Source organism: Dysidea avara, chromosome 4 (assembly GCF_963678975.1).
Source record: "Dysidea avara chromosome 4, odDysAvar1.4, whole genome shotgun sequence".
NCBI classification, from domain to species: domain Eukaryota; kingdom Metazoa; phylum Porifera; class Demospongiae; order Dictyoceratida; family Dysideidae; genus Dysidea; species Dysidea avara.
In genome coordinates this window covers 17,803,366-18,085,864 of record NC_089275.1, presented here as the reverse complement: position 1 = coordinate 18,085,864, position 282,499 = coordinate 17,803,366, and the positions used below count along the sequence as shown (strand labels likewise).

General features: G+C 38.2%; 7 protein-coding genes and 6 long non-coding RNA genes across 18 annotated transcripts; 8 read left to right on the top strand and 5 right to left on the bottom strand.

Annotated features, from left to right (window-relative positions):
• Positions 1-3,094: 3,094 nt before the first annotated feature.
• Positions 3,095-6,145, bottom strand: LOC136253963 (uncharacterized). Its single transcript, XM_066046617.1, has 11 exons — positions 5,700-6,145; positions 5,139-5,271; positions 4,802-4,978; positions 4,647-4,720; positions 4,443-4,595; positions 4,230-4,388; positions 4,098-4,181; positions 3,964-4,044; positions 3,804-3,917; positions 3,541-3,755; positions 3,095-3,481 (listed from the first exon to the last, which is right to left on the bottom strand). The coding sequence occupies exons 1-11, from the start codon at positions 5,979-5,981 to the stop codon at positions 3,292-3,294; spliced, it is 1,662 nt and encodes a 553-aa protein (XP_065902689.1). The 5' UTR covers positions 5,982-6,145; the 3' UTR covers positions 3,095-3,291.
• Positions 6,146-28,284: 22,139 nt separating this feature from the next.
• LOC136253962 (Bardet-Biedl syndrome 2 protein homolog) lies at positions 28,285-51,049 on the bottom strand. Its single transcript, XM_066046616.1, has 23 exons — positions 50,894-51,049; positions 50,623-50,838; positions 48,227-48,349; positions 48,015-48,077; positions 47,283-47,360; positions 46,920-47,024; positions 46,050-46,136; positions 44,595-44,672; positions 44,418-44,475; positions 42,657-42,754; positions 42,247-42,288; positions 41,099-41,221; positions 41,017-41,050; positions 36,251-36,314; positions 35,721-35,828; positions 35,413-35,454; positions 35,181-35,268; positions 33,171-33,302; positions 31,830-31,904; positions 31,061-31,123; positions 29,488-29,600; positions 28,932-29,080; positions 28,285-28,621 (listed from the first exon to the last, which is right to left on the bottom strand). The coding sequence occupies exons 1-23, from the start codon at positions 51,008-51,010 to the stop codon at positions 28,518-28,520; spliced, it is 2,160 nt and encodes a 719-aa protein (XP_065902688.1). The 5' UTR covers positions 51,011-51,049; the 3' UTR covers positions 28,285-28,517.
• An 8,429-nt stretch (positions 51,050-59,478) lies between these two features.
• Positions 59,479-67,680, bottom strand: LOC136253971 (uncharacterized). Its single transcript, XR_010700219.1, has 3 exons — positions 67,472-67,680; positions 63,039-63,102; positions 59,479-59,878 (listed from the first exon to the last, which is right to left on the bottom strand). It is a non-coding gene; the product is annotated as an uncharacterized lncRNA (long non-coding RNA).
• A 1,904-nt stretch (positions 67,681-69,584) lies between these two features.
• LOC136253967 (uncharacterized) lies at positions 69,585-76,627 on the top strand. Of its 3 annotated transcripts, none has more exons than XR_010700214.1 (5): positions 69,585-69,742; positions 75,700-75,835; positions 75,888-76,126; positions 76,175-76,217; positions 76,358-76,627. It is a non-coding gene; the product is annotated as an uncharacterized lncRNA (long non-coding RNA). The 3 variants fall into 3 exon arrangements; XR_010700215.1 differs by lacking the exon at positions 69,585-69,742 and adding an exon at positions 74,362-74,599; XR_010700213.1 differs by lacking the exon at positions 69,585-69,742 and having other exon boundaries at positions 74,365-75,835.
• Positions 76,628-78,674: 2,047 nt separating this feature from the next.
• LOC136253438 (zinc finger SWIM domain-containing protein 3-like) lies at positions 78,675-84,835 on the bottom strand. Of its 3 annotated transcripts, XM_066046111.1 has the most exons (9): positions 84,424-84,835; positions 84,260-84,367; positions 83,963-84,191; positions 82,560-83,910; positions 82,452-82,506; positions 82,288-82,386; positions 82,161-82,226; positions 81,053-81,214; positions 78,675-79,120 (listed from the first exon to the last, which is right to left on the bottom strand). In XM_066046111.1, the coding sequence occupies exons 4-9, from the start codon at positions 82,566-82,568 to the stop codon at positions 78,747-78,749; spliced, it is 765 nt and encodes a 254-aa protein (XP_065902183.1). In that variant the 5' UTR covers positions 82,569-83,910; positions 83,963-84,191; positions 84,260-84,367; positions 84,424-84,835; the 3' UTR covers positions 78,675-78,746. The 3 variants fall into 3 exon arrangements, with proteins under 3 accessions (XP_065902183.1, XP_065902184.1, XP_065902182.1); XM_066046110.1 differs by lacking the exons at positions 78,675-79,120; positions 81,053-81,214; positions 82,161-82,226; positions 82,288-82,386; positions 82,452-82,506 and having other exon boundaries at positions 82,564-83,910; XM_066046112.1 differs by lacking the exons at positions 82,161-82,226; positions 82,288-82,386; positions 82,452-82,506; ... (2 more) ...; positions 84,260-84,367; positions 84,424-84,835 and adding an exon at positions 81,614-82,139.
• Positions 84,836-85,347: 512 nt separating this feature from the next.
• Positions 85,348-254,905, top strand: LOC136253436 (mucolipin-3-like). Its single transcript, XM_066046109.1, has 14 exons — positions 85,348-85,746; positions 121,993-122,136; positions 133,684-133,801; positions 155,218-155,392; positions 175,418-175,706; positions 181,005-181,157; positions 181,858-181,968; positions 183,003-183,125; positions 199,828-200,040; positions 234,706-234,918; positions 245,528-245,583; positions 245,632-245,788; positions 245,836-245,967; positions 254,687-254,905. The coding sequence occupies exons 1-14, from the start codon at positions 85,438-85,440 to the stop codon at positions 254,714-254,716; spliced, it is 2,223 nt and encodes a 740-aa protein (XP_065902181.1). The 5' UTR covers positions 85,348-85,437; the 3' UTR covers positions 254,717-254,905.
• LOC136253440 (uncharacterized) lies at positions 87,347-91,745 on the top strand. Its single transcript, XR_010700132.1, has 3 exons — positions 87,347-88,300; positions 90,316-90,387; positions 91,529-91,745. It is a non-coding gene; the product is annotated as an uncharacterized lncRNA (long non-coding RNA).
• LOC136253293 (uncharacterized) lies at positions 94,107-94,832 on the top strand. Its single transcript, XR_010700051.1, has 2 exons — positions 94,107-94,540; positions 94,596-94,832. It is a non-coding gene; the product is annotated as an uncharacterized lncRNA (long non-coding RNA).
• LOC136253439 (uncharacterized) lies at positions 112,130-113,709 on the top strand. Of its 2 annotated transcripts, XM_066046114.1 has the most exons (3): positions 112,130-112,344; positions 112,552-113,172; positions 113,224-113,704. In XM_066046114.1, the coding sequence occupies exons 1-3, from the start codon at positions 112,254-112,256 to the stop codon at positions 113,304-113,306; spliced, it is 795 nt and encodes a 264-aa protein (XP_065902186.1). In that variant the 5' UTR covers positions 112,130-112,253; the 3' UTR covers positions 113,307-113,704. The 2 variants fall into 2 exon arrangements, with proteins under 2 accessions (XP_065902186.1, XP_065902185.1); XM_066046113.1 differs by having other exon boundaries at positions 112,552-113,709.
• LOC136253174 (uncharacterized) lies at positions 222,628-223,541 on the top strand. Its single transcript, XR_010699987.1, has 2 exons — positions 222,628-222,940; positions 223,190-223,541. It is a non-coding gene; the product is annotated as an uncharacterized lncRNA (long non-coding RNA).
• Positions 254,906-267,022: 12,117 nt separating the features above from the next.
• On the top strand, positions 267,023-267,729 carry LOC136253616 (fibrinogen C domain-containing protein 1-like). Its single transcript, XM_066046282.1, has 2 exons — positions 267,023-267,307; positions 267,457-267,729. Exons 1-2 carry the CDS (start codon positions 267,023-267,025, stop codon positions 267,727-267,729), a joined length of 558 nt encoding a protein of 185 aa, XP_065902354.1.
• A 1,877-nt stretch (positions 267,730-269,606) lies between these two features.
• Positions 269,607-270,365, top strand: LOC136253615 (fibrinogen-like protein 1). Its single transcript, XM_066046281.1, has one exon. The coding sequence runs from the start codon at positions 269,607-269,609 to the stop codon at positions 270,363-270,365; it is 759 nt and encodes a 252-aa protein (XP_065902353.1).
• Positions 270,366-272,233: 1,868 nt separating this feature from the next.
• On the bottom strand, positions 272,234-277,040 carry LOC136253419 (uncharacterized). The gene is made up of 3 exons (XR_010700126.1): positions 276,647-277,040; positions 275,878-275,948; positions 272,234-275,733 (listed from the first exon to the last, which is right to left on the bottom strand). It is a non-coding gene; the product is annotated as an uncharacterized lncRNA (long non-coding RNA).
• Positions 277,041-282,499: the final 5,459 nt, after the last annotated feature.

Genomic DNA, 282,499 nt, shown 5'->3' with positions numbered 1-282,499 from the left:
CATTTCCACATAAAATTCATATCTAGATAATTTATATACTGCCTTTAAATTATAGGTATGGCTCTGAAGCATTTTGCTAATGGAAAAGTTTGGGTAGGTACAGACAACCAAGTACATGATGTACCCCTCTCACAATTGCACAACACTGAATAGGTGCTTGTTAGAATAATAATGTTGAAAATGGAAAATTTTGAAATTTGAACAATACAAGATTGAATCTGAGAGCATTTTCAATGGAAATTGTGTACCTGAATTAAGTATTACCATACATATTAACTACACAAGTAGATGCATGAATGAAGCCCTTTAAACAGACTAATGCACTTCATTGTATGTATAAGTGCAGGCAGATTTGGAAAAATTCCATAACAGAACCAACTACATGTTTCCAGTGAATGTTCTATTAGAGTAGTTAGCTGACTGCTCTATTAGAGTATCTCAATCTTGTACACCTCCAATGCTGATCCGGGTCCTTGTTGCATAAACTTTAGCATAAATCCACTGATAATACCTTGGAAAGATGTTTATAAGGTGGTTTTATGAGTATTTGTATTATTAGTGATCATATAATTATGCTAAGACAAAATTTCATTATAATACTCAGCATATTGATCAAGTAAAGCCTAAATATGAAGGGGGGGCTTCAGCCCCCAAAGCCCCACCCTGGATCCGCCCCTGCTTACACCTTTACATCACTAGCTAATCTTGATTTGGGTATTCCATCATGTTTCTACAATGGTATGGATGATTATGCTAATATGTGGTTACAGCTAGAGTTTCCTTTCTACCTCATCTTCATTGCTACATCACTCATCATAACAAGTCGTTACTCCACTAAAATACAGAGGCTCACTGCACGTAGAGCATTACCAGTACTTGCTACACTATTCCTATTGTCCTATACTAAAATACTCCACACAGTATCCATTGTCTTGTTCTCCTATTCCACCATCACTCAACTACCCAGTGAACAGTCTACATTGGTGTGGTCAGTAGATGCTAATGTGCCACTACTTGGAGTAAGATTTATCATCTTATTCATAACATGTCTCATCATATTCCTGATACAAGTACCCTTTACCATTATCTTGTTGTTTAACAGGCCACTCCAGAGATTCCATTACATCAACAAATTTAAGCCACTACTGGATGCTTATCATGGACCATACAAGGACAGATTTTATTACTGGACTGGTTTACAGCTTGTGATACGAGCAGTATTCCTTTGGATTTCTACACTTAATACAACTGCATATCTCAACGTGGCAAATTTAGTCATTGCAATAGTATGTGCGGTGACAGGCATGCTACACCCTATTAAGTGTAAATACCAGAACTACGACGAACAGCTCATTATTCTAAACCTCCAGATTTTATACTTGTTGGTGTTTCACCACACTAATCCAGTCATTGCCAATTTAGTAAGCATTACAACTGCAGTTCACTTCAATTATATGTGTGGTGGAGTGATCAGGAACAAGATACAACAAGGTGTGAACACAGTTGTGGGATGGATCAAGAACAGATCAACAGTACAAAATTTTCAACTTGCTAATGTTCCTGAGGTTACCTTTAACTATCGGGAGTATCGAGAGCCTTTGGTGGCAGAAAACTAATTACTAAAGATAATTACAACTGTAATTGCTGCATCACTTCAAACATATGAATGACAAAAAGTAACTGCGTACGCAAGGAAATTTTGACGTCAAAAAAATTTAACGAATTTGACGAATCAGTTTAATTCGTCAAATTTAAATTCGTCAAATGTTTATAAGCGCCCTTAAAAGTACAGGTTTTCTCTACAATTTCTTCATTTTCGTCAACATTTTATTCGTCAAATCTTGAAGTCTGAATTCGTCAAATTATTTTGATGTCAAAATTTCCTTGCGTACGGTAACATAATAAGCTATGTTAAGTACACCACATATATTTTACATGTATACATACAAAATATTGACTTGTGCATCAGTAATATTATTTTACACTAGGTTCAGTTACATGTGTAATTGGATCTATACAGAATATTACTTAATTATTTATTATACAGAAAACCGGGTTTGCATGGTTATCATTGTGTATTCAGATGTTCTAAGCTAGCTCATTCTCATGATAGGTAGGAGAGTTCTGAAGAACTGCTCTTGAAAAAGTCCGCAATTTCAGAAAAATCAAGGGTGGCTCCAGGAATTTGGTGACAGGTTTCCAAATTTTCTGTCGTATGATGTAAACTTGGCTCAACTTTCAATAAACTTTGATCTTAATTTCCGCCAAAATTTAATCCAGCCCAAAAGGTCTTTGGAGAGCTACTGTATTATAGCTTATACAGGGCCAGAGCCCACGGGTCAGGCATTGACTAGACCACTTTCAGATTGAAAGATCAAGATAGTTATAACTCTATAGAGCAATATACTCTAATACAACAGTCATTGCAATACTCTATTGAATAGACACGATTGTAATTACACTGCTTGGTATCTGCAGTATTTTAGCTCTACTGGTTTTTGCATTTTAATTAAAGAAAGGATAACTGCTGGCTATAGAGTGTAGTTTGACTGCTCTATTAGAGTGCAGAAACCACCAAAAGAATTACTATTTATGTAAAAAGTGTGGTTGGGTGACGAAATCACAGAGCTCAATGCATTGCAAAAATAATAACTGACCGCTTCTGTTTTCGCTGACAGGGTATAAGCGCTGACCGGTTATAAGCGCCCCAAACCACTAATAAATAAGCTCCCCTAACCGCTAATCAATAAGCGCTATACTCACAAGGGTAGCTAAGCGAAAGTCGAAGATTAAGTAGAAAGTATCTTTCGAGTGATGCGTAATCGTCACTACATGCAATGGTATGTACTAACAAAAGCTCCTAAGCATGATTTTCCATTATAAGATGTAGCTACTACACTAAGGTCACAAAAGGTCAAACCTTGAAGTGGCTCCACTTCTCACATTACTCACCACGCCACATCCTAGCTCCACACCCATGAAAATGGCCACCGTATAAAAATACCTTGAACTATACATTGTTTAATCACCAAAACTTTATAAAACTGTACTACATTTTTCAATCACCAGAACTCAATTGATCAAACAATACATAGCAAGTCACAGCAGTAGCATTACATGTACAGCACTGCATGGACAATAGACATACACATACATTGCTAGTATAGACATTGTTAAATATATACGTATACATTATTGATGATATGCATGTATCATGTACATAGTTATCTATACAATATAATAATTTAAAAGAATTGTTAGTGGACGCTTGGTTTAGTGGATTCTGTTGGCTTAATGGACTCCATTGGTGGTTGCTCCATTGAGGTGAACCCCATTAGATTGTGGTACTGCTTGCTGCATAGGGACCTTCGGTTGTGTAGATGAAGTGGACATTGGGCTTCTCTCAGCTAGTTCAGCCATTAGTGTAGGGACCTTGTGTTCCAACATCATGTAGTTCTGTGCTGGCAGTCCAAGACAAGCCCTGTGATTTGGGAAGTATTTGTCACATGACTCTGTACATGTCACCTGATACTTACATACCTGAAAATGTTTTCTAGGCACATTTTTTGTCTGAACAAAGCATTGACAACTGGTGTTCCTGATGGTACCATGGGAGCCTTCAACAAGTAACTCAACACAGACAATACTGGATGAAAACTCTCAAACTCTCCTCCCTCCACTTTCATACTGATACGCTCACACAGTTCAGAAATAATGATGAGATCCAATATGATTGGTGTGGCCAGCAATGAGTCCTGCGTAGAACAGTTAATCCTGTGTACTGTACAAATCTTTGTACTTACCTCGCAAGTGTTGTGCAGAACAATAGTGTTGTTTCCACCCATACAGATCTCTGAGGTATACTCATCCATTGCTCTCTTGCTGTCTCCAACACAAGGAACGTATTTAATAACCACCTGAAAATGGTAATAGTAAAGTGCCTTAAGTTTGTGTGTTACTTACAATGTGATCTGGTTTCTCTCCTTTTGCATAGAGAATTGAGTTAGACTCTACCATATCATCTACGACATTGCTCTTTGAAATCTGTTACAGAATTCACTTCAAAGCTAAAGCATAACATGCAGGAAACTTCCTACCTCCTTCGATCGGAATTGCTTAGGAGCTGACAGATTTTTTCCATCATTATTTCCGAGATGATTATATGAAGCAATTGAGGTTGGCTGTGATAAAGCAAGTAAATTCGTGTTTGGTTGCATTTTAAAAAATACCTTTATTCCAGCAGATACTAAGAAATCCACCAGGACAGATTTGACCTTTGTCTGGCCTGACTTAAAATCATCCCCACCAATAAACACTCCCTCTTTCTCTGCCAATTGCACCACTCCTGGTACAAACGTGTTTTGTGGTGACCCATTGATGTATGTGGTCTGGAAATGAACAATAAATGAAGCAGCATACATTTAGCAGTGAGAATGATGTACCTTTTCTAGGATGCTTGCTACAGCAAAAATGGTAGATGGTGACACTTCACTTTCATTGTCACGTATCGACTTCAACAAGTTGTCAGCAGTGTCATTCAGTCCAACAGAGACATCACAAAATCTCTCAGTGTTAGCAGTCCACAAGACTATCACCTAAAACAATAGGTAATGTTAAAGCTGCTCTATGCATTGCAGCTACTGTACTTTATCCAGCTTTTCCTTTGTCTTAAAATCTCTGATGTCAGCTCTAATCTGTTCCATCATTTCCCATTTTGTACCTAAGAAATGGAGACGATATCAAATATACAACAGCTTGACCACTAGTGTTGATGTGGTGTTAATGGATATGTAGTAATCACCTTTCAACACATTATCAGCACGATCAGATTGGTTAGCAGCAATGAAGTCAGGACAGTAGATTGAAGGTCTGGGTTTCATTTTCTTCATGTGTGGTGCTAGCTGATCCTGAAGGTTGGACTCCAGCACACAAGCATCCCACATAGCATCAGCCAAGTTCTTTGAACTGATATCCCAACCTATTGAATAGTGACAATAACAGTCATTTAAACTTTAATTTACAGCTTCTGTGGCTGTGTAGGATGCCACAGGTAGCACCAACACATCTGTTCTATTTATAGCAATCAATTATGTGGTTTTATGCATATTAATCATCATACCAAACACCATGTTCCTTACCGTCAATAACAATGTCGTTTGGGTTCACCATTGGTAACATCTCATTCATTGGAACAAACACATCTTCTCCATTACTGCCTGGACCAAGACACACTGTAGAAGCTTGTGTGATGGATCCAAAGTAGTTAGCTCTCTGTATAATAAGATGAGCAACATTAGAGAAACAGTATTGTGACAATATTGCCCTTTTACACAAAGTGACCTATTGACCTTTGGTGTGACAGCATGTAAACAATTGATTTACAGTGATCAAACTCTTTAACATATCAGTAAATACATCCTATTATATATACAATAGTTATAATTCTTACAGTTAGAAGTTTTTACACGTCGCATACACAATGTAAACTCACTGTGTAATGAATATCCTTAAAGGTCAAACTCAAGATTTACATGCTATTGACATTAGTTTGTACCATCATAGCTAAGACAATTCCCTTCACACGTTATTAAACTAATGAGAGACTACAACATAACGATAAGCCAACACGAAAGGACTAGTTCAAGCAATGACCTTTTGATGACGTCATTATAGCAACATACTACTGGTACGAAAATCACCTTGTCGCCGTGTTTAGTCCTCCAAGACAGGTTCATCTTGTTAGCCAGGATGGTCGCAGTCACAGTACTACCATTGTTACCTCCCCAGCCGACCAGCATGACCCCTAGACGAGGAGCGCTGGCCTTTGTTCGGAACACCATCTCGTGAGTAACAGGTTTGACGTGTACTCCAGTCGGCGTCCTCTCCACGCTAGTCGTCTGGTAGCTGTAGACGCTCTCTATGTAGTCCCCAGTTATTTTTGCTCCTGCGCTCTTGATTTGTTTACTGAAGGTCGCCGGCATTTTAAATCGATAGATCAATAGATGGGATAGCTGAGACTAAGATTTAAGTCAAAACTGTATTTGGAATAACTTTTAAGTTACAAAAGCGACAAAATCACCCTGAAAGTAACCTAGCCTCGGACTAGCGATAGAACTTGGCAAAAAGCTAGCAAAGGTCGCTAGTTTTGTTTATATACAACTTGAATTTACGGTTATTTCCGATTACTTAAGGCCATAGGTGTGTTCGTTATCCGGCATTGTTTATGTCACTAGTCATGCAGACCTTAAAGTGCGTACCATACGATGAATGGTCACGGGTTTTAGCTTGCTAAGCTTGCAGCATATGTAGGTATTTATAGATTGCATATAGCTTTGACCTGCAATTGATTGTAGCTATAGAATATTAAATTTTGCAAAGGTCAAGCTATAGCTATTTTATTTATATACAAACTTTCTATTTTAGGTCATATAGTTAGGTGTGTCCACTGTAAATCTGAACAGCCAGTTACAATGAAGGTTCATGGCAGCAGTTTTGTTTCCTTAAAATCTGCCAGAGTACAGACTACAGAGGAGTGTGTGATTGACAGAGTGATTATGAGGGTCTTCCAGTCATGACTTGCACTGGGAGTACATGCATGCAGCCATAGTTACAGGGGCGAAGAAATAGAGGGGGCAACTGCCCCCCCACTTTTTCAACAGTGGAGGGGCAGTGTCCCCTCACTTTTTCCAATGCCCATACAATTGCAAAAGTATAGCTAAAGCAACTACTGTAGTCATTAGCCAACTTACTTTACCTTGATTTACTGGGATTTGTACTAGCTAAAGGTTAGCTATGCATGAATGGAATACTGCATGAGTCAGTGCTGGGAATGCAGAAGATCGATATACTCTAAATTCTAATAGAGCAGTCGCCTAACTACTCTTCAGCGGAATCATATAGTCCTGCTATGCAATTAATTCAATATGTCTTCATTAACACATATATCTATACGTAATCAAGAGCACGAGCCTATTTGAAATGCCTTCAAATACTGGTGTATTTAATTGTACGGTATCTTAATGTCTTCGTAGTGGACATTTTTGGAATGCTGAAAGCTGCATTAGTCCAGTTACTCTCCACCTACGTAATAAGGGATAACGTCCGGTCAAAGTGAATTTATTTATTCCACTTCATAAACTTTCTATATCAGTTCAGTACTCCTAATGACATTCATTCTTTTAATATAGCTAGTGCCATCACAGGTTGACCTTTGGTGACCTTTGCAGCACTGAAAATTCATCTTTATCTTACTGGCCTCATGCATTATTTCAAACACGTTCCCAAGTGTAAATTAAAGATGTCATGATCTACTTTATCTATGATTACAATATTCTTTAAATTTGTCTGTTCTTGCATTGGGTGTACATGTAAATTATTGCCAATGGAAAGGTAGCTTTATAGAATTTCATGGCTAATACAAAATTGATGATCATGAATTTGTTAATTTGAAACCATGTTATGTTTTAACAGTGCCAATACATGCCCCAGGATTAAGACTAAAACAAAAATACGATTTTTCAATGTAAAAATTTCCATACATAAAGATCACCACCAAAGGTCAAAATATGCAATTACACATAACTATATCAAAAATGAATGGCATTCTAGTATCTGTGCCAAGTTTGATACTTTTCATGCATAAAATTACCATATTTATACACTGTGCTACTATGGGGAACATGAGAAGCTAGAGCCCCTCTACATTAAGAGGCTGATATACTACTCTAATGAAACAGTCAAGAGTACATCATAGAAACTGTATAAATATTTTCATATTGAATAGTTATACATATAACTGCATACATATGCAATGACAGAATATCTACTACTAGATGAATAAAAAATTGGAAATTTTAAAATGGGAATAGGGATCGCTGAAATAAGCCACGAAACAAGAAGGGATCGCTGGGGTGGTAATGTAAACCACAAATCCCTATTTTGACTCTCTGTCATAAATCATTAGTTACATACTCTGTCATTTTGAAGTGAGTCAAAATAGGGATTTGTGGTTTACATTACCACCGACAGAGAGTCAAAATAGGGACTTGTAGTTTATATTACCACCCCAGCGATCCCTTCTTGTTTCATGGCTTTTTCAGCGATCCTTATTCCCATTTTAAAATTTCCAATTTTTTAATCATCTAGTTTGTGTACTTTTTATTAATCCATGCAGTAATGGATTATGAAGAAGACTGCTGTGAATTGTGTAATTTTGTATTCTGCATAGTAACACCGTCAACATTTCAGTACACACATGAAACTGATCAAATTGCAATGTGCATACAGACTGAGAGTCTCCTAATATGAGCTACAATTTACATTACTGGTGCCTTTAATAGCTGTCAAATTCAGTGCAAGGATTTGTTGTTATACACTTGACTGCATTATACATCAGGGTAAACTCCCTTCAGACTGGAAGAGGGCATATGCAACACCAGTATACAATATTAAACATTTGAGTAAATCACTCAATAATATGTAAATTACCAGTTATTATGCATGTAATGTACATTAGGATACCATGAACAACATATTGCAGTCTGTAATGTTGCATATTGCATGTTTGTAATTTCATTGCATCATATAAAACAAAAACTAAATTGACGTCAATCTGTTCAACACAAGTTTTAGCATCTTTAAGAAATCAACAAGCAACTATGCATATACATTCTTGAGCATGTAGTTTAAGTTGATATGTTGAAATGCAAGTTCTTTTTAAATCACAACTGTTAAACACAAAGTCAGGGGTGATTTTATGGGGGTTTCTGGGGTTTCCAGAAACTTTTAAAGTATATACATTCCGGTCCTAATGGCACTCCCATCCTCCCCAATCTCTAGCTAGAAATTTATAAAAGACAAAAAGCAGAAAAAAAGCAATTAAACCTACAGAGCCTACACAGACCTACAAAACACTGCATGTACCCCCTCTGAAAATAGCACGTGCCCCTACGATTTGTGTGGTTGATAAAATCACCAAGCGTTATACATACTGTATTATATCAGGACTTTTTCTACTGGCGAAACTTCGTACTTTTGCTTTTTGAAATTACCATTATGGCATTCCATAGCATGTAGTGACCTTTCTTTGTTTGTTTGATTTTTGGTCTTCAACTTACAGCTTGCAAGTCCTGAGTGGAAACCCTCTCTGAAAATTTCTAGATCCACCACTGATTAATTGCTAGGCTTAATGCAAGCTTCCATCAAAATTTCAGTAGTGTACATTTAGCTAGAGTTTCAATAAAGCTAATAACCATCAATTTGCATATTACAGCATAATAGTAGTTGCTATAGAAACAAGTGTACATATAAAATGAAACATTGAACCTCACATAAAGCATAATAATTAGTGCTGGGCAATATATCGAATATATTTCGTATCGTGATATATTTATTTATGTCATGATATGATAGTTAGAAAATATTATCGTGATAGAGCTTACGTGACTTACCCAGTACTATGTAAGCTTGTAAAATGCTAGTTTTGCCAAGCCTTGCACTGCACCTTCATTGAGAGTGCGTTAGTTATACCATTAGATATTCTGGTAACATTTACACCCAATATAGTATCCTTTCTACCATTTTGAAAGGTGCTAGGTAAATACACAGATATGTTTACAATGCAATGCAGAACAGTATTTCAAAGAGCCAATGCCGGCAATTACACTTGTAATAGATATACTGTAAGATGACAAAGGCATTGCAAATTCAACCTTAAGACTAAGTTTGTAACTTGTAAGCTACAGTATCAACTGTTATGGGTATACTGTATATCGTGATATATATTCATATTGTGAATACATTTTGCCAAGACATATATATGACATAAGAAATATCTGTATCACCCAGCATTAATAATAATATATTCATGCAGGGTAGGGTGGTGATAACCAGCTCATACAATGATGCATTATAGTCATCAAAAAGTGACATCATGAAAGCTGTACCATAACTACTATTTTATTTATGGAACTTATCTTTTCTTGTCAAAAATGCTTAACAACGTATATACAGGGTCGTGCAGTTGTTGTTGAAAACATATATAATCTACAAATTATGGTCTGTTGATCTTCTACAAAAACTATGGATGAGTCAAGTAGCTAGCTATAGCTATAAACAATTTAATTTGTACAATGCTTCATAATTATAATGATATGATACAAAGAGTTGGAGTAAATTATGTATGCTCTGAGATAAGTATATAAAAGGTGTACATATTTACAACTAAGGCATGGAATTTATAATTGCTGTATTATAAGGTACTAGCTATTTTATTGTTCAAATGCTATAGTCTGGTCAGTTCAGGGAGTAGCCTGGATATTTCAAAGTTGGTTTCCAACTGAATTGCAACAACTAACTCAGGCTTGAATTTACTCCAACAGCCAAAGTGCAGTGAACAAATTGGTAGCTAGCTTCATGTATTGTTCTAACAAAAATTATCCTTTAGTATATATAGGAACGTGTTTTAATGTACAATTTATAACCTCGAATATGAATGCCACCATTGTTTCTCTAGTAATGAATTATGTCAAACAAGTGTAAGGAATTTTACAAGCTGATGTCATGATCAAGAGTTCTCTTCCAGATCAGTGAGTCTTCAGTGAATATCTATAGTGGTTCACAATTTGTAATTAATACTTATTAGTTATTACTTCATTTGACTTAAATTTTTCAGAGTCCTGTTCCTGACCCTCCAGCAAGAACTCACTTTGTACATTTGGTGTGATTTGCAAATGTAAGTACTGTACAAATCACTTTTCCCACACCACCTCTCTGATTCTATCAACATTACTTACACTACAGTGGATAGCTACTGTATGTATAAAATACGTATATGTACATGGAACATATACATAGAGATGAATATGTTATAGACTACCATGAAAGCAATTTTGCTATACACTTTAATGTTATACTGGTGTACAAGGGATGATTGTATCCTTAGCTAAATACATCTGTGGAAGCATTTGACAGTGTGTGGTGGAGTAGCTTGCTGAGCCATCTTTGGAGTGTTGGAATGAGAAGTAAGCTTTACTGTTTGGTGTGTAGTGATAATGTCAATACTTTTTCTTGTTGGGAATTTATTGCTGTGTAATACTGATTGTATGGCTTCTGTTCCTATTGAAGAGGTTAACAGTTTGAAAATAATTATTAGGATTCCATTTTGACCATAATTTAACTTGAAGCACTATGATTGTCCAATTAGCAATCTACTCATTGTTGCCAGCAGGTGGAAGCACTATATTGTGTGAAGGACTATTTAGATCCAAAAGGCTTTCAAGTCTTTGTAAGACCTGTACATAAGTGTGGTAGTATAGGTGCATCATCTATATACCCACTTGTCATGGTACAGAAGACAGCTGAAAGATTGTGTAAACGTATGCTTCCTACAATGAATTCTCACAGTGCAGCTAGTGCTTCTAAGACTACTATTCGTAAGAGTTCTTTACGAGGAGTTTTATTGGTGCCTGCAGGTGGTATCTGGGAACTTACTAATCAGGCAGAGGTGTGCAGAAGAAAGGTGGTCTAGTATATGAAACTTTTGCAAAATATGTATGTTGATCCCATTAGATTTTATTGCAAAAACTAGATGCCTTGAAATTGATGAAGGGAACCAATTTAATAATATCTGTTCAATAGCATTTCAAAGTAGCTAGTAATCCTTGAGAGCATAGCAATATTTAACCACCGTTCGACCAGTCATCTAGCTATAATATGATAGAGTGCCTAGCTATGAGATTTGGTTTCTTGAAAATTCCCTAGGTAGTATCAAGACACACGGTAGTGTGTCGTGCGGCCCAAGAAGCTGGCGCGCCACACCCGTGAGTATATTGACAGGAAGAACGAAAACGTCATTTTCACACATTTGTATCTCGGTGATCACTTATCTGATTGGAACCAAATTTGCTACACAGTTGCCCGCCAGCCAAGGGAGTCTACATTCCAAATTTGAAGGAAATCGCTCCAGCCATTTCCGAGATACGAGCTGCCAAAGTTTCGTTTATTTTTCTTCGTTTTTTTTTTCTTCTTCTTCTTCGTCTTTTCGCACACTTGCAAAAATTGCTATAACAAGCAAACGCGTACTCCGATCGCCTTGAAATTTGGCACACAGAAAGGGAGTCCAAAGGCGAATCCTAGCATCAAATTTGGTACAAATCCGATGAATGGTTCAGGAGTTATGACCGATTATTCGCGTAAAACAAGATCGATTTGTTGTCACGCCTACAGGGTTAACCGCTTCATGGAATGAGCTGAAAATTGCTATGTAGATGGAGTAACCATCGTAGGAGTGCCTTTTGGTGGTTTGAAAGGAATCGAGATAAAGACCACGGAGATATGACACAAAACCCAACCTGTGTCACAATTACGCGATCGATTTTTATGAATAAAAAAGTATTAGTTTTCACGCCTACTAGGCAAACCGCTTAGAGCAATGAGCTGAAAATCGGTGTATAGCTGGAATAATCTTCATAGAAAGTCCTTGCAGTAGTACAGAAGAATCGGATTACAAACCACTGAGTTATGATTCGAAAGCCAACTCCGTGTAGCAAATGCGAGATCGAGATACTCTAATAGAACAGTCACCCTAATAGAGCATTCGGCTAATTTATTTATTCCATTATAGAATTTTATTACATCACAAGTTATTCTGTAGGGAGTTCAGCTGCAAACAGTTAATCTTATAGACAGTTCAGCAAGAAGACAGTCACCATGTGGAGAGTTATGCAAATATATCACTATAGAGATTCAGAACATTACAAGTCACACTGAAGAAAGTTCAGCTATAAACAAGTCATGCACTGTGTAGAGAATTCAGCTACAATTAAGTCACTCTCTAGAGAATTCAGTTACACAGAATTCAGCTACACACAAGTCACTGTGGAGAGAGTTCAGCTACAAACAAAGTACCCTTTAGAGTGATCAGCTACAAACAAAACACTTTGCAGGGTGTTCAGCTGCAACAAATCAACCTTTAGAGCAATCAGCAATGAACAAATCTACCTGTAGAGAGATAAGCTAGAAACAAATCACCCTGTAGAGAGTTCAGCTACAAAAAATCACCCTGTAGAGACATCAGCTAGAAACTAGACACAATGTAAGGAGTTCAGCTACAAGCAATCACCCTGTAGAGAGTTCAGCTACAAAAAAATCACCCTGTAGAGACATCAGCTACAAACTACACACAATGTAAGGAGTTCAGCTACAAATAAATCACCCTGTAGAGAGTTCAGCTAAAACAAATCAACCTGCAGAGAGATCAGCTACAAACAAATCACCTTTTAGATAGTTCAGCTACAAACAAATTACCTTGTAGAGAGATCGGCTACAAACAAATCAACCTGCAGAGAGATCAGCTATACACAATTCAACTTGTATAGAGATCAGCTACAAACAAATCACCCTGTAGAGAGATCAGCTACAAACTAGACACAATGTAAGGAGTTCAACTACAAGCAAATCACCCTGTAGAGAGTTCAGCTACAAACAAACCAACCTGTAGAGCAATCAGCTAGAAACAAATCACCCTGAAGAGAGGTCAGCTACAAAAAATCACCCTGTAGAGATATCAGCTAGAAACAAATCACCCTGAAGAGAGGTCAGTTACAAAAAATCACCTTGTAGAGAGATCAACTACAAACAAAACACTTTGCAGAGAGCTCAGCTACAAACAAATCAACCTGTAGAGAGATCATCTAGAAACAAATCAACCTGCAGAGTGATCAGCTACAAACAAATCAGCTTGTAGAGAGATCAGTTACACACAAATCAACCTGTAGAGAGATAAGCTAGAAACAAATCACCCTGTAGAGAGTTCAGCTAAAACAAATCAATCTGCAGAGAGATCAGCTACATACAAATCACCATATAGATAGCTCAGCTACAAACAAATTACCTTGTAGAGAGATCGACTACAAACAAATAACCCTGCAGCGAGATCAGCTACACACAAATCAACTTGTATAGAGATCAGCTACAAACAAATCACCCTGTAGAGAGATCAGCTACAAACTAGACACAAAGTAAGGAGTTCAGCTACAAGCAAATTACCCTTTAGAGAGTTCATCTACAAACAAATCAACCTGTAGAGCAATCAGCTAGAAAAAAATCACCCTGAAGAGAGGTCAGCTACAAAAATCACCCTGTAGAGAGATCAGCTAGAAACAAATCACCCTGTAGAGAGTTCAGCTACAAGCAAAACACCCTGTAGAGAGTTCAGCAACAAAGAAACCACCATGTAGAGAGTTCAGCTGCAAACGAATCACCTTATAGAGAGTTCAGCTACAAACAAATTACCTTGTAGAGAGATCGGCTACAAATTAATCAACCTGCAGAGAGATCAGCTACACTCAAATCAACTTGTAGAGAGATTAGCTACAAACAAATCACCCTGTAGAGAGATCAGCTAGAAACTAGACACAATGTAAGGAGTTCAGCTACAAGCAAATCACCCTTTAGTGAGTTCAGCTACAAAACAATCAACCTGCAGTGAGATCACCTACAAAAAAGCACCTTGTGCAGAGTTCAGCTACAAACAAATTACCTTGTAGAGAGATCGTCTACAAACAAATCAACCTGTAGAAAGATCAGCCACACACAAATCACCCTGTAGAGAGATCAGCTAGAAACTAGACACAATGTAAGGGGTTCAGCTACAAGTAAATCACCCTGTAGAGAGTTCAGCTAAAACAAATCAACCTGCAGAGAGATCAGCTACAAATAAATCACCTTATAGACAGTTCAGTTACAAACAAATTACCTTGTAGAGAGATCGGCTATAAATTAATCAACCTGCAGAGAGATCAGCTACACACAAATAAACTTGTAGAGAGATCAGCTACAAACAAATCACCCTGTAGAGAGATCAGCTAGAAACTAGACACAATGCAAGGAGTTCAGCTACAAGCAAAATCACCCTTTAGTGAGTTCAGCTGCAAACAAATCAACCTGCAGTGAGATCACCCACAAAAATGCACTTGTACAGAGTTCAGTTACAAACAAATTACCCTGTAGAGAGATCAGGTAGAAGAATTCACCTTGTAGAGAGTTCAGCAACAAAGAAACCACCATGTAGAGATTTCAGCTGCAAACAAATCACCCAGTAGAAAGATCAGCTAGAAGAAGTTACCTTGTAGAGAGTTCAGTTACAAAGAAACCATCATATAGAGAGTTCAGCTACAAAGAAATTACCCCATAGAGAGTTCATCTAGAAGAAGTCACCTTGTAAAGAGTTCAGCTACAAAGAAACCATCATGTACAGAGTTCAGCTACAAAGAAACCACCATGTAGAGTGTTTAGCTGCAAAAAATTACCTGTAGAGAGTTCAGCTAGAAACAAATCACCCTGTAGAGAGATCAGCTAAAAGAGGTCACCTTGTAGAGAGTTCAGCTACAAAGAAACCACCACATAAAGAGTTCAGCTGCAAATAAATCACTTGTAGAGAGTTCAGCTACAATAAATCCCCCTGTAGAGGGATCAGCTAGAAGAAGTCACCTTGTAGAGAGTTCAGCTACAAAGAAACCATCATGCAGAGAGTTCAGTTACAAACAAATCACCCTGTAGAGAGATCAGCTAGAAGAAGTTACCTTATAGAGTGTTCAGTTACAAAGAAACCATTATGTAGAGAGTTCAGCTACAACAATTCACCCTGTAGAAAGATCAGCTAGAAGAAGTCACCTTGTAGAGTGTTCAGTTACAAAGAAACCATTATGTAGAGAGTTCAGCTGCAAACAAATCACTCTGTAGAGAATTCAGCTACAAAGAAACCGCCATGTAGAGAGTTCAGCCTCAAACAAACCACCTTGTAGAGAATTCAACTACAACAAATCACCCTGTAGAGAAGAAGTTACCTTGTAGAGAGTTCAGCTACAAAGAAACCATCATGTAGGGAGTTCAGCTACAAAGAAACCACCATGTAGAGAATTTAGCTGCAAACAAATCACCTGCAGAGAGTTCAGCTAGAAACAAATCACCCCATAGAGAGATCAGCTGGACAAAGTCACCTTGTAGAGAGTTCAGCTACAAAGGAACCATCATGTAGAGAGTTCAGCTGCAAACAAATCACCTGCAGAGAGTTCAGCTAGAAACAAATCACCCCGTAGAGAGATCAGCTGGACAAAGTCACCTTGTAGAGAGTTCAGCTACAAAGGAACCATCATGTAGAGAGTTCAGCTGCAAACAAATCACCCTGTAGAGAGTTCAGCTAGACGAAGTCACCTTATGGAGAGTTCAGCTACAAAGAAACCATCATGTAGAGAGTTCTGCTACAAACAAACCACCATGTAGAGAGTTTAGCTGCAAACAAATCACCTGTAGAGAGTTCAGCTAGAAACAAATCACCCTGTAGAGAGACCAGCTAGAAGAGGTCACCTTGTAGAGAGTTCAGCTACAAAGAAACCATCCTGTATATAGTTCAGCTACATTTCAAGTCACCCAGTAGAGAGATCAACTGCAAAAAAATATCCTGTGGGGAATAATGGGCATGTAATAAACATATGTATATAATTTGTATAATTACTAATAAAATCAAAAACAATTGAAGCATTAAAAATCTTCTTTAAGTTCTTTTCTTCTTCCTGTGGTAAAGAAAAAAACACATGGGTTAAAAAAGCCCCAAAGCCAGCCATAGGCCGGCTTTGCAGTATACAAATACAAAAAGAAGTGATATCTAATCAAAAACAGCCAAGCTGTAAAAAAAGGTGCGGCCCCCAAAAAGGCCATGGTGAAAAAAGATGTGAAATCCAAGGTGGCGGCCAAGAAATGGCTGTGATGGTAGGTTAATGGTTACATTTTAATAACGACAATTCAGGTGAATTTTGTGCCGCTTGGTCTTGGCACCAAATTCACCTGAATTGTCGTTATTAAAATGCAACCATTAACCTACCATCACAGCCATTTCTTGGCCGCCACCTTGGATTTCACATCTTTTTTCACCATGGCCTTTTTGGGGGCCGCACCTTTTTTTACAGCTTGGCTGTTTTTGATTAGATTATAGTACCAGATTAGAAATTAGAATGCTTTCGTCTTTGTAGCTAGTAAGGATTTCATGGTATTTCTATGAATCAAACATGGCTTTAAAATAAGTCTAATGCCATATTACTGTCAACAGCTGCAGGTTGGTCATGAACAACCTTAACACCAGGTATATCCGGTCATGGTGTATAGCATGTTCAGTTCAGAATCAGTTCAATACTGATGCATAAAAGGCATCCAGGTAGCTAACACAATTGTGAGATACCTGGATAGTAGTTACTTGACTAGTTGGCTGTATTGAGTGTATTCACATCATTTTCAGCATTACAGAACTATCAAATTGCAAGTGAGTGACCTATATAACTTTAACACATACTAATAATAACTTTTCATCTTGTTTAAAGCAATTCCTTTTTAAGCTTCTCAACCCATATGAGTAGCAGAAGCAGCAGCGGTTAGACAAAAAGGCTGTAGTGTGAAAGAGAAGTGAAACATTTTCTATGTAAACAGCTAAACTGTGAACAAGGAAACAAGGATCTAGGAAAATTGTGAATTTAAGTATGTCAGGCAATGCAATGAAACATGTGCCACCAAAGTATATAAAAATGACAAAAAGACGTATTGTTGTTTATATTATTGAATAATTGATAAGGTCCACAGTAGCTACCCCATGCATAACCAACACTACCACTGTGAAAAAAGAGGGATATAAGATGGTATTTCCAGTGGCTTATTGAATACAAAAAAGCTTGGTATAACCTGTATTATACTAACAATCTCATGTAAGACTTCAGTTAATGTGTTAAATATACTGAAACCATATATACGATGGTATAGTGTGGGCATTATATTAGATATAAGCTATTTGAGGTAATGTGGTAAATAAACTGAAACCATATATGCAATAGTATAGTATGGATTATACTAAAGTATAAAATGAGTATAATACAGGATTTATATTAAGGCTTATTTGTATTCAATAAGCCACTGGAAATACCATATTATATCCCACTTTTTGCACAGTGTACTACACCACTGAATCAAATAAGCTATAGAGAAGGTTAGATTTTAAGTGCATGGTTTGTAGATAGTAAGGACTTATACAACTGGATTACTCCCTCACCATACTATTACCCCTACCACCCTACAACACATTGGGTTGTGCCGCCACCAAACGTGGGCTACCAATCATCACTCTAGAAGCGTTGTGCCGCCACCAAACGTGGGCTACCAATCATCAAATTTTTTAAACCAACAAAATTACAACCATAACACCTAAGTCAATAAACTACAACTACCGGTTGAGTGGGGGGCTTAGCTCCAAATCATAATAACCGTAAATAATAAATTTGTGGCTGTCCAGCCCCCAGACAACCACCGGGAAAAACCTAGTAGGCTTTTCTTTTTTTTTTTTTTTTTTTTTTTGCCTACTAGGAAAAACCAAAACAAATAGAGCTCCACTCATGTGTATGCAAAACCAAAACAAACAAGAAAAAGTCAACTATTCCTCTGCCATCCAGCCCTCAGCTACCTATAGTCAAGGAAAATCAAATATCCATAACATCACAGGGAGGGTGGGAGGGGTAACCCACTAGTGTGAACACGTGGCGTAGAATGAACTTTTCACGCTACAACAGCCTTTTAAAACCCTTGTCACGTGAGATGCTCACGTGACCACCAATAGTATTCATGCGGGAGCTTATTTTCTGTCTAATTCATTACATTCAACCGACAGAAAATACACCTCCCTCACCATACTATTACCCCTACCACCCTACAACACATTGGGTTGTGCCGCCACCAAACGTGGGCTACCAATCATCACTCTAGGGTTACAAAGAAAGCTTGTACAAGAATACATTATAAACCCAGCTGTTTGGTGACAGACAATCTGTGCTCTACTGAGTCATCCACATAGCCATCCTTGGCATTTTCGGACTTCCAACGTCCGTGACGCTTAAACAGCCTATCTGGCACACCTGCATTAGCTGCCTTAGTAGCTCCCCCAGAACGCAGACTGTGCAAACCAAAATCGGTCGGATTATATCCCAGCATACCGACCTTTCTTTTGAATTGCTCCCACATGCATGTGTAGCTAATACTGCCTGCCTCACGAAGGCATTCACCATTCTTGGTCCTACGTATCGGCCGGAAAAGGAATCTCTGCACCTGCAGTGAAGTATCAGTTCTCTGTAAATAATTTTCCAAGTATGACACAGGACAGGTCTCCTTTCCACTTCTTGCAATGATCACTTCATCCCCTCTCCTGAGCTGGTCCGTTTTACTATGGGGAATCTTGATCACCATAGCATCCTGCCTGAGTGATATATGGCTAGTCTGGACATTGATCAATTCACTAAATCTCAGGAACCCTGCAAATGCAATAAGACATGCAGTAGTTAAACGCATATCTGACAGGGAGCCACTCCGCTTTGCATCTGCTACCATTTGCTCCAGCATCTCGACCTTTACTGGGGTTTTCTTGCAGACTGGCTTAGCTAGCATTCTCTGTAAACCTTGTAACGTTGCCTTTACCAACGGGGAACCTACTGGGGATACCAACCCTGCCGTTGAGTGTATCCAAGATAAAGCATTACAAGCCTCTTCTGCTGCTGATTTGGATTGTAAAGTATCACCTATATACTGGAGGTACAATGCAACATGAGCTTCTTTAGCTGGCACAACTGGCAACTGATGCTGCTTCGCCCAGGACTTCCACCTCCTGAATGCTCCCAAGTACTTTTTGACTGTGGAGCCAGCTCGACCATGTAGGACAGTATCCGGAATCCTCTTTGCCAGCTCCTGCAGAGCAGGGTCCTGCAACTCTTTCAAATCCAGCCAGGCTCCATGGGAGAATACCTCTGAAAAATATATAAGCAGACATTCGTGACCACATACAATTAGTATACCCTCGTAAAAATTCTCAATTTATATAACCAGCAATACGTTACAATTATCGGCCTTCAAGGATTAACTGTTTCCCTGAACAACAGCACTCCAGGCTGTGGCAACACTAACTCACCTCACCAAGCTGGGGCCCTACCCTGGTAGAATCCCGACCGCACTCCAGGCTATGACCATACTCAGGTCATGGATCACCAGCACTCCAGGCTGTGACCATACTCCGGTCATATAACACCAGCACTCCGGGCTGTGACCATACTCGGGTCATATAACACCAGCACTCCAGGCTGTGACCATACTCAGGTCGTATAACACCAGCACTCCAGGCTGAGACCATACTCGGTCATATAACCCGGCACTCCAGGCTGAGACCATACTCAGGTCATATAACACCAGCACTCCAGGCTGTGACCATACTCAGGTCATATAACACCAGCACTCCAGGCTGTGACCATACTCAGGTCATATAACACCAGCACTCCAGGCTGTAACCATACTCAAGTCATGGACCTCACTCCAGGTTGTGACCATACTCCGGTCATAGAACACCCACACTCCGGGCTGTGACCCTACTCAGGTCATAGAACACCAGCACTCCGGCTGCAATCGTACTCGGTCCTAGAACACCAGCGCTCCAGGCTGTAACCATACTCCAGTCATAGAACAGCAGAACTCTGGCTGTGACCATACTCCGGTCGTGAACACCAGCACTCCAGGCTACTAACTGTTGTAAACAAGAAACCATCCTAACAGCTACCATTTGAGACGCAAGGCTATCACTGGGGTGTTAGGGACCCCTTTAAACAAATTGCAACCCGAGCGACCTTCTACAAACAGGCCTTCAACTTTGGGTAGTTCCCTAACTTCTTTCACAAACTGGGCTGGATTGGTCCCGTTGGGAAAAATTAGCGGCCAAAAAGGGGCTGAAACCCACTTAGGAATAACCAACGTTCCTTTAGCCTTTGTAATGCTAGCATGCTTTAACAGCCGCGGGACCAGAAACGGTGGGGGGCACCACCAATTAATATCCTGGCCCCAGTCACACGTGAAAGCGTCAATGGCCTCAGTACCCGGGCAATAATAACGCGAGTTGAAACGTGACACTTGATTGTTACACCAATCAGCAAACCTATCAATAGTGTGAGGCCCCCAAAGCCTGTCTAGTTCCTTGAATACCAATGGGTTTAGCGACCAATCATCGTAGTCAATAATTCTACTAATGTAGTCTGCTACTTCATTCTCCCGCCTAGGTATCCACTCTGGCTCTAATCGAATTCTGGCCACCACTGAGGATTCAAAAATAGCCAATGCCTCCTGCTGGAGGGCTGCTTTTTTGCTACCACATTGAACTATCCTAACCACATTTTGATTGTCTGTAAACCACCTTATCCTTTCATTTTGCAGCTTGGGACCAAATGATTCCAAAAACCAAACGCACCGCTCTAAGCTCCCGCCAAGTAGAGCTTTGCTGGGCCTCCTCCTTAGTCCATTGACCACTGGCAATAAGGCCTCCATGCTCTACTGTATAACCCCCAAACCCAGTGTCACTTGCATCTGAGAAAACCACCCTCACTGCTGATGGCTTGGGCCATAAATTTTGTCCATTAAATTCCTTTATTTTCCCAATCCAAAATTCCACTTCACTTTTCGCCTCCTCAGGAAGCTGTAATAGGGCACACCATGATCGCCTAGTGTTCAGTGCGCCATATAGGCTGCGTGTCATGAGGCGTGTAACTGGGCCTAGAGCCATCGACATGGATATTAATTTGCCAATAGCACTAGCCAACATTCTAGCAGGGACAGTTGGCCTTTTCACCAACGACTGCAACAAGTCACAAGTGTTTTCTAATTTTGATTCTGGCACTACTATTTTACCCTTCTCCAAATCAATTTCAAAACCAAGCCAAATTAATCGTTTAACAGGTACCCATTGTGACTTAGCCTCATTAACTACAAAGCCAGCTTCACCCAGATCATTGCGTATCTGTACACTCACCCTTTTTGCCTGGTCCTCACCCTTTACTGCCACTATACCGTCATCTAAGTACAGGACAACCTTCAAACCTTGGCCCCTCCAGTATGCAATAAGTGGTCTCAAAAGTTTGGTAAAAGCATAGCATGCTGAAGCTAAACCAAAAGGTAAAACTGTAAATACAAAATACTTGGGGACACCTTTCAAGTCCCAAGCAAACCCTAGAAAAGATTGGTGCTCTTCAATTATATCCAAGTGGTGATAGCCTGATTTCAGATCGAATTTCATCAAGAAATCCCCCTTCTCAAACATCAAAGTGGCAATTCTTAGGTCTTCATATTTAAAATGGTCTTTACGTAAGAACTGGTTCAAGTGCCTAAGATTTACTACCAACCTATGCTTACCACTGTGGCTAGCTACGACTGATAGGGGACTACAAATTGTTGGCCTTGTTCCCACCTCTCTCACACACCTGTTGTTTACTAGCTCCTGCACACTGTCCGTGACAAAATCCTTGTAGTCCACGGTAGACTTGTGGTTACCCTGCTCAAACGGGGTAGGCATAAACTGGAGGGGTAACCTATAGCCATTTTGAATCCAATCAATTACTGTAGCTGGGGCCATAAGAACCTTGGACCAAAACAGGATATTTTGCTTAAGCCTCCCTTGTACGTCCACTATTTGTGGGCCTCTGGCCCCCATATTTTCCCATTCCCAGGATCTAGCCAGTTCCCACTCATTCTCAAAGCTGGCAGAGCCTAACCCAAAACTGTCTAGGGGTTCAGGAGGGACATGCTCACTGTCCAGAGCTTCTTGCCCACCACATGCCCCAGCAGGCCCAGTTGTAGTAAGTTCAAGGCCATCAACACTTGGAATTAGGTTTTCACTACTTTGTGAAGGTGTCTTATCAACACCTTCTTTGTACTCAGTTAGTTTGCAATTTCGCTGAGCTGTCTCATCAACACCCTTTTTCAGTCCTATGTTATGAGCCACCCCTTGACTCTGGGAGTCCTTTACTCCACTATGACATTGACCCACAGAATCAACACTACATGTTGTAACACTTATGTCGCCAACGGCACCAACACATGATTGACCAAAAGGATACGGTTGCTGATTCCTGGGACAACTCCTTGCTAAGTGGCCCATCTGCGCAGGGCCCAATTGGTCTTGTCACGGTCCTTGGTCCTGGTGGCATCCTGGCAGCACCCTCATTGGACCTCGGTGCCTCCTCTCTCCTGGGCTTCTTTCTGCTGGCCGGCCCACCAGACGCTGCACGTTTACGCTTGGCGTCCCTCTCTTTCCGAGCACGGTACAGCCGCTTCTCGTCGTCCGAATTATCCGCAAGCTCATCGGCCTCATATTCGGCGACTACTCCCCAATCCGAACGATCAGCAATTCTGATGTGTTTTTGACGAACACGGATCTCCTCATCACCTTGCTCCAGTTCAGCTTTTGCTTGCTCCAGAGCTCGCTGGGAAGGCTCGTCGGTTGCTGTTATCTTCTCCAGCTGCTTTTTGGCAGCTTGCACGTGGTCGTCTATCTTGTCATTAAAGACGAACTGGGCTTCACAACCCTTTTTCTTAAACGTGTGCGTCTTGCGAGTGAGTTTCTCCATGACGCTTTGGGAACATGCCGCTTGGGATGCGACCATCTCCTGACGGAATTCGCTGAACTTGGCGGCAAACTGCTCCCCGATGGTCGTCGAGACTGCACTAGCAATCTGCCGTACTTGTTCTTCTTCCATCGACATCTGTTGAAAAGAACTGTCCAAAAAACCAAAAAGGTAACCCACTAGTGTGAACACGTGGCGTAGAATGAACTTTTCACGCTACAACAGCCTTTTAAAACCCTTGTCACGTGAGATGCTCACGTGACCACCAATAGTATTCATGCGGGAGCTTATTTTCTGTCTAATTCATTACATTCAACCGACAGAAAATACACTAGTACTAGAATATACTACTGCATGACAATACATAGTCAGAATTTATAATTTTACTTTGCAAAGTTTTACGCTAATAAGCAACAGTTGACTGCAATATCTTGGTGTACATGTCTGTTATGTCATCCCTGTAGCTATTATTGACACTGGTTTTATTTACATGAATGCATGTCCCTGTGATGTGTGTCATATTTCACAGGCTTCTTAAACGTAGCTGCATGGTACCAGATAGCTATAATATCTTGTTACAATTTTTTTAGGTTCCCAAAATCTGATGGGACAGGATGATGTTTGCAATGCATTCCATTGAAGTTTTGGCTCAGGTATCTCACATGTACTAAATATCATTTTACAATTCATAATGGCATTATATTCCTCTGAATCCATTAAGTGTTATTCCCAAATACATGAGTTGGGCTGGTAAGAGTAAATGTTTCATTTATAACAGTTGAGTCAGGTTTGCTACTTGACACTAACCAGTGTGGCTACAAGTACGTATAATCCATGAAGTGTGGCCTTCAAAAAAGCTTTTTTGAAGGCTGCATCTTTTTCAGCTTATGCATGTGTTTCAGAAGACTTGTTATTGTTATCTATAAGTAATCCTTGTTAACTACGTATAGCATAGATTCGTAGTATACAATATCTATGCAACTATTATCACTTATAATAATTATTTCACTGACTCTGTTGTTTATTCAACTATAATATCCACTATTGTGTGATAAGGGAAGACTTGGTAAGGTGCACTTATATAGTCAATACTAGTACTACACTAAAGTAAATGAGCAAGAAGAAATTAGATTTCTGTGCATGGTGCATAGGCATAGTACTAAGTGCTTTCAAATCTTTTGTATGATCTGTTTGTGAGTAATGTGGTGATACTTTTATGGGTGCTTCATCTACCCATTTGTCCAAATTTGACATGGTACTAAAGATCGTGTTTCCTACCGGGCCACTGCATTCTAGCCATGCAGCTAGTACTATTGGATTATTATTGGATTTCCATGGCTGTATGTGGACCATCACTACAGCCTTTTTGTCCAAACATTGCTGCTCCTGCTGCTCATTCACATGGGCTGAAAAGCTTAACAGGTGTTATTCTTATATCCTCTACTATTCAATTTACACTTATTTAGGACAAGTTTTAATAGTGCTATTCTGGTATCTGGGAACTTATATTTCAATGGAAATCAGGCAGAGGAGTGCAGAAGAAGGGTGGTCAAATATCATGAAACTGTTGCAGAAATATGTATGTTGAATCCCATTGTAGATGGTATTGTAAATAAAATAGATGCCTTGAAATAGAAGTAAGGAATCAATTAATCATATCTGTTCCATAGCATTTCAAACTACTGTTATGTCCTTGAGAGCTTAGTAACATTTAAACGAAATTCTCGGGGAGTCATGATCAATCTAATGAATTATGGTATAAGATGTATAGTCTCACCCAAAGATGCTCCATAATTCCTTATTTATTGCATAAACCAGGTTACTGATATATATACTTTGTTGTATGAAGAGTTACTTGATGGAACAGTGTGTAGATTGTATCAGCTTGTCCTGAATAGCAACAACATCATCATAATAATAGCAGTCAGGGTATAGCTATGTCAAAACAATGATGGATGAACAAGATCGGTCACTACTAGGGATGTGGTGATTATGCCAGAATAATTTCTGGCATAATAAGTATGTGTGGGAATCAGAAATTATGCTAGCATTTTGAGGTGATTATAAAGCTTTAACAGTAGCATATTGCACAGTTACGTTAAAAAATTGAGATACTCTAATAGAGCAGTCAGAAACTAATAGAACAGTCACTGAATATTATTTATTCTAACAAAGCAGTCACATTGGAATGAAATACTCTAATACAGCAACCAGCTAAAGAATTCAAGACTATTTGAAGCTTAAACATCAATGAAAATGGTCTGATACAACAATAAACAGCCAATTATGGTGACATAATTTTGGGAATAATGGGCAATTCTCAAAAGCATAATGGGTGATTTTTTGAGCACTGCTCAAAAGCATAATCCCCAATTTTTGGAGCATAATAGCCTCATGCCTAGTGACTACACATCAACATCTTTGTCTTGAAGTCATCAATGTCGTTTCTGTAGATATACACAATACTGGCCGGTACTGCAATACAGTCACAAAATTTTGTGAGGCACAAACAGAATCTCCTAATTATACTTTACACTGAATAATTATGTTTCTGCAGTTATTTGGGATCATTCATCAATAACATTGAAAGAAATAGTGGCAAGATACGAAGGTGAAATCATACGACAATTGTGTGTCTACTTAGCTATAGTCTCACCCTAGACCACTGCAGTCTTAGGGGGAGACTAGCATCATGAGCTACATATTTACAGGCCAATTTCAAGACTTATAAACAGTGTACAATACATGAATTATATATCCCATTGAAAATGCGTACTTGTATTACAACTACCACGACAGAAGCAGATCCAAGAGAGTTGCAAATTTCATATGGAATTCCTCTTTAATGTGGATAGCATCTGCTGATAATACAAGTTTTTTTTGACTACTGAAATGGGCTAGATCTAGAGCAGTGGAACTTATGATGAGATCGGAGCAACTTTTTACTTGGTCATTATAGTGACTTGGTTGGATAGCTAGTACAACTCGCTGACAATGAATGCTGTGATCTTATGCACAAGATTCTGAACCTACAGCTGTCGACACTCATGCATGATACAGCCATGCTCATGAGAAAGCACGTTTAAAATCATAGGTGGTTACTCTGAGAGACACCTGGATGCACATGGCTCAATTTTCAGCAAATCACATATCACTTCCGGCTTATTATTGCTTATCTGCAAATGTACAATGTGTCCATTGGTCACATATACTGAAACACTATTTATCACTGCTCTATGGGAGTATCTATATTGTATTGTAAGGCTAAGCGGGGCTAAGCCCCTTCCAAACTAAAAGTGGAGGGTCTTTCTTTAGCCTCCCTTGTTGCTACACCTAATGGTTTAGCTGTGTGATGAGTAGCATAACAATTACAAGTTACTTCTAACCATGAGTAGTGAGTTCATTCCATGATAGTTATAATGACATGAACTGTAAGATTGGTAAACTTTAGTCAACAGTTTAACATCCATGCAATATACTTTATCAGGGCTCTAGTTATCCCTGAGACTGTCTATGGTCTGAAATTATAAGAGCTTTCTGTGTATTCTTGTATTAATATTATAAACTCTTGATGTACATGTACTATCATACAGTACAATAGTACTGTGTAGTAGGGACCACAAAGGAGTAGGCGTGGCCCACAAAATAACATCACCCAAAAACTATCCTCAATTTTTCCCTGACGATGATGAGGCAGTATTGGTTAGGTAAAACTAAGCCTAGACAAGCCTTCAGATCGACCCGAAATGCTTTCAACAAGTTGTTACGGAATTTAAAAAAAAAATATTTAACGGAATTTTCTACTGACTGATGCATTCAGACAAGCGTAACTGCTAAGACTACAGGCTTGATTTTTTCACTGTTTGATGTCGCTTCGGCCCCAGAGGTGCCTTTTGGCATACTGCAGTACATAGAATGCATCATGGACTTACCAGTGTCCTCTTTTGTGTCCCAGTCAACTTTGCTGACAGTGAAAAGTGTCGAATTGGCAGTAACACACGATGACTTCCCTTTGTAACGGAAAATGTCCGTATTTTTCATAGTGGCTATTTTGATTGCAGAGGTACTTTTCGAACAGTCCTTGATTCGTAATGCTGTGTAACGGGTTGAACATAGCTAACAATGAAGCGTAATGGATACTTCACTTTTCAGACGATAATTGATATAGCTGGGGTGCGTGGCACCATTTCAGATGTGGTATGCGTGGGTTCACCAGTCATAATAATTATTTACAACAAAAGATAACAAACAAGTACACAGAAAAATTTGGAATTTTTAACTAGAGTAAGGGCCATAGCACATTGATAAGAAGTACTGAAACAAGCCGTAGTGTTAAATCACAGTAAAACAACAAGAAGTGTTATATCCTACTGTGCTCAAGATACCATAATGGAAATGCACAGTAGGGATAGAACACTTCTTATGTTTTTACTGTGATTTAATATCATGGACTACTCCAATTTGTTTCAGTACTTTTTATTGATGTGCTATGGTCCCTACTCTAGCTGAAAATTCCAAATTTTTCTGCGTACTGGTATTTAGTAAACTTATATACTGTAAGAAAGAACTGACATTAGGATGTGACTAAACGTGTCTAATTATGTGCCTTGTGGTGCTTGTGAGATCCTGCTATAGCATGTAAAGCATTTGACTTCATTAGGTTCTGCATTTTACAGAGAGCTTTGTACGTACAACAGCTATTGCTTTACACAAAAAGGCAAAAGTATATCATTACCGTTGTTATGTTACACTTCTGCAGTGAAAAGACATTTCAGTTAGTTAGTCAGTAGAACACAATACTTCAAAGTCAGGAAGTTAATGCTGGTTTTCAGCTGTTAATATGTTTTATAGAAACAAATTTTGCCATCACTACTATTCAGTACTACTGTACAGTACCTGATAATGCTAAATTAGCAATGTAAAAATAACCTGTGTTTACATTGAGACAAGTGAAGTGACAGGGTTACCATATTACACACATCTACAAACAATGTAGCTACAATAGACCGCTGTTGTATATGACATAGTTTTGTAGTGAAGGTGAGCTGTTTTCCTGTGTCATGTTGTTGCTCCACCTCGAATCACTTTCAGTAGAGTGGTACTGTCGTGGTCTTTAATGGCTGATCTGCAAGCAGCTACCACAGCTGCCTTATATTTGCCGACTGTAAGGATAAAAATATTAGAGCTAATAGCTAGCCATAGTGTAAGTAGAATATGCATTGACATAATAATATAGATAATAATTTTGTTGAAGAATATGCTCCAACCAAGGAAAACAATTTTTGTGCACGCCAGAAAAGTGTAGTTATAACATTTTGTTGCTTACTGGTAGGTAACACAACTATACTCAGTATGTAATAAATATGAAAAGGCTAGTAAGTGTACTGAAAAAAAATCTCCCTTAAAAAAAAAATTTTTCCCCCACCAATGTGTAGATATGCTAGTGTGCTGGAATCTGTTTGTAGAACCTACCTCTTAGCCGTCCAGCTTTCTGTATAGCTTGGTTGGCTAGCCTGAGGCATTCCAGAAGTTCACTGTGATTGGCACATCTGATCTTGTAGCCCATGATGATGTCACGATTGAGGTCATACAACTGCTGGTAAGCTTTCTTCATCGATGACCTGAATGCAAAATATGTATATGAATTGTGTGTGTGTAGTGTGTAGAGTGTGAGTGCATGTGTGTGTATGAAACCAAAAATATGCAATTCTCTTTGATATTGTGAAATCAGACACACCCGTCTTAAACAATTTTGTGGCTAACCACAGTTTAGACAAATAGGGTGGAAATAGTGTGGTTAAGCACTGATTAACATTAATTTTAGCATTCTGGAACCTTCTAGAATAAGTAAACTTAAGGTCACTATAGAAATAATCCCTTGCAATATCAATACAAAAACTGCTACACAGCTGCTTTATCTGCATTCAGGAAGATATGTAGTGAAATAGGCTATTGTGGGATACTGGTACTAAAAAGGACAAGAAATACAAGTGAGAACATGACAGGCCAGTCTGCACAAGTCCCTCACATGCTCTTCATCAGCCTGGCATCCTCAGCCCTTACTATCATGTTCTTGATGCCGTTAGAGTTGTCTGCCATTTCTGCTGATAGCCTTTGTCTGGCTGAGTGTAATTCATCAACCTGAGAACAATGTACCAGTGATGAGTAATGGAACTGAGTTTATATAATCACACACACACAGACACACAGACACACAACACACACATGACACACAGATGCATGCACATACACACTGCATTTCTCACTGTCACGCAAGTACACACAGATGTATATACTAATGTTGCCATAACTAAAACTAAAAGTACTTTTAGTATGGCAAATATATACTAGTTAACTATACTAAAACTATAACTAAAAAACAACAGAACAATTTACTAAATCTAAAAAGAATTAAGAAACTATAACTAAAACCGATTTTCTTATGCACAACTAAAACTGTAGTTAAAACTAAATCAACAAAGACATTATAACCATAACTAAATCTATAACTAAGAAGGATTACTATAACTAAAACTAAAATTCTTTACTAAAACAATACCATGTTGCTCAGACCACTGTATGTATAAGCTCACATATGTTCTATAGGTGGAACAAAGCACCGAATGAAACTGTATAGTGCTATATGTAGCATCCAAACATCAATATGTGACTGTCTCAGCAAAAACCCGTCTAGTTCGCACAAGCATGTGCATTGAGAAAATCGAAATTTACATGAAATTATGCATGATACAAGAAAAAATATGCAAGTTTTTATCGGGCCAATACTCAAAGAAGGAAGACTCAAATCGATTAAAACTATATACCACCTTATTTGCCTACTCATGGGGAGTTCGAAAATCTTTGTTTCATTTCTGTAGCCCCAATGGTTTGCGTGTCACATGCATTTGCTTACAATGTGGTAGACGTAAACAAAATCGTCGCCGTTTCTTCAATAAAACCACCTTCATACACCTATACACAAGTGACTGCATGGCTAAAACTATACCTTGGCTGATCTGCCAATCCATGGTGAACATTGCAAGCCAAATCCCAACTTTGTAGACTAATTCAAATGGAAGTTATGGCTGCGAATGTAAGCGCCTGTAGTTTATTTTTAGTATAGTCACTGTACAAATCGATTTCCTTGTTCTTCCTACTTTCTAGCACTGTGATTCCAAAACTACTCACCACAAAAGGCTGAAACTTTGGCGAACCATTCCTTGGACAATGCAGATAATGCTGAGAAATTTTAAAAAAATTCAGAGCGCGAACTAGACGTTAAGATGGTCACATATATGCTATAGTTTGTGACTTGATGTTTAGTTAACTACAACTAAAAGTTAAAGTACTGTTAGTAAGATGTAAGACAAATATGTATTTACAAAAAGATTTTCACATTTTAAACTAAAACTATAACTAAAACTAAAATAACACAGACAATATAACCATAACTAAATCAATAACTAAAAGGAATTAAGAAAAATTACTATAACTAAAACTAAAAGTCCTTACTAAAACAACATTAGCACACACACATGCACGCACGCACACACACACACACATGCACGCACGCACACACACACACACACACACACACATACCTTTAATAAGATAGTTTTAAATTCCTCGAGTTGTTTTGGGAAGTCAATTGTAGACTGCAAATCCTGTTAATAATAATATTTGTTTTCACTACTCATATGTACACACATATCACATAAATAATTAAGTACACATGTTGCAGCTAAAAATAGCTTACATAGTTACAAACAAATAAGGTCAAAAATAACTAACAGAATTGAGTTAAGTAGGTATGACCTAGAGCCTACAGAAGCAACAAAAATCTTGGTAGTGTTAAAAGTCAATAGTGCACTGTGACTGGTCATGTGACATATCATATCACATGTGAGGGAGACCACAACTTGTGTTATATACACACACAACATGATCACAAGGTTATCAACACCACAGGGTCAGCACATGTACACAACATGCTTTAATTGGTGCAGAATAATCACATCTAAATGAAGGGAAATTGTGCGAATGCTCTGGCACTTATGCATGAATACATTATCATGTAATACTCTACTAATAGCCACTTTATATCGCTACTCAAATGTTATGAAGGTTAAGGTTGTACATGAACACATAGTGCATGTGTACATTAATAGCAGACAGAAAGATGAACACAAACAACTAGTGAAACTTGCTATATGTACCCATAGTATAATGAGTGCTCTATAATGGAAATACCTATTATAAAACCTCCACAACAGGGGCATGTGTGGTATTGTGCAGGTACATATTATTTGAGGAAACCTTCATCTGGTCTCAAACTCACTGTTCACATATTATAAACAGCTTTGTACATACCATAATATCCAGGTAAATAGCTAATGATTGGACAAGATCTCCAGCAAGGTCCATGTCGTCTGTTTGAATGCTCATCTGTGGAGACAGGTATGCGTAAAGTGGTGTCAAAGACAAAGACACACTACATACATAGCTGCATATGCATGCAAGCATCCATGTATGTTTCAGGGGCGTATCCAGGACCTGGCAAGGGGAGGGGCACAAACAGGCCAAGTTGTAGGTGGTTGAGGAGAGCCAGATTATCTTGTTAGTTGCTATATTTTTGAAGCAGCAAATAATACACCTCTTAGTAGTATCTCACTGTTGATTTTTACCATTTTGGCCTTTGCAGATGGTCATGAAGTCTTAAAAGCTGCTTAAAAGGTTCTGAATGTCTTAAACAACAGCAACACGATAATTATTTTTAGAGTCGCTTAGTACCCACGAAGGTGCTGGGCGACAAGTTCATAGTTTTGTTTTGCTTTGATTTCAAGTAACTTTGCAATAAATGCTAGTAAAAAGTGCATAGTTTCGTGAGTTTTATAAGTTGATCTTGGCCTGACAAAGTTTAGTATTTTAATCAGAAATATGGTTCCTCTACAAGGTGAGAGGGGGGGAGGGGGGGTATTTGCCCCGAACGTTCCATCCTGGATCTGCCATTGGGTTTGTTTCTTATTAAACTCCACTTGTTGACCAGCTGCTTATTATGGCAGCTATTGTTGCTATTCTATTAGTCATAACGCCATAGGCAATGATTTGAGTTGCTGTACTGAACAAAGCCTTATGATTGTTTCAATGCAGATCCTGCACAGTACATTGAACATGTGGTCTGCATGTTGTGTATCTACATGACCTCCTAAGCAAACATCAGCTTGACAGAGTATGCTAGGAACTAATTTACTTACATGTCACTCCTGACTCGTGAGTTAATATCACGTGACACAATACATGTGACTGATAAGACAAGCATTTTGCATACAGAAGTTGCTATGGTTACTAAAGAAAAGATTGAGTGTGTATGTATACATACGAGTGTAGTATGAAAAAGTGACTTTCTATTCTACAGAAATTACTAATAAACATACTAGCTAAAGCTGACATGACAGTCTATCCTATCAAATGCAGAATTAGGATCATCAAGTATACAATAATCTTGTGTCGCAGAAAACATGCTGCATCCAATATGCATGAACAGTGATGTTACACTAAAAATGTCCATAGATAGTCACCCAAAAAAGTTTGAGTAAAGGAATGCTACCGTATACACAAGACACATACAAACACAGTACACACACACACACACTGTACTACACAACACACCTACGTATACCACATACATTACACACAGACAAACAGACTTACTTCTCCACTACTCTCTAATGTGATGATGAGTGGTGAGTTAGTACGAAGGGACATGAAGGAAGCTTCAAACTTTGATGTGGCCTGTTGTTCTGCTGTCTGATAGAGGAAGCTGGAAGCCAGCCATTTGTACAACTATGTAGAAATAAGTTAGACATATATCAATAACAACAACAATGCACATGTACTGGAACATCTCTTATGGAACTATTTGTTTAGATTAGAAGTAGCTAGTACAGGGCAGTTGACACAACTGTTAAGAGATTACAAGTCTGAAGGAAGTTAGGTGATTTATGTCCAAAACTTTTGCCTCCATTATAGATGATTCTTAAATATCAGCAATAGATCTGTGAAGATCACTAAAGCAACAAGGCTAGCATGTTACGTATGATGAAGTAGTAGTAATCAGATAATGTACACTAATCATTTCAACTACCCCATGCTCTAGTTTAGTCTTGCATAGCCAGACTGCTATTTTCCTTTTGTGCGTGAGTGGGGGAAAAGGGTCTGGTAATCATAACGTAGCACTGATGTTCTGGCAGTTTGACACATTCTGGGAATTCTGTTGTGCAGCTTCTGACTGAAAAGAGAGGAGTGTTGATTGGTATGGATGACATCAGTTCCATACTAACAAAACTCCTTTACTTCCTTAGGCTTAGGTAAGAGGCCTTGAGGATCAGTAAAGGTCGTGTGTTGATGACTCGGGACAACCACTGACAACAATGTGAATGTGGAAAACAAAAGCAAAGACAATAAACAAGATGTCGTTTACTGATGGCATGAAAAGGTATATGCATTTAATAGTCAGTTGTCACTCTCCATTAGCACATCACAGCATGGCTTCATCACATAGCTAGTGATAGCCTCATAGCCAGCTGCTACAGATTCTATGAAGTCTTTCTTTTCAATCAGAAGCTGCACAACAGAATTCCAAAAATCTGTTAGCTACCAGAACAACAGTGCTCACCAGATTCTTTTTTCCCTAACCACACACAAGGAGTCTGGCAACGCGAGACTTTTAGTTGTTAAACTTGCCTTACATGCATAGAACAGGCACATGTCCACCTCATGTTTGCATTATGAACTACTCAATCATGATGATAAAAAATTCACTATACAATGGGACCCTCAAAAAGGTCACACTGACAAGCTGAAAACAGCTTGATCATGGTCCCATTTGTAAATATATGTAATACTAGGAGCTCCAGTGCTCACAAGTTCCTGGTAATACATTGGCATGCTCATTTACAATTAAGCTTGTTACTGTATTTGTAAGCCACAATGACTGTGTATTATAGGAATGCTTTGACCTACATACATGTGTAAATAAAGGCTAACAAACTAAACTATTCTGAAAGCAACTAAATGACCTTTAGACTACTGCAACCAGTGTTGAAACCGGGTCGGGTCATCCGGGTCACATTTTCTCCGGGTCATCCGGGTCTGATTCGGTTTACAATTTATCCGGGTCTGCCCGGATTGGATCACGTGAGAAACGAAATTGTTCGTTTGACGACGTGGAAATTTATAAACGCTATCGCGTAGCTCTTTCGTGAGCCACGCCCACTTATCGCATTACCAACATACGTTCATCCACGCCCATTTGCTAGTAAGTGTAGTATGTAGCACGAAACTGAGGGTATCTATGGTGAGGGGTAACTATTGTCAGTAGGTGAAGACGCTTTTTTTTTTTTGGTCTTCAACCTACAGCTAGCTGAAGTTGCAATATTTACTCAACACGAATCGAACACTCAAAATGTAGACTTGTTCGCTCGCTCGAGACTAGCCGAAACACGTCTCGGCTTTAATTAATCCGGGTCACATCCGGGTCAAACCCGGATTGCTATCCGGGTCAGTGGGTCATCCGGGTCAGCAGTAGTGACCTGGTTTCAACATTGACTGCAACAATTCTGTGATCAACCATATACATGTAGAGCATGTACAGTATTAATTTGTAATAGCCAGGAAGGGAAAAATACACTCAGGGAGAAATGTATGCTTTTGAAGTTTTACCCTTTCTGCTCGTTCACTGATCAGAAAGTTGACATAAGACTGAGGTACTGGTGCTGTGTCTGGCTTGCAGGGAACATAGAGTGAAAACCTGTTGAGAAATATGAAGATACAAAATAAAGGTACAGCAGTGAATAATGACAATACTACACACCAGCTACACAAGTATATCCAACACAAGTTCATTGTAACAATACAGCGGCCAAGTGGTCAAATACATTACATACGTAAATACCTTGGTAGTGATCTGGTTATTTCAAACACATGAAACTGAGCACTGTAAGATAAGACATATTACCATAAATGATGCATATAATAGAAAAGTTTCTGTGTAAAGTTTTCGAGTGTACGTGGTACCTAGGTAATGGACAATTTGAATCTTCAACAATATTCTGGTTGCATAATTAAACTAATGTATCAATAAAGGTGAGTGCTGTATGCTGTATGTTATATTGTAAAGGATTAGAATACATTTAACTGAAGAATTTACAACATATTCAAACACACATCCATATTTGCCATGTTCTTATAAACGATACATACCTGTTCTTTTGTCCAACTAATGCTTTTATTTGTAAGTCATACGGCACATCCTTGGCAGGATACAGAGGTACCTTGATGAAATTAGCTACCTTGTCAAGCGGAGGATGACTAATAATGAAAGAATAACACACACAAACACAGTGGAGCCTCAGCAACAAATGATTGCTCTATTAGAGTCTACATAAAATACATAAATGAATGTTACAAAATGTTTGTTAACAAATAGCCAAAGTGGACTATCAGTTATTCGGAACCCATGGGGACCACTGAACACTTGAACAGTAGAAACGACTGCTCTATTAGAGTATTTTGTCTAAGATGTAGAGTATTTGAACAGCTCTGTATATAAATGAACGTCTAAATTTTTGCTTATCTGATGTCTTGGTCCTAAGGGGGTTCACAAAATCGAGGGAGAACTGTATATGTATACATGTATATACACCACTAAAGGTCATGGCTGTAATTTACAAAGAAGATATGTAGCAAACAGTTGAAAAGTTTGGAGCTGGGTGGTGGCATAATTAACTTACACAGCATAACTCTCTCCTTCAAACAATCCTTCAGCAAATATCACCACCGACCTGATGACCGTACCTGTATAACACCCAGTGTAAGAACATCAACTATGTGCCCTCAATAAAACCTTAACTGTTTTCAAGGTATCAAGTATTATGACAATGAGCTAAGAACTCTAATTATCCACTAGTTTAGTGAGATAACTATTGACATGACACCAACAAATACAAATACAGCAACAAATAATATTACTATTCATTACAGAATAGCTACGTACTAATGACATATTGTACATATAGTGTCAATGCTTCAGTTGTGATATGTACCCGATAGACCAACTATACACGTCTTTGAATAAAATATTGAAAATATTAAAAAAAAATTGAGGATGTGTGTACTGTTTTGGGGGAAGTGCAAATCTTGCCCACACAAGGATAATAGCTTGTACAAGTCCAATACATTTTCTATTGATTCTGATGATGGCAGAAGATTGCATGTGATCATGTATCAATGATGATACTGATTAGTTTAACGGATGTACGATACAAAGCTTGTGAATTTAGTGCTTCAATTCACCAAAAATTCTTGTCTAATTTCTAGCCAACTAAAAAAAGACACAAACAAGCATGACAAGTGTGACACAAGGATTCACCTATGTACACGATGGTAGTATTAGCAGTTATAAACTGAAACCCACAATCGAATGTTCTGAGCTCTCTTATAAAAGCAAGATTAATGTACTCGGGAGACATTTCATCCTCCATCTACAATAACATATATAATTTTTGCCAAGATCTATGGAATGTTATCCATCAGATCTTGAAAAATAGATAGTAGTGTTTGTATCATTCTTCTTTATTAATTGCTAAGCAAGTGATGTGGCTGATTGGCCTGGGGTATAGCAATAAAGATAACAGGAATATGGTATTTCCTTGGTTAAACACTGTACCTTCATAGTAGTTGCACTTGAGTGATGCCGCAATCGATTTCAAAAATAAGGACTCAAGCATCATTTTTGTGTATCGAGTCGTGGCCGATTTTGAATAATCACCATAGTGAGTTTTGGAACTACAGTAATTAATGCTGTGGCATTTACAAAGTGAATACAGTAATTATATGATACAAAAGATTGTGGTGGGAAAATTTCAGTCATTAAACTATGGTATAATTTGGCAGATAATTCCTTGCAGATAATAACTGTGTCATGTAGAGCTGCACTATGCTGTAGTGTGCTAATCATGATATAGAACAATTGTGAAAAAGAAATAATCAATCAATCATAAGCGATGATTCTAGAAAAATTTCCAACTCCAAAAACAGAAGAGCAGTTGCTTTACCCTGCTGCAGGTATTTCAACATTTACTGATATTTAATACACCCACGACACATATTTAAATTTATTTTCACGGGCGATGTCAAATGAAAATCACTTTTTTCTCCATAATAAAGTAACAGTTGAGGTATGAACTATACTTGATTGCCCACTATATTGTACTATAGAAAAGTTCACAGCTTAATAAAGTATAGTATATGATAGTAATACAAGACATCAACAATTTGTGGTCAACACTCTTACACTAATCTGGAACAGTAATTTAACACTAGTAAATGTATACATAGAATGGACTGCTACTCTATCTTTTTATGCGAAGGCAATAAAGCTACTTCCTTCATGAAAATATAGTCACGAATATTTCTGGGTATGTCTATCATGTTGGATTGTGGCAAGTTGTAGAAGCAGCAAAACACATGTGAATAAAACACAAACACCACGTTTTAAGAAATTTTTCATTTAAAAAATTCTGCATACACACCAGATTAGTGAGTTAGACACTATCAATTCTAATAATAGTAATAGGAGTATACATTTGCTACTAAAATTAGGAAACTATATATAGTTTTGTCCATACTTAGTCACAGCGATACTATAAAAGACTGAAGGTTGTGTTATAAACTGTATAACTGATTGTTGCATACAATGGCAAATCTTATATCATTAGTAGTTCTAGTTAGTCTAGGAATAGTGTTGGTTGATGGAGAGTGTCAAACTAACGGTGGACCTATTGACAACTGTTGTTGTCTTGGCTACAATAACAACAACTACAATGTAAAGAGTTCAGGAGTCAACATTATTGGTAACTTCTGTGGAGTGAAATGTTCCAATACTAGAGTATATTGTGATGCTACCTCAGGAGGAGGAGGATGGACTGTTATTCAGAGGAGACAAGATGGAAGTGTTGAGTTTGCGGCAAGAGACTGGGTAGAATATGAAGATGGATTTGGTGATCTTACTGGAGAATTCTGGCTTGGTCTAAGATATATGAATTGCCTGACCAGCCATGGAAATTGGGAACTTTGAATAGACTATCAATTGAAGAATGGAACAAAATCTTATCTTCACTATAAACAGTTTGCAGTGGGAACAGCTGAGGACCAATATTAACTAACCATATCAGGATTTGATAGTGTTGGACTGACCGATCCTTTTATCAGTGATGGCAGTCATTATGCATGGTCAATGAATGGAACAAGATTTACGTCTCGTGATCGAGATAATGATACTTGGTCTAGTAATAATTGCGCATCTGCTTATGGTACTGGAGGATGGTGGTACAATGGTTGTGGTGTGGTTTATCTCAATGAAGGCCGTGGTCAAGTTAGGATGTTTATTAATGGTGCATACCACTATCCTACATTTCTTGAAATGAAAATCAGACCACTGGATTGTGACATTAACTAAATTATTTGAACTGAACTACATTATACAGTACACACTTAACTCTGTGTTATTAACATCTACATACATAACTAACACATCATGTACATACAATACATCAACTACAATAATTTTTCTTGAAAACACAAGTGTATTTGAAAGCAGAGATGTGAAACAAGATATACAAATGATGGTTTACAAGAGAGTTCTGTGAGAATACCCCATACGTAATATAATTATTTTGTTCAATGCCAATGTATGGATTTTCCATACAGGCTATGTTGTAATACCATCATTCATATTTCATTGCTTAGTTCCTTACTTTCATTTGATAATTTTTAAATGCACTAGTTTCAGTTTTTTTTTACCTCTAGCTATGATATACACACGCGACTGTTTTATTGAACAAAGCTAGTGACTGCTTTATTAGAATACCTCGAGTGGGCCTCACACTTCATTGCATAAAATGTTTCTACAATGGGTGGAATTTGGAGGTGGGGGTGCGGGTCCCTACCATACAGTACTAGCAAATTGTATGATTAACTAGAAAACAACATTAAATTACTTTCACAATGTCTTGGCATTATGTACTGTAGTATGTAATGGCCCATTTCATCAGTTGTGTTAAGTTCAATATACAGCTTAAGGTGGCAGTCAAGCAGATGCCAGCCCCGTATTGTTATAAACTTTTTCGAAATGCTGTATCTTTCCCTCTTCACAGAGTTCAGGGAGTTCTACCAGTGACCTATGTTCCTGCTGTGTAAAGAAGACCATTTCATCTCAAGCACTATGTTATAAGAATGTCAATTTTAAAAACAAAAGTGGAGCGATAATTGCCCCCTCTTTTGGTAACCAGTGATTCTTAACAGTGTTCGTATTATCATCAACACTGGCACTACAAAATACACAAAACTCACACTAAGCTTGGAAAAAGCAGCTGCTAAAACAACTAACTGTAGCACGATGGTTATACGCGGGAACATTCCTTAACCTGTCCACAACTAATACTCAAAATTTTGGCCTGTTACGATGAGCCGTTGTGGAAAAAAACCTGCTTATCAGGTGTAGTGGTAGAACAGACGCTCAATTTAACGAGTTACATCTCATTACATAATCAATGTGAATTTCACAGTGGACTGTTCAACATGTGATCTGTGAGGGTTTCTATTCTACAAGAGATTGTACTGAAGGGTTGTTACAATGTATTCTCTACACGTGAAACAACTCAATAAGGATTATTACCATGGTCGTAACTGTGCTAGAACAAGGCATACCCACATTGCTAATCTAACCATGCATATTTGTAGGTTATCATTACACAACAGTGGCTTCATAAGTAATAAGGTTTCTAATAACCAGGGAGCCTATTATTTGCTTGACCGCCACCTTATAGGTATGAGGGTGAAGCATAACAGCAATCAATCTGCTGACTTCAACTGTAAGAACAGATTGCCTGCACGTATTTACCTGTGTATAAAGTACTACAAAGTAGTGTTCCACTGATAATCGGATCGGTATTGAATCGGAGCCGATATTGGGCATTTTGGTATCGATTGGTATCATCTATTTAGGCATTCCAATAGCCACTCGCACCAATTGTCATCATCATAACTATCATCATAAATGCTATGCTATCAAAACGTGGGGTATAACAGGCTGGAGATAGTGTTGAGTATTCATTAATGGTGCAAGAATTGTTTTGTTAAACATTGAGCAACTGCTACTTACTATGTTTGCATGAAAAGGATCAAAATACTCTAATAGAATAGTCACTGCACAATAAAATCTAATAGAGCAGTCACACATAGCTAACTTGACAGGTGTGTAAATTGTATGGTAATTATCAGTATTGGTATCTGTATCGGTGAAAATTTACTACTAGGTATCGGATCAGTAGGTACGGTTACGGATCAGTAGGTACTTTACTGTATCTGTGGAACCCTACTACAAAGGAGACTGTTAAGCAAGAATTCAGTACAAATATTACATCATAACTTAAATCGTTTAAACAAACTGCACAACACACACAACTTACACCCATAATACAATACAATATTAACTCACTGCTGTTAGTCTCTATGGTCAATAGTACATGAGGCTATGGGATACTACACTAATACCACAATCAAATGTATTGTATTATTACCGGTGCTTTGGTCTCTGTGTTGCCCATGACAACAGTGAATTCTGACTTCAGCAGTGTTTCAGCTGGGATGACGCTCATGGCAGCTGACAAGTCAACTTGTGTGGGATCCTTGTAACTTGCTATCTGTCAATGTGGAACACACACATGTTCAAATACTAGTGTAAATGTATGTAGTAGGCAAATCTAAAAATGGTAACGGATTTGGATAGTTTTTATTGAGAAAAATAGCCATATGTGTAACCCCAGCTCTGTATAGCCAGAACAGTGATGCATAAAAACATGTATATTATATCATCAGTATGCAAACGACAGGCATATAGACCACTCAACTTTGTACTTCACTAAGTACAAATCAAATTGTGAATCATAAATTTACAGCATTATTCAGTATGTACATCTTTTCCTTAATCAAACCAAAACATGTCATTAGTTTTAATTACTTCTTCACTTATTTGGAATGACCACAACATTGACTCCAGTACAAAACTACTTTTTTCAAAGCTGAAACTTATTCTTGTGCTACCATATATGCACCCCAAGTTTCCTTAGATTAACGTTAGGTATAGTAGCCTTTCTCTCTCAAGAAAACTTTTGTCTCGCTGTATTTCAACAACCTGTCTTCAAACTACGGAAGTTGTATAAATGCTATTAGTGTTGTAGTTGAGAAAGCCACTGGTGATGATTCTAGTGCTAATGATAGTCCACCACCGTTCTTGCCACTAACAGCCATTCAAGCCCAGCTAACGATGGAAACAACAGAAAATAGTGCTCTTACAGTGAATGGCATAAATGAAGCAAATGATAAAAGTGCCATTTGACAAGTACACTGTTCCCAAATTTTGATGGTAATTATTGTATAGAAAAACCAGTGTACCAGAGAGACTAAATAAGGTAAAAGTAGCTGCCTGTGATGCTAGGATTTGTGTATGCTACTTGGAATCTATCTGATGCTAGCTCACGAGTGCCACACTGGTACTCTCCTTTCATACTGTTTTAGTGAATGACACAGGACTAGGATTCATCTAGCAAGGCAACATAGTTAAACTTGACAATCTCATTGCAAGTAACAATCCACCTTACAAAGCTGCTACACATGAACTAGTGTACACAGTATATGGTGTGTACTGCATAAGTAATATATACCATACCTTTTGATTAGTTTCAAAATTCTTGAGCTCTTGAAGTAAACTCTAAACAAATACAAACAAATACAATGATCTGTTAACACTTTATGTGGCAGGATAAGTACTGTTACATTAAAAATACGATAAAATATTATTTTATCATCCTGTGGGACTACATAAGTGCAACTGAGAAAAAAAATCAAAATACTCTAATAAAGCAGTTAGGAAACTACTCTAATAGAACTGTCAGTTAGTTTGCAGTGTTGTCCTTCCTTAAATCTACAGGAATATTATGTATATGACCAGCTAGTGTTCTTGCCAAGACATATGTCCCCACATATAGAAGATTTATACCTATACCCTGACAGACTCTATTCTACAGTACATGTATACACACACAACCCCACACAAGGTGTATCCATACACTACTTTACCTGTTTGAGTTGGTTCAGTTGTTGTAGTTGTTCAGCCACAAGGTCCACACCCATCAAGTTGTCCTTAATATCTTCAGCAGCAGGTAGGTATCCTCTAACTAGATGTGTTGTACAGTGTAATCACACAGTACAGACATGTAACCGCATAACAAAGGCCCCCTGAAATCTGGATTCCTCAATAATAAGGGACATGGAGAAGGTTAAATGAACAATGTAACTACAGCAGCATACTTGTTATGAAGTGACAAACAACATGTCTCCGTGTTTCAACATTTGTGCCACGTCTTTAATTTCGATTGTGGGTTTACTCTCATGAGTCATATGTGGCTGATAGAAAATTTTATGGCCAAACGAACAGAACTTGTTGCAAGGTGACCACCATTAAGTTACGGATAATTTTATAAAGAATGTAACCGAAAAGTTACTTACATGGCTAGCTTTGGCCTCACCATTTAGCGTGAAGGTAAAACCCTAGGTATCAATTTAACCATTGTTGCATCACAAGTAGAATGACATAAATTGCATAACCATAGGATGGATGCTTTGAAAGTTGCAGCGCTTTGAGCAAGGCATGCATATTTGGTAGTGATGCACCGATACCACTTTTTCACTACCGATCCGATACCGATACATTTGAGGCCGGAAATGGCCGATACCGATCTGATACCAATACTTTGCCCCGCAGCCATTTCTCACAAGAAACAGCTAGTGATTTGAATAATAGTTAATAAACCAGCTTGCTAAACTCATTTGCTAATCTCATCAACTGCAATTTACTGGTTTTGTGGCTACCAATTACGCACCAATATAATAGCTTATGGCTCCTATGAATCTTATTTCGTGGCTTACTTCAGTTTCCACTGCACTAATAATGCTAGTAGCTGGCTTCCTTTAGGAATTCATAGCTTATATCAGCTTTTGCTCAACTCCGTTTGATGCGTTATGTATGCCGCCATCTTGAAAAGTAATTAAATGATGTAATTAAGAGTATCGGTTGGTATCAGACATTTATAGTTTTACCGATACAAGTCCGATACCACCAAAATAGGGCTGATACCAATACTAGTATTGGTATAGGTGCATCACTAATATTTGGGTGAGTTTTCTGGCCTATGCAGGGTTAGACCACAGCAAGTTGAAATACTTGAATTTCATTGGCTACTTGCAGGTATCCAAATCCTGTAGATCCCTTGTTTATGTCTCAGTAGGTCCCTGTCTCTGGGACAATACAAAAACTGTAACATTGGCAACACTTGGGTAGAACTGGATAGTAAGTGCTGTTACAATTTACAGGGGCTTGTTCTACTCACGAACTGCTACATTTCTTGTGTTACAAGCAGCTGGGAAGGTACAAGAAGCAGCAGCAAAGGTACTGTACATGAACAAGCTGTGGTCTAAATTTAGTTAGACATTGAAACACAGGGTTCAACAGAATTTAGAAACTCTCAGGTCATGTAGTAGTAGTAGCACCCTCGCTTTGCTTGTGTACCACAACACATGGCCTTTCAGGTTTCTAAATTATGTAAAACCCTGTGTTTCGATGTCTAACTATTATTTAAATTTCCTGTAAATTAATAAAAAGTATACATATGTTCAGGTGGAGGACCTCCGTCACAGCCAAACATGCCAAGGCTGGAGCACATGGTTTACTAACACACGTTCATGTGTACACACATGTAGGGGAAATTCTACATAGCAACAGTAGTCACAACTCTTTTATACATGAGACATCAAATATACCATACTCTATATAACGCCCACCTTCTCCTTCAGCTGAACAACATATTAGTTCAATTTGTCTGTCTTGTCTGTAGTCAGACTATGTGGGAGAGAAACAATGTGTAGATACACACTCACACAGACAGAGAGACTTACACCATCAAACAGTACACAACACTTCACATACACACACTATACACATACTACATATATACACACCTTCACCATTCCAGCAATGATGGATCCAATGGAGTCCTTAAATATCACCTCCCCAGTAGTGGTATTACGAGCATCAAACTACACAAAACATAATCACTGTTAATGTACTTACAATATTTCTGTAGAAGTACGGTAGACCCTCAACAGTCATTTATCCAAACTTGGATATGACTGTTCTGTTAGAGTATTTCGAATACCATATTTAAATATATGGACATCACTTGTCTGAACACTTTTACCATTGCCTGAGACCAGGTAATAAGGGTCCTATGCAGCTTACACATGTATGTATTGTATGCATATGTAATAGTTGTAACACAGGCATGAGGGCATACATATGTATCAGGTAAAAGCCCAATTGCCCCATGTTACAGATATGCAACACATCTGGCCAATAGCCTTCACAGAGTTATCAATCACCCAAGCTTACGATGAATGGACAAAGAATTTCAGTTACGCGGATCAGTGCTGTTAAATCATTAATGGAATAATTACGGAATTTATTAAAGATCTAAATAGGTAAGGTTGCTTGTATTGTAGAGTGGTTACTTTGTGCAGAGTGGTACTGTAACTTTGTGATAGGGATGTAGTACCCGTAGATTCCCTAAAAATTCAGCAGAAATAAATAAATTCTGTTCAGGTCAGGCCGAACAATTAGGAAAAAAATGTACCAACCTGGTGCTATTGTCGAATTTTTAGGGATCTATCTCTAATACAGTCTGCATGCTTCACGGCTATGTTATTTGCGATCCGTTTACTGCTTACTTTCTAGATTTCTTTCTACAGGGACCAACAGGTACGCCTCGAGGCGGAGCTGACGATACCACAACACTCACTTGGCCGCAGCGTTATATACTATGATTGTCTACATTATCCAGGAGGGGTGGTCAATGTCATTACTACATTGCTTTTGAATACAATCACCCAGACGTAATATTAAAGATTTCAACAAGTAATAAAAAATAGAAACCACAATCAATAATATTATTAAACTATCTCGTGATAAATCTTGCTACCAGATGCTGCATGAAGTGTTCCATGGCTTAACAAAGTGTTATCTGAGGGTGTATCAGGTGGGGCCAGGAGAGATTTTATTCTGTGAACAGAAACGAAGACCGTTTTGCTATAGCCGGCCGTGATGTCACACGATGATATCGTTGGGTACGTTCCCTGAACAATTTCACACTTGGTGCTTCATACAGAATCGAGGTAACATATTGTGTGAGGTCACTGGGAATCCTCAGTACTCAAGAGACCTTCGTTAAACTAGTACTCCAAGTGCTGAAAAATTAGCGCGCTTATAATTAAAAACTTTCCTGCGCTTGCCGAAACTTAGAGCACATTGCGTTCAAAGCACGGGGAGTGCCGAATATTTAGAGATGCCGAAATTTTAGGGAATCTACAGTATATAGCAGGACAATACGCCACCACCACTCCAACTATCCCACAACTCACCCTTCCTGTGGACCAACCCACAATCATCTCCTCCATCCCATCATTGTTCAGGTCATAGGTTGTCATGACTACTGGCTGGTTCTTGGTCTATTGTATGCGAGGAGCATCATAAAATAATTACCAGATACAAGCAATGAACAGATTTTGACACAATACATAACATGACCATCAGGGGCGGAGAACAGTAATCAAAAGCAGGGGGGTTGAGTCATGTGGGGTTTTTGTAGGTTACAAAGTGTTTTAAAATCATTAACTGTACCTTAGTGTATGAAGCACACTAGCATGCAAAGTATGCCATAACTAAAGGGGTCTGGGGGCATAAGAAAATTTGAATGCTTTGAGATTAAATCCGAGAGCATTTTCAGTGCTACATGTGTACTTGAATAGGATACTCCTTTAATATTATAGCAATGACTATCATTAAGATACTGTACAATTGGATACATCAGTTAATGGTGAAGGCATTTCAGATAGACTTGTGCTCTTGATTGCATGTAGATACATGTGTTAATGAAGACATATTGAATTTAACTGCATATAGCAGGACCAACTTATACAATTCCACTTAAAATAGTTAGGTGACTGCTCTATTAGAGCATATCGATCTTGTACACTCCCAGCACTGATTCATGCAGTATTCCATTTTCGCATAACCTTTAGCACAAATCCCAGTAAATCAAGATAAGTAAGTTGGCTAATGACTACAATAGTTGCTTTACTTTAGCAACTGGGTACTGGAAAAAGTGAGCCCCCCCCCCCATTTCTCTTCCCCTGATAACCATTCATTATAAACATTTCTCAAAGTGATGTAATAGTCATTCACAGCCACAACATGTACGCTTGCATGTATCATATGTAGTAATGTAGTACCTTCACTCTCCACAATCTGTCATGTCCACGATATACTCCGATGATCCCATTGGCTAGAGCATAACCAAAGCAACGGTCAGCAAGTGGGACGATGGAAATGACAGCCTAGATAGAGACACGTAAGAAGTACGTAGATGACATAAGTGTCATGTGTGATGTATGGTATACCCTACAATTATTGGTAGTGAGTTTGATATATTTCTAGTAACTGGATTTGTACCTCTGGATGTGCTAAACAGGTCATCCCCAGAATTACAATGTACAGGACATACACACACACGCGCACGCACGCACGCCACACACACACACGCGCAAACACACTGAAATAGTACATATGTAGACCCACACATGGTATAAACTCACTTCAGCTTCATTAATTTCATGTAATAACTCATCTCCCTTAAACACTCTGATGTCAAAATCTTCTGAACCAACTATCAACTGGAATATACGGTAGCAAATATTAATGATGCACCCACTGTAACATATGGTATAGACTTATCATATAGTATGATTGTACTGTATTGTATACAGTACGATAGCACTGTATATTAGGGATCATGAAGGTTTGGGCCAAAAATATCACCCTAAAATTCACCTCACAATACTTTGATGGCACCTTGGCAGTATTGGTTAGGTAGAACCAAGCCCAAAGTGCATTCAGTATGACCTGAAATGCTTACAACAAATAGGTCACTACAAAATTATATATTCGGTGGAATTTTCTACTGACTGACTGATGCCTTCAGGCAAGCGTAACTCGATAACGAGTAAAGTTATGGGTTTGATTTTCACTGTTCGACGTTGTTTCAGCTGGACAGGTCTACACCACTGTAAGAAAAAGGTATTAGATAGCAGCATGTGACGATCCATTCACTACAGAAAACAGATTAATTATCTAGCTCCCCTTAATGATTGGTTTTGTTGCAGAAAACAAGATAAAGTGCCTATAGGGTGGGCTCACTCTAATACAGCAATCACCCTACTACAACAGCCATGTATGATACTAAAATACACCTCAGTGTATCAGCTTAAGTTTTGTACTCATCCAAACACATTAATTTTATTACTAAAACTCTACTGCACAGTATGTACCTCATTCTCTCCATCACCATTGAAGTCACAAAGAGCAAGTGAGCACACATTATCACCAGTAACCTGTGGAATAATAGGTAGGGACCCTCACAAATAACACACACACAGACGCATGCAAACACACTGTATACAAAAAAAAAACAGCACATAATATATACACACATACTTATGTACAGATGTATGCTAGCAAGGACATGTACAACACAACTCACAGTCCAGAACATGTCATTGCCATGGTAATCAAACCCCTGTATGGAGCAGTTCCCCCCAACATACAATACAGGGTTGGGTCTGGTGTCTATGTCAACCAGGAGTGCTCCTGCTCCATCTGGTAACTGTGGTAACACACAACAGTTGACATGGTAACATTATGTTGTGTAATATAACTAGAGGTGTACCAACACTACTTTCATTGGGATGGGGGGGGGGGGGGAAGACGCTCGCCTTCCTTGACAAACTCTCTCCCCCCCTTTAATTTTAGCAAAAAGTTTAAATGAAAGTCTGAGATATACCAGTTCTCTCCCACCCCTTCTCATAAAACCTTATTTAGCTCCCTCTTGAGTCATTTCCTAAATGAAGGCCTGCTTTAATTTAAAAATAGCGGCAGAAAATTTAGCGATTGAATGGCAACACTAAAAGTTAACCCTTGCTTTTAATTAATATATGCACAAAAATCTGATGTGGTAACACTTGTAACAAGTGCAAACCAGTTTAGTTTCAACTTAGCAGCAGAGTGGAAACAAAGTGTTTCATGCTGCATGGTGTTGTACACACAACCGTTGCATCGCTTTGTTTGCTGTCTTTCGCATCCCTGGTCATATCCATCGTTAAACTATACTCTGCATGGGCTGGGAGCAAAATTTAATAGAGAATTGGACCCTTGCTAGCAGCTAAATTGCAATTCATTGGTTAGTTCGGATCACTTGTACCTTTCCTTATCCGCACTTGCTTCGGCTCGCATAACCCATAAATTATAACTGTACACACCTTTGTCTCTGACTTTAGCTGGGCAAACATATCTTTCCAGAGTGCTTAGTGATGAAGCTGAGGCCTTAGGCTAAATCACGCGATAGCGTTATTACCATGGTGCCAAAATTTTCACGAATTAATTTTTAGCGAATGACCCCAAACACTAAAATTAATTCCTCTCTATAAAAACCTGCTTAAATGTAGTTGATAATGTAATGAAACCACTGTAGACAGTACTGTTAACAAGTCACACTTTGATTGTTAGTCTCACCAGCCACCCTCTATATTTCCCTTTGTCATTTGGTCACGAAAAAGACCCTGTCTTTCTTCCTGACCAAATGATAAGAAATAAGCTGGTTGGCAAGACTATTTGATTGCCAAGTAATTTCAAAAGGAATGCACTAGCCACTCAGACTGCAGTCTATTAATAGTAACCTAAAGACTTCACCAGAACTGGTGCCTACATGTTACTATTATTACACAGCAGTCCCTAATCCACAATAGAATGACTCTTTTATTGACTAGTCTAATAATAGTAACAGGAGTTACCAATAATAGTAACAAAAGCACATCTTCGTTTGTAGTCATAAACCAAATATATATTAAAAGGAGCACTGAGGTACTACTAGTAGTCGAGTACCTAAGTTGCACCAAACTTGATGGGACTGAGTACATACCTTAAGAGTTGTCCTTAAGCACAAGTACCCATGTGCTACGTCCCACACCTGCTCCCTTCTCAATACAATATTTACAATTAGAACATGGCATACATAGTATGCTTTGATCTCACTAAGAATCCTCCTGGCATAGTAGAAACCTCATTGAGTTTGTTAGAAACTTGCATTCATATTTCAAGTATGTGTACTATGCAGATGGAATGCAGGTTAGTAAAAAGCCAAAACTATGTCTTGATAAAACCAAGGGTTCTTAGTGGTAACACTAAAGTAAATGATTGTGTGCCATGAGCAGTGTCTTGCACTGACCAATCCAGTTTGATCATTGACAAAAGTGTCCATTAGAAGGACCCTCTATCTTAATAGACACAATCCAAAACTACGTAATCATCATAGCAACAGCTTTCCGCCATTTTGCCAATATCAATTATTACAATTGTGCTACATTGGAATCCAATGATGAATAAAGCTCGAACTAGGGGGTATTGTTGAACAATTGGCCGTGGAAGTCTTCAAGGTTGTAAATTGGTTAGGGACAGGTGGTTATCAGGGTTGAACAAGGCGCGAAACATCGACAGCCCAAAAATTGCCTTGTTGGCCCACACAGGAAGCACTGCGAAGCAAATAGATAGTATTTTAGTATCCATTACTGCGGTAAATTATTAGTGATGGTAAATTATTAGTGATAGTAACCATAGTAGCGGCTGACCATCCAGGCGCTCCTTGTACAGGTAAACAAGGGACGCCTTGTTCATCACCTGCCTTTAGCCAGAACAAGGAATTTACAGCATTGAAAGTGTCCATGGACTATTGTTTGACAATACCACTTAGTTCGAGCTTTCTTCATCGCTGAATTTCAATGCTGTGCAGTCAGTGATTATTGAAATTGGCCCCATTCAAAATGGCGTCCGAAAAGTGGGCGTGGTTTTGGATAGTGTCTATTAAAATTACATGATCTGACTCACATCTTTGTAGAACAGTTCAGAGTTCTGGTAGACATCATAGACTAGCAGGTTGGTCTGTGTTCCAATCACAAGCACGTCCCTGTTGGAGCCTGGTAACAACTTGGCAGCACAAATCGCGCTAATCTGCTGTCCAATATTAAGCAGTGATACATCCCCAGTACTAGCAACTAAGCGCCCTCCTGTCGTAACACCAGCATACGGGCTGTGGATCAGCACCTGAAAGAGAAGGTGGTCAAGCGCGCTTCTTGGGTGTGTATTAATTGGAACAAACCTTTCCGCCGGTCGTAGCTGCTGTTAAACAAGGATGGAAACCATCGTATTCTCCAACTGTTACTAATCTGGGGTGAATCTTCTGTCCTAGCTTTAAAGTAAACGCAGGAACCAACATTACGCTTTCAACTAATAATATAACAGTGGCGCTTAATATTATTCTTTGTGCGCTAAGTCTTTCAAGCCTTGGTACATTATAGTGATTTATTTAATTAACGATTCTGTCAACTAGCTAGTATAATTTATATGCAACACCGTACGGCTTGTACCCACTAGATGTAATAACTGTGCATGCATATATATATATATCTAATCCAAAACAGCCAAGCTGTAAAAAAAAGTGTGCGGCCCTCAGAAAGGCTATGGTGAAAAAAGATGTGAAATCCAAGGTGGCGGCCAAGAAATGGCTGTGATGGTAGGTTAATGGTAAAAATTTTAATAACAACAATTCAGGTGAATTTGGTGCCGCTTGGTCTTGGCACAAAATTCACCTGAGTTGTCGTTATTAAAATTTTTACCATTAACCTACCATCACAGCCATTTCTTGGCCGCCACCTTGGATTTCACATCTTTTTTCACCATAGCCTTTCTGAGGGCCGCACACTTTTTTTACAGCTTGGCTGTTTTGGATTAGATTTCATTTCTTTTTGCATTTGTATACCCCAAAGCCGGCCTATGGCCAGCTTTGGGACTTTAACCTAAGAAAAGATGAAGTAGATGTACTTTAAATATTTTATCAGTAAATGTACAAATTATATATACTGTATAATACATATGTGACCGGATTTGCGAAAAGGGGTCTTTCACACACATCCAATTTGCCAACTTTGACAATTGATAACTTCAGATTGGAAAGAGCTATTGCCTTGAAGTTTGGACAGTGGTGAGCACCACTATAGCTGAATAAGTGGTGGCATTTTCAGGTTAATATGTTACTTGAACACTGAGGTATGGTCTCCAACGTTTACGGAATTGGATGTGTGTGGAAGACCCCTTTTCGCAAATCCGGTCACATAATATTATATTGATTACAGAAATCTCCATGGTAGTTTCTTTGTAACTGAACACTCTACAAGGTGACTTCTTCTAATTGCTCTCTCTACAGGGTGAATTGTTTGTAGCTGAACGATCTACAAGGTAACTTCTTCTAGCTGATCTCTCTACAGGGTGATGTGTTTGTAGCTGAATTCTGTATAGGTGATTTGTTTGCAGCTGAGCTCTTTACAGAATGGTTTCTTTGTAGCTGAACTCTCTAAAAGGTAACTTCTTCTAACTGATCTTTCTACAGGGCAATTTGTTTCTGGCAGAATTTTCTAAAGGGTGATTTCTTTGCAGCTCAATTCTCTACATGGTGGTTTCTTTGTAGCTGAACTCTCTACAAGGTAATTTCTTCTAGCTGATCTCTCTACAGGGAGATTTGTTTGTAGCTGAACTATCTACAAGGTAACTTCTTATAGCTGATCTCTCTACAGGGTGATTTGTTCGTAGTTGAATTCTGTACAGGTGATTTGTTTGCAGCTGAGCTCTTTACAAAATGGTTTCTTTGTAGCTGAACTTTCTCCAAGGTAACTTCTTCTAACTGATCTTTCTACAGGGTGATTTGTTTGTAGCTGATCTATCTACAAGGTAATTTCTTCTAGCTGATCTCTCTACGGGGTGATTTGTTTGTAGCTGAATTCTGTACAAGTGATTTGTTTGCAGCTGAGCTCTTTACAGAATGGTTTCTTTGTAGCTGAACTCTCTACAGGGTGATCTGTTTGTAGCTGAAATCCCTACAAGGTAACTTCTTCTAGCTGATCTTTCTACAGGGCAATTTGTTTGTAGCTGAGTTCTCTACAGGGTGTTTGTTTGCAGCTGAATTCTCTACATGGTGGTTTCTTTATAGCTGAACTCTCTACAAGGTGACTTCTTCTAGCTGATCTCTCTACAGGGTGATTTGTTTGTAGCTGAACTCTCTACAGGTGATTTGTTTGTAGCTGAACTCTCTACAAGGCGATACTTCTAGGTGATCTCTCTACAGGATTCCTTGTTTCTAACTGAACTCTCAACAGGGTGATCTGTTCATAGCTGAACTTTCTACTGGGTGATTTGTTTGCAGCTGAACTCTCTAAATGGTGGTTTCTTTGTAGCTGAACTCTCTACAACGTGACTTCTTCTAGCTGAACTCTCTACAAGGTGACTTGTTTCTAGCTGATCTCTCTACAGGGTGACTTGTTTCTAGCTGAACTCTCTACAGGTGATTTGTTTGTAGCTGAACTCTCTACATGGTGGTTTCGTTGTAGCTGAACTCTCTACAAGGTAACTTCTTCTAGCTGATCTTTTTACACTGCATATTTGTTTGTAGCTGAGTTCTCTACAGGGTGATTTGTTTGCAGCTGAACTCTCTACATAGGAGTTTCATTGTAGCTGAACTCTCTACAATGTGACTTCTTCTAGCTGAACTCTCTACAGGGTGACTTGTTTATAGCTGAACTCTCTATAGGTGATTTGTTTGCAGCTGAACTCTCTACATGGTGGTTTCTTTGTAGCTGAACTCTCTACAAGGTAACTTCTTCTAGCCGATCTTTCTACAAGGTGATTGAGTTTTTTGCAGCTGAACTCTTTACATGGTGGTTGCTTTGTAGCTGAACTCTCTAAAAGGTGACTTCTTCTAGCTGAACTCTCTACAGGATGATTTGTTTACAGCTGAACTCTCTACGTGGTAGTTTCTTTGTAGCTGAACTCTCTACAATGTGACTTCTTCTAGCTGAACTCTCTACAGGGTGACTTGTTTTTAGCTGATCTCTCTACAGGGTGACTTGTTTCTAGCTGAACTCTCTACAGGTGATTTGTTTGCAGCTGAACTCTCTACATGGTGGTTTCTTTGTAGCTGAACTCTCTACAAGGTAACTTCTTCTATCTGATCTTTCTACAGGGTGATTTGTTTGTAGCTGAATTCTCTACAGGGTGATTTATTTGCAGCTTAACTCTCTACAAGGTGACTTCTTCTAGCTGAACTCTCAACAGAGTGATTGATTTTTTTTGCAGCTGAACTCTCTACATGGTGGTTTCTTTGTAACTGAACTCTCTACAGGGTGATTTGTTTGTAGCTGAACTCTCTACAGGGTGATTTGTTTATCACTAATTTTATTTCAGTTGTTCCTTATGTGGGGCAGGATATTGTTGTTTTGATTTGAGGTGGGCCGATGGTTTGTAATGCGACTTTAAATAGGTTTTTTAGTTTACATTACTTGTTTCCTTTTGTTTTGTCCTTCTTGGCGTTAGTTCATTTGCATTTTTTGCATAAAGTGGGGTCAAATAATCCTATGGGTTTGCCTTCTGATGTAGAGAAAATACCGTTTCATCCTTATTATACGGTAAAGGATTTATCGGGAAATATGTTATTTTTTGTTTTGTTTGTTTTTATTGTTTATTTTTTTCCGGATTATTTGGGTGATGCCGAGAATTTTAAGGAGGCCGACATTTTAGTTACTCCTATTCATATTAAACCGGAATGGTATTTTTTATTTATGTATGCCATTTTGCGATCTATTCCGAAACTCTCTACAGGGTGATCTGTTCATAGCTGAACTCCCTATAAGGTAACTTCTTCTAGCTAATCTTTCTACAGGGCGATTTGTTCGTAGCTGAGTTCTCTACAGGGTGATTTGTTTGCAGCTGAACTCTACATGGTAGTTTCTTTGTAGCTCTACAATGTGACTTCTTCTAGCTGAACTCTCTACAAGGTGACTTGTTTCTAGCTGATCTCTCTACAGGGTGACTTGTTTCTAGCTGAACTCTCTACAGGTGATTTGTTTGCAGCTGAACTCTCTACATGGTTTATTTCTTTGTAACTGAACTCCCTGCAAGGTGACTTCTTCTAGCTGATCTCTCTACAGGGAGATTTGTTTGTAGCTTAACTCTCTACAGGTGATTTGTTTGCAGCTGAACTCTCTACATGATGGTTTCTTTGTAGCTGAACTCTCTACAAGGTAATTTCTTCTAGCTGATCTCTCTACAGGCCGATTTGTTTGTAGCTGAACTCTCTACATGATAGTTTCTTTGTAGCTGAACTCTCTACAAGGTGATTTCTTCTATAGCTGATCTTTCTACAGGGTGATTTGTTTGTACCTGAGCTATCTACATGATGGTTTCTTTGTAGCAGAACTCTCTACAAGGAAACTTCTTCTAGCTGATCTCTCTACAGGGAGATTTGTTTGTAGCTGAACTCTCTATACATGATTTGTTTGCGGCTGAATTCTCTACATGATGGTTTCTTTGTAGCTGAACTCTCTACAAGGTAACTTCTTCTAGCTGATCTCTTTACAGGGTGAATTGTTTGTAGCTGAACGATCTACAAGGTAACTTCTTCTAACTGATCTCTCTACAGGGTGATTTGTCTGTAGCTGAACTCTCTACAAGGAAACCTTTTTAACTGAGCTCTGTACAGGGTGAATTGTTTGTAGCTGAACTATCTACAAGGTAACTTCTTCTAGCTGATCTCTCTACAGGATGATTTGTTTGTAGCTGAACTATCTACAAGGTAACTTCTTCTAGCTGATCTCTCTACAGGGTGATTTGTTTGTAGCTGAATTCTGTATAGGTGATTTGTTTGCAGCTGAGCTCTTTACAGAATGGTTTCTTTGTAGCTGAACTCTCTACAAGGTAACTTCTTCTAGCTGATGTATCTACAGGGTCACTAGTTTGTAGCTGAATTCTCTACATGGTGGTTTCTTTGTAACTGAACTATCTATAAGGTGACATCTTCTAGCTGATCTTTCAACAGGGTGATTTGTTTGTAACTGAACTCTCTACAAGAAAACTTCTTCTAACTGATGTCTGAACAGGGTGAATTGTTTGTAGCTGAACTCTCTACAGGGTGATTTGTTTGTAGCTGATCTCTATACAGGTTACTTATTTCTAACTGATCTCTTGAATTCTGTTCAGGGTGACTGCTCTATTAGGATGACTGCTCTATTAGAGTATCTCGATCTCGCACTTGCTACACCAAGTTGGATTTCGTGTTATAACTCCGTGGCTTTAAGTCTGATTTTTCTACACCATTGAAGAGCCTTTCTAAGATGATAACTCCATCTGTACAGCGATTTTCAAAGCATTACCCCAAGTGGTTTATCTGGTAGGCTTGGCAAGCATAATAATAATAATAATAATAATAAAAAATTAGCTAATCTCGATTGCGTAATTGTTACACACTGTTGATTTTTTCGCTGTATCTTCCTGGTTTTTAGCTCGATTTCTTTCAAACCACAAAAGGTTTGAGGTTCAATAGTTAACCTATTCACCCACCGATTTTCAGCTTCTTCCCATACGCGGTTTACCCTGTAGGCGTGACAACATATTGGTGTTATTTTTCGTGCATAATCGCTCATATTTCTTTGCCTGTTTATGGTATTCCTGCCAAAGTTGGTACAGAGATGCGCCTTTATACCCCCCTTCTGTGTGCCAAATTTCAAGGCAATCCGATAACGCGTTCGCGTTTTATAGCAGTTTTTGTAAGTGTGCGAAAAGAGGAAGAAAAATAAGAAGAAAAAAACGAAGAAACTAAGCCAATTTTTGAAGTCGCATATCTCAGGAATTCCTGAAGCGCTTTCGCTCAAATTTGGAATGTGGAGTACTGAAGTTGGAGGGAATGTACACAGCAAAATTTGTCTTGTTTCATCAAGGCAGCACAGAGCTACGGAGGTGCGAAAATTGCGTTTTCTTTCTTCCTGTCAATATACTCACGGGGTTGCGCGCCGGCTTCTTGGGCCGCACGACACACTACCGTGTGTCTTGATATATATATATGTTTCAGGCTTATTAGTGGGAAGTATAGGAGATTTGTAATAAATAAACTAGTGTCCATTTGGTTCTAGTTGGGGTACTTAGAGATAATGAGTTACTCTCTAGAATTCCTATGGATATAATTACATGAAAATAACAAGGAGAAAACATCCTGACCACCTGGTAGACCCCTGTAAGCGTTTGAGCGTAAATCGGATGGCTGCGGGTTCGAGGCCACCTAGGTCCAGTCATGGATTTTTTCTCCTTTCTCCAACTTTTCAAACACACCTTCTGTAGCTAAAGTCTTTGAGCAGGCTGTAGGACCTGGGCCCTACAGACCCTCAGCACTTGTGCACTTGTGCTGTAAAGCATTAATAAGTAAAAAAATAAATAAATAAATTTTAAGGGGGATCCCCCTGAAAAATCTCGGGAGGAAGTTTCAGTAGTGTAGACTGGCATTGTTAGTTTTCAATCCTTCAAATTGCAAATATTCGGCTGGGGGTACCAGAAATTCTACTTCATATTACAGCTATATAGCTATCATACAACATGCTGTGCCCTACATGGCCCCCCGTACATGCAGGTGAGATCTAGACATTGCCCGGCACTGGTGGATATATTCTCTTTGCTCAGTGTGTGCATGCATACCAAGAGTTACCAGTTATGCCAGTAATGAATTACACAAAATCAATGTAACTATACCAACTATATAGTTAGCTATTATTATTTCAGTTTTACAAAAATGCTTGTGTCAATGCATGATTGTTTCAGAAGTAGCTACACAGATTTCCATGCAATATAGCTACCACAAAGCTTATATTTTACTATACAATATCTGCATGTGTTCCCCCTTTTTAGTACTTCCCAAGTTCTACATTCTTAGTGAGTGTTCTATCAGAATTTTGGACAAACATACTATTAGGCAATCTAGAATGGTTTGTGATATTGAGTTCCAGCTAGCTAGTATTATTATATGCAACACTGTGTGCGTAGCCACTAAATATAACTGATTAGTAGTGTGTATTTCTTAATGGGAAGTGTGCTTATTCTGTTTGCTGTGCATGTCAAGAGTTTACCAGTCATGTATTGAAATGTAAATACCAACTAGCTAGCTGTTATTATAGTTCTATGCACAATAATAATCTGCATTCTGTAGCTACAGTACCAGAAAGCAATAGCTATAGCACTGCATGGATAAAATTATTATTGTCACAGTCTTTGCATGCACTAATCCTTTAAAATGGCACAACTATGCTGGCTCCAGAATTTGCTTGAGCTCAATGTCAACGCTCTGGCATGCACATGTGTATGCTCAGCAGCTGCAACAGGCACAGATTTTCAAGAGGGATTTTATATAACGTATATAACTAAAAAAATTAATGTTAGTGGTCACAGTACTACTGTACTAGTGATGTAACTGATGTCAATGATTTCAGGGGCCCAATATGTAGTTACTTTCATGTACTTCCCTTGCCACTTAGGAAATTTCCAACTATGCTAAAATAATAAATATACAAAAATGCATGGGGTATGAATGGACAAGTGTGCTGATTATCAAAGTGTTTTTTTTTTGTTAAGTTGTTGTGAGTGTTATAGACTTCACTATTTTTTATTCTCAACTGTATGCATTGTTTTCCAGTTTACACCTATACCACCTCAGATCATGATCAGTTTCTATAATGTAATTAATCCCTATAGGGCATACTCTTTAACGTTTGCTGCAATAAAATTATACTGCAATGTTGACATGACGGTATAGTCTGCATGCATGAAAGAAAAATAATTAGTCAATAAATTCTGATATTGACCAGGGGGATGCGTATGGTAGCCAGCCTATCATACTAGCTACTGATCGAGTTACAGTATTGTTTTACTGATGCATACAGTGACTGATCATGACTATTAAATCACAACCCAGCTTAAACATGTTGCAACAGTGCATATTGCCTATTTTTACAAGTAGGAATTTCGCTAAATTAAAATGTCGCCAATGTGTTGTTACACAGTACATCTTAGACAAAATACTCTAATAGAGCAGTCATTTTTACTGCTTGGATAACTAAGTGTTCTGATAATCAAGGGAGCACTATATGAAGATGGGTTTGGTGATATTACTGGAGAATTCTGGAGATTTATGAATTACCTGACCAGCCATGGAAATTGGGAACTGTGAATACACTATCAACTGTATCAAGTTACTAATGGAACAAAATCTCATCTTCAAAATAAACAATTTGCAATGTGACCAGCTGAGGACCAATATCAACTAGGATTTGCTGACTGATCCTTTCATCAGTGATGACATTCATTCATCATTTACATATTGTGATCAAGATCATGATGATAATTCTACCGATGCATGGTAATTATGCAACAAATAGAGGTGGATGATGGTACAATGAATGTAGTGTGATATAACTCAACAATGATCATGGTCTAGTTAGGATGTTACATTCGTGGAAATGAAAATCAGACCACTGGATTGTCTGAACTGAACTACATTATACAGTACACAGTTAACCCTCTCTGTGTTACTGTAATATCTTAGTGCATACATAGCTACAAAACTCATCAGTAACACACATAACTCATTGTGACACATCATGTATGCTACAAATACCACACATAAAAGATGCCATTTAGGGCACAATATTATCGCAAGTGCCTATTCCACAGTGTGCTCTGTCCATTATACTGCTTAAAAGTATGCATGAGGGTGAAGCATGTCTGCTGCTCACTTGAAGTGAAAGAATAGATTGTCTATTCACATAAGAGACTGTTCAGTGTACAATACAAGAATGTAGTACAAATATTTACATCACTTATATATACACAATATATACATACACCACACATAAACTAATACACACACAACTCATACCCATATGCATAATACAATACAATATTAACTCACTACTGTTATAGTCTCGACTCTCTATGGTCAATAGCACATGAGGCTATGGGACACTACACTAATACCACAATCAAATGTATTGTATTTAGTGATACCATGATACAAAAATTTTAATATCATGATAATTAGGAGATCATGGAACTTATATCACGATAGTTACAATATATTATATTATGTTAATGTTTTCACAGGACAATCAATTTATAACAATGATTGACAAAAGTTGACACTTGCAATGTTTCAGCCGGGATGACACTCATGGTAACTGACATGTCAATTTGAACGTGTGGGATCCTTGTAACTTGTTATCTGTTAATGTGAAACACACATGTAGGTAGTGATGTACATTAAATACTTATGTGAAAATCACTTACACTAATATTGTGGAATTTCTCTAAGACAGACACCATGTTTAAACCTTACACCCACACAATCCAGAAAACTGGATATAAACTTAATAAATACATATACCCTGCACAAAGCACTGTACCTTTTGGAGCGTTCATCCTGTGGCTATGAAATTTACATCATTCTACTTGTGATGTAACAAAGATTACAATGATACCTAGGGTTTTACCCTAACACTAAATGGTGAGGTCAAAACTAGCCGTGAAAATAACTTTTCAGTATAAGGAAACATGCTAACCGTTTACATACCTTTATAAAATGGTTGATAACTCGATGGTAGTTGCTTCTTTCACCTTGCAACAACTTCCATTCGATTCATTGTGAAATTTTCTATCAGGCCATATATGACTCACATGAGTAAAATACAATCAAAATTAAACACGTGGCAAGAATTATGAAATACAGAGATGCAATTCGTCGCTGTTCATTGCTTCATAACAATTAAGCTACTGTAGTTACAGTGTTCATTTAACCTTTTCTAAGTAGCCCAGTGAACACACTTTTAATCTTAGGGTATTTGTCGGCTGGAAGGCCATATCTATTGAATCTTATGTTGCATGGGCAAAATTTCAGAAAATTTGTGTAGGTAGGTCGGTGAATACAATCATCTTTATTATCTAGCGATGCTTTCTTTACACTCTAGCGATGATTTCTGATGGCTGTTGTGACTGGAATCCAGTAAAACAAGTGACGTACGTGACAAAAAATTTTGACACGGGTATCTAACCAGTTTAGATACCTACCCGTAGGTATCTATTGATTTACACGTAGGTATCTATTGATTTTAAATACCTCATTAACGACTAAACTTCACAGCATACTATGTGTGCCTTAGTCTAATTTGAATTAGTGAGGACCACCTGGAGCTATGATGATTAAAAAAGATATATCATGTTGAAGAATTTCATCATTCTTGCACTCCAATACGAAGTGCTAACAATTGCTGGCAAGGGTAAGTAGAATTCTAGAAAAACGGGACCAAAACGACCAATGGAAAATGACTGATAAAGGTCATTGTGCCAATATAAAGGTTGAATTTATAGCACAATGTTTCTCTGCAGCATTGTTGGATTCTTCTAAAATGATTGAAACACTCTAATAGAGCAGTCATCTGCAGTAAAATACCCTAATAGAGCAGTCAAAAATGTTTTGTTAACTATATAGCTACGTACCCCACCAGCTGCAGGTACCCACATTGAAAGTCTGTGAACTGATGGAACATAGATTAGGCATATGCCTATATGGACTAGTTAAGTCACCAACACTGAAAATGAAAACTCTCTTAAACTATAAACATTTTGAAAGATTCAACCATTGGACATGAATAGGTTTACATCTAACAGTGCCTGCATATACCATATAAAAGCAGCAAGTTGTACCTGCATCCTCAGGGTATTCAGATAAGAGGCTACATGATGGGATATGCAACAGTTGCTTGTCAGGCTGAAGCAGCTCTCCTCATGACTGTTTACATTGTTCTTAAGTCTTCTTATTGAAGCCACCTCAGCTTGACACATACCGAATGCAACTGTTGTGATGTCTCTATCAATATAACTTCTTATCTGGAAGCAGCAGAAGCAGTTTTCAAAGCAGTAATAGGCACTGTCAGTTAACTAGAATACTTTGAAACCCTCTTCATGTTTAAGAGTTGAATCTTTAAATAAAATGTTTTTGATTCAGTATTGATGAGTTAGTTAGTCTATATATCTAATCTATGCTAGCTATAGTCCATTAATTCACAGATTTTCAATGTAGGTCCAGTGAGATAATTAATGTAACTGCTCTATTAGAGTGTTTCAGTGCAAGTGACTGCTCTATTAGAGTGTTTAGAATGTTTTAGTGGAAGGATCCAACAATGCTACCAAGAAGCATTGTGCTGCAAAATCATTGATATGATGACCTTTATCAGGCAGGTTGCTCCTGCTCCCGCTGTCCCATTCCTGCTTTCCATCCTGTTTTCCTAGAAATCTACTTACTCACTGGCAATGCTTGGTTGCCTGTGGTGGTGTGGCCTCAACCGGCACCCACAAATATTTTAATGCATGCTTCCACTAAGATTGGTCTGCACTACTCCATATTTCAGTAATGACTGGTTGTTTAAAGTTGTGTTACTGGTTCATTCCAGGGGGTAGGACATGACCACGTGCACTATGGAGTGCTAACAAAAATATTTATTTTAAACGTAGTCATACTACTTGTTGAATTAATAGATCGTACAATAAACGATTGTATTGTAATCATTGATGACCACTGTTACTGTTGATGTGAAAGTCGTCATCGCCACACATCGTCATCGTTGTAAGTCTAATTACTCCATAACGGCAGCGTTTTTCCAATCGTGAATCACACCACTGCACACAACAAACTAAGTAGAACTAAAATATGTATTAATCCCTGTCGATCCCCTTCCTCTACTTTTTGTACAGGGTCTATTCAGTTCACGTGAAATACTTTCATTACTTGTGCAATGTTATTACGTATTCACGTGGGCTTGTCCTATCCCCCCTGGGTTCATTCATAGCAAGGCTGCTTTTTATAACTCACTACCACGATTGATTGTTGTGTGGTTGGTAACCAAACGATATTGGTAAAATTTCCATATCGGCCACCAATAGAATATGCATTGGTATATCAGTACACCCCTAATTTTGACCACTACATACGAATAATTATGTGCATTAGAGGTGAACCAATATGGCATTTTAAGAATATGTTATCAGTAAACAAAGCCGATCCGATATGGTAGTATAGATCTTCTCGATTCAGTTATAAAGTGACAGTGTGAGACTTTAACAACAGTTGCGTGTACATGTACATAAATCTAGGATATTGCTAGAGCACAGGCACCCAAAAATACACGGTTCTTGTATATCTGTACTTTATGACCCAATACATATGCAAAAACAAGGTTAATATAGCCGATAACTGACAACAGGCCATCTGATTTTTGGTACACCTCTAATGTCTTACATTTTATATCACTACAAAGCCATGTCTGTGTATAGCAAAACTTGCACACAAAGATATGTAGCAAACAGAGTTGGTGGCACAATAAACTTACACAGCATAGCTCTCTCCTTCAAACAGTCTATCATCAAATATCACCACTGACCTGATGACTGTACCTGTGTAACACCCAGTGTAAGAACATCAACTATGTGTCCTAAATAAAATCTTAAGGTCTTAAATATTATGTCAAAAACTCTATACAATTATCCACTTATAGTTTACTATTGACATGTCACAAGTACTATCATTAAGTACAGTGTACGTCATTACATATTTGTCAGTGTCAGTGGCATACAGTAGTATTATACTTCAATGCTACAGTTGTAATGTGTGCCTGATAGACCAACTATAACATGTATGTGAATTAAAATTTTGAAATTTAAGCATGAATACTTATTTGAGGAAGTGCAAACCTTGCCCACCCAAGAATTTGTGTACACATAGCTTGTATACACAAAGTCCAAAACATTTTCCTTAAAAAATTAATTTCAATGATGGAAGCAGATTATCTGTCATTGTGTATCGATGATGACACTGATTAGTTTAACTAATGTCAAGAATTAATAACAGAGATTAGCCTTCTCTATTATGGACTCTTGCTAATGTATGATGCAAAGTTTGTGAATTTGGCGAATTGACCTTCAATTATTCTCGTCCAATTTCTAGCCAACAAACTAAAAAAAAATGTAGCATGACACAAGCATTCGCATATGTACATATGTGTAGTTGATCGTGCAGTACATTCTTGGCAGTCATTATTGTAAGACTTATCTTATGCAGCTAGGAGGAAAGTTTTACAGGGGAGGGAGAGCCTGTTGGTTTTGATTCGGAATGGACATAATACGCAAGTCTTTGTGATCACTGGAACACAGGTATCTGGATAAAGGAAATCACACTACATTTGCAGTTCTAAACTGAAACCCACAATCAAATGTTTTAAGCTCTCTTATAAAACACTGATTGTTTACAAAGTCCACATTTCTCTGGAGAGAAGTTCTCCTCCACCTACATGACATACTGTATTATATTTTTGCCAAGATCTGTGGAATATTATCCATCAGATCTTAAATAGTGGTCCATAAACAGACATCAGTGTTTGAATCATTCTTCTTTCTAAACTATCAAGCAAGTGGTGTGGCTGATTATTAGCCTAGGGTATAGCAATAATGATAACAGAGAAATACTGTATGGCACAAAATTTTGGTGGGAGAAAATATTGGTGATTTAGATATTTGGCAGATAATAACTGTGCCACATAGAGCTACATGTATGCATTTGTTGTAATGCTAATCATAATTTACAATAATAGAATCTATCAACTATAAGCAGCACCAAGGATGATTCTTGAAAATTTTGCAATTCCAAAAATAGAAGAACAGTTGCTTTACCCTGCTGCAGGTCTTAGGTAAACGCTTACTGACATTTAGGTTGAATACCTTAAATATGCCATAGAAATTATTTTCATTTATTATAGAACTTTGCATGGGTGAAAAAGTATGGTTTAGGTAGGAACTGTACTTTATGGCCCATCAACTGTAAAGTACATTATCATACTGTATAGTAGGCACCCCCCCAAAGTCCTGGACGCCCCCCAAATGCAGCCCATAAAACTCATCATAGAAATATATAGAACACTTATATTTTGCAGTTTATCCTATATTATTTAGATTTATACCATCACACTAGTGATGTCACATCACACACATGCATTATAGATATGTACCCTAGCCTGTTAATCAGCTATTAACTAATTATAATTGTAAGTTTCTTTAAAAAAGAATGTATTGTGTCATTATGACATTAAAACTGTACGTCAATGCAAACAGACAGCCTGTAATCAGGATTTCTCAGAGGTGCCTCCAATTTGATTTTAAGAATTATCCTGTTCATGAGCGATCATAAGTGACTTCATCAAGACTACTACTGTATTTGAATACAAGTGCAATATTAATGCTTCATTCTGGCTAAAAATATTAAGTATCAACTTTTGGAAGCTACTTATAGTGACTTACTACTTAATTGCCACCATGCATGCACCATTTTCATCATTATGATGAATACAAGAACTGATCAGTTGTTAAGATACTACATAGTTTAGACAAGTGAATTATCATCCCTAATTTTTGATGATTAACCTATGTGCCAAGAATGCCAGGGGCAGATCCAGGAGCTGACAAGGGGAGAGGAACAACCAAGTTAAGATCTACACCATTAAAAAGGGGAAAGTACTCTGAGCAGCTATATAGCTACTCTAGCTATATAGTCTGATATAATTGATCATGCAACAAACAATCACCTCTCAGTGGTGTTTCATTGTTGAATTTTACCATTTAGGCCATTGTAGAAGGTTGTGAAGTCTTACAAGCTGTTACAAGAACTATCAAAGCCTTAAACCACTAATGCACACTTTTGTTTCTTTGTATTATGTATATGGATACCATATATGGATACCCCCTGATACTCTGATATTATTGTCTACCTAAACCAAAACAGCCAAGCTGTAAAAAAAGAGTGCGGCCCCCAAAAAGGCTAAGGTGAAAAAAGATGTGAAATCCAAGGTGGCGGCCAAGAAATGGCTGTGATGGTAGGTTAATGGAAAAAAAATTTAATCACGATAATTCTGGTGAATTTGTGTTGCCTCCTCCACTAGGATTCGGCACCAAATTCACCTGCATTTTTGTAATTAAACTTTTTGCCATTAGCCTACCATCATAGCCATTTCTTGGCCGACACCTTGGATTTCACATCTTTTTTCACCTTGGCCTTTTTGGGGGCCGCACTTTTTTTTTACAGCTTGGCTGTTTTGGTTTAGATATCACTTCTTTTTGTATTGCAAGCCACAAAGCTGGCCATATGGCTTTGATGCTTCCTTTTAACTTGTTTTTTTCTCTTTACTGCAGGAATTGTGGAACAAAGGAAGTAATAGTGTGTATAGCTTTTGTCTGATGAAATATTTGTATAATTATTTAACATTGAATGATGATTATCACATACTGTAGTTAACAAGGTGACTTCTCACATAACTGAACTGTAGCTGAAACTCTCATTGTTTGTAGCTGAACTCTTTTCATGGTGATTTGTTTCTAGCTGAACTCTCTACAGAATGATTTGTTTCTAGCTGAACTCTCTACAGGGTGATTTGTTTGCAGCTGAACTCTCTTTTGTTTCTAGCTGATCTCTCTATAGTGTAACTTGATTGTAGCTGAACTCTCTACAGGTTGTTTTTTTTTGTAGCTGATCTCTCTACAGGGTGACTTGTTTCTAGCTGATCTCTGGATGACTTATTTCTAGCTGATCTCTCTACACAGTGACTTGTTTCTAGCTGAACTCTCTATAGGGTTATCTGTTTGTAATTGAACTCTCTACGGGATGGTTTCTTTGTAGCTGATCTCTCTACAGGGTGACTTGTTTCTAGCTGATCTCTCTACAGGGTGAATTTGTTTCTGGCTGAACTCTCTACAAATGATTTGTTCAACTGAACTCTCTCCATGGTGGTTTCTTTGTAGCTGAACTCTTTACAAGGTGACTTCTTCTAGCTGATCTCTCTACAGGGTGATCTGTTCGTAGCTGAACTCTCTACGGGATGATTTGTTTGCAGCTGAACTCTTTATATGATGGTTTCTTTGTAGCTGAACTCTCTACAAGGTAACTTCTTCTAGCTGATCTCTCTACAGGGTGACTTGTTTGTAGCTGAACTATCTGCAGGGTGATCTGTTTGTAGTTGAACTCTCTACAAGGTGAGTTACATATATGTCGCTGTAGAGATTCAGAACATTATAAGTCATATTGAAGAGAATTCAGCTATAAACAAATCACCCTGTAGAGATTTCAGCTACAACAAGTCACTCTGTAGAAAATTCAGCTACAAACAAGTCACTGTGTAGATAGTTCAGCTACAAAAATGCTACCCAGTAGAGAGTTCATATAGATCAGCTACAAACAAGTTACTTTATACAATGTTCAGCTACAAGTAAGTCACTCTGTAGAGAGTTCAGCTACAAACAAGTCACTCTGTAGTACAAACAAGTCACTGTGTAGCTGGAGAGTTCAGCAACCAATCAAAAAAAACCACTCTGTAAAGAGTTCAGCTATACAAACAAGTTATAACTCTATAGAGAAAGTTATAACTCTATAGAGAGATCAGCTAGAAACAAGTCATCCAGTAGAGAGATCAGCTACAAGACATCACCATATAGAGCGTTCAGTTACAAAGAAACCACCATGTAGAGAGTTCAGCTGCACACGAAACAAATCACCCTGTAGAGAGTTCAGCTATGAACAGATCACCCTGTAGAGAGTTCAGCTAGAAAAAGTCATCCTGTAGAGAGATCAGCTCTACATAGTGACTTGCTTGTAGCTGTGTTCTATACCATATGCGTATTTTGTACCATACGCATCAGTATGGTACATACTATACGCGTATACGCGTGCGGTACAACCATACGCGTATGGTACAGCAATCCGTACCATATGAGTGTAACTAACCTGGTATGCGTATAATATCAAGCAGAAAGTTTTTCTGCCATACCGGATGGCACTCTGCTTTGATTTCCTTTCGGGGAGGAGGGAGGGGTTATACAGACCTCTCAACTCTCACGATTTGGTCGTGAGACACACGATTTCAGCCTTCATATCATGACCGCTTGCTGATCTCACGATTTTCAATAAAATTTCCTAAGGCACGCTAAATCTCCTTGATTTAAGCCCCAAAACGTCTTTGTAGCAGGTATCACGTGATCAGTTAATTAGAAAAGTGGGGCGCCTCTTATGGGAAATTTGGAGGTTTCCAGTATTTTTGACTGTATCACGAGTCACTATGCTGTCAAACTCAATGAACTGAGCATTATTTGAAGGTGAGAAAAGATTCAGCACACATGGAAGGTGAAGAATAAGGTGAAATCCTACCAGTTGTGGTATTAGTACAAATGTTTATTGCTTAATTTCGGTTGTTGTGAGGTGTACTTGTGCAAAAAATCTGACTAAATCCACTGCTGGATACTGATTACTCAAGAAATGAGAGGTGATTTCAGCGATGAATCACTGGTGAACCAGTATTACATCAACTGAGTTGAAAGATAATAATATTAATGATTATATTATTTAATGATGTTTCTATTACTTTAGTGCACGGTGGGAGGTGGAAGCGTTCATGATAACGATTGGGCAATGTGCAAATAAGGTGAGTGTATGCTTTGTACAAAGAAGCCCACGTAGCTGTGCAGGGCTCATCTTCTGTACAGGCTCAGCTTCTGTATAGTCTCTTATTTTTTTATTTTTCCTGAGGGGTAGCCAACGCCCACGAAAAACACTGAAATGGTGTACCAGAGGGGTTGCCAACGCCCACGCAAAGCACCCAAATGGTGTGTACAAGAGTCCTAATCTTTATGTATTTTAAAGGCATTTAGTGAGATTGCTAACTAGTAACTACCTGTACAGTTGTTGATCTACATCTTGTTCTAGCTATTCGTGATCGATCATTGTCTAGTTTGTTAAACTCACTTTCTCCATTATTTTTACGTGATTTTGGATTTAGGATTTAGTTTCTAAAATATTTGTGTATTTTTGATTGGATTTCTCACATATATAGCATACAAGAGTCCCAAGGCATTGGCTACCCCCGCTTTTTACCAAAAGTCAGTTCATCTCTAGTTGACAAAGGTAGTCTGACCATCTGTTTATGATATTAGAATCTAAATTAAATTCTTGATCGCAGATACACATTTCCCTATGTGGTGCACCACAAAATTAACTAATGTAAACAACCCTTACCATACCTTGTAGTGTTTTATTTTATGTGAATATGTAGTGTAGTGTAGTGTGTGTAGTGTAGTGTGTGTAGTGTGTAGTGTGTGTGTGCCTCTGTGTGTGTGTAGTGTGTGTGTGTGTGTGTGTGTGTGTGTAGTGTGTGTAGTGTGTGTAGTGTGTGTAGTGTGTGTGTGTGTGTGTGTGTGTGTGTGTGTGTGTGTGTGTGTGTGTGTGTGTGTGTGTGTGTGTGTGTGTGATTGTGTGTGTGTGTGATTGTGTGTGTGTGTGTGTGTGTGATTGTGTGTGTGTGTGATTGTGTGTGTGTGTGATTGTGTGTGTGTGTGTGATTGTGTGTGTGTGTGTGATTGTGTGTGTGTGTGTGATTGTGTGTGTGTGTGTGATTGTGTGTGTGTGTGTGATTGTGTGTGTGTGTGTGTGTGTGTGTGTGTGTGATTGTGTGTGTGTGTGTGTGATTGTGTGTGTGTGTGTGATTGTGTGTGTGTGTGATTGTGTACGTGTGTGTAGTGTGTGCACGATAAAGATTTTTTTTAAATTCACCAATTAAAATGTGACCATTTTTTCCACAGGTTTACATTCTGGAGAACTGCAAACAGCTAACTTGAAACTTTTATAATTACCATTTGTAAAAATATATATATTTGATTACATGTACAAAACACAAAGTTGGATCACGTGATCAAAACTGTTTAACGTGTTATTAGCATGATATACAAGGCCTATTGGCCATTGAAAAGTTGATGAATTAAACATTCAAGAACGGAATGTTTCTCCATTGCAATTCGCCCACGCAATATAGCGCGCGCGTCACTAATAATGAGTGCTCAGCCGGGGTATGCGACTATTGGATTGAGATGGTGATTTTTATAAAATTATTTGTATTACTTAAAACGTTCGTCACGAACGGTATAACTAGTTGAAGTATTCAACCAAGGAGCGATCTAGCCTTGGATAACCGGGATTCGTTAAAAAGTTCGCGCCTGGATTGTTGGGGTGAGCCAATATTTTCATTGCCAATGGTTTTATGTGTAATATTAAACCCCTGTGTAATAAAATATCCAACAACAATCATTACAAATTTTTAAGTATACCAACTGAAATTATTATTACTTTCCCCTACCAATCAGTAATCCCATAATCAATCATATTGTAAAACATTTTGTATGCATGTTTCATATGTGCGTTAATCCTCAAACTGAGGCTACACATTTTTGGAAAATAAATAAATAAATAAATAAACAGGCCCCAAGTCGAGAAAATGTAGAGCAAACGAATCGAACCACCCACACGCGATCACAAAAATTTTATTTTTTTAGTAGAGAGTTCAGCTACGAAGAAACTATCCTGTAGAGAGTTCAGCTACAAACAAATCACCCTGCATAGAGTTCAGCTGCAAATAAATTACCTTGTAGAGAGTTCAGCTACAAACAAATCACCCTATATAGAATTTAGCTAGATAAAAGTCACCCTACAGAGAGATCAGGTCACCCTATAGAGAGATCAGCTAGAAGTCATGCACCTTGTAGAGAGTTCAGCTACAAAGAACCCACTCTGTAGAGAGTTCAGCTAGAAACAAGTTACCCTATAGAGAGATCAGCCAGAAACAAGTCACCCTGTAGAGATTTCAGCTGCAAACAGACCATCCTGTAGATAGTTTAGCTAGATACAAGTCACCCTGTAGAGAGATCAGCTAGAAGAAGTCACCTTGATCAGCTAGAAACAAGTCACCTTGTAAAGAGTTCAGTGACAAAGAAACCATCCTGTAGAGAGTTCAGCTGCAACAAATCACCCTGTAGAGAGTTCACTTGAGCTACAAACAAATCAATCTGTAGAGAGATCAGCTAGAGGAAGTCACCTTGTAGAGAGATCAGCTAGAAACAAGTCACCTTGTAGAGAGTTCAGTGATAAAGAAACCATCCTGTAGAGAGATCAACTAGAAACAAATCACCCTGTAGAGAGATCAGCTAGAAACAAATTGCCTTGTAGAGAGTTCAGTGACAAAGAAACCATCCTGTAGAGAGATCAGCTAGAAACAAATTACCGTGTAGATAGTTCAGCTACAAACAAATCACCCTGTAAAGAGACCAGCTAGAAACAATTCACCCTCTAGAGAGAATCCTGTGTAGAGTTCAGCTACAAGCAAATCACCCTGTAGAGAGTTCAGGTACATTTCAAGTCCCTTAGTAGAGAGATCATTATTGCGAACAAGTTATCCAGTAGGGAATAATAAACATGTAATAAATGTATGTATATAATTTGTATAATTACTGATAAAATCAAAAACAGTTGAAGTATTAAAAATCTGCTTTGTCTTTTTAGTGTTCCTGTGGTAAAGAAAAAAGGATAGGTTTAAAAAGTCCCAAAGCCAGCCTATGGCCGGCTTTGGGGTATACAAATACAAAAAGAAGTGATATCTAATCAAAAACAGCCATACTGTAAAAAAAGGTGTGGCCCCTAAAAGGTCATGGTGAAAAAAGATGTGAAATCCAAGGTGGCAGCCAAGAAATGGCTGTGATGGTACATGTAGGTTAATGGTAAAATTTTAATAACAACAATTCAGGTGAATTTGGTGCCGAAACACAAATTCACATGAATTTTCGTGGTTAAAAATTTTACCATTAACATACCACCACGGCCATTTCTTGGCCGCCACCTTGGATTTCACATCTTTTTTACCATGGCCTTTTTAGGGGCCGAACCTTTGGCTGTTTTTGATTAGATTATAATATCTGGAGAATGTTCATATGCAAGACCTTCTAAATTAACTCTTTTCTCTTGACTTCTAATGCTTTTTGGCAATTTACACAGATTTATTTCTGGTAGATAGACAGGTTACAATGGGTTACAGTACGCAACCTGTTGTAACCCATTGTAACCTACCGTAACCTGTTGTAACCTACCGTAACCCATTGCAACCTACTGTAACCCATTGTAATCTGTTGTAACCCATTGTAACCTGTTGTAACCCATTGTAACCTACCGTAACCTGTTGTAATCATCACAATGAACCTGTTGTACTGTATGGGTATAGTAAAACCAATGTATATACTACTGCTAATTCATAAATTGGTGTCTTCAAGAGAAAACATGTGTATTCATGACAGTGAACAGCAGTGAGGTTGACAATGAAGAGTAGTATGAAGAATGGATGAGAGTTTAAGCCTTGTGGTAACCTTTGTAACTGGTTACAGGGAGAAATAAAAGCAAAAGTAAGACAAAATATACCTCATATTGCAATGGAGGATCCAGGATAGGGCATTTTGGGCAAATGCCCCCCTCCCCCATTGTGGAGGAGCATTATTTCTTTTCATTATAATACTTAACTTTATGTCTGGCCAAGATCAATTTATAACTCACAAAAATATGCACAATTTACTAGCATTTATTACAAATTCACTTGAAACCAAAGCGAACCAACACCAAAGCGAATTAAAGTCAAATTAGCTGTGATTGTCACCCAGCACCTTCGTGTGTGCTAAGCGCCTCTAAAATAATTATCGTCGTGCTATTGTTGAAGACATTCATAGCCTTTTAAATGCTTGTAAGACTTCACAACCATCTGCAAAGGCCAAAATCACAAAAATTAACAGTGAGACACTGTTAAGTGGTGATTATTTGTTGCTTCAAAATGCAGCAGCTAACAAGAGAATCTGGCTCTCCCCAATCACCTATAACTTAGCCTGTTTATGCCCCTCCCCTTGACAGCTCCTGGATCTGCCCCTGTATTGAGCCACGTACTATGTAGATTTTATAAGCATATTGTTATGTGATCATGTCAGAGTATAACAGATTCTCTTTTGTCCTACTACTACTACTTCACCAATCACTATACCTGCACGAGACTACATTAAGCATGTAACAATGTCATGAGCTATCATCTGAGAGCTGTTGGGTCTCCACCCTTCAGTTATGTATGGATCAGTCCTAAAGGACTTGAAATATCACCAGACCCTGAGTTGAACTTTATAATTTCTGAAGTTGCTCAATACGGAATTTATAGATGTGAAGTTACTAATAGATATGGTACTGGCTCTGCTATACTGTTGAAGTGATACCACCATTATAATTATGTACAATATACCAGTATTAGCATCAGTGACAGAAGAACGTGTGACACTGGGTAATCACACTATAGTATAATCACAGCAGGAGGTACACAAATATGAGATCACATGCCAGAAGTATGAGGCCGAGTTTGCACAATACTGCGAACATTTGAAAAGCTATACTTATAATTAGCTATACTGCTATAGTGCTTTTCATCAGTCTTGCTCATTGTCACTCTAACTGCTCCTAACAAAGACTGTGGAATGCCAAATAGCTAATAATAGATTAAAATACTATTGTAAGTTTCAACCATGAAACCTGGCTTTATGTCCTACTAGCACATCTTCTGATGCTTTCACTTGCTAGCAATACTGCCCACACGACAATAAGGGGTTTAGAAAACCCGGACCGGACCAGGTCAACTTCTTCAAGTAAGCCAATTCACACAATAGCTGTAGCTAACATATACAATTCACGCAATAGCTAGCTATATATAACATACACTGTTCACCTTGTAGCCACTCTGCCAAGAGCATAATTTCATTACCAACTATTTAATACTTAAAAACGAGAGACTGCTCTATTAGAGAGTTTTAAAATTGCTTTGTCATAAATCATAAATAGTTGTACTGAGAGCTAATTGATGTGTGCAGACAGCTTTATTGATCAACCAGTAGCTTATCTAACTAATGAAATCCATACAAGTGCAAATTACATTCATATGGTTATAGGTGTCATTTAGTCTGGACTATGTCGCCACTATTATCTTAAACAAGATTCATAGTTACAATGAATTCATTAGCCCATATGGCACTGCTAATAATACTCTAAACGTCAAAGCCTACAATTATTCTTTGAAGGATTGCTGTGCGCTGTAACAAAAATAAATCTAAAAATGGGTGACTGTTTTATTAGAGTAACTCAAAATAATTGTGCTCATAGCAGTAGCAGTTAATATACACTTACAATCACTTTTTTTGCTTTGACGTATTGAGTGGTTAGATGGCTGTTTATCTAGCTAATGAAATCCCTACAATTGTAAACTATATTCACACCGCTACTGGCGACACGTCTGACACGTTTGACTTCTATAATGTGATTCATTATTAAGGGAAGTTTGTCATGCTTCACGTTCCAGTGGTGGTCTGGTAAAATGGCAATCATTGTTGTAAACTGGCATTACAATGGAAGTTCATGACTGTACACAAACAAAGAATGTTGGGTGTAATCACATACATATAGTTAAAGAATCTGTGAATAATTCTACACTGTGCGTAGTAAGTGACCAATCTACAATGAATCATTTTTATTATAGACTAAAGTCTCCATCACACTATACGAAAGTATGCTGCTTACTTTTTGGTCTCTTGTATGACTTAACTGAAATCATACCCATAGTGCTAAACATTATAGAGTTATGAAGGCGTCAGCAGAAAATTTGGCTAAATAGAAAATTCCATAGAAACGAGTTTGGTCTGGGATGTGCAGACATGTGGTCACGCCTACCCAGTGAATCAGCATTTGAGACAATTATGATAAAATTACTGAAATTTCTCTATAATTCATCCTCAGGGGATCTACGAAATTTTCTTGGAGGAAGCAACAGCAGCCTGTATGTACCTCATAGATTGTCAAGTTTCACTTTGTCATGCTTCACGTTCCAGTGGTGGTCTGGTAAAATGGCAATCATTGTTGTAAACTGGCATTACAATGGATGTTCATGACTGTACACAAACAAAGAATGTTGGGTGTAATCACATACATATAGTTAAAGAATCTGTGAATAATTCTACACTGTGCGTAGTAAGTGACCAATCTACAATGAATCATTTTTATTATAGACTAAAGTCTCCATCACACTATACGAAAGTATGCTGCTTACTTTTTGGTCTCTTGTATGACTTAACTGAAATCATACCCATAGTGCTAAACATAATAGAGTTATGAAGGCGTCAGCAGAAAATTTGGCTAAATAGAAAATTCCATAGAAACGAGTTTGGTCTGGGATGTGCAGACATGTGGTCACGCCTACCCAGTGAATCAGCATTGCGGTGCACCATTACTCAAGGAAAACAACAGCACTTGCATGTGTCCAGCTCATTAAAATTTTCATTAGAGATAGGTACTATAACAAATCATATCAAAGAGGTGAGCATATGTTCGCTTCCAGTGGTTTTACACGTTTCTCTACGCCTGAATAGTCCGTACTAAATGTATATTATGTAAGGCCTACTTGTTCTTTCAGTGTGTGCTATCAAATGTTTGGGTAGCTGGCCTTTGTAACAAAATTTATTAAGGAAGAACAAGTAGCCAGGTGACTAGCGTTACTACAGGTGACTATATTAATATCACAGTCTTGGCCAAATGTATGTATGCATGTTGCTAGCTACCACTGTGGCTTACATACTGTTCCTAAAAGTTAAATTGACTACCTACCTTATATAGGACTTAATAATAATTTTCAAGTACAGATCCTCCTAATACTTTGTGTATGATATGACGATGAAGCCAATGTTCCCGGTACTGCAGCGGTATAAATGTGGTGTACGACATTACCCAAAAGCATAGATGTTATGTACGCCAACAGTCATGTTCCACCAACAACTGTTAAGTATGCCTAAATACTGTATAATTAAAAAAGCATTGATGAAATGACAACAAATGCTAGAAATTTTTGAGGGATGAAATTCTTGCAAATTTGTGAATATTGACAGTTTTCTATATAATATTATATTGATGAAATCATTGAGGTTATTATAGTGATTACCTTAGTGAAGTAATGTATAATGATGCTCTCTAGATTTTTGTGAATTTAAAGTCATGTTTTACACAGTTTTGCAAAGTTTTGTCCCTCATAACTTATAGCCTGTGTGCACTTACTACTGATATTCTTGGTATGGTAGATTCAACCAGTAAAGTGTGCCAGATTCACTCAGTAGGGAGTACTCAAGTTGTACGATGACCTTTGTGCACTAACAACTGATATCCTTGGCAGATTTGGTCAGCAAAGAGTACTGAAGTTATAATGACAGACAATCGGTAAGTATGATCATGGCCTTTGCATACTAATAACAGCTTATATTCTTGACAGATTCAGTCAACAAAGTATACTCAAGTTGTTCAATGGACAATAATGACCATGGTCTTTGTATGATGGACAACTTGCAATAGCCTTTTGTGCACTAACAATCAATATCATTCGGCCATCAAGGAGTACCCAAGTTTATGGCAGACAACTGCTAAGTATGACCACGGCCTTTGTATAATAATGACCGATATCCTTGGCAGATTCACTCAACAGAGAGTACCCATGTGTACGATGGACAGCTGGTAAGTTTTCACTAGCATTTGTTCACTAACAGCTGATATCCTTTGCAGATTCAGTCAGCGAGGAGAACTGAAGCTGTATGACATACAACTGGTAAGTACTGTATGTCTGAGCATTTACAACTTTACAACTGTTCTTTTGCAGTTTCTTTCAGTCAGTTATAAAGTTGTACCATAAATTTTATGCTGGTAATTGTAGCCTATGTGCTCTTTAAAATAACTATGTCTTGGCAGATGCAGCCTGGTGAAAATAGTACTACATGTATGGCTTGAATTGATGTACAGCAACCACCAACTGGGTCAGGCCTGGTGTAGATGAAGAAAAGCCACCGTGACAGGGAACATCTTAATGTTTTTTTTCTATACAAATGTAATTCTACATAAAGGCAAGCTTAGATTAATGCCACTTGGGATGACAATGGAGCTGTTGTTGTGTGTGTTACAGTTTATTGAATTACATTTTTATACATAAATTCTTTAAAAATAGCACAGAATACATAAGAATTTAATAATAAGTTAGCTGTATGTACTGTGCCCATGTAACCATGCCAACAAGCTGTGGTAAGCTATACTACATTGTGTATATCTATTACATATGTACACATGATGGATACACACCAGTGTATAGCAGCCAATTTGTAATACACAGGATATACAATTATAGTATATCATATTCATACATACCTGTGTAAATTGAATGTATAATTGAGTTATGCCTACTAGTGTGCACCTGAGTATATCAAACTTTTTGCACAGTGATGTTCACTGTTATTTTATGACTGAAGTTGTTGGTAATAGCCATGTATCACCATACAAAGCTATTACGTGAGGCTCAACTGCATGTGTAACATTCATTATTTATAAGAAAAGAGCAGTATCAGCAGTTGCGTCTTGATAATGGTCCAGCATTATACACAATGTATGGGTAATTGTTAAGAATTTCCCAGTCCATGTCTATGAGTACAATCCGCAACCATCCATGGGTCAAGTGGGCTGAAGATCATTTATTAGCAAGTGAGGGTGATTGAATAGTTCACACGTACACACACACACCTTTCCATGCAATGGTGAAACTTCCAGTTGTAAATGTCACATTAGCTGCTTGTTTTTGATAAACTTGTATAGCTACATATAAACTTGTATAGCCACATATACACTACACAATTCAATCTGCAGTAGGAAACAATCCATGGATACCACTCTCATCACTGTGCCACTGTAAATGTCAAGAAAGTGGGACCACTATATAATGGACATTTTGGGACCTGCTAATTTAAATATTATACTATTATATGGTCTTTTTCGGAAGTAAAAGTGAATGGAGACCTCGGCTCTAAACATTTATGGTGTCCTTTATTCAGAGGGTCGTTAAAGAGGTTCGACAGCATATGTTTGTCACTGCATGTGCTATTTCAATGGGAATGTTTTAGATTTGCAATATTGGTTAGATTAATGGTTGCAAAATTGTACTTTTAAGACAGTTTTATTATTTCCTTGGTTAAATGCCACACCTTTAATAGTAGTCACACTTGAGTGCTGCCACAATTGATTTTTGAAATCGAGGGCTTAAACACCAAGTGGTGGTTGACTTTGAATAGTCAATGCATCACCTAAAGAAATAATTCCAGCCAAGTAAATACAGTAATATTTGTACTCACATTGTGCAGATTTTAATTGTTATTAGCCTTTCTTGATATTACGTCTATATTGCAATGCAGTGGAACCTTTGTTATGTGAACACAAGTTATTTGCACTTTCAACTTAGCAAACATTGAAAATAATTTAGAGTTGCAAACTTGTGGATTTACACAAAACTACAGTTATGTAGTTTTCAGTAGGAGTTGGTCCTCTGAGTCAGTGATTTGGGTAACTTGATATTATTTATCAGACATGGGGCCAAGTACATGAGTACTTACACATTTAAAAGTACTTGTACTTTACTTAAATACTTTCTTAATTTCCCCAGTGTACTTGTACTTATAGTCAAGTACTTTGCTAAGTACTTGTATGTACTTGAGTACTCAAGTACTTGTAAGTACTGCAAATATTGTATGTAGTTTGTACACAGTGGGTACACAACAAATTGCATGAAGGCGCAGTGTACACTTCTTCCAGTGTCTTCCCTAACATTACTATGTATCATGAAACCACGATTAATGATGGCATAGCATTCTGACAAACAAAAACAATGCTGCTGCTTAAGTTAGTGTATTTTAAGAGTTTAAGAGAGTGAATGGTTGACAAAAACCTGAAAGTACTAACCCCACTAGGTATACTTACATACTACAATACACTGAATCAGTATATATTTTGCTACAGCAAAATGTACTTGTACTTTACTTAAGTACTCGCTTGATTGTCATTGGAGTACTTGTACTTGTACTTGGAAAATTCAAAAGTACTTGTACTTTACTTAAGTACTTTTAAATGTACTTGGCCCCATGTCTGTTATTTATTGAGTACTGTTACTTAACCATGCCATCCACTTACAGGAAGATGTGCTGGAGTAATCTACAACATGCACAAACATTATGCAAATGGACATATCTAGTATCAATATTGTTTGAAACAGTATAACAATTAATATCTTATGATGTAATCTACTATATCAATATTGCTGGGATCACCAAGTTAACAAAAGAATTGAGTTACATGAAGTAGCATCTCCGACAAAACCACTCTTTCTACTTTGGTGGCTTTTTCTAGCCAACACACCACTCCAAGCAACTTTCACACACGATGCTATCACTAGTACCCAATTCCAGCTACTTGAGCACAGCCACACTTGCCTTTTGCTTATCGTGGCCATAACACTCTCAGCTAACTCCCAAGCATCATTTGTAAAGTATCTTCTCACTCTACTCATGCATACGTTTTCATCAAGGTATTTCATCGGTACACATTCTGGCTGAACTTCTACATCTTCCTCTTCAATCAATATATTGTTATGTAATGCATCCGTCACTTTTTCATCATCCACAAACCAGCTCAGCATTACTGCAAAAAGAGGGGACATTACAACTAAGAATGTCCAAGGATGTTTAAATAACATGATTACTGGTTTTACAAGGGGCTGCAAATACAATGAATTAAAAAGATCTACAGTGGAGCTTGTTAATCAGGACACCTGAGGACACCAGACACATAACTTAGGTCCCAAAGTATCCCCCAGCATATTAATTGACCTGGAAAATCATGAAACCTTGACAATCAGTATAATTTTGGCTGGTCTCAAGGTGTCCTTAATATACAGATCTGTACATGACATGACATCTTTAGAATCCTTGACCAGTTTTTGAAATGGGTTCACCTGGTTTAAAACATATTACTCCAAAGAATATCTCATACGCGGATATGTGAGCATTTACCTTCACTATATTATCTATTCTACAACACTATATATGCCCAACTATTAACCAGTTGCAGTTATGTGCATTCTAACCAATGCAAACTAAAATTGTGACCAGGCCTGTGAAAACAGGGCATGTGGACACAAACTACACCCCATCACTTTTCTGGTCATATCTCAGTACTGGAACAGAATATTTCCATTCTGTAACTTGCATCAACGTTGAAACCGGGTCACTACTGCTGACCCGGATGACCCACTGACCCGGATTTGACCCGGATGTGACCCGGATTAATTAAAGCCGAGACGTGTTTCGGCTAGTCTCGAGCGAGCGAACGAGTCTACATTTTGAGCGTTCGTTTCGTGTTGAGTAAATATTGCAACTTCAGCCTAGCTGTAGGTTGAAGACCAAAAAAAGAAAGGTCTTCACCTACTGACAATAGCTACCCTTGCGTATGTTGGTAATGCGCTAAGTGGGCGTGGTTCACGAAAGAGCTACGCGATAGCATTTGTGACCCGGTCTGCGAAAAGGGCTCTTATAGCCTTTCCAATTATCCATGTTTGGCTAATCATAACTCCTAATCTACTAAAGCTATCACCATGTAATTACACCCACAGCTACTGCCAGGTTAGGGTTGATGAGTGACCAAATTGTAGGCTTGTACCATATTCACCAGTCAAGTTATGGGTTACCATATATATGCAATTGGAAAGGCTATAAGAGCCCTTTTCGCAGACCGGGTCACATTTATAAGTTTCCACGTCGTCAAACGAACAATTTCGTTTCTCACGTGATCCAATCCGGGTCAGACCCGGATAAATTGTAAACCGGGTCAGACCCGGATGACCCGGAGAAAATGTGACCCGGATGACCGCATGACCCGACCCGGTTTCAACGCTGGCTTGCATCATAAAGCAAATTAAATGCTTGAAATTTGCATTGCCATAGCATAATGGTACAAAACATTATAAATGATGAAAGTTTGAAAAAGTAGGCAAAAATCATGTGCCCACATACCCTATTTTCGCAGGCCCAGTCACAATTAAAGTTAAAAGCTAGTTTTATTTGCTGGCTACAGCTAAGCATAATGAATATTGCACCTCATGTGACACGCATGCATCTAAACCCTCCCAAATTTTAGGGAAAGAACTTGATTAAACTTAAATTTGTTGAGAGCTATCTGTTGAGTTGAAACAGACCATCACTGGTTGAAAGTGCAATGTGATTCTTTACAGTTGGCTAGCTATGTAGATGTGGCTCCTATAAGTGTTCATAATGTAAACTTTATTAGAGCTACATATGTATTGTTTAAAACACTACAAACGCCTGTATAAAACTATACACGTAGCTGCTTGTGACGAAAGTCAGTAGCCTTCTCAGTGAGCTCCCATCCACTGTACAACATTTAAAATGGTTTTAGAGCAGGTGATCGGTTTTAAATTTTAGATCAGGTCATCACATACTTTATGGAGTGACAACTAACTGCTACATCCATTAATATACTCATTAAAAGCTACATCTTCTAGTAGTACAGTAGTAATAAGAGTTTGAGTCCACCACAACTTTCTTCTCTACTTACATTTGCTTTTCTCCCACTGAGACTTCTTCAAAAAAGTTGTTGGTTTGGTACTGGTTCCTTTTACCTTTTTAGGTAAACCAATGACTTTTAGTCCATTGCCTTTTGGCCTGCCCTTCTTATGCATCTTTGGGGGCACCTGAACATCACCAATCTGTATTTCTCCTAGGCAACAAACAGTGAACAAAGAGTGATTCACAATTCGATACTTAAGTATGTAACGCATGTGAAACAAAATACATACGTATATATATTCATAGTATAATATGTTTATTTTAGAGATAAAACCTTTAGTTGTTATAAAGAATGCATACAGCTACATAATACTGTCTATACAGGGAAGTAGGAAGCTATCATGGATTGACCAGGCAATCTTAAAACCTTCAGACAGATTATTGAGATACCACTTTGTTGTCTTTTATCTTAGACTTCAGCTTTTTTTATGACACCAGCAATGACTTCCATCAATCGTTGTGACTGCAAACACTTATCAAATAATTTGTCACAGGTGTATAATAAGTATCTGTGATGTAATCTGTTAGACAATTTAAATAAATGGCTCACCTTCAAAGCATACATACATGACATGGTCTAAGAATCCGGAATTGGATGGCACAACGTATGTTGTGAATGGCTTCCTCATTGGATATGCACATGAGCTCTTTCAGAATAAAATGGATCTTGATCAACCACTGAAATCACATAGCTGACTGGTATTTCTAGCAAGGTAAGTTTTGCTGCAACTCATGGTATTCATGTTGTGTGGTATTGCGGAAAAACACTTGTGAACAAGCTATAGCACTAGTTTTTACTATTTCTCAATTCATCAAGTGGCAAGGGTAACAAGTTTGATTAATATAGGATGCAAATTCAGACACACGTATGTTTTCATCACATGAGCAATAATAAACTTTAACAATCCCACAATTTTATTAATAGAAAAAAATTACTGCCAGTGGTCCATTCTCACAATAAGATTTTAAACTGTGCAATAGCCAGTCAGATATGTATCCTGAAAATTAATTAGCTTTAGAAGTTAGGTGAGTTTATGGTGCATAATAAGTGCACCATATGTACAAGATATGCATGCGCAAACATGACTTAATCGTACTTTCATCATTTTGCTCAATTAGTACCCTCCTGGTATCGCCATCAGTGTCTCCATTAATTGTTGCAGCTTCTGAGATATTTACAACGTAACAGTTTCATGCAAGCAATAACAGGAGTACAAAGCTTACAACATGCTTCAACTGTTTCCATAGCGTGAAGTAATGTATCGAGTGCTGAATCATCATCTGTATCCTCAACATCACCCATTCTAATATCATCATTTCCACCTAAAAGTGACATGTATTAAACAAATTAGACCTATGTCAAGTGTAATTGTATGCATTAGCCAAACCATTGTCATTTGTAATGTCAGCATCACCAATCATATTATCATCAAATCCATGCATCTAGAATAAATGTGAGTAGAAAGCAGGTCTACATGAAGTGCTGTATTCATTACCTGAACCATTGTCAATATCCATGATGGTCAGTTTCTTCCCTTCTTCCCACTTTAATTTAATTATCTTCAGTACCTGAAGGCCTTCCTCAAATTCTTTCATTCCAATAGAAGAAAGATGCTGGGCAAGATGCTGAGCAATCTGAAATGCTTTCTTGTACTTTTCTTGCTCAGTTAAGACTTTTGATGGCTGTGGATCATTATGTATCATGTCCATTGCAACCTTGGGTTCAAAACCATCACACTGATAATTCTGAGATGTTCGGTGATTGGTCAAACAATACTGCAATTTCCATCGGTCAGCACAGAGATTTTCGTCAAATCTTTGTAAGCCCTTGTGACAACGAGTGGCCAAAATATGTCAGCAGGGTAGTTTCATAGAAGAACTAAACACACATGAACAGTTATCTATGCTTGTAACAAGCTCTCCTTCCCTGGAATCTATTGTGCAATTATTATCATCAACATCATGACCTTTTCAGACAATTCAAACTGCTTCTTCACATATTCAAATGCATAAGGTGTGAGTAGTTCCATATATCATCCCAAAGCTGATGTTGGATCAACACTAGTGACTCTTCTTTTTGTGACAACTTCTAAGGCCCTGTGATCCCTTTCAACTTGCAGAGATGATAAGCACTGCATCAGATTATTGAAGAACTGTGTCATTCTGGAGTACCTGGTGATAACGCTCTTAAGTTTGGCATTAATACGTTCCGCTCTGTTGTCCTGTTTAAGTAGTTGCACCATGAATTTTTTAATCCATCTACCCACTGTTCACGGATGCCGTGCCAGTTATCATCAAAGTAATCTGTGGCAATCTTAGGCACACTTTGCCTAAACTCATTGTACAGTGTAGTGTATGCTGTTTCACTTTGAACATAGGCCATTTTCGTCAACAGTTCTAAACATAATGTTCTTTCACTCTGTGAAATTCCCAGCTTATCACATGAAATTTCTCGCTTGAATGTGCGCATGGTATGAAAAAGGCAAATTAAAAGGTTTGCCTGTGGAAAGTGCTCTTTTATAACATTCCTCTCTGTCATATCTTTGTCTGACATCACACATTTGATTAGCGACCGGCTGTCATTATGCTGTTTAAATTCAACTAGCAAGCTTGCAATGATTTCTTTGTCTTCACACTGCACTATCCACAAGCAGACTATTTCACTCTCTCCATTGCCGTCAACTGCCAAGAGAACATATAGGGGTATTTGCAAGTCATTCAACTTGTAAGTGGCATCTATGAATAGTAGCTCTGGATATGACTTGAACGTGTTCTTCATGTCAAGAGTCTGAAAGAATATTGCCCACAACACATTATTGCCATCAACAAACGTTGTTATGACTGCATCTAAAAATCCAAAGAATACTGTGTATATTTATTATTAAAAGTAATAATGTACCTTTCATTCTTCTCATTGCATCTACCAATTCCTGAAAATCACATTTTGACTTAGGTTTTGACTTAGTATACAGGTTGTGAAGATCCTTCAGTATGACTGGCTTTCCTGTCACATGAATTAGATGATTCTGCAACATCTTTTTGTTAGATTTTATATCCAACATTTCAACTGCTTGTTGTTTAATTTCTGGACCAAAATGGCATTGGTTTGGCATGTGCATAAATGATTCCTATCACATGCAAAGATATTATATAACACACTGTGGAATAATTAATCACCCTTGCACACAACACAAACCTTTGATACTGGATGATTGTGCTCACCACTGATTTCCTTCACACACAGCTTCTGGCCATCTCGGGATGCTTTGATTTTTATTTTAAATGGGTATTCTTTAGGTAAGTGCTACATTGTGCAATGTACGGGGTTGAGAGTAAACACATACCAAAAGCCACACTGACCTCTGTGCCTTCCTGATTCCTTTAGAACGTGACTTATACTCGCGGCCACCTTGCTTGCAAGCATAGTCTATCTCTGAGAAAACTAAAGCATCGGAATAACGGCGCTTTGTAGCACGCTTCTAAGCAGACTCCATGTAGGCCCCTTGTACTCCTCTTGTATAAGTCTACGTAGTTTAAATATTTGTAATCCGTAATAGCAGAATACAACTGCTCATATGAATCGAATTCCATTCCAACAGTAATGGCGGTTGGAGACGGATTACAGTCGTTTTCAACATCAAAACCAAACCCTCTTTCTACTTCACTCCCAACCCAGCAACTATCCGCGGTACCATCATCTTCACTACTATCCATATCGGTTATACCGTACTTATCATGTACACAAAACAGGCGCAATGGTGACAGATTTAGTCAGGAGATGCTTGCACATGCGCACTTAGGAATGCCGTAAATATAGCAAAAAAATCCTACAGCAAAAATTTTTAGGCGCAAAATATAGCAAAAAACAGGCGCAAAATATAGCAAAATTTTTTTTATTATGTACTGTTTTATCTAAAAAAAAAAAAAAAAAAAAAAAAAAAAAAAAAAAAAAAGTTTAGCCTATGAGGCTACTGTTTTTTTATTTATAAAAAAAAACAATAAAAAAAAAAAAAAAAAAAAAAACGTTACGGGCCCGTAAACATAGCCACTTCGTTAAATAAAGGTCACTCGACTGTCATTGTTACGCAGAAAACGTGGTTGACTACAAAACGGCTTGTGCGGTGATCACGTGACAACTCAGTTTCCTGTATTACGTAATTTTGTGGTTGAGCAAGTCTGCACATGCAGGCGGCGGGCGAACTAATGTAGAGATATCGCGCGCGCCCAATGAAAGTTGCCTATATATTGATATAATAAGGGACGTAAATTGAAGTGGAACTTATATTTAATGACTTGTTTGTAGCTTTAACTGTGATTGGTAACTCAATTGCAAACTTAGACACGCCGCCCACTGAGCTGATTAAACCGAGCGGAATGCTGAAGAACACTGAGGATTCGAAGGATAAATCTACCAACTATAAACAGAGAATGTTGTCCTTCCTATACGGATTAATATCCTTATTAATTCGTTATTTTGTCATAGCGTGTCTAAACCATGGTAAAACAAGACCTCAAAGTTACGCACAGGAGGAAGAGAAGTTTGAAAGCAGTCGTTTTGTATTAAGAGAGAAACTAAGGCATCAATTCAAGAATCACATTGAAAAATGGACTGATAAAGAGTTTCCTCTTTTTCCATGGAAGACACTGCTTCATGTAGTACTTATAGGATTGGTTACTGCCCAGGTAAGCTCAGCTAACCAAGCGTAGACATGTTTTTTTTCTGATAAAAATAGCTAGCTATTAAAAATAGACGTTTTGAAGGAGTGAAATGTAAAAAGTTTTGTATAGATATAGTACAGCTCACAGGTAACGTAGCGAGTATACACATGCGAGTAACGCTCGCATCTTCTCGCGGGATCATTCTTTTGCAATGTACTGTACAATACCTGTGGAATATCGCGTGAATATGCACTAGCCGCGCGAGAAACTCGCCACGCATGAGAACACGCGCTACTGAATTTAGTAACTTCATACAACACTTAAATCACATAAACATTTGTGATCTGTCCCATAATTATGTTCGTGCAAGCCTAGCTGGAGTCAACTATCGATTAACGGACAATAGTTTATTATTATTATTATTATTATTATTATTTAATGGGCTTGTAGATGCCAAGGCAAGCTAACTTGCCAGGCTAGGCCGCAGGCCTTTGAAGGTGCCCATATCCAGATTGCTTCCAAAAATTATCCAAGCGCAGCTTGAAGGTTGCAACTGTTGGTGCTGAAATGATAAAGTCAGGTAAGGAGTTCCATAGATTGACTATTCTATTTGTAAAAAAGTTCTGCCTAACAAGTAATCTTGATCTTTCTTTAAAAAACTTAAGAGAGTGGCCCCTGGTGGTAGCAGTATTTAAAGTAAAAAATGTAGATGGGTCCATGTCATAATGTCGTTTAAGTAATATATAATACGATGTTCGAACAGCTACCACTCACTTCCTAGAAATCCTGCAGCTTACGTTATTGTACCAAAATGTAGGCTACACTAAGTAGTTATTATCCTCAAATAATCAGCTATGCACGATTAATGGCTTGAAAGTTGTAGGCAATAGTATGCTCGGTCCGATAAATTCTACGTTCGGACAAACCTACCAGTTTTCGGACTTTGATTATTACTACCAGTAAACAATGTCTAATTTATTTCAAATTTGTATACAGTATATCTGTATTCATTTGCTAATAATGGCCAAAAAATGGATTCAGTATCTTTAGCATAGAGGGAGTAGCAGCCTCACAACTTTTTGCGGTAAATTCGGACATATTTTATTATTAATTTAGCCATGCCCACCAGTAAAGTTAATTATAGCTGTAAAAAAAGTGCGCGTCCAAGTAAAGCAGAGTTAACAGCGACAAAAAGTAATGATATCATAATGCGGCCATGTACGAGGTGTGCAAGTTGTAAAATCCATATTAGCTAATCAGATAATACAATGTTATTGTTAAAGTGTTAATGAGAACTATGTGCTGCTAGTTTATAAGTGTGTGAGCATCTTCATAAATGCCACACAAATTTATTTCTCAATAAAGCAATGTGTATAGATTCTCTGATAGCAATAAATAGTTTGAGTTTGGCCACCTTTCCTTTGTTCGTAGCATTGCCGTATACAGGAAAGGCGGCCAAACTCAAACTATTTATTGCTATCAGAGAAACTATACACATTGCTTTATTGAAAATTAAATTTGTGTGGCATTTATGAAGATGCTCACACACTTATAAACTAGCAGCACATAGTTCTCATTAACACTTTAACAATAACATTGTATTATCTGATTAGCTAATATGGATTTTACAACTTGCACACCTCGTACATGGCCGCAGTATGATATCATTACTTTTTGTCACAGTTAGCTCTGCTTTAGTTGGACGCGCACTTTTTTTACAGCTATAAGCTGTTTTTGGATGGGATTTCAATACTTTTTGTTAGAATAAGCAATGCACTGTTGATAACAGTAGGTGAGTTTCCATGGTTTTGACAGAAACCCCAGATTACAGTGACATAATATTAAAATATAACTGTAATTTTAGTGGCCAGGGCCGCCCACATGGGGGGGAGGTATTTTCCCCCTGCCCCAACCCAAAAGGGGCCCCTTGATTGCCTGTTTAAAGAAAGATCGATATACTCTAATAGAGCAGTCAGGATCTAGACACTTCCTTGCCCCTGGGCCCCTGTTTAACTCTTTTCCCTGGGCCCCCTAATTTCTCTGGGCGGCCCTGTTAGTGGCATGCAACTGCAGTCAACTAACACCCATTTTAACTAGTAAACCCTTAATAACACTTTGCCTTTCATCTTGTAAACGATCAAAATACTCTATTAGAGCAGTCACAAAATAGCTGTAACACTGCAATCAACATTTAGCATAGTTACAACTTCTGCTTAGCATTGGATTATATAGTTTAAATTACTAGCTACTTACACACTTTACAATATAAAAATGTGGCACTTGTAGAAATGTGACTGTTCTATTAGAGTATCTCGATCTACTTCAAGCATTGACTAATTCAAGTGAAGAAGCTACGCCCCTGCCAAGAGATCTTGTGAAATGAAATGAGAATAGTAAAGAAAAGGCAAGTATGTACAGAGACAATAGAGGCGCTCGTAATTATGTCCTGTTGTAAATAAACGCCTTTAAAATTTATATTACTACTAAATAAGCGCACCAGAATAGGCTTGTGAGGCTGTTGTCTCCAAGGTTGTCTCATTACTTGTCTTTTCGTGTTGAAGGGATTTAGTCACAATTGGTGAGTTTAATTATACATGTATTTGTGTTGTAAAACTTAATTGTAACAAGTTGATGTTGTGCTACTTCTAAAAACCAGGCGCCATGCAGCTAGCTAACTCATCTGGATTAACTAGACATATATACTGCTATGAATTAACCAACTATGTATTACTACTTTACAATAGGGTAGTTTGGGTTGTGCAATAATATAATTAGCTATTTCTCGTATTTCGTAATTCATGAAATATTCGTAATTCGTTCAATTACGTTGCTATGCACTGCTAAGGAAGCGTTTGTTAAATAAACCGCTTTTACCAACATATTACACACAAAACTATCTTCTAAACTGTTTTATAGTGTGACTAACGTGTTTTTTCCCACAAATTCTCTCGACAAAGCCTCAAAGCTGCTCTTCATTTTCATTCGCGTACGTAAGGGATACGCCCCCTTTCAACTCGAGGCGATAGGCTATTTCTGGCAGTGTACGTGGCCTGCACCGTTGTTTTTCAGTTGCTAAATGCCTGAAAACCTCAAGGGGAAGGTAATCTGAGGAAAGTCACCACACCCGTATTTCAGTCCGCCGAAAAGAAACCACCTCAGAGCAAAGTTCACCTGTGCAAAAGTTTAATACAGACTTCATTTCAATTTTACTTCTTACGTAAAATCTGCTTTTACCGTTATGAAACGATTTTGCTTACGTGGGTGCGTACGGACAAACATAGGTAGATAGGTAGATAGGTAGATAGATAGGTACACACACACACTTTTACAGAAACAATTACAGTAAACCAGGCGCACGCCCACAGCCGGCATTCGGCCGGCTGTGGGCGTGCGCCTGGTTTAAAAAGGCGATTAGCACATATCATGATAAACATGTATTTGTCACAGTAGAGTCTCTCACGATTATTAGACATTGGACCAGGGTAAAAAATTTACTGCTATATTTAGAGGTTGTAGCATTTGTATATCTTAGTATCTTAATAAATAATCCTCCATGATCACTAATCACTAATAGTACAGTGAAAGCTGGTCATTATTCAGGCCGTAGGGACAAAAAATTTTCTGACCTAGCTTTTTAAAGAGGTGGCTGCATTTTGCGCCTTAAAAAGGTAAGTAGCATACTGTTCTAACTGGCTATAGAGATGGATTTAGTGTGTGACAACGTATGAGACAGTGAGTGCTGGCAGCAAGGGGGCAGCCAATCTGTTAGAGCACCAAAGGCACTGCTTCAGACTTAAGCAGTTGGCTGTCAGCCCAAAGTGTAAAAAGTTTCACTATTGGTCCTTATAAGCTCCTGATGAAGAAAGTGATGAAGTCATTATCCATAGGATATATTTTTCACATAACACAGCATTCCAGTGGTTTAGTGGTGACCACAACACTGCCTGAGTTAAACTGTGGTGAGATTTGAGACTATCGGAAGCCCTGGAATGCCTTCAACACATGAAATACCAAATATCTAATGCCTAGCTTTCATCCACAGTGGACCTGTCTTGGTGGCCACTTGTACAGAAGGGAAACAGCTGCCACACAGTCTTTTGAGCGAGCAGCTAGTTTCCACACCCCTTAATTATCAATTTGTAAAATCTTGAGCAAAATTGTGTGTACAAACAAGCACGATGTTGTGCATTGGCAGTGCTGTGTATATGGTTGCTGCCTAGCAGGGACACATCACGAGTATTGAAGTCACAATGTGTTACTGTATCATCCATCTCTGAATGTGTCATTTTGTGTAGAGAGCAATCTTCCACAAGTGACCTGCAAGTTTCAGTGTATATTGTTAACCATTAATATTGTTCGCCATTGTGAACTGTATGTACAGTAAAACCTCACTTAGCGGCCACCTCTTTAATAAGACCACCTCATTATATTGGCCACCTCTAGTAGATCCCAAATATAGCTAAGCAGTACTTTATGACCTCATTCATAAGGCCACCTTGTTATTCAGGCCAAATCTTTGGTTCCACAGCTGGCCATATTAATGAGGTTTCATTGTACTTATGTGAATTTTTATTTTTCGTAACTTTTCTTCAGGTTTACTGATGGGCACTATGAAGCATTGTTGACTGGTCCGTACATAATGTGGTGACTTGAAATGCTAAAACAGTACGTAGCATGTCTTGTATGTACACTGTTAAAAATAGGGTGTAATCCAATCACCTTTGGGGGAGTTCTAACTGCTGTGTAAATTAAACTCCTTTGAAGGGAGTTGTAGTACTCCCCAGGGGTGCTCTAGGAGCAACTAAAAGGTGTTACAAGGGCATTGCAACACTCCCTAAGGGTGTTCTAGGAATAGCAATAAAGGTGTCACGGTACACTTTAAAGATGTTCTAGTGCTCTCCATGGTGGCATTTTGTTGAAAAAAAATGTAGGCTTGCTATAGCATTCCAGTAACCTTCATATTGATTTCAATTTATACTCAATGACTACCAACAACAAAGCACATTAGCAGTACGCAATAATATATTTGAAACACCTTATACTTACCACATAGTTGTTTCCAAGTCACTCTTATAGAAGTTAGCAAACTGTACTTATAACCTAATTTTCAATAGAAGCATCCAATTGTGGGTTTCAATATACCTAGGTGTAGGCAAACACCCTTACAGTGGCTTAGCTATTATTGGGGAGTAAAATGACATTTGTGGTATTCAACAACACTCCAAGTGCTACAATACTCCCCTAGGGTGTTGTAAATACCATGGGTGTACATGAACACCTTATGATGGGTGTACCTGTAACACCTCGTTTTAACAGTGTACATGTAATGTGTTGTAATGTGTCCACACATCCACACATCTTAGAAATAAATATAATTGTATTCTCTATACTCAGTTCCATTGTGCCACTGGGTCATAAGTGGGTTGAGTATGGATCATCCAGGACATTTGGGTCACATTTTGTCCTGGCCAAGTGGATCTCATCCACTGACAGAATATACAGATCAGATCATGTGTATAAATTACGGTGGAACTTGTTTATTGCCACCCTCACTCAATAAGCAGGTAACAGTGTATAAATTCTCAATTGGAATTGGCTTTTCAAGAGAGGTTGTCTTTCTATACTGGTGGCCATTAAGACAGGTTGTACTGATAGAGTGTACATACTAGAGATGCAACAATATCCTCCACTTAGTGTCGTTTGATAGTGATGCAATGGAGACTATGTATTGTTGCATTTAAATACTATGCTATTATATTGCAACTCTAGCACGTATTTATAACAGGAATGTTTGTTAACTGTTTAGACATACTGGAGCCACACCCACTCATCTGGATTCTACAAATGGAGTCATACCAACTTGTCATCATACTTATGTGTTGGATGAATATACATGCCGTCATGTGAGACTTGCTACCATGGCGGGCCACTGGAAAACATTTCATAGCTGTTATATTACAGTCATTATTGTACAATTCTTACATTATTGTTGTGAAAAGTGTTTGGCATTCATGTTTCCTCTGTATGTTGTAATTACATGTATAATTTTTGTGTGGGCCGGGGGTGCTATAAAATGCAATAATGCATGGTGACAATTGGCTAGCTACATGTGCTAATTACTCGCAGCTTGTGTCAACAACTGGTAACTGCAGTTGTACTCTGTGTCATTCTTTAAGCCGCGCCCTTAGAGGACAAATTACGTCACAGTGGGGGCAACTAAATTTGTTAAAAACGAACGATGGTATGCAGCACCATAGATTATATCTGTGGACTATAATCTATGGCAGCACACTTCTTTGTGGCTTTATGCACTGATTAACTACATAGAGCGCCAGTTCATCAATACCCAGTGACCGCAGTTGTGTTCTGCGTCATTCTTTAAATTCCGAGTAAAATTCTTAGAGAGAGCAAATTACGCGGGGGCGACTAAATTCAAATTTCAAACTAGCCATTCTCGAAAACATATGTTTCAATCTAAACGAAACGTTTAGAACAGTTTAAAGACACATTGCACTACGTGCCAAGCTAGTATTGCGGAAAACAACAATCTGGGTTTTGTATTTGGCCTCTAGGTCGACTGAGGACGACTGAAACTTCGTTTGGTGCTGAAATTACGACTGTAGGATAATCACTGTCTGTGACTTTGTGGAGGTACAATGCAAAAATGATACTCCGCCAGTATTCGCTTACTGCTGAGGACGAATTTCCTGACTTTGACATTGGTTAAGTTAAGTACGTATAGGTAGTAATAAGTCGAGTAATAAGTATATAGTTAGGTAATGAGTAGTAGTATGTTGTAGTTTTCAGTATGTACGTGTGTTATGATCAACATGGCTTTCCATAATCATGTATGGTGAAATCGATGATGTGAATCTTGAGGCGATTGAGTGAATACTGAAGCGATAGCAGGGAAATCAATGTTTGGAATACACAAAGGAACGCAAGGCATACACCTGCGGTTGCGTCTAACCGCATGCGATAAAAAAAAAAGAAACTTCCCCTTTGATGTCGGCAATCTCGATCACGAAACAATCGGCATGGATTTGCTTCACTGCTTATGTGGTAGTTACTAGTGACACGATGAGTTCAACTCTAGAGTTTCAGAGGGATAGCGTAAGTGGCGGGTGAGTTACAGGACGGCCGAATTTGACAATCTGGGTGGCCTGCGGATCAAGTCACGATGGGGTTGCCTTTTTTTCAGCCCTTCTAGGTATTTGTCCCGTTTCACTTTAGGATATTTAGCTCAAAGATTTTCGCTTAGGCTCCTAGGCTATGGGTAAACACCTCGAACAGGCTCTGCCTTCTGTGTACACCCTCGAGTGCCTAACTGGTAAAGTAGATAATAACAAATAACAACGACAACGTTCGTTCCTGTAAAATCCTCACGTAGTGGTCGCGTCATTTATTGTCTACGGCGCGCGTTTCTGCTTTACTGGCCGCGCAACTCACTACCGTGAGTCTTGATGCTTTTGCATCAATTGCACCAGTACTAAAGTACAGAGGCAGGTAAATAAATATCTTTCAAGAGTATAAGTGTGCTTTTAAGGTTTATATTCAGGATATTTCCGTTGGCACGCTGCATTTTGGCTCCTAAATGAAGGAGATGCTTGTAAGGTGGTAAAATGAAGTTACGAGAAATTTCCTCCTAACCACCCACAAATGTTAGTCTTGATGCCCAATCACAAAAAACCGTCCTGGAATTTGAAAGGCGTTTATTTCTCTATTTTATATGGGTGTCCAAATATGCACGTGAATGCCGCTTTATGCACCCATACATGGTAGAGAAAGAAACGCCTTTTAATTTCCAGGACAGTTTTTGTGATTGGGCACCAAGACTAACATTTGTGGGTGGTTAGGAGGTAATTTCTTGTAACTTCATTTTACCACCTTGCACGCATCTCCTTCATTTAGGAGCCAAAAGGCAGCGTGCCAACGGAAATATCCTGAATATAAACTTTAAAAGCACACTTCTACTCTTGAAAGATTTATTTACCTGCCTCTGTGCTTTAGTACTGGTGCAATTGATGCAAAAGCATTAACTTTACTGGTGGGCATAGCTAAATTAGTAATAAAATACGTCCGAATTTACCGCAAAAAAATTGTGAGGCTGCTACTCCCTCTATGCTAAAGATAATGAATCCATTTTTTGGCCATTACTAGCTAATGAATACAGGTATACTGTATTAATTTGAAATAAATTGGACATTGTTTACTGGTAGTAAAAATCAAAGTCTGAAAACTGATAGTTTTGTCCGAACATAGAATTTATCGGACCGAGCATACTATTACCTACAACTTTCAAGCCATTAACAGTGGCGTAGCCAAACCCGGGCAAGCCAGGGCATTGCCCGGGCATCAGACTTCTTTGCCCCACCATCAGCTCCTAGAGTAATTATAAAGACGTGAGCTGGATAGCTTGAGATTTTGCTAAAGTTACTTAACTAGTCACTGTACAAGAATAAGTATAGCACAACTTATACAACACTCACCGTGCCATTTTCGCCGATGGTTTCCTTCTTTTTGGCTAAACAGAGATGGGGTTATCCAAGGGATTTTCCCTCCGAGTAACTTGATTGTGCACAAATAGAGGAGGCAATAAATAGAAGCAAGATCACGTGATTACAAAATACCGCGCAGCATTGTGGCAAGCAGTGAAGGACAAAGAATTGGTTTCACTATAGTGGGCTGGACGGTTTACATTTGGATTAAGTAATCACGGTAGCTATTGGTGTGGTCAAAACTCGGGAGGCAAAGCAGTCTAGAGGTATTTGTGAAATTAGCACCCATCTATCCATGTGGATACTGCTCAGTTCAAACGGTATGGAGTACTTGTTCAGTCAGCAATTCTTTTCTTTTTGTTTCCACTTTTCTAGGCTAACAACTGTAGTGGCAGAGCATAGTCATCACGTGATAGAGCGCCTCGTGCTTTAATTCAAGAATCTTAGTAGTCTGGTATTAAGACACATGTAGCTAGATGTATGTAATGTGTTAGAAGGCCAATAGCTAGCTAGGCGTTCGCTTCTATTAGGTTGATATTAGTCATCTTGCATACAGTAGTGTAGGATGATACATAATGCATTTTAAAAATGTTATATTGATGTCCATATGAAGATGGGCATGTGTACGTGTGTTCAATAGGAAATGGCTTGCCCACCCATTGCCCAGGCATGGCGAAAAGTCTGGCTACGCCACTGGCCATTAATCATGAATAGCTGATTATTGGTGGATAATCATTGCTTAGTGTAGCCTACCTTTTAGTACATTAACCTAAGCTGCAGGATTTCTAGGAAGTGAGAGGCAGCTGTTCGAACATCGAATTGTTTATTTATTTATTTATTTTTTATTTATTATTACTTTATGGCAAGTATGCCAAGGGTCTGCAAGCAACTGGTGCTTGCAGCCTAAAACACAAGTTATACATACATTATAATTACTTTAACTAATTACAACTTAGCTATAGTGTTTGAAAGTTTGATTGTTCGTTAATCGATACTTGACTCTAGCTAATTATACAATAGAATGCAATAAACGCACGCTGGGCGGTGGGGTCTATTCTACGGAACGAACGCTGGGCCCGCAGAACGGTGAAATATTTACGAAAACGAAAAAATCCGTAAATTCTAAAGCGTTTGTTTCACAATGAAGGAAAATGGTAACACCAAACACCTTGGTGGCATCGTGATCCCAAAAGCAAGAGGAGTCCCAAAATCTTTGTTTATTGTCAGTACTCTCAAGGAGACAGAAGATATCAGCGTTAGTCTGCCTTGCGTTGGACGAGCGGTTCACTATCGCTTTTTCTCACCTTCGTTCGCCTTCGCCTGTCCCCCGTGGACGTATAGGAAAGGCCTGAAAGACAAAACTTACCCAGCAATGGATTTGCGTGTTCATGGAGAATTCGATGGTGCAAGTTTCATCTTGGTAGAGGACTGCATCCGTATGTTATGATCGTTTTATTAAACGCCTGTAGTTTATTGTCACTGTACAAATCGATTTTTTGCTGTTAGCACTTCGTAGGGGCGCTGTAATCGAAATTTCTTGGCTTCTAGAGTTGAAACTTCGGTTGACCATTCCTTTAACTGTCTAGATAAAGAAAATACGAATTAGAAAAATAACTTTAACCAATGTCAAAGTCAGAAAATACGAATTTCCTGACTTTGACATTGGTTAAGTTAAGTACGTAGGTAGTAATAAGTATATAGTTAGGTAATAAGTAGTAGTATTGTGTAGTTTTCAGTATGTACGTGTGTTATCAGTCCTTTTTAAAATTTGGATAGAATCAGAAAAATGCACTAACTGGGGTTCTGTGGCATTACTTGGCGACTAATACATCTAGGTTTAGGGTAGCTACCGCTAGCTACAGTACTGACTGTAGTCCGTGACAGAGTCGAGGTCAAGTCAGTAGCTAAGTAATTTTAGTTACCAAGTATTCGGTAGCTACAACACAGGCATTGCAATAGGAGACTTTACAGCTGGCGGAACTGAGACAGTTCAGCCTCCCAAGACCATAGGTGAGACCTGTTATCTGGTCTTGCGTGACGCTCTCCAGTTAAGTTAGCTATCGTGGAGCATTACTATAGCCTTGCTGCATCCACACGGGTTACACGAGCGCACGTCACGCGCGTCATTCGTGTACATGCGATGTTACCCGTGAGCTTTACTGTACCTAACCACTGATTAGTAACTATATGAGAAAAATTTCTTATTTTGGAAAGAAAATATGTGACCGGGCCTTCAAAAACAGGGCATGCATGAGGGCACAAACTACACCCCATAACACAACAGGTTATATCTCAGTATTGGAACAGAATATTTGTATTCTTTACCTTGCCGCATAGAGCCAATTAAATGCTTAGCTACTAAGAGCTGAAAATTGTGATTCCATAGCATAGTGGTATAAAAAGTTATGAGTGATGAAAGTTTGAAAGAGTAGGCAAAAATGTGCACACATACCTTAGCCTATTTTCACAGGCTCAGTCACATAGTACAAGGGTCTAGGCTCAGGTGTACCATGCACTGCGTGGACAGTACATGAAGCCCTGGCAAGATTTACACTATTAAATAATTTTTTTTAAGATTAGAAATTACATTTTATTATTTACATAATGCAATACAAAAATAATAGTTATAGCATGCAAAAAGGTTCAGTTTAAGCAAGCTGATAGATCCCATTCCGGGGAAGCTATATAGCAGTTTAAAATTCTGCATGAACAGGAGACAGCATTGCGAGCAGCCTGCTCAAACATGGATCTTACAGCCTTCTTTGTCTCTTCACAAGCACTGGAACTGCATGAAGAAGGCTGTTTTACCACACTGTTAAAATTTAGGTGCTACTACAACACATATATTTTACTATAAATCAAAAATGTGACCGGATCTTGGAAAACCTACCTTTTGGGCACAAGCAAACTTTTTGGGAAAACTCAAATGAAATTTTCAACACTTTTTAAAAATTTCTTCTTTTTTGCACATTTGGATAAAGCAACTATTAAACCTTCTTGCTGGGAAGTTTCACACCCATAGCTTCTTTTTCCTAGGAGATATGGATGATTATATCAGACCATGTAGTAATTTCACATGCGTGGGATAACAATTAACTTATAAATTGGGTGATTTGTTCAGCTGCTGGAATGGCTAAAACGTAGTCTTAGACAATGACACATGGCATTTAATTGCAGAAAAGTACCAATACTACTTCATTAATCTATCAGAAATGTGTGTTAAAGTATTTTAGATGGTAACAATGGAATTATTGGTAAATGAAGTGATTTGTCACCATTTGTCACCCTTAATCACTCACAGAATTCAATACATTACCATAAAAGTTAGTTTGTAATGTACAGGACAGAAAATTTACCATATCTCAGGAATACTTCAAGATATTAAGCTGAAATTTTAACACAAGATAGATGAGCACCCAGTATCTCATTTAAGCTATAAAACAGAAAATTGACCAATGTGCCAAAAAGGTAGGTTTTCCAAGATCAGGTCACAAATGGTGTTGGTACAGCATCCCTGAAAATAATACACCTTAAAAGGTTTTATAGTTACACCCATTGGGTGTTAAAGGTATTAAAGAATGAATTCCACAATTAAAAGTTTCTTTGATAGCTATATTATTATAAATATATTTTGCAATTTACATAAAGTGTAGAAAGACAAGTAAATAAGTGTATTTGTAATCATGTTGAATTGCTGTATTTCACAGATTACATAATTATTCATTTGTTTCCTCAATGAACTTCAATGTAAATAAGAAATTAAAGCCGCTCCACCCCCTTCAGAAAATTTAACTTGATGTCTATGGTGTCACTATAACACCCAACTTATGTTGGTGAACACCTCTAAGGGTGTTACCTAAACACCCAGTGGTGCTTAGCCGGCTAGCACCTACTTTAACACTTTAAAGGGGTCATTTTTAAACATGTGGGCAAAAATCCCCAAAAGTTTTGGCTCCACACCCAACTTATAACAGTGCATGTTTTATTGTTAGTAAATCATCATAAAATCAAGCAGTAAACTAATAGATGGTTACTGATGAATTACTTGCAGTAAACCAACTAGTAAACAACAAAAACTGTTCATATACCAGTTGGTTTACTGCAAGTAAATCTTCAGTAACCACCATCTGTTCCAATAATTTTATCTGTTTGTTTGAACTAACTATCCCAACCAATACCCAGCAATATTTATTGGGTGTTAGAGTTCAGAAGGAAGATTGATATCGTGATTTCTTGGGCAATTCTGTCTGGCATAAATGACCTAAACAACCAATCTCAAATGAGATTAACAGATAAGCCAGGAAGCTGAAAGTCCTATTATAAACAGCTATACCAATCTTCCTTCTGAGCTCTAACATCCAAAAAATATTGCTGGGTATTGGTTGGGATAATTAGTTCGAACAAACAGATGAAATTATTGGAAACCAACACCAAGTAAGGTCCACTAAGAGTAGAGGAAAGATTATTATTATTATAACTACACAAACAGTTTATTAATGACTAATTATTTAACGAAGTTGCTATTGTTCCAGCAGCCCGAAATGTTTTGTCAGTGCTATTGTTCTGGCAGTCCACTAGATTTCTCACTATCAAGCACACTAGTTGTATGCTGCTATGTCCCGAGTATTTGACTTTAGGGCACACGTCTAGTGAGGTAGCCCCAAGTATTTGACTTTAGGGAACGCGTCTAGTAGATTGTCCCAAGCATTCAACTTTAGGGAACGTGCCTAGTAGGTTGTCCCGAGCATTCAACTTTAGGGGACACGAAAAGTAGTTCTAGTGTTAGGGTTAGGGTCGGGTTCAGCTTTAATTTCTTCTTCACCTTCAATATCTATTATATAAAAGTTACTCCCACTTGGAGACATATAAGGTAGAAACTAAGGTAGGGTCTGCAACACGAAAAATTGATATCCTCCAATTAACTATTGTCATATGTTAGGCTAAGTGTAACTCGAATAACACCAGCGTGGCAGCTAAGTTTGTCACTTTCTTCTGGTAGAAAACAATACAAATGTCTTAAAATCACATAATTTTTCGTTGCAGCAGTTCGTAGGGTTCTTCGTATGCCACGATATTCACTCTCAGCATTGTTCAAGTAGTTTATCATTAACTCAAAGTATCAGTGGTTTGATTTTATTGCTCAGTTTCTGGTGGCAGCATGATCAGTGCGGCATTTTGGTGACAAACAAAATGTTTCTTCCTCTGGAGCACAGCAGCAACTGCACTGTAAGTCAGCAATGCCCAATACTAGGTAAAGTACCTGCATGCGGAGTATGGTTATAATTGAAGCTTGTTAGCCATCTGGCTGAGCCATATTTATGTCGAAATTCGGCCAAATTCCACCAAAATGATGCGATTTTTGCAAACAAATACCAGAATGGTTGATACATCAGTGAGACAGTCTCCAACAGCAAGGTTGCGAAGCTTATAAACACCTAACAATACGAGTACCTTGCTCAGTAAATCCAATGCATGAAATAGGCGGTACTCATGTGATAAAAATTTAAATCACGGAAAATGCAACCATAATCTATTCCAATGACCTTAAAACCGCTTGAAATCAAAATTTAATGAAAATCAGTTTGTATGGATTATGTAGTAATATGTGGTTGTAGTTGCATGTTATAATTATGTGGTTGTTAATGTGTGGTTGTAGCTGTAAAGTTTCCTAATGTATTATGGTTGTTGTAAAGGTTTCATATTGTTCTATTGTTGTAGCTGATCTATATCTATTGTATGTATGCTATTGTTTGATTAGTTATTGTCTAAGTAAAGCTGAGAGAAGTCGCGTGTAGCTAGCTAGGCATCATATAGCCAGATATTACATGGAGTCAGAAGTGGGATCCATAGGATGGCCACATTTCAAGTAGCTTCACCCGCTAGCTTCAACTTCACTAGGCCAGAAGAGTGGCCTAAGTGGCTTAAACGTTTTGAGCAGTTTAAACATGCTTCAGGACTCGCAGAGAAGTCAGAAGAAAGTAAAATCAATATATTGATCTATACAATGGGCTCCAAAGCAGATGACATTTTTCAATCCTTCAACTTGTCGACTGAGGATCAAAAAAAGTATGACACTATTGTTACCCGTTTCCAAGATCACTTTATTGATCGCCGAAATGTTATTTTTGAGAGAGCTAAATTTAACTCTCGCATACAAAAAGAAGGAGAATCAGCAGACTCCTTTATTACTTCCTTGTATGGACTAGCAGAACACTGTGGGTTTGGTACACTACATTACGAACTAATTCGTGATCGTATTGTTGTGTGAATCAGAGACACTAGTCTGTCAGAGAAGCTACAAATGGATCCCAAACCCAATTTACAGAAAGCTGTTTATGCTGTTCATCAGAGCAAAGCAGTAAAATCGCAGCAAGCCACAGTAAGCGATGTGGCTAAGTCCTCTGATGACACCATTGATGTTCTGCAAAAAGGCAGACACCCGAAGAAGGGGCAGGGCTACAAAATCGCAAGCAGTTCAGCAGATATAGCGACAAACTACCAGTGCACAAATGAACAATTACAACTGTTCTCACTGTGGGCAATCACCAATGCATCCACAACAGCAATGTCCAGCCAGAGATGCTAACTGTCGCCGTTGCTCTAAGAAAGGACACTTTAAGTCAGTGTGCCGATCTAAGGCTGTGGATGACATTTCAGACAATAACTCTGACATTACCTCAAGCACTGGAGAACTATCTTTCCTTGATACAGTTTCTTCAGAAGTTTCCGTTGTACATGGAGGAAGCCAACCATGGACTGTTGTACTTGGTCTGAACAGTAGTCAGACAGAATTTAAATTGACACTGGAGCAGATGTTACAGTTGTACCAGAACATGTTTACAATGAGTCTAGAGATGGACCTTTAAGCTCCTCAGACAGAATACTCCATGGCCCAAGCAAACACTCTCTATAAGTATTGGGCAAGTTTCTAGCCACTTTACAGAAGGATTAGTCCAAAACACAAGAGCAAATCTATGTTGTCAGAGAGTTACAGAAAACACTTCTAGGAAGACCTGCAATTGAATCTTTAGGGATATTAATTTGTGTTGACGAAGTGTTGTCAAGTAAAACAGTTGTTGTTTCCAAATTTCCTCATCTTTTCACAGGCTTAGGCTGTATGAAAGGAGCTTACCACATTGATCTCAGACCTGATGCTACTCCATTTACTCTCACAGTACCTCATAGAGTAGCTATACCTCTCATGGAGAAAGTCAAAACTGAACTACAACGAATGGAGAAGATGGGAGTCATCTGTTGAGTCTCAGAACCAACTGACTGGTGTGCTGGTATGGTAGTTGTCCCCAAAACTGATGGGAGAGTCAGAATTTGTGTAGACCTCACCAAACTAAACCAGAGTGTGCGACGTGAGTGACACATACTACCATCTGTTGAGCAAACTCTAGCTCAGTGGGGGGAGCTACTGTGTTTTCAAAACTGGATGCAAATTCAGGCTTCTGGAAAATTGAACTGACCAAAGAAGCAGCACTGTTGACGACTTTTATAACTTCTTATGGCAGATATTGTTTCAATCACCTCCCATTTGGGATTACTTCTGCTCCTGAACACTTTCAGAGACATATGTCAGATATTTTACGAGGCCTTGAAGGTGTTGAAGGTATTGACGACATTTTAGTTTATGGAAAAACCCATGAAGAACATGACAAACACTTGACTGTTGTTTTACAAAAAGTTGCTGCTGCAGGTATTACACTCAATCCAGCCAAATGTGAGTTTTCCTGCAAAGAAATCAGATTCCTGGGACAGTTGGTTGATACACAAGGCATCCGTGCTGACCCTAGCAAAGTCAAAACCTTACAACAGATGAAAGAGCCTAAAAACATTTCTGAGTTGCACAGATTTCTAGGGATGATCAACCAACTAGGCAAGTTCACACCAAATTTGGCAGAGAACACTAAACCTCTTCATGATCTACTGAGTACTAAAAATCGGTGGACTTGGGGGAGTAGAAAACAAGAGGCATTCAAACAGCTGCAAAGCCGGGTGAGTTCAAACTGAGCACTTACCTTGTTTGATCCTTGCAGGAAAACCTGTGTAAGTGCAGACGCATCCTCGTTTTGCCTGGGGGCCATGTTGACTCAACAGCAACCATCAGGCAAGTGGAGGCTGGTTGCTTACGTTTCAAGATCTATGACTCCAACAGAACAGCGTTATGCCCAGATTGAAAAGGAAGCTTTGGCAGTGACATGGGCATGTGAAAGGTCTAGAGATTACTTAATTGGTCTTTCTTTTCACATACAAACTGATCATAAACCCCTTGTGCCATTGTTCACCTCCAAAGGCTTAGATGAACTTCCTGTTCATGTTCAATGCTTTCGTCTGATGCGTTTCAACTTCACTGTATCACATGTACCTGGCAAAGACCTTGTAGTGGTAGATATGCTTTCAAGGGCACCAGTTTCATCAGGAGTTACTGATGATGAAGAATTTCAACAAGAAGTAGAGGCTTATATCAATCTCACTGTGCAACAGTTACCAGCTTCTGAACATAGACTGAAAGAGATTATGGCCAGACAGCAAGAAGATGACGCATGCAAATCACTGATCAAATACTGTCATGATAATTGGCCACATCGTAGCCATATTGCAAGTTGTGTTAAGCCTTACCTTTCAGTAGCAGCTGAACTTTCCGTGTGCAATGGCCTACTACTCAGAGCAAGAGATCTCTGAGTAAATCATTACGCTGTGGTTATTATGTAAGGACTGTAAGAAAAGTAGTATTAATGGTTTGAGGAAATGGAAAACATTAGGAGTAATTCGACACAAAAAGGTCCATTTACTAGTAAAACCATGAGTATATGATGAAAAAACAGCGTGGAGTTGTGATCTGGCAATGTCAGCAAGCAAAGATAATTCATCACACCAGGATTGCTCTTTTGATGACACAAAACTATTGACAAAATTGGAAGTACCAATAGGAGACCCCATACATCTCCGACCATCACAACAAACATTGGCTCAAGTACCTTCAAAAACGTTGGCATCAGTGGTGTCATTGTCTTTCAAAAACAACCAACACTTGGAAACCTTAATAAAGTATCCGTAGTCAGGACCAAGTGACAATAAATCATTCCACCATTGACGGAGATTCTGCAGAGAACCACTGGCATAGGCATCATCTGCATACCAAATTTGACTAGCTGCATGATTATCTAATTTGTGTATCAACAGTAAAACTCCAAGTGCATACATAGGCATGCCCATGGGGTTACCTTGAGTGGTTCCTTCAGTAGAAAAAATACACACACCATCAACAAAATTCTTAACAAGTTGTTGATACGTATTGATTAAAGGCACAGAGAAAGGAGGACACAATTCTTGAATGTTCAAAAGGGAAGTATTCCGAGCAAGAGAATTTAAAGGCATTAGAAGCATCAATCAGGAGAACAGCTTCAGTTTCAGGTTGATTATATAGATCGCGTACGGCATGAATCGCAGCTTCACACCCTGAATCCTGGCCTGCACACATCTGACTAGTCCAGCTGCATGTAAAATATCAAATTTAAGCACTGATAGAATAGCTTTGCTTACAACCCTTCGAATTACTTCTCCAATGCCAATTGGGTGGACACCTGGACACTTGTCCAAGGTAATTAAACGACATGCTACAAAGGCTCTTAGGCAATGAGGGTCAACAAAATCAACACACAATCGACAATTTGCTGAAGCAATGACACTACACAAGTCAGTAGAAGTTGGTCCAAAGGAAGAACATACTTTCTCCATTCACTAGAAGTAAAACCTGAAGGGCCTGGAGCACCTTCACATTTAAGAGCCATTTTCTGAATCAGCACTTCGTCAATTTCCTCAAAAATGATTGGAGAACTATCACAATTATGGAGTACGTGAGTTAGATGGTAACAATGCTCTGGCAGAAACTTGACGACTAGAAGGGTGCTTTTCTCAAAGAATCTCTCTCACAGATTTACCAGAAGGCTGTATGTTATCTAAAGATATTGATTTGACTGTTGTAGTTGTGTCATTCAATAGTCGGAGAGCAGACTTCACTCTACCAACAAACATTAAATGAGCAAAGGAATGAGGTAATTGAGAGGCAGTTGTATTAGTATAAGTGACCGGGCCTGCGATAATAGGGCATGTGGGCACATAATTTTTGTCTACTTTTTCACACTTTCATCACTCATAACTTTTTGTATCATTATGCTATGGCATTGCAATTTTCAGCTCTTAGTAAGCATGTAATTGGCATCATGATGCAAGTTACAGAATGGAAGTATACTTTTCCAGTACAGAGATATGAACTATAGAGCAATGGTGTGTAGTTTGTGCCCACATGCCCTGTTTTCGCCACATAAAATGATAGACGGGACTGAATAGTGTGACCTCCAAGTACCAGTGAATCAAAGTCACCATCAGTCCATAAATCTAATTGCTGCAGAATGATGGCCTTAATTGCTTTACTTTTCAACTTGCCATTTGGCTTCTGAAGAATCAAAATTGGAAATAACATAGCAGCAGTAAGTGCTATAGATTCACTGGGAGATTGTTCAGCAAAGGAATTGAAAAGTCAAGTTAGTTTGGAAGTGAAAGCTCTACCACAACAATTAGATGGTGTATCCAATAAATCTCTCTTCCAGTGAATTAACAGCTTCAGTGTAGTAATCAGTAATCTTTTGACACCCAATGGGGCCATCCAATCTCCCCCCACTTAAAATTAGGCTTTTGAGCTGAAGTAAATTCTGGTAAAGACTGTGGAGGTGGCATAGCAGTGCATTAAGTAGGACAAACAAATTCACCCAATTTTTTGGCTTGAGAAGCAGTTAAGCCAACACAACAACAATGCAACCATTCATTGCAAAGGTCACAACAAATGGCAACTTTCTTATCCTGAGGTTTTCCACACACACAATTAAAACGATGTATGTCTGTCCAAGGTAAAATATTTGTCATTATATATTCCAAATAATGCTCACCAGAAGAAATATCATGATTCAAGCTTACAGATGAGTAGACAAAAGCAATTCATCAGATTGACGCAGTAGAATCATCACAAACAATGAAGGCTAGAATCTAAAAATTGCATCGAACACTCAGTGTTAGCCACCACAAGGCACACACTCTCTCGCTATCATGTGATTCAATCAATTTTTTTCTGCTGTTGCTACTTTATAGGGCTGTAACTCTTAAAGGTATTGGCATATGAGGCTGAAACTTTGCCAGAGGGTACACTTGGCTAAGTAGATTATAAATAATTAATAAACAAGAATTTGAAATATGTGCGATTGTGTCGGGTTTTCGCAGATATGGTCACAATTAGTTAGCAAAGCCCACTAGGTGCAACATGCTAATGAGCATTACAATTACATTCTTAAATGTTTCAAGATCAATTTTGTCAATGTCAGGAATTTGTAGAGAGCTCCATTGAATAATTAATTTTTCAAGGGAGGAAGGAGTACTTGTACACATCAACTCTTGTTTGCAATTGAGTTAGCTTGAGAGGATGTTGAGCACGGGTGTAGGACAATGGGGTTGGTGATGGTAAGCAATGATCAGGTATTACTAGTAAGTTCTTGACAATCTTGAAAAGCAAGGTGAGTCTAGCAATAGTAGTTCTTCTGTTTTGAAGTGCAGGCTATTCAAGACTGGTTAACATGTTTGTGATGTTATCATGGTTTTGGTTAGATCTGTACCATGGTTTATTCAAAGCAAAGCAAGCAGCAAGGTGTTGAACCATTTCTGATTGGTTGGATGGTGCTAGGTGGGCAGACACTAGCAAGATATCCTGAAAGGTAAGCATAGAATTTTTTAAAAGTCAGATAAATGCTGTAGGAGTCCATGAACAAGAACCTGTAGGACTGAATCATGTCTTCTCCAGGTATACCTGCATTGATCAAAAACAACAGGACATCCAGACAAGATAATTAAAGAACATAGTAAATAGCTAAATTCTGCAATCATAAAAACACAAGTCTATCCCCCTACTACTGTGGATGTTCAATGTAGTAGCTATCCCATTGCTAGATCTACCAAGAAACTAGAGGTACACAGAATTATCACTTTTATATTGTATCTCACGAGACCCAAAATTTACTTTTAAATTCTCTTGCTCCACACAAAGGGCCAGATGAAATTGGCTACTTAGACAAATCTTACCTAGAGTTGACTTTGACTTTTGAGGTACATGGGTTGCATACTTCTACTTTTCTTACAACCAACACTATTGTGTTTAATCGAAGAAGCTGTGGTACCATGGTAAATCCTCTTAAACGGTTCCCTAAAAGGCAAGACTCGAAGTTTACTGGGTTATTATTTTCATTTTGTTGCTTGTCTAGCGTAGCGGGAGCTGATTAGAATACAGATCATTTGCTGCTTATTCTCAGAAGATGGATACCCAAATGGGAGATACATGCACTGGAGGAAGAAGGTACGTCCACGTCATCTGCTGCCAAGAGGCCAAGCACCCATCGGATCATTTATTATCCAACAAAGTAATAAAATTGATGTGTGTGGCCATTGTAATGAGAAGTGTGTTGCTGAAAGTAAGGCTATATTGTGTGAGTTTTATCACTCTTGGACCAGACTTGGGTCCAAATACATTGCATAGTATTTAAATGAATACAAATACTATAAATTTTCCAAATACAAATGCAATTGCAAATACTTTGGTCAGGACAGTATTTAAATACAAATACAAATACTTTCCATAGTATTTAAATACAATTGAAGTATTTTAATTTCTCTAATTTAGTATCTACGCTGTACACATGCGGGTTGTGCTTATTAATTTTTGTTAACACTGTTACTATTGTTCGGTACATGCCAATTGTTAGGTACGTGTCAGCTCTATTATAGCCTCTATGTATGTACACAGGAGGTGTATATGTATAATATAATGTCACTATTGATGCATCTAACAAACATCAGTTCTTAAAATCTTTTATCCGTAAGTCTACATCTCTAAGGTTGAAATATTTTCCCTGCAATACTAAAAGTCTTTTAGCAGGTGCAAATGAAGCTGGCATACATAAAAATTGAGGTGCTAGTTTAGCCAATGGAGAATATAAATGACTTGGTTTAGTTTCCAAAACTTGAGTGGATTCTCCTCTTGTGGTAAGCAAGGTGACAGCAAATATTCTTTAACCATCAAAGTGATGTTATTGGAAGCAATAATAAAATTAGAGGATGCTGTCTCACCTATCAAATCATTGAAAAATGTCCACATTTTCTTGGCTGGGGGCCCTAGATCTGACTCCTGAGTTTGTATTGCTTTATTGCTAGAGTTATTGGTCTGTATAATCCTCGACCCCAGGCTGTTGACTCTTTTCAACTTCTTCAATGAGTACTGCTTTTAGGTAATTGAATTCTACAGGTTTACACCATTTCAGCTTGAACCTAGGATCGAGTGCAGAAGCCATCAGAAATACATGTATATCCTGATACTTTCCAAGTCTACTATATACTGATGCCTTTAAAGTGGCTGGAACCATTTGTTACAGCTGGTGAAAGCTTGCAAATTTAAACAGGGAAGAAATTCCACTTACTTATATACTATACTAGTTGACTTCAAAGGAAATGTAACTGCTTATGACTCCAGTGAAATATACACTTGAAAGTAGTGCAGACCAAAGGTGTCGACAGGCTATGCTAGCTCATCGCACACTCTTTATGATCAAAGGTTCATTTGATTTTACCATCTTACTGTAGCAAAAGTATTTGAAGTAATTGTAGGTATGTAAGTACATTAGGTAAGTATTTAATTACAAATACATCCAGTTTCCAAACTACAAATACAATTACTCAAAATTTGTATTTAATTGCAATTAAATACAAATGCTACTATAATTGAACCCAAGTCTGTCTTGGACACACACATCATGTGAGAGTCTAAAAGATAATCAGAATAATCAATTAACCCAGCAAACCTCAAGAGTAGAGGACATATCTTATTATTATAACCTCAATCAGTGTGCAGTCGCTCATAAGAAGCTTTTGTACGAATGTCATTGCAAAGTTACTCAGAGCAAGAGTTCATAATATATATATTTAGGAGAGTATCTAACGTCTGTATTACCCCTTCAAAATACACTGTGTAATAATTGTGCAACACTGTGTAACATATCCGAATATTTTAGTATAATTTCAGTAAACTCCAACACATGGTTTCGCCATGAAAGACTTGTTGATAGGCGTTGATATACCAAAGCGAAGACCTGCAATCACTTCAAGGTCCTTATAGCTGTTGAAGCAAGTTAACACCTTTGGTGATGATGACTATTGCATAACATTATTGCGCAGTGCGTTTTGAAGGGGCAATACAGTGTTGGATACTCTCCTAAATATATATATATTATGTACTCTTGCTCAGAGTGAAGATGTCCCTTCCATCAGACCCCTTCAAACAGAGCAAGATAACCTACATTACATTATTTCTGAAGTTTCTACAAAGATTGATACGCTTCAGTCTCAAAATGTAACCCTTTAAGGTCAGCTCCAGTCCGCTTCTGAAACATTTATAATAGTGCCAAACACATAACCCCTCACAACCCCTGCATAAACCTCCTGCCCTGTCAGAAAAATAAACTGCCGATGAATTGGCTGATAGAAGCTAATGTTTTAGTGTATAACTTTCCTGACAAGTCAAGTGATAGATCCCAGTTTACCAATCTCTGCAACACTGTCTTTGGTATTAAAGTGGGAATAGTCAAGTCACTAAGGCTAGGTAAGCGACAAGACAACAAACCAAGACCTTTTCTCATCACAATGGAAAGCATACATGACAAGGAAATCGTTACTTCCAATTCTTACATTTTGCATCATCATGAACTATATAAAACTGTCTTTGTTTCACCTGACACGACCAAATATCAAAGAAGTAAACATAAGCAATCAATGAAAGAACTGAAACAAAGAAGAGTCAATCAACCAAATTTAGGCTGAGTCTATTATGCTCCAAAATTTGCCTATTATGCTTTTTGGATTTCCCCCAATTTCCTGCCTATTATGCTTATTTTTATGCTTTTCAGAAATGCATTATGCTTTTATTTTGTGTTTTTTTTCTTTGTACAGAGTTTTTCATATAAATGGAGAAGTTTCACTTCAACTGCAACATACAAATAATAACACTAGCTTGAAAAAAGGGGATGTGCTTCGTAGTAAGTAGGCATTTTAAAGCAGGGGTTAGTCTGTCAGAAGCTATAGGCATGACATTTTATTTTTATTGTCTAACATTATCTTTGTAGTCTTGTATGCAAATAGTAAATTACTGTGTATAAAATATTTGCCGCATGGTTTCTGATTGAACTTCTGAGTTCTAGCAATTGGTATTCAAAGGACAGCAACTACTCAGTATAACAAGTGACTTGCATTTGCAAAAAACATATTAGCCTCCTACATGTGGATAAACACTTAAATGATTCTCTTTCTCTATGAAGCATGCGATGACTGTTCTATTAGAGTGTTTGACTGCTCTATTAGAGAGTCTTTATCTTTTTGACATATCTTCCTGGTTTGATATTAATCCCAGTAGACCTGCAAAGACTTCACTAGTTTCAATGTCCAGACATTCACTAGCTAGCTATACTGACTCAACTCTAACTTCATCAGAGTTTCTAATGTATTGTCTTCCAATCGAGCTTCCCGGCAATAATCATATTCATCATATCACAAACGATGAGGCACGATATATAATACCAAATTCATTGGTTGAAGCTCAGCTAAACTGCTTTTTCATGTTTTGGTGGCATGTGACTATGTATGTCCTATAATATAAAACTCAAACCCACAATGAAAATGCATCTATTCCATCGAATGTAAACCTGTAGTAAGATAGTAGTTCATTTTTCTACTTGTTAGGAATCATTTCATCATTCAAAACAGGTTAGCCCTTGACTTAGTGACTGTTACAGCAGAAGTTACACTTGTTGTGGCGGAAATTTGCCCATTATGTTCCTAATGATGCTCCATTATGCCAGCATTATGCTTTTCATCCCCTATTATGCCAAAAATTATGCCGGCATAATCGACGCAACTCTAAGTCCAAATTTGGTTATTCAAGATGGGGTTATTGTCTCCTGAACAGCACGTTCAAGTTAAGCCACGGACACAAGAATAGTGACTCCTACTGGAGCCATGACAACTAGCTCGTAATGTTAACCAATCTAGTATTGAACAATTTCCTGACGATGAACAACCCAGTATTGATACCTCAGATGCTAGAGAAGCTATCAACCCTATAACCAAATTAGAGTCGCTTGATTAATATTATTGTCCAGTGGCGTAGCCAGGAAAAAATTTTTACCGAGGCAAAGTTTATGCATTGAACTTAATTGAGAGGGTCTGCTTCTGACTCAACTGATTTACAAAATTACTTTCAAGTGTGGGTAGTACAGCATTTGCAGGTTGACTATCTGGTTGGATGGAAGAAAGATTCTGAATGTTTTTCTACATGCCATAAAAAATGCTCCAGCTTAGTTAACGCTACAGTATAGCTCCCATGCTTCAATTATTAGACTAGTTTAATTGCATTCAACACAGCTTACCCTGGAGATATTTTGAGTGTTCAGGTCATCCATGGACTGCAATGGAGGTCATAGTTATGCACACTATACTTTTTATTGATTTGATGTGATGTTTAAGTCAGACTTTCATGTGATGCTCAACTGCATGTGCTAAGCATGTCAAGCTAGGGAGTCTGGAGGCATGCTCCCTCAAGGAAAATTTTGAAAACATATTCTTTGAAATGGCATGTTGAGGCTATATTTTTGATTGTAACTGCTAATGCATATGATATGCATGAACAATTAGCTCAATGCAATACCATGCAGTTGACTCATTGCAAATTAACATAAATGTAAATGAATTAGACCAAGCAGTGTAATGAGGACAGTGGCTATAATCTGTACTGAATGCTCTATTAGAGTATAATTATTACGATGACTGCTCTATTAGAGTATCTCGATCTTTTTACAACTGAATTCAACTGAGTAGCTGAAAGTGGTCCAGCATTGTGTCACCATGGCCTTCCAGCCCTGCTTAGTGCTACAGCCATAGATTCTATTATGTGTGGTACAGTAATGCTGTCTAGTAACGTTTGAGTAGAAAATCCAGGGTGCCAAAACTCATGCAGGCCTGCTCACGGTTGCCTCAATGGTAGCTACGCCACTGTTGTCTAATTCATTGTGTTTGTTTTATTTGTTATAATTGGTCATCTCTTTCAAAAAACACAACGTGTTAAGATAGGGTCCGCAACGCGAAAAATCGATATCCTCCAATCAACTACCTAACTATTGTCATGTGTTAGGCTAAGTGTAATTTGAATAACACCAGCGTGGCAGCCAAGTTTGTCACTTTCTTCTGGTAGAAAACGATACAAATGTCTTAAAATCACGTGATTTTTCGTTGCAGCAGTTCGTAGGGTTCTTCGTATGCTACGATATTCACTCTCAACATTGTTCAAGTAGTCTATCATCAACTCAAAGTATTGGTGGTTTGATTTTATTGGTCAGTTTCTGGTGGCAGCACGATCTGTGCAGCTTCTTGGCGACAGACAAAATGTTTCTTGCTCTGGAGCACAGGACAAGCAGAGCAGCAACTGCGTCGTGGGTCAGCAATGACCATGCAGTACTAGGTAAAGTACCTGCATGCGGAGTATGGTTATAATAGAAGCTTGTTAGCCATCTGGCTGAGCCATCTATATGCTGAAATTCGGCCAAAATGACGCGATTTTTGCAAACAAATACCAGAATGGTTGGTACATCAGTGAGACAGTCTCCAACAGCAAGGATACGACGCTTATAAACACCTAACAATAAGGTTATCTCGCCTAGTAAACGCATAGAGCAATCCAATGCATGAAATAGGCACTCACGTGATCGATATTCAAATCTCGGAAAATACAGCCATAATCTATTCCAATTACATTAAAACATAGATAATATATACCTTACCCGGGATTGGAAACGGAGGCAATCAACACCTATCAACAAGTTCACTCAGCGTTGTAGTATCGCGAGTTTAGTGTAACGTAATTCCGTAATTCAGTCCGTGTTTTATAAAATGGCGAATGCTGGAACTCGTAAAAGAACTCGTGCTAGAAAGAAGAGCTCGAAGCGGAAGAGCGGAGAATCTGATGGAAATGACGATGCTGGTTCGTTGTCATTATAGCAAACAATAAACAACCAGCGCTGGTAGCAAAATTTTGGCATTTTTACAGCTTAAACATTCAATCACTGATGTGCCTGGCCTGGCCTTGTTTGTGTGCAAGTTATGTTGATGTAGCCATTCATTAGCTATACCCATAGATAATATATACCTTACTATGCTATACCATACCTGTCTTTTTCTTTCAATGCAGGTCCCAAAGCAAAAGATGCTTTTGTGGAAGCACTCAGAAGCGTATTGAATGATGATTCATTTAAAATAATGTCCTCGGAAGCAATTGAAGCAAGAAAAGCGGCACAGATTCTGTTGGACTGGTGTCTTGATGCTGCCAACAATAACTGTTTTACAACATTTGTTTTGAAATTGTCAGAAGACCTGAAACAGGCAATGAGCTCTTGTAAAAAGAAATCATGCAATTGTGAGAAACTTTGGAGAAACTTTTTTCTGTTGCGCTCTTCAGAGAAATTTCGAGAGGACTGGGTAAATTTTTTGGACTCCGCTAATGTGGCTGCTACACCTATCCTGTATCAGCATTTAACTGATATTTTGTTCAGGGGATACATTGGTGATCATGTGACAGGGTGTACAGCTGAAACCAAGGTTGATCCAGCACCAGCTGTAACAAAACGCGAAGGCAATGTTCTTCGTTATGCTGCCGGCTATGTTTGTAGACATTTACGTAAGAAAATCGAACGCAGTAAACATGAGCTTAAGGAAGAGATGGTATTGTGCCTGATGACTTTAACAAAGGACACACCCGAAGAACATAGTGAATGTGGCAGTTCTGAAGAATGGACATTAGCACTAGATAGAGGTGGGCTATGGTATGTTAAAGAAACAACATTTATATTGTTTATTGCAATAGAAGAAGAAGTGAGAGAATGCCTAAAAATGTTCAACCCAGCAGCTGGAAAAAAAGAGGAGATTGTTGAAAGTTATCTCCAGTGATGATGTTGAATTTTATTGGTTGATTTCCACTGCAGATTTCGAGATTGGTGAGAAGGAGGTACATAGTGCACTTCTTAAGGAAATAGTGCAGCTTTATGTGACTATCCGTGGATTTTCATATGCGAGCTTTTGGATGGAGAAATTTAAGCAGTCAGCAAAAAAGAGTACACAGCGGTCAAAAAGCTTACGTAGAGACTTGTATGATAGCAGCTTATAGTATATTATATTATTAACATTTGCAATGCTATGCATAACACAACTTTATTTTGTGATTACCCAAAATAACCCAGTTGAAATATTCTCAATTCTGCATTTTGGATTGTATCAATCCACCCTGTAAAAGGAATGATTTAGCTAAGCATCTGCACACACTGTGTCACTATACCTGAAGGAATGCCATTACACTGTTTCAGTCTACTGTGCAAAATATCCAAAGACCTGACTGGTGCATCAACAAAGGCAGAGACACTTGAAATGACAGTGGCAGAGACACCTTCAGCACTGACACATCTCTCAAAGGAATTGAAACTGGTAGCCTCTTAGGTTTAGACTGCCAGTGTTTGTTACTATGAAGTCTAAGCTTTTCTGTGACCTCTCCTATCATTCATCTGCAAAAAAATCCAGTGCAAACTATATAGCTATATGCATAATAATAAAGCAACAGTTCTGAAAAGGAAATACTTGCATTCACTTGAAGATTCAAGGATTTCGCCTACATCAGTACAAGTCAGCAGCCTTGAAACTATCCTATTTTGTTTGTATACATATGAATTACAGGAAATACTTAAGAAAGAAAGTTAGTAGCCTTTAGAAAATGACCTGTAGGCCTCAAAACGTAATACCTCAAAATCGCTTGTTTCGCAGTTGCGCTGCAATTTGATGGCATAAACGGTAAAACTAAGGGTTTTAAGTTGCATGATTTTGTCCGCTAATGTCTCAGCTTTCAAACAGTTTAGTTTACATCGAAAAATGTCGCTCCCACACTGCTCTACGAACCCCAAAAGTCGAGGGTACGACTAAAAAGCCATTTTTTGCATAAACCGCGTCAAACACTATTTGCTCAAAATTTTGACGATTGTATGCAAGTAATACAACAGTATTGTTCTTACCACCACGGTAAATCCTCTTCATGTTCACAACTAGTAGCTTATCTACCCGTTCTTTTCCTTTCTTCCATTGGCGAGGTGAAACCTTACATATCAAAGCGAAAGTGTTAATTATTACAATGCTGACGGCTCGCGATTTTTGTATTGAAGTGTGTCCGGTTTCCAATCCCGGGTAAGGTATATATTATCTATGATTAAAATCACTTGGAATTAAGTGACAATCAGTTTGTGTGCATTAGGTTCAACATCTCGATTAGCCCAGTAGTCTGAGACTTTCCCTTTGATGCTATCGCAGCATAAAACACACCTGCACTGGACCAGACCACGCCTGAGTGAACAATTAACACAAATATTTACAAGAGGAACACACTGCATGGTTCCTATTCAGAATGAAAGCGATTTCATGGGTATTTCCGCAATTTGAATTTCGATCACGCGAGTGCCTATTTCATGCATTGGATTGCTCTATCACCTCTATGCGTTTACTGGGCGAGATAGCCGTATTGTTAAGTGTTTTTAAGCTTCGTATCCTTGCTGTTGGAGACTGTCTCACTGATGTATCAACCATTCTGGTGTTTGTTTGCAAAAATCGCGTCATTTTGGTCGAATTTCAGCATATAGATGGCTCAGCCAGATGGCTAACAAGCTTCAATTATAACCATACTCCGCATTATAATGATTATGATTAAATACGGGTAAAGGCACAGCCTGCATACCCGATCAATGCAGTAATTATACAAAAATAACTCTTGAATCAATTAAATGACTTATACAAAAATAAATCTTGAATCAATTAAATGACTTATACAAAAATAAATCTTGAATCAATTAAATGACTATCTAATAATGATTTAAAAGTGTTAATCGAAGAACTATTTACAACATAATTAGGCAAACTATTCCAATTGTTGGTGATTCTATTGATAAAGTAATTAGATCTACACAATAGTCTTGAGCGTTCCTTAAACAATTTGAATTGATGCCCCCTGGTAATAGATCTTGAGTACGTATATATATCAGTAAAATCGGTGGTGAAATAATTGTTAAGAATTTTGAAAAGAAATATTAGATCACCTCTCAATCGTCTATAATGAAGAGATGGCAAATCTAGTTGTGTCAACCTCTCTGAGTAAGATTTGTCTTGAAGTTGTGGGATGAGACGAGTAGCCCTTCGTTGTATCTTCTCTACCTTTCTGTTGTCTAGGATGTAATGAGGCCCCCAAATAGGATTATTGTATTCCAAGATAGGTAGAACTAATGTATTGAACAAACAAGTTAGCATGGTAGAGTCAAGGTATTCAAATGATTTCTTAATCAAACCAAGTACTCGGTTAGCTTTGGTAGTAGCTTGAGTGGTGTGATGGTGGAATTTGAGCTGATCGTCAAAAACAATACCGAGGTCGCTGTGTGTTGCATTGATGTCAATAAATATTCCATTGAGACAGTAAGGACCATAGTGGTGGGCTGGGCCGAAGTGAAGGTGTTTGCACTTGGAAATATTAAAATTCAAAAGCCACTGTTGTGACCATCTTTGAAGTAAGTCTAAGTCACTCTGTAACGCAGTATAGTCTTCCCTATTTCTAATGACTCGAAAGATTTTTGTATCATCAGCAAACAATAGCACCGGACTTGATACAATTGATGGTATCTCATTTACAAACATCGTGAATAGTAGGGGACCCAGCAGCACAGAACCCTGGGGGACATCACTAGTAACTGGAATGGTGGAAGATTTATGGTCATTAAGTACAACTTGTTGCACTCTGTTAGATAAAAAGCTTTCAATCCATTTTAGCACAATTCCATGAATACCAAACGATGTTAACTTTTGCAATAAACGTCGGTGTGGAACAGAATCGAAGGCTTTTTGAAAATCTAAATAGATTACGTCAATAGAATAGCCCTCATCAAGATGATGAATTAAATAATCCAGCATCAGAAGCAATTGAGTGGAACACGATCTTCCTGGTATAAAGCCAAATTGCAGTAAGTTGTTTGTGGATAGGTGGTTCAGTATATGATCTTTGACAATGGATTCCATTAACTTGCTGAAAATAGAAGTGAGGCTGACTGGTCTATAATTGCAGGCCAGATTCCGTGCACCTTTTTTGTGAATAGGTGTTACATTGGCACACTTCCAATCTGAAGGTAAAGTGCCACTATTTAGCGATTTATTAAACAGGATAGATAATGGTACAGAAATAAATTCACTTACTGATTTGATAATAGTTATAGGCCATCTGTCTGGTCCAGAGGATTTATTACTTTGTAGAGCTATTAGCTTGCTGAAAACAGTTGCAGGAGTGATTTCAATGGAGTCATCAAGGAGAGGGGAACTAGTTGAATCAGCTGTTGGAATACTTGGGGTGTCCTCACAGGTAAATACACTAGAAAAGTATTCGTTAAAGTGAGTAGCCATTTCAGTATCGGAATGTATTGCAGAACCATCCGAGGAGACCAACTCGGTAACACCTGGGCGTACTTTTGTCCTTGAGTTAACATATTGCCAGAATGCTTTAGGCCTAGATCTGACACCTTGAGCCAGATTCTTTTCGTAGTCTTTTCTAAGGTTATGGGTCAAGCTTCTAAGCTGATTATTTACTGACTTAAAGTTTGCAAGGTCTATGAGAGAACGAGTTGAGAGGTACTTTTTCCAAAGATGATTCTTTTTCCTTTTCAAACTAAACACTTCAGAGTTACTGTATAGACTTTTCTTCTCCTTGGGCTTGTAAGTAGGAACGCAATTGTCAAGAGCGTCCTGAAAGATCGACCTAAATTGCAACCAAGTATCGCTCATATCAAGGGGGTCCAATAAGGATACCCAGTCAACATCACCAAGAGTTTGCTTCATTAGATCAATATTTGCCGCTCTTGTATTATATTTCAAGTTGTCAGTCTTCTTCGGCTCCAAATAGCACAAAAGATCAAACTGTATACAAATGTGGTCGCTATTACCCAAGGGTGGAAGATGCAACAAGTTTGTAACCATATTCTCTTCGTTTGTGAATACTAGATCGAGTAGGCTTGGAGAATCACCCTGTCTAATTCTTGTGGGCTTGTTGACATGCTGAAACAAGAATAAATCATCCACTGAGTCGAGAAAAGGTACTATATGAGAATTAGTAGTTGAACCTGAAAGGTCTGACCAAGTAACTTCTTTAAAGTTGAAGTCGCCACATACTAATAAGTGAGAATAATTATCGAGTTTGGTAAATAAATTACAAAGAGATGAAACACTAGTACTGAGATCACCTGTAGGACTATGATACAGACAGCCAACTAACAGTGAATCAGATCCGCAAAGTTGAATTCTAACCCATACTTGATCTTCAAGATCAGGTGAGTGAAAAAATACTTGATGAGCCTGCAGTTTCCCAGAGACAAATATTCCAACTCCGCGTATGTGAGAGGTGACAGGGGTATATGTGTCTGGATCAAAATTAACGTAAAGAGAATATCCAGGAAGTGCCAGTAGAGCTGAGCTAACAGTAGAATTTGGTGATTTAGGAAGCAATTCGGTAATAATAATTATGTCAGGGGGTGGGTACCTGTAATTTGAGCTGAAAGAAAATCACGCTTATTTAAAAACTGATCAGCGTTTGTATACAAAGTTCTTAACATTGTATTACTTATCATTACTGAAGAACCAGCAAGACTTCTATCAGGAACAATTAGTAGCCTGCTGAGTGTTGGTGGTTTCAGCAATTATATTTACACGGGGTTGTCTCTGTGAAATAATGCCATTACGAATTATCAAATTAGTTTCTCCATTGGCCTTCCTTTGTTTTAACTTGTCAACAACCCTTTTGTGCTTAGCACGTTCAAGTCTTGTTCTATCAGGGACAAGGTATACTTTGTTGTACTGTTCGTGTCGCTTCAGAAAGTGAGAATGAGAAAGCATGAAAGTCTTGTCGTCAACATCTTCAACAGTCAATAGTAATGGTCTGTGTTTATTAGGGATCTTTGGTCCCAAACGAATAGCCTTGGTTACATCCAGATACAATTTGAAAACTGTGTCACTTAGGGCCTTAAATGATTGAATATCAACGTTTCGGTCAGTGGACTCTGGGAAATTGTATGCGACAATGTTATTTTTCCTTCGATCTCTATCTGCCATCTCATCTATAATGTCTAGAGCATTACTAGATGGACCAGCTCCTTGAGTGATGGATTGAGCTGGAGCACCAGTGTCCATGTTAACAGCAGACTCAACAAATTTGGAGGATATAGATTGCACCGAGTTGTGTAGTGTTTGTTGTTTGATAGTCAAATCAGCAATTTTCTCACTAAGGTCAGTCAGAGTCTTAGATAAACAATTCTGTTCCGTTGTTGTGCTGGTTTCAGAGCTGTCAGCCGGTGGGAAAAGTGCTTTACTAATTGAACCGAACATAAGCTGCTTGGAGCGTGTTTCACACTTATTAAACTTGCAGTAGTACATAACATTTTCAACAGTGGATGTTAATTGGGTAAGCAGTTTATATTCGTCTTTACTTAGACCTTCGCAAGATGCGTGCAGCCACGAACAGCACAAATCACATTGAACAGCCTCACTTTTTTTAGTAAATTTCTTGCTGCAATGACGGCAAACATCTACGTTCTTACTGGAATCGTCAGGGGAATCCTCTGGTCTCTTTCGCTTGGATGGATTGTTTCCCAGCGATGCCATCCGCTTTGGAGTCTACTTTCAGTTCCAATTGTTGCCAACTGAGGGTGACCAGCAGCTGCGAATATACGCGAACGAGACAACTGTACGTACTGAAGCAAACAAACCTTCCTTTGTACCGTTATCTACACACTTTTCACCACGGTACCACAGCTTATTTAGGTTGGAGGTGATGAGAGAGAGAGAGAGAGCGCATGCAGGTACTTTACCTAGTACTGGTCATTGCTGACCCACGGCGCACTGGCAGTTGCTGCTCTGCTTGTCCTGTGCTCCAGAGCAAGAAACATTTTGTCTGTCGCCAAAAAGGCACACAGATCGTGCTGCCACCAGAAACTGACCAATAAAATCAAACCACCAATACTTTGAGTTGATGATAGACTACTTGAACAATGTTGAGAGTGAATATCGTGGCATACGAAGAGCCCTAGGAACTGCTGCAACGATAAATCACGTGATTTTAAGACATTTGTATCATTTTCTACCAGAAGAAAGTGACAAACTTGGCTGCCACGCTGGTGTTATTCAAGTTACACCTAGCCTAACACATGACAATAGTTAGGTAGTTGATTGGAGGATATCGATTTTTCGCGTTGCGGACCCTAGTTAAGATATCTTAGCTCATTGGCAACAATGGAACACGCCTAAGCTAGACAGGGCATTATAAAATTATGAAATGAATAACTGAATGCACACAATGGTAGCTCTACCTAGTTTGGTTTAAAAATGAAATACATGTGATATTTTGGTTTATATTTGATTATTTTGCAAGATGGTGGTGTTGTAGGCTAATGATGTATAGATTTGAAACTGCTGTGTTGTGCATGAGAGGTGAGGTCAAATCTGCTGCTTCCAGTGGTGCAGAGCTTTGAACAACGCATGAAAGTTATGGATGAAATAATAATTAACAACCACTATTACATCATTATAAGTAAGAGTTGGTTTTTCTTCACTTGCATAGCTGTAGTTTGAATTCAAAATTTTGTGTTTTGTTTCCTGATTTTTTAAAAAAAGCATGCATCCTTATGCCTGGAATTCAGTCAATCATTTGCTTATTGCTGAGCATACTTTTCAACTAACAAGTATGTTTGAGCTACATATCTGCTATAATCTGAAAGTCACGCTATGTTTGTTATAGTGTTGCTGATAGCATTTACTGTCACAGTGGTTAATGGAGACTGCAAAGTTGACAATGGGCTTATCAGTAGCTGCTGCTATCTTGGATATAAACAACAACATGATATAACAACATGTTCAATGCAAAGTGTTCAGGAATTTATACCATTGCTAACTTTTGTGGAGTAAACCATTCCAATGCTAGAGTATACTGTGATACCACCTCAGGAGGAGGAGGGTGGATAGCCATGACCACCCAGGTCCTTTCTGGCATACCTCAAGCACAGTTCTTGCCCCTCTACTGTTCTTGATTTATATAAATGGCTTACCTATTTCCAACCAAAATAAGGTCAAACTGTATTATGCAGATGATGTATTGTTGTATTCTCACATAACATCAATTGCTGACTGCTTAAGTTTACAACAGGACTTAGACCTACTTGTCCAATGGGCCAACAGATGGAAGATGACATTCAATATACTGAAATGTGAGTTCCTGAGAGTAACAAACCAACAAAATCCTAAGCTCTCCCATTAAAGAAGTTACATCTGCCAAATATCTAGGAGTCACCATTGTCAACAAGCTTACCTTCAGTGATCATATCCAAACAATCACCAATATAGCTAACCAAATGAGTGCCTTCATTTACAGAAACCCATGCCACTATCCATGTACCGTGAAATGTATTTGCTACAGAAATATGGTTTGGTCTGGTTTGAATATGCATTACCTGTATGGGACATCTATACCTCAAATAATATTAATAAATACATCCCTTATGTTTATGTGCCAGTCAATTCCTCTAGAATTGTATTACTGTGCATCTTTTCTACCTGTGCTCGTCATGCACTGTTTGTACATGCCCCATTAGAAAGTTGTCCTGTTGGTGATTGTACTTGTTTGTATTTGCCCCGGGCCTAGTAATATGAATAATAATAATATGAGCAAACAGGAAAATTTCAGTTTTGTCCCAAACACTTTTCACTTGATACATACATGTACTAGTGGACCTATGCTAATTGCAAAAAGCACCAGAGTGTTGTTTTGAGCTGAAGGATGCTTTTCAAAGTGGTTTTAGGTGTGCGTTCTATTAGGAGTTTTGCAAAAAACATGGGCGATCTCTATTATAAACCCACTATTGTGGTTCATGATAGCTAATATGAACAAACGGGAAAATTTTGGTAATACACATACTGTTACCTTTTCTCTTGATACTTACTAGTGGACCTATACTCATTGCAAATAACCACCAGAGGGTTGTTTTGAGTTGAAAGAAGCTTTTCAAGGTGGTTTTTAAGGTGTGCATTGTATTAAAATTTTTTCAAAAACATGGGTGGTCCCTATTATGAACCCACTATCGTGGTTCATGATATGATCCGCAGAGTGATGATCAGCTGTGTAGTTTTTGCCCACATGCCCCCTGTTTATGCAGACCTGGTCACAAATAGAGAAGAAGTCAAGCCTGTAGCCTTAGACCATAAAATTCATGAGTTATGCTAGGCTAATGGAATCTGCTAGTTATTTAACTAGGCTTGTTCAAGTAATTTTTTATTCAGTTTCAGTTATTCAAAATTCCAAAACTTGTTCAAAATGTTTGAGATACTTCTTGTGGAAAATTTAGGTTGGATTATACTCAGCCAAGATTTTGTGGCTGGACATAACCAAAGAAATCTATGTGTAAAATATACAGTCAGTACTAGCATCCTGTATGTTATTTCCATTTTATTGTAATGCCTATGTTAAACATGATTACATGTAATAATTATTATATTGCCATACTGCTATCTTCAACTTTCCATTTAGGGAGTTGTGTATGTATCAGAAACACAAAACATCACAACATTTTTGAGAGAAAGTACAACTGCTTTCAAGTTATATTTTGTACCTGCTACAAGGATTTATACATTGAATGAAGTGTACACGCAAATTGCTCATACTGTAGTATCTGTAAGTTTCATAATAGAGTATACTCTATAATATGATAAATGTGCATACTTGATATGCTATCTATGTATGTAACACTTTCACACCTCAGATCAAAGGAGCCGCCCGGGCTACATTTCGTATGTAGCTCAGCTAGCCGCGAAATGTAGCCAGTCTATAACTGTGCTGTGATTATATAGATGTATATGCCGAAATCGATTGTGGGATCGAATAATACTCACGTGATTAGGATGCACAACTCGGATTTCGCTATGAAAACCACACATACGGAGAGCCTCGCCATCCTACGAGTTGAAAAACGTTGGGATAAGGTGAAAACTAGTGCTATAGCTTATTCATTCGATCGTTTCTGCACGTTTTCGAATACGGACACACCCCCATCACGAAGCTACCACTCTGCATGGAGTAAGCATTCTACAAGCAAGCTTACTTGTCTAGGCCTTTAGTGAACTGCGTAGTTATCCCATAAACAATTCAATAGTACTGATTAAAACATTAAACTCGCGTTACGGAAATTCTCCGTGATATCTCTAGGATATGTCCGTTTATCATAACCCAACGTAACCAGAACGTACTAGCTGCTGACCCATAATCGAAAATTTTAGGTGTGCATATAATTATAATACATATCCAGTGGCTGTACTCGGATTGGCTTGGGTGGTTGATCACCCTGCATAGGTTATCAGCCTAAGAAGTGTTACATATTAGGTGTTACATATTAGTTGTAACACATTAATTGTAACACATTAGTTGTAACATGGGGCATTCGGGCTTTGTCTGATATGTATTCCCTCGGGCCTGCGGCCCTCGGGCAGTCGGGCATACACAACTATTACATGTATGTTGTGACAGAATTGGATCGCTTTAATAATTACAGCAATCGCACATAGCAGCAAGTGCAACAATCCAAACCAAAAAACCTATTACACACACATCATAAATTCCATACATACTCATTGTTTATTGCCATTGATAATAGCTAGTCTGTCGCTACATTAATTATATTTGTGCATGTGTGTGTGTGTGTGTGTGTGTGTGTGTGTGTGTGTGTGTGTGTGTGTGTGTGTGTGTGTGTGTGTGTGTGTGTGTGTGTGTGTATGTACGTACATATGCATGTATGTATGCATGCATGTATGATTTTGTAATCACTATCTATACCAAAACAGCGAAGCTGTTATAAAATGGTGCAGCAAAGGCCAGAATAAACAATCAAAGTGGTAGCCAATAAATGGCTGCAATGATGTTAATGTCAATCATTTCAATGCAGCTTTGGTAAAGATCCATACATATCACTTCTTTTTGTAATTGTAAACAAGTATATAACTCTGTCGAGATTTCATTACATTACAAATCACAGAGTAGAGAATTCAGCTATGTTATAAGCTACAATACAAGTCATCATGTAGAGAGTTCAGCTATACATTATTTGTCTCTGTAGAGAGCTCAAGTATGGTTCAGTGATTATTCTAGGGCTGTTAGGGGGAGAACTCACTGCTTGAAGGTTCTTAGTTTACTAATTTGTTAAGCTGCTTTACTGTAGTTGTGCCCAGTTATACTGATAGTAAAATGTCAGTAACTTTAAGTATATGGAACATAATTGTTTTACTAAGTTTTAAACTCTCAGTAAACATCAGTGAATGCAGGTTTACTGAAAAGCTACTAAAATTCCAAACAATTAACTGTTCCATATACTGGGAATATACCACTCTAGTAAACTAAGAAACTTCAAGCAGTGACTTCCCCCTCTAAAATCTCAGATTTACACTCTAAAATTGTGAGTGACTACTACACTATACTTAGGTTAAGGTTGTTTTTGAAATGGACACAAAACTCCTCATCAAAAATGCTCTCAGATTCAATCACAGAATATACAGCCAGCAAAAATACCCCCAGATTTAATCTCAGCAAGCCTGATATTAAAGAAATTCCTTACCATGAATATATAGCTAAAGTTTTCTTGCAAGACACCCACCCATGCAGATATTTTAATTTGCTAGTGCTTTTTGTAGTATACAAGTATAGCCGATACAATCTCTCACTGATCTCACACAGATTGTTTCTTCACCAGATCAAGCTCAACATAAACAGTGTACTACTAATAGCATAATTGCATACGTTAGGTGCACATGGATGGTTGTCCTAGATATTACATCATTATTTCATCATTACCACTCAAGTTCCACCAACCATAAGATCTGGCATTTGCAAAAATCAAAATCAACACTCATGACACAGCCTTGAAACACTAACCATGCAGTTTGGCAAATAATACATAGTTGTAAACTTGGACAACTAGCTATAGCTATATTATATAGACTTTCACCTGGTCATACCCCAAATTCATGATTCCCTGCAAAGGGGAAATTCTAGAATAAACACTGCTATGGTTGCAAGGTACACTGTTGACTGTTCAGCCAAATAACAAGTCACCCTATAATAACTAGGCCTGCACCTAATATGCCAGCATAATTTTGAGAATAATAGGTCGCCAATTTTGTGAGAATAATTTACAGAATAATAGGATGGTTACAGGCATAATTTTAGAATTATCGGACATCCACAGGAATAATCGTCAGAATTAAACGGCATGCCTCTTCTTGGATAGCTAGCTAGAAGAAGGAAGTAAGCTACTAAGAATGATAGTTAGCTGGCATTATTATACAAGTGCTGGCTGAAAGAGGTTGAAGAGCCTAATAAAATGCTCAAATACTCTAATAGAGCAGTCAGATCATAGTCATGTTAACAATCTGCAGACAGCATCAGGAATTTAACTGCATGATTATCTGCAATTCTGAAACATTTGCATCTCATACCAGTGTATTTTTAAGCCTTTCAATAAACATATTGATATCATTATCTACTGTACTTAGCATATAGTTATAGCTATTTTAATACACTGATAATTGAAAAATTACTCCTGATAGCCATGGCTGTTGTAATGGCTATAACAATTATGTGTAAGGTGGAATGCTTCGTTTTTTGGCTAGCTATTAATTAATTTCTGGCAAAACTACTTATATCAGCATCCTGAGAACTAAGCGACTATAGCTACAGAAACTAAATGAGCATTATTATGGAATAATAGGCTAGATAAAAGAATAAAAAAAAGAATAATAGGAGAATTTTTTGGGAAATTCTGGAAAGGATAATAGGTAAAATTTTGAGCATATTAGGCTCAGGCCTAATAATAACATTTGCTACATGATTGTTTTTAATAGTTATACCACAGTTGTAAGGGATTGTGTTGATACATATGTGAACAGGCCTGCAAAAACAGGGCATGTGTGCACAAACCACACTCCATCACTTTACAGGTCATATCTCAGTATCGAAACAGAATATTTGCATTCTGTAACTTGCACCATAAAGCCAATTAAATGCTGATTAAGACAAAAAAAGTGCATTGCCATAGCATAATGGTACAAAACGTTATAAGTTATGTAAGTTTGAAAAAGTAGGCAAAAATCATGTGCACATGCTCTATTTTTGCAGGCCCAGTCACATATACGTACTCTTGAAGCACGAGTGTCGCAGTCCTGATTACTAATGATGTCTAAATCAGCAAAACCCAATGCAATTGTGGTATAAATATCTAATCAAAAATAACCAAGCTTTAAAAAAGGTGCAGCCCTCAAAAAGGTCATGGTGACAAAAGATGTGAAATCCAGCCAAGAAATGGCTGTGGTGGTAGGTTGATGGAAAAAGACCATGATGAAAAAAGATGTGAAATCCAAGTTGGCAGCCAAGAAATGGCTGTAGTGGTAGAATGATGGAAAAAGACCATAGTGAAAAAAGATGGGAAATCCAAGTTGGCAGCCAAGAATGGCTGTGATGGTAGGTAAATGGCAAAAATTTAATAATGACAATTCAGGTGAATTTGTTGCTGAGTCCTAGTAAAACTTGAAGGAGGCAGTATAAATTCATCTGAATTGTTTTATTATAAATGTTTTTTGCCATTTACCTACCATCACAGCCATTTATTGGCCACCAACTTGGATTTCACATCTTTTTTCACCACGACCTTTTTGAGGGCCGCATTTCTTTTACAGCTTGGCTGTTTTTGATTAAATATCACTTTTTTTGTATTTTTATACACCAAAGCCATCTTATGGCCAGCTTTGGGGTTATTTAACCTGTGTTTTTTCTTTACTACATAGAAAAAAAAAAGAGATCCATAGCAGACTTTTATATCAACTATTTTTGATTTTATCAGTAATTATACGAAGTTCTTTTCGACAGGATAACCTGATCTCCACTGGGTGACTTTAAATGTAGCTGAACTTTCTATAGGGTTATCTGTTTGTAGTTGAGCTCTCTACAGGGTGATTTGTTTGTATGTGATTCATTTTTATAGCTGAACTCTCTACAGGATTATTGCTTATAACTCAGTCTGACTTGAAGTGTAGTTGAACTCTGTACAGGGTGACTTGTTTCTATCTACAGAATTTTTTTGTAGCTCAACTCTACAAAGTACGTAACTTGTTACTAGCTAATCTCTCTGCAAGGTTACTTGAATTCTCTGCAGAGTGATTTGTTTGTAGCTGAACTCTCCACACTACAGAGTAATTTTTCTAGCTGATCTCTATACAGTGTAATTTGTTTGTAGCTGATCTCTCTACAGGGTGATTTTTTTTTGTAACTGTACTCTCTACAAGGTAACTTTTTAAGCTGAACTCTCTACAGGGTGACTGTTTCTGGCTGATCTCTCTACAGGGTGACTTGTTTCTAGCTGATCTAACAGGGTGATTTGTTTGTAGCTGAACTCTCTACATGGTGACTTGGTTCTAGCTGATCTCTCTGCGTGCAGGGTAAATCATTTCTAACTAATCTCTCTACGGGATGACTTGTGTCTAGCTGATCTATCTACAGGGTGATTTGTTTGTAGCTGAATTTTATACAGGGAAATTGTTTGTAGCCAAGCTCTCTACAGTGTGATTTGTTTGTAGCTGAACTCTCTACAGGTGACTTGTTTGTAGCTGATCTTTCTACAGGGTGAGTTATTTCTAGCTGATATCACTAGGGTGATTTGTGTATAGCTGAATTCTTTACAAGGTGACTGGTATGTAGCTGATCTCTTTACAGGGTGAGCTGATCTCTCTACAGGGTGATTTGTTTTTAGCTGATCTCTCTACAGGGTTACTTGTTTATAGTGGAGCTCTCTACAGGGTGACTTAATTGCTTGTGGTGCTGAACTCTGTCTCGAACTCTGTACAAGGTGATGTGTTTGTGGCGGAACTCTCTACAGGGTGAATTGGTTTCCCTACAGAGTGACTTATAATGGTCTGAATAGCTAGAGCAATTTATTTGTAGCTGCATGGTGACTGTTCTTATGGAGTGTCTTGGTAGCTGAATGCTCTATTAGGGCGACTGTTCTATTAGAGTATCTCGATCTCTCTTTGGCTACACGTAGTCAACTTTTGAATCATAACTATGTGGTTTGCTATCCAATTCCTCTATACTACTGCAAGGACTTTGTATGAGGATTATTCCAGCTACATACCAATGTTCAGCTCAATGCTCTGCGGATTGCCTGGTAGGCGCGAAAGCTAATATATATATTTTTTTAATTCATAAAACATGATCATGTAATTGTGACACAGGTTGGGTTCTATGTCATATATCCATGGTCTTTATCTCGATTCCTTTCAAACCACAAAAAGGCACTCCTACAATGGTTACTCCATCTACATAGCAATTTTCAACTCATTCCTCTGAGGGGTTTACCCTGTGGGCATGGCAGAAGTTCAACCTTTGGCACCCGACTAGACATTGGGTGGCCTGCAGTTTGAATCCTGGGGTAGGAGGATTTTTTTCCTTTCTTTGGCCCTTTTCTGTTTCACCTTATTGTTAGCTAAGTTAAGTAATCATTACAATAGTCTCCAGGTCCTGTTAGGTTAGGATAATCCAAAGGTGCAGCACATGTTACTGTCAGAACTTCAGTGCTGGACACTGTAAAGCACTAATAAGAATAAATACTTAGGTTTAAAGGAAGAAAGTCCATCCCTTCTGGAGGAGACTGAGTGTGGTACTCGACTAGATTTTGGATGGCCTGCAGTTCGAATCCTGGAGTAGGAGGGATCTTTTCCTTTCTTTGGCCATTTTCTGTTTCAACGTATTGTTAGCTAAGTTAAGTAATCATTACAAAAGTCTTCAGTTCCTGTTAGGATAATCCAAATGCTGCAGCACATGTTGCTGTCAGACCTTCAGTGCTGGACACTGTAGTATAGTACTAATAAAACAAGAATAAAACCTTATTTTATGTGAGTAATTGGTTATAACTCCATGAATGTTCATCGGATTCCTACCAAACTTGGTACTAAGATCCACTTAATTAGCCCTTTAAGTGTGCCAAATCTAGCCCGATTGGTGCATGCATCGGTGTTTTATGGTAGATTTTGCAAAGTGTGTGAAAGGAGGTTGAAGAAAAAACGAAGGAACCAATGAAATTTTGGCCACTTGTATCTGAGATATGGCTTGGGTGATTTTCTTCATATTTGGTATGTAGGTTTCCCTTCTTGACTGGCACTTTTGTAGTCCGATTGGATAAGGGATCACAGAACTACATATGTGTGAAAATTATGTTTTCTTTCTTCCTGTCAATATACTCACGGTGTGGCGCACCAGCTTCTTGGGCCGCACGACACACTACTATGTGTCTTGATATATATATCTAATTCAAAACAACCAAGTGTAAAAAAAGAGTGCAGCCCCTGAAAAGGCTATGGTGAAAAAGATGTGAAATCCAAGGTGGCGGCCAAGAAATGGCTGTGATGGTAGGTTGATGGTAAAAATTTTAATAGCGACAATCCAAGTGAATTTTTAGCTGCTTGTAACGTCTTTTTCACCATAGCCTTTTTGGGGACTGCACTCTTTTTACAACTTGGCTGTTTTGGATTAGATATCACTTCTTTTTGTATGTATTTGTATACTGCAAAGCTGACCTATGGCTGGGGCTTTTTTACCCTATCTTTTTTTTCTTTACCACAGGAAGAAAAAAATTTTAATCATAATCAAGATTTAAAGCAGATTTTTAATACTTTAACTATTTTTGATTTATAGTAATTATACAAATTATATATATATACATATATTTTTATTAAATGCCAATTATTTCATACAGGTTAACTTTTTTGCAGCTGTTTTCTCTGCTGGAAGACTTGAAATGTAGCTGAACTCCCTACAGGGTGATTTGCGTGTATAGCTGAACTCTCTACAGGATTCTCTCTACATGGTGGCTTGTTTCTAGCTGAACTCTCTATAAGGTTATCTGTTTGTAGTTGAACTTTCTACAGGGTGATTTATTTGTAACTGAACTCTCTACAAGATGATTTGTTTCTAGCTGATCTCTCTATAGGGTAACTTGTTCGTAGCTGAACTCTCTACAGGGTGATTTGTTTGCAGCTGAACTCTCTACACGGTGGTTTTTTTTGTAGCTGAACTCTCTACAAGGTGACTTTTTCTAGCTGATCTGTCCACAAGATGACCTGTTTCTAGCTGAACTCTCTACAGGGTGATCTGTTCGTAGCTGAACTCTTTACAGGGTGATTTGTTTGCTGCTGAACTCTCTACATGATGGTTTCTTTGTAGCTGAACTCTCTACAAGATAGCTTCTTCTAGCTGATCTCTCTACAGGGTGAATTGTTTCTGGCTGATCTCTGGATGACTCGTTTCTAGCTGATTTCTCTACAGAGTGACTTGTTTCTAGCTAAACTCTCTATAGGGTGTTCTGTTTGTAATTGAACTCTCTACAGGGTGATTTGTTTGTAGCTGAACTCTCTACAAGATGATTTGTTTGTAGCTGATCTCTCTATAGGGTAACTTGTGTGTAGCTGAACTCTCTACAGGGTGGTTTCTTTGTAGCTGATCTCTCTACAGGGTACTTGTTTCTAGCTGATTTCTTTATAAGGTGACTTTTTCTATCTGAACTCTCTACAGGTGATTTGTTTGCAGCTGAACTCTCTACAAGGTGATCCTTCTAGCTCATCTCCCTACTGGATGACTTGTTTCTAGCTGAACTCTCTACAGGGTGATATCTTTGCAGCTGAACTCTCTACTTGATGGTTTCTTTATAGCTGAACTCTCTACAAGGTAACTTCTTCTAGTTGATCTCTCTGCAGGGTGACTTGTTTGTAGCTGGACTATCTGCAGGGTGATTTGTTTGTAGCTGAACTGTCCGCAGGGTGATTTGTTTTTAGCTGAACTCTCTACAAGGTGATTTTTAGTATACCTTTTTACTGGATAACCTGTTTCTTGCTGATCTCTCTACAGGATGATCTGTTCATAGCTGAACTTTCTACAGGGTGATTTGTTTGCAGCTGAACTCTCTACATGATGGTTTCTTTGCAGCTGAACTCTCTACAAGGTAACTTCTTATAGCTGATCGCTCTGCAGGATGATTTGTTTCTAGCTCATTTCTCTACAGGGTGACTTGTTTCTAGCTGAACTCTCTATACGGTTATCTGTTTGTAATTGAACTCTCTACAGAGTTGTAGCTGAACTCCCTACAAGATGATTTGTTTCTAACTGATCCCTCTATATGGTAACTTGTTTGTAGCTCAACTCTCTACAGGATGGCTTCTTTGTAGCTGATCTCTCTACAGGGTGACTTGTTTATAGCTGATCTCTCTACAGGGTGACTTGTTTCTAATTGAACTCTCTACAGGGTGATTTGTTTGTCTCTACATGATGGTTTCTTTGTAGCTGAGCTCTCTACAAGGTGACTTCTTCTAGCTGATCTCTCTACAGGATAACTTCTTTCCAGCTGATCTCTGTACAGGGTGACTTGTTTCTAGGTGAACTCTCCACAGGGTGATCTGTTTGTAGTTGAACTGTACAGGATGGTTTGTTTGCAGCTGAACTTTCTACATGGTGGTTTCTTTGTAACTGAACTCTCTACAAGGTAACTTCTTCTAGCTGATCTCTCTACAGGATGACTTGTTTTTAGGTGATCTCTCTACAGGGTGCATTGTTTCTAGCTGAAGTCTCTACATGGTGATCTGTTCATAGCTGAACTTGCTACAGGGTGATTTGTTTGCAGCGGAACTCTCTACATGGTGGTTTCTTTGAAACTGAAGTCTCTACAAGGTGACTTCTTCTAGCTGATCTCTCTACAGGGGGATTTGCTTGTAGCTGCAAGGTGATTTGTTTGTATCTGAACTCTTTACAAGGTGATGTCTTCTAGCTGATCTCCCTACTAGATGAATTGTTTCTAGCTAATCTCTCTACAGGGTAATTTGTTTCTAGCTGAACTCTCTACAGTGTGATCTGTTAGGTTTGTAGCTGGGCTCTCTCTTGTTTCTAGCTGATCTCTCTATAGAGTTATAACTTGTTTGTATAGCTGAACTCTATACAGGGTGGTTTTTGATTTTTTGCTGAACTCTCTATGTGGTGACTTGTTTGTACTAAGGTGACTTGCTTTTTTAGCTGAATTGTCTGTAAGATTAACCAGTGGAGTAGCCAAAGGTGGGTTTGGGTGGGTATGAGCCCATCAAAAATTTCCCTGGGACAATGGTGCCCACTCGCTAATGATATTACGAACAAGAAAAGAATAGTGAATACCTTGGCAGCACCATATTTTCATTGTAAATCAACACTGAGCTGATATTGAGACAATTTCAATAATTACATCACAGGATCCGAGTAGCTCCAATGTTTTGTATTTAATGCACAGCATCACGTGATCCAAATTTATGGCAGCAGAAGATGAGCACGAGGAAGAAGGGAATCCAGTTTTTTTTCACATCTGGAATACTGAGTTGTGAGGAGGAACACAGATTCTGTTATTGACAAGGTTATAAGTGACCTGAGTGATAAATTCTCCTGTAGTAGGCAAATTGGTTGGGGATGAAAGATTCAGTGGTGACTGAATTAAGCGATATGACTATCTTAAGAGTCCGGTTGGAGTAGAATGAGTTGTGTACAAGTGTAGATGAGCTAAAAGAGAACAAGACAAGGAGGTGTCATAAGTATTAGTTTTCATTTCTAGCTTCTATATCATTCATGCAGTAGCATTAGACTAGTGAAATAAGCTGCAAGAACAGCAGCATGGTATATTATTAGCTAGCTAGATACATTAATGCACTTTTGAAACAGTTTTTAAACCAAGTGTACATAGAGTCCACTAAGGATGGACTTGCATTTTGTGGTAGTCATTTGCATGAGGTGAAATGTGTGGGGGAGTGTGCCCACTCATCCCTGGAGGGGTGGCTATGCCACTGAGATTAACTGGTTGTAGCTGAACTCCACAGAATGCCAAAGACCATGTTGTACATATGCTCTAAAGTCTAATACAGTTATATAATTGTAGAGATTAGTTGTATGCCCCATGCAACTTAGTTTAGCAGACTGAATCCACAATCTTACACCTTTTAGTATAAGGCACAGACACTTATACCAAGTGTTGAGGGTTTCAAGGACCTGCCTTATGAGATTAGGTTGGGACATGCCAGCTTAATCTCTGACACTGAATTAGATTTCTAGAGGACGTGTACAACACTACATGGACTTTAGAGTGCTAGTCTATCCTTTGTACATGCGCTTATAAATGGATAAGCACTAAGACAAGATCGACGCCTGGGTCTGGAAGCGAATACTGCTGTAAAAACAATGTTAGGTATGAAAAGTAACTGTTTTGTAAATGTAAAAATGTATTTTAAAAATATCCGTGTCCGTGTCCGCATCCGACCGTATCCGCCTTTTCCAACTACCCTACATGTATCAAAGTACAGTCTTTGGTTTTTGGGATGCACACCACATCATATCCCAAGCTGTGATGTAATATTCACAATGACATGCTATTGTGATAACCAAAGCTGGCTTGTTTTTTTTGTATAACTACAGTATTAGCTTTAAATTTTTGTCTTGGTGTTTCTTAGTGGCAAAAATGTGTGATATCCTATAACGAAAACAGCCTTGAGGCTGTAAGAAAAGGGCACTGCTAATAGGATCAATCAGACAAGCTTATTCAACATGACTGGTAAGAACAAGGACTGATATCAAGTTGTAGCCAAGAAGATTGGAATAATACCTGGTAAGAAAAAGGACTAATATCAAGTTGTGGCCAAGTGAATGCAGTATCACCCATTTTCTTTGTAGCTAGCTATAGCTATAGCTATATAGCTATAATAAAACTAACACATGCAACTGTATTATCATTTGACCACTCTTTGTACAGTGTGTGATTTCAAAAAACAGCCAAATGACAAGTTACTAACAGTTGTATATTTATTTGCTCATAGCTATAACTATTACAAAGAGAATGGGTGATACTGCATTCACTTGGCTGCAACATGATATCATTCCTTGCTCTTATTGGGTGTTCTGTAGATTGATCATTGTAATATTCCGGTCTTCTTAGCCGCAACTTGATATCACTCCTTGTTCTTACCAGTCATGTTGAATAAGCTTGTTTCATTGATCCTATTTTGCTAGGTATTGCCCTTATTTTACAGCCCCAACGCTGTTTTGTTTTAGATTTTAAAGCATAATCATTTGCATGAATATATATGTTTGCTACCACAGTAATTACTAACTGTGTGTAATCTCTTTCAGTATTACAACATCACAAATCAGTCACTGATTTCTTACAATTTTATGAATGATACTGTCACATCAGAGGATCCACTAGACTTGACAATGAAGATTGGTTTTATTGCAAACAATGACACAGGTTAGTAGCATAATTATGTGCATGCATGTTTGTTCACAATTAATGTTATGTATATTGCATATCATACACTCAATCCGATACTGTGCATACTGCAACTTACAGTACATCAGTGGTAGATGTAGAAAGATTTCAAAGTCTCTGTGGAAATCTCTTTTGAAATTTGATATAGAAAAGCCAAGGTTTTAATGCAATGTTTTCCTAAGTGTGCATGCTCAGTTCTCTGTGAATAGACAAGGCACATACAATACCATAATAATCATTGCATTCACAGAATAGTACCCACTAGTGATATAACTGATGTGCACTTTATAGGTGTTGTGCATGCTGTGGTGTAGTTTACATGCTGCATTCACATGCAAGGGCATATAATTTTTAAAAATTATGTGTTGAGTTAGCAGTATAAGTTACAACTCTGTGTTGTAATGTCTGATAGCTTTTGCAGCAATATATTGATCTACACATCACAAAATGTTTACCACACAAAATCATGCACAGTGGCATACTGGTAGTCATCTTTACACAGCCTTTTTAGATAATTTTACTCTGAAATATGCAATGTCAAATTTTCTATATTTCAAAATTTTTCTGAGGCATGCCCTAGGTTCATACAGGTACTTTGCTTGCATGTTTGCTGCACTTCACACACCTACATGGACATATGTAAACAAGGCCACCCAGAGGAATTAAGGGACCCAGGACAAAGAGTTACATTGGGGCCCCAGGAACAAGGAGGTTTCTATTCTGAATCACAACTTTACCCAAGCTGCAAGTTGAATACCAAAAAAAAAGAAGGTCATTACATGCTGACAATGACAATATCTACCACTCACCAATCATATCTTCTTATTTATAAGCTTGCTACACTGCTCCTGTGAAGAATACTGTGACTGCTCTATTAGAGTATCTAGATCTGACTGCTCTATTAGAGTATACCGATCTTTTAAACAGGTATTCAAGGGGCCCTTCATAGGGCCTCCTGGAGCCCCTTTCAGGCTGGGTCCCAGTGCAAAATGCCTCATTTGTCCTCCCTGTGGGTGGCCCTGTATGTAAATCTTATAAGTACACTTGAAACTCCCTTTACAAATTTCTAAGTGCACCACTGTACAAGTCTGTTTGCTTGTTTGCAATTGTATGATATTACAATTTTAGGTGAACTTTATGATCAAGACACACGATAGTGTGTTGTGTGGCCCAAGAAGCCGGTGCGCCACACTGTGGGTATATTGACAGGAAGAAACAAAGCATCATTTTCACACATTTGTATCCCGGTGATCCCTTATCCGATTGAAACCAAATTTGCTGTAGAGTTTCCCCCAGCTAGAGGAGTACACATTCCAAATTTGAAGGAAAATGCTCCAACTATTTCCGAGATATGAGTTGCCAAATTTTGAATTTTTCTTTGTTTTTTTTTCTCTTTGTCTTTTTGCATACTTTGCAAAAGTTACTATAAAACACAATCATGTAATCCGATCGTTTTGAAATTTGGCACACAAAAAGGGAGTCCAAATGCGAATCCTAGCATAAATTTGGTGCAAATTCGATGAATGGTTCAGAATTTATGACCAATTATTTGCATAAAACAAGATTGATTTGTTGTCACGGCTACAAGGTAAACCACTTCTTGGAATGAATTGAAAATTGGTTTGTGGATAGACCAGCCATTGTAGGAGTGCTTTTAGATGGTTTGAAAGCAATCGAAATTAAGATCAAGGGGATATGACACAAAACTGAAGGTGTTTAACAATTGCGCGATCGAGATCCGTGAATAAAAATACCAATAATTTTCATGCCTACCAGGCAAACTGCTTAAAGCAGTGAGCTAAAAATCGGTATGTAGCTGGAATACTCACCATAGAAAGTCCTTGCAGTAGTACAGAAGAATCAGTTTACAAACTACTGAGTAAGCTTGAGTCTATTATGCTCAAAATTAGCCTATTATGCTTTTTGGCATTTCCCCAATGTTCTACCCATTATGCTTGTTTTTATGCTTTTCAGAAATGTATTATGCTTTTGTGTTTTTTTCTTTGCGCAGAGAAGTTCTTCATGTGATAAAATGTGAAAAGTGTCACTTCAACTGCAACATACAAATAATAGCAATAACTTGAAATTGGGATGTGCTCCATAGTTAGTAGGCATATTAGAGCAAGGAGTCTGGGGGCATATCTATAGTCCTTCAGAAGCTATAGACATTTTATTGTCTGGTATATGTCTTTGTAGTTTTGTATATGCAAATAATTATGTATAAAATATTATGCGTGGTTTCTGATTGATCTTCTGAGTTGTAGCAATTCAAAGGACAGTAACTGATATGTATGTAGCACCATGCTGAGTACATATTAGCCTTCTGGGGTTATATAAACACTTTATAATGGTTCTCATTCTCTTTGTTGCATACGATAACTGTTCTATTAGAGTGTTTGACTGTTGTATTAGAGAGTCTCGATCTTTTTGAAATATTTCCTGGTATGATATTAACCCCAGTCTCACTGCAGACCTGCACAGACTTCACTAATTTCGATGTCCAGACATTCACTAGCTATACTGACTCAACACTAACTTTATTATCATCAGAGCTTCTATTGTAATATCTTCCAATCGAGCTTCCATAATCACAATCATATCACATTTTATTCAAAATCAAACAATGAGACACATTATGTAATACCAAATTCAATGACTGAAGCTCAGCTAAACTGCTTTGCCATTCCTTGGTAGTAGTTGGCACATGACTGCATGTGTCCCATAAAACTCAAACCCACAATGAAAAGCACTCTTTCCGTCAAGCGTACACTTGTAGTAAGACTGTAGTGCATTTTTCTACGCATTGTTATGAATCATTTCACCATCCAAAGCAGGTTATCCATTGATTTGTGACTGTTATAGCAGAAGTTATACTTATAATGCGGAAATTTGCCCATTATGCTTTTATTATGCTCCATTATGTCAGCATTATGCTTTTCATCCCCTATTATGCCAAAAATTATGCCGGCATAATCGATGCAAGCCTACTACTGAGTTATGATTCAAAAGCCAACTCCATGTAGAGCTGGGAAATATTTCAATATATTTTGGCAATATCACGATATTGAACTACACAATATATCGTATCGAGGTAAATTATAAAACCACAATAATATCGTTTAGACAATATAATCGCCTATATTGCCTAATTACATCCTACTAGTGGTTGTGTTTCTTGCACTTACTATATATATATATATATATATATATATATATATACCTACAAGTAAAGGCAATTCGATTATGGTCAAATTCCAGCTGTTGTCTGGCAGTCTGACACCATTTCTCATTCTATGATATAATATGCAATAATGTGTTATCAAGAGTTAATAATAGTATTAACTCTTGGTGTTATGTAATGTTACTAGTCTCACTGCTTGACAAATTTAATTATACTCACTGTTTAATTATATCGTGAATATATGCTTGTCAATACATTTGATAGCATTATTTTCAGCATTGCCCAGGACTAACTTTGTGTAGCAAATGCGAGATCAAAATATTCTAATAAAACAGTCACCCTAATAGAACATTCAGCTAGTTTATGACTAACTCCATTACAGAATTCTATTACATTGCAAATTATTCTGTAGGAGTTCGGCTGCAAACAGTTAATCTTTTAGACAGTTCAGCTACAGACAAGTCACCCTGTAGAGACTAGAGAGTTCAGCCACAAATATATCGCTGTAGAGATTCAGAACATTATAAGTCACACTGAAGAGAGTTCAGCTATAAAAAAATCATGCACTCTGTAGAGAGTTCAGTTACAAACAAGTCACTCTTCTGAGAATTCAGCTACAAACAAATTACTGTGGAGAGCGTTCAGCTACAAAGAAATTACCCTGTAGAAACAAACAAATTACCCTATAGAGATCAGCTGCAAACAAGTAACTCTGTAGAAAGTTCAGCTACAAACAAGTCACATTATGTAATGTTCATCTACGAGTAGAGAATTCTGCTACAAACAAGTCATCATGTAGACAGTTCAGCAACCAAAAACCACCCTGTAAAGAGTTCAGCTATACAAACAAATTACTCTGTAGAAAGATCAGCTAGAAACAAGAGAGAGCTCAGCTAGAAGACGTCACCTTGTAGAGAGCTCAGCTACAAACAAATCACCCTGCAGAGAGTTTAGCTACAAACAAATCACACTGTAGAGAGTTCAGCTAGAAGAAGTCACCTTGTAGAGAGTTCAACTATATAAAAAAACCACAGAGTTTAGCTGCAAACAAATCACTTTGTAGAGAGTTCAGCTACTAACAGATCAGGTCACCCTGTAGAAAATTCAGCTAAATATCCCTTAGCCCATCACAGTTTGGCTTTACCCAAAATTGTCCTGCATTACAACAGATGTTAGTTTTACTGATTATATCATAAACAGCCCTCTTCAAACCGATGTAATCTACCTTGACATCAACAAACCATTCAATATTGTGTCCCATGGTATTATGTTGACTAAGTAGTGGTTAATTGGCTTAACTGGTGTGCTATGGACTTGGTTTAAGAACTACTTGTTGATCTGCTGCTAAAGTATTTCAACCAACAACTGTCTCTCTGATTTACTGCCTGTTGTTTCAGGTGTACCACAGGACAGTATTCTTGGCCCCTTGTGATTCCTGGTTTACGTCAACAATATGTCATCATTCATATAAGTAAACTTTTTAAATTTGCTGATGACACAAAATGCTTTGCTCATAATATTATTTCTTCTCTCCCAGGCCACATTTCTCTCCAGGAGGACATCACTACTTTGTTTACTTGATCTAATGACTCACACTTGGACTTCAATCTGAGGAAATTGTACATCTATCATTCAAGTGTGTCTTTAACACAACCTACACCATTATACCTCACCTATATTTTCATAAAGGTCTTGAACTTGTATTGTCAGTTGGGATAAGCACTATAATTCAGCGTACAAAGTATTAGGGGTAATATGCCATACATTTGTATATTTCATTGGTAAGGTCACAACTTCTTTATTGCACTCAGTTGTGGTGCCCACATTTGATGAAAGATATACTGAACCGTGAACAAATTCAGTGTTGTGCCACTAAGTACATACTCAATGATTGTTCTAGCAGTTACAAGTATTGACTGGCTAAATTGAAGCTTTTCCAATTGATGTACTTGTTAGAACTTCGGGACATACTTTTGCAGTCGAACCACCAAGACTCCAACCAACCAGTTTAATATTACTAGTCATGTCAAATTTAGCTCTGCCAACACTAAATCCAGTACCAGTAACAAACTATTTCATCCTCGCTACTTAAACGTGTCTCGCCACTCCTATACTTTCACAGATTACCATTGATTTAGAACTCTATGTCTGTGCTTGATCTGAACTTGTGATTTCTTGTGATAAAATACAAACTTAAACAGTATTTGTGGAACCACTTTTTAACAAATTTTGACTATAGAGTAAGCTGTTCACTACATTACCTTTGTCCCTGCTCGAGGTTTCACTAATACAAGCCTCCCACGTCTAACTTGCATCTCTTTTAACTAATGTATGTATGTATGTATGTAAGTATGTATGTATGTATGTATGTATGTATGTATGTATGTATGTATGTATGTATGTATGTGTGTGTGTGTGTGTGTATGTATGAATGTATGTATGTATGTATGTATGTAAATAAAAGCACTTAAGTCCTGAGACCTGCAATCTTGCATCACTTGTAACTAATGTATATAATTTTAGTAGTTAAGTAAGTATGTGAAGTGTAGTTATGGTATGTAATGTACTTTCTGGCTATTGATGTTTGTTGCCAGGTGTTTTCACCGTAAAGTTATTAAACAAGTCACCCTGTGGAGAGTTTCAGCTACAAACAAATCACTTTGTAGAGAGTTCAATTGCAAACAAATCACCCTGTTGAGAGTTCAGCTACAACCAATTCAACCTGTAGAGAGATCAGCTAGAAACAAGTTACAGAGATCAGCACTAAGAAGTCAACTTGTAGAGAATTCAGCTACAAATAAACCACCCTATAGAGAGTTCAGCTGCAAAAAAAATCATACTGTACAGAGTTCAGCTAGAACAAGTCACCCTATAAAGAGATCAACTAGAAACAAGTCACCCTGTAGAGAGCTCAGCTACAATAGGTCTCCCTGTAGAGAATTCAGCTATGAACAGATCACCCTGTAGAGAGTTCAAGTAGAAACAAGTCATGCTGTAGAGAGATCAGTTAGAAGAAGTCACTTTGTAGAGAATTCAGCTACAAAAAACCACCCTATAGAGAGTTCAGCCACAAACAGAGAGATTGGCTAGAAACAAATCACCCTGTAGAGAGTTCAGCTCTGAATAGATCACCCTAGAAAGAGTTCAGCTTAAACAAGTCAGCTAGTAGAGAGATCAGCTAGAAACAAGTCACCCTGTAGAGAGTTCAGCTACAAACAAATGTGACCGGATTCGCATAAAGGGGTCTTCCACACACATCCAATTTACCAACTTTGACAACCCATAACTTCAGATTGGAAATGGCTATTGGTTTAAAGCTTGGTTGGTAGTAAGTACCAACACAGCTTAGTGGTTGTAGAAATTTTCAGGTCATTGTGTTTCTTGAACTCTAGGTTATGGTCTTCGAAGTTCATAGAATTGGATATGTGGAAGACCCATTTTTGAAAAACTGTTCACAAATCACCCTGTAGAGAGTTCAGGTACAAACAAATCATCCTGTAGAGAAATCAGCTAGAAACAAGTTGCCTTGTAGAGAGTTCAGCAACAAAGAAACCATCCTGTAGAGATTGATCGGCTAGAAACAAGCTACAAAGAAACCATCATGTAGAGAGTTCAACTACAAACAAGGGAGTTCCAGGGGTGTACACAGGAATTTTAAAAAGGGGTTTCCACTACAGCTAAGTGACTGTTATATTAGAGTAGTTATATTGTCTGACTGCTTTATTAGAGTATCTCAATCTTATCACCAAAATCATAATTCAGAACAATGCTATAAGTGTTGCTATCATGTTAAAAACTATTATTTAACTAAGATAAAAGTTTAAAATGTATCTTATTTTCTATGATAGATTACAGATTCTGTAAACCTGAAGTTTCAATTTCTTAATGTTTCAAGTGGTGTGTAAAATCCAAAGGGGTGCCCTGAAACCCTTCAAAACCCCCTTCAATATGCCCTGAGTTCAGCTACAAGCAAATCACCCTGTAGAGAGTTCAGCTACAAACTTGTCACCCTGTAGAGAGATCAGCTAGAAACAAACTGATGTTGTGCTATTTCTAAAAACCAGGCGCCATGCAGCTAGCTAACTCATCTGGAATTAACCAACTATGCAATGGCGGATCCAGGATGGGGCATTTGGAGCAAATTCCCCCCCCCCTCCCTCCCCTCACCTTGTGGAGGAGCCAGCCATACTTCTGAGTCTGATTAAAATACTAAACTTTATGTCAGGTCAAGATCAGTTTATAAAACCCGTGAAAATATGCACATTTTACTAGCATTTATTACAAATTCACCTGAAACCAAAGTAAACCATAGTCAAACTAGCTGTGAACTCGTCATCCAGCACCTTCGTGCGTACTAATTAAGTGCCTCTAATAGTCTAAAATTAATTATCGTGTTGAGGTTGGTTAACACATTCAGAGCCTTTTAAACAGCTTTTAAGACTTCACAACCATCTGCAAAGGCCAAAATGAAAAAAATCAACAGACTTAGATACTGCTAAGAGGTGATTATTTGCTGTTTCAAAAATGCAGCAACTAACAAGAGAATCTGGCTCTCCACAACTTAGCTTGTTTGTGCCCCTCCCCTTGCCAGCTCCTGGATCCGCCCCTGCTATGTATTACTATTTTATTAAGTTGTGCAATAATACATAATACTATTATTTTATTGTAATTCTTGGATCTCATAATTCCAGAAATTTTTGTAATTCTCAATTACATTGCTATGCACTGCTAAGGAAGCGCTTGTTAAACAAACCATTCTTAACAACATATTATGCACAGAAGTATCTTCTAAACTTTTTTATAGTTTGACTATCGTGTTTTTCCCACATATTCTCTTGACAAAGCCTCAAAGCTGCTCTTCATTTTCGTTCATGTAAAACCTGAAGGTAAGGTAATTCACAAAGTCTGAGGAGAGTCGCCACACCCGTATTTCAGACCACCAAAAAGAAACCACCTCAGAGCAAAGTTTACCTTTGCGTAAGTATTAAACATTATAAATTTAAAAATTAAGTAGGGATCCAAGCGGTAAAAAGAAAAATGTAGGTTAATACAGACTTCATTTCGCTTTACTTCTTACATAAAAGCTGCTTTTACCATTACTATAACGATTTTGCTCATGTGGGAGCATACGGACAAACATAGATAGGTAGATAGGTGCACACACACACACACACACACACACACACACACACACACACACACACACACACACGTGCTTTTACGAAAACAATTTCAGTAAACTAGGCGCACACCCACAGCTGGCTGGCTGTGGGTGCACACCTGGTTTAACAAATCACCTTGTAGAGAGTTTAGCTACAAACAAATCACCTTGTAGAGAGTTCAGTTACAAACAAATCACTCACTGTATAGAGACTTTAGCCACAAAGAAATCACCCTGTAGAGAGTTTAATTGCAAACAAATAACCCTGTAAAAGTTTAGCTAGAAACTGTCATGTTCGGGGGAGCTCATTTAAGTCACACAAGATAGATTAATAATCTTAATCACAACAAGATAAATCACAGCAATGTACAACTAACAGCAAATTACACTCTACAATAATGCCATGGCAGCAGAACTTACAACACATCAATTGCAATAACAATTACATCATATAACATCATACAACAATACATCACATCTCCCCCACCTCAATTCTGAAAGCGTTTGGGAGGTTTCCTGTCTCTTGCAGGGTTTCGTCTAACGGCAGTGTTTGAACGAGTTACTACTGATGAGCTTGTACTGTTCTGTGTACTAGCAGTAGGTGGTGACTGCTGAGATGAGTCAGAGTGTTCCACTGGAAATGTAACTAAAGGAGACTCTTCGGAAGATTGAGTGGTTGACAAACTGGTAGGAACACTTGAATTATCCACTCGGTCATGAATGTGATCAACATGACGCTTATGTACTGAACCATCTTGTACTTCAACCATGTATGAAACAGGGCCAAGACATTCGATAACTATTCCTGACCTCCACTTGTCAGTACCATGAAAATCTCTGATCCAGACAGTGTCATCTGGTTTGAAATTGCGAAGTTTACTGTGTTGATCATGACTTTGCTTCTGTTTAGTTTGTTCTAAACACACTTTCGACTCAAGATTCGGTCGCAACACATCTAACCGTGTTCGTAGTGCACGACCCATCAGTAGTTCACAAGGAGCAATGTTCGTTGTACAATGTGGGTGTGTTCTATACATCAATAGAAAATTTACAAGTCTTTGAGGAAAAGGAATGCCATCATTGTTACTTCTGCGCATAGATTGTTTCAAAGTTTGTACCATACGTTCGGCTAGGCCGTTTGATGCTGGATGATAAGGTGCCACTCGAAAATGTTTGATGCCATTCACTTTACAAAACTCAGAAAATTCAGCAGAAATAAACTGTGGACCATTGTCACTTACGATTTGTTCAGGGAGTCCATGTCTTGAAAATATTTCTCTAAGCACCTTAATTGTGTTAGTGGCAGTGGTGGAGGACATGTCTATAATTTCTGGCCACTTAGAAAAAGCATCAACAGCTATCAGAAAAGTTTTATTCATGAAAGGTCCAGCAAAGTCTAAATGTACTCTGGTCCAAGGCTTAGATGGCCAAAGCCATGGATGTAGTGGAGCTGCAACTGGGGCTCTTTGATCTTATTGACAACTTTTACAACCCTTAACCAACTGTTCTATATCTTTATCAATACAGGGCCACCAGACATGACTCTGGGCTACTTGCTTCACTCTGACTACACCCATGTGACCCTCATGGAACATCTCTAAAACTCTAGACTGTAATTTCTTGGGAACAAGAACTCTAATACCCCATAGGATACATCCCTCTTCAATTGATAGTTCTGTTCTGCGGGACCAAAATGGCTTAAGAGAGTCTGGACATGTTTTAGGCCAACCTCTTTGCAGGTAGTAATACACTTTGCTTAACAAGGGATCAGATCGGGTTGCTTTACACAAATCAACAACAGATACTGACACAGTATTAATCTGAGACACATTATACAAAGATACTTCAGACAAGCACTCACCATCAGTGTTAGCAGGTAGTGGCAGTCTAGAAAGACCATCTGTGTTGGCATGAGCCTTGGTAGGTCTGAATTCAATTGTATAATTGTAAGATGATAAATAAAGTGCCCAACGCTGTAATCTGCCTGCTGCTAATGCAGGAACTCCATTTTTGGGACCAAACAAAGCAGTTAAAGGACGGTGATCTGTAACTAATGTAAACTGACGACCGTAAATGTAATTACGAAACTTGCAGATCCCATGAATCAATGACAGAGCTTCTTTCTCAACTTGTGAATAGTTTTTTCACTAGCAGACAAACTGCGAGAAGTAAAGGCAATAGGATGCTCTTGGCCATCATGATCAACATGAGTTAACACAGCGCCGATTCCATAATTTGACGCATCACCAGCCAATCTGACAGGCAGCTTTGGATCATAATGAACCAAGACTGGGGCCTCACTAAGACACTTCTTGATCTGTGTAAAAACTTGTGAACATTCATCTGACCAGTTCCATTTCACTCCATTCTTAAGCAAGGCATGTAGTGGGTGAAGTTTTGAAGCCACATTCTGAATAAACTTTTCATAGTAATTCACCATTCCTATGAAGGAACGCAGTTCAGTAATGTTCTTAGGAGCTGGAGCTTTGACAATTGCTTCTACTTTACTGGCTGATGTGTGTACACCTTCTGCATCAATTCGGTGCCCCAAGTACTCAACACTGTCCTGCATAAAACTACATTTCTCTCGCTTCGGTCTTAGATCATGTTTGGATAATCTGGCGAGCACTTCAGATAGGTTTCTAAGGTGTTCTTCTTCAGATGAGCCCGTCACCAGTATGTCATCGAGGTAACAGATAACATGGGAGAGCCCCTGAAGGATGGTGTCCATCGCTTTCTGAAAAACTGCGGGGGCTGAGGATACCCCCAAATGGTAGACGTAGATATCTGTACAAGCCTCTTTGTGTGTTGATGGACACGTAAAGACAAGATTCTGGGTCCAATAGCATTTGTTGGTATGCTGCCGATAGGTCAAGTTTAGTAAATTTACATCCACCTGTTAGGCAAGTCATTAGATCCTCAGGACGTGGCAAAGGGTACTGATCAATCTCTAAGTAAGGATTCAAAGTTTTCTTGTAGTCGCCACATAGTCTGACTCCACCATCTCTCTTTGGCACAGCTACTAAAGGTGTTGCTCACTCACTGTAAGGTACACTCTCTATGACTCCAGTATCTTCTAAATGTTTCAATTGTTGATCAACTGCATCTCTCAGTGCATAGGGTACCTGTCTGGGTATACAAAACTGAGGCTTTGTGTCTGGCTTCACAGTCAGTTTAGCCTTGAACCCCTTGAGAGTGCCCAACTCATTGGTAAATACATCACCATAATTTCTCTATGACAGCTTTCAGAGGAGGTTGTTTACTGTGTACAGTAGCTACACCTAAATTATGCCAGTCCAGCCTAATTTTCATTAACCAATCACGCCCCAAAAGTGTTGGCCCTGCCCATTCACAACATAGAGTGTATGTATTCCCACATAGCTACCATATCTCACCTTCACTTGTATGGTGCCCAACACTGCCAATGACTCTGCTGTGTAAGTCTGTAGTTGTGTTCTGGACTTCATCAATTTCACTTTGGGAAACAACTGCTTTTGGGTGATCACTGACATTAGAGAGACTGCTGCTCCTGTATCCACTTCCATCAGGACTTGCTGTACATTGAGCTCCATCTGAACTGTAATGGGCTTATTGTTGTGGTCACCAACTGTCAGAATGGCTGATTCTGGAAAAGTTTCTGTCTCCACAGTATCTGTGTCTGCTGTTGATACCCAGTTATTTTTCCTTGGTCCTCTTAGGAAAAAATTTTCCATCAAAATTCTTAGTGGCAGATTTGCCTGTTGCTGTGTGAGATGTCCCTGCACCTCTACTACGGCACATTTTGGCTAGATGGCCAATCTTCTTACAATTTCGACATTCTACTTCTTTAAAACGACAGTCCTTTGGTTTGTGACGATCGCTCCCACAACGATAACAAGGGTTGGTCGCAGCTGAAACTTCACCGACTCGAAATGAGTTACTTTCTGCTCCTTTCAACTTCTGGGCGTTACGGTCGGCTGCCTCCATGCCTTTAGCTATATCCAGCATCTTGGTCAACGTCAGTTCAGCTTCAGCTAAAAGACGCTTCTGGATACTTCGTTGCGAAGGCCACAGACGATACGGTCGCAGATGGCTTCTTCAAGATAATGTCCAAAAGCACAATGAGTTGCTAAACGACGCAATTCGGCTTCGTACTCAGCTACTGACTTGTTAGCAGTCTGGTTTCTGCGATGAAACTGAAACCTCTCTGCAATAATCACTGGCTTCGGTTCGTAGTGCTTCTTCAGAGTTTCTGACAGTACAGCAAATGATTTGGAGGCTGGCTTTTCTGGTGCCAGGAGGTCGCTCAGTAGTGAATAAGTCTTTCCTCCAATTATTGACAACAACACTGTGACCCTTTTGTTCTCTGCTATCTTGTTAGCTTGAAAGAAAATTTCTGCTCTCTCTAGGCCCGTGGAAATCCAATCACTTGTCGGGTCAAGTTCTTGCATTTTCCCAATCGTAGTAGTAGTCATCCTCGTCGCCAGTATGTCAGGGTTTTACTCTTTTCACCACCTTTCATAACCCTTACGTAATATTAAGCTCAAAAGCATCCAGACTTCCTACTGTAGTTGTTGCTCTCTCTCTTCGACTTTAGGGCACGCATCTAGTAGTTGCCGCGAGTAGTCAACTTTAGGGAATGCGTCCAGTAGTTGCCGCGAGTAGTAGACTTTAGGGGAAGCGTCCAGTAGTTGCCACGAGTAGTAGAATTTAGGGGAACCATCTAGTAGTGTTAGCATTAGGGTTAGGGTTAGAATTAGAGTTCAGCTTTGGTTTCTTCTTCACCTTTAGGGTTAGGTTCTTCTTACTATATACAGCTTATTTCATTAGTCACATTTATAAGATACAAAAGGAGGGAATCAAGGGAGCTAGCAGCGGTAGCATAATTGGTAGCACACTGGACCATCATACTGGGATCCTGGGTTCGATCCCTGTTCAAGACTGTATTTTTTTTGCCTTTTTAGTTCACCTTTTTTGTCTAAGTTCTGTAGGGTTATGAAATAGGGTGAAAAGAGTGATACCCCAGTATGTCACGTTCGGGGGAGCTCATTTAAGTCACACAAGATAGATTAATAATCTTAATCACAACAAGATAAATCACAGCAACGTACACTGAACTAACAGCAAATTACACTCTACAATAATGCCATGGCAGCAGAATTTACAACACATCAATTGCAATAACAATTACATCATATAACATCATACAACAATACATCACAGAAACAAGTCACCATGTAGAGTGAATCCTATAGAGAGTACAGCTACATATCAAGTCATCCAGTAGAGAGATCAGCTGCAAACAAGGAATCCTGTAGGGAATGATTGGCACGCAATAAATATCTAATTCAAAATGTGCAAATTCACCTGAATTGTCGGTATTAAAATTTTACCATTAACCTACCATCACAGCCATTTCTTGGCCGCCACCTTGGATTTCACATCTTTTTTCACCATAGCCTTTTTAAGGGCCGCACTCTTTTTTTACAGCTTGGCTGCTTTGGATTAGATTTCACATAGGCCGGCTTTGAGGCTTTTTTAACCTATCTTTTTTCTTTACCACAGGAAGAAGAAAAAGACGAAGAAGATTTTAAATATTTTAACTAATTCTAATTTTATCAGTATATGTACAAATTATATATATATATATATACATATGTGACCGGATTTGCGAAAAGGTACCTTTTCCACACATTTGACATACCAACAAACAAAATAATGTAACACTTGACTCCTTATACCAATTAACTTGCCCTTAGTATCAAAATGTAGCCAGGTACTGTGGCTACATTCATTGAAAATTTCAAGCAATTATATGCAATGATCAAAAAGTTATGAAGCTTTGAAGTCCAAAAAATGGGTCAAATTTTGTGTGTGGAAAAGGTACCTTTTCGCAAATCCGGTCACATATACATATAATACATATATTTATTACATGTCAATTATTCCCTACGGATAACTTGTTTGCAGCTGATCTCTCTACTAAGTGACTTGTTGCAGCTGATCTCTCTACTAAGTGACTTGAAATGTAGCTGAACTCTCTAAAGGGTGATTTGCTTGTAGACGAACTCTCTACAGGTGGTTTGTTTCTAGCTGATCTCTCTACAGGGTGATTTGTTTCTAGCTGAACTCTCTGCAGGTGGTTTGTTTCTAGCCAATCTCTCTACAGGGTAACTTGTTTATACAGATTTGTTTGCAGCTGAAATCTCTACATGGTGGTTTCTTTTAGCTGAACTCTCTACAAGGTAACTTCTTCTAGCTGAACTCTCTACAAGGTAACTTCTTCTAGCTGATCTCTCTACGGGTAATTTGTTTGCAGCTGAACTCTCTATATGATGGTTTCTTTGTAGCTGAACTCTCTACAAGGTAACTTCTTCTAGCTGATCTTTCTACAGGGCGATTTGTTTGTAGCTGAATTCTCTATAGGGTGCCTTGTTTGCAGCTGAACTCTCTACAGATGATTTGTTTCTAGCTGATCTCTCTATAGGATAACTTGTTTGTAGCTGATCTCTCTACAGGGTGACTTGTTTCTAGCTGATCTCTCTACAGGGTGACTTGTTTCCAGCTGAACTCTCTACAGGTCATTTGTTTGTGGAAGTTTCTTTGTAGCTGAACTCTCTACAAGGTGATCCTTCTAGCTGATCTCTCTATGGAATGATTTGTTTCTAGCTGAACTCTCTGCAGGTGAGTTGTTTGCAGCTGTACTCTTTACATGGTGGTTTCTTTGTAGCTGAACTCTCTGCAAGGTGATCTCTTCTAGTTGATCTCTCTACAGGGTGATCTTTTCGTAGCTGAACTCTCAACATGGTGATTTGCTTGCAGCTGAACTCTCTACATGATGGTTTTTTTGTAGCTGAACTCTTTACAAGGTAATTTCTTCTAGCTGATCTCTCCACAGGATGAATTGTTTCTAGCTGATTTTTCTACAGGGTGACTTGTTTCCAGCTGAACTCTATATAAGGTTATCTGTTTGTAATTGAACTCCTTATAGGGTGATTTGTTTGTAGCTGAACTCTCTACAAGATGATTTGTTTCTAGCTGATCTATAGGGTAACCTGCTTGTAGCTGAACTCTCTACAGAATGGTTTCTTTGTAGCTGAGCTCTCTACAAGGTGACCTCTTCTAGCTGATCTCACTACAGAGTGATTTGTTTGTACCTGAACTATCTGCAGGGTGATTTGTTTGTAGCTGAACTCTCTACAAGGTGATCCTTCTAGCTGATCTCTCTACAGAATGATTTGTCCTTGTAGCTGAACTCTCTACAAGGTAACTTATTCTAGCTGAACTCTCTATAGGGTTATCTGTTTGTAATCGAACTCTCTACAGGCTGATTTGTTTGTAGTTGAACTCTCTACACGATGATTTGTTTCTAGCTGATCTCTCTATAGGGTAACTGGTTTGTAGCTGAACTCTCTACAGGATGGTTTCTTTGTAGGTGATCTCTCTGCAGGTGACTTATTTCTAGCTGATCTCTCTACAGTGTGACTTGTTTCTAGCTGAACTCTCTACAGGTGATTTGTTTATGGTGGTTTCTTTGTAGCTGAACTCTCTACAAGGTAACTATTCTAGCTGATCTCTCTACAGGGTGACTTGTTTGTAGCTGAACTATCTGCAGGGTGATTTGTTTGTAGCTGAACTCTCTACAAGGTGATCCTTGTAGCTGATCTCTCTACAGGATGATTTGTTTCTAGCTGAACTCTCTACAGGGTGATCTATTTGTAGCTGAACTTTCTACTGGGTGATTTGTTTGCAGCTGATCTCTCTCGTGATGGTTTCTTTGTGATAGTTAGACACTTCCAATAGGTGTCTTTGAGGATTTAAAACCTGAGGTGAAGTCAATAATTATCAAGGCGCAGCCAAGGTAATTATTGATGTCATTGATGTTTTTAAATCCTCGAAGATGCCTATTGTGAGTGTCTAAGTGTTTTAGACAATGGCGTAGAAGCAGTGTGTTAGTATAGAGTTCCCATAGTAAACACCGAGGGTATTTCAGCAAGCAAAAGATATGAGGTTGCGCAAGCCATAAAGCGTGAATAACTGAAGGTTTGTAAAGTCGATAAAAGTATGTTTGAGGCATTATAGATACATGTGAATGGCAGCGAATGGGAATAGCCGGTGCCAGCATGGCTGTCTTATTCTACAGAGCGTGCTTTAATATGGCAAAGGCCACAAACTGAATTAATGACTTTTTTTTTATTAACTAGTTACCACGATGTTCTAGGTCTATAAATCCACTGAGCTACCAATGATAACAGCGTACCTAAGTGTAATTTCTTTGTAATAATCTGCTCGCAATTGCTTGGTGTTTACTGATGTGCAAAATACCAATACCAGGTTTCTTCGGAAATAAGAGACCTCCACACATCAAACAAAATGTTGCATACCATTGTCTAAGCAGCTGAACTCTCTAAAAGGTGACTTCTTCTAGCTTATCTCTCTACAGGACGATTTGTTTGTAGCTGAATTCTGTACAGAGTGATTTGTTTGCAGCTGATATCTCTACATGGTGGTTTCTTTGTAGCTAAACTCTCTACAAGGTGACTTCTTCTAGCTGAACTCTCTACAAGGTGATCTCTTTGTAGCTGAACTCTCTTCAGTGTGACTTGCTATAATTATACAGCGATATATTTGTAGTTGAACTCTCTACAGGGTGACTTGCTTGTAACCGAACTGCCTACAATATTAACTGGTTGCTGCTGAACTCCCTACAGCATAAATTGCAATGTAATAGAAACCTATAATGGAATAAGTCATGAACTAGCTGAATGCTCTATTAGGGTGACTGTTCTATTAGAGTATCTCAATCTCGCATTTGCTACACGGAGTTGGCTTTTGAATCATAACTCAGTGGTGTGTAATCCGATTGTTCTGTACTACTGCAAGAACTTTCTACGGTGACTATTTCAGCAACATATCAATTTTCAGCTCACTAAGCAGTTTGCCTGGTAGGCGTGAAAATTATTGGTATTTTTATTCACGAATCTCGATCGCGCAATTGTTACACACCTTCGGTTTCATGTCATATCTCCATGACCTTTATTTCGATTGCTTTCAAACCATCACAAGGCACTCCTACAATAGTTGATCTATACATAAAACGATTTTCAACTCATTCCATGAAACAGTTAACCCTGTAGGTGTGACAACAAATTGATCTTGTTGTTTGCGAATAATTGGTCATAAATCCTTAACCGTTCATCAGAGTTGCTCCAAATTTTACACTAGAATTCACCTTTAGATTCCCTTTCTGCGCACAAAATTTCAAGATGATCGGAGTAGGGGGTGTCTATTTTACGGACCGGACCGGACCGTCGGACCAGAAGTTTCTGCTTAGCAAGCTAGGTGTTTAGCAGGTCTATTTTACGGACCAGACCTGAAGAGTTATAATTAAGGCATGCGTGCACGTGGATCGATATTTCCATGATCGTGCGTGTTTTTTAAATTCCGTGTGCAAAGTTCTAAAGGCTGAAAGCTTGTGAGAGCTGATGTTTTCGTGGGTTTTCGGGCCTCATCAGAGCTAGTGGAGTTCAGTAGCTATCTCAGCATAATGTAGTGTGTCATTGTTTCGAAGTGGACAAGAGTGAAGATTTAGCCGCACACGAAGTCGTAAGACTGGTTAATTTAAAGCTTTAGTGCAGGCGAGTGCAGGTGATTCGGGGACAGAGATTGCAGATTAGCCATGTAGATTTAAGATTAGATAGCTACTGGAAAGTCAGCTCAGCTGGTTTTCCCAGGGAGTGAAAATCCCCAAAAGGTACAATCACATGCATACTGTACATTCTATTAAACTAATAATTAAGATTAATTAAGTAAGTGTGCAAGGCCATGTGTGACTTCTCTGGGGAGGAATATTTTTTAAGCCTATAAGAGTGTAATCCACGAAAGTAAACTCCCACTGTAGTTATTTGTTGCCTAGCTATAGCTAGGTGTCACTGAGCTGCTGAGCAGTCTGAGCAAGAAATTTTTCAGAAGGACAGTTAGTTATTGCTGCATGCCAGAGCCAAAACATTGTTTCAGTGTGTAACCAACGGCAGACTGATCCAGCATTGATTAAACACTTTTTCTTCTGATACAGATCAAGGAAAATTGGTCAGTCAAAAATAATAGCTATGGCCTTTTTTATAATACTTGCAATTGTGTTTTACGTACGTAGCTATAGCATGCTAGCCTATAAAACACTGCTGTAATATTACACAGTAACCTATACTGTAACATTTTCATGTGACATTGATTTGTATAATTCTACACAGAGGACTGGAAATCTGACCATGCGGCATTGCATACTGGTATATCAAAATGAAACAAAAGAACTTTCTGGCAGAGCTCAAGATGGTTCACAATGTGTGTGTAACACCAGATGGAAAGGACATGTGTGCAAGTCTTTTAAATGTTTGACTTGTTAAATATTACCTAAGTCTGATTCATGCATAATACCACAGTGTACATACATATAACATCATTAATAAGCATCAACACAGTTTCAGGCCTTCTCATTCCTGTCAAAGAACCGATGACATTCTTTAAGCTATGGACGAAAAGAAACAAGTAGATCTGATCTTTTTAGATTTTTGCAAAGCCTTTGCCACATAGACGGCTATTAAACAAACTAAAGCACTATGGAATTACTGGTAACCTTGTTAATGGATAGAGCAATGGCTGACTAAAAGAAACCAACAAGTAACTCTAGAAAATCATGTGTCAAATAAACTACCCGTAAAGTCTGGAGTTCCACAAGGAACCGTATTGGGACCTCTCATGTTTTTGCTGTACATTAATGACATTGATGAAAATATTTCCTCAACTGTTCGGCTATTTGCTGATGATTGCGTTATGTATAGGATAATTGATTCCTTAGAAGATTCACTGTGCCTTCAAAGAGACCTCAGTACCATTCTTAACTGGACTAAAAAGTGGCAGATGCAATTGAACATTGACAAATGTGTAGTATTAAGGTGTACAAGATCAACATCTCCCATTAATTATGACTATAATTTAAATGACGAAACTCTTCAAGTAACAGAACAACATCGATACCTGGGACTTATTTTTCATGAAAGCATGCAATGGTTGCATCATATTCAAGCTATATGCATTAAAGCAAACAGATTCTTAAATTTTCTTCGGCGCAACTTAAGTAAATGTAGTAGTAATGTCAAGCAAAATGCCTACATTACCATTATAAGGCCATTGTTATAGAGTATGCAGCTTGTGTCTGGGACCCTTATCATGAATACTTAATATATGACATAGAAAAAATCCAACGACATGCTGCAAGATGGGTCCTATCTGATTTTAGTTGGTACAGTAGTGTGACAGATATGTTGAACTTCCTTGAATGGCCAACCCTACAAGAGAGAAGACACATTAATAGGTTAAGCCAATTTCACAAAATTGTTCATCAGCTTACTCCTTCCATACAGCTATATACCATCTTATTTCTTACCAACTCAGTATCCAACTAGACAGCTTCATCAACATCGATTTATCATCCCAGTCAGTTCCACTGTATCGTATCAGAAAAGTTTCTTTCCGAATACTTTAAGAGAATGGAACACTTTACCTAATAACTTTATTGAAGAGCAATCCACAGAAATTTTTACCAACCACCTTGTCATCACACAATAAATAATTTTATGTATGTGTTAAATGTATTCTTTTGTTTGTAATTACCTGGGTCAATTATCAGCTATGCTGTCTCGACCCAGTATATAATCATAATCATAATCAGCAAAACGTTGGCTGCTGCCAGGTAGCTAAGGGCATTAGCTAGCAAGATTGCTAAGATAACCGTCGTCTCTGATATGAACGAGCAAGCTTCACCCGTGAACAGTTGCTATCGAGGTTGCTATTTACTGTAAGCTACAGTTACTGTAGTTAAAATGGCTTTTGCAGGACTATAGCTAGCTAGATACGTACACCCAGCACGAGAGTGACCAGACCAATGCGAAGCTACAATCATCCGGGCACGACAGAGCTGGCAAAATGCTCGTGGGCTGGCACATAAACTATTTCTAGTCTAGATCCGGTACGTAAAATAGACTTGAACGTATTAAACACTTAGCTTGCTAAACAGGAACTTCCGGTCCGACGGTCCGGTCCGGTCCGTAAAATAGACACTCCCTCGGAGTACGCATTTACGTTTTATAGCAGTTTTTGTAAGTGTGCGAAAACACGAAGAAGAAAAATACCGAAGAAAAAAACTCAAAATTTTGGCTGCTCATAACTCGGAAATGGCTTGAGCGATGTCCTTCAAATTGGAATGTTGACTCCCCTAGCTGGCGGGCAACTTTGCAGCTAATTTGTTTTCAATCGGATAAGGTATCACTGAGATACAAAGGTGTTAAAATGACATTTTCTTTCTTCCTGTCAATATACACACGGTGTGGCGCCGGATTCTTGGGCCGCACGACACATCGTGTGTCTTGACACGCGATGCGGCCCAAGAAGCCGGCGCCGATGTGTCGTGCGGCCCAAGAAGCCGGTGCCACACCGTGTGTATATTGACTGACAAAATCAAAAATAGTTGGAGTATTAAAAATCTGCTTAAGTCTTTTTCTTCTTCCTGCGGTAATGAAAAAAATAGGTTTAAAAAGCCCCAAAGCCAGCATAAGCCAGCTTTGGGATATACAAAAACAAAATGAAGTTATATCAGTGGCACCAAATTCACCTGAATTGTCATTATTAAAATTTTTACCATTAGCCTACCATTACAACCACTTCTTGGCTGCCACCTTGGATTTCACATATTTTTCACCATGGCTATTTTGGGTGTTGCACCTTTTTTTATAGCTTGGCTAGATAGTAATTAAATGGCAGAATTTGACAAACAACACACCCAGGTTTCTACACATGCAGTATCGTGTTTTATAAATTTGAAGGACCATAACTGAATGCTGTAGTGTCAATTTTTTCATAATTCTGTGGAAGAATTGCATGAACATTCTAGATCAATAACATGATGAGAGATCTCAAAAAATAGGATAAGTTTGGAAGCCTAATATTGTCAAATTTAGTCACATATATACGTAGCTAGCTACAATTACATTTATATTGTAATTTTTTTATATACTGTAGAAGATATTGATTTTGAAGTGCTTAAAGTGTTTCCACCTGGTGAGGCATGCATACGAAATAGTGGGGCATGTTGTGGAGGTGATGACAGCAATGACTGTTTTACTGGATCAGGTGACTGTGATTGTGATATTACTGATCAAATTTCTGGCTATATTAATGAAGGAACCATTAACCAGTAAGAAGCAAAGAATATGTATACATACTAGCTACAACTTAAGAGTACATAATTATAACTTGAAATTTCCAAGGTATAAAATACAGGTATTGACTGAAATCAAGGTTTAACTATAGGTACATGTATATAGGTGACTGGATTTTGGAAATGGTCCAAATCGCACATTAGAAGTTTTTCTTTGAAGAAATCAAGACGGTATAACTTTCCAAGGATGACAAGCATGCATATGCAATTTGCACAAGAGATGCATCAGGCTATTACCTTTCAGACCACTTCCAGTACTTTTAGTTGCTTGTAGAGTGTCCTGCCAAAAAAGATAGAAAATATGTGACCCGGTCTGACAAAATGGGGCTTATAGCCCGTCAAATTTTGACAACGTTTGAAAGTTTATAACTTATTCTGTGGACATGATAACTAGTTAAAGTTTTCATCACTTATGTTTAAGTGTATCGAGATTTTACTGAAACTTACAGAAGTGTTATAGATTACACAGAAATAGAGATACACATTATTACGTAAATACATGTATTTTACGTCTATAAGCCCCATTTTATCACACTCGGCCAGATATGAGCAGTTGAATGAACAAAGTACAGTAGTGTCATGAGTGTTCACAAAGGAGTGGAGGAGTGAACAGGAGATTATACTTCAAAATGAAGGCACATCACGATTGAAGTCCAGACATGAGATTACAGAGAAATGCTGGATTCTTAGTGGCTGATATGTAACAAAACCATTAAATCAACAAAAAATACATTTGGTCCACACCACCCAGAAAGACATCTACTAATACCAGCCTCAAGTAGTTTGAATAAATGCTGAGAGTCAAAATTTGTGATAAAAGAGTGTAGCTACCCACTGGTGGTGTTAATTTGATTTGGAGGGTCGCAACTACAAAAAATCTTGTACAATATTTCAAATCATTGAGATTTCAAACAATTTATGACAAGATTTCAAAGCAAACAAAATATTTATATCCTGAATAATTTAATCATGTGATCCTTGGTATCAGGATATACATGTAATATATGAAAATTTTCATTTCTGTCACAACTAGATTTACAAGAGTCGTGGACCACTTGTGAGATGTTGGATGAAACACACATGATGCTTAAATACAGGAAATATGTGACCGGATCTGCGAAAACCTACACAATCGTACATTTTCAAATTCCTGATTATTAAATATTTAGAATCTACTTAGCCATGTGTACCCTCTGACAAAGTTTCACCCTCATATGCCAATAAGTTTAGGAGTTACAGCCCTACAAAATAGCAACAACGGAAAAATCGATTTGTACAGCAAGTATAGGGAAAATGAAAATGAATTACAAGTGCATACAAAAACGGTTGTTACTTACCAACGAATTGAGGTATGAAGCTACAATTTTCATCATTGCATTCGCCATGAACAGGGGAATAAATGTAAGTTTTCCATTACTCACCTTTCTTCACTGCACACAAAGGCAAAATTCGTGAAGAAAACTCGTTTGCTTTGATGTGACGTAAACAAACGCTCATAACTTCTGTATCCTTGGGTATACTGCAACGAAACAAAGATTTTTCACCTCTTCTTGAGCAGGTGAATAAGATGATATCCAGGGTTTCATTGTTAGTCCCTCCCTTCACTAAGAAAGAGGTGTTCAAAACATTTATGGAATTTTTCAATAATACACAAGTATTTTACCCAATGTACTGTATTTAATGCTTTATATATACTGTACTGTAAAGTTAGGCTTGCACAACTGTGTCAGGTTTTCACAGATCCGGTCACATATACGAAACTTTGCGACAATTTTCAGATTTCAACAAGATTTCAAAAAGGCTGTATATATGAGGTTTCAAAGGAACTGCGGACACCTTGATTTGATTTTGCCTGATGTACATTTGAATCAGTTTTGTGAAATCTGGTCACATATTATTTAAAATGCTAGCACAGTAATATACACAGTATAGTTACTGGAAAATAAACCTAACTCTAGCCAAGAGCTTATTGTAACACTGATATAGTACACACAGACTCGTGCATGCACCACACATGATCTCTTGTATTCGACACCTTTAGGTAATGATTGTTGTTGTAAGGTTACATGTACTTGTAGAGAGATCAGTAGTGAGATATACGAACACGAGTGGCAGCGTCTCGTGGAGTAGCCGTCTTACACTGGCGTAGTCGGCACAGAACCTTCACTGAGTTTCGAGCTGAATGCTCCGTCTTCGCAGTTGACCTAGCTGAGTCAGTCTGAATTACCCATTGGAGTCACCCTGCTGATTAGAACCTGAAGAGAAAAATCTGTGGTACCGTGGAAAAACTGTTAACGGTACCCGAGGAGGTGACCGATTGTCTCAGTGATTTTGTCTTTCTCTGATTTCTTGCCAGGTTGATCCATGTTGTGGCGCATGTGAGGATGGCTCGTGACGATATTGGCCCAGTTCTGCTCCCGGAGAAGTTTGATGGCAACCAGAGTTTTGACGACTGGGTGAGTCATTTTGAGTGCATATCGAAGATTAAGGGATGGAATGACGATGAGAAAGCATTATGGCTAAAAGTTCATGTGACCGGGAAGGCTTACGTGGCTTACAATCGCTTCAGTCACGAGACCCAGGATTCTTTTACTTTAATGCGGGCGGCATTGCGAGATAGGTTTGAACCACCATGCAAGAAAGAACTTTATAAGATAGAATGGGACAATCGGACAAAACGTGTAGAAGAAGATTGGGCCGATTTTGGAGATGATGTATGCGCGCTAGTAGATAAGGCATTCCCCGAGCTTTGTAGTGAGGCCAAGGAAGAATTAGCGTTATTTCGCTTCTTGACACAGCTCAAACCACTGCAGATATCACTTGCTGTGCGACAGCGTCGGCCTAAAAGTGTGAGGTGCCAAAGTAGCCCATTCCACTGATGTGTGTCGCGAGGTGCCTCCGACCCGAGCTGCTAGCAATGAGCAGTCCATCCACCAATTGCAGTGTTTAACAGAGGCTTTACAACAACTTCATAGCAGACTGGTTGACCTAGAAGTAGTAAGCTCCACTGAGTTACATGAACCACACACCAAAAGTGAACATAATAAAAGTGAACAAGTCAGGCAACAGCAATCACACAAGCAGGGCAGACATAAGCCTAGGACTCACACTGTTATATGTAGAAAGTGCAAACAACCTGGTCACTTTGTTAGAGGGTGTGCTGAGTTACAAATTAGCAGTCATAATCACGAACAACCACCACTGGCCATTAATACTGTCACTAGTTTTTACCTCAGTGGTACAATATCTGGCTTTTCTGTGTCATTTCTAGTAGACACTGGGGCAGGGGTATCACTAATCAATGGGAAGGTATGGGATAAATTTAAGCAAGGTGACATTAAAGTTGAGGCTACCAAATATCACAATATAGTTGGAGTTGATGGCCACCCTATTAATGTGCGGGGATCAGCTACTGTCTCGGTGAATATTTCCAATAGGACTTACCACCAAAAATTCATCATTGCTGACGACTATCACAGCTGAAGGTATATTGGGAATGGACTTCATGGAAGCCAACAAATGTGTGCTGGATATATCTAAGAGGCAACTTATTGTGGAGCAATCGTACCCCTTGCCCTGGTACCATCCAATCTGTCAGACAGCAGTACTGTTAGCCATGTCACCATGAGTAGGACAACCACCATTCCAGATGCTAGTGAGATAGAAATAATGGCTAAACTACCAATAAGGGGTGGGCCATGGCTCATTGAGGGAAGACATTTAGATAAGGTGCTGATAGCTAGAGCGGTTGTAACTCCAGCAGAAAATGGTATACCAATAAGAATTGCCAACACAAGCATAATGCCAGTAAGTTTATACCAGGGGACAAGAGTGGCCACAGCAGAATTGATCACAGAGACCAGTATCAATGCAGTTACAGAGTCACTATCAGAAGAAGGTCACAGTTTGGGTCATGAGTGTATGGAAGTACCTCTACATACACCTCTAGCTGCAGATTTGACAGAGGACCAAAGAGAGCAATTCTTAGCAGTACTCTCTTATTATTCTGACATCCTTGCCAAGAACGATGATGATTTGGGACGCACCAATGTCTTGAGGCACAAGATTGAAACTGGTGTGGCTAAACCTATTCGCCAGCAAGCTAGGCGTGTTCCCTTACCCCACCGTGAAAAAGTGCAAGAATTGTTGCAAGACATGCTTTGAAGGAACATTATTTCACCATCTAAGAGTCCATGGGCATCCCCCATAGTACTAGTGAAGAAGAAAGATGGGACTACACGATTCTGCGTGGATTATCGGAAGGTCAATGAAGTTACTCGGAAGGATGCTTATCCAATCCCAAGAGTTGACAATACCCTGGACACTTTGGCAGGTTCAACTTGGTTCACAACGCTTGACCTCAAGAGTGGGTATTGGCAAGTGGAGGTGGCTTGGGAAAACCATGACAAGACTGCATTCTGCACTTCAGAGGGTTTATATGAGTTCAATGTCAAGCCGTTTGGATTATGTAATGCCCCAGCCGCCTTCCAACAATTAATGAATTCAGTTCTTGCTGGTTTACAGTGGACTAGCTGTCTTGTCTATATAGATGACATTATTGTAGTAGGAAATTCCTTTGATCAGCATTTATCAAATTTGCAGCAAGTATTAGAACGACTCAAGCAGGCAGGTCTAAAAGTTCACCCAAGTAAATGCCAATTCCTCCAACGGGAAGTCACATTCCTTGGCCATGTTATCTCCCCAAATGGAATTGCCCCTGACCCTGTGAAGACATGTAAAGTGGAGCAATGGCCAACACCATCATCCAGAGTGGAGGTACAACAGTTCCTAGGTTTGGCTAATTATTATCGAAGATTCGTAAAGGACTTTGCTTCGCATGCCAAACCTCTGCACCAACTCACAGAGAAAAGATCCACATTTAAATGGACTACTGATTGTCAAGCAGCCTTTGATCACCTCAAACAGTGTCTCACCTCAGCCCCCACCTTGATGATGCCAAACTGGTCACGACCATTTATCATTGATACAGATGCTAGTGACACCGGTATTGGAGCTGTTCTGTCACAAGTAGATGATGAAGGAGTAGAGCATGTGGTTGTGTATGCTAGTAGGATACTGACTAAATCTGAGAGAAATTACTGCGTAACCAGAAAGGAACTGCTTGCCGTAGTCTCATTTCTTCAGCATTTCCGCCAGTACTTACTCGGGCGAGAATTCACAGTACGCACAGACCATGGTGCCCTTACCTGGCTTCAGCAATTTAGGAATCCAGAAGGTCAGCTAGCACGATGGCTGGAGAAGCTGCAGGAATTTCAATTCTCCATTGTACATCGCCCTGGCAGAAAACACATGAATGCAGATGCCCTATCAAGATTACCATGCCAACAGTGTGGCAGAGTGTCTCACACGAGTAGCACACCAGTAGGGATGCTTACATCAAGTGATATTACATGTGGCTACTCTCCACAGCAGTTGCGTAACATGCAGTTGACAGATGAGTGTATTGGTCAGTTACTTCGAGCTAAAGAAACAAATATGCAGCCTTTTACCAACTTTGCAAAGAGCCAACCCATAGCTTTTCGTCGCCTATTACAACAGTGGGAACAACTTGTGATAGTAAGTGGAGTGTTGTACAGACAATTTATATATCCCTCCAGTGATCTGAACTACCTACAACTAATAGTTCCAGAAAGGCTGAAGGCAGAGATTTTACAAAATCTCCATGAAGGAATTGCAGGTGGGCACTTGGGCCAAGATAAAACACTTCATCGCCTTAAAAAGCGTTTTTACTGGCCAGGCCACTATAATGATGTGCAAGATTGGTGTCAAACCTGTGCCACTTGCGTTTCTAGGAAGTCTCCCTCACAAACACCAAAATCACCATTAGGAACAATTTCTGCTGCTTACCCAACTCAAATAATGGCTGTTGATCTGGTGGGCCCCTTTCCTGAAAGTGATGGTGGAAACTCTTACATCATGGTTGTAGGGGATTATTTTTCCCGCTGGATGGAAGCTTTCCCCATACCTAATCAGGAGGCGTCAACCGTAGCAGAAAGGCTTGTAGATGAAGTGTTCCTCAGGTTTTCTGCACCAGAGCAATTGCACTCTGATCAGGGCCGGCAATTTGAATCCAAACTCATGGCAGAGGTATGTAAACTTCTACAGATACATAAAACTAGGACCACACCATATCACCCCCAAAGTGATGGCCTTGTTGAAAGATTCAATCGGACCATGTTGGCCATGTTACACTGCTTGAAGGTTCTTAGTTTACTAATTTGTTAAGATGCCTTACTGTAGTTATACTGATAGTAAAGTGTCAGTAAACCTAAGTATATGGAACATAATTATTTTACTAAGTTTTAAACTCTCAGTAAAACATCAGTGATGCGGGTTTACTGAAAAACTACTAAAATAACAAACAATTAACTGTTCCATATACTGGGGATATACCACTGTAGTAAACTAAGATACTTCAAGCAGTGTTAGCTACCTGTGCCAAAGATCACCCACTTGACTGGGAGAGACATGTGCGGAAGGTATGTATGGCATATAATACAAGTGTGCAGGCTTCCACAGGCTATACCCCTTTCTTTCTTATGTTTGGTCGACAGGCACGTATCCCAGTGGATGTGATATATGGAACTCCAAACAACACCACACAGTCACCAAATGAGTATGCAGCCACCCTTGGCAAGCAGATGAGCCAAGCATTTGCATTGGCAAGAAAACACTCTGAAGCCAAACACGTGCGACAGAAAGAAATCTATGACAGGAAAGTTCATGGGAAACCCTACCAGAAAGGGGATTACGTGTGGTTACATTCCCCAATGGGCAAGAGAGAAACAAGTAAGAAACTTTACCATCCGTGGTCAGGCCCATACAGAGTAGTAAAGAAATTGTCAGAAGCAAATTACAGAATAGAGCAGTTGCAGGGAAGACGAACTAGGAAGATCGTCCATTTTGATCGGTTAAAACCATGCCCCAAAAATATACGCTTCAATCAAGAAGACCGGAGTCACCCCCAGGAAGTACCAGTATCTAACAGCCTTCACAATCCAGACCTGCCAGAATCACCACCAGTTGGACAGAATCTACAAATTGTTGACGACGATGATCATGATAACAACACAGCTAGTTTGACACTTGAGGACCACACAGAGAAGACAGCTACTACAGTGCCTACATCAACAAGTAGATATCCTAGGAGAGAGCATAGAGTACTCTCTCGATACAGTGACTATGTTCCAATAAGTTGTGTGGAAGACGAGACGTCTTCTTAGAGGAGGAGGATGATGTAACACTGATATAGTACACACAGACTCATGCATGCACCACACATGATCTCTTGTAATCGACACCTTTAGGTAATGATTGTTGTTGTAAGGTTACATGTACTTGTAGAGAGATCAGTAGTGAGATATACGAACACGAGTGGCAGCGTCTCGTGGAGTAGCCGTCTTACATTATAGATATAGGTTGCTATGACAGTCAAATGTTCATATGTCTTATAAGGATCGCTGCAGTGCTGTACAGCACAGATCTTTGAAAAGTTGTAATATGTGATGTTGAAATGTTAAGTTATTATCAAGATGCATGGTAGTGAGGCGTGTGGCCAAGAAACTACCAAGCAAACGCCCATAATATAAAGATGTGTGGCCACTACCGTGAGTTATTTACATGCAGGGTTTGTTTTGCAATATTAGTGCTGGATTATGCAACATCTCTCAATAGGTTTGCATTGCGTTACATGATAAAAAATCTTTAGTAGTCGTCATCATAGTTTTCTTGCGACCTTAAAAGTAGGCCTTGCTAAAATGAAAATTATGCATATTTACACATAATTTCACTACCTTATGTTACACCTACCATCATGTTATACCAAGAGTTCATAATATTTGTATGGGGGAGAGTGTCTAACTGGAGTAGTAAATTCAGCAAACAGACTGCTACGAGTAACACCTCAGGCTTCTCTTAGAAGAAAGGCTTGACCTTATCAACACCAATCATCACCTATCAACAGTTCTCTGTTATCAGTAGAATCAGGCTAGAGGTGTACATATGATCAAAAGTGAACTTGTAGCAGTGTGTTTGTACAGGCCATACTGGCAGTTAGACACTCTCCCCATATAAATATTATGAACTCTTGGTTATACCAGTCAACGTAGCCGTATTTGTGCAGTCCACCTAGCACTGACATTATCTAATCTTGTTTGCCCATACACGTATTTTCTTTGATTAACCCTCTAATCCATACAATAACTTTTAAAGATACACAAACTCTAATGTCTGATAAACAAGTTGTGAAAGCGTGTCGAACCGTAAGTTCCCTAGGGATGACTTTTTCGTAAGCAGAAATCTTTTGGATTCCATTTAGTGCCACACCCCATGCGAGCATTTATAGGTGCCAGATGTCTTACAAACAAGGTGTGGAGAGCATTTATAATCACTTGATGCCTTATAAATAAGGTGTGAAGAACAAAGTCACTACGGAAGGTGTTTTAAGAATAATCTTCAATTTCTTTATTTAATTTTTGTTAGATTAACCACAAAGGTAAAGTGAATACAAAAGGCAACAAGCCTATAGGGGTTACCACCTACCACATGCACCTCTATGTAGTGTGTACCATGAAGTTTGTGTTGTGGCTTTCATTAATCATTATGCTTCATTAATCATTATGCATATACCACGGTGCAACAAAATTTTGTAATGGAATGTAGTTTGCCGGTGACTGTGTATGAGCTTCTGTTGTGGCTTTCAAGTTTTGTAACAGATTGCTGGAATGTGGTTCATGGTTTGCCGGTGACTGTGTACATGAGTTAGGGCTGTTCCACACAACTTGCACAATATTCAAATTTCATGAATAAGATGGCCATGAAATGCATGAAAATCTCTTGCCTTATGGTAAACACACAACAATCATGTAATACAACTTTAATCAACATCAACATCTAGACAGTACTAAAAATATTTTAACACTAGTGATGATTTCTTGGATGTCTGCATGATGACACAAGATTAAGTGAGACCTGTAAAAGAAAACACACGTGTAGCTAACCTGGAACATCGGCAACACCAAATACACTTTCTTGGATATCTGATGACACAATTGGCCTACAAAAATCAACAAGTGGGTATTAAATACAATATGCATAAAATCTGGATACTGGAAGATATCTTTATACGCACAACATGTTAACTGATAGGGGTATTAGTTTGGTGTCATCATAACAGTACCCCCAATTCAGAAATAATAAACAGCTATATTCCTTAGTACATACATAGATTGACCTGGAAATTAACTATGTACATTAGCTTACTGTTTCCACCTAGCAACAGCTCCAGGACTTCTAAATTGGCACTGGAGTGACAATACTCAAAGTTATTTGGTCTGTACGAGTACACCTTGTCAAAAATCCATCCATGAGATAACAGACAATACCGATATTTGCTGCTACTCAAGTTGGTACCATCAGAAGTTTTCAGCCTGGTCTCAATGAACTTACACTAGTCAGTGCAGACATCTAACAGTCTAAAAAACAATCGCATACTGGCATGTGGTTAATCAGTGTGCGGCGATGTGGCATGATCTTTCTTCACTCCTCATTTCATTACTAAACCACTCCTTGTTTTGTTACTGAACCTCCACTCTTCTTTTCGTTACTGAACCTCCATCCTCTTTACATCACTGAACCTCCATGAGAGCCTGAGATCTTGGTTCTTCAATATCCATTCGACTTCTGGGCAAGCAGTGTATGTATTTTAGTTTCTAGTTAAAGTATGCTTCACCAGCCCAGTAACAACATGACAAATGTTTATCATGCGTACTTCCCTCTCATTCCCTCTCAAGACATGGACTGCCATCAATAATTGATATAAACCATGTATCACATGTGTTCACTTGAGGTATTACAGGGACCTTCCAAGAGATTTCCCCTAATGGGTCACATGATCATTGTCAGTCAGGTGGAACTTTTTCTTAGTCATGGCTCTACAATGTGGTATGTGCACTTTATAGTATAAGCTGTGTGCTGCTAAAGTTTTTTGTGTTTGTGCGCTGCTGAAGAAATGTCTAATTTTTATTCGTACTTCCCTCTCAAGACATGGATAAATCGCGTATCACGTGTATTCACTTTTCAATTAAGGTGCTACTGTACAGTAACTTTCCAAGAGATTTCCCCTAAATACGTCACGTGCAGTGTTGGGGGTAATGCATTACATAGTAATTATTACTTTTGTGGCAATGAAGTATTATAAGAAAATATGCTGTAAAAATAGGTAATACAATTCAAGTTGCTTTACTTGCAAATGTAACGCGTTACCTAAGTAATGAAGTGGCTGTAAAAAATTTAATATTACATAATATTATTACTTTAAGTAATGAAGTTACTAATATCATTAGCAGGGACGGATCTAGACTTATGGAAAGTGGAGTCAAAATGAACTCTGAGACACTACATTGTCTGGTTTGGTAAGGTGAGACCAAAAAAAGGTCACAGCCAGCTGAAAATAGCTTCCCACCACACCAACTACATATTTATTGCTGATAAAGTACATAAAATCCTTACATAGCTCACTACACACTACTCTAATACTGTGACTGCTTTATTAGAGTGACTGCTCTATTAGAGTATCTCGATCTTGGTATACTGGGGGAGTCAAGAGTCCCCCTTGACTCCTACCCTGTATCCGCCCCTGCGTTAGTGATCCACTGAGTAATGCCTTTCCACTATGAAGTAACGAAGCCTACTGAATGAAGCTTATTCATCAGCTTCTTGCTTATAACCAAGATTTGCACATTGTCCAACAATGCAATCATGTAACTTGATAAAATGGTAGTTTCACATGTGACAGCTTAAGACTGTGGACACAAAGTAATATAATATGTAATATTATTATAGTTACTTTATTATGTGGGTAATATGTAACTGTAACTAAATAGTTCAGTTGTAAATAATATGTAATATGTAACAAGTTACATTGAAAAAGTAACTGTCCCAACACTGGTCACATGATATTTGTCAGTCAGGTGGAACTTATTTAGTGCATCATGGAACTTCTGTTGTGGCTTTCATTAACCATTATGCACATACCATGGTGCAACAAACAGATTACTTGAATGTGGTTTGTGGTTTGCTGGTGACTGTGTATATGAGTTTGGGTTATGAGTTGGTGTGTTCGAGTTGGTGTGTTCGTGTTCGTGTGTGTGTGTGTGCGTGCGTGTGTGTGTGCATGTGTGTGTGTGCGTGTGTGTGTGTGTGTGCGTGTGTGTGTGTGTGTGTCTACATGCATGTGTGTGTCTACATGCATGTGTGTGTGTTTGTGTGTGTGTACATGTGTGTGTGTGCGTGTGTGTGTGTGTGTGTGTGTCTACGTGAGACAAGGATGCAAGGATGGTATTTCCCAGCAGTAACATAACACACAACACTTGCTGAATTATATCTGATACTTACGTGTAGCAGTTAACTATGTGAGATCACTGCTGGTAAGCATTACCTCATATTACCATCCATCAGTACTTGGGGAATGAATCCAAACAATTGTTTTTAAAAAAATACAAGTACATTGTTTTCTATAGACTGTGTAATTGTGATTTAGCAAAATTATAACAAAATATGCATAGCTGGCTGTGTAGTAACTATGAACTAATTAGGCACTTGGAAATTATGTCTGCTTACTTTTGAGCATAAGGTGTCCGAAGCATTTACCACAAATGTGAGATGTATAGTTTTGTAAAATAGTAAATGAATGTCACAGTAAACTATAGATCTACTCTAATGGAACTATCAGTCTACTCTACTCTGTAAATTCATACATACTTCCGAATTTACAGTGTACTAAAACAGTCAGTATAATATGTATGCCTTTTTATGTCAAACAAGATGAAAGTAATCAATAAGTGCATGTCTGATTCTATACATGTTAAATGCTTATTTCAAAAGATTATTGAGTCTAAATAATACTTTCTAAAATCAATTTGTTGTTTCCTAGTGAGCCTATCACTGACAAGAATGTGTGATATATACCCCAAAGCACCTTTGCTGTAAAAAAGGAGTGCCCAAGAAACTACAAGTACCTGTAACCCAATGTAAAAGCAACTCAGTTGTAGAGAAAGACCTCATGACAGTAAAAATAACTGGTAACTCAATGAGCTGATATCTGGAGCAGCCAAGAATCATGCTAACTGTAATTTACCAAAGTATTAATCCATGCAGGAACACCTTGGTTGTAAAACAGGTGCACCCATGAAAGTAAAAAAGTTAACTGGAAACTGATATCTAAAGTGGCCAACAATGAACGTTGATATACAACAGACATTAATAAAAAAATACATGTAACATTAAACCCTTATATATCATTTAGCTGTCACTCTTGCTGCATCCTAAATTGCTTTCTTTTAGCTCTAATTGGCTGACAATTTGGCTGCATCTTTTTACTCTATACATTGACTATTATAAAGGCAGCAGCCAAATTACCAGCCTATTAGAGTTAAAAGAAACTGATTTAGGATGCAGCAATAAGTGAATAGAGAACACAGCTGAATGATAAAGGTTCAATGTTAAATTTTTTTAATTGCAATTGGTTGTATAATTGCGCAGTGTCTATTTATCCGGTAGTCACGTGAGTAAAAAAAGCTTAGACAAAATAGGGTCCTCAAACAGAAAAAAAACCAAAAAAAAACCAAGATCCTGGACTGGAAATCAAACCTGGGACCTCAAGTGTGTGAACCCATGCAGGGTCATGACTACTGTGCTACGTGGCTCCCAGCTACTCACCTCTCTTAGTTTCTACCTTAGGCCAGGCAAAGTAGATTCCATGCTTCTCATCAGCCTCCCACTTCTACCAAAACACTACCACCTCAACGTTCATTATTACATTCTAGTATGACATGCCCCCTATTTCGTATGTGATCTTAACACACATGATGTTAACAATGGCATTTGTTTGTCCCACCGCTACCATGGATGGGAAGCTGTGTATGCTGTGTAAAAATATTTATATGATCTGCATATCATGACATGATTCTTATGACATTATGGTATAAAACAAATTTTAGAAACAATTATTAACATGATATCATAATGAATCATGACCGCCCGCCTGCATCAAAATTGAGGAGGTGGCTAATGAGAAACAAAGAATCAACTTTACCTGCCCTTATATACATCATTCAAGGAGAAGCGTATATAAGGCGAATACCCAGTGAAGAAGAACCAAAGCTGAACCCAACCCTATCGCTAATGCTTACCTGACGTTTGCCTGTTAAGCATAATGATGACTTTCACTAGCTGTCTGTATGAAGGTAAGTTTTTGGTGAGTTCGAGGCGAGCTAGGGTTGGCCCGGCTCTGTTGAAACTCTCACTTTACTTGCTCTAACCCTAGTCCACCTCAAACTAACCCAAAAACGTACCTTCATACAACTAGTGAGTTTGATACTCGAGTTATGGGTGACACTGCTGGACGAATTGTAAAAAAATTGTGTCTGGTTGCCAGACAAATAGAGACTGTGGAAGAGTTAACATACATTCTTGGCCACTTGAGATAACAGCTGTTTCAGTTGCCAGTTACTTCTACTTTCATAGGTGCACCTGTTTTAGACTAAAGACATTCTTGTATCGATTGGTGATTATATAGTAGTTAAGATTGTTTATTGCCTGCTCCAGATATCAGCTCTTTAAGTTAATAGATATTTTTTACTTTCTCTACATTTGAGCTGTTTTCATGTTGGGTTGCAGGTACTTGTAGTTTCTTGGACACTCTTTTTTACAGTAGAGGTGTTTTGAAATACATACATACACTGTACTTAAATACACACCATACATACATACATACATACATACATACATACATACATACATACATACATACATACATTACATACATACATACATACATACATACATACATACATACATACATACATACATACATACATACATACATACATACATACATACATACATACATACATACAATCACAGATACTATACTTACAAAGGATTGGCAATGACATACATACATACATACAATCACAGATACTATACTTACAAAGGATTGGCAATGCACGATCAAAACAATAGTGACGTCATATCCAATACTCGTTATGGTATTTACGCACCCTCTTCCTGGTTACTAGATGTACAAGCTTCTTCGTTTCTTCTTTGTAGCACGGGTAGTTCTCTCTATTGACGTACACAAAATAAGCCCAGCACTACTAGGTGAGTAACTGATAAAGGAAAACAGCATGAAACACCCTAAAACCTCAACCTAGAGTGTAAAGAAGTTCCAAGACTCATGGCTATTAACACTTGTGGAGTTTTTACAAAGAAACAAAAACACTTTGTTGAACACAATTTATAAGAGAATGCTTGAAACCATTAGTAAAGTGCAGTTTTTGTTTTATAGCTATTTCCTAAGTTTTGATTTGAAGCTCATTTTGAAGTCATTTTGTTATGTTGATTTGTGGAGTTTTGGGAGAAGAAACAGCAAGTTACTATACAGCAAGTTATTATACAGCATAAGAGAGATTAATGTTATGGTAGTACATTGCGAACATGCATGAGCTCAAATTCAGATGTGGCATTAGCCATCAACGCATATGTGACCCAGTAGCTCAATGTATTGTCTTGAAGTCATAGTCACTAGTGTATAGCCGTCCACCACTTGCTTGAGATGGTCATTTTATCTAGACGTAGTGAGGGAGGCAGTAATGTAAGCAAAAAATGTAGCTTCTAGTAGTGAAGCACACTATATGTAAGTAATTTTATATGGGTGCGTACAGTAGTGATTCAAGAGCCTACATGGATATAACAAAACAGTTGGTCCTCTGGATATCAAATTGATGTACCCATGTCACACTGAAGGTAGCATCTAAACCTGGAGTCACCAGTATCAATCATGAACAAAACACATACGCATACCATACTTTGTAGACAAATGCAATAATTGTTATTTAGTAGCCATGAACTGAAATAAGTTTGCCTGATACTACCTTGGCACATCACATTCAGTATTGTCCACTGCAGTTCAGACTCTGTATCAGTACAAAATTAACACAGTATACTGAATAGCACAACCACATACTAACTATTGTTTAAGCATGTTTCCACCCTTTTTTAGACTGTAAAAAATGCTAGAAAAGTAATGAACAGTTGTTACTGTTGTAACAATAATACAAATTTAAGGCTATTACTCTGTTACAAAACCTGACATATTATGCAGATCAATATAGCTAGCCACATACTCTTAAGGAACAGTCATGAAATCTTTGGCCCCTTTTCTGTTACACCTTTCTAGCTATAAGTCATTAAGTCTGAGTCCTCGAAATTAGGTTAGGTAATCCTAAGGCTGCAGCACATGTTGCTGTAGACCTTCAGTGCTGGTCACTGTAAAGTGTTAATAATAAATACTCTAGGTTTAAGGAAGAAAATCCATCCCTCCTGGAGGAAGACTGAGTATGGCCCCAACTAGACATTGAGTGACCTGCAGTTCGAATCCTGGGGTTGAAAGGATTTTTTTCCTTACTTTGGCCCCTTTTCTGTTACACCTTTCCAGCTATAAGTCATTAAGTCTGAGTCCTTGAAATTAGGTTAGGTAATCCAAAGGCTGCAGCACATGTTGCTGTAGACCTTCAGTGCTGGTCACTGTAAAGTGTTAATAATAAATGTAGACATGTCATAGATGGTTTTGTTGAATTCCCTCTTAGAATTGATTTCATAGTCACAGAGAAAAATCACTAGTTCTGGAGGGTAATGAAGTGGACACAGCATTTTAATAACAATCGCATCTATCACAGCTTGTGTGATGAGTTGCAACTACTGCCAAGGGGTCAGCAACAAGCTCTAAATCTCGTAGGTCAATTCTTGAAATCTGAAATCTTTCTGGTGCTAATTACTTGGTTGCTGACCCCTCAACCAATGCAGACACATACTGTAGTTAACACACTATACCAGAGCCTTATACCATGAAACACTTATGACAGCCATGCCACCAAAGTTAAATCGTGAATGTAACATGAAAGTCATTTCATGATTTTTCATAGGCCATGAAATTTATATGCATATCAGAATTTCACGGCGCTAGAGATTTTGTGGGTACAGTACCCATGAAAATGGGAAAACCATGGGATCTTTCATAAGTTGAGGCATGACAATTTCATATACTCATCTGATAGTGAAATTACTCAACAGGAAATATAGACTGCAGGGAGTAGGAGTATGCAAGAACAGGCAGATTGATTGATCTTTACTACATACAATCGCCGGGTGCACTATCATGGTTTATTAGTAGTACAGTATATCATCATATTGATATCACATACCAGTTCTTGGACCTTTCAGGTGAGATTCCAGCTCGAATTACAGTGTTACCTTCCACCGTCACAGCTCAGCTGCAAACAAGTCACTGGATTTCTCGTATAAATCCATTGGCGATGACGAAATGGGCCTGCGGTCGTAACTGATGCTACAATAATATTTTACAAGAGTAGAGTAAATTATCTATTCTCGGACACCATGTATACTCGGACACTCGTTCTCGTAAACTGCTGGACGGACTCCTACGAAAATTGGTGTGGACATATCTTGCATATAGCCTAACTATACTTCCAAGTTTGAGCCAAAATTCTTGTTTGATTGTTGTGTTAGTCCACATCAAAGTTGTTGCTCAAAATCATATATTCTCGGATAAAATTCAAGTATTGTTGGACACCGGTCAGTAATCCTACATCAAATACTTTAAAGGCTTACCACCAACACCATCTGTTAGGGCTGTTCATAAGCTATCAGCAGAACCATAGTTTATTTCTTTCTATTTCATTTGCAGGAAGCTGTGATCGGAAATGTACGAGCGTGTTACCACCTCTATTCTCGGACACGAGCTATCAGCTGGTTCTCGTACATGGTTAGAGTAACTCACCTAAAATCGGACGGGCTCCAAAATCGGACGTAATTACTCGAGCTACAACAGGAATTTTTGAACAACTCATATGTCTTTAGTTAGTTCAAGGCTGTGGGACTTTGGGCACCAAGTATCAGCTTTCTCGACTTCTTTGTCTGGTGGCAGCAGCCCTGCAAAGTTATTTCCGATTAATACGTATAATCGGAAAAAACAGTCGATTCACGGACACTCACCGTCTACATATCAGACTTGCATTCAATCAAAAGTTTTCTATCTTAAAGTAGTAGAGTAACTCATCTACTTTCTAAATATCCCTGGTTTATTAAATCAAATCCTTTTAATCACGAATTACAAATCAAATAACATTGATGTTAAAGTCTTTAACCCACACGCTCCTAGTAATCGTACCACCAGTGCCAGTGCCATTTACAGAAAACATGAATTGTGTAAGAAGCGTTCATACGAAGCTCGCATACGTGAAGTTGAACAGAGTTCCTTTACTCCTTTAATCTTTTCAGCCACAGGAGGAATGGCTAACGAAGCAACCATGTTTTACAAACGCCTTGCTTCCTTACTATCAGATAAATGGGATTCAAATTATGCTGCTGTAATGGGGTGGATCCGGTGCTGCTTGTCCTTTTCACTTTTGAGGTCAGCAATTAGGTGTCTGCGGGGTTCTAGATCCTCAAAGGGCTCCTTTGGCCACTCTTTAGGATCAGCACCAATTGACCTCATTCAAGTAGAGTCAAGACTCCCATTAATTAAGCAGTAACTTATTGAATTATTTTTTTTCTCTCCTTTCTTTGTATGTTTAATTTGTTGCTTCTATTATTATTCACTGCGTACACTTAAAAAAAAAAAAAAAATAGCAACGTAATTGAAAAAAAAAAAAAAAAAGTATACGGTGAACATTTCCCGTATACGTATCTCAAACAACGTATACTTAATCAAGTTTCCGTATACTTAAATTTATGGTGCGATTATTACTCCAGTGACGTCTCATTTTATTTGATTTGTAATTCGTGATTAAAAGGATTTGATTTAATAAACCAGGGATATTTAGAAAGTAGATGAGTACTTTAAGGTAGAAAACTGTTGATTGAATGCAAGTCTGATATGTAGACGGTGAGTGTCCGTGAATCGACTGTTTTTTCCGATTATACGTATTAATCGGAAATGACTTTGCAGGGCTGCTGCCACCAGACAAAGAAGCCGAGAAAGCTGATACTTGGTGCCCAAAGTCCCACAGCCTTGAACTATCTAAAGACATATAAGTTGTTCAAAAATTGCTGTTGTAGCTCGAGTAATTGCGTCCGATTTTGGAGCCCGTCCGATATTAGGTGAGTTCCTCTATACCAAATCGTACAAAAATTATTGTGGACATAGTTTACACATAGCCTATCTAAACCTCCAAGTTTGAGCTAAAAGCTTTTATGGTTGGCTAACTAGAGCGGATTAAAGTTTCCACGAGAAAATTAGTATTCTTATTTTTCTCGGATAATAGCCAATGCTTCCTACACCAAATAGTTTATCCACTTCCTACCACCACCATCTGATAGAGGTGTTCATTGGCTATCAGCAGAGCCATAGTTTATTTCTTTCCATCACCGTTATGGATAGTTATGATCGGAAATATGCGAGTGTGTAATTACCTCTATTCTCGGACACATCGTTTCTGTGCTGTCTGATTGAATCTTGGCTCCAGCTATTTCTGGTGGTACAAAAAGGTAGTTCACTGGCATTACATGCCATTTAAAGTAGTTCAAGTCAATGAAAAATAAAAAAAATCACCAGAAATAGCTTGAGCCAAGATTCAATCAGACAGCACAGAAACAATGTGTCCGAGAATAGAGGTAATTACACACTCGCATATTTCCGATCATAACTATCCATTACGGTGATGGAAAGAAATAAACTATGACTCTGCTCATAACCAATGAACAGCTCTATCAGATGGTGGTGGTAGGAAGTGGATAAATTATTTGGTGTAAGAAGCATTGGCTATTATCCGAGAAAAATGAGAATACTAATTTTCTCGTGGAAACTTTAATCCGCTCTAGTTAGCCAACCATAAAAGCTTTTTAGCTCAAATTTGGAGGTTTAGATAGGCTATGTGTAAACTATGTCCACAATAATTTTTGTACGATTTGGTATAACCATGTACTGTACAAGAACCAGCTGATAGTTCGTGTCCGAGAATAGAGGTGGTAACACGCTTGCACATTTCCGATCACAGCTTCCTGCAAATGAAATAGAAAGAAATAAACTATGGCTCTGCTGATAGCTAATGAACAGCCCTAACAGATGGTGTTGGTGGTATATAAGTCTTTAAAATATTTGATATAGGATTACTGACCGGTGTCCTACAATACTTGAATTTTGTCCAAGAATATATAATTAATTTTCGAGCAACAACTTTGATGTGGTCTAACACAACAATCAAACAAGCGTTTTGGCTCAAACTTGGAGATATAGTTAGGCTATATGCAAGGTATGCCCATACTAATTTTCGTAGGATTCCGTCCAGCAGTTTACGAGAACGAGTGTCCGAGTATACATGGTGTCCGAGAATAGATAAGTTACTCTAGTTCCCCTCTCGTAGATAACGAATAGCAGCACTGGGAACAGTATAAATGGGCCATTCTGCTTGCCATTCTCGTAGATAATGAATAACAGCACTGGGAACGGTATAAATGGGCCATTCTGCTTGCCATTCTGTCATGTCGTCTCAGCCGTATCTATGACAATAGACGCGCTCACTTATGTAACAGCTCACGTGACCATAACGAGGATTGTTGAATGGTTGTCGCGACGGTTGTTATGCACGTTGCCAATCCTTTGTAAGTATAGTATCTGTGCACACACACACACACACACACACGCACACACACACACACACACACGCACACACACACACACACACACACATGCATTGTACATACATACATACACTGTACATACATGTCTTTGAGGGAACCCTTTTAAAGGACTCTGGCTTATTGGCATAACAAAGACTAACATTTGCCATGGTCTTAATACATTTTACCTCTAAAAGAGAGAAACTGAAAGTGTCAGTTGTGCAGTACATAGAAAGATCCCCTGTGCAAGTATATTAATTTTCTTCTAATTTTCTATGATAGGATCAAGATTGTTGTCTTTGACTTTACCCTTTCTTCATATTTTAAAAAACATGTTATTGATGATTACAATCCAGTCCATGTTGAAATCAGATTTTCCATTACATTGAAAAGTGACTTATTCATTGGAATGAATGTGATAGGTGACCTTGATGTAAAGCTGCGAAGGGATCACACAGGTCAGAAGTTTAGGACAAAATCAACTATTTTGGATATTTTTGCAATGGCAGCAATTATTTCATCCTCAACATTAATTTTGTATTCATTTTATGTGACTATTCGTTTGGGAAAGGTAATCAATTATAATTATGCAGACACCATGTGTGTACTTAAAGCATGAAGCATATATCCTTATAGTTTTACAGTAGGACCTCGATTATCTGAACTTTGATTATCAGAACCCTTGATTATCTGAACAATAGTGGTGACTGTTCTATTAGGGTATTTTGTCAACAGGTGTATGTTCTATCAGAGTATTTTTTGTCATAGGTGTATGTTCTATTAGAGTAGCTCAACAAAGCTCTATATATAAATCAATGGGCTTCATTTATCTGAGTAAATTCACTCATCTAAATATTTTGTAATTCAGCTGGCACACAGCTGTTTGGATAATGGAGGTCCTACTATATACAATGTTGTAGACTGCTTGTGTATCATTTACTGCTATGTCGTAGCAAGTGTTGATCACAAAGATTTTCATTTTCCAACAAAATAATAAACCAAAACATTATTATTTCTATGGAACCTTTTTATAGTATCAATAGTAATCAACACTAACATCAAGACTCACGGTAGTGAGTCGCGCGGCCAGTAAAGCAAAAACGCGCGCCGCAGACAATAAATGATGCAACCACTACACATGAGGATTTTACAGGAACGAACGTTGTCAAATTCAGCCTTCCTGTAATCCACCCGTCACTTAGGCTATCCCTCTGAAACTCTAGAGTTGAACTCATCGTATCACTAGTAACTACCACACAAGCAATGAAGCAAATCCATGCCGATTGTTTCATGATCGAGATTGCCGACATCAATGGGGAAGTATATTTTTTTCGCATGCGGTTAGACACAACCGCAGGTGTATGCCTTGCATTCGTTTGTGCATTCTGAACATTGATTGCCCTGCTATCGCTTCAGTATTCTCTCAATCGACTCAAGATTCACATCATCAATTTCACCATACATGATTACCCTACAGTCGTAATTTCAGCACCAAACGAGGTTTCAGTCAACCTAGAGGCCAAATACAAAACCCAGATTGTTGTTTTCCACAATACTCGCTTGGCATTTAGGGCAATGTGTCTTTAAACTGTTCTAAAAGTTTCGTTGAGATTGAAACATATGTTTTCGGGAATGAATAGTTTGAAATTTGAATATAGTCGCCCCCACGTAATTTGCTCTCTAAGAATTTTACTTGGAATTTAAAGAATGATATTGATGCAGAGCACAACTGCGGTCACTGGGTATTGATGAACTGGCGTTCTATGTAGTTAATCAGTGCATATAGCCACAAAGAAGTGTGCTGCCATAGATTATAGTCTATAATCTATGGTGCTGCATACCATCGTTCGTTTTGAAATTTCAATTTAGTCATCCATATGTAATTTGTCCTCTAAGGGTGTGGCTTAAAGAATGACACAGAGCACAACTGTGGTTACCAGTTGTTGACACAAGCTGTGAATAATTAGGACATGTAGCTAGCCTAAAAGAAAGTGTGCAAAACCACCTAATAATTTACAATTGTCACCATGCATTTTATAGCACCCCCACACAAAATTACACTTGTAATTACAACATACAGAGGACACATGAATACCAAACACTTTTCACAACAATAATGTAAGAATTGTATAATTATAATGACTGTAATATAACTGCTATGAAAATGCTTTCCAGTGGTCCACCATGGTAGCAAGTCTCACATGACAGCCTGTATATTCATCCAAACACAATGGGAGTAACGAGTAAGTACTGTACGATGACAACAAGTTGGTATGACTCCATTTGTAGAATCCAGATGAGTGGGTGTAGCTCCAGTATGTCTAAACAATTAACAAACATTCCTGTAATAAATACAAGTTGCAATATAATAGTATAGTATTTAAATACAACAATACATAGTCTCCATTGCATCACTATCAAACGACACTAAGTGGAGGATAATGTTGCATCTCTAGCATGTACACTCCATCAGTACAACCTGTCTCAATGGCCACCAGTATAGAAAGACAACCTCTCTTGAAAAGCCAATTCCAAATTGAGAACTTATACACTGCTACGTGCTTTTTGAGTGAAGGTGGCAATACACAAGTTTCTCTGTAATTTATACACGTGATCTGATCCTGTATATTCTGTCAGTGGATAAGATCCACTTGTCCAGGACAAAATGTGATTCAAATGTCCTGGATGAGTTTTGTTACACTATTCCGTGACACGTACAATGCTGACTGAAACTGTTGATTGGTGTTGATTGCCTTGGTTTCCAATCCCAGGTAGGGAATATATAATCTATGGCTACACTATGAAAGTCAACTAGGTGTAACAATTGTGGAATCAGGATACTCTAATAATGCAGTCACCCTAATAGAACATTCAGCTGTGCAATAAGCCACTCTATTAGAACATTCTGCTACAAGCAAGTCACCATGTAGAGAGTTCAGCTAACAACAAGTCACCCAATAGGAAGTTCAAGCCACCCTTCAATTAGTACCAAAAACAAATCACCCTGTAGAGAGTTCAGCTACAAACAAGTCACCCTGTAGAGAGTTCAGTTCCAAACAAGTCATCCTGTAGAGAGTTCAAGTACAAACAAGTCACCCTGAAAACAGTTCAGCAGCAAACAAATCACCCTGTAGAGAGTTCAGCTTTGTTTCAAGTAACCCTGTAAAGAGCTCAGTAGAAACAAGCAGCCATGTAGAGACATCAGCTAGAGAGATCGGATTATTATGTCACCCAGTAGGGAGTTCAATTACATTTCAAGTCACCCTGTAAAGAGTTTAGCTAGAAACAAGTCATCCTATAGAGACATCAAGTAGAGAGTTCAGCTATAATCAAGTGGAGAGATCAGCTAGAAACAGTTCACCCTGTAGAGATCAGCTAGAAACATATCATCCTGTAGAGACATCAGCTAGAAACATATCACCCTGTAGAGAGATCAGCTAGAAACAAGTCACCCTGTAGCGATCAGCTGGAAATAAGTCACCCTGTAGAAAGTTCAGCTGGAAACTGTAGAGAAATCGGCTAGAAACAATTCACCCTGTAGAGATCAGCTAGAAACAAATCACTCTATATAGAGATCTGGTAGAAACAAGTAACCCTGTAGAGACATCAGCTAGAATCACATAAAGAGTTCAGCTAGAAACAAGAAGAGAGATCAGCTAGAAACAGTTCACCCTGTAGAGATCAGCTAGAAACATATCACCCTGTAGAGAGATCAGCTAGAAACAAAGAGAGTTTAGTTGCAAACAAGCCACCTGTAGAGAGATCAGCTAGAAACCCTGTAGAGAAATCAGTTAGAAGCAAGTCACCCTATAGACAGTTCAGCTGGAAAAAGTCACCCGTAGAGAAATCAGTTGAAAACAAACCACTTAGAGAGGATTCAGCTACATTTTGTAGAGTGATTCGGCTAGAAATAAGCAATCCTATGGAGTGTTACACTACAAACAAACTCTCTCGGTAGAGAGATCAGCTAGAAGCAAGTTATCCTACAAAGGGTTCAACTACATTTAAAGTCACCCTGTAGAGAGATCAGCTAGAAACAAGTAACCTTGTAAAGAGATAAGCTATATTTCAAATAACCCTGTAGAACGATCTGCTCAATACAAATCACCCTATAGAGATATCTCTAGAAACAAGTCATCATGTAGAGAGTTCAGCCAGTAAGAAGTCACCCTGTAGAGAAATCAGCTAGAGAAAATCACCTGTAGAAAGATCAGCTAGAAACAAGTCACCCTGTAGCAAGATTAGATCACCCTGTAGAAAGATCACTTGAAGCAAATCACCCTGTAGAAGAATCAATTAGAAACAAGTCACCATGTAGAGAGATCAGCTAGAAACAAATCATCCTGAAGAAAGATCAGCTTGAAACAAATCACTCTGTTGAAAGATTAGTGAGAAACAAGTCACCGTGTAGAGAGATCAGATAGAATGGAGTCACCATGTAGCACTACCAGAGAACAGTGCCATGAAACACCTATGGATTATCCATGACTAGTAAAATAATCCAATGAAAGTCATTTCATGGATATTGCATGGTAATATCCTTGTTCATGAAAAGTGGAGATTTCATGGTAATTTAATAGCACTGACGAATTATTTCATGGCACAAGAAATTTCATGGTTGCAGTGGCCATGAATTTTCATAGTCAGTGTCCATGAAAACTACACGAAATTTCATTGTTTACCATTGCATTTTCATAGGCTGTTTTCTGGGAGTTCAGCTAGAAATAATTATGTCACCCTGTAGAAAGATCAGCTAAAACAAATCACTCTATAGAGAGATCAGCTGGAAACAAGGCACCCTGTAGAGAGATCAGCATGATCAAGTCACCCTGTAAGAGCCCAACTACTTGTCAAGTCACCCCCATGGAGATTTTAACTATGAACAAATCTCTCAGTAGAACGATGAGCTAGAAATAAATCACTCTGTACAGTATTTAGTTAGAAACAAATCCCTCCTATGGAGAGATAAGTTAGGCAAGTTATCCTGTTACCTGCAAAAATTTCAACTATTTTCAAGTCACCCTGTAGAGAGTGTAGTTAGAAACAAGTCACCCTATGGAGAGATGAGCTAGAAACAAGTCACCCTGTAAAGAGTTCAGCTGGAAACAAGTCACCCTGTAGAGAGATCAGCTAGAAACAAGAGAGAATTCAGCTACATTTCGTACAGTGTGCAACCTAGAAATATGCCACCCTGTAGTGAGTTCAAAATACAAGCCATTCACCATGTAGTCAAAGAGTACAGTTACACTGTGAAGCTCCCTGTAGAACTATCAGCTACATACACATTTCCCTGTAGAGTATTCAGCTGTGAACAGTTCAACCTGTGTGACTTATTTTTATGGTCAATCAACACAATTGTAAATTATAAACAAATCATTAAATCTTATTCTTGTAATAATCTTCTCTCTGTGCATGAGGTAGAAAAGGACAAGTTAAAAGAAATACCTAAAGCTGGCCATAGGCTGGCTTTAGGTATGAAATTACAAATAGAAGTGATATATAATCAAAAACAGCCAAGCTGTAACAAAGGGTGCAGCCTCCAAAAATGCCGGAGTGAAAAAAGATGTGAAATCAAAGGTGGCAGCCAAGAAATGGCTATGATGGTGGGTTAATGGCAGAAATTCTAACAAAGACAATTCAGGTGAATTTAGTGCCAAATCCTAGGAGGAGGCAACACAAATTCACCTGAATTGTCGTTATTAAAGTTTTTGCCATTAACCTACAGTACCATCACAGCCATTTCTTGGCCACCACCTTTGATTTCACATCTTTTTTCACTCTGGCTGTTTTGGAGGCCGCACTCGTTTTTTACAGCTTGGCTGTTTTTGATTAGATTATATTTAGCTATGGTGATAAATTTATTTTCTAGGAAGCAAAAGAATATTTTTACAAGTACCGTGAAGAGAATTTGCGATGGCATTGTGAGCTCTTTCAATTATTCAACAAGTGGTATATACTGATGCTGTTCACATACATTTTAAATATCTGTGCTACTATCTTGAAGATGGTCAGTGAATACAAGGTATAACTATAATAGATGCTGTCAACTAATCATTCTTGTGTACATGCAGGCAGTAGAAAGAGAGGAGAGGCTAAAGCTCTCCTATGTTAGCTGAGGAAGGTCAATTGCATAGAATGTGGGCAAGCTGTTATATCATAATATTCAAATACCTTAATATAGAGCATTCAAGGCAGTTGCTTAAACTTATATTCTTGAAATTTGGGCCATTTACCTCAATTCTAGGTGATGTGAATTGCATGGATAATGTGTAGTGTTGCCATTTTCTTTTAGCTACTTAGTACTTAAATTGATTAAGCTCTTTCTGAAAATTATCCATTATGTTGTCATAATGCTTGAACTTTTTTCTATCCTAGTATTTGCTTAAAATGATGCCAACATTGTGTTATGCTGTGCTATGGGAATATGGGTTACATGAGTCACTGTGAATATGACATGAAAGGAATTATAAAATTAATACTATGCAGTGTTGTTGTTAATGAAAGCAATTGTGTGATTATGGGTGCATGTAACAGTACACTATGATAAATTTCTTATAAATGCTTAAAACTTCATTGAAAATGTTCTAAAAGCATCTTATAAATTAAGTTTCGGCTTTCTATAGCATGTATGACTATTATGGTTCAGTGTGTTGTGTGCAATGGTACTGTGGTGTTTAAGGTATATCTTGCACATATGTCTATTCATATGCTTGACTCTATAGGAAAACATTGTTATTGAGCTGGTGGAGGTTGTACGAATTTTACTTGGAATTGGAATTTTGCTGTTATGGTGTGGTTTATTTGGATTTCTTAAATATTTTGAATCTTTAAATGTAAGTATGCAGTTACATACAGGTCAGACATGCTTATATATACAGTATGTACACATGTACGTATGAAATACATTATACATTCTAAGTAGAAGTGTATAATACCAGCCATAACATGCTGTCCTAAATGGACGTCATAACCACTCCATGTCCATGTCAGAAGTAAATTGACATACATCATGGATGGCTCCAGGAGTTTCAATATAGTTAAAAACTTATACAGCATTTATAAAGCTGTGCAAAAAAATTCTTACATTTTTGGAAGCAGTTGGTACAGTGGTAAGGGATACACTTGTACTTAAAGTGAATGGTTCTATCCTTACAAAAGCCCAAATTTTAATAGAAACTTTTAGGAACTAGTTCTATGAAGCTCTTGAATGCTCTATTAAGGTATTTTAACATGTGTTGTGACACAACACAACAACTTGTGTTTACGTATCACAACCAGTTGGGTTGTATAACAGTGATGTTGTTGTATAAAACTCCAGTGCCTAACCGGTAAAGTTAATAGTAACTCTAATTTGGCTACTTTTTGCTTTATATACACTGACTATTAGAAAAGGCAGCCAAATTAGCAGCCAATTAGAGTTAAAAGAAATCAATATAGGATGCGGTAAGAGTATTATAGAACACAGCTGAATGATAAAGGTTCAATATTAAATTTTAATTGCAATTAGTTGTATATTATTAACATTCATTCTTGGCCACTTCAGATATCAGCTGTTTTGGTTGCCAGATACTTTTACTTTCATGGGTGCACCTGTTTTACAGCCAAGGTGTTCTTGCATGGATTAAAACTGTGGTAATTATAGTTAGTTGTATTAAGATTGATTCTTGGTCATTCCAGATATCAGCTCTTTAAGTTACTAGTTATTTTTTATTTCTTGAGGTCTTTCTCTACAACTGAGTTTTTACAATGGGTTACAGGTACTTGTAGTTCTTGGATGCACCTTTTTACAGCATAAATTTTTTGGGGTGGATATAAATTTAATTTACATGCAGAAATACCCAATATAACATCCTCGTTTTCATTGCAGGTACTATTCATTACAGTGCGTCTGGCAATTCCAAGTGTACTCCGATTTTCTCTTTGCATGGTCATCCTTTTCATAGCATTCGCACTGTGTGGATGGTTGGTGCTCAGTCCATATCATCCAAAGGTATTTTAATTTGCAGTAAATAGACCGCGTGAATATTATGATAAATAATCCATATACATGCATACATACATACATACATACATACATACATACATACATACATACATACATACATACATACATACATACATACATACATACATACATACATACATACATACATACATACATACATACATACATACATACATACATACATACATACATACATACATACATACATACATACATACATACATACATACATACATACATACATACATGCAAACACACACAGAGAGACACACACACACACACACACATACATACATACACACACACACACACACACACACACACACACACACACACACACACACACACACACACACACACACACACACCGTGCATGCATACATACATGCAAATGGTAGTGTGTACAATATGATAGTACTGTATAGTAGGGATGATGAATTTTTTGTTTTCTTTGCCAAAATTAGGCTTAAGTCTATTATGCTCCAAAATCTTCCAATTATTCTTTCTGGCAAATTTTTAATTCACCTATTATTCTTCAAATTATTCCCTATCTACCTATTATTCAAAATTATTCATGCCAGATATAAGCATATTAATTACAAATTTATACAAGTTACAGTTATATTAGAATTATGGGCTCAAAGTTGAGTGCTCTATTAGAATGAATGACTACTCTATTAGAGTAAGTGACTGCTCTGTAAGAGTATCTGACCGTGTTTATGCTTGCATTGTTTCAGTGGTGTATATTCAAAAGATTTTGCATCAAGCTACAAGGAAACATACAATTTTGTACCAATTATTCCTGGAACTCATCCAATTATTTCTGGAATATTCTCCAATTCTTTCAACCACCCTATTATTCCCAAAATTATGCCAGCTTAATAGACCTATACCTAGCCAAAACATCAATCTAATAATCAGCCTCACTTTTCCTTCATTAAAGTTTGGCAGTATTGGTAAGCAATCCTTAAAATGCATTTAAAGGAAACCCAAAAATCCTTCCAAAATATTTCTAATATTTCTACTAAGGAGCAGCCAAAGTAACTAATTGATGCCATCATTCAAGCATTGCTCAACAATGACTAAAGCTGTGGTTTTGGTTTAACGTTGTTCAACATTGCTTCTGCTCAATGACATACATTTTTGCCAACCAACCACAATGTGTGCATCTTTGTGTCCGGTTTCTTTCTCCACTACCAAGTAGGTGTTGATTAATGGCAACATGTCATAGCTGGGTATATATTACAAGAACGTTTGACAATTTTTGTAGTGATAGATGGATTGATTGCAAAGGTGGTTCTCATACTGTTCTTTGCTTGTAACACTGCATAACACATCTGAAAAAAAAGCAGAATGACTGCTTTTCAGTAGTTAATAATTAGAGCACATGTTCGATAATGAAATCTGTGGTCACTGAATTGATAGTAAAGGTGCTTCTAATGCACTGTCCATTTTATAATGCTGTATAATGTGTGAAACATGCGTACTGAGGCTGAAATTGAAGTGGAATAGCCAATTCACTTTTCCGTCATAGTAGGAACATGTGCTCAGTCCCACAGTTAATTTTAATAATGTGTCTGGTGCCATTGTTCACTTTGATGTGGTATGTGCTAGTTCAGGAATAAGTCATAACTATTTAATATACAGAAACTTACTAAAAGAAAGGTGGTCTCTAATCCAGAATGGTCACTCAAGAAAATCAATCAAGCTTAACAGTCAACGCAGCTGCATTTATCTCAACAACCAACTGTATGGGAAAGTTATCAACTCCCAATTCCAACGTTCTACACAGACAATTCCAACTCCACAAAACATAACTTCCCATCCTCAACAGATGGACCAGTCTCCACTAATCAATCTCAGTTCACCAAATCTAGTTACCTCTGATCCCTCCCAGTCAACCACCACCACCCAGGTCAGTAGTGACAAGTGACTAGATCATGTCTGTCTAATCAACATACGTAGTATAGTAAATAAGTTTAAAATTTTCCAGGACTATGTTTATTCAAGATCCCCTGATGTTATAGGAATAACTGAGACCTGGCTGTCTAGCAAAATTTATGATAATGAAATTCTACCCTCGAACTATTCACTGATTCGCAAAGTTCGTGGCTCTCGTGGTGGTGGAGTCATGCTAGCTGTCCATAATTCCAAATCATTCAAAGTTTTACCTTCTCCTCCTTGTTTAGAAGTGCTTTCAGTTAGTATTGGATCAAGCTCTTCAATTATCTACTGCTTAGTATATATTCCCCCAACCTCCTCTGAAGAGTACTTAATAGAATTTTATAATTATCTACAGTCACTCAACAGTGCTACTGATAACTTACTACTTCTTGGTGATTTCAATTTTAGCGATGTTAATTGGGACTCCTTGTGTGGCCTTTCTCCTGCCTCAGCCAAGTTCTATGATATTATTTTTAATTTGAATCTTTCTCAGCTAATCTGTGAACCAACTCATATTGCTGGAAACATGCTTGATCTTATTTTAACAAACATTCCCGATCACATATTCAATGTAAATGTTCATGCTGTACCACCTCTGTCTATTCCCTCAGATCATTACATAATAACTTTTGATGTGCAAACTATCAATCATTATGTACATAACCAAGCAACAACATCATTTGACTTTACCAAAGGTGATTACAACAGTCTCTGCTACTTTTTAAGCAATTCTGACTTCTCTCCTTGCCTTGAGTCTGACAATATTGAACATGTGTGGTGCTACATTAGTGAACTTATCAAGGATGGGATAAAACAGTTTATACCCACTGTTAGAGTCAATCGCTACAATCAGCCTAAATGGTTCAACTCTTCTATTAGACACAATATTAATCGTGTTCGAACTCTTAGACGTAAATACAATAAGCATCCCTCTGAACAGAATAAACTCAAACTTGAAAATAACGAAACACTACTCCAAGCTGAAATAAGTAATGCTAAGGCTGACTATGAATCTACTTTGATCTCTAACTTTTCCTACAGCAACTCTAAAATCTATAAGTACATTCGAAGTTTAACAAATTCCAATTGTATTCCATGTTCTGTTTATTATGACTCCATCTCTGCCAACTCTGACTCAGCTAAAGCCTCCCTTTTCAACAAATATTTTTATTCAGTATTCACCAAAGCAGCAAGCCATCCTGCACCCCCTGATGACATTGATCATCATACTATGTTATCTGAGCTCAATATATCTGATAGTGAAGTACTTAACGTTCTTCTTAATTTAGATACCACCAAAGCCATGGGACCTGATGGAATACCACCAATTGTTTTACAAAGGTGTGCCACAGCCCTTTATCAACCTCTCTGCTATTTATTTAATTTAATGCTTCAGTTTTCATACTTGCCTAGAGACTGGAAAGTCCATAAGATTGTTCCAATTTTTAAATCAGGTGATCCCACCTCAGTGAAAAATTACCGTCCAATTTCTCTACTCAGTAATACATCTAAAGTTCTAGAACGTATCATCTACAACAAAATGGTTGATCACATTTCGGCCTACATCAACCCTGCTCAGTTTGGATTTATGCGCAATCGGTCTACTACTCAACGGCTACTTCTATTTCTACACAATGCATTTTCTTCTCGTGACCAATTTGATGCCATCTACTTAGATATCAGTAAGGCTTTTGATTCGGTTTCCCATTCTTATCTATTGTCCAAACTTCATAACTTTAACATTTCAGGTAGCTTGTGGCTTTGGCTTCAAGCCTACCTTAGCACCAGATCCCAGTTTGTTTCTATTAATAACTGTTATTCTGATCTTTTATCTGTTGAATCTGGGGTACCCAGGGCAGTATTCTCGGTCCACTTCTCTTTATCATGTTTATGAATGATCTACCTAATTCTATTACTGACAGTGAGGCTTTACTCTTTGCAGATGACACCAAATGTTTCAGGCACATTAAGACACCTCCTGGCGAACAACTGTTACAACGTGACATTGACAACCTCTTTAGCTGGAGTACATCCTCTAATTTACATTTTAACTCATCTAAAAGCTGCCATTTATCTTTTAACCGGAAGTCTCCTACATCATATACTATTAGTGGTAACATAATCATTACTAAACAATCACATAAAGATCTCGGAGTTACATTAAGTGATAATCTTGAATGGAAAACTCATCATGACATTATTTTAAATAAAGCTTATAAGACATTGGGTCTTGTACGAAGAACCTTCAGTTCATCTATACCACCACTGACTAAAGTTAAGCTATACGTATCTCTAATCAGGTCTCAGCTCATGTACTGCTCCCCTATCTGGCATCCATATTTAGTGAAAGACATCAGTAACCTAGAACATCTTCAGAGACGAGCCACAAAGTATATTTTGAACGATTACATTTCCGACTATAAAACTAGACTTCTCAAACTAGAGCTTCTCCCATTAATGTACACCTTTGAACTTTCAGACATCATCAAATCTATCAAAAATCCAACCAGTAGTTTCAACATTCACCATTTAATTTCCTTCTCTACCAGTGCCAGATCAGGAGGCTTCAAATTACATCACAATCCCTCCACCACTAACAAGCAACGACACTTTTACTTTGTAAGGATCTGTCGCTTATGGAATGCGCTTCCATTAATTGACGTTAATCTGTCTATTGACACTATCAGGAACAGAGTCAAGTCCCACTTCTGGAATCATTTCATTCATAACTTTGATCCCCTCAACCCCCATACACTGCACTACCACTGTCCCTGTAGTCGGTGTGTTACTGATCATTTCTTGATTAACTACACACTGTTTTAGACAATTTATCGTGTGTTCTTTTATTATTATTTTATAATTACTACTTTTGGCTGTAGGAACAAGCCTACAGATCTTTAGTACACCATGTGTATTGTCAATTCTTGTATCTGTGTGTGTACCTAAGCTCATGCTTGTATGTGTGTACTATAAAGCATTAATAAATAAAATAAAATAAATAAAAAACAGCTAACAAGTAAGTGTAAGGAAAATTCAAGTGAGTAGAGATGATGGAAATAAACGCAATCAAACAAGGGATACCATCTATCTAAACCAAAACAGCCAAGCTGTAAAAAAAGAGTGCGGCCCCCAAGGTGAAAAAATATGTGAAATCCAAGGTGGCGGCCAAGAAATGGCTGTGATGGTAGGTTAATGGTAAAAATTTTAATTACGACAATTCAGGTGAATTTGTGTTGCCTCCTCCACTAGGATTAGGCACCAAATTCACCCGAATTGTTGTAATTGAAATTTTTACCATTAACCTACCATCACAGCCATTTCTTGGCCACCACCATGGATTTCGCATATTTTTTCACCTTGGGGGCTGCGCTCGTTTTTTACAGCTTGGCTGTATTGGTTTAGATATCACTTCTTTTTACAAACCACAAAACTGGCCATATGGCTTCGATACTTCTTTTTAACTTGTAAGGAATTGTGGAAGAAAGGAAGTAATTGTGTGTGTATAGATTTAGTGTGATGAAATATTTGTATATTTAACATTGAATGATGATTATCACATACTGTGGTTAATAAAGTGACTGCTTACATAACTGAACTGTAGCTGAAACTCTTGTTGTTTGTAGCTGAACTCTTTTAGGGTGATTTGTTTCTAGCTGAACTCTCTACAGGATGATTTGTTTCTAGCTGAACTCTCTACAGGGTGATTTGTTCACAGCTGAACTCTCTACATGGTGATTTCTTTGTAGCTGAACTCTCTACAAGGTTACTTGTTCAAGCTGAATTCTCTACAGGGTGGCTGAATTCTCTACAGGGTGATTTGTTTTCAACTAAACTCTCTACAAGATGATTTGTTTCTAGCTGATCTCTCTATAGTGTAACTTGATTGTAGCTGAACTCTCTACAGGATGGTTTCTTTGTAGCTGATCTCTCTACAGGGTGACTTGTATCTAGCTGATCTCTCTACAGGGTGACTTTTGTTTCTAGCTGATTCCTGGATGACTTGTTTCTAGCTGATCTCTCTACACGGTGACTTGTTTCTAGTTGAACTCTCTATAGGGTTATCTGTTTGTAGTTGAACTCTCTACAGGATGGTTTCTTTGTAGCTGATCTCTCTACAGGGTGACTTGTTTCCAGCTGATCTCTCTACAGGGTGACTTGTTTCTAGCTGATCACTGGATGACTTGTTTCTAGCTGATCTCTCTACACGGTGACTTGTTTCTAGCTGAACTCTCTATAGGGATTTCTGTTTGTGATTGAACTCTCTACAGGATGGTTTCTTTGTAGCTGATCTCTCTACAGGGTGACTTGTTTCTAGCTGATCTCTCTAGGGTGACTTGTTTCTAGCTGATCTCTCTACAGGATGACTTATTTCTAGCTGATCTCTGGATGACTTGTTTCTAGCTGATCTCTCTACACAGTGACTTGTTTCTAGCTGAACACTCTAGAGGGTTTTCTGTTTGCAATTGAACTATCGACAGGATGGTTTCTTTGTAGCTGATCTCTCTACAGAGTGACTTGTTTCTAGCTGATCTCTCTACAGGGTGACTTGTTTCTAGCTGATCTCTGGATGACTTGTTTCTAGCTGATCTCTCTACATGGTGACTTCTTTCTAGCTGAACTCTCTATAGGGTTATCTGTTTGAAATTGAACTCTCTACAGGATGGTTTCTTTGTAGCTGATCTCTCTACAGGGTGACTTGTTTCTCTCTACAGGATGACTTGTTTCTAGCTGATCTCTGGATGACTTGTTTCTAGCTGATCTCTCTATAGGGTTATCTGTTTGTAATTCAACTCTCTACAGGATGATTTCTTTGTAGCTGATCTCTTTACAGGGTGACTTGTTTCTCTCTACAGGATGGTGACTTGTTTCTAGCTGAACTCTCTATAGGGTTATCTGTTTGTAATTGAACTCTCTACAGGATGGTTTCTTTATAGCTGATCTCTCTACGGGGTGACTTGTTTCTAGCTGATCTCTGGATGACTTGTTTCTAGCTGATCTCTCTACACGGTGACTTGTTTCTAGCTGAACTCTCTATAGGGTTATCTGTTTGTAATTGAACTCTCTACAGGATGGTTTCTTTGTAGCTGATCTCTTTACAGGGTGACTTGTTTCTCTCTACAGGATGGTGACTTGTTTCTAGCTGAACTCTCTATAGGGTTATCTGTTTGTAATTGAACTCTCTACAGGATGGTTTCTTTGTAGCTGATCTCTCTACAGGGTGACTTGTTTCTAGCTGATCTCTGGATGACTTGTTTCTAGCTGATCTCTCTACACGGTGACTTGTTTCTAGCTGAACTCTCTATAGGGTTATCTGTTTGTAATTGAACTCTCTACAGGATGGTTTCTTTGTAGCTGATCTCTCTACAGAGTGACTTGTTTCTAGCTGATCTCTCTATGGGTGGCTTGTTTCTAGCTGATCTCTGGATGACTTGTTTCTAGCTGATCTCTCTACACAGTGACTTGTTTCTAGCTGAACTCTCTATAGGGTTATCTGTTTGTAATTGAACTCTCTACAGGATGGTTTCTTTGTAGCTGCTCTCTCTACGGGGTGACTTGTTTCTAGCTGATCTCTCTACACAGTGACTTGTTTCTAGCTGAACTCTCTATAGGGTTTTCTGTTTGCAATTGAATTTTCTACAGGATGGTTTCTTTGTAGCTGATCTTTCTACAGGGTGACTTGTTTCTAGCTGATCTCTCTACACGGTAACTTGTTTCTAGCTGAACTCTCTATAGGGTTATCTGTTTGTAATTGAACTCTCTACAGGATGGTTTCTTTGTAGCTGATCTCTCTACAGGGTGACTTGTTTCTAGCTGATCTCTGGATGACTTGTCTCTAGCTGATCTCTCTATAGGGTTATCTGTTTAATTGAACTCTCTACAGGATGGTTTCTTTGTAGCTGCTCTCTGTACAGGGTGACTTGATTCTAGCTGATCTCTCTACAGGGTGAACTTGTTTCTGGCTGAACTCTCTACAGACAGTGTTGGGAGTAACGCGTTACTTATGTAACGCGTTATGTAATATTATTACTTTTGTGGTAACAAAGTAATATAACGAAATACGCTATGAAAACAGGTAATATAATGCAAGATACTTTACTTACAAACGTAACGCGTTACCTAAGTAATATAATTACTGTAACGAGTCTTATATGACGTAATATTATTACTAAAAGTAACGAAGTTACTAATCTCGTCAGTAATCCTCTGAGTAACGCCTAACCACAACGAAGTAACGAGGCCTACTGAATGAAGCTTATTCACTAGCTTCTTACTTATAACCAAGATTTGCACATTGTCTAACAACGCAATCATGTCATGTGATAAGGTGGTAGTTTCACACGTGACAGCTTAAGGCTGTGGGCACAAAGTAATATAATATGTAATATTATTACAGTTACTTTATTTTATGGGTAATATGTAACTGTAACTAAATAGTTCTGTTGCAAGTAATATGTAATAAGTAACTAGTTACTTTTACAAAGTAACTTGCCCAACACTGTCTACAGATGATTTGTTTGCAGCTGAACTCTCTACATGGTGGTTTCTTTGTAGCTGAACTCTCTATAAGGTGATTTCTTCTAGCTGATCTCTCTACAGGGTAATCTGTAGCTGATCCTTCTACAGGGTGATTTGTTTGCAGCTGAACTCTTTATATGATGGTTTCTTTGTATGTACAAGGTAACTTCTTCTAGCTGATCTCTCTATAGGGTGACTTGGTAGTAGCTGAACTATCTGCAGGGTGATTTGTTTGTAGTTGAACTCTCTACAAGGTGATCCTTCTAGCTGATCTCTCTCAACAGGATGACTTTTTCCAGCTGAACTCTCTACAGGGGGTGGGGTCTATTCTACGGAACGGAACGGAATGATGGACTAAACCATGGAACAGAACGCTTTCTCAAATGGAAGCTTGCAACTTACCATTGCTGAAACTGCCCTTACAAGTTATCAATGGCACCTCCAGCTGAGTCCAGCGGGTGATTAAAGATAAGATAAAAACAGTTAAAGGATTAATTGTGGGTTCTTGTTGGTTGTCATTAGTAATGAAATACTAATTGCGTGATCAGCTGTCTCAGTGATGTTCATCCATGGTTCATCTACGGATATATCAAGAATGGCACCTGTTTTTACCAAAGTTAATAGTATGTGAGGTGTTTTGCTTATTTTGACTTTAGAAAACAGTCTGGGCTGGCTTTTCAAGTCGTAAATCAGTATACTGAATGTAGCTATACAACAAATAAAGCAAGCAGGAAGACACTGGTGACAGGAAAGAGCCAGCTGAATTAAAACTTGAATTTTTTGCAGTGTATGAGGAGCAAATGTTTCAGCAGACACCGCAAGGAGGCTATATACTGCAAGCATCATTAAAGTACATGTATGGAGTTATTAACAGCTGATGCAGTGGACCAACGCCAGCTAGAAACTTATTTCCAGCTGATTGTAGGTGGTTGGGGAGATCCAGATTCTCTTGCTAGTTGCTGCATTTTTGAAGCAGCAAATAATTACCTCTTAGTAGTATCTCACTGCCATTTTGGCCTTTGAAGATGGTTGCGAAGTCTTAAAAGCTGTTAAAAGGCTCAAAACGTCTTAAACAGCAGCAACACGATAATTAATTTTAGAGGCGCTTAGTACGCATGAAGGTGCTGGGTAACAATTTAACAGCTAGTTTGACATTGTTTTGCTTCGGTTTCAGGTGTAATTGTAATAAATGCTAGTAAAATGTGCATATTTTCATGAGTTGTATAGCTAAACTGATCTTGGCCTGACATAAAGTTCTATTTAAGTATGGCTGGCTTTTCAAGGTGAGAGAAGGGAGGGGTGGGGGGCATTTGCCCCAAATGCCCCATCCTGGATCCACCATTGATGAGTATACGTGGGTCCATTTGTAAGTATTAAGTGAATGGAAAACAGTAAGTGTATTTCAGACAAAACTGAATTTGCATAGTACTCTTATTATTTTATTTTGTTTTATACATGTACAGCAAAGGTTATCCATTTTTTTGCAATAAAAACTATTATAGCTGTGCTAGAGGCTGTAACTGAGTCCATCCATGACTTAATTTCCACTTGGTTTCTGAGCAGGAATTTTTTGTTACTCAGACACCATTCTACATGCAAAGTCATAAAAGATCACACTATGAATAGTTGGATTTACTCCTGTATATAAGTCAAATTGATTGTTTGGTCTGCACTCATTATGGCAACATAATGTTGTGCATAATAGGTAACCAAAGCATTGAGCATAATGCCAGCATAATTGGCACATTTCTGTGCATTGGTTATCAGAGAAGCTGTGCAATTTTGCATGGTTCAGGTTGGGATAGTGTGCAAAACAGTAAAAATCAGATTTACAGCTACCTGTAAAGGAAAGGCTATAGTTAAAGATTGATGTACTCTAACAGAACAGTCACTGCAAATGTAGAAATATCCTAATAAAACGTCCACAGATGTAGTAGATACTCTAATGCAACAGTCAAGACACAGTTTAAAAGAGCATATTTGGAGCAGAATAGGACACAATTGAGCATAATTGGAATATAACATGGGAATTTTGGAGCAGTGCTCAAAAGCATAATAAGCAAGCATAATAGGCTCAGGTGTATCCATTTCATATACAAGTTTAAAATAACTCAAATTGTGCACAAATGTTTGTTCCTAGGTGGTTATCTTCGCCATGATTAAGCAGGTCACAGAAACACACAATCTATTGAGCTTTACTAGAAAACTAGGAATAGCTGTACTAGCACTGGCCTCAGTAAACTGTACTGAAGTGAAAAGTTGGCTACAGAGGGTCTGTTTCTACTGGCAATAAAAGCTGGCTTATTACCTCCAGACTTATATGTATATCTACAGTCTTACCTTGTACAAGCTGTTGTGAGTTTTATAGGTTGTGAAATTATTTATTTGTGGGTGCCCCATTAATTGTCTGTGAGGGTCAGGGAATTATTCCCGCATAATTTTGAGCATAATGACAGAGTAAAAGATATTCTGGCATTTTGAAGTGATTTAAGAGCATAATTGGCAAAATGTGCAATTTCACATAAGTTGAGATTGAGATACTCTAATAGAGCATTCACCTACTCTAATAGAACAGTCAGCAGAATAATCTTTACTGTATTGCAGCTGTGACTAAGCATCTTAGCAGCTAAAAGCTAATTTTCCTGTCTAATAGAATTACACAATAACTGTACCAAAATCTTGCTAAGCATTGTAAATTGCAAAAGTTGAACATTTTTTATAAAAATTGGGAATAATTTTGAGAATAATGAGCACATTTGGGAATAATAAGAGCATAATGATGATGTTTTTGGAGACATTCAGAATAGAATAATGATGAAAATCTGGAGCATAATTCCCTGAGGCCTAATTGTCTGTGGGAGGCCATTGCATACGTGCTAATACAACATAGCTGACCACAGCACTATAGAATTTCTTAGTATACGGATAAGTGTATAATAGCCCTACTCATACTATAATTATGCAGGCTGCTATAGTGAGCCAATCATCCACTGTATGCTATACTCCAACTGCACGATGATAAGTGCATGATCACTGACTGCTTTACTTGTGCTCATCAGAATTGCAGTTCTCATGACATGTAGGGTTTTTGATAAGTATTTGACTCTGAACCAATCTGGCCCAAATAGGCTTACGCCAATTATGCTAGCATAATTTTGAGCATAATAAGCTAGCAAAGCATCAAGCATTATGCCAGCATGACGATTTTTGAAAATTTTAATTAAAATTTCAATGCATGCACCCAAAATATAGCTAAGCTTAATACTGTAAATCATATCAAGAAAATGTGCAATGCTATTATTTTATTGACACTTTACAGAAATAAGATGGAGATACTCTAATAGAGCAGTCACTTACTCTAATAGTGCAGTGAAGGAAGGCTGATATACTCTAATACAACAGTGAACCCTCAAGCATAACCTTGATTTGAAAGCATCATTTTGAGCATAATAGGCTGGATTTTTAAGCACTGCTCAAAAGCATATCAAGCTAATTTCACACCATTATTGGCTCAAGACTAGGCCCAACCCACACATCTAATGATCCACCAGTAGACTGCTTATGTTTGATGTGTATTAGTCACAAAGCTGAACTAGTGCTGAGAAAATTGGAGCAGAAGCCACGAGTTGTGTGGGTCATTTTATGTTCATACTGGGTCAATGGAATGCCATATTGCCTTTCAGTGTTAGGGGTAACACGTTACATAGTAATAATATTATTACTTTTGTGGTAACCAAGTAATGTAATGAAATACGTTATATAAACCAGTAATATAACTCAAGTTACTTCACTTACAAATGTAACATGGTACCAAAGCAACGGAGTTACTGTAACGAGTCTAATATTGAGTGATTTTATTTCTACAAGTAACAAGGTTATTAATCTCATTAGTTATCCACTGAGTAATGCCTAGCCACAACAAAGTAGTGAAGTCACCTTGAATTAATGAATGAAGCTTAAGCCAACAATTGTAAATTGCTCGTTTCTCGTCCTAGTCAGACAAAAAATACCAGGTGGGTGGGCGGTTATTATTTATTATATTGTTAAAATTCATTATTTACTATCAAGGATGTTAAAGGGAGCCCATTAACTCCTAGCTAATTACCTTTTCTCTCAGATTTAGCAGAGATGTAAGATTTGTTGTGATTTCACTGGGATTCATCAAGATTTAAACCAGCTCATAGAAGGTTAGATTCAAAGTGTCGCAGACCCCTCATTTTCTCTGAGCATGCAGCCACCAAATCTTGAAGGCTTTTATAGAGTTTACTGGCTATGTATCATGCTTGTGGCCATAACACTAATTTAGCCATCAACTGCAACAGTACGAATTTTCCATATGTTCCACACATGTTAATAACAGATTGTCAGATGAGTGGAACTCCTGTTCATAGTTGTATCTCATTCACCATTGCTACATAAAGAGACCCACTGCTTGTAATCTGGCCTGAGGTTGTAATGGATTCAAACTAGCTATGTAGTTATCCATGCTTTTTGGCACTAAACAACATCAGAAACTCACTACCTTTCCAATAATATACCATGTGCTCACACTAACTGATCCATTCTGTGTAGAGTCTGTGAAGAATGGTTCACGTCCAATTGGAGATAATGTTATACTGTGTTGTGACTGGATCTGTGAAAACCCGACAAAATAGCACATTTTTCTAAGGCTGTGCCTAGAGTCACAGCAATCACGTGAATAAAAAAAACTTAGAGTAAGAAAACAGGAAAAAAAGTTTGGCTAAAGCGAGGATCGAACCCGGCGGGGATGTCCCATACTCCAGCCCAGCGCTCTACCACTGTATCACTGTGGTGCCAGCTACCCTACTCCCTTAGTTTGTACCTTATGTATATCATTCATGAAGAAGCCTATATAAATAACACCGGTAAAGAAACTAAACCTGAACCCTTACCCTAACCTAACTCTAAAGTACAAGACACATCCCCTAAAGTCGAATGCTCAGGGAATACTACTAGGCGTGTTCCCTAAAGTTGAATGCTCGGGGAATACTACTAGGCACGTGCCCTAAAGTCAAGGGTTTTACTCTTTTCACCACCTTTCATAACCCTTACGTAATATTAAGCTCAAAAGCATCCAGACTTCCTACTGTAGTTGTTGCTCTCTCTCTTCGACTTTAGGGCACGCATCTAGTAGTTGCCGCGAGTAGTCGACTTTAGGGGATGCGTCCAGTAGTTGCCGCGAGTAGTAGACTTTAGGGGAAGTGTCCAGTAGTTGCCACGAGTAGTAGACTTTAGGGGAAGCGTCTAGTAGTGTTAGCATTAGGGTTAGGGTTAGAGTTCAGCTTTGGTTCCTTTAGGGTTAGGTTCTTCTTACTATATACAGCTTCTTTCGTTAGTCACATTTATAAGATACAAAAGAAGGGAATCAAGGGAGCTAGCAGTGGTAGCATAATCGGTAGCACACTGGACCATCACACTGGGATCCTGGGTTCGATCCCCCTTCAATACTGCACTTTTTTTTTCACCTTTTTGGTTCACCGTTTTTGTCTAAGTTCTGTAGGGTTATGAAATAGGGTGAAAAGAGTGATACCTCTAAAGTCGAATACTCGGGGAATACTAGACTCATGCCAACCCTAGCTCGCCTCAAACTCAACAAAACTTACCTTCATACAACTAGTGTGTGAATTCTAGGTGACTGCACCGTGACTTTAGCAGCAAAATGTCCAGTCATGGTGCTGTGACTCTAGGTACAGCGTTTTTCTAATTCCTGTTTATTAAATATTTATAAGCCAAGTATACCTTCTAGTAAACAGAGCAAAGTTTCAGCCTTGTATGCCAATAACGTTTGGAGTTACAGCCCTACAAAGTAGCAACAACAGAAAAATCGATTTGTTCAGCAATTACAAGTGCTTCAAAACAGTTGTAACTTATTAATGAATTGACGTACTGGGCTGAAAGTTTCACCATCGTGTTCATCATGGATAGGGGAAACATTAGCTGGGTACGTTTGTCCTTCTATAAACTTTCTTCACTGCATACAAAGGCGAAATTCATGAAGAAAATCGATCGCGTACGATCGCTTCGATGTGATGTAAAAAAACGCCCATAACTTTCGCATCCTTGGGTCTACTGCAACGAAACCAATTTATTTCAACTCGTCTTGAGTAGGCGAATAAGATGACATCCAGGATTTTATTGTTTGTCCCTTCCTTCATTCAAAAAATTTACAGAATTTTTTCAATAATACGCAAATATTTCACCCATTGTTTTCAATGCTGTACTTTTTTTTAATACTATACCGGATTTCAGTTCCTTTTGAAAACAGGCATTTTGCATGATGATGTAATGATTTGATTGCTTTGATTTGATTTATTATTTTATACTCACAACAATCGGCACAGTGCCGTTCCTCCTTGTTGGAGTGATACAAAAATACAATAACAACAACACATTGTTTTAAACTTGTTGACGTCATCATGCAAAGAGTATAACTATAGATATACAGACAAGTACCCGGGATTGGAATCATCTCACATGAGCCCATTAACTTCAATACAGACGCATTCGTTGGATCATTGTTACCCCCTTTGAAAAAGGCGGGATAGTGAAATACGCCATTCACAATACGTTTCTGTAAAATTTCAATATATGAGAGTGTTTGTTTAGTTGTTGGTTAGCCTTCCTTGAGAAGGGGGTGGTTAATTAGCGGTAGGGGCCTGGTTTGTAGGTGTGTCTCTCAATGCAGCTGGCCGATCAGTAGCCACCATTATCGAAGGAACCAGACTAGGGACCCGTCGATTTCGCCAGCAAAATTTTTGGCATAATGGTTGGGTAAAAGCAAAGAGCAAAATGCTGGCATAATACGTGCAATTTTTGTGAAGTCGACATAAAAATTGCACAAAAGATCGAGATACTCTAATAGAACAGTCAGACACGCTAAAATATCAACAATGCATAGCTAATTGTTACAAGAACAACAAGTGACAATCGAGATACCCTAATAAAACAGTCGCACATGTTAAGCAATATTAGCTGGCTTCTTGCTTTACATGTTAAAAGTAATTTCTGATCGAGATACTCTAATGGAACAGTCACTTTAAGGCGAAACTGTAGCTTTGCACTAGGAAATATTCAATTAACAAAGATCAGTGCTGAGCAAAATTATAATTCTTGAGCAAAATTATAATTCTTGAGCAAAATATGGAGCATAATAGGTGAAAAATAAAAGAATTGCTGGAAAGAAAAATAGGTAGAAAAAAAAGCAAAATAGACTGGTCCCTAAACCAGACCTATAGCACACGGCAACTAATTATTTTTGGACGTACTCACAGGAGTAGAACTAGTCTTCTGTGTGATAAATTCAAAGATATTGCTACTTCCAGTAACAATGATCTGGCACGAAAGACCGGATGATTCCAATCCTGGATACTTGTCTGTATATCTATAGTATAATTTTCAAATGGAACTGAAATTCCTGGTATACTGGAAATTTAGGCTTGCGCTATTGTGTTGGGTTTTCGCAGATCCGGTCACCAGTGTAAACATGTATATTCATGCATAAAATATGATTTTGTCTTCTGTCATACATGTATAGTCTTCAAGGTCATCATGTAAGCTCTTACATGCCATTGTACATGCCAAGACACATTTACAAGAACTGTAAACACAACTTTAATTGCACAAAGTAGTTATTTGTATTAATATGTATATAGTACCACTGATGCATTTGTGCAATCACTATATTTTATGATAGAAATTAGTGTGCTGATCAGGTAGTCTTGTGTCATTGTCTGTGTAGCATCTTGTATGTGCTCCCATCTTCTGAGTATTGAAGTCTATAGCTACATGCAGTGTTTATCATGTCAATCCAATAATGTATTTTAAATCAGTACATATAATGTGACATTTTAAAATAAGGATTAGGGATTGCTGAAAAAAATATTAAACAAGAAGGGAATCAATATAGCTCATGAAGTAAACCCACAAAACCCTATTTTTGACACATTTGCTAGTAAGGGTAGAATCAAAAAGGGACTTATCATTTTACTTGATGTAACCATAAACCATGTTGATTACACCAGTGATCCCTTCTTGTTCCATGGGTTTTTAGACAGTCCCTATTCTTTATTTTTAATCTTTTTAATACTTGTAGTTCTTTTGTAATGTTAATGTCAGTAGGAAAACTAGGAACTCTGTTGTTGTATGTATTGCACAAGAAGTAGAAAACATGGTAGAATTAATACCTACATATTATTTTCTTTTACAGTTTCAATCCTTTTCACAGTCAGTAGAAACCCTGTTTTGTATGCTTAATGGAGATGACTTGTATGAAACTTTTGAAGACAGTGATTCAACATTTCTCTCGTCATTAACTGAAATATTTTCCAAAGTTTATTTCGCAGTGTTTGTATTCATTTTCATCTATGCTGCATTGAGCTTGTTTATTGGCTTATTCACTGCTGCTTATGATGAACTTTCAGTAAGTACAGAGTATATATTAATGTACTGCAATCCAGTATGACAGTTTTAAAAATTAATGTGACGAGATTTTGGAAAATCAGCCTTAATGTCACATTTTGCCACTAAAATATTTATGATTAAAAAAGGCATTCCAAACTTCCAATCAGCTTTACAGTGATTAGAATTACTAGTCAGTACCTTGAATTAAAAAATTCTGTAAAATATCTTGCAATGTGCGTAGCTAAGTGTTTTAGTGGTGGCATATAAATATGGATTTCTATGTATATCAAGCGTGACATAAGGACTGGTTTTCAAAAATCTGGTCATACATGCATCTGCATATTTGTGTACTTAAAGTCTTACTTGTGAAGAAACGTTTAAACCGGTTATTGCCCACCCACTTGGTAAATCATACATTACCCCTGCTGACAAGTACTAACATCATAACATAACCTCAAATAATGTGTAAATATGTGATTGTAATAACTGTTATTGCAAGACAGGATGTTGATGGTCACTTTGGTACCACCCTAAACTTTCCAGCAGGCTTATTGAGTCATATTACATGTACGTCTGCCAATATACAATCAAACCAATTAACTGGTTATTGCCAATTATTGGTAGGCAATTAATTGTGACTGGATTTTGGAAAAACGATCCAAATCGCACATTAGAAGTTTCGAGATAAACGGTTTTAAAGAATTGAAGCCAGCATAACTCTCCAAGGATAGCAAGCACACGTATGAAATTTACACAAAAGATGCATCAATCTGTTACCTTTCAAGCCACTTCCAGTACTTGTAGCTGTTTGTATAGTTTCCCGCCAAATAAGATAGAAAATCTGAGCAGTTGGATGAGCGAAGTAGTATCACGAGTGCTCACAAAGGGGTGGAGGCTGGGGGGTGGAGGCTGGGGGGTGGCGGGGAGGGCAAAAGATAGGCCTCAAAATGGAGGCAGACCACGATTGGAGTCCAGACACGAGATTACAGGGCTGTGCTGGCTCCTTAGTGGCTGATATGTAGCAAAATCTAGAGAGAATACGTCTGGCCAATATTATAAGGCTGTCCACCAGTAAACCACTGATTCTTGCCAAGCCAGGTCCTTCACAAGGCCTGAAACCGCCATTTGGGCACTCCACACCACCCAGAAAAGACGTCTATTAAAACCAGCCTCGTGTAGTTTGAGCAGTGCTGAGGGTCAAAACTTGTAGTACAATAGTGTAGCTATGGTGTTAGTTTGATTTTGCCTGATGTGCGATTTGGTTCGGTTCTGTAAAATCTGGTCACAATTGGTGATAAAAATTTTGTAGGTGTACAGCACTAGTGTGTTGTGCAGCCAAGTACGCCCGTGCAACAAAATTTAATAAGTGTGTATTTACAGGAACCAAGAAAATGCCATTTTCATGCATCTGTAGCTTGGTAGTGCCTGACCAGAAATTATCCATTTTGATGTGATAATTCCCTTTGGGTAAGGCACATCCCATATCACATTTGAGCTGAATCCACCAAGCCATCAGCCCATCACTGAGATATGCGTCTTCGAAGTTTGTCTTAGTTGCTTTGTATTCTTCGTCTTAATCTTCTTTCACAACACTTAGAACAATTGCTATAACTCACACTTGCTTTAGTTGATTTTCATCAACTTTGGAGGGCAGTAAGAACGTAATGCAGTATGTGTACAGTCCACCTTTCATACACATAAGATAAAGAACAAGGGAGTTGTATGCAATTTTCAAAAAAATGCTATTAAGGCCACAGGGTAAACGAATGACTTAAAAATCGGTCTGTACATTGAGTAACTATCATAGTGCAAACCTTTTGTGGTTTGAAAGAAATTGCACTAACTGGGATGGAGTTATAGCAAAGGCAGTGGTTACTGAACCAAAAGTCAGTTCAATAACACTGGGGCTATTGAACCAACAGTCACATGAAACCCACCGAATTGACTTACACGGGCTATGAGAATAAGGGCCAGATAATTCCAAACAGCAGTATATAGAATGGATGATTACTGATCTAGTCTACTTTAATAATCACTTGATTCGTACACTTTATTGCTCTGTGAATTTGATTGTGGGACTCAACATGAGGCTCCTCCACTGGAAATCCATTTAGAATGGTGGAGCCATGGATGATCACATCAAAAATTACAAAGTAGACAAGTTAGAACAGTGCTAGTCAAGAAGGGTGGCCACTGATAGGGGCTGTTAGTAGCTACTCAGGTTTAATGCATCAGACAGGTCATGCTAGGTACAAGGGTAGTGGAAAGGCTCAAGAATAGCTTTGTAAAATATTCCTGTTTTCATGGAGCAGGACTAGAAGACAGTTGTTAAAGAGCTAGTTAACAGCTGGTCTAGCACAAAAAAACTGACATAAGTGTTTTGTGTATTAAGACATGTATATGGTGAGATCACTTATTGCACAGTATTATACTGGGTGAAAATTGTACTGTGTATAGTACCAGTTTGGATTGGTGCATGTGTGATGTTTGTATGTTCATTTGAGGCGCTTAACAATGAATTTCTGTCTGATACAGTAGCTAGCTAAATATCAATTCAATATTCACTACCCAAAATGTTTTCTCCATTAGCCTGTTATACAAAAGCTTGACTAGTTTGCATATTTTTGTAATAAATATGTTGGGTAAATAATGCATTCTAGAAAAAAAATTATGCATGTTGTAATTGTAGCTAACTGCTTCCACAAACAGTAAAGAGTGAAGCAAGCCACAAGTTGATAAGCGATATGCCATTGTGTTTGCCTGTTCATAGAAAATAAGAATATCCTTGTTCCATTTCTTTATCATTAAGCAAACTTGATGGAGGTATGTGTGTTTATTATGTTGTTGTAAAACGTAACCTTTATGTTTTCATTTCTAAGCTTGAACACTTTCTCACAAGCATTGGTAGATTTAAGCTGAAAACTATTCCATGATGGATTTACCAGTTCATGGTAAATGCATAGTCAAGTCCTAACTCCATTAGTATTTAAAAAAAATGCTAATTCAAAAAATGGAAGTAGGATCTATGCAATAAAAGTTGTGAAACAAGAGATGGATGATGGTGTTACAGCATAGTTCAGTGGGAATTCCATACTTTGGCACTTTTATTATTTTTTTAATGCCAAAATAGGAAATTCCCACTGATCTATGCTGTAAAGCCATCATTCATCTCTTGTTTCACTACTTTTATTGCATAGATCCCTACTTCTTTTAAGTTAACAATTTTTAAAAATACTAGTTTGTTAAGTTTTTTGTTGTGGCATAATGTAACTTGTATTGTATTTTCCACATGGGTAAGGTAGATACCATCACTATAAACATCTTGCGCATTTGCTCAGTGAGCAGTGGAATTCCCCATATTTTGTGATTATGGGCAGGCTTTGCTATAGTTTTGGGGTTCTCCTTACTGTGCTCTTCAATAATGTGTATCAGGGAATCGCATTCTAGATCCAAGCATCCTGTGTGCTTCCAGCTGTCAACTTTGCTGTTGCTGAGGGGCACCTGCCACCTTTAGAATAATAATGTATTATATATTTTATACTGTGCTTGCTTCTTTTTCTTATAAAAATAGCTATGCCTACTGTTCTATCATACATGAATATTGTATTAGAGGGACTATTGTATTGGAGTATATCTCTAGTCAGCCAAGGGGTATGCAGCTAGCTATGCCAATAAGGAGTGAGGTGATCTTGTTTACTGTTAAGGTTACGGGTTAGGCGCTTAATAATACGTTATTATTTTTCGATGCGTGATAATGGATGGTGCAATATTGGCACGAAACTCAAGCAGGTGTTAGTGAGAAGGTTGTTAACTTTAAAGCGTTGTATAGCCACGTGATAATAGCGGAGGAATCATACAAAGTGAGTGTTAATAATTTTACTGCGGAAGGTAGTCAAGCGTAAAACTAATGCACTTGTCAATTTCATGCCCCACCCCCCCCACCCTGGGGGGGGTGGGGGAATACAGGGAATTTGACAAATCGTGGTGTCAAATTCCCCACTACTGGGGCAAAATCGGCTGTCAAATCCCCACTATACCCCCACCCCTATAGTAGGGGATTTAACAGCACCTCAAGCGCATATACCATGCATGCAACTAGTAATATACCTGCCCTGTAGCTAGTAAAATTATAGCAAGTGCGATTTTATTGTTTAGAAATGCAACTACCTGTAGTAGACACATTAGGTTTCTATGGTAATTATGTAATTGGTGTGATGTAACCACATAATGTATGATGCATCCTTAGAGTTGTTGTAGTAGGCTTTATGAGTTGTTGTGTAGTTTGTGCTCTCTAGTTAATCTATGAGAATCTAGTTATAGTGATAGAGCAAATAATATTACATGGTGTCAGAAATTGAGAACCTTGTTACCAGTTATGGCAACCTACCAGATTAAGCCAATTGAACCATTCAACTTCAAGAGACCTGAAGAATGGCCCCAGTGGATTCGCAGATTTGAGAGATTCCGAGTAGCTTCTGGCCTATCCTCAAAGTCAGAGGTAAACCAAGTAAATACTCTTGTGTACTCTATGGATGCAAAGGCTGATGATATTTTCCAGTCATTTAACCTAACTGAAGAGCAGGCAAAAGTCTACGATACAGTAAAAGACAAGTTTGACTCTCACTTTGTTAAGCGCCGCAATGTTATCTTTGAGCATGCCAAATTTAACAGAAGAATGCAGCAAGAAGGCGAGCCCGTTGATGACTTCATAATTGATCTCTATTCCTTGGCAGAACATTGTGATTATGGACAGTTACATGATCAAATGGTCAGAGACAGAATAGTTGTTGGTATCAGAGACAGCCTGCTGTCAGAAAAACTGCAGATTGATAGTAAGCTTACCTTAGAAAAAGCCACAGCGATGGCTCGACAGAGCGAATCCGTAAAACTGCAACAGAGAACAGTGAGAAATGACTTGCTAAGAGAAGCACAAATTGAACTGGTGAAGAAGCAACCATACTCCCACCACAGTAAGGATTCTTCAAGACCACAAAATCCACCAGGAAGGCCTAACAATTGCTCCAGGTGTGGCCAAACTCCATCACATGGTAGAGCTTACTGCCCAGCAAGTGAAGCCATTTGCCACAACTGTAAAAAGAAAGGCCACTTCAAAGCATTTTGTAGAAGTAAAAGTGCCATTGACCAACTAGCTGAAACAACAGAAATTCAAGATGGTGTAGATTCTCTAGTGACATCAGAATCAGCTAAAGAATCAGATGATAATTCCTTTCTAGGAATGATTCATGAAAATAAAAGCAACCCATGGGTGATAGAGCTGACATTGAATGGTCAAGCAGTTCAGTTTAAAATTGACACAGGAGCAGATGTGACAGTTATTCCCAACACAGAATACTCTAGAAGCAGAGATGGTCCATTGTCACCAGCAGACAGAACACTCAGTGGTCCAGGCCAACATGTACTGAAAGTCAAAGGGAAGTTTGAGGGCTACCTTGAAAGAAACCACAGATCAATCCAGCAAACAGTCTATGTGATAGAAGACTTACACAAAGCTTTGTTAGGACGTCCTGCCATTGAATCCCTACAGATTCTGTCATTTGTTGAGCCAGTACAAGCCAGTGATATTTTCATTCAGTTCCCACAATTATTTACAGGACTAGGCAAGCTTCAAGACAGTTACCAGATCAAACTCAGAAATGATGCTAAGCCATTTGCTCTAAATGCCCCTCGTCGAATAGCAATACCACTGCTACCTAAAGTTAAAGAAGAACTCCAAAGAATGGAAGCAATTGGGGTGATTTCAAAGATTGAAGAGCCCACAGAATGGTGTTCTCCGATTGTTGTTGTTCCAAAACCCAATGGCAAAGTTCGAATCTGTGTTGACCTGACAAAACTTATCACAAGTGTTTGCCGTGAGCGTCACATCTTGCCATCTGTAGAACAGACATTAGCTCAAGTTGGAGATGCAAAGTATTTTTCAAAACTTGACGCTAATTCTGGTTTCTGGCAAATTGAATTAGCACCTGAATCCTCAAAACTGACAACATTTATTACTCCATTTGGGAGATATGCCTTTAATCGCCTTCCATTTGGAATAACCTCTGCACCTGAACATTTCCAACGAAAGATGAGTGGTATTTTGTCAGATCTTGAGGGAGTTGTCTGTCTAATTGATGACGTTTTAGTTTATTATGGTAAAACAGAACAGGAACATGATCAGCGTCTCAAAGCAACTCTCAGAAGAATAAGTGAAGCAGGCCTTACACTTAGCAAAGAGAAATGCGTTTTCGGTGCTACCAGCATCAGTTTCCTAGGCCAAACTGTAAACAGTGAAGGAATTCAGCCTGATCAAAACAAGATCCGTGCAATTTGTGACATGAAATCACCAAATAACCTCACTGAACTTCGTCGATTTTTTGGTATGCTTAATCAACTAAGCAAATTTTCTCCACATTTAACTGACAAGACTCAGCCCTTGTGAGAACTCCTTAGTACTAAAACTCAGTGGGTATGGGGAGAAGCACAAGACAGAGCTATTACAAGTCTCAAAGATGCTATCACATCCAGTGAAGTTCTCGCAATGTATGATCCAACTCTAGAAACCATTGTTTCTGCTGATGCTTCAGCGTATGGACTGGGAGCCGTTTTACGACAGAAGCAGAAAGATTGCAGCCTTCGTCCAGTTGCATATATTTCTCAAGCATTATAAGTGCAGCTGAACAGAACTATGCCCAAATTGAAAAAGAAGCCCTTGCTGCAACCTGGGCTTGTGAAAGATTTCAACAGTATTTGTTGGGTATGCACTTCAAATTGGAAACGGACCACAAACCTCTTGTTCCACTGCTATCTACAAAGAGCCTTGACGAAATGCCAATAAGAGTGCAACGTTTTAGACTACGCCTGATGAGATTTAGGTACTCAATTTATCATGTTCCTGGAAAAGATATTTGCACAGCAGACACTCTTTCCAGAGCACCAGTTCTGACTGAAGACCACACTGCAGAAGCCTTTCATAAAGAGGTAAATGCTTATGTTAATCTTGTTATTGATTATCTTCCAGCTACTACAAAGCAGCTACAGGAGATCAAATGTCTCCAAGAACAGGATGAAACCTGTAAGAAACTTAAACTATACTGTCAAAATGGGTGGCCAGCCAGAAAACACCTGAATGGTATGCTGAAGTACTACATTCCTGTTAAAAATGAGCTGAGTGTTAACAATGGTATTCTCCTAAGAGGCAATCGACTGATTATTCCTTCCTCTCTCCGTCCTGAGATTATTGAAAAATTACATTCTGGTCATCAAGGCTTGACAAAATGTCAACAGCGAGCTAAAGATTCCGTGTGGTGGCCAGGCATAAAGAAGGACATTGAAGAAAAAGTTTCAAAGTGTATTGTTTGCTCTAAGCACAGATTGAACCATGTGGAACCATTGTTGCCATCACCATTTCCAAATAGACCATGGGAGAAAGTAGGGACTGACATTTTTGAATGGAGAAATTCTAGCTATTTACTAGTCATAGATTACTATTCTCGTTACATTGAGGTTGCCAAGTTGTCTTCCATGACATCACAAAACATAATACAACATCTTAAGTCAATATTTGCTCGTCATGGCATTCCTGAAACTGTCGTTTCAGATAATGGTCCACAATATTCAGCAGCATTGTTCAAGTCATTTTCTGAGAAATACGGTTTTACACATATTACAAGCAGCCCAAAATACCCTCAAGCCAACGGTGCAGCAGAAAGAGCTGTCAGAACAGTAAAAGATCTGTTAAGCAAAAGTGATGACCCATATTTAGCAATGCTTGCTTTCCGTTCTACTCCTTTAGAGAATGGTTATAGTCCAGCTGAACTACTGATGGGGAGACGGCTACATACTACTATTCCAGTACTCCCAAAGCAGTTAAAGCCAAAATTACCAGATGCCAACAAACTGAGGAAAAAGGAGAAGTCCATGAGAAAAAGACGAAAAATCAACTTTGATCAGCGACATCGTGCAAAGGATTTAATTCTCTTGCAAAAAGGAGAGTCAGTTTGGATAATTGACATTGAAGCAGAAGGTGTAGTCACAGAAGAACTATCCAACAGATCCTATATGGTCCAAACACCTTACCACTATTACAGACGAAACAGAAGACATTTGATACCTCTAGCCAACCAAGAAACAGCTTCAAGTGTTGACAATCCAATACCAACACCAATAGAAATTCCAGACGAAACTTTTATCACTGTTACAGATGAAAACCCTTCTGTAGTTCAGACTAGAAGTGGAAGAATTTCTAGACCTCCTATATGGTTTGTTGAGAGTGAACAATGACAAACATTTTGTAGCATGCATCATACTTAAGGAGGGAGATGTAGTAGATGTCGCAGATTGAACTGAACTATTATATTAGAGTTGAATGTTGTATTAGGTTTAGAACTTTAGATTGTGGGTTTTGTACCATTGTTCATTGTGTGTCACGTGAGTAAGTAAGGTGCGATTCCTCCTCGTGGTCCGAGAAACGAGAACCTGTTCACTTATCGCTAGACTCATCACATTGGTGCTGTGATTACTTGTCTGTTCGTCGATCGCCCGCAGTTATTTTCTAACCAGAAACGCAGAAGTTGTTGTACCGTGGCACCTGTTTGAGAATGGTACCCTCAAAGGCGAGCGAACTATATTCAGAGTGACTGTTTTTTGTTTGTTTATCTGTTTTAGAATGGAGGAATTGCAACGTAAGAAGACTTCGCGGAAAGGATACAGGTCCCATTTAACGCGCCTCTTTAAGAAGGTGGACGCAAGTATGGGCTCCGAGAGTACACCAAGTGAAAAAGATATCGCAACTCTGACTAGTTCCATCGATCAACTCCATGAACGAGCGAAGTTATTACAAGAAGTAGACCAAGAGATCGCCAACACAATCACAGGTGAAGATGAGCTGGAAGCCGAGATTGTTGAGAGTGCAGCCATACAAGAAACGATTTGTGATAAGATAAGCCAAATCAAGAGCATCATACACAAGCTTACTGCCCCTACAACTACCACTCCACCTGTTACACTGAATGTGTCTGCTGCAGAGTTTGTACCACCTCAACATCCAACAATGAGAGAGCCACCTGCCCAGTTACTCACTCCTCCACCCACGGCCAGACAACCCGTAAGTCGACTGCCCAAATTGAACTTACCTACCTTCTCTGGGAGTCCCCTAGTATGGCAGAGTTTCTGGGACTCATTTGATGCAGCTGTCAATTCTAACACTGCACTAGGTGGCATACAGAAGTTTAATTACCTTCAAGCTCAGATCCAAGGTGAAGCATCACAGGCAATTGCTGGGCTTCCTTTGACAGGTGCAAACTATGATCACGCTGTAGCACTATTGAAGGTGCGCTTTGGGCAACCCCACAGAATCATCAATGCCCACATGCAAGCTCTGGTAAACACCCCCAAACCAGTTAACACCTTACCTAGTTTAAGACTCTTCCACGACACAGTGGAAAGCCACATCAGAGGGTTGACAGCTTTAGACAAGTGTGAGGACTCCTACGGAGCCTTGTTAGTACCAATTATTCTTGGAAAGCTCCCTCCAGAGACAAGGAGAAACCTCGCTCGTGCACACACCAACCCAGAGTGGACACTTACTGACTTACAAGATGGGATTTTATTGGAGATTCAGATACTGGAATCAGGAGTGTCACTAGACTACACTGAATCATCAGACAATGCCATGTCAACCATGACAGCTTCACTTCTCACAGGAGCCAGCAGCAATTTCAAACAGCGAACACAATCAGCAAAGCCTGTACGTTGCACCTACTGTAACTCAACAGATCACTTGTCATTTGCCTGCAATGTAGTTGTTGACCCAAAGAAAAGAATGGAGATCGTCAGGAAAGCCAAGCTGTGTTTCAATTGTTTGGGGTGTCATAGAGTCTCCCAGTGTAGATCAAAGGCCAGATGTAGGCACTGCAGAGGAAAACATCACTCTAGCCTCTGTGAGACCACTTCTAGCAAGGATCAGGACAATACAGGAAAGAAAGCAACTGCACCCACAGTCAAACAGAACAATTCTCAAGATGACTCAACCGCTTCACTTACAGTCTCAGTTCCATCCAAGCCACCAGGGACTGACCTACTACCTGGCAGTACAGCCTGCCTTCTGAAGACTGCTATAGCTGAGGTACGCTCAGGGCCCAATCGTTGCAAAGCACAAATATTATTTGATGAGGGTGCACAAAGATCTTTCATTACTCAGCAACTGGCAGACAGCTTGAAGGTTGTCTTGTGCAAACGTCAAAGGATATGTATTTCTGCATTTGGGGGAGAAGCTATACCAAGGGAATTGCAATCAACCTCTATTGCAATACAAACTAATGATGGTGGAAAAGTTCCCGTTTCAGTACTGGTTGTACCCAAGATAGCAGCACCTCTTCAGAATGCCGTACCTCTACCTGGGAACCAGTACCCTCACCTTCACGGCCTTCAGCTTGCTCATCCAGTGGGAAGTGACAACAAATTCGAGATCACCTTGCTAGTAGGTGCAGATTTTTACTGGAACCTTGTCCAAGACAAGATAATTCGTGGCAACAGTCCCACTGCTGTTGAGTCAAAGATAGGGTACCTTCTTTCAGGTCCTCATTCCCCTTCAGACACCAAGGCCAGTGTCAGCATGTTTCACGCATCAGTCATGCAGTGTAATGAGCCAAAGTTTTGGGACACAGAACAATTGGGCACATCAGTCGATACCCAATCCTTATTAAGCAGTACACAGCAACCCACCTCCTTTATCAACTGCTCAGTCCATCGAGATTCCGATGGTTCATACATTGTTGGTTTCCCTTGGAAGACTGATCATCCTCCTTTGCCTTCAAATCGTGGCGTGTGTGAAAAAAGAGCACGGTCTCTTGCACGCAAACTAGCTCAGACACCAGAACTGCTAAAGATGTATGGTGCCATTATTACAGATCAACTTAGCCGAGGATTCATAGAGAAAGTCAAGGAAGCTGATGTACCCCAGAGCTGCCATTTTATCCCTCACCATGCTGTCAAGAAGGATTCAGCAACTACCCCAGTGAGGATAGTGTATGACTGCAGTTGCCGTCTTTCCCCCAACCACCCCAGTTTGAATGATTGTCTTGTGGTTGGGCCTCCATTTTTGATTGACATGGTTACCTTATTACTGAGATTCCGTACCTACAAGTATGCACTCACTACAGACATCGAAAAGGCCTTTCTCCACGTGCAACTGGCTGAAGAGGACCGCAGTTACACTCACTTCCTTTGGTTATCAGAGCTAGATAATCCTAACAGTGACCTTACAATTTTTAGATTCCGGGTCGTACTATTTGGCTCTGTCAGTTCACCTTTTATGCTACACACTGCCTTGAGACATCATCTCACCACTGAAACATCTACAACTGCCGGCGATATTTTAACTAATCTTTATGTTGACAACGTTGTGTCTGGCTGTACCAATGAAACGTCTGCTGTGGACTACTATATTGAAGCTCGAGAACTGATGTCAAAGGCCAACTTCAACCTGAGAAGCTGGGCCTCAAACAGTCCAAACCTAATGACAAAGGCAAACCATGATCAAGTTGCTGATACTAATACTGCTGTCAATGTCTTAGGCCTACTGTGGAATACAGCCAGCGACATGCTGAGTCTGATGCCAAAGTCATTACAAACATCCCAGACAACTCTGCCAACCAAGAGAACTGTGTTACAAGATCTGTCAAAAATCTTTGATCCTCTAGGAACACTCACCCCAGTAACCATATCTGCTAAATTATTTATGCAACAATTGTGGCAGCAGAAACTTCGTTGGAATGAACCCCTGAACTCCACCCTGACATCTGAATGGCACTGCATCACAGGTAACTTAACACAGACACCTCAATATCACATTCCACGTTGGTACCTGAAATCCATTAATACTGAACAGTTGACTCTTCATGTATTTGTAGATGCCAGCATGAAGGCCTATGGTGCAGTGGCCTACATCTGTGTTGACACACATTCATCCTTCGCTATAGCTAAGGCTCGAGTTGCTCCACTGAAGAACCATACACTACCACGGTTGGAACTGATGGCAGCTGTTACTGGCTCACATTTGTGTAAGTTTGTTATATCTTCGCTTGACCGTTTTCAGTTCAAAATCACAATGTGGTCAGATAGTCAAATAGCACTTTGTTGGATTTCCAACAAGAAAAAGTTACCACCATTTGTTGCCAACAGAGTAAACGAGATACATGACTTAGTGCCTACTGCTACTTGGATGTATTGCCCCACCCAGGATAATCCAGGCGACCTATCACTAGAGGGATTTCATTTGATTCTTTAAGGGATTCACGGTTATGGCAATATGGACCAACCTGGCTGACATGCAAATCACAGTAGCCTAAATGGGAACACTCAGAGATACTCCACCTACAAGCTGAGGAAGAACCTGTAGAGGAGCCAAGAAAGGTTGATAGTGTTCCCCCACACCAACACGACCTTTGCTCAATCATGGACATTGACCGCTATAGCACTCTACAGAGATTACTTAGAGTGTCAGCTTATGTACTACGCTTCATTCATAATTGTAAGCAGTCCAACCCAAGTCTCAGGTGTACTGGTCAGCTCCTTCCAAACGACATTGATGCAGCGTTTAATGCGTGGGTCCATTGTGCTCAACGGGTTTCATTTCCTGAGGAGTCTCTTGCTCTTCAAACAACTAACAAGACCAGTCGACCTCCCTTAATTCGCCAACTCAAGTTGTTTCTTGATACAGACTACATCATTCGTTGTGGCGGGAGGATACATAATGCCAAGATTGACAGTGAGACGAAGTTTCCTTGCCTTCTCCCAAAGAAGCATCCCTTAACTGCCTTAGTAGTACATCACACACACAAGATACATCTCCACACAGGAGTCAATGCCACTGTCACATCACTTAGACAAAAGTTTTGGATTCCATCAGCCAGGCAAATTGTAAGATCTTTGCTACGGAAATGTGTTACTTGTCGTCGAGTCAGTGGAAAGTCATACTCCAGACCAGAACCTCCTCCTCTTCCCAGTGTGCGTACTAAACAGAGCAGACCATTTGAAGTCACCGGAATTGACTTCACTGGAGCTCTCCACATTAAGACCATGGATGGCAGTAGCAAGGTATATGTGTGTCTATTTACATGTGGTGTAAGCAGAGCAGTGCACCTAGAAATTGTTACTGACTTATCTGTTGAGACATTCTTACAGGCACTTTGAAGGTTTGCTGCCCGCAGGTCCTTACCACGTATTATGCTCTCAGATAATGCTTCTACCTATGAAGCTGCAGCAGATGAGTTAGGGCGTCTCATTAACTCTGACAGGATGGGGGAGTCATTATGTGCACTTGGAATCCAGTGGCGATTCATACCCAAGAGAGCCCCATGGTATGGGGGGTTCTGGGAACGTCTGATAGGCCTTACGAAAACCACCTTGAGGAAAGTGTTGGGGAAAGCCCTTGTAACCCTACCCGTGTTACAGACAGTGATCGTGGAAGTCGAAGCCATACTCAATGACAGGCCACTGACTTACGTATCTGCAGACTTAAGAGACCCAGAACCCCCCACGCCATCTCACCTTCTTTGTGGTCGACGTGTCACCTCCTTACCACACACAATCATGGATGATGAGATAAGTGATCCTACATATGGAGTACCTTCAGTCAGGGAAACAGCAAAGAGACAAAGCCAATTGATTCAGCATTTCCAATCCAGGTGGAGTAAAGAGTATTTAACATCCCTTCGTGAGTAACACAAGACATCTGGGAAAACCAAACAGGAAATTCAAGTTGGAGATGTGGTTATTATACATGATGACACCCGAGGACCACCTGGAAACTAGCTGTTGTGGAGAAGCTGATCACTGGATTAGATGGGATCACCAGAGCTGCTGAGATAAGAACCGCAAATGGAAGGACCAACCGTCCTATAACCAGATTGTTCCCACTGGAGGTCAAGGAGGATGAATCTTCAAAAGAAGTTCAGCAAGTTCAACCACCAGAAGCTGATGTCAACACAGAGAATACGATGTTGCGAGATAGACCTACCAGGGAAGCTACTGTTGCAGCACGCAAGAGATTGAAGCAGTGGGCAAACATAATTCGTGCGCCCCCGGAGGATGTCGCAGATTGAACTGAACTATTATATTAGAGTTGAATGTTGTATTAGGTTTAGAACTTTAGATTGTGGGTTTTGTACCATTGTTCATTGTGTGTCACGTGAGTAAGTAAGGTGCGATTCCTCCTAGTGGTCCGAGAAACGAGAACCTGTTCACTTATCGCTAGACTCATCACAGTAGACACATTAGGTTTCTATGGTAATTATGTAATTGGTGTGATGTAACCACATAATGTATGATGCATCCTTAGAGTTGTTGTAGTAGGCTTTATGAGTTGTTGTGTAGTTTGTGCTCTCTAGTTAATCTATGAGAATCTAGTTATAGTGATAGAGCAAATACTATTACACTACCGAAAATCGGTCAGTGAATTGGACAACTGTCAATTGCCCCAGGGGTGGGGACAAGAAGTAATGTCAAATCCCCACCTAGGGTGTGGGGACGCCCGGGGGTGGGGGGTGGGGCATGAAATTGACAAGTGCATAAGTCCCCGCAATATGGTTGAACCAGCGTTTAGCGCTACTGCTTAATGTGGTTATTATTCATCAAAAATAGCAGCTGTCAGCTAATTAGTACTAATTTGTTATGGCAGTGTCAATGGATGGTTATATTATCTAACCCAAAACAGCCAAGCTGTAAAAAAAGTGTGCGGCCCTCAAAAAGGCTATGGTGAAAAAAGATGTGAAATCCAAGGTGGCGGCCAAGAAATGGCTGTGATGGTAGGTTAATGGTAAAAATTTTAATAATGACAATTCAGGTGAATTTTTGTGCCGCTTGGTCTTGGCAAAAAATTCACCTGAATTGCCGTTATTAAAATTTTTACCATTAACCTACCATCACAGCCATTTCTTGGCCGCCACCTTGGATTTCACATCTTTTTTCACCATAGCCTTTTTGAGGGCCGCACACTTTTTTTACAGCTTGGCTGTTTTGGGTTAGATTTCACTTCTTTTTGTATCTGTATACCCCAAAGCCAGCCATAGGCCGGCTTTGGGACTTCTTAAACCTGTCTTTTTTTCTTTACCACAGGAAGAAGAAAAGATGAAGCAGGTGTACTTTAAATATTTCTGATTTTATCAGTAAATGTACAAATTATATATCTAATACATATATTTATTACAGAACTCTCCATGGTGGTTTCTTTGTAACTGAACACTCTACAAAGTGACTTCTTCTTGCTGCTCTCTCTACAGGGTGAATTGTTTGTAGCTGAACAATCTACAAGGTAACTTCTAGCTGATCTCTCTACAGGGTGATTTGTTTGTAGCTGAATTCTGTGCAGGTGATTTGTTTGCAGCTGAGCTCTTTACAGAATGGTTTCTTTGTAGCTGAACTCTCTACAAGGTAACTTCTTCTAATTGATCTTTCTACAAGACAATTTGTTTGTGGCTGAATTTTCCACAGGGTAATTTCTTTGCAGCTGAACTCTCTACATGGTGGTTTCTTTGTAACTGAACTCTCTACAAGGTAATTTCTTCTAGCTGATCTCTCTACAGGAAGATTTATTTGTAGCTGAACTCTCTACAGGTGATTTGTTTGCAGCTGAACTCTCTACATGATGGTTTCTTTGTAGCTGAACTCTCCACAAGGTAACTTCTTCTAGCTGATCTTTCTACAGGGTGATTTGTTTGTAGCTGAACTCTCTACAAGGTGACTTCTTCTAGCTGACCTTTCTACAGGGATATTTGTTTGTAGCTGAACTCTCTACAGGTGATCTGTTTGCAGCTGAACTCTCTACATGATGGTTTCTTTGTAGCTGAACTCTCTACAAGGTAATTTCTTCTAGCTGATCTCTCTACAGAGAGATTTGTTTGTAGCTGAACTCTCTACAGGTGATTTGCTTGCAGCTGAACTCTCTACATGATGGTTTCTTTGTAGCTGAACTCTCCACAAGGTAACTCCTTCTAGCTGATCTTTCTACAGGGTGATTTGTTTCTAGCTGAACTCTCTACAAGGTGACTTCTTCTAGCTGACCTTTCTACAGGGAGATTTGTTTGTAGCTGAACTCTCTACAGGTGATCTGTTTGCAGCTGAACTTTCTACATGATGGTTTCTTTGTAGCTGAACTCTCTACAAGGTAATTTCTTCTAGCTGATCTCTCTACAGAGAGATTTGTTTGTAGCTGAACTCTCTACAGGTGATTTGTTTGCAGCTGAACACTCTACATGATGGTTTCTTTGTAGCTGAACTCTCCACAAGGTAACTTCTTCTAGCTGATCTCTCTACAGGGAGATTTGTTTGTAGCTGACCTCTCTACAGGGTGATTTTTTTTGTAGCTGAACTTTCTACATACAAAGTGATTTGTTCTAGCTAGTCTCTCTACAGGATAACTTGTTTCTAGCTGATCTCTGCAGGGGGACTTGTTTCTAGCTGAACTCTACCGGGTGATCTGTTCGTAGCTGAACTCTCTACAGGATGATTTGTTTACAGCTGAACTATCTAGATGGTGGTTTCTTTGCAGCTGAATTCTCTACAAGGTGACTTCTTCTAGCTGAACTCTCTATAGAGCGATCTTCTTGTAGCTGAACTCTCTGTAGGGTGATTTGTTTGCAGCTGAACTTTCTACATGATGGTTTGTTCATAGCTGAACACTCTACAAAGTAACCTCTTCTAGCTGATCTCTTTACAGGATAACTTGTTTCTAGCTGAACTCTCTACAGGGTGATTTCTTGGTAGCTAAACTCTCTACAATTCGATTTGTTTGCAGCTGAACTCTCTACATGGTGCTTTCTTTGTAGCTGAACTCTCTACAAGGTAGCTTCTTCTAGCGATCTCTCAATCTACAGGATGACTTGTTTCTAGCTGAACTCTCTACAGGGTGATCCTTTCGTAGCTGAACTCACTACAGGATGATTTGTTTGCGGCTGAACTCTCTACATGATGGTTTGTTTGAAGCTGAACTCTCTACAAGGTAACTTCTTCTAGTTGATTTCTCTACACGGTTACTTGTTTCTAGCTGATCTCTCTACAGGGTGATTTGTTTGTAGCTGAACTCTGTACAGTTTGATTTGTTTGCAGCTGAACTTTCTACATGGTTGTTTCTTTGTAGCTGAACACTCTACAAGGTAACTTCTTTTAGTTGATCTCTCTACATGATGACTTGTTTCTAGCTGAACTCTCGACAGGATGATCTGTTGATAGCTGAATTCTCTACATGGTAGTTTCTTTGTAGCTAAACTCTTTACAAGGTGACTTCTTCTAGCTGATCTCTCTATAGGGTGATTTGTTTGTAGCTGAACTATCTGCAGGGTGATTTGAACTCTCTACAAGGTGATGTTTTCTAGTTGATCTCTCTACTCAGTCTGGATGACTTGTTTCTAGCTGAACTCTCTACAGTGTGATCTGTTAAGTTTCTACTTGATCTCTCTATAGAGTTATATCTTGTTTGTATAGCTGAACTCTTTTACATGGTGGTTTTTTGATTGGTTGCTGAACTCTCTCTCCACAGTGACTTGTTTGTAGCTGAACTCTCTACAGAGTGACTTACTTGTAGTTGAACATTGCATAAAGTAACTTGTTTGTAGCTGATCTAGATGAACTCTCTACTAGGTAGCTTTTTTGTAGCTGAACCCTTTACGCAGTGACTTGTTTGTAGCTGAATTCTCTACAGAGTGACTTGTTGTAGCTGAACTCTCTACAAGGTGACTTGTTTATAGTTGAATTCTCTTCAGTGTGACTTATAATGTTCTGAATCTCTACAGCAATATATTTGTAGCTGAACTCTCTACAGGATGACTTGCTTGTAGCTGAATTGTCTATAAGATTAACTGTTTGTAGCTGAAGTCCCTACAGAATAACTTGCAATGCCATATAATTCTATAATGGAGTAAGTTATAAACGTAGCTGAATGCTTTATTAGGGTGACTGTTCTATTAGAGTATCTCGATCTCGCATATGCTACACGTAGTTGGCTTTGGAATCATATCTCAGTGGTTTGTAATCCGATTCTTCTGTACTACTGCAAGGACTTTCTATGATAATTATTCCAGTTACACACCGATTTTCAGCTCACTGTTCTAAGCGGTTTCCCTGGTAGGCGTGAAAACTAATAGTTTTTTTATTCATAAAAGTCCATCGCGTAATTGTGACATAGGTTGGGTTTTGTGTCATATCTCGATGGCCTTTAACTGGATTCCTTTCAAACCACAAAAAGGCACTCCTACGATAGTTACTCCATCTACATAGCAATTTTCAGGTCATTCCTTCAAGCGGTTTACCCTGTGGGCGTGACAGACCTTCGACCTTATTTTACGCAAATAATTGGTCATAACTCCGCGAATGTTCATCGGATTCCTACCAAACTTAGTACTGAGATTCGCCTTAATGAGCCCTTTAAGTGTGCCAAATTTCAGCCCGATCCAAGCACGCATTCGTGTTTTATTGCGGATTTTGCAAAGTGTGCGAAAAGAAGAAGTAGAAGAAGAAAAAAACCAAGAAAAAAACCCAAACTTTGGCCGCTCGTATCTCGGAAATGGCTGGAGCGATTTTCTTCAATTTGGTATGTGGACTCCCCTACCTAGCCGGCATTTCTGTAGCAACTTTGGTTTCAATAGGATAAGGAATCACGGAGCTACAAAGGTGTGAAAATCGCGTTTACTCTCTTCCTGTAAATATACTCACGGTGTGGCACGCCGGCTTCTTGGGCCGCACGACACACTATCGTGTGTCTTGATCTAGGTCCTGTTGTGGAGACTTTGTGGGAAAACTGACTAGAGGCTGGTTAATTATCGTATCTTTCAAGGATAATGGCGATTAGTTCTGCTACGGAAATACCGCGAGTGCACTACAGTGCTGTTACAATCGGATAACAACTCAATTCGTTCGTGAGGACCTAGAAATCACTAAGTAATAGCTTATTAATGCTAAATATCATGGCGTGGCTTCCCATGAAACCTGGTTTTTGATGAATATCAACTCAACAGTTTCGCTGTTTAGTGCCTGCATTTCTGTACAAGCGCATCTCTTGTTGAGTGTATCGCCGCTTTTGGTATTTCTTGTACGTTGGTATGCCATGTTATTTTAGTGTGTTCTTCCGTGCAAAACGGTTAAAACAGAACTATAAGCAAAGCGCCTACAAAATTATTTACTGGGTAACCCGTAACCTTAAAAATTAAGTAATCTAATCAAAAACAGCCAAGCTGTAAAAAAAAGGCGTGGCCCCTAAAAGGCCATGGTGAAAAAAGGTGTGAAATCCAAGGTGGCGGCCAAGAAATGGCTGTGATGGTAGGTTAATGAAAAAAATTTTAATAACAATTCATGTGAATTTGTGTTTCAGCACTAAATTCACCTGAATTGTTGTTATTAAAACTTTTACCATTAACCCACCATAATAGCCATTTCTTGGCTGCCACCTTGGATTTCACATCTTTTTTCACCATGGCCTTTTAGGGGCTGCACCTTTTTTTACAGCTTGGCTGTTTTTGATTAGATATCACTTCTTTTTGTATTTGTATACTCCAAAGCCAGCCATAGGCCGGCTTTGGAACTTTTTTAACCTATCCTTTTTCTTTATCACAGGAAGAATAAAAAGACAAAGCAGATTTTTAATACTTCAACTGTTTTTGAATTTTTCAGTAATTATACAAATTGTATACATATATTTATTACATGTCTATTATTCCCTACTGGATAACTTGTTCGCAAGTTATCCAGTAGGGAAACCTGCGAACAAGTTTCCCTACTGGATAACTAAGGGAACAAGTCGGGTTGAGCTTCATTAGAGACAACAAAAAATCTAGCAGCAGAAGTAGCAAGCTTCCCTCCACATTCAAGGACACATGTGCCAATGGGTGTGAGTACAGACCCTCCAAAAGCAGGTAGTTTTGTTGGTGTGTTAGTAAGCATAGGCTTATCTTTCAGATGGTTAAATACCTTCAGTGGAAGTACACTAGCTTCTGCACCCGTGTCCAGCTTGAATGTGATCTTATTTCCAAGGACACTGATTGTTGAGAGCCACATGGATTCTGAGATTCTGTGAAATTTAAGTGCGTCAGTGACTAATACTGGCTCGCCATCTGAGTCTTTAGTATCAGTTGATTTCTGACTTTCAACGATAGCATGTCATTTCTTTTTTGACTTTGTTTGAGGAGTGGCCTTTGGTCTGGATTGAGGAGTCTGATTTCTGCTGCAGCAGACATGAGCAAAGGGATTATACTTGTTACATATGGAGCATCATTGGCCATAGGCTGGACACTCTCTAGGCTTGTGTTTACGTCCACATTGACCACAAGACACTTGCACTGTGTCAGTTGATTTGTTGTTGGATCTACTGACAGTCATTTCTCTTATGTGTCGTTGTGAAGATTTCGTCGTCTGGGCTAATGTGACAATTTTGCCTAAAGAGAAGTCGGCCTCACGCGGTAAACACTCTTTGAGATTATTGTCTCATAGACCAATTACAAACTTGTCTCGTACTATTTCATTCTTGACAACAGCTGGCCATCCTTCCTTGTCATAATCACAATAGTCAGCTTGCAATCTGAGTCTCGTGGTATAGGCATCAACTGTTTCACCTTTGTCTTGCTGTAGATTCCAGAATTTATGACGTTCATCCAGGACATTCTTCCGTGGCTGGCAATGATCACGAAACGCCTTTTGTACTTTGTCGAATTTCATTTTATTTCCGTCTTCCACCCTCCTGAAGTGTTTTATAAATTTCTCTAGCGCACTTGCCAGCACAAGTGAGCATAATGCCAATCTTCACTGCATCAGATTTCTCGCCACATTCAGATCCCTTGATGAACCACTTTAATTGTTCTTCAAATTCCTGCCAATTTCATGCGGCGCTTCCATCGAAAGAAACTGGGTCCGGTGGTTTACACAAGCTACCTGCCATGCCGTTGCATAACAGTTTCAAGAGAAAATGAACAAATAGCACAGCATTAACTTTGCTAAAATGACAGAGACATCAAGCACTTCTGACACCATGTGGTACTCACGAGACTAATTGATTCTTATTATTTCACATCATACAAGTATACAATATGCCACAGACTGTCATATCCCTTTGAGAAACGATTATCAGTCAGTTGAACAACTTAAGTGAGTCTATGTGAAGCTTCTTTTCATGACCTGTTTGGAATCTTTCTGAGCGATGACATGGCCTGTACCTTGAACTTTACCTGCATGATAGATGTCACAGACCTTCTGTCAAGGTTTATCGACATCTTGCCTCCTTACTTCAGCCGCTCTCTCAGCAATGACTGTATCATCTGCAGTGCTTGTGAATCCTGTTGAGAAGGATACAAGCAACTGTTTGTCACAATCAAGGTCAAAGGGGTTGTTTTTCTCTAGCCATTTGCGGACAGGTCCAATTGCTTCAGTGTCTTGCTTCATCCATGTTTTGGCAAGGTCTTTGTGGAGTGGACCATGTTTCTTGATACCCTCTTCCATGCAGTCATTGATATAAGAAAAGTGGTTGAGGGTTTATATCCAACACTTGTGGCCAAAATCACTATTCCTCATTCTCCCTCTGCTCAACCCACCTTCTGACTTGGCCGCCTTCATCAGTCTCTACTCAATACTGATGTCACACCAGGTACCGGACCATTCATGACAAGAGTAACAGACAACATGGTTCCCATGGGCTGTAAAACTTTCAAAGGTTTTGAAGTTTCGAGTTGCATCATCAGCTGGCAATACAGTCGTGCACCCTTGGCATACTGATAATGGGCTGAAAAAATGTTTAGCATCTTGATAACTGGGCTGACTTATGGTCAATGAAATTCAATCCTACCAAATGTGTGCACTTAACAATAACAAACAAGAGTACTTTCTTTAAACACGGTTACAGTATTTATGACCAACAACTGCAACAAGTTTCATCAGCCAAGTATCTGGGAGTCACTATTGACAACCATCTTACTTGGAAAGATCACATCAATGATATCTGTTCCAAAGCTAACTCTGCAAAGGCGTTTCTACAAAGAAATATATACCAGTGTCCAAAAGCCATAAAGTCAAATTGCTATAAATCACTAGTCAGAATATGCTGCACCAGTGTGGTGTCCCTTTCTACAATGCCAAACTTATCAAATAGAGAAGATACAACGTAGTATGGCACGCTTTGTAATAAATGACAATTTTTGGTATAGCAGTGTCACAAACATGATGAATCATCTATCTTGGTCCACATTAGCAAGTAGACGAAATTACCTAAAACTGATTTTGTTCTACAAAATTGAAAAAGAATTTGTTGAAACCACTGTAAACTTACTGCCACTAACTACAGTTACACGAGGACACCCCTGTCGTTACATCATCCCTCCAATCAGAACTGATACTTTTGCCAACTCTTTCCTACGCTCTGCTACCAAACTGTGGAATGAGCTTCCTGAGCCACTAGTGATGATAGACAACTTGACTGGTTTTAAGGATCAACTATCACAGCATGTTTTGTTATAACTAGCACTTAATTGTAATTGTATCTGTGTGTTTATACTTCCTGTGAGGTTCTACACAGTAATTATATAACCAAGTACTAAGAATAATACGAAACGCGGTTAAAATTACGTAATAAATAAATAAATAATTAAATAAATAAATAATTAAATAATTAATAATTAATGTTTGAGAAAACTACGAGGCCTAGAGACATGAACTAACCGGGGATAGATTCGCCTGTGAATGAAGGCACAAACGTATAATCGTCGCTCCTGTTTGTGCTGATGACTTGACCATACGTGTAATTCTATATAACGCCCAGTACCACACCCTTGCTTAATTACTTACATATTGCGCGAAGAAGATTAGTGATGCCCGTGCAGGAGAGCCAGAAGCCACTTGTGTAAACAAGAAGATTACAGAAGCCACTTGTGTAAACAAGAAGATTACAAGTAAGTTTTTATGTTTGTAACATCTCAAGTCTCCATGCCAGCTGCCAGTGGATTCACTGATTCATGTAAATAAACAATACAAGAAAACATTAAACTGACATATGCCACGCTCTTTACAATAAGCTTACAGTTACATATAAAATACAAGTAAACAATTTTGTCTTGTGCAGCTGGCATGGCGAACTTTCTTTGTGTTGGTGTCAGACAATTCAATACGTGCTTAATCTTTTTTGCCTTCACCTGGCGTAGCTACTAGGCTCTAGTGGCTTGGCTGTCTTCCTTTATCTGGTTCATCTGGCTTGCATACGCCTACAGCATTGTGTAGCTATCTCCTGAAAGTTGTGTATGCATAACTATGGTGTGTCACCCATCACTGTGCCATTGCTACATCACTGATGAACCTTACTTAGCTCTAGTTGATGTTGATATGCATTGCTGTATATTGGCTAATAATTTTTATCTGCATGGTGATGTTGCCTATAATGTATTGCTGCATACAATACTGCAATAATGTATAGTTCTCTCCTGTATGTTTTGTATACATATACTTTGTACACATCACTGTGCCATTTATACCACACCAATGATGTACTGGCACTTAGCTACTGGTGGCCTTTAGTTACGATGCCACTATAGTGTTATATCTGTCACTACTGTGACATATTGAGTTGATTTGGGGATAATGCATTCACCACCTAATAGCCTCACCGGGGGGCTGTCACGTTGGTGTATGTACTTGGTTATATGTGACGCGGTCCTAGTAATAATAATAATAATAATAACATCGCAGGAAATGTGCCCATTGTAGTCTCCAAGTGTTTCAGTTCTGATGAAGATCTTGATGACATCAACAATGTAGTGGTACTGCACCCACAGTGCAGATGTTCATCTCCATGTTAATTTGTAGTACTTCGCAGTAAAATATTTTTAGACAAGTTGTCTTATCACCACACACTGACTAATGCACAAAGTACACAGCATATTTATACACAAAAACTATAACAGATACGTAACTTAAAAAATAACCCTGAATACATACAATCTGCATTCACATAGAAATGATTTAAGATGGTGCTGATTGCATGATACAAAGCAAAGTGTTAACACAGTTATGTGTGTGTAAATGAGTTCATTCTTCTTTGTTACATTGTGTGGCTTCTCAGTGTTCTCAGTTGATATTGATAAGTTTGCTACAAAACTTTCAGAACCAGAAGATTTTTAAAATACATTTTCTGCAACAATTGAAATTGTATAGTACCAGTAGCTATAGTAGTAGTTTTTGTGAATACTGGAAAGTGGGTGGGCGTGGTCTTTTTCCACCTAGGAGTGGTTTTGGTGCAAAACAAATGCTTTGACTCAATTCAGAATCATGAAAAAACCTTGTTTTGACTCCACACAAGGCAAAATTAAATTTCTTATTTTTTTTGCGATACTGTTTTGGGTACCCCACGTTCCTGCAGCTGTCATGGGTTCCCCCACAGGAGTTGAGTTTAAACTTTTTGAAATATGTCATCAGACACCTTTACAAATACATTGGTGAAAATTTTCTTGGTAAGGAATTTATTTCCAGATTTACCAGATATCTGATAATATTCCCTGACTAGTAGTTAGTTCAGCTAGATACGAGTCACCCTCAGTGTAGAGAGATCAACTAGAGGAAGCCACCCTTGTAAAGAGATCAGCTAGAAACAAGTCACCTCGTAGAGAGTTCAGTGACAAAGAAACCATCCTGTAGAGAGTTCAGTTACAAACAAATCACCCTGTAGAGAGTTAGCTGCAAACAAATCACCCTGTAGAGAGTTCAGCTACAAACAAATCAACCTGTAGAGAGATCAGCTAGAGGAAATCACCTTGTAGAGAGATCAGCTAGAAACAAGTCACCTTGTAGAGAGTTCAGTGACAAAGAAACCATCCTGTAGTGGGATCAGCTAGAAACAAATTACCCTGTGCTAGAAACAAATCACCTTGTAGAGAGTTCAGTGACAAAGAAACCATCCTGTAGAGAGATCAGCTAGAAACAAATCACCATGCAGAGAGTTCAGCTACAAACAAATCACCCTGTAGAGAGATCAGCTAGAAACTAGACACAATATGTGACCGGGCCTGCGAAAACAGGGCATGTGGGCACAAACTACACCCCATCACTCTATAGGTCATATCTCAGTATTGGAAATGTATATTTCCATTCTGTAACTTGCATCATGATGCCAATTAAATGCCTACTAAGAGCTGAAACTTGCAATGCCATAGCATAATGGTACAAAATGTTATGAGTGATGAAAGTGTGACAAAGTAGGCAAAAATCATGTGCCCACATGCCCTATTATCGCAGGCCCGGTCACATATAGGGAATTCAGTTACAAGCAAATCACCCTGTAGAGAGTTCAGCTACAAACAAATCACACTGTAGAGAGATCAGCTACAAACAAAACATCTTGTAGAGAGTTCAGCTACAAACAAATCAACCTGTAGAGGTTTTAGTTACAAACAAATCACCCACTATAGAGAGATCAGCTACAACCAAATCACTCTGTAGAGAGATCAGCTACAAACAAATCACCCTGTGGAGAATTCTGCTACAAAAAAATCACCCTGTAGAGGGATCAGCTAGAAACAAATCACTGTGTAGAGAGTTCAGCTACAAAAAAATCACCCTATAGAGAGATCAGCTAGAAACAAATCACATTGTAGAAAGTTAAGCTACAAACAAATCTATTCTATAGAGAAATCAGCTACAAACAAATCACATTGTAGAGAGTTCACTTACAAATAAATCTACCTGTAGAGATATCAGTTACAAACAAATTACCCCTGTAGAGAATTCAGTTACAATCAAATTACCCCCTGTAGAGAATTCATCTACAAACTAATCACCCTGTAGAAAGTCAAGTATAAAAAAATCTGGCTTCCTCTAGTTGATCTCTCTACAATGAGGGTGACTTGTGTCTAGCTGAACTAACTACAGAATGATCTGTTTGTAGCTGAAATCTCTACAGGGTGACTTGTTTCTAGCTGATCTCTCTACAGAGTGGGTTCTTTGTTGCTGAATGCTCTACAAGGTGACTTCTTTTAGCTAATCTCTCTATAGGGTGACCTGATCTCTCTGTAGGGTGACTTTTATCTAGCTGAACTCTCTACAGGGTGATTTTTTGTGGCTGAGCTCTCTACAGGGTAATTTATGTGCAGCTGAACTCTATGTAGGGTGATTTGTTTGTAGCTGAACTTTCTACAGGATGGTTTCTTTGTAGCTGAACCCTCTACAAGGTTACTTGCTTCTTGCTGATCTCTCTAAACGGTGACTTCTTCTAGTTGATCTCTCTACAGGGTGAATTGTATAGCTGAACTCTCTAGCTACAGGGTGTTTTGTTTGTAGCTGAAATCTCTTGTTTCAAACTGATCTCACTGTAGGGTAACTTGTTTGTAGCTGAACTATCTACAGGATGGTGGTTTCTTTGTAGCTGAACTCTCTACAGACTGTACAGAGTGATTTTTTTTTGTAGCTGAACACTATATAAGGTGATTTGTTTGTACTTGAACTTTCTACAGGGTGATTTGTTTGTGGTTGATCTCTCTACAGGGTTTCTTTGCAGCTGAGATCTCTACATGGTGATTTCTTCTAACTGAGCTCTCTTGTTTCTAGCTGATCTCTCTACAGAGTAACTTGTTTGTATAGCTAAACTCTTTACAGGGTGGTTTTTTGGTTGCTGAACTCTCTACACGGTCCCTTGTTTGTAGCAAACGTTTCTACAGAGTGACTTGTTTGTAGCTGAATTCTCTTCAGAGTGACTTACTTGTAGCTGAACATTGTATAAACTATAAAGTGACTTGTCTGTAGCTGAACTCTCTACAGGGTTACTTGTTTGCAGCTGGTCTCTATAGGATAACTTGTTTGTATAGATGAACTCTCTACAGGGTAGTTTCTTTGTAGCTGAATTCTCTAGAGAGTGTAGCCGAACTCTCTACAGGTTGCATGACTTGTTTATATCTGCACTCTCTTTAGCGTGACTTGTAATGTTCTGAATCACTACAGCAATATATTTATAGCTGAACTCTCTATAGGGTGACTTGCTTCTTGCTGAACTGTCTATAAGATTACCTGTTTGCAGCTGAACTCCCTACAGAATAACTTGCAATGTAATAAATTCCTATAACAGAGTAAATAAATTAGCTGAATGCTCTTTTAAGGTGACTGTTCTATTAGAGTATCTTGATTTCACATTTACTACACTGAGTTGGCTTTCGAATCATAACTCAGTGGTTTGTAATCCAATTCTTCTGTAATACTGCAAGGACTTTCTATGAAGATTATTCCAGCCATACACCGATTTTCGGCTAATTGCTCTAAGCAGTTTGCCTAGTAGGTGTAAAAACTTTTTTTACTCATAAAAATCGATTGCATAATTGTGACACCAGTTGGGTTTTGTGTCGTATCTCCATGGTCTTTATCTCGATTCCTTTCTAACCACCAAAAGGCACTCCTATGATGGTTACTCGATCTACATAGCAATTTTCAACTCATTCCATGAAGCGGTTTACCCTGTAGGCATGACAACAAATTGATCTTATTTTACGCGAATAATTGGTCATAACTCCTGAATCATTCATCGGATTTGCACCAAATATGTGATACTAGGGTTCGCCTTTGGATTCCCTTTCTGTGTGCCAAATTTCAAGGTGATTGGAGTATGCGTTTGCGTTTTATAGCAATTTTTGCAAGTGTGCAAAAACACGAAGAAAAAAATTGAAAATTTGGCAGCTTATATCTCGGAAATGGCTGGAGCAATTTCCTCAGGCTGGAGTGGCCGCTACTGCTGTTGGTGAGTTAGCTAAGGACACTGAATACCAGGACATTGTGAATGATAATGGAGGAGATTTTATCCCTCTTGTATGTGAGACCTTTGGCGTTTGGTCACCATATGCCCTATCAATTTTAGGATCCATAGCTGACAGAACAACTTTTAGAAACGATTTACCTTGAAAGTTTGTTAGGCACCAACTTCTCCAGCAACTGTCTGTGACTTTGTGGAGGTAAAATGCAAAAATGATACTCCGCCAGTATTCACTTATTGCTGAGGACAAATTTCCTGACTTTGACATTGGTTAAGTTAAGTATGTAGCTAGTAATCAAGTATATGGTTAGGTAATAAGTAGTAGTATGGTGTAGTTTTCTGTACGTACAAGTTTACATAGCTGAATACCTATAATATAAAACATTCATTTCCTTCAAATTTGGAATGTAGACTCCCCTAGCTGACGGGCAACTCTGTAGCAAATTTGGTTCCAATTGGATAAGGGATCTCCAAGATACAAAGATGTGAAAGTGACGTTTTCTTTCTTCCAGTCAATATACCCACAGTGTGACGTGCCAGCTTCTTGGGCCGCATGACACAGTATAGTGTGTCTCGATACATTAAGAGGTAGGGTCTCCATACTGTTCGCTATTAGTCCACCTATACGGTACTGCTCAAACATAATGTCATTTTTCAAGAGTGTATGCGATTTAAAACTTGATAATTAAATGGTGTGGCACCATTTTGATTGCGAGTATTCAACCTGTTTCAATACTTACGAGCAAACTAAGTGCCACGCCCTTTAGTTAGCAAGTTTTTAAACCTATTGCACTCTTGCGAGATGACATCGCAATTGATTGGTACTGTAGATCTTTATTTGGTGGGCATGGTTGCAAACCTATTGTGAACCAGATCCCAATCGTGAAGATGATACCTAGCAAGTGTACCTATTATAGTAACGCCAAGACTGAAGCGTTTCTGAAATTCAGCTCTGAAATGATTCTGTGGCATCTTAACATGCTGCTGTAAGAAAGCATTGATACAGAAAATTAATGCCTCAATATGGTTTCATTGGATGAAGATGAAAGAAGAGACAAAGCGCAGAGTGCCTACTGTTCTTGGAACCCCAAAAGGCACATCCCACTGGTGAGTTTGTTATTGTGGTGTAAAATGGTGGCTGTGCGCTGTTTCGTTTGACTTCTAGCCTTGCAATTGTGGTCAGTGAGTGAGGCAATGAGACAAAAAGTCGAGTTTTGATGATTTAAATATATATATATATATATATCTGGCCACCTGTAAGTTTTTTGTTGTATATATTTACTGCTGGTTTAGTTTTATGTATTATATGCGGACTAGTAGTATTCCGTAAAGGTGATTTTCATCACGTAAAATGTCTCCAGGACGATTTTTGAAGGCAGAATTTTGGGCGTCATGCGAAATTTTCAGCCAGATCTGTACTTATAGTCGATTGCATGTGCATTTGAACATTGTGTATAGCAAAAATCATTCCGTGTTGTTCACAAGTGTAACTGAAGTGTTATGGAACACTTGTTATTCTTTGTTTTATGAATCTGAACTTGTTTAGTGTTGTTGCATGACTGCATGTGTAGATCTTGTAGGCAGGCCAGACATATTCACACACTACGCAATGTTCAAATGCACGTACAATGGACTGTAGACGGTAACTACTGTACCACTCGATAGACTGCTGCACTAGTGACTTAATGATTAAATATATGGTCACTGTACTAATTTACAGTTTTGCTGTTCCTGCTCTATATATCACTATAAGTACAATTGTATTCAACAGGTGAGTCTGAAAATTTAATAACTCACTGTAGCTGGCTTTTCCCCTATGCAATAAAAGAAATTACTGAAGAAAAATGTAAACTAGTCATGTTTTTGCTCAGCCGGTTACATGTGACAAATAGCATAAAAGATAATTAGCGCTGAAACAAAAGTTGGTTTAACAATGCCCAGTCACACCAAGACACACGATAGTGTGTCATGCAGCCCAAGAAGCCAGCACACCACACTGTGAGTATATTAACAGGAAGAAGGAAAGCGTCATTTTCACACCTTTGTATCTCGGTGATACCTTATCCGATTGGCACCACATTTGCTGCAGAGTTGCCCATTAGCTAGGGGAGTCCACATTCCAAATTTAAAGGAAATTGCTCAAGCCATTTCCGAGTTAAGAACAGACAAAGTGTCAGGTTTATTTCTTCGTTTTTTTCTTCGTGTTTTCGCACACTTGCAAAAATTGCTATAAAATGCAAATGCGTACTCCCATTGCCTTGAAATTTAGCACACAAAAATGGTATCCAAAGGAAAATCCTAGTATCAAATTTGGTCAAATTCAATGAACGGTTAAGGATTTATGACCAATTATTCGTGTAAAACAAGATCTATTTGTTGTCACACTTACAGAGTAAACCGCTTCATGGAATGAGTTGAAAATCATTTTGTGGATAGATAACCTATTGTAGGAGTGTCTTTAGGTGGTTTGAAAGCAATCGAAATAAAGATCATGGAGAAATATGACACGAAACCAAAGGTGTGTAACGATTGCGTGATCGAGATTCGTGAACAAAATACAAATAATTTTCATGCCTACCAGGCAAACCGCTTAGAACAGTGAGCCGAAAATGGGTATGTAGCTGGAATAGTGATCGTAGAAAGTCCTTGCAGTAGTACAGAACAATCAGATTGCAAACTACTGAGTTATGATTCAAAAGCCAACTCCGTGTAACTAATGAGAGATCAAGATACTCTAATTAGTATGACGGACTGCCTAATAGAACAGTCACCCTAACAGAGCAGTCAGCTAGTTTATGACTTACTCCATTATAGATTTCTATTACATTGCAAGTTATGCTGTAGGGAGTTCAGCGGCAACCAGGTAATATTGTAGACAGTTCAGCTACAAGCAAGTCACCTTGCAGAGAGTTCAGCTACAAAGAAATCATCCTGTAGAGAGTTCAGCTACAAACAAAATCACTATGTAGAGAGTTCTGCTACAAACAGATCCCCATGCAGAGAGTTCGGCTACAAAGAATCCATCATGTAGAGAATTCAGCTGCAAACAAATCAACCTGTAGAGAATTCAGCTACAATGTAGAGAGATCAGCTAGAAGAAGTTACCTTGTAGAGAGTTCAGCTACAAAGAAACCGTGATGTAGAGAGTTCAGCTACAAATAAAATCACCCTGTAGAGAGTTCAGCTAGAAGAAGTCACCTCGTAGAGAGTTCAGCTACAAAGAAACCGCCATGTAGAGAGTTCAGCTGCAAACAAATCACCCTGTAGAGAATTCAGCTACAAACAAATTGCCCTCTAGACAGATCAGCTACAAAGAAACCATCATGTAGAGAGTTTAGCTACAAGGAAACCACCATGTAAAGAGTTCAGCTGCAAACAAATCACCTGTAGAGAGTTCAGCTACAAACAAATCACCCTGTGGAGAGATCAGCTAGAAGAAGTCACCTTGTGGAGTGCTCAGCTACAAAGAAACCACCATTTAGAGAGTTCAGCTGCACACAGATCACCTGTAGAGACTTTAGCTACAAACAAGTTACCCTGTAGAGAGATCAAATAGAAACAAATTTTCTTGTAGAGAGTTCAGCTACAAACAAGTCACCCTGAAGAGAGTTCAATTACAACCATATAGAGAATTCAGCTAGAAATTAATCACCCTGTAGAGGGATCAGCTAGAAACAGATGATCCAGAGATCAGCTAGAAACAATGTAGAGAAATCGAAGTTACCTTGTATAGAGTTCAGCTACAAAGAAATCATCATGTAGAGAGTTCAGCTGCAAATCAATTACCCTGTAGAGAGATTAGCTAGAAGAAATTACCTTGTAAAGAGTTCAGCTGCAAACAAATCACCCAGTAGAGAATTCAGATACTAACAAATCACCCTGTAGAGAGTTCAGCTAGAAACAAGTCATCCTGTAGAGAGATCAGCTAAAAGGATCAGAGTTCAGCTACATACAAATTGCCCTGCATAGTTTAACTGCAAACAAGTCATCCTGTAGAGAGATCAGCTGGAAGGATCACCCTATAGAGAGTTCAACTACAAACAAATCACCCTTTAGAGAAATAAACCAGACAAAGTAACCCTGTAGAGAGATCAGAAAGAAACAAACCACCCTGTGGAGAGTTCAGATACAAAGAAACCACCCTGTAGAGAGTTCAGCTACTGTGTAGACAAGTTACCCTGTAGGGAGATCGGCTAGAAGAAGGAAAGATCAACTAGAAACAAGTCACCCTGTAGAGAGATCAGCTAGAAACAGATCACCTTAGGGAGTTCATTTACAAGCAAATCACCCTGTAGAGAGTTCAGCTATATTTCAAGTCACTCAGTAGAGAGATCAGCTGCAAACAAATCACCCTGTAGAGAGATCAGCTACAGACAATTCACCCTGTAAAGAGATCACCCAGAAGAAGTTACCTTGTAGGGAGTTCATGCAAACTATGGAAAGAAATAGTTCAGCTAGAAGAAATCACCTTGTAGAGTTCAGCTACAAAGAAACCACCATGTAGAGAGTTCAGCTACAAACAAATCTCCCAGTAGAGAGTTCAGCTAGAAGAAGTTACCTTATAGAAAGTTCAGCTACAAAGAAACCATCATGTAGAGAGTTCAGCTGCAAACAAATCACTTGTAGAGAGTTCAGCTACAAACAAATCTCCCTGTAGAGAGATCAGCTAGAAGAAGTTTCCTTGTAGAGAGTTCAGCTACAAAGAAACCATTCTGTAAAGAGCTCAGCTGCAAACAAATCACCTGTACAGAATTCAGCTAAAAACAAATCACCCTGTAGAGAGATCAGCTAGAAGAAGTTATCTTGTAGATAGTTCAGCTACAAACAAATCACCCTGTAGAGAGATCAGCTAGAAGAAGTTACCTTGTAGAGGGTTCAGCTACAAAGAAACCATCATTTAGAGAGTTCAGCTTCAAACAAACCACCTGTAGAGAGTTCAGTTACAAGCAAATCTCCCTGTAGAGAGATCAGCTAGAAGAAGTTACCTTGTAGAGAGTTCAGCTACAAAGAAACCATTCTGTAAAGAGCTCAGCTGCAAACAAATCACCTGTACAGAATTCAGCTAAAAACAAATCACCCTGTAGAGAGATCAGCTAGAAGAAGTTATCTTGTAGATAGTTCAGCTACAAACAAATCACCCTGTAGAGAGATCAGCTAGAAGAAGTTACCTTGTAGAGGGTTCAGCTACAAAGAAACCATCATTTAGAGAGTTCAGCTTCAAACAAATCACCTGTAGAGAGTTCAGCTACAAGCAAATCTCCCTGTAGAGAGATCAGCTAGAAGAAGTCACCTTGTAGAAAGTTCAGTTACAAAGAAACCACCATGTAGAGAGTTCAGCTACAAACCAGTGACCTTGTAGAGACATCAGCTAGAAAAGTTACCTTGTAGAGAGTTCAGCTACAAAGAAACCATTCTGCAAAGAGCTCAGCTGCAACAAATCACCTGTACAGAATTCAGCTACAAACAAATCACCCTGTAGAAAGATCAGCTAGAAGAAATTACCTTGTAGATAGTTCAGCTACAAACAAATCACCCTGTAGAAAGATCAGTTAGAAGAAGTTACTTTGTAGAGAGTTCAGCTACAAAAAAACCACCATGTAGAGAGTTCAGCTGCAAAGAAATCACCCTGTAGAAAATTCAGCCACAAACAAATTACCCTGGAGAAAGATCAGTTAGAAGAAGTTACCTCGTAGAGAGTTCAGCTACAAAGAAACCATTCTGTAAAGAGCTCAGCTACAAACAGATCACCTGTACAGAATTCAGCTACAAACAAATCACCCTGTAGAGAGATCAGCTAGAAGAAGTTACCTTGTAGATCGTTCAGCTACAAACAATTCACCCTGTAGAGAGAGCATCTAGAAGAAGTCACCTTGTAGAGTGTTCAGTTACAAAGAAACCTCCATGGAGATTTCTGTAATCAATATAATTACGTATTAAATATATAATTTGTACTAGTACATCTACTTCATCTTTTCTTCTTCCTGTGGTAAAGAAAAAAAAGATAGGTTAAAGCCGTATACAAATACAAAAAGAAATGAAATCTAATCCAAAACAGCCAAGCTGTAAAAAAGGTGTGCGGCCCTCAAAAAGGCTAAGCGGCACAAAAATTCACCTGAATTGTCATTATTAAAATTTTTACCATTAACCTACCATCACAGCCATTTCTTGGCCGCCACCTTGGATTTCACATCTTTTTTCACCATAGCCTTTTTGAGGGCCGCACACCTTTTTTACAGCTTGGCTGTTTTGGATTAGACTTCATTTCTTTTTGTATTTGTATACGGCTTTAACCTAACTTTTTTTTCTTTACCACAGGAAGAAGAAAAGATGAAGTAGATGTACTAGTACAAATTATATATTTAATACATAATTATATTGATTACAGAAAGCGGCACAAAAATTCACCTGAATTGTCATTATTAAAATTTTTACCATTAACCTACCATCACAGCCATTTCTTGGCCGCCACCTTGGATTTCACATCTTTTTTCAACATAGCCTTTTTGAGGGCCGCACACCTTTTTTACAGCTTGGCTGTTTTGGATTAGATAATTCATACACAAATACTGACTGTATTTATTCTGTCTATGTCATGGTGTTGGAACTAATAGTCCAAAAATTCTACCTAGGCTCAAGCAAAAATAGAACACAGCCCTAAATAGTGAATAACATTAGAGTCATTTATAGATTTGAGGTTCGTTTTGTCTCGTTATAGGGAGTTTTTTAAATTAGTTGTTCCAATACTGAATAAATACGGGGTTAGAATATGTAGTATTGGAACACTGTTTTTGCTGTGTATGTATCTATATACAGTATGTTCAACTTACAGAAACCAAACTCTCACTACTGTAACTACATAAAGCTGTGTGGTGCATTTCATAATAATAAAATCTTATTAATCCATACATATTGATATTTTGCTATGACTGCATGTAGAATAGTTGGCCACCCACTGGGACTATCTCACGTGGATATTTGCGTGATTGGATAACTGAATTACTAAAAGACGATGATAAGCTGAGATCTGAAATGAAAAAACGATTTCCATTTCCAGTTTCACCCCCTCAGATTGAGTTTGACGTCAAAAAAAAGGAATTGAAGCAGAATACCGTTGATAATCACGGCAAAACTGAAGATGCAACTACAAGTGTGAGTGCAGCATTATATAATCAGCTGTAAATTTATGCTCAAGAAGAGATGTATGTATGTTTATTTGCAAGTTTAGTATAATACGTATATGTACCTACCTGCTTTTACGGTTTGTACACACTGTATGTAACTAGACACTGGGAATTAGCTAGTGGTATATCCAGAGGTTACAGGAGGTCCATGTAACACCATTTCAAAAGAGCTTTGCTATTTCTGATTAACATGTATATTTAAATTTTTTTTACTTGAAATTCAGATCATATTTTGAGGTATCCAGCACAAGGAAAATTAACAATTGTAGCAATCATACAATTAAAAAAGTAATAATCAAGGGAAGTCATCTCCACCTGCAGCTGTACTAGTGTACAGTCAGTCTTATAACAGTATAACAAGACTATGCAGGGAAATATAGTATCAGCAAGTGCAAGTGACTTCTTTGTTTTATTATATTTATCTCTATGATGCGAACTTGTTGTTTACTGTTTTGTAATGTAATTGTGACCCATGAACCCATACATACTGCATCAAAGGATAGAATGGCACCAGACATATGTGACTTGTTAGCTGAAGTCTCTAGGTTGACTTGTTGTGTAGCTGAACCCTCTATAAGGTGCCTTGTTTTGTAACCAAACTCTTTATACAGAATTACTTGTTTACGACTGAAATCTCTACAGGGTGTAGCTGAACTCTCTACATGGTAACTTGATTATAGCTGATTACTATGAGGTTGCTTGTAACTAGCTAAACTCTCAGTGTAAATTTTGGTATACTCTACAGGATGACTTGTTGTGGCATAACTCTCTAAGGTTGACTTTTTGTTAGTCGAATTCTCTAGTTTGACTTGTTATGGAGCTGAAGTATCTACAGGGTGGCTTGTTTGAGCTGAACTCTCTACAGGTGCCTTTTTTTGTAGCTGAACTCTATACAGGATGACTTCATTGTGGCTGAACTCTCTCTATGGTGACTTGTTTGTAACTGCAGGAACCTTGTTTGTAGCTGAACTCCTTTCGGGGTGACATCAGTGTATGTAGCTGAACTCTCTACTAGATGACTAGCTTGCTACTCACTGAATGCTCTAATAGGGGAACTACACTACTGTTTAATTGTAATAACTGTTTGGTACACTGTACAGTGGTTAAGATAAATGTCTTATATTCCAACTCCTAATACAAATCTATTGCATATACTGTTGCCAATGTTCATCAAGTCTTCGCTTCACTGAAAAAGAAAAAAAAAACATTGAGTGACTGTATTATGTCCTTTGGAAGGCTGTTACATAATTGTTAATAACTCTGAGAAAATTTCCTGGTGTTGAGATGACTATGCTGTTTGTATAGTTTAAATTCATTGTTTCTTTTAGACATACAAGGCAAAGAAGTTCCATCACACCTCAAACCATCTTACATACTATTATCATGTCCATTCTACATCTTCTATACAACAAACTTGATAGATTAAGAGTGTTATATGGGGCATCCTTGAGTTGCAAGACTAGTCATGTTACTCATCCCTGAACCTACTCTAACAGATGTACGTATATATATATATCACGCAACTGATAACGGTCCCAAATCATTGATGCATATTCTAGAAGAGGACAGATTAGATTAAACTGGTATACAATGTCCAAAGCATGTTAGAGCCAAGACATTCAAATTATCTCTTTAAAATTCCAGTAAGAATGTTAGCCTTATGAACAATATTCTAGATAAGTTCACAAATTATTAAATCAGATTTAAAGGAAAAACCCAGATCTTGTTGTCTATAATTATGTCTTTGTAATAGGAACAAAACTATCTTCAGCAGTTATTTATCTAATCAAAAGCAGCCAAACTGTAAAATAGTGTGCAGCTACTAGCTGATCTCTCTGCAGAGTGATTTGTTTGTAGCCAATCTCTCTACAAGGTGATTTGTTTGTAGCTGAACTCTCTACAGGGTGATTTGTTTCTAGCTGATCTCTCTACAGGGTGATTTGTTTCTAGCTGAACTCTCTATAAGGTGATTTGTTTGTAGCTGATCTCTCTGCAGGTTGATTTGTTTGTAGCTGAACTCTCTACAGGGTGATTTGCTTGTAGCTGAACTCCTTACATTGTGTCAAGTTTCTAGCTGATGTCTCTACAGGGTGAATTTTTTTGTAACTGAACTCTCTACAGGGTGATTTGTTTCTAGCTTATCTCTCTTCAGGGTGATTTTTTTGTAGCTGATCTCTCTACAGGGTGATTTGTTTGTAGCTGACCTCTCTTCAGGGTGATTTGTTTCTAGCTGATCGCTCTACAGGGTTATTTGCTTGTAGTTGAACTCCTTACATTGTGCCTAGTTTCTATCGGATCTCTCTACAGGGTGATTTGTTTGTAGCTGATCTCTCTACAAGTTGATTTGCGTGTAGCTGATCTCTCTGCAGGTTGATGTGTTTGTAGCCGATCTCTCTACAGGGTAATTTGTTTGTAACTGAACTCTCTATAAGGTGATTTGTTTGTCGCTGATCTCTCTGCAGGTTGATTTATTTTAGCTGAACTCTCTACAGGGTGATTTACTTGTAGCTGAACTCCTTACATTGTGTCTAGTTTCTAGCTGATGTCTCTACAAGGTGATTTTTTGTAGCTGAACTCTCTACTGGGTGATTTGTTTCTAGCTTATCTCCCTACAGGTTGATTTGTGTGTAACTGATCTCTCTAAAAGCTGATTTGTTTGTAGCTGATCTCTCTGCAGACTGATTTGTTTCTAGCTGATCTCTCTACAAGTTGATTTGTTTGTTGCTGATCACTCTAAAGGCTGATTTGTTTGTAGCTGAACTCTCTGCAAAGTGTTTTGTTTGTAGTTGACCTCTCCACAGGGTAATTTGTTTGTAGCTGAACTCTCTCCACAGTGACTTGTGTGTAGCTGAATTCTCTAGAGAGTGACTTAATTGTAGGTGAACTCTCTACAGGGTGCATGACTTGTTTATAGCTGAAATCTCTTCAGTGTGACTGTAATGTCCTGAATCTCTACAGTGATATATTTGTAGCTTAACTCTCCACAGGGTGACTTGCTTCTTGCTGAACTGTCTATAAGATTAACTGTTTGCAGCTGAACTCCCTACAGAATAACTTGCAATGTAATAGAATTCTATAGTGGAGTAAATAAATTAGCTGAATGCTCTATTAGGGTGATTGTTCTATTAGAGTATCTCGAACTCGAATTTGCCTACATAGCAATTTTCAACTCATTCCATGAAGCGGTTTACCCTGTAGGCGTGACAACAAATCGATCTTGTTTTATGCGAATAATTGGTCATAACTCCTGAACCATTCATCAGATTTGCACCAAATTTGATGATAGGATTCGCCTTTGGAGTCCCTTTCTGTATGTATAATTTCAAGGCGATCGGAGTACGCGTTTGCGTTTTATAGCAATTTTTTCAAGCATGCGAAAACACAAAGAAGAAAAAAAAATCGAAACTTTGGTAGCTCGTATCTTGGAAATGGCTGGAGCGATGTCCTTCAAATTTGGAATGTAGACTCCCCTGGCTGGCAGGTAACTCTGTAGCATAATTTGGTTCCAATCGGATAAGAGATCACCGAGACGCAACGGTGTGAAATGATGTTTTTTTTCTTCCTGTCAATATACTCATGGTGTGGCGCGCCGGCTTCTTGGGCCGCACGACATACCGTGTGTCTTGATATATATATATATCTAATCCAAAACAGCCAAGCTGTAAAAAAAGTTTGCGGCCCTTAAAAAGGCTATGGTGAAAAAAAATGTGAAATCCAAGGTGGCGGCCAAGAAATGGCTGTGATGGTAGGTTAATGGTAAAAATTTTAATAACGAAAATTCAGGTGAATTTGGTGCCGCTTGGTCTTGGCACAAAATTCACCTGAATTGCTTTATTAAAATTTTTACCATTAACCTACGTACCATCACAGCCATTTCTTGGCCGCCACCTTGGATTTCACATCTTTTTTCACCACAGCCTTTTAAAGGGCCGCACACTTTTTTTACAGCTTGGCTGTTTTGGATTAGATTTCATTTCTTTTTGTATTTGTATTTGTATACCCCAACTATGGCCGGCTTTGAGACTTTATAACCTATCTTCTTTTTCTTTATCACAGGAAGAAGAAAAGATGAAGAAGATGTACTTTAAATATTTTATCAGCAAATGCACAAATTATATATATAATACATATGTTGATTACAGAAATCTAGATGGTGGTTTCTTTGTAACTGAACACTCTACAAGGTGACTTCTTCTAGATGCTCTCTCTACAGGGTGAATTGTTTGTAGCTGAACGATCTACAAGGTAACTTCTTCTAGCTGATCTCTCTACAGGGTGATTTGTTTGTAGCTGAATTCTGTACAGGTGATCTGTTTGTAGCTGAGCTCTTTACAGAATGGTTTCTTTGTAGCTGAACTCTCTACGAGGTAACTTCTTCTAACTGATCTTTCTCCAGGGTAATTTGTTTGTGGCTGAATTTTCTACAGGGTGATTTCTTTGCAGCTGAACTCTCTACATGGTGGTTTTTTTGTAGCTGAACTCTCTACAAAGTAACTTCTTCTAACTGATCTTTCTACAGGGTGATTTGTTTGTAGCTGAACTATCTACAAGGTAATTTCTTCTAGCTGATCTTTCTACAGGGTGATTTGTTTGTAGCTGAATTCTGTACAGGTGATTTGTTGCAGCTGAACTCTCTACATGGTAGTTTCTTTGTAGCTGAACTCTCTACAAGGTAACTTGTTTTTAGCTGAACTCTCTACAGGGTGATTTGTTTGTAGTTGAACTCTCTACAAGGTAACTTCTTCTAGCTAATCTTTCTACAGGGTGATTTGTTTGTAGCTGAATTCTCTGCAGGGCGATTTGTTTGTAGCTGAACTCTCTACATGGTAGTTTCTTTGTAGCTGAACTCTCTACAATGTAACTTCTTCTAGCTGGACTCTCTACGGGTGGCCTGTTTCTAGCTGATCTCTCTACAGGGTGACTTGTTTCTAGCTGAACTCTCTATAAGGTAACTTCTTCTAGCTGATCTTTCTACAGGGTGATTTGTGTGTAGCTAAATACTCTACAGGGCGATTTGTTTGCAGCTGAACTCTCTACATGGTAGTTTCTTTGTAGCTGAACTCTGTACAATGTAACTTCTTCTAGCTGAACTCTCTACAGGATGACTTGTTTCTAGCTGATCTCTCTACTGGTGACTTTTTTCTAGCTAAACTCTCTACAGGGTGATTTGTTTGTAGCTGAACTCTCTACAAGGTAACTTCTTCTAGCTGACCTTTCTACAGGATGATTTGTTTGTAGGTGAATTCTCTACAGGGCAATTTGTTTGCAGCTGAACTCTCTACATGGTAGTTTCTTTGGAGCTGAATTCTCTACAATGTAACTTCTTCTAGCTGAACTCTCTACAAAATGACTTGTTTGTAGCTGAACTTTCTACAGGGTGATTTGTTTGTAGTTGAACTCTCTACAAGGTAACTTCTTCTAGCTGATCTTTCTACAGGGTGATTTGTTTGTAGCTGAATTCTCTACAGGACGATTTAATTGCAGCTAAACTGCTGAACTCTCTACAATGTAACTTCTTCTAGCTGAACTCTCTACGGGTGGCTTGTTTCTAGCTGATCTCTCTACAGGGTGACTTGTTTGTAGCTGAACTCTCTACAGGGTGATTTGTTTGTAGCTGAACTCTCTACAAGGTAACTTCTTCTAGCTGATCTTTCTACAGGGTGATTTGTTTGTAGCTGAATTCTCTACAGGGTGATTTATTTGCAGCTAAACTGCTGAACTCTCTACAATGTAACTTCTTCTAGCTGAACTCTCTACGGGTGGCTTGTTTCTAACTGATCTCTCTACAGGGTGACTTGTTTCTAGCTGAACTCTCCACAGGGTGATTTGTTTGTAGCTGAACTCTGTACAAGGTAACTTCTTCTAGCTGATCTTTCTACAGGGTGATTTGTTTGTAGCTGAATTCTCTACAGGGCAATTTGTTTGAAGCTGAACTCTCTACATGATAGTTTCTTTGTAGCTGAACTCTGTACAATGTAACTTCTTCTAGCTGAACTCTCTACAGGATGACTTGTTTCTAGCTGATCTCTCTACTGGTGACTTTTTTCTAGCTGAACTCTCTACAGGGTGATTTGTTTGTAGCTGAACTCTCTATAAGGTAACTTCTTCTAGCTGGCCTTTCTACAGGATGATTTGTTTGTAGGTGAATGCTCTACAGGGCAATTTGTTTGCAGCTGAACTCTCTACATGGTAGTTTCTTTGGAGCTGAATTCTCTACAATGTAACTTCTTCTAGCTTAACTCTCTACAAAGTGACTTGTTTGTAGCTGAACTCTCTACAGGGTGATTTGTTTGTAGTTGAACTCTCTACAAGATAACTTCTTCTAGCTAATTTTTCTACAGGGTGGTTTGTTTGTAGCTGAATTCTCTGCAGGGCGATTTGTTTGCAGCTGAACTCTCTACATGGTAGTTTCTTTGGAGCTGAACTCTCTACAATGTAATTTCTTCTAGCTGAACTCTCTATGGGTGGCTTGTTTCTAGCTGATCTCTCTACATAGTGACTTGTTTCTAGTTTAACTCTCTACAGGGTGACTTATTTGTAGCTGAATCTCTCTACAAGGTAACTTCTTCTAGCTGATCTTTCTACAGGGTGATTTGTTTGTAGCTGAATTCTCTGCAGGGCGATTTGTTTGTAGCTGAACTCTCTACATGGTAGTTCTTTGTAGCTGAACTCTCTACAATGTAACTTCTTCTAGCTGGACTCTCTACGGGTGGCCTGTTTCTAGCTGATCTCTCTACATGGTGACTTGTTTCTAGCTGAACTCTCTACAAGGTAACTTCTTCTAGCTGATCTTTCTACAGGGTGATTTGTGTGTAGCTAAATACTCTACAGGGCGATTTGTTTGCAGCTGAACTCTCTACATGGTAGTTTCTTTGTAGCTGAACTTTCTACAATGTAATTTCTTCTAGCTAAACTCTCTACAGGATGACTTGTTTCTAGCTGATCTCTGTACAGGGTGACTTGTTCCTAGCTGAACTCTCTACAGGTGATTTGTTTGCAGCTGAACTTTCTTACATGGTGGTTTCTTTGTAGCTGAACTCTCTACAAAGTGACTTCTTCTAGCTGAACAATCTACAGGATGACTTGTTTCTAACTGAACTCTCTACAGTGTGATCTGTTCATAGCGGAACTTTCTACTGGGTGATTTGTTTGCAGCTAAACTCTTTGCATGATTGTTTCTTTGTAACTGAACTCTGTACAAGGTAACTTCTTCTAGCTGATCTCTCTACAGGGTAATTTGTTTGTAGCTGAATTCTCTACAGGGTGATTTATTTGAGCTGAACTCTCTACATGATGGCTTCTTTGTAGCTGAACCCTCTATAAGGTACCTTCTTCTAGCTGATCTGACTACAGGGTGACTTGTTTGTAGCTGAATTCTCTACAGAATAACTTGCAATGTAATATTACTGAGTAAATTATAAATGCAGCCGAATGCTTTATTAGGGTGACTGTTCTATTAGAGTATCTTGTTATGGAATATGCCAGTCCAGTTTGGCATCCTCATACTGCTAAAAACATCAATGCTCTGGAATCTGTTCAGCGTAGAGCTGCCCGTTGGGTTTCCAATAGTAGGTGGATTCCTTCATCTCACTGTTGGAGTAAGTCTTCTGACGAATGCATCCAAGCATTAAAGTGGCCTACCATTCAACAGCGTCACAACTACTTTACTATTTGTTGCATTCATGATAGTCTCTACCACAGGAATTCCTTACCATTTAGTGAACATTTTCAGTTGTCCCAAGCTCCCACAAGGTGTCACCCTCTATCTCTCCGGCCTGTGATATCGTCTATCAATTCGTTTCGTTACTCTTTCTTTGTGAACAGCCCATTTCTGTGGAATACCATATCCCATACCATCCTGCGAATTAAACAGCCACCCTTGTTCCGTTTAGCCCTCCGTCGTTTTCTTTTTTGAATCTTCTGTATACTTAATGTTCTTGTTTTGTTAGTATTTATTTTTGTTCTTGTAGTAGTTTTGTTTTACAGGTGTATTTGCTTATGTCATTGTTTTTGTAATTTCTGGTGTGTATGTGCTTTTTGTGGGAAGTACGCCTACAGGCTTGTCCTTTTGTACAACCCGGTCTTTTGACAAAATTGATAATAACGTAACATAACATAACATCTCGATCTCGCATTTGCTGCACGTAGTTGCCTTTCGAATCATAACTCAGTGATTTGTAATCCGATTCTTCTGTACTACTGCAAGGACTTTCTATGATGATTATTCCAGCTACATACTGATTTTCAGCTCGTTGGTCTAAGCGGTTTGCCTGGTAGACACGAAAAATAATAGTTTTTTTATTCATAAAAATCGATCGCATAATTTTGACACAGGTTGGGTTTTATGTCATATCTCCATGGTCTTTATCCCGATTCCTTTCAAACCACAAAAAGGTACTCCTACGATGGTTGCTCCATCTACATATCAATTTTCAACCGATTCCTCCAAGGGGTTTACCCTGTAGGTGTGACAGACCTTCGACCTTATTTTACGCAAGTAATCGGTCATAACTCCGTGGATGTTTATCGGATTCCTACCAAAGTTGGTACGGAGATCCGCCATACTGAGCCCTTTAAGTGTGCCAAATTTCAGCCCAATCCGAGCACGCATTCGTGTTTTATGGCGAATTGTGCGAAGTGTGCGAAATGAAGATGAAGAAGAAAAAAACGAAGAAATTGAAATGAAATTTTGTTCGCTCGTATCTCGGAAATGGCTGGAGCGATTTTCTTCAAATTTGGTATGTAGACTCCCCTAACTGGGGGGCACGTCTCTAGAAAATTTGGTTCCAATCGGATTAGGGATCACAGAGCTACATAGGTGTGAAAATTGCGTTTTCTTTCTTCCTGTTAATATACTCACTGTGTGGCGCGCCGACTTCTTGGGCCGCACGACACACTACCGTGTGTCTTGATATATATATAAATTGAGTGGCAAACAAGATTGTAGATAAAGAGTATAATTGCATGAACAGTTTGAATTTATATGAATTTGCTGTTGGGTGAGATATGGAGCCATCACAGATTTGACATTTGGTGTCCTCTACAGTTCATTTTATGCCCCAAAATGGTGACCTTTGTCTATATATATCACTCATACAACAATCAATTTGTTTAAATTAGGCGCCAAATTGAAGGTCATTATCAAAGAAACAAGTTGATACTTGTTGCAAGTTCATAGCATATTCCATTTCAAAGTTATGGTACTTTTTCACAATACAATTCATGTAGGTAGGGACTGTGTGCAAAGTTTCATACTTTTGCACAAAGTGCACAATTTGCTCATTTTTGCTAGCTATACTGCTCTACTAATACAGACTTTTATAATTGTCTTTAAGCTTCCTTATATCAGTTAATCACTACAGTTTGGCCATAACAGCATTTTGTTTTGAGGTTGTCTAGCTGCAAAATGTGTTAGTAAGCTAGAAGGCTGGTGGAAAGCTTTCTTTTAAGCTCATGAAAGTAGATACGTGATTGAATTAGGTTGACTTAACAGCATACTTGGGTAAAGCAAAACAAGCTTTACTTGAAAGGTAAGGTACTGTACAAGAATAAAATAAGAATGATATTAGTACTGTAAGCTTTTGGGATGTGCTTAAAGGAATATTTGATTTTTGTGTCAGGCCTACAAGCAAATTGCAAAACAGAGACATACATGTATGACCTATAGAATGTTGTTGTTACATGTATGTATAGTGTATACAGCAACTGTTACACAGGATAAATATGTGACCGGATTTGCGAAAAGGTACCTTTTCCACACACAAAATTTGACCCATTTTTTGAACTTTAAAGCTTCATAACTTTTTGATCATGGCATATAATTGCTTAAAAATGTCAGTGAATGTAGCTACAGTATCTGGCTACATTTTGATACTTAGAGCAAGCTAATCAGTAAAAGGAGTCAAGTGTTACATCATTTTATTAGCTGGTATGTCAAATGTGTGGAAAAGGTACCTTTTTGCAAATCCGGTCACATATGCATTTATTACAGGTTTTGGCAATTGAATTTGTTGCTTTGGCAATTGAATTCATCACTTTGGCAATTGAATTCGTCACATTGGCACAAGAGTTCATCATACAGTACTTAAATGATCTTCAAGAAAGCAACCACTCATCATAGTTATGAAGTGACTCATTTTTGCCATGGAGAGTTATGCTTGAGACACTAGAAAGTAATTGAAGCTTTTTGTACAGGAAGCTGATAACTGTCAGGCAAGTTAATTAGCTTGTTCGTGGATGACCACTCCCATTGATAATGGCATAGTACAGTTGCAAATGTTGCTGAAGAAGTTGTAGTGGAAGAATTATCATCTTATAAAGAGTTGTTTACAACAATTTTACCTGAGCAAGATCTTGTAGCAACTGCTTCATCTTGTTTTCATGTTTTCTCCAGCTGCCAATCTTGTTACGGATAAATTGAATTGTCAAAGCAATGAATTCAATTGCCAAAGCACGAATTCATTTTCCAACGGGTTGAATTCAATTTCAAAAGCAATGGATTCAATTGCCAAAACCTGTAAATATAATATTAAAACATACAGTGGGCTTACCACTCTTTATGTGTGTACATATATTAGTTATCACATTATGATGAACCAAGATATCCAAATAAAGTTTCACATGACCAACTGAGGTAAAATAAATGTTGTTACCTAAATTATTTTTGTGTGATATTATGCAGGCCATATAGCTCTGCTGCTACCGTATCCACATTTAACCATTCAAATAAGGATGCAGATTTGTCAACTAAATCATTAACTGTCTATTATCATTCTCACCAAATTAAGTGTTTAGCACCTGAACCTCCCAGAGTAAAGACTCAGGAACATCAGGGTTGGGTAAGAGTGTATTAATTTTGCTTTAATTTATTATCCTTATGCATTAGTATTCTAATGATGGATTTGATGGTGGTACAGAAACCAACACCTTTTCAAACTGGACATTAAACAGTTCAAATAAAATGCAAGAAACCAACGGTAGAGGAAACGAAGATCCAAATGACCATTTTGTGGAAAATGTAAGTTGCATTTATGTAATTTAACTACTGTTTCTCACTTGAACCATGCACAGAGCTCGAGTGATAGGTACAGTATTATTTTATTACTAAACTTGAGTGCTATAATATGTCTGCGAAACCAGTCTTTCCAATAACCACTCTTATAGCCTTTCCAATAATTGGAGTTCATTAGAGCATAACTTTGCAGCTTGAAACTTATACCAAAATGTGCTATGCTAATAGAGATGCGTCTATTATGCCGGCATAATTTCTGGAATAATAGGTAGTTGAAAGAATTGGGAAATATTCCAGATTAATTGGATGAATTTTAAGAATACATGGTGCAAAACTATACATTTTCCTTGTAGTATGATGCAAGGGAATTCACCATTGAAACAGTACAAGCATAAAGGCAGTTGAAAAACGTGAGATACTCTAATAGAGCATTCACTTACTCTAATAGAGCAGTCAACTTTGAGCCCATAATTATGTCACTTATATAAAACCATACTTAATATGCTTATACATAGCTGGCACAAATTTTAGGAATAATTTTGGGAATAATAGGTAGATAGGGGATAATTTTGAGAATAATAGCTAGATGAATAAAAAAGATTTGCCAGAAAGAAAGTTGTTGGAGCATAACAGACTTACAACCTGACTGGTATTAGGATTGTGGAAGTTACTTATTATGTGCATTTATGCAATCAGGTGACAGATGGTAATTTGGTGTTACAAATTGATACAGTCACCCAATGAAAGTTAGTCTGTAAACTTTTGCTTGTTGCTAGGGAAAAAAACTACATCACATCCATTTTTTTGTATTTCAAGTTTGAAAAAAGGCCTTTTGGGGCTTGATTATACCAACAAATACTGCCAAGGCATGGTGAAGGGATTTCAAATTGATTTTTGCACTTTCATATATTTTTGTGGGAAAAAGCAAACTTTCATATCCCCACTATACAGACTATACAGTATTATTACTGTGTGACTGGTATCTTAAAGCCTTTCCAAATACTATACCTTCAAAATTAACCTTGCTCATCATTACTGTTACTGTCACGTTGTGATTGTTTAGCACTTTACCAGAATCACTAAACCTCAATATTCCTTAGGCAATAGAGGACCTAAACTTGTGAATTTAACATTTTCAGCTGGTGTAGTGAGCCCTGTGCACAGGAGACTGATCCATAGAGGATAGCCACACTGTGAAACCTGCTAAGTTGCATTATACTGTATCTTCATTAGTAGATGGTATGATAAATGGCACTAAAACACATGAAACACAACTATGATTGTAGTGCTGATGAAGCACAACAGGCAAAGTGAACCCACATCTCCTCCTTGCGATCCACGTTCACGTGTGTAGGTTGTCTTACAAAGACAGCAATTGCTTTATCATGAGATGCATTGACTATCAAATTTGTTAGACAATCATGGGCCCTATTATTGTTTAGCCCCAACTGCCCCACACAGTCCCTCACTTATCTTCCCTAATAATTATATTATATGTTATATTTCCCAGATTGTGAATTGCTCCAACCACAACTATCACCATTAATTAGGCACGCGTCTGTTATACCAGCATAATTTCAAGGATAATAGGTAGTGGAATAATCGGATGAATTCTAGGAATAATTGGTATAAGTTTTTCTTGTAGTGTAATGCAGAAATCATTTGTATACAACTCTGAAACAGTGCAAGCATAAAATCGGTTGAAAAGATCGAGATACTCTAATAGAACAGTCACTTACTCTAATAGAGCAGTCATACTTGAGTCCATAATTCTAATATAGCAGTCACTTGTGTAGAAACTCTAACAAATTACTTATTTTTGCACAAATTCCAGGAATAATTTTGGGAATAATAGGTGAATAAAAAGAATTGCCAGAAAGAATAATCGAAAGATTTTGGAGCATAATAGACTTAAGCCTACCACTAATGTAAACTGTCCTTTGCTTATAATGTTGTCCATTACAGGTGCAGGCTCTAGTTCATCTGATTTACTTCAGCAGGAGTATAGATATATAGTTTTCAGAATTACCTAAGCGCAAGGTCTAACTGTACCCATGCAAGCTACTTAGTGCGAAAGGTGAACATCCATAGACTACTTATAAAAAATTGCTTTAAAATAAAATAATTATACATTTTTAAGTGCATCCATCTACCTATGTAGCTAGGTATTAAATCGCTATTTTTGGAGCTTGCTGGACTAAAATGTTACCATTACTGCACAAACAATATAGAAGCTAAAAGTTAACAGAGACGGACTGACTTATTACTGTTCCAACCCAATATTGACTTCATGTTTTTCACTCCTCCCTACTTGTATAGAGTTCTTTAGTCATGCTTCATGTCCATCACTCAGAGAGCTTGAATAAAACAATAATCCTCCTTAGTCTTGCCACACACAAGACTACCTACTCCCACCATGTTCAACCCTGGCCTGGCAAGCAAGAGTAGAAATTGGTTTTCACTTTTTTCATCAGTGTACCATTAGATGACTAATCAAAAAAATTAGTCCATTGTACAGGGAGCCCAGTTAGATTTTATATGATGACAAAAGTTCCTCAATATCCATTACATACTTTTAGCAGCCATTAGATGATGCCTCACAGCTGAAAGGATGGAGTGCCTTCTAAAGTGGCCACTGCTTTTAACCCAGTTTGGTCGCAACCTCAATCTGCCATATTCATTGCATATAGTAAGTTCCCCTTGCTGATCACTCCTAGGGTTGCCTCAGAAGAATGTGTTTGGTTGTGATAAATCAACAGAAAGATACACTAGTGTGCCTGCTTACCTACATATGTGACCGGATGTCATATAACAAGGCAGGTATGTTCAACAGCCAATTTTGGTAGGATTTGATAAACTTGCTTTTTGCCAGTTTTGGCAACATTCGGTATCATATTTTTGCCAATTGTGGCAAAATTAGGCTTATCCCAGATGTTAGTAAAGTCCATATTTTGCCAAATGTAGATCCAACATGTTGCCATTTTTGTCAATCTATTGGGTTCCATATTTTGCAGCTTTTGGGTTATTGCCAAAGTTGAAACACCCTTAAAAGAAATCTGGCAATGTAAAAAATTTATTTTACCACTGTTGGCAATTTACAAAATGCAACTTCAAAGTTGTGACAACAACAGAATTAATGTAACAGTTACCAAGCTTCCAAAACAGGTTCTTTTAAGACCACATTTGGCAGGATCTTTTTGTCAAATTTGGCAATAATTCATATCCCCCATTATTGCCAACATTGGCATTATGTGGGATTTGAATTATTGCAAAAATAGAGCAACATATTTTCCTTGGCAAGCTAAGGAGGGTATACACAGCTTTGTCATGGAACCAGTAAGTCATTCAATTTCTCTCACAAGCATCTTAACAGTTATTCCAAAATTGGAAAGTATCGGGTTTTACTTATATAGTGGTGTGTGTAACCATTGATTGTGGGTTTGAGTTTCCATTTTAGGAAAGAAATAAGATGTTTATAATTATTGTTTTTATTGCCAAGTTTGGCATGCCTACTTCATGCCAATAATGGAATCTTGGAAATCCTAACTTGCCAATTTTGGAAAATCAAACCTGCCAATTTTGGAAAATCAAACTTGCCAATTTTGGAAATTATAAACTTACCAACATTGGATATTATGAAACTTGCCAATTTTGGTAATTACAGAACTTGCCCATTTGGAAATTTTGTAAACTTACCAACTTTAGACTTATAATCTTTCCAATTTTGGTAGCTATAAAAGCTTCCAGTTTTGAAACCCCAAACTGAAATTCAATTCCATAATTAAAATATACTTTTGCAACTATAAAAGGTCATGGAATTTATGCCACTTTTGGAAATAACATAAAGCTGCTAGTGATATGTTTTTGAAGCAGTTCTAAAAGTTGCCAGTTTTTGCAGCTTTTGAAGTTTCCAGTTTTATTTACTAACTATCACTGAGTGGGTGTATATATTTCTGATACCCCATTTGGGCAGCTTTTTTCGAGCAGGTAATAATATCACAGGTGGTAGTAATAGGGTGGGAGGGTGGAGGGTGGTGGGTGGTGGGTGGTGGGTGGGCGGGCTTACTGGGGTATAAAATGAAGTAAGTAGACAATTGGAATCCAGAGGCCAAGTTTGGGCTCTCCATGGACCTCCATGGCCCTCAAATCACTCCAAATTTACTGAGAACACTATTAGCAAGCTCTCTGTGAAGTCCCAGCTCACTACACACCATTATCACAAAGCCATGGCCATTTGTGACTGGGCCTGCGAAAACAGGGCATGTGGGCACAAACTACACCCCATCACTCTACAGGTGATATCTTAGTACTGGAAAAGTATATTTCCATTCTGTAACTTGCATCATGATGCCAATTAAATGCTTACTACGAGCTGAAAATTGCAATGCCATAGCATAATGGTACAAAAAGTTATGAGTGATGAAAGTGTGAAAAAGTAGGCAAAAATCATGTGCCCACATGCCCTATTATCGCAGGCCCGGTCACATTTAATGGCACCAATCTCCCACTCATGGCTTTGACAGGGTCAGAAGAAAGCTACAGAAACCAGACTTGCCAGTCCTGAAGGAAGTACAGTGTGGAATATGATAATGTATTAGACCAGCAATCCATTTCTGGTAAAAACATAAGTTTGATTTTGTGTGTGTGGAAGCCTTGTTTTCCACGAGGCATGTTCCTGAACCATCTTTGGCAGGTTTTGATAAACCTATTTTTTGCCATTTTTGGTAACCTTTAAAGCTGCCAAAACTAGCAACTTCAAAAGCTGCCAGATGAACAATTGGTGCAAATTTTGTTTACACAGCTGCAGGCACTGGGAAGTTATTACACAATGATTACTCATTAAAATCACCGTATCTCCTAACAAAGCTTTGTGCATTGAAGCCTGGTTTTGTAAAATTCAGTCACATATCATTGTAGTCACATTTATCCCTCCTTAATACCTTATCACATCTCTAGTTATCAGTAAGAAGTGCCACAATGTCTCCATTATTGTGCAATCAGGGCATTAGTGCAAAGGCAACATTGACAATGAACTCTCCATCAGTATCACTGCATGCAGGCTTAAGTAACCAACATCCTCCCACTCCTTAAGAAACATCTCTTTGGAACAGTCTCTACTCTTGATTTCATTACTTTGTTTTATGTGGGTGAGTTCACATGTATAATTATGTTCATAACCACAGACCAGCCAAAAGTTTCTTTTCATTGAATGCCACATCTTGTACAGAACATCAACAGGCATGTTGATTCACTTACCAAAGCATTACAGATCCAGCTTTGGCAAATGTCATGTCTTGTGAGAAACACATAAACAGACTTTACAAATGGTACATTAACAAGTACAGTTATTACCCAATATCAATCGTATAATATATGGGTCATTCCGTGTCAAATCAACAAGGAATTTAGGGTCACCTCTCGGATTTTGATGAAACTTGGTGTGTTTGTAGTACCTGTGGTGCTTATCACTCATGCAAAGTTTTAGCTCCATACATTCCATAGTTTCTGATTTATGACCACAAATATTTTGAATATTTCATGAAAATTTGGTCCATCTCTAGTTACAAAATCAACTGCAACTTTGTACTGTGTAAATATTTTTAAACACAATTTTCAGTGATGGAAGACTGTTGATAGACCTTTCTAGTGATCCCTAAATTATGGGATATCTACTTAACTATGGTTCAAAAGTGCTTCATTGAAAACTTTAATCCTTTATATTTTAAAAATGCTGCATGAAATTTTTCGAATTCTTTCGTGAATAATGATTGGGTCATAGTCTATGTTTGATAAAATTTTTGTGGTGGGACCACAATGGGCTCAAGAGATATAATGAATTATGTTGTGGTATGTGGTGGAATTTTCAGTCTATTATTGCTGTATTGGAGTGTACACCTCCAATAACCACTCGCAACAAGGCCATGCCAAGTTTGTCTTAAAGAATGAAGGTGTCTAGGTGCATTGCAACCTGTGTTAATGACCACCTGTATTGAAAGACCATCTATGTGCTGCAGTTAAGTTATACTTTAATTGGATATTAATGTATAGCACCAAAGCATCAACCCTTTCTAGCAAATCCAAAAATGGTCCTTATTAGACAGGTTGACTATAAATGAGATCATCATGCATCCATAAACACATTAATGTTGTACCATCTCTTCAGTTATACCTTATTTATTAAGTAAAATCTCACCGTAGTGCACTCATATACATATCCCCACTCTACACTATTCAAGTTACGTACATGGCTGCATAGGTACTCCTCAAAAAGGATACCTGGGTACCTTAATAGCCTCATGATCTTACTTTATAATTGTACATACATTTTGGACCCAAGACAAGTCTGTGGTTTCTCAAAAATGAACACTTCATCAATGGTCCAGGGGATAGAATAGTTACACTATATACGGTAGATGCATTACTTGTACATACTGTACTTACTGTTTGCTGACTCTACAGCTATTACTAAAGGTAGTCCTTGCTGCTACGTATATTGCTACTGCTGCAGCTATTACTATAGCTACTGTTTACTGCTATTACTAGCTGGTGCTTGCTACTGCTGCTATTACTAGCTACATGCTTACTGCTACTACTGCTATTCTATAACTACTGCTTGTACTGCTGCTATATGGTGTAGCGCAGAAAGTACTGTATATAGGCATTCTTTGGAACCACAAAAGACACATCCCACCAATGAGTTGGTTGCTGTGTGTACGATGGTTGCCAGCTCTGCTTCTTTGGCAACTGTGGTCTGGGAAGTGAGCCAGGCAGACCAAAGTACAGGTTTTGACAATTTAAATATATATATATATTTGGCTGCCTATAAGTATTTTCTTCTTGTTTTTTTTTGTAATGCTGTATTTAATGTTGAATGTAGTGAGACTATCCATAAAAGTGATTTTCATTGTGTATGATATTTCTATGTTGTTTTTTAGGCACGGCAATTTTAGTGGCAGCCATAACTTTAGGTGGAGCCTTTCTAGCCTTACATAAACTTTATTTGTATCATACAGTGTGGTAGTACTGTATAATTAGGGATCATGGATGTTTGCACTTTCTCACAAAACTATTGACTAGAAACTAGCCTCACAATACCTTCATATTGGTTAGGTATAACCAAATCTAAAAGTGCATAGTACGAGACAGAGTGCCTCCCAGGGGCGGATCTAGGGGGGGGGGGGGGGGGGGGCTTTGGGGCTGAAGCCCCCCCCCCCTCTTCACTTTTAGGCTTTACTTGATCAATATGCTGACTATTATAATGAAATTTTGTCTTAGCATATATGATCACTAATAATACAAATACTCATAAAACCACCTTATAAGCATTTTCTCAAGGTATTATCAGTGGATTTATGCTAAAGTTTATGCAACAAGGACCCGGATCAGCATTGGAAGTGTACAAGATCGAGATACTCTAATAAAGCAGTCAGCTAACTACTCTAATAGAACATTCACTGGAAGCATATAGTTGGTCCTGTTAAGGAATTTTTCCAAATCCGCCTGCACCTATACATACAATGAAGTGCATTGGTCTGTTTAAAGGGCTTCATTCATCTACTTGTGTAGTTAATATGTATGGCAATACTTAATTCAGGTACACAATTTCCATTGAAAATGCTCTCAGATTCAATCTTGTATTGTTCAAATTTCAAAATTTTCCACTTTCAACATTATTGTTCTAACGTGCATCTATTCAGTGTTGTGCAATTGTGAGAGGGGTGCATCATGTACTTGGTTGTCTGTACCTACCCAAACTTTTCCATTAACAAAATGCTTCAGAGAGCCATACCTATAATCTAAAGGCAGTATATAAAATATCTACAGGCAGAAAATATTATGAATTTTATGTGGAAATGTCACCAAATTGCAGTATTTTAGCATCTATTTTTCAAAACTTTCCTGGGGGGCATGCCCCCAGACCCCCCTAGTTCCAGCATGCTTCGCACACCTCTACCCAAGAGATTAGTACCTTGAATTAGCCCCCCCCCCCCCCCCCTTTTATAAATCCTAGATCCGCCCCTGCCTCCAATTGGTTGCTTTGAATTTTTTATTTTATTATTGGAATTTTCTACTGGCTAACTTACTGACTAATTTACTAATGCCTTCAGACAAGTTTAACTCAATAACAGCTAAGGCTATATACAGGCTTGACTTTTCACTGTTAAATGTTGCTACACCACAGCAGATTCTTCTTGGCATATCACAGTGCATACAATGCATGTTATCATGGTTAGGTCCCATTTGAGTTGAATTATGCAGAAGTGTTTCTTGTATTGTTCTTTATTTGTGATGCTGCGTAATTGGCTGGACATAGCTGAAAATGAAGTGTGGTGGCCACTTCATAATCACGTTCAAGTAGTTGATAGTTGGGGGACATGTTCAGATGAAAACATCAAGTATGACATCACCCTTTCTTTTGTTGTGGTATATGTTAAATAAGTTGAAGTAAAAATTGGAAGTTTTGATCAGTGATCATAGAAATAAAAAGTTGTTGCCTACACCTGATGATATAGTGTAGTAAATGTCCACTAGTGTATCTTCAGGTGTGGGAAATCTCCTTATTTCACTACATTTATTTCAATCTTCGATTTCCTAATCAAACTCAAAGTTTCAAGCTTTTCGATGGTATGATAGCCATAGTAACCACAGTATAATGCTAACTATTTACTTGATCCAAACTATGGTATAATATATATTTTTAATGATGATCACATTTTATTTGCAGACTGGTGAAGTGGATCATGGCAATGACTAAAAGTTCTGATTGGTTATCAAGTTGACTTTGCTGCTACTTTATTATTAGTTTTTTAGTTTAGTTTTGGACCAGCATAGCTAATCTTGACTTTAGGTTTTGAATAGGATATTGCTATATATTATTGACTTAGTTTGGGAAAACTGATCTTACTGCTTATTTAAAAGTATCAAGAAAAGCCAGTTTTAAGTATGTATTTAGTATATTACATGTAGCTCACAATGCATATGGTTGAAGCTACATGTACTAAATTTTCACACATTTTAGCCAACAGCTAAATATCCAGCCATTTAGGTAGTTTTTAACTTGATGTTGACTGTATTAGGTAAACTCCAATAGGTGTGTTGGGAGGTGTGGCAAGAGGTTGTATATAAAATGAAAGTGGAATGTGTAGGGATTTATTAGGCCAAACTATGGGCTATTCAAGTCTCAAAATGAGTAAATTTAATAGTGCAGGCCTTTATTTAACACCATGGAGCTGCATGTACAGCCATGTACAGCTATTCCTAGGTTGGCCAGAGCTCCATTAAGGCCCCAGACTGCTTGTGTGGCTTGCCACTGGGCTTGAGAAAAGCACACCACTCAAGGCTTGCTGAATGTGATAGTGAAATTTGACAGTTTATTCTTGTAGTTAAAAAATCAAACCTGTTGTCATGGGCTGGTTTTTCCAGATCCGGTCATGTGTATCATTCTTGCAAAAGCAGCTTGGATGTAAGACAGAGTACATTCATGAAAGTAAAAGAAACTGGCAACTGAAAGAGCTGAGATCTGGAGTGACCAATATTATTGACTCGTGCTCTACTGTACACTCAAATTGGCTAGTCTTTTCCTTCACATTGACTATTGAAATTACAGCCTGATTCCTAGCCAAATAGAGTTAAAAGGAAATAATTAGGATTGCAACAAAATTGAATGTAAAATACGGGTGAATGAAAATGTCTATTGTTAAAGCTTTGTTTTGCTGTAGTTAGCTTCATTCTTGGTCACTTCAGATATCAGCTCTAAGACAGTTACTTTTACTTTACCTTTTTTTACAGCCAAACTGCTCTTACATAGAGAATTTCACTTATTATTGGGAATCAAACTCATTTATATACACTGTAATTGTATTGTAGTAGTATGGTGTGTGGGTGTATTAAGGATGTTGCCCATATTACAACTATCACTTGTATCATCAGAATGTGTCACTGTAAAATATAGCTGGCATTGTGTGCCATGGTTTCCACCAGACAACCAACTGAATTGCAATTTCACAGTTGTAATAATGCACATCAGCATCATTTTAAAATGATTCAACCTACAATTTGTAGGTAAAGTAATCATGAACCATATGCATGTTACATAGTAGGTTCATGATAGGGATTGCCCATGTTTTTGCAAATCCTTATGGAACACACAAACTAACTTGGAAGGCATCCTACAACTCAAAATAATCATCTAGTGGTTATTTTCAATGAGTATAGGTCCACTATAGTAAACAATTAAGTGAAAAGGAGACAGTGTAATATGCATGCTTTTTACCATAATTCTAACAGAAAATTCACGTAAACTTAGAAAAGTACCTCAACCACAAAATAAGCCTTAGAAGTTAATTTTACATATATACATATTATATGAATATATAGGTCCACTAGTACAGTAAAGAGTGCTTCAAATAGAACCAATAAAGGTACTTTTTGAAAGAACCGAATTGTACCATATTGCAAATCAAGCACGTGTCCATAGCCAGCTGAATGCTAGTGCTATAGTGATATGATTGCATCAATTTAAATACTGTATATAGTTTTACTTAATCATTAAGCATAAAAGTAATAGTGAACCTGTTCATTCCAGTAACCTTTGGGCCTGCCTGTTAAGGAAGTAGCTGCATTAAACATGTTAACATCATTGTGTACACAAATGACATTTAAATAGGGAGACTGTTACAATGGCCAGTTTAAATGAGGTGACCTGTGATCCTATTAACAGATTTTATTGTATAGTTGAATATTACAAGTATTGTGCAATCACAAATACAATATAATTCCTACAGTAAATCAAACAGCCATAACACGGAACGTGATAAAAGGAATCAAATGAAACTTAGTGTATGACTTTGTCACATGATAGCTACATGCACTTCTATTATTTTAATTTCTCTGAAAAATTAATATGGAATAACCAAAATGCTATAGAATTTCCTGAATTAATATCCCATGCTCCAGCAGGTGGTTTTGAGTCAGTAGTCCATAGTATGACAAAATATTTTGTGACATATAGACCATATTGAAAGGTTCAGCGGATTTCGGGAGGTCAAGGGGGCTCTTGACCCCCTCAATATTTTTCTAGCTTACCAACATTGAGATTCCCTAATATAACAGTACAACAGCCAAAAAACAGCGATGAACTGCTGAAATCACTAAATCCCATCTCAGAGGGTTTAATTTTCAAATTTTTTCTGGTTGGGGGGAGCATGACCCCAGAGCCCCTATAGGTTGGCATACTCTGCAAAGTTATATCTCAATCTGGAGTCCCATTACATTTTGACCCCCCTTGGATCTGCCCTGAATCCTTATAAGTTACAAGATTCAGAAAGGCACAGCTACTCCCTGCAGTTCCATGCAATAAATATATTTTGAGATGTTGTGATGCAAATCTTTGAGGCACCGTCTAAAATTTCTCTCTTGGTATTGGGTAAAAATTTTGCAATAAAATGAAAGTGTTCTTGACACAGAAAATTGTTGGTAATGTCCTAATTTCGAGGGTTTCATATATGTTAGAAACGTTCAGCCGATATAATTCTGTTAGAATTTGATGGTACTCTACTTCATTTTGCTTACAAGATCAAGCCTGTGAGAGGTGATGATTAGAATCTAATGGACATGTCAGTTCAAATGATGTTAAGCTAGAAGTGATGGTGTTGTGAATGACAATATCTATAGTCTACATGGTGTTACCACTGCATTAGCAGGGATTGTAGCTCACTGGCTCGCAAGTTGGGTAGGTCTAGCATAGATTGACAAAACTTCCTTAAAGCTGGTGACTAAACAATGGAATACCAACTTTTCCACATACAAAAGTTGACCAAATGTTAAACATTGAAGAAACTAAAAGTTATTGTTATGGAGAGAGCTATTAATGCAGAAAGTACAAATTTAATAAGTTTAGCTAAATAATTGAATTTTTGAGCACTGCAGTGTATGATAGCTATGATAGGAAAATGAAAACGATAATAGGCTGATGTCTGATTGTGTGCAAAGCTTACGTAAAGTGTAACCCATAGCTACTGGAGCATTCAAAGCATTATAGCTAGCATACACTGCTGTGTACCCATGTACACTGCTGTACACCGCTGTACACTCATGTACACTGCTGTACACCCATGTACACCACTGTACACCCATGTACACCGCTGTACACCCATGTACACCGCTGTACACTCTATACGCTCAAGTTAACATGCTGTAGCCTTTTATGCGTACACCAGTACACTGCACTAACACCATAAAGTTTTGGCTCACATGCACAATTGTGTACTCGTGTTAATGATTAGTGTTCGTGGCGCTATAAACTGCAATCCACGTACACCATGTACATTGGTGTACTGTAAAGGTTACAAAGAATTATGGTCTTATAATAAGCCTCATGTGAGGTTAATAGCCTACTATGGGCGACTAATCACCCAAGCCAATACGAGGCAACCCGCTGGATTTATTATATAGAGAGTCTTGTAAAATTCGATTATGGGTCAGCAGCAAGTAACGTTGCAGTTACGTTTGTTAACATAAACGGGAAAATCCTATGAATATCACGGAAACACTCAATTTTGCGATTTAACAAGTGTTTCAAAGTTGCTACATCGTTTAACCACTGTTTACAATGTTTTCTAAACATCCAGAGGAGTAAGTTTCGCTGTAGAGTGGTTTCCGTTACCTCGTGATATACGGAAAGTGGGCGTGGTACGTAATCAAACGGCACGCGGACACGCGATTGTAAATTAACCATGACACTAGTTCTCACCTTAAACTTTCGTTTGTCAACTCATAGGGTGGTAAGCCGTAAGGGTGTCGAATCGCCTTCGTATGAGTGCTGTAGAATGCAAAATCGGGTTCATGGTTTTCATCACGTGAGTAATAATAAACTCCAATACTGCCAGGATTCTTATAAAAACAAACAACGTTACCTCATCAGATATATCAAGGCCATGGTACATTTATATGTATCATGGCCAGCCATGGTTTATTTTAAATGTACCATAGCCAGCCATGGTTTATTTTAGCCAGCCATGGTTTAACTTAAATGTACCATGGCCAGCCAGGGTTTATAAGATATGTACCCTGGAATTTGGCTTTGAAGTTAGGTGGTTTCATGGTACATTACACAGTAAACAATTTAATATGGCTAAACCTATTGTACAAGCTATCATTTTAGTCTAATACTTACTCATCTAGAGTTGTTTTTTATCACTGCCATCGTAAGAATTGTCCACCACGCTGCCACTTCAGTGCAAAAGTAAGATCAATAGATATGTATTGAGGAAGCCATAAAATGCTCTGGGCTGGTTCAATAGTAAATACACTGAAACATTGCATCCGAATAGACAAGCAAGGGATGATCATATTTAAAAGCTGATCAAGGGAGGTGTCCATCCAAGTCATTAGCTTTCATGTTAAGAGAGCACAGAGGGTCATGGTATATGAAGCCATATATGTGGAATATGTTATTTCTGTTGGATTGTATCTGTACTTATATCACTGAAATATTTGCTCCATTAAAAGTGTTTAAAACAGATTGTTTTATACCACATTTTGAAAGATTTTCTGATTGCACCTGTAAATTGGAGATACATTCATGCTATCTAAACAAAAAAAATTTGAATGTACTTGTGTGGTTTCCTGACCAGAGCTTATAACCTAGTTTAAAGTTTCAAAACATGCCCTAAGGCAAAGAGTTTGATGTGGCACCGTATCTCAAATGATTTAGTAAACCTTTCTCAACTTCCACAGAAAATTTGGTGCTTTTATAAAGTGAATGATTTCATCAAAACTGTTGCTTAGCCACTCTACTAATACATAATTAGAAAGAGCCCACAATATTAAGTCTTTACAGCATCAAATGTCTCTAGTATTTGCTTTGTGTGAAATCTCCTTTGAAATGACATTCATGGTATTTGCTTGTGCTACTTCTGGGAAATCAAAACTTAATGACTGAGATGTGGTTATGCCTGGATAAGTGTAGGAAGAAAGCTTGGGTTGGCAGGCAGAGGCATAGCCAGAACCTAGGCTCAGTCCCAGGCATTAATAACTTGAGATACTCTAATAGAGCAGTCATAGTATTCAGAGCAGTGTAACAAGCTATGTAGGTAGTTATAAATAAGGAGATATAGTTGGTGGAGAACAGCTATTGTCAGCAGGTACCTTCTCTTTCTCTTTCCCTTTGCTTTTTTGTTTGTTTGTTTTGGGTCTTCAGCTTACAGCTAGGCCCTGGCATCACCAAAAGTCTGGCTACGCCCCTGTTGGTAGGTTCCAGGAAAACTTCCCTCTTTATTAAATTATACCTATTGTTATATCCCAGTGAAGCCACAATTCAAAGAATTTACTTGAACAATAAAAATGGTAATTATTACCTGCAGCAATAATTATCATATTGTGCAGTATGGTGTATGCCAAATATGCAATATTGGTAATCAAAATGCAGTGTCAGTATAAGGTGTTCATACTAACTGAATAATTATGAAGCCATATATTCATCAAAATGCTCACAGTTTTTTTGTCTATGATATCACAGTTGTAAATATTAAGTCATTCTTCTATATGAAGCCATATACATCAAAGTAATAGATGAACAGTTTTTTTTTACTTGGATATAAGCTAGATATATCACAGCAGTTGTAGAATATCTTAGTTATTAACACAAGTCCTTGGCTTTGCCTCAGACTCTCGTCAATAACTAAGGTATTCTGCCCTTAGTGTTCTGATAAACTACCGTAATTAGCTTTTTTTTCCGTTGTAAAATAATTTTCGTATGCAAAAACTTGTACGAAAATTTCTTGCACGAAAATTTTTATAGAAGATCGAACTACTCTAATAGAACAGTCATTCACGTAAATCATAGGAAAATATTTTTTTGTATGATAGCTACTCAATGCATATTGCAATCAGTCTTAATTTTATGGAAAAGTAAAATAACTGAAATTCTATTGTTTTCCATTGAAAAACTGCTAAACACACTCAGCTTCACCTTTAGAGGACCTAATTTTCACCAGGGGGCATGCCCTGGCCCCCTACATTAGTATACTTCACATGCTAGTGTGCTTTTGCACACTAATGTAGTCATTATTCCAAATAGCTAATAATTTTGACAATGTATACTACATGCATGTACAGTATCTTACCACTATAGGGCTTTGTGAGAAAAGGCATGGTATCTTCTAATGTCTGGCTGTCCCTGTCCAGCTTAGCCCCCCCCCCCCCCCTTTCAAAAAATCCCAGATCCGCCCCTGTATTTAATAACACATATCAACACGTTGGTTACCCTTGCTGAGACCAAGTCAGATTAATGGTACAAGAAGCAAATTTGCTACTATCATCACAACGTGCATTTAAAAATAGACCATGGACATGAAGAAAGACATAGGAAGGCCAATTTGCTCAAACTTATGCCAAATTGTAACACTTTTGTGACCAGATCTGTGAAAAGGGGTCTTGCACTGTGAATTTGATCATACATATTTGCTACCACTCTTTTCTCCCACACTCAAATCAACTTTGGAACTCATTACCTGTTTACTTAGTTTTTGCACCGGACTTAAATAGTTTTTGTAATGGACTTCATCGTATTTCAGGAGTGGATCCAGGACCTGGCAAGGGGAGGGGCACAAACAGGGGTGGTTGGGAAGACCCAGATTCTCTTGTTAGTTGCAGCATTTTTGAAGTAGCAAATAATACACCTCTTAGTTATATTTCACTGTTGATTTTTACAATTTTGGTTTTGCAGATAGTTGTGAAGTCTTTAAAGCTGTTTAAAAGGCACTCTAATGTCTTAAACAATAGCAACATGATAATTTATTTTAGAGGCGATTAGAAAGCATAAAGGTGCTGGGTGACGATTTCATAGTTAGTTTGACTTTGGTTTGCTTTAGTTTCAGATGAATTTGTAATAAATGCTAGTAAAATGTGCATATTTTCATGAGTTTTATAAGCTGATCTTGGCCTGGCATAAAGTTTGTATTTTAATCAGAAGTATGGCTCCTCCACAAGGTGGGGGAATTTGCCCCAAATGCCCCATCCTGGATCCGCCATTGTATTTAATTTTGTTTTGTGACATTTTGTACATGCACACCACATTCATTTTTATGTATGTGCATTATTCAAAACTAAAATGTGTGTGCATGCTCAGCTACCACATGGATTTTCAAGTTGGTCCAGATGGATTGATTTAAGAGATTAGCAGTGCACAAGTATAGCTAGCTAGTTGACTAAAAATTTGTTTGTATCTGATGATTATTAATTTCATAAGTGGACAAACTACAGATTTTTGAAATTGTGCAATATATAGCTACCACATGCAAAGCTTAATTTTACTTCATTTGGGCCAAGAAGTTACAAGCAAGATTCATTATATGTTTTACCATCTTATCTTTCAAAGTTTTAACTGAGACCCAACTGTATCTCTACTGGAGTGTCCTGTGTCCTGTGAGCTTTATATGGTAAAGACCTTGAGAGTTGGTAGGCCTGCAGAATACATACCATGTTAGTGGCATATACAGTATACTAGTGAGTAATCTGACTATTTCAAGAGTCCGATATGTCACTGTAGTTTTATGTACTGCCCTAGTCATTAATGCAGCAGGGAATTAAAAATTAATCCAAAATGATAAAATAGAATGCATGGGGTATGACTGGACAAGTTCACTGATTATCAGTGTCTTATTTGAGTGCTACTTGAATAGACAGGTAAACTTTCCTGACATAGATGTACACTGCTGTACACCCATGTACACTGAAGTACACCCATGTACACCACTGTACACCCATGTACACCACTGTACACCCATGTACAAACAAAACTTAGTGCTTTTTGGTTAGTGTCTAGTTTTATCCCTAACATTGAACAATAATGTTGTCAATGGGTATATAGCTAGCTAGCACCTTGCACAAAGTATTAACATGTAGCCTAAATATTTTCGAGGTTTTCGGGGTTAACAGTAAAATTTTATCCTAATATTTAGACCTCCATGTATTATAATCTAATACATTTTGGGATTGTTTGCAAATCTGTGAAAATTTTATTTTTAGCTACACTGCTCAACCTCGCCACTCAAAATCTTTAAGCTATACAGTACAATCCCAAATTGCCTCCAAACAGCATTTCAAAGCAAATTATTTCTGGGGTCCAATCACTATGGAAATCTGGATAATTATCTTGATATAGCCAGCTCCACTGAAGCCACTGCAAATCGACACCTACGGTATGTGTTAATGGAAAAAGAAATGGGACACAAAGGTAAGTCCATGATGCATGCACTGTAGCTGCTGAAATTGGTGAAAAGGCACATCTCAGGCCAAAACAATGTCAAAGTAGTGAAGAAATCAAGCCCATATACAACATTATTATCCATGTATAGTCAAGTTATGCTTTACTGGAGGCATTAGTTAGTCAGTCAGGGCAGCAGAAAATTCAGTTAAATAGTAAAATCCTGCAAAATCTTGTTGGAAGATCATTCTACAGCATTTTTATACCTGCCAAGCTGTCATGAAAGAAATAGTTTAAGGGTGATATTTTTGGCCAGAATGGCCCAAACCTTCATAATCCCTACTGTAAGTTGTACTTTATGACACTCAGGTATGTATGAATACACTAGTATGTAGTTGTACATGCAGTCATGTACAGCTAGATGTGAGTGATCGTGTTATGCACTATGGTCATGTCAGCTTTTGTATAGATTTTGTGATAATTGCCTAACGTAATATTATGTGATTCCTATATTTAGTACTGTAAACACTGTTAGGTATATAATGGTGTACTGTATAGGGATGCTGAGATTGCTGACTACAAGCATTCTTAAGACTGTATTAACAACAGTTGAGGTCTATGAATTTAGAGATTCCCATTACATCATCATCATTAAACATCCAGTGATTTTGGGGAATGCCCCATGATTATTATAATCTGTCACTATATACTTATTTGTAGAACAACAAATACGAAGAGCAATGATAAAATGTACATATGTGCAGCATTTGACAAACTTAAACGTATGAAGGTGAAGTATGCCAGTAATCAATTTGCTCACTTGAACTGAAATAACAGATTGTCTGTTCATTTACGAAACTGTTCAGTGTTCAATACAAGAATGTAGTACAAATATATATAATAATATAATTATACTATAATTATCATAACTTATATCACTTATACAATATAAATATACGCCATAATACACACAAAAATCACATTTATTTTACGGTTTCTGGTGTATTTGTGTTTATTGTACGGTTTCTTTTTGTTTTGTTGGGGACCACCTTGTACAGGCACTTAGCCTTTTGTGTACCCTGTCATTGACGAAATTGATAATAATAATATATAATATAATATCTACAATAATACAATATTAACTCACTACTGTTAGTCTCTACAGTCAATAGTACATGAGGCTATGTATGGTCTCTGTGTTGCCCATGACATAGTGGTGTAACTTTGCAAAATTAGAATACAGGGTGGATAAAAGCACCATATTTGGTACACAAATTCTTTATGGTGTTCTTATCAATAGTAGAAGGGGTGCCCATCAAACCTAATTATGTGTGGGCTGAGAACAAAAAAATGGCCATCAAGTAGCCCCAGTATAGTACACTCAGTTTTCCTATTAAATTATATTTGGTATTCAATATGTACAGACTTGTCAAATGACTTAATGGTGCTGTATAAGGAAACTATTGCATGCGTGCAATTTGAGTAGTCTTCTTAGACCAGTTATTGGCAGTTACTACCAACATTTAAGATGTATGTTCACAACCACACTTTGGTTAATGCATCAACAGGCATTTGGACTAATACACAAATTTTAGCTGCTCAAGTTATAGCTCATGCACACCAGTTTGGTAATGACTGTTAACATTAGACCCATAGAGAAGACTATACTCAAATTGCACACATGCAAAATAATTATGACAAGTCTGTATGTATTAAATGCCAAATATAATTCATTTAAAATAGGAAAACTAAGTGCATTTTTTTCCATATTCAAGTGGATGATAATTATGCGTAAATTTACTATACTGGGACTACTTGATGGCCATTTTATTTTTAGCTAGGTTTATAGATCTTTCCCTGCACCTTGTAAAGTTTCCACCAATGTGAAAGATTTAGTATTGTCTTTATGACAAGCTACGTAGTATAAAGATGCAAGGGTAGGTTGTTAAGCAAATTAACTGCATTTGCTGAACAATCTAACCTTGCACCTTTGTCATAAAGGCTATGCTAATCTTTCACATTGGTGGAAACTTTAAAGGGTGCTAGGAAAGATCTAGACTACTGTAACTACACTACACTTGCCACCAAAAACATTCTTGATTTTTTTTAAAAATCCAAAAGTTAGGTTGTAATGGAGGAGTCTGTGACATATTAGGCTTTTTCCTTGTTATTTTAGAAATGCTTTCAGCACCAGTCACCAGAACCTAAGTAAGCTAACAATCTGTATCAATGTTTGAGCCACAAGTGGCTATAGCTCATTAGACATGAACACAATAAGATGACTATGGTATTTCAAGCATATGCTCTGCAAACCTTTCCTGGGTATGCATATCTGCATGCTGTGTTAATACACTCTGTGGCATATTAAGCCACAGAGCCACCACCACTTTAGAAACAGATTGGCTTGATGCAATGTTAAACTATAGTTTGCATGGAGGTCTGAAGTAACCACATGGACAATTAAGTCTGTTTTCTGCTTTGCATTTCAAGTAGCTACCTCCATTATAAAAAAAGGACATAGATTTGTTTGCTGAGATACTGTATATGTTTCTGTGTGCATCTTTTGCACTGTCTGATCATGTGGCACTCTATTGTTTCACCTAAAAGTGCATGGTGGTGTGTGGTCATAACAACTCTAGGAGGCTGTAATCAATCACAGCACTATCTATGACATACAGTAGCTGAATATACTTTTAAAAACTCAAAAAGTTGTCTACAAACTATACTCCCCAGCATGATAGGTTTCTAAATCATCAACATAATAATGTCACATATAAGTGTTAATTGAAAGTACACCAAAGATGTAGCTAGACTGTTACAATATTTACTGTGAAACATACCATGAGACTCAGGTTGCTTGCGCATACCACATCAAAAGAAAGAATGGCACTAAGAATGTTAAAAACAACTATTTTGCATCTAAATGCATGCCTTAGCCATCAATTGCTGAGAAGCAAAGTAGCTTTTGTTCTCAGCTGTGTTCAGACTGTTATACATACCGCATTGCAAACAATGAGCAACACAATGAATCAATCCAGCTGCTTTAGAAAATACTGATGATAAACATAATAGCTAGTCAGTACAGCCACAGGGAAGCCATGACATGCTACCACTGATCAACATTTTGTACTGTCAGTGAAAAGAAATATGGCACAAAGGAGGACAAAAGTAACTCCATGAGTAACTACATTGTACATACTGCATGTATATATCACTATGAACGCACTTACTAACTGGAACTCTAAACAAACAAACACAAACAAACAAACACTTTTGGACTTGGTTATGCCTAACCAAAACTGTGAAGGTATCGTGAGGTTGGTTTTAGGGTGATATTGTTTCATGAGAAAGTGTAAACCTCCATGATCCTTAATACACAATACTATTGTACTGTATGATACAGTATGACATATATAGAATCATTGACTGCTCTATTAGAGTCTAAGTATCTTGGCAGCTGTCTCAGTCAGTATAAAAATGTATATTAAAGGTGCCATAAATTTGGTAGGTAAATCTATATCAAGAAGAGATGTACTGTAAATGTTACCTAAAAAACGTCCGTCAATTGAAGCAAATACAAAACAGATTTGCTTCTTTATATGTGTAGCTTTGTTTACTGCATTAGTTATTAGTGGTGGTTATATTACTGATACTTTAATATGACATACATTTTCTGAAGCATAATTATATGTAATGTGAATATTGTTACACTAGGGGATGAATTGACAATAGCTAAAATTAGTACACAACGTGTAATTATTAATTATGTAATAGTTACTATATTTAGACACACAAACAGTATAAAAGTACTACCTGTCAGTCCTACCGTATACTAATAACTGATTGTTACATACAATGGCAAATCTTATATCATTAGTAGTTCTAGTTAGTCTAGGAATAGTGTTGGTTGATGGAGAGTGTCAAACCAATGGTGGACCTATTGACAACTGTTGTTGTCTTGGCTACAATAACAACAACTACAATGTAAAGAGTTCCGGAGTCTACACTATTGGTAACTTCTGTGGAGTGAAATGTTCCAATGCTAGAGTATATTGTGATACTACTTCAGGAGGAGGAGGATGGACTGTTATTCAGAGGAGACTGGAAAATGGAACTGTTGAAATTGTGGAAAGAGACTGGGTAGAATATGAAGATGGATTTGGTGATCTTACTGGAGAATTCTGGCTTGGCCTAAGATCAATGAATTGCCTGACCAGCCATGGAAATTGGGAACTTTGAATAGACTATCAATTAACTAATGGAACAAATCTTATCTTCACTATAAACAGTTTGTAGTGGGACCAGCTGAGGACCGATATCAACTAACCATATCAGGATTTGATAGTGTTGGACTGACCGATCCCTTTTATCACAGTTATTCGGGATGGTCACTGAACGGAACAAGATTTACATCTCGTGATCGAGATCATGATAATAAGGATAGAGATTATTATAATCGTAGTAATAATTGTGTAGTTGGTAAAGGTGGATGGTGGTACAATAATTGTGGTAATGTTCTACTTAATGATGATCATGGCAGACATGGGGCCAAGTACATTTAAAAGTACTTAAGTAAAGTACAAGTACTTTTGAATTTTCCAAGTACAAGTACAAGTACTCCTGCAGCACTCAAGATAGTACTTAAGTAAAGTACAAGTACATGCTGGAAGTACTTAAGTAAAGTACAAGTACATTTTGCTGTAGTAAAATATACACTGTATTCAGTGTATTGTAGTATGTAAGTGTGCCTAGAGGGGTTGATACTTTCAGATTTTTGTCAACCATTCTCTCTCTGAAACTCTTAAAATGCACTGCCTTGAACAGCAGCATTCTTTTTGTTTGCTCGTGGCAACATGATACATAGTATGGTTGGGGAAGGCAGTAGAAGAATCGCAAGTAGTTGTAAATTGCACCTTCATACAATTTTGTTATTCTCATTGTACACCCACTGTGTACAAACTACGTACAATGTTTGCAGTACTTACAAGTACTTAAAGTACTCAAGTACATAGTGAAGTACTTGAGTATAAGTACAAGTACATTGGGGAAATTAAGAAAGTATTTAAGTAAAGTACAAGTACTTTCAAATTTGTACTTATTACTTGGCCCCATGTCTGGATCATGGTGAAGTTTATATTCTTCTTAATGGTGACTACCATTATCCAACATTTGTGGATATGAAAATCAGACCACAGGATTGTAACATCAACTAAATCATTCAAACTGACTAGCACACACCTAACTCTCTCTGTGTTACTGTAATATCTTTTACTGTTGATAAACCACTCGGCTTCATCTTGGGGTTTATCAGCAATAAAATTCCTCTGACTTTGGAGTTGGGGTACATATATGTATGGTCATATAGCATGCTATTGCTACTCACTACTAAGTAGAGGTGTACCAATAATCCAATTGGCTATCAGTTGTTAGCCTTTGTATATACATAATGTACGCATGCCTATATTGTACACGTGGTCTGGAAAATCAGCTTTTGTTGCAACTTTATATAAAACTCAACTTTGGTAACTTCTTTAAGAGATTTGATAGTAGCATTCCACATTCATGAAAATTTTAGAGTTCAGTTTTGAAGATTAGGGATCATTAAGTTGCCTAGCTTTTAATGCTAGATTTGATGCTAGATGCACTAACCTAAAGGTGATATTCATTGCATATGACATTTTTATGGTTGGGTACCAGGAGAGAACTCTATTATACAGTACTACCGTACTGTTTAATAGATGTAGTAGGATGGAACTTATATTATAGATCATGGTCAAGTTTGGATGCACAACTCAGCGTCCCTAGAGATTACTAAAATTTTGATGTTTAGAAACTCAACCAAACTCTTTCTTCACAAACAGCAACTTGATGTTTATGTACAACTGTGTATCTTGAATAATGCATTTTCCAAAATTATAAATTCATGCTTAGAAATGATCTTGTCATCCAAATGTATGCTTAACTGCAAGTCCCACCAAGCATGTTACACACCCATTTTTCTACTTTATGAATACTATTGCACTGTTTGAAGGTTCTTAGATTACTAATTTGTTAAGATGCTTTACTGTAGTTGTACCCAGTTATACTGATAGTAAAATGTCAGTAACTTTAAGTGTATGGAGCATAATTGTTTTACTAAGTTTTAAACTCTCAGTAAAACATCAGTGAATGTGGGTTTACTGAAAAACTACTAAAATAACGAACAATTAACTGTTCCATATACTGGGGATATACCACTGTAACCACTCTAGTAAACTAAGAAACTTCAAGCAGTGTTGCCATGTAGGATGAAATGACCTAGCTTTCTCTTATAGCTCTAAAATTAGCACACAACATGTCATTACTAATTATGTAACTATTACTATATTTAGACACACAAACAGTATAAAAGTACTACCTGTCAGTCCTACCGTATACTAATAACTGATTGTTACATACAATGGCAAATCTTATATCATTAGTAGTTCTAGTTAGTCTAGGAATAGTGTTGGTTGATGGAGAGTGTCAAACCAATGGTGGACCTATTGACAACTGTTGTTGTCTTGGCTACAATAACAACAACTACAATGTAAAGAGTTCCGGAGTCTACACTATTGGTAACTTCTGTGGAGTAAAATGTTCCAATGCTAGAGTATATTGTGATACTACCTCAGGAGGAGGAGGATGGACTGTTATTCAGAGGAGACAAGATGGTGGAAATGTTGAGTTTGAGGCAAGAGACTGGGTAGAATATGAAGATGGATTTGGTGATCTTACTGGAGAATTCTGGCTTGGTCTAAGATCAATGAATTGCCTGACCAGCCAAGGAAATTGGGAACTTCGAATAGACTATCAATTGAAGAATGGAACAAAATCTTATCTTCACTATAAACAGTTTGCAGTGGGAACAGCTGAGGACCAATATCAGCTAACCATATCAGGATTTGATAGTGTTGGACTGACCGATCCTTTTGTCAGTGATGGCAGTCATCCACGTTTGTCATTGAACAGAACAAGATTTACATCTCGTGATCGAGACAACGATAACAGTCCTCATGGTAATTGTGCAGATGGTGATGGTGGGTGGTGGTACAATAGGTGTAGTACCATTGAATTCAATGATGACCATGGTGAATTTTATATGACTCTTGATGGCATAAGACATTATCCAGTATTTGTGGAAATGAAAGTCAGGCCACCAGATTGTAACTGGTCATGAGTTAAGAATTGCCTGTGTGCATGTAAATAACTGTGCACATAAGTAGCTACAGTAACTGACTAGAAAATGCATACAGTATAATTATTATTATGTAGCTAGTTGTATTATAAGATAAATGTCACTGCTGAACTAGTTCGTCAAGACAGGTTACCATGCGCATTGGCTACTTTTCTATTGTGAAATTGGTTATCAAAATAATAGGCATACATACATAGAAACACACATGCATGCATAACTGGATTGTAAAATGTACATTTTTGTGCATGCATTTTACATGCAACTGTACTCAAGTATTGTTGCTTCAAATTCACTTATGAACAATGATAAAAGTTATGAAGCTTCAATGAATCTAATTTTGTACAGTGAAAAGGTATTGTTTTTGCAAATTTGGACACACATTCATGCAAGCATGCCCCCCCCCCCCCAACACACACACACACACACACAATTATACATACACAGATGCATGCACTCCTACACCACCACATTTATACTTCAAGATATTAATGATAATCTAGTTTCATCAACAGACAAAAACCTAAGGCCTGCCCATAAATAGTCAATTATACCGGAACACATGGAAATGTTTGTACATGTAAAGTAGCATGACGACATGCACTTATTACATACTATTATATATGTACTGCATATATGCATATAATACTGTAAACACACTCCCATGTGTTTTTAACAATGTAAGTTGTCAGCTGTAAACTAAATATTGCATGCATGTAGTTATTACAGAGACATGTTGCAGAAATCTTTAAAGTTCTGAATAAGACATATAGACATCAAAATGCTAGAAAAGGTTAGTAGTCTGAAGGCTCTGTGATATATGGAACCTATAAGTGTGTTTCAAAGTCTGACTAAAATCCATTGTTGTATGTGTCTTGACAGTTGCTCATAAATGAGAAATACAGCATTAGAAACAAGTTGATTACACCTCCCTCTAACCTCACTTCAGCTTTTACCATCCATGTAAATGCCCATGCATTGCCTGTGCTGCATGGGCATATTTAATTGCCATGTTTGGTACAGCCTCAGAACATGATGGTGTTTCAATAGAGCTCTTAGTTTAATTCAATTGATGGATATTAATGATATATATTTTGGTGAGTTAAATCACCCTGATTGAGATTTACTGAATATACCGAATCTATAAATGTGACCAGATTTGCAAAAAGGGGTCTTCCACACACATCCAGCGTACAAACTTTGACAATTCATATAACTTGAGATTATAATGACTTGAAATTTGTTCAGTAATGAGCACCAACATAGGTAATAGTTCGATTAACTTTCAGGTTTGTATCTATCTTGGACACTAAGTTATGGCCTTCCAAGGTCATAGAGTTGGGTGTGTGCATGGAAGACCCCTTTTCACAAATTTGTCACAAATGTATGTCAGACTCCTCAGTATATAGCATAACATTCATAGAAATTTGATGTTGTTTATGAATACCAGTATACGTATTCACTGTATGCAGTACATATATATATACACATGTACAAATATTACCGGTATAAACCAATTTAAGGATTCAGAATCTTTGTGATTTTAGATCGTTAGATCGTTTCATACATAGCTGGCAGGCTACAACTGTATTACTCTGAAATAAACTTGACTTCCTGCAGATTTATTATTATAGAGGGACAGGTGGAGAACTATACTTAAATAAATACAAAGACTTTTAAATAATAATGAGCGTATGCCTGTATGTATTTAGTTGTTAAGTATATGAGATTCACCATAAAAATGTCATAAAGCATGCATCTGTTTTGAACATGCCTATTTGAATGTTTATACATTTATTATTAATATTTATATTAAATACTGTGCAAACCTCCAAAATGGAGTATTTATGCACATGCAGGTACAAACAATTATACAAATTTATACCGCAGCTGTTAATACAAACATATATCCATATTCTCTTCTAAATATCTTCTACATTTGTTGCTTCAATAACTGTAGCTGGTAAACTGTTCCACATTTTAAGAGGTGAAGGAAAAAAGAATGCAAATGAACATCAAGGTGAGCTTGCAATTGTTGAAATCTTTGTGAATGACTTCTTGTACTCGAGTAAGTCATTGATGGTTAGGTATAGTAACTACGTTATGCAAAATCTTATATAACATGGTGAGACGCAAGCTAGATCTCACGACATTGCTCCAAGGAAGCCCATGCAAACAGGTGACTGTAACATTTCTTTAACACTAGATGTTAGTCCAAAGTTCCCAGTCACAAATCTTGCAGCTCTTCTACATGAATGAGCAACTGGCTTTATTTTATACATAGACACTGTACATACACAACAATCAGACCAATGGCAAATATATGTAATGATGGAATTCTGTATTAATACTTATAATATTTTCATATCAACGTAAGTCATATAAGCATTAAATTCACAATTTTGATGTGTTGTTTGCATGCACGGTGCATGGCAGATACTTGAACAGTCTTTCCATACAAGCCATCTATATATTTCAAATTCTGGCTTTCATTTTCATTACAATTTCACAGTTAACGGTCAAGCACACTTAAACTTGCATAATGACCACCAACCCACAGAAATATAGTATTTATATCAACTGCATAAACAAATTGAATCATAAAATAACACTGGTCACCATGTGGTGAACTGGGGACTATTATGTGTAAAATTAGTAGCAAACTAATAAATTTCTGCCTAATATGATGAAACCACTTAGTCTGGTGATATCATATATAAACAATATAAGTCCTTATACAGAGATAGGGCGAAAATTCAAAATACTATATAAAGTTATGCTATATACGTATGTTATTAGTATACCGTGTTCAGAGAAATGTGAACAAGTGTGTTTGAGCTACATATCTGCTATAATCTGAAAGTCACGCAATGTATGTTATAGTGTTGCTGATGGCATTTACTGTCACAGTGGTTAATGGAGACTGCAAAGTTGACAATGGGCTTATTAGTAGCTGCTGCTGTCTTGGATATAACAACAACGTGTTCAATGCAAAACGTTCAGGAATTTATACCATTGCTAACTTTTGTGGAGTAATCCATTCCTATGTTAGAGTATACTGTGATACCACCTCGGGAGGAGGAGGGTGGATAGTCACGCAGAGGAGATGTGATGGAAGTGTTGACTTTCTTAGCAAAGACTGGGTAGAATATGAAGATGGATTTGGAAGTCTTTCAGGTGAATTTTGGATTGGACTGCGCTCCCTCCATTGTTTAACCCATCAAGGAACTTGGGAACTTCGAATTGACTATCGGTTAAATAATGGAACAAGTTCCTATCTGCATTACAAACAATTCAAGGTCGGATCACCTGAGAGTCAGTATCAGCTAACAATATCAGGATTCAATAGCAAGTCACTGACAGATCCATTTAGAGGAAGACCATTGAACAATATGAAATTTTCCACACGAGATCAAGATAACGACTTATCTGTCCCAAACAGATGTGCAAGATATCTAGGAGGATGGTGGCATAATGATTGCACCCATATACGATTGAACAATGAATACAGTGCCAGAGGGCATGTCTCAATATACTTAAATAGAGAGTGGCTCTTTTTACCATTTGTGGAAATGAAAATTAGACCACTCAATTGCAGCAGCAGCAACTGACAGTAGCTTATTAGAACACTTGTATTTCGTAGTTTATCCTATATTATGTAGATTTATATCATCACACACACATGCATTATATAGCTATGTACCCTAGCCTGTTAATCACCTATTAGCTAATTATAATAAGTTTTTCTTACAAAAAGAATACATTGTGTCATTATGTAAACTGTACGTCAATGCATACTGACAGCCTGTAATCAGGATTTCTCAGAGGTGTCTCCAATTTGATCTTAAGTAATAAGTATTATCCTGTTCATGAGCGATCATAAGTGACTTCATCAAGACTACTGTACTAAATACAAGTGCAATATTAATGCTTCATTCTGGCTAAAAATCTTAAGTGTCAACTTTTGGTAGCTACATATGGTGACTTACTACTTATTTCCACCAAGCATGCACCATTTTCATCATTATGATGAATACAAGAACTGATCAGTTGTTAAGATACTACATAGTTTAGACAAGTGAATTACCATCCCTAAATTAGGATGATTAGCCTACGTGCCCAGAGGATCCAGGAGCTGGCAAGGGGAGGGGCACAAACTAGTTAAGATCCACACCATTAAAAAGAGGAAAGCACTCTGAGCAGCTATAGAAAATTGCATTGTCTTTGCAACAACCGGCCATGCGCGGTTTGAGCATGCGCGTGTTTTGAATAATAAAACGCGTGCAATACCGGGTATAACAGTACGCAGGTATCGAATCCGTTCAATTCCGCGTCAGTTAAATCATTGCATAACCGGAATTATACACACTTTTACGGCAAGTATACCAGGAATGGTAGGATCATCACTAGTTAGCAAATACCAAAACCGTGTATTGCACGCATTTTATTATTCAAAACACGCGCATGCTCAAACCGTGCATGCTCAAACCGCGCATGGCCGGTAGTTGCAAAGACAATACAATTTTCTGTATGTGTGTGAGTGCAAAAAGTACACGTGCACATGCGTACCAGTTTGTGATTGATCTCCTTTACAAAAAGTGTGGTCCGTTCACAAACAACCTGTGCTGCAAGTGGCAAACCATCAGTAATCCTAGCTAATGGGGTGCCTTCCCCAATAAACCAATGCCTGAATTTCACTGGACCTGTCAAGAAAAACAACATGTTAATTGTGTGGTCAATCTAAACCTAGGTAAAAAGTTTGGCATGCACTATAGAGCACATTAACCATGCACAGACAGTCGAAGGTTCTACAAAATCTCATTGCACATCAATGTACCTGGAAAACCAGGACACTTTCCTAACCAGGGTAGTCTCATGATCTAGATACTGGTGGTTAGAGCCTTTACTAGTAATTGATCTGTAAAATAACTAGTGGTGGGACAAATGTCTGAAAATTCGAACATTTGTTCATTAAGGATCGGAGATATGTGACAAATACATTTCACCAACAAACATTCATTAGCATGGTTACTATGGTACATAAGCATAGTAACATTTTTAGGAAATAAATTCAGTTATCACACTACTGAGAACACATCTGTAAACAGCAAGTTGGCAAAGTGGGCACTACAAGTACAAAGAGATTAATGTGCAAAAATATGGACGCTTAAAACTCAAGATACTCAAACATGAGTCCCTGAAAGAAACTGACCTGGAGAATTACAATGCTATAATCACAATACATGTAATCATTGGTCCCAATCTGTCAATAACACCAATGTCTGCAATATGGTTCCATTCCTTCTTTTTTGATATAATTTGTCCATGATGCAGTAGACCACAATAATGAGACCTTGAAAATGCAGGATAATATCATGCAGTTAAGACCTCATAGTATAAACAACAAATTGGCACTAAAAATATGTAACACAATTTTTCTTTCACCAGGCAAGGTCAATTTCAACATCTGGCAAAACCATTGCCTTAGGAAACTTACTTCAGTACTTCTTACATGAAGAAACACATGCTTTAACACATACAACAGTGTGAGGTAGACCTTCAAGTGACCTGCAGAAACAACCATCGGGACATCTGATAAATATATCAAAAGAATTAACTTGTTTTGCTCTTTGCACAGTTTAGTATGTAACAGGAGCACATTTAACAACTATATAAAGTAGCAACCACCAGAGGGGTCCGAAACTATGGGGTTTCAATAGATGTGATTCGGAAATCACACTGATTCTACAACTGATTCTGTGATTCCTGGCGCTAAGGATATATACATAGAAATACGGAGAATCACAAAGATTTACAGGAAATTTTTAACAAAATTTTTTTGTTTGTTTCCCGGGCTAGATGGATCCGGACTGCCCTTGCCACTACCCCCAGCACTAGGTGTTAAAGTGCTGGACAGCTGGAAATACCAGCAATCAAACAAGACTACCAGACTCCAAGCAACCCTCGGAGTAGGCCAGATCAATATTAGTGGTTGATGGATGGCCAACTGAAGAACAATGACCCCTCAAACACATCACTGCAGATCTGAACAATGAATTTTAACAAATTGTGATTCCTGATTCCAGAATCACGTCTGAACCATCAACTTGATTCCTAGAGTTGCGGACCCCTCGCAACCACCGTCTGAGGTTCCTAATATGCACTAACTCTAATTAATTCACTCATGTTCAGCCAAGACTGAAGAGAAGGGCTGAAACACCTTATTTACACACATACAAAACATTTCATAAGCGATATTAACTTACAGCTAGATCTACACCCTTTCGCAAAGTAGGTCACAATCAGTAAAGCGCCATTTCCGTATTTGGTCATACCACTTCATACCAGGCAGTAGATTTTAGAGGCGCGTCAACCCGTACAACAGGCCATAGGGTGCATGGCACTCAGATTTCATGATCAGTGATGTATACAAGAGTGGGAATATGGGCATTTACGTTCCTTGCCCGACCATCATCAATTACAACTTGTACTAGCAGGGGAAGTCCCTTGGAAAGTCCCTTTCACACCTCAAGTAGTGCACGTGAACACTAGTAGGTACTCTTATGGATCGTGAGTTTCGTGACCGTGTGTCCTTTGACCGAAGACGCCGGTGAGAGTACACAATTAATACTCTTGAATCCACTGTACCGTGGTGGTCTGTCTGATCAGTGATGTTGTCTCCTCCTCTAGTTTTCCATCTTAGATAAAATAATTTAATAAATAATAATGTGAATTGTTCTTAGTAGCTTTTATATGGAAGAACAGCTATGCCAAATTATTTGAGCTAAAAAAGAATCGCCCATGCAGTTAACCAAATCCTGGCTTTAAAGGTGCTTATATTTAATTAATCTTATTCAATTTCAAAGGGAAATTTTTAAAAAACTTCTGCGAGACATATGCATACTCCAGCAGATATGCACCCATCCTCCCTTCTAAAAGTTGTTTCCTCTGCCTCTGTAATGGTACTCAAACACACCAGTACAGTCTACCAACATACCAAAAGGTAATCATATTGTGAGATAAATCATGCACATTAACATAACAATGGTAATACAGTACATAAGCAATTAATATTGATTTCACATTGCAACAATTATTGTGATTGAATATGATGTCAGTGATAATCCTTCACTCTCCAGTACCTCTGTTTCAAGCACTGCAAGAACTTTTTAACATCTAGTAAGGGAACTCCCAGCTCACCTACGAGAGCATTGTGATATTGACTTGTTTACATAAATATGTCGTGTATATGTGTTGACATGTGTAGTATGTATAGTGTTTGCATATTTTGTGTTCGTGTGTGTGTGTGTGCCTTGTGTTTGTATAATATTATGATGATGATGTATGTGTGTGTCTATGTACTGAAATGAAAATAGTATAATGTGGTGTATCACATTTGTGATCTCTGTAATAGACCCTCAGCAAAGCATCTTGTGCTGTGAGTGGCAAACTAAGTTGTTGAATTGTCCTAAGGACACTATGGCCACTATAGTAGTGGCCATAGCAGGTTTTATTCATGGAAAAGTATCAATATATTCTAATAGAACAGTCAGGCAATAAAATACTCTAATAGAACAGTCATCAAATAAAATAGCAGAAAGTGCTAAATTTCTGTCTGAAAACACTCCCAGATGTAATCTCAGAGTTGCTATGTCAATTTTTTTCAGATTTGGTATCCTCCCAAACAACCTAGTAAAGCATGCTTTGCAAATAAGTGTACTACATACATCTTTAGTGGTAGCCCTGACTGTAGCCATTACTTGGCCTGACCAGTAAATTGCAGTTTCCACCATCTCTGGTTCTAATAACAATTCACAGCTACTATAAGAATGTATGATATATGTTCACCACTTTGTGTTTGGTCTCAACACCTCTACAATGCAGAATTCATCATACATCCCCATGGCTTGATCAATCAAGTTGAGTCTGTAAATTATATAACTGATAAATATTTGTGATATCTCCCCCAAAACACCTTTGCTGTAAAAAAAGGCGCATCCAAGAAACTACAAGTAACTGAAAAAAAATAGCTCAGCTATAGAAAAAGTCTAACTGGCAACTGAAAGAGCTGATATCTGGAGCGGCCAAGAGTCAATGTTACTACAACTACCAAAGTACCAAATTCATGCAAGAACACCTTGGCTGAAAAACAGATAAATGAAAGTAACTGGCAACCAAAACAGTTGATATCTAAAGCGGCCAAGAATAAAATTTATGTTGATACAACTAACTACAGTTATTAATGAAGTTGTAACATTGAATCTTAATATTCAACTGTGTTCTATACATTCATCCCTGCTACATCGTAAATTAATTCTTTGTAACTTAAATTGGCTGGTAATTTGGCCGCCTTTTCAATAGTCAGTATAAAGAAAAAAGGCAGCCAAATTACCAGCCAGTTAGAGTTACAAAGAATTAATTTACGATGTAGCAGGGATGAATGTATAGAACACAGTTGAATATTAAGATTCAATGTTACAACTTCATTAATAACTGTAGTTAGTTGTATCAATATAAATTTTATTCTTGGCCGCTTTAGATATCAGCTGTTTTGGTTGCCGGTTACTTTCATTTATCTGTTTTTCAGCCAAGGTGTTCTTGCATGAATTTGGTACTTTGGTGGTAGTTGTAGTAACATTGATTCTTGGCCACTCCAGATATCAGCTTTTTCAGTTGCCAGTTAGACTTTTTCTATAGCTGAGCTGTTGTTTTTTTCAGTTACTTGTAGTTTTTTGGATGCGCCTTTTTTACAGCAAAGGTGTTTTGGGGAGGGGGGGGGATAAGCTATATAGTCTGATATAACTGGTCATGATGTATACACATAGCAACAAACAATCACCTCTCAGTGGTGTTCTTCACTGTTGAATTTTAACATTTAGGCCATTGTAGAAGGTTGTGAAGTCTTACAAACTGTTACAAAAGCTATTAATGCCAACCATGAATGCACAGTTTTGTTTGTTTGTATTATGTATATGATACTGACTCTGATATTTCTGACACAGATGATAAGCTAAACTGATATTATTGTGGTGGATAGTAGTATAGTTACCTATGATACAATTATACGGTGCAAGGTGAATTTTAGGATTTTTTATTATTTTTAAATTTATTTATTTGACTACAGAAGATGGTAAGAAGACATGTACATTGTGGTATAATCTAGATTTCTAATTAGGTAGATGCAGCAAGTCCATCATTCCCTTTCGTTTTTACACCTGCCACAGTGAACTTCTTTGATAGTGAAGGTGCACCGGAAATTGCTTGATTGGAGCAGGTGGTAGTACAAGCAACAATACTAGAATAAATTACATAAGGTACGTAGCTATGAATGCAAACATTTCAATTTGAATATCCACTTAGTACAACTGCATGTGATTTCATAAAAGACTACAAAATCAGGGTACATAGCATTTTGGATATGTAGAGTACTTGCTAACTGCTGAGTATAATATGTAAAGTAGCTATCCTAAATGATCTACATGATAATAATTAAACTGCAGAAATTTTATTCCAGCTGATGATGCAGTGACACTTTATGGAAAGTATCTACATGCATGGATCCTCTAGCTATGTACTTGTTTAGTCTATTAATTAGAATAGGTTATTTCATTGGCCCAGCTACAGTACCTTTCTTAAATCATGAGTTGGAGAATAGCTCATTAACTGGGGGCACTCAGACCCCTTATATACTCTGCCTTCTTCTATTTGTGCATGCAGATATACTATACAAATGTGTGTACAGGGTTATTAAAGGTTGTATATATTGTCCACTGGATATAGTAACACCCTTGCAACTACACATCTACAATCATGATAGTAAGAAATCGTGCATTTTTTGGCAAATGATCTGACAATGACTGACCTAATATTTACAATATTATTCATCTCAAGCAACAATATTCATATAACTAGCTAATCACTACCAAGGCATTCCAGGGAGTCTTAGTTGGTTACCTATAGTCTATGTGACTACATAATATTATGTGATTTTCTTAGCAAAACTATATATATATATATAATACAAATGATATGGGGCTATATACCTGGCTACTATCTATAACTTACTATGGGGCTATATATACCTGGCTACTATTTATAACTAACTATGGCACAGGTGTAATGACCAAATGTAAACTTTAATTCAGTTTTTCCTTTTAGTCAAGATATAGTCAGACTGTGAGAGGAGTGAATGGTAAACACCATAGACTAAGAGTATTTCACTCATCACTGGCAAATGTGAATAGCAAATTTTAGTATCATGCCCAGACCACTATTTTTCCTCTTGTTTTGGGTTGGCAAAAGTGTCTGGTGTAACTCCAATAGCAATTTTGTTCTGAATCCTCCTCAAAACAATTGGAGACTGTTCGAAGGGTTACAAACAAGCTGCAAACGAGATATTTTCTTGTTCAGTGCACATTTTAAGGTTGGCCATTTAGGTAATGAACTAATCTAACATTTATTCTCTATAGCTCAAAGCAAGTAACTCTATGTAGTACCATTGGCAAGTTTGTTAATATAATTTTAGTGGTAAGGATCCCACTGAAACAAATGAAGCGTAATCTAGTACTGGTACGTAACACAGTCAAACTGCTTGCAGTTTTATTCTTTCAATGCTTTTGAGCAAATATGTACTTGAATTGCAATTTAAAAATCCAGTTGATTTCATTGCATACATATATATACAATCTATAGTCAACATGTGATTGCCATGTGGTGATGGAGTATCATTGGTGGTCAATGATACTCCATGTGGTGATGGAGTATCACTGGTGGTCAATGATACTCCATCACCAGAACAAGAAATGACATGAAGTTCTCCACCAACCCAGTGGAAGATCCAAGAAGTGGTTAAATGTCACCATGAGGTGCTGCAGATGCCAGTTTTTATATACTCAGAAACTGTACATGTGGGGGATTCTTAGTATTGCACGCGGTGACTGTTCTATTAGACTATTTTACTGACTGCTCTATTAGAGTATCTCGATTTCTAAAAAGTTTTGCTTGTACCTTTTAGGGGGGAGGGGCATGTGCCCCAAACATTTTGCAGATTGGTCCTTTTCTAGCCATTCAACATGACAATTGGTTCATAACTGAACTACTTATGACTGTCACTGATCCATAACTTTAGATCATGCACTAATTAGAAAAAGTGTATAATTTTTTACAATAATTTTGTGTATAGAACTGTTTTCAGTCCTGCATGAAACATTTAAAGTACCTTTAGCCAAGACTCCCTACTCCATATGCTTACTATCCTGGTGCCCGGGCTGGTGGACCCCCTTACCAGCCCTGGATCCGCCCCTGCAATCATAGACTGTTTTAAGTATTCCTTTTGTCCAAGAATCAAGCATCCCTGAATGGAACCGATTGCATGGACTAATTAGAGATCTAGAGTTTCAAAAATGTAGCTACTATACGTAATATAATTATACCTGTACATTACAGTAGCTTTATGCCCCACTCTACTAATAATATAAGGTTACCATGCATGTGTATGCTTACACAGGTTTTCAGGTTGGTGCAATTATACTGCACAGGTGCTAGTTATATAGTCATTGTACATAAATTTGAAATCTATGATGAGTAAAATTCATTGATTATTCACTGCATCCGCATAAGCTACGTAGTCGCAGACACCCAACCTCAAAACCTCTGTAAAATACTTTACCAGTCCGTTCATAGCATCAATTATTTAAGTCCTGATGATAATGTCATAATTTTACAATTACATGTACAATATAATTACAAGGGGTCAGGAGTCTATAATCTCACAGTTATCAAGTTATTTAAAAGTAAGTATTATTAAGTGTTAACTGGAGCCCCAGCAGGACAAAAAGAAAATAAATAGAATTGTAGCTACTTATAAAACTAAATAATTATCAACAGTTCAACAGATCAACTACATCCTATGATGCTGAAGTCCGAGCATTGAATATCAGGAGATGGTAACACAAGCTTCCTGCTGAAGTACAGCTACAATATAATAATTGTACTCTTCGGTAGATGGCATACATTGCTAAGTCTTGTAACAGTTACAGGCGTGAAATGGCCTAGACAACTAACTTCAATTGTCACAAGATCAACCAAAAATCTAGCATGTTGAAGGTCGAGCAGTAACT

Excerpts from the sequence above, each read along its gene's own strand:
- LOC136253963 (XM_066046617.1), bottom strand. The coding sequence starts at position 5,981 with ATGCCGGCGACCTTCAGTAAACAAATCAAGAGCGCAGGAGCAAAAATA. Across the intron at positions 4,596-4,646 it reads CAAAGGAAAAGCTGGATAAA|GTGATAGTCTTGTGGACTGC; the intron begins GTACAGTAGCTG and ends CTATTGTTTTAG. Across the intron at positions 3,482-3,540 it reads TGCCTAGAAAACATTTTCAG|GGCTTGTCTTGGACTGCCAG; the intron begins GTATGTAAGTAT and ends CCCAAATCACAG.
- LOC136253962 (XM_066046616.1), bottom strand. The coding sequence starts at position 51,010 with ATGTTGGTTCCTGCGTTTACTTTAAAGCTAGGACAGAAGATTCACCCC. Across the intron at positions 48,078-48,226 it reads GCAATGACATGTTCTGGACT|GTTACTGGTGATAATGTGTG; the intron begins GTGAGTTGTGTT and ends ATTATTCCACAG. Across the intron at positions 33,303-35,180 it reads TCAGTGAACGAGCAGAAAGG|TTGTACAAATGGCTGGCTTC; the intron begins GTAAAACTTCAA and ends ATTTCTACATAG.
- LOC136253438 (XM_066046110.1), bottom strand. The coding sequence starts at position 84,182 with ATGCACATGCCAAACCAATGCCATTTTGGTCCAGAAATTAAACAACAA. Across the intron at positions 83,911-83,962 it reads TGCAATGAGAAGAATGAAAG|ATGCAGTCATAACAACGTTT; the intron begins GTACATTATTAC and ends TTGGATTTTTAG.
- LOC136253436 (XM_066046109.1), top strand. The coding sequence starts at position 85,438 with ATGCTGAAGAACACTGAGGATTCGAAGGATAAATCTACCAACTATAAA. Across the intron at positions 133,802-155,217 it reads TATTGCAAACAATGACACAG|AAGATATTGATTTTGAAGTG; the intron begins GTTAGTAGCATA and ends TATATACTGTAG. Across the intron at positions 245,584-245,631 it reads GTTTCACATGACCAACTGAG|GCCATATAGCTCTGCTGCTA; the intron begins GTAAAATAAATG and ends GATATTATGCAG.
- LOC136253439 (XM_066046113.1), top strand. The coding sequence starts at position 112,254 with ATGGCGAATGCTGGAACTCGTAAAAGAACTCGTGCTAGAAAGAAGAGC. Across the intron at positions 112,345-112,551 it reads TGATGGAAATGACGATGCTG|GTCCCAAAGCAAAAGATGCT; the intron begins GTTCGTTGTCAT and ends CTTTCAATGCAG.
- LOC136253616 (XM_066046282.1), top strand. The coding sequence starts at position 267,023 with ATGGCAAATCTTATATCATTAGTAGTTCTAGTTAGTCTAGGAATAGTG. Across the intron at positions 267,308-267,456 it reads AAATTGTGGAAAGAGACTGG|TTTGTAGTGGGACCAGCTGA; the intron begins GTAGAATATGAA and ends CACTATAAACAG.
- LOC136253615 (XM_066046281.1), top strand. The coding sequence starts at position 269,607 with ATGGCAAATCTTATATCATTAGTAGTTCTAGTTAGTCTAGGAATAGTG.